The sequence below is a fragment of the Aquarana catesbeiana genome, linkage group LG12, assembly GCF_042186555.1.
Source record: "Aquarana catesbeiana isolate 2022-GZ linkage group LG12, ASM4218655v1, whole genome shotgun sequence".
Taxonomy (NCBI): domain Eukaryota; kingdom Metazoa; phylum Chordata; class Amphibia; order Anura; family Ranidae; genus Aquarana; species Aquarana catesbeiana.
In genome coordinates this window covers 239,303,641-239,591,998 of record NC_133335.1, presented here as the reverse complement: position 1 = coordinate 239,591,998, position 288,358 = coordinate 239,303,641, and positions in this window count along the sequence as shown.

The following is a 288,358-nucleotide window of genomic DNA, read 5'->3' as shown; positions in this document are numbered from 1 at the left end:
GGCTTCCATCGGGCCACTCTGCCATAAAGCCCCGACTGGTGGAGGGCTGCAGTGATGGTTGACTTTCTAAAACCTTCTCCCATCTCCCGACTGCATCTCTGGAGCTCAGCCACAGTGATCTTTGGGTTCTTCTTTATTTCCCTCACCAAGGCTCTTCTCTCCCGATAGCTCAGTTTGGCCGGACAGCCAGCTCTAGGAAGGGTTCTGGTCGTCCCAAACGTCTTCCATTTGAGGATTATGGAGGCCACTGTGCTCTTAGGAACTTTAAGTGCAGCAGAAATTTTTTTGTAACCTTGGCCAGATCTGTGCCTTGCCACAATTCTGTCTCTGAGCTCTTCAGGCAGTTCCTTTGACCTCATGATTCTCATTTGCTCTGACATGCACTGTGAGCTGTAAGGTCTTATATAGACAGGTGTGTGGATTTCCTAATCAAGTCCAATCAGTATAATCAAACACAGCTGGACTCAAATAAAGGTGTAGAACCATCTCAAGGATGATCAGAAGAAATGGACAGCACCTGAGTTATATATATGAGTGTCACAGCAAAGGGTCTGAATACTTAGGACCATGTGATATTTCAGTTTTTCTTTTTTAATAAATCTGCAAAAATGTCAACAATTCTGTGTTCTTCTGTCAATATGGGGGTGCTGTGTGTACAATATGGGGGGCTGTGTGTACAATATGGGGAGCTGTGTGTACAATATGGGGTGCTGTGTGTACAATATGGGGTGTTGTGTGTACAATATGGGGTGCTGTGTGTACAATATGGGGGGCTGTGTGTACAATATGGGGGGCTGTGTGTACAATATGGGGTGCTGTGTGTACAATATGGGGTGCTGTGTGTACAATATGGGGGGCTGTGTGTACATTAATGAGGAAAAAATGAACTTAAATGATTTTAGCAAATGGCTGCAATATAACAAAGAGTGAAAAATTTAAGGGGGTCTGAATACTTTCCATTACCACTGTATGTATATATATATATATATATATATATACATATACATACACACACACACACATTAAAAAAAAATGTATTACATTTTTTTTCATTTTATTCTGATTTTTTATTTTAACACACTGTGACCAGAGCAATATAATGTTACCATAGTAACCTTGTACTACTCTGGGGAAGTGATCAGGATTTTTTTTTATAACATTATGTTTGCTTATAGCAGCGACTTACATTGCTATAAGTAAGCATTTTACTGAATAAAACTCATTCCGTGGTTTTTTTTTTTGTTGTGATTAGCTATGATTGGTCAAAGCTAATCACATGGTACAGATAGGCTGTGATTGGCCCTGTTTGTACCATGTAGTCAAATTAACCAATCACAGCTAGCAACACAATTGTACACAATGGATGGCATGAAAGGAAGCCCTCCATTGTTTACAACTGTCATGTGACCTGCTGTGATTGGTCCCAGCGGTCACATGGTACTGGCAGCGAGGTGGTATAAAGCTCAGTCATCTGCTGTGTCCCATGGACACAGCCGGTGACGGATCGCATGGCCGCACGAGCTGCGCTTTCTGGGAGGACGTCATATGACATCCACTCAGAACAGTAAAGCCAGCGCCCGGCCGGCATTCTGCTATAGGCCCGGCGGGAAAGGGCGGGGTCACAACAGCCATGTTGCTAGTGTGTGTTGAGTTATTTAGAGAGGGGTTGGCAATTCTATGTAGGGAGAAATGCCACGGTTACTTTTGCCTTTTTTTTTCTTTTTTCTTTTGACATTGGCATATGTCCCTGTGGCAGTGGCCTCCCATGTCTTTATGTCTTTTGTTTGACAATAGCGTGCTTATTAGCCCTACAAATGGGCAGATTTGAATAAGAAGATCCCCCCGCCACCCCCAATAGACTTCAGTTGGGTTTACTACAAAGTTCAAAAACTTCAATCAAAAGTTGCAAAACTGTTTGAGATCCCTACAGAGAGGGTGCTATGTCTTATGCATATTACATTATTCCATGACTACAAAAATATTAAATGTTCATTGGACTAAATCTGGAGATGTGGCCGGCGCTGGGACAAGGTCATTTAGAACCCAGGGCAAAGATGCAAACTGCACCCCCCCCCCAAGATGTATGAACATTATGTTTCAGCGAACCCCCCCCCCCCAAAAAAAAGTGAGCCCTAATCTGCATGCTTACCCCCTAAGCATAGATTATCCCACTCCTCCCAGTGCAAATTCACCCCCCTGCAGAAATCCCCCCTCCCAGCACACGTGACTTACGTATGCGTTCGCTACCACACGCGAGCATGATGGGTTTGGGGCACTTTACTTCTTTTTTTTTTTTCTTACCTACTTTATTTTTTATTTTTATAATATCTGTTTAATTATTTATTTATTTTTTGATCAGGTTCACTTTTATTCCTATTACAAGGAATGTAAACATCCCTTGTAATAGAAATAAGGGATGACCGGTCCTCTTTATGGAGAGATCTGGGGTCAAAAAGGCCCAAAACGGGGCATGGCGAGTGAAGACGTGCTCTCCCTGAGCTCCATGTGACCCGCTCAACATACCGCCTGTACAGCAGATTCCCAGGGGGGAGGGGGGGAATTGACATAAAAATATGCCTCCGAAACGCAAGCCGTCCCCGCCCGCCACAGCAGACCTTTCCGGAGCCGGTCTGGATCACTGGACAACTACATTTCTGGGACCCACAGGGGAACAACAGGCACTTCCAAGATGGCGCCGGTTGAGCGCGCTGCCCGTGCAGCCTCCCCCATCGGCTCTCCACACCTGCCACTGTTGTTGCTTCTCCCCCCCTCCTCTCCCTTCTGCTCTGATAGCCAGGACAAGACCGTTTGATGTGGGTGACACCTTGGAGGGGATAAAGATGTCCGTTCCAACATCTTATCCCTCCCCACTAAGGCTGACCTGGAGCTGTTTGCTCACAGAGTAGAGAAGGCCTTGCGCCAGGACATTGAAGCTCTGAACTGGACAGCATACTCCAGGTGCGGCCGGACCAGAGTCTTTATCTCTGGAATTCCCTCTTTAATGCATGCCAATATTCTGTTTGCTTTGTTAGCAGCAGCTTGGCATTGCATGTCATTGCTGAGCCTATCATCTACTAGGACCCCCAGGTCCTTTTCCATCCTAGATTCCCCCAGAGGTTCTCCCCCCAGTGTATAGATTGCATTCATATTTTTTGCCACCCAAATGCATTATTTTACATTTTTCTACATTGAACCTCATTTGCCATGTAGTTGCCCACCCCATTCATTTGTTCAGATCTTCTTGCAAGGTTTCCACATCCTGCGGAGAAGTTATTGTCCTGCTTAGCTTAGTATCATCCGCAAATACAGCGATTGAACTGTTTATCCCATCCTCCAGATCGTTTATGAACAAATTAAATAGGATTGGTCCCAGCACAGAACCCTGGGGGACCCCACTACTCACCCCTGACCATTCTGAGTCCCCTCCACTACTAAAAGCCATCCAGCAGCTCATGGAGCAGCTCGGATAGCTTTTATGAGAAAGCCAGCCGCTGGCTGAAAAAAAAAAAAAAAAATTACCAGGGTTATGGCTGATATCTTCAGCCATAATCTCGGTGAACCACTTCAAAGCCTTAACGTATTGAACAGTATATGTATTGCGGCCTTGAATTGTACAATTTGGTATCATACGAGAACATTTTTTGTGCTTGTCCTATCGGATAATTTTGCACGACCTGCTGGCTTTTTCGAAAAGCTGTGTACTAATGATCAGATTATCTTTCAATCGATTAGGAAGCCGTGTTTTTCATTCAATTTTCGTGTGTGCTAGGCTTCCTCTAAATGCCTATAAAATAGCGATTTTCTGGTGGTCACCTGATAACTTCACTATCGTGTGACAGCGCCTAAGATGGCGTGACCATCCCTGTGGATATTACCAAAGATATGGAAATGTAGAATTAGGCTGCTGCTCAGGAAGATTTGTGAGATTTGCATACCTAAATACCAAATACATTTCCAAAATGAAAGAAAACTTTGTAAATGTATTTGTCAGTGTGTCATCAGATTATATTTTAGGCTCGGATAACGGGCGTTCCAGTTGCCAAGTTTTCTCCTCGTACTCGCTTCATCTTCCCGAATAAACTTCAAACAAGAAACGACGTCTTGTGTATCTAGATGTTTTAACGCCCGGGTCTCAAAGGCAGTTTGTTTGATTATAACCTCATCGAATGAAAAGCTCTCTCATCCCTCAAGTGCTTCGTTATTCTGCGGCCTGGTGGCTTTGTTGAAACGAGAGGGAAGAGGAGGTGTGTGTGTGAGAGGATCTCAGCTATTAAATCCCTCCACTTGTTTCAAGTTGATTGTTTGGGGGTCTATTCTTTTATTTATCCTTCCCTCCCTTCAATAGTCTGAGCATTTGAATTACAAATGACCCTTCCTCCCCACCAAGGACAAAGGCCAGAGCAAAGATCTGGACAGGAGAGCTCCATCAAGGGCTGCTCTCCAAACAGTCACCCACTTCATACCTCACGAGAGGTACATTTACATTGGTGGTGCAGTACATTTACATTGGTGGTGCAGATACAGGCCTTTATAAAAACAAGATTTGAGAGCTATCAGGTCACAAAACATTGGAGGAATACTTGGCAGTCAATGGTTCCATGCAAAACTGATCTTGAAGGCCCCATTCACACCTCAGCTTGAAGCTCCAAAACGTTGGAGGAGAGAAAAAAAAAAATAAATTATTCTCTATGGAGTTGGTTCTTCATTCCAAGTCACCTGAAGCTCAAAAACGCCTAAAAAACACTGTATGAAAACGTGCAAAAGACAAATCTGGAGTTGATTTACTAACTTGATTTGACACCATATAAGACTGTTCTTTAAAAACTTGTTGCATATGGATTGACATACACTATATTACCAAAAATATTGGGACGCCTGCCTTTACACGCACATTAATGTTTGACCATTCTTCCAGAATCGCATTTGTGAGGTCAGGCACTGATGTTAGGGGAGAAGGCCTGGTGTTCTAGGCCAGTCAAGTTCCTCCACCCCAAACGCGCTCATCCATGTCTTTATGGACCTTGCTTTGTGCACTGGTCCAAATCATTTGGTGGAAGGAAGATTATGGTGTGGGGTTGTTTTTCAGGGGTTGGGCTTGGCCCCTTAATTCCAGTGAAGGGAACTCTTAAGGCATCAGCATACCAAGACATTTTGGACAATTTCAAGCTCTTTGTGGGAACAGTTTGGGGATGTCCTCTTCCTGTTCCAACATGACTGCGCACCAGTGCACAAAGCAAGATCCATAAAGATATGGATGAGCGAGTTTGGGGTGGGGGAACTTGACTGGCCTGAACAGAGTCCTGACCTCAACCCGATAGAACACCTTTGGGATGAATTTGAGAGGAGACTGCAAGCCAGGCCTTCTCGTCCAATAAATGTGCTTCTGCAAGAATGGTCAAACATTCCCATAGACACCCTCCTAAACCTTGTGGACGGCCTTCCCAGAAGAGTTGAAGCTGTTATAGCTGCAAAGGGCGGAGCCAACTCCATATTGAACCCTACGGACTAAGACTGGGATGTCATTAAAGTTAATTTGCGCGTAAAGGCAGGTGTCCCAATACTTTTGGTAATATAGTGTATATAGAGCAGCAAAGCTACAGTGTGTGGTCGACAAGTGGTTAAAGATGGCCGACCCTTGGGATGCACAATATTTTTTTATTTATTTTTTGTGTGGACTCTATGAGAATCTACGTTGACTTTTTTCACATACTGTTTGTTTATGTCAATATACACAGTGGTGTTTTATCTGTATTTATTCATAGCGCAGCATATTTTTCTATCGATGTTACATGCTATGGTTTATATCACCTAGCGTGCTTGCAACTGTTTTTTGAATGGGCCGTTAGCGTGCTTTCTTATTTGAGATTATGATTTTATATAATAGAGTTGCAGAAATTGGTGCTTAGTATATATATATATTTTACTATATTGCTATTTATATTACTATTTTTGTATCACTTTTGTATCTATTTTTTGTATTTTTTATGTGTCTATTTTGTATCACTTTTGTGTCTATTTTTGTATCACTTTTGTGTCTCTTTTTGTATCACTTTTGTATCTATTTTTGTATTACTTTTGTGTCTATTTTTGTATTACTTTTGTGTCTATTTTTGTATCACTTTTGTATCACTTTTGTATCTATTTTTGTATCACATTTGTGTCTATTTTGTATCACTATTGTGTCTCTTTTTGTGTCACTTTTGTATCTATTTTGTATCACTTTTTTGTCGATTTTTGTATCACTTTTGTGTCTGTTTTTGTATCACTTTTGTGTCTATTTTTATAGCACTTTTGTATCTATTTTGTATCACTTTTGTGTCTCTTTTTGTATCACTTTTGTGTCTATTTTTGTATCATTTTTTAGCACTTTTGTATCTATTTTTGTATCACTTTTGTGTATTTTTGTAGCACTTTTGTATCTATTTTTGTATCACTTTTGTGTCTATTTTTGTATCACTTTTGTATCACTTTTTTAGCACTTTTATATCACTTTTGTGTCTATTTTTGTATCACTTTTGTAGCTATTTTTGTACCACTTTTGTATCTATTTTTGTATCACTTTTGTGTCTCTTTTTGTATCACTTTTGTGTCTTTTTGTATCACTTTTGTATCTATTTCTGTATCACTTTCGTGTCTATTTTTGTATCACTTAGTCCTTTTTTTTGTATCCAGAATTAATATTCAGTGAAGAATGACCCCACCCAGACAAGCTTTTGTATGGTTATGATGAAGTGGATTTCCAGCAAGCCCAGTTGGGTTGTTGGCTCTCGGTCTTCGCAGCGTGGTAGGGTTAAGTGTCAAAAGACGAAGTAAACAAAAATTGAAAAGTGTGAGGTGTATTGAGTGGAGGTCTCCAGTCCTTCTCACAAATTTTTTTTTGTGTATAAGCATCCTAAACTTCTCCCCCACGTCCTGCCATCCTGCCGCTGTCTGAGCTTCCTTTATCCACCAGAGATTTGTTACTGGTTAATTCTAAATGACCATCTCTCCCCCCCCCCACCCCCCCAGGACAAAGGCTGGCTTCTTAGATGTTGGTAAATGGTATGGAAAATGGGAGGTGCCGGTTGGCTTCATGGACCTAATAAATCTTAACTATATTAAGGCTGATTCCTTCTCCTTCTCTCCTCGGTTCTTTGTCTTGCTAATACACATTAGGATTTGCCTCGCTACACACTTTGAGCCTATTCGGAGGTGAGGCCCTTTATAAAGCCACAGATGTGGGGACCTCGGCGACCCTGGACTCCCCTCTTCTTTTCTCAGACACCCATTTTAGCGATAGAGGAGGGGGAAAAAAAAAAAAAGAAGGAACAGTGCCGAAATGAAGGAATTTATCCCTGGAATGTGTGTCATGAAAGGCTTTCACTTTTGGTAGAAAAGGGAGGAAAAAAAAAGGGCAGAAAATCTCCCTCCAGAATTACGTTTTTCTTCCATCGTGAAAGGAATCCGCGCCGCGATTTGCATTGGAAAGTAGGTTCTGGGGCTTAGCAAATTAGCCTTTCTGAGCAGCGCCATGGCGCTCCCATCCCCCCCCCCATCTCCCAAAATTGTATGAGAGGATTTAAGATGTGAAAAAAAAAAAAAAAAAAAAGATTGGCATATTGACACATCAGCCCGAGTAGATGAGTAGAAGAAGAAGAAAAATGCAAAGTCTGGCTAGAATAATGTAATGGAGCTGTTTATGTGGGTGGAGGGGGATGGGGGCGGGATCGCCTTTGCGGCCAGGCGATGACATCATTGAAACCTGTTTTGGTGCTGGGAAACATTGTAGCGTTTGGTTAGCTTTTATACCCATGAGATACAAATAAACAAAAGTATTTCTTCACGTATTTTTCGCACTTTCTCCCCCCCCACAAACATGGCGTGTTACATTACGCATTTAACGCTTTTATACCTTGTGCACATAGATGTCTAAAGGCGCAAATGTAAAATTCTCAGCGCTTTCCCGCGCCCCCCGGGGGTTCCAGGAGGCGCGCACTGCACAGGTGTTCAAGTTGCGCCGGCAACGCTCCTCGAATGCCCTCTAATTTTTTTATAAAGCTAAAATTGGAAAATTATCACTTTTGATGCTTTGCAACCGTGCTTTAACCACTTCAGCTCCGGAAGGTTTAAACCCCCCCCCACCTCCTCCTGACCAGGCCATTTTTTTGCGATACGGCACTGCGTTGCTTTATCTGACAATTGCGTAGTGCTGCTGCGCTGTACCCAAATAGCCTTTTTTTTTGTACCCTTTTTTCCCCCCACAAATAGAGCTTTCTTTTGGTGGTATTTGATCACCTCTGTGATTTTTATTTTTTGCGCTAGAAACAAAAAAAAGGCCAATAATTAAAAAAAAAAAAAAAAAACACTATTTTTTTACTTTCTGCTATAAAATATCCAATAAAAAAATGTAAAAAACTCGAATTTCTTCATTAATTTAGGCCAATATGTATTCTACTACATACAGTTGTGCTCATAAGTTTACATACCCTGGCAGAATTTATGATTTCTTGGTCATTTTTTCAGAGAATATGAATGATAACACAAAAACTTTTCTTTCACTCATGGTTAGTGTTTGGCTGAAGCCATTTATTATCAATCAACTGTGTTTACTCCTTTTAAATCATAATGGCAACAGAAACTACCCAAATGACCCCGATCAAAAGTTTACATACCCTGGTGATTGTGGCCTGATAACATGCACACAAAGGGGTTTGAATGGCTATTAAAGGTAACCATCCTCACCTGTGATCTGTTTGCTTGTAATTAGCGTGTGTGTATAAAAGGTCAATGAGTTTCTGGACTCCTGACAGACCCTTGCATCTTTCATCCAGTGCTTCACTGATGTTTCTGGATTCTGAGTCATGGGGAAAGCAAAATAATTGTCAAAGGATCTGCGGGAAAAGGTAGTTGAACTGTATAAAACAGGAAAGGGATATAAAAAGATATCCAAGGAATTGAGAATGTGAATCAGCAGTGTTCAAACTCTAATCAAGAAGTGGAAAATGAGGGGTTCTGTTGAAACCAAACCACGGTCAGGTAGACCAACTAAAATTTCAGCCACAACTGGCAGGAAAATTGTTCGGGATGCAAAGAAAAACCCACAAATAACTTCAGGTGAAATACAGGACTCTCTGAAAACATGTGGTGTGGCTGTTTCAAGATGCACAATAAGGAGGCACTTGAAGAAAGATGGGCTGCATAGTCGAGTCGCCAGAAGAAAGCCATTGCTACGCAAATGCCACAAAGTATCCCGCTTACAATACGCCAAACAACACAGAGACAAGCCTCAAGCCTTCTGGCACAAAGTCATTTGGAGTGATGAGACCAACATTGAGCTTTTTGGCCACAACCATAAACACTACATTTGGAGAGGAGTCAGCAAGGCCTATGATGAAAGGTCCACCATCCCTACTGTGAAACACGGAGGTGGATCGCTGATGTTTTGGGGATGTGTGAGCTACAAAGGCACAGGAAATCTGGTCCAAATTGTTGGCAAGATGAATGCAGTATGTTATCAAAAAATACTGGAGAAACATTTGCATTCATCAGCCAGGAAGCTGCGCATGGGACGTACTTGGACATTCCAACATGACAATGATCCAAAACACAAGGCCAAGTCCACCTGTCATTGGCTACAGCAGAATAAAGTGAAGGTTCTGGAGTGGCAATCTCAGTCTCCTGACCTCAATATCATTGAGCCACTCTGAGGAGATCTCAAATGTGCCGTTCATGCAAGAAAGCCCAAGAATTTACAGGAACTGGAGGCTTTTTGCCAAGAGGAATGGGCAGCTTTACCATCTGAGAAGATAAATAGCCTCATCTACAAATACCACAAAAGATTTCAAGCCGTCATTGATGTTAAAGGGGGCAATACACGGTATTAAGAACTGGGGTATGTAAACTTTTGATCAGGGTCGTTTGGGTCATTTCTTTTGTCATTATGATTTAAAAAGCGTAAACACAGTTGATTGATAATAAATGGCTTCAGCCAAACACTAACCATGAGTGAAAGAAAAGATTTTGTGTTATCATTCATATTCTCTGAAAAACGGCCAAGAAATCATAAATTCTGCCAGGGTATGTAAACTTATGAGCACAACTGTATTTTTGGTAAAAAGAAAATCCCAATAAGCATATAATGATTGGTTTGCGCAAAAGTTATGGGATGGAACAAAGAAGAATTATGCCCCTGGGATTGTAAACGAGGTGAGCACAAAAGTAAACATGGTTTATAAATGTATTAAGATTGTATAACATTCACCGTATATGAAATGCATGAAAAGAGGTGCCAAACCACTTGGCAGTGATAAAACACAACATTACCAAGCAGCCACATACTTATGTGTTTGGAATTGTTGATGTACAGTAATGCACAGACATCGAATAACTCAACGCGTTTTGTGAGTCGCTGCTCGCTTCTTCAGGAGTAGATGTAAATCCAGCGTATCTACAGAATAAAAATGTCAATGAGAAATACATAACATAAAAATAAATACCAAACAGCAAATATGGGGGAGCTTACTCAAAGAGATCCCAAACTCACATATGGACTGAGCCAACGTCTCAAAAGCCATTAAACCAACAGGTGGTGGCGAGGTTTGTCTTTCTTTTGTATATACAATCTATGGGATATTTTTATTCATTTACTTTATTTTTTTTCTTACTAGTAATAGTGGCTATCAGCGACTTATAGCGTGACTGCGACATTGTGGCGGACAAATCGGATGACACTTTTTTGGAGACCAGTGACATAATTACAGTGATCAGTGCTAAGAATATGCACTGTCACTGTACTAATGACGCTGGCTGGGAAGGGTTAACATCAGGGGCAATCAAAGGGTTAAATGTGATTATTAACTGTGGGGGGGGGGGTGCTTTTACTACTTGACACCTGAAGATTGGTGTTCCTGCTTCACAGGATCCATGTCTCCTGTGCTCGCAGAATGACAGTCTGCTTTGTTTACATAGGCAGACTGTCAATCTGTCAGAGTACCGAACGATCGGCGGTTCCCAGTGGACACTGGGTCCGCGGGACCCACTGATCGGCTCTCGCTGTGCAAAAATCACAGCAGGGGCGAGCCGCCGGCAGCGCGCTCGCACCAAAAGTTGCGCATCACATATATATATATATATATATATATATATATATATATATATATATATATATATATATATATATATACACACACACACATGATTCTGCACAGAGTGGCCACCCTGTAGCAGTAAATCTGATGTGGGGCGGTCGTAAAGCGGTTAAACGCACTGTAAACGTCCTAGGCGCATTTACGTTCCTTTATGGCAAGCTTGGGGCATGTTTCAATAGAAGTCAATGGAGGCCATTGCAAAGCATCAATGCCTGCTGAACTTTGCAGGCGGCGTTATTTTTGTCTTGCCGCGAAGGCAACGCCAACGCTGCAGTGTGTACACCTCCATCTGCTTCCTATTTTGACAAATTTGAATTTGGCGTTGATAGGCGGTCGGGAAGCCGTAAAAACTTGACTAAACTGCCTATTTTTCAATGCCTGTGTAAAGGAGCTCTTATGCCGCGTACACACGAGCGGACTTTAGTATATTCGTATATAGCTGCCCTAGCGTCGGTTTTCGTCCGTCGGAATAGCATACAGACGAGTGGACTTTTTGACCGGACTCGAGTCCGTCGGAAAGATTTGAAACATGTTCCAAATCTAAAGTTCTTCTGATTTTCGACAGAAAAGGTCCGCTGTAGGTCCGATGAAGCCCACTCACGATCGAATTGTGCGGCGGATTCGTTCCTTCGGACCAGTCCGGTCGAAAATTCCGGCCGTGTGTACGCGGCATTAGTGTTTTGGTATTTATGAATGGTTGATAATTACATAGGTTGAAAAAAGACACGTGCCCATCCAATTCAACTAAAATATATTGTTATAGTATTTACTTATCGTTGGGCGTGTGCACATGGGCTTTTAGGCTTCGTTTAGACATGTGGTTGGGGAGGCGGCCACAAAATGCACGGTTGAGCCGCGTTGTTTCCTGATCACCTCCCCCTTTAAGCCTCAATAGGCAGAGCACAGGTCTTTGCATGCTCCCGTGCCCATCAAGTGCTACACATTAAAGTAAATGGAGTTACAGAGCAAATGGGCCACAACCGCCTCCAAGGCGCGCATTTACTGTGCGCCTCTGTTAGCAAAAATGGGGTTGAAACAGGCAGTGAGAAGGTGTGGCATCACTTCCTCACTGCCCGTCCAAACTGAACGCAGATCGGGCTTCAGAGGAAGGGGAGAGTTAGACGCCTAGGGTCCTTTTCACACTGATTTCTGCATTCTGGATGTGTTTCTACATGTACATTTCTGGTGCGCTCCGGTGCGTTTTCCCCTCTTTTATCTCAATTAAGGACATGTGCATTCCAGTCGTCTTCGTCGGCTTCCCTATACTGTAGATACTGTAAATATCTCCAGAACATCCACCGTTTAGGGGATATTTACTGTACATGCAGCCTGTGATGTCACCGGCGCATTCGCGCTGAAGGAACGGCCACCCAAGCTGTTCCTTCAGAGTCCTGTGTCGTAAGCGGCGGCTCCCAGGCGGATGCGCGGGAGTGACGTCACTGCATCTCCGGCTGTGTGAGTCCGCGAACCGGAAAGGAGGACGGGTGAAGATGGAAGTCCTTTCGGCTGTAACAGCGCGCTGCTGGAGGGCTTCGTTTACAGGTAAGTATCAAATAATGTGCTAGTATGCAATGCATACTAGCACATTATGGCTTTACCTTGCAGGTTGCAAAAATAAAAATAAAAAACACACACACAGCGGTTTACTACCGCTTTAATGAAGTTCTTCTTTATGTTTATGTGTGTGAATTGGAATTTCTCCCAAAAAAATCAGACATGGCTGCTTTTTAGACGTGTGCAATTCGTTTCTTTACGAATTTGTTTTTTAACGAATTTCTACAAATTCATTCATTCGGAAATATCCGAATTAACAAAACCCTGATAAAGGAATTTTTCGAATATTCGAAAATTTGTAAATTCGAAAATCTGAAAACCCAAAAATCTGAAATAATTACTAACTAACAATAACTAACTATTAAATGATAGGTATTGGGATTTCCTTTCAAATTTGACCGTTAGTGAACGTAACGAATACGAATTTATCCGAAGTTACGAATGATCTGAAATAACAAATGCCGCATGTAAACGAATGGAACGTAACAAATTAATAATAATAAATAACAATAATAATAATCAAAACTTTTTATTATTATTATTATTTATTATTAATTTGTTCCGTTCCATTTGTTTAGATGCGGCATTCGTTATTTCGGATAATTCGTAACTTCAAAATAAATTCGTATTCGTTACGTTCACTAACGGTCAAATTTGAAAGGATATTCCAATACCTATCATTTAATAGTTAGTTATTATTAGTGAATTAGTTATTCTTTTCGAATTTTCAGTTTTTCTTTCCTATTTTCGGATTTTCGAATTTACGAATTGCGATCATAACAAATGACCCGAAAAATGAAAAAAAGAAACAAAAAACGAACTAACTTTTCTGCAGTGCACATGTCTACTGTTTTTGTTCATCTCTAGGCTGCCCACAGACGGTACAATTGAATTGACCAATCTATAAAGCACAAGGCCCTAAACATTCCATTCGGATTATAGTACAGTCAGGTAGGCCCCTGCACATACAGTATTGCACAAAAGTGAGTACACCCCTCACATTTTTGTAAATATTTTATTCTTTTCATGTGACAACACTGAAGAAATGACACTTGTCTACAATGTAAAGTAGTGAGGGTACAGCTTGTATAACAGTGTAAATTTGCTGTCCCCTCAAAATAACTCAACACACAGCCATTAATGTCTAAACCGCTGGCAACAAAAGTCAGTACACCCCTAAGTGAAAATGTCCAAATTGCGCCCAATTAGCCATTTTCCCTCCCCGGTCTCATGTGACTCGTTAGTGTTACAAGGTCTCAGGTGTGAATGGGGAGCAGGTGTGTTAAATTTGGTGTTAACTCTCTCACTCTCTCATACTGGTCACTGGAAGTTCAATATGGCACCTCATGGCAAAGAACTCTCTGAGGATCTGAAAAAAAGAATTGTTGCTCTACATAAAGATGGCCTAGGCTATAAGAAGATTGCCAAGACCCTGAAACTGAGCTGCAGCACGGTGGCCAAGACCATACAGCGGTATAACAGGACAGGTTCCCCTCAGAACAGGCCACTCCATGGTCCACCAAAGAAGTTGAGGTCACATGCTCAGCGTCATATCCAGAGGTTGTCTTTGGGAAATAGACGTATGAGTGCTGCCAGCATTGCTGCAGAGGTTGTAAGGGGGGGGGTCAGCCTGTCAGTGCTCAGACCATATGCCGCACACTCCATCAAATTGGTCTGCATGGCTGTTGTCCCAGAAGGAAGCCTCTTCTAAAGATGATGCACAAGAAAGCCGACAAACAGTTTACTGAAGACAAGCAGACTAAGGACATGGATTACTGGAACCATGTCCTGTGGTCTGATGAGACCAAGATAAACTTATTTGGTTCAGATGGTGACAAGCGTGTGTGGCGGCAACCAGGTGAGGAGGACAAAGACAAGTGTGTCTTGTCTACAGTCAAGCATGGTGGTGGGAGTGTCATGGTCTGGGGCTGCATGAGTGCTGCCGGCACTGGGGAGTTACAGATCATTGAGGGAACCATGAATGCCAACATGTACTGTGACATACTGAAGCAGAGCATGATCCCCTCCCTTCAGAGTCTGGGCCGCAGGGCAGTATTCCAACATGATAACGACCCCAAACACACCTCCAAGACCACCACTGCCTTGCTAAAGAAGCTGAGGGTAAAGGTGATGGACTGGCCAAGCATGTCTCCAGACCTAAACCCTATTGATCATCTGTGGGACATCCTCAAAGGAAGGTGGAGGAGCGCAAGGTCTCTAACATCCACCAGCTCCGTGATGTCATCATGGAGGAGGGGAAGAGGACTCCAGTGACAACCTGTAAAGCTCTGGTGACCTCCATGCCCAAGAGGGTTAAGGCAGTGCTGGAAAATAATGGTGGCCACACAAAATATTGACACTTTGGGCCCAATTTGGACATTTTCAGTTAGGGGTGTACTGACTTTTGTTGTTTAGACTTTAATGGCTGTGTGTTGAGTTATTTTGAGGGGACAACAAATTTACACTGTTATACAAGCTGTACACTCACTACTTTACATTGTAGCAAAGTGTCATTTCTTCAGTGTTGTCACATGAAAAGATAGAAGAAAAGATTTACAAAAATGTGAGGGGTGTACTCACTTTTGTGAGATACTGTAGCTGTTAATTTAAAGGAGATTGTACAATCAGATTGTAATGTTTGTGGCCAGTGTTAGTTTACAGATTTTTTTTTTTTGGTATTTGAGGTCCTCCTAAAGGACTCTCGGTGAGAACAGTACGAGTTCTACAAAGTTGTGTTTCTTGTATGAGCTTGTTATTTCACATCTTGAAATTTACTCCAGCCTGCTAATGAGATGCCGGGGCCTTCTATATTCAGTCTGATGCTTTTTATCGTGTCACGCAGAGTGTCGCCCGCAGCTGATCAGATAACAGTAAATGTCAAGGCTTCCTAACTGCGCCACAGATGCCGCCTGCAACTAACGACCCCCCCCTCAGCACCGGTCCCAGTAGAGCGTGTTCCACATCAAGGAGGCGCAGGCTGATCCCTATCTGGTTCTACTAAACCCCAGAGTGAGAGACTAGCAGACCCCTGTATGGTGCGTTCTGAAACAATTCCATCAAAGAACAATGCTCTGAAGGCTCTTGTGTTGTGATCTGCATAATTATATGCCATTAGTTGTTGGCTCGTGTTATGCAGTCTTGACATCAAAGGACAGCGGGGTATCATAAGCCCTGCAACGCCGAGATCTGACACGACTGATGCAGTCATAGGATGTTTAAAAGGGACATTGTCGCGTACTGTATAGTTCTTTATGATTAGGAAGAAGCTTTTATTGTTTTTATTGGAAAGCCTGAAGGTCTACGTGAGTGCAAATCATCATTCCCAATGAACAGTTCTGACCATTTCACTCTGATGATTGTGTAGGTGCATGCAAAGATCAGACTGGGATAATTGAATGGATTGAGAAGTGGACCTCTAGCCAGAGATTTCTTTATTTGTGAATTGAGTGGAGAAGAGCTTGGGCCCCGTCAGTTTTTCCTCAAATGCAGTTAAAAAAAAAACAAAAAAACAATGTCTCTTAAACTCCTCATGTTGGGGATACCTTCAGATAGATAAATGCCCTCAATGAAACCTCACATTCAGCTCCTTTCTTTTCTAACAGAGAATCTGTGCTGAGGAGATCCGATAGTTTAAGGCAACCTTTCTCAACCAGGATTCTGTGGAATCGTAGGATTCCTCCAGAGGTCGCAAGGGGTTCCTTGGGCGATAAGCATCACAAATAAGTAATAGGACGTGGGGAATATTAGCTGTTGTCCACGGCAGGTAGGAACTATAGTTAATGGCTTGGTGGCCTACTTTTATCGAAAAGAAAACAAAGTTGCAGTCCTCCTGCTGTTGGCAATGGTCTCCCTGACCACAGGTTCCTCGGGCTCCTTTAGCCTTAATTGAAGTACTTTGCTGCAAGGCCCACCCTTATGCCCCGTACACACGTTTTCCGTTGGAAAAATCTCAAGCACTCAAGCTTGGCTTGCATACACACGGTCACACAAAAGTTCTCTGAACTTACAACACTACGACGAGCCGAGAAAATGAAGTTTAGTGCTTCCGAGCATGCGTCAAATTGTTTCCGAACATGCGTGTTTTTTTGCGCGTCGGAATTGCATACAGACGAACGGAATTTCTGATCTGTCGGAAAAATAGAGAACCAGCTCTCAATCTTTTGCTGGCGGAAATTCAGACAGAAAAAGTTGGATGGAGCATTCACATGGTTGGAATATCCGACCAAAAGCTCCCATCACACTTTTTTTTTACGGAAATTCCGACCGTGTGTATGCAGCATTAGGGTCTCCTGGTACCCCAGGCGCTTTTACTCCTCCTGATATTTACAGCTTCCTCTGGCTCCCCTGGACTCTCTCTCAGTTGCCTCAGCTCTAGTCTCCCAGACTCTCTCAGCTGGCACAGCTCTCTCGGTCCAATGGCCTGGAACCTCTCCCACATGGAATGCTGTCTCGAGGATATTGCCTTGGGCTTCAGGCAGGAGCACGCCTCCCTCTTGGCTGCAACAACTCCAACTGCTCCTGTAGTAACTCTCATCAAGCTTATATCACTCCCTCACACGTTCCCTGTGCACTCATACAGGCTGCCGGCAATTAGCAAAGCCTTGGGCACCAGATTTGAAGGTTCAATCCAAGCCAATACTCCTTGGAACCTTCAAACTCCTGGCCCTGATCCAGAACTACCAAAAGTGATTCTAAAGGCTGTCTTGAGGATATTGCCTTGGTCTTCAGGCAGGAGAACACCTCCCTCTTGGCTGCAGCAACTGCCACAACTCCAACTCCACCTGCTCCTGCAGTAACTCTCATCAAGCTTATATCTCCCATGTAGACCTGAGGCTGACGGCAACTAGCAAACCCTGGACACCAGATTGAATGTTCCATCAAAGCCAATACTCCCTGAAACCTTCAAGCTCCTGACCCAATCCAAAATTACCAAAAGTGGTTCTAAAGGCTCAAGGAGACCATCAGGCCTTCAGAAAGAGACTCAAGACCTACCTCTTCTGAGAAGCTTGACAACACAGGACGGATCCAGCGCCTTGAGGCCATTCAGTTCGCAACTGCAGCGCTATACAAATCATTCATTCATTCATTTCTATGCATGAAGGTAAAAAAAGCTCTTTTGTGCTGTGCCCCCCCTACCCCCAATACTTACTTAAGCCCTATCTCGATCCAGCGATGTGCACGAGAGGCCCAGCTCTCTGGAAGTGCTGCCCATTCATTTTAATGGGCAGGGCATTTTGGGAGTGCTGTATACAGCGCTCCCAAACCGCCCCAAAGATGCTGCCTGCAGGACTTTTCCTAACGTCCTGGAAGAGCACCGCCTCAGTGTGAAAAGTGAATGTGAGGCGGTTTTCAGGCGCTATTTAGAGGCTATTTCTAGCACTAAAATGCCTGAAAACCTCCTCCGTGTGAAGGGAGTCTAAAGGCCGGCGTCCCAATACTTTTGGTAATATCGTGTATAATACAGGCGAACTTGCACTTTGAAACACAATCCAAATTTCCATTAATGATAAGTGGAGGGAACTGTTTGTTCAAAAGGATCAATGAGACCCTTGAGATGACAATTATGTAATCTTGTACTTCAAGTCGTGATGGTGGGATGGATTGGGGGGTGGGGGGTGGGGGTTGAACAAGCCATGGCTTTAGTGTCTGGGCAATGGGTATGAGATCCTGCCAAGTGCTCGGCTCACAGCCTTTCAGCTTATTCCCAACACTAGAGAAACAGCCGCAGTAGAGAAAGCGTTTTGCTTCTTTGCAAGAAAGCCAATTAGACAATTAACCTAATTACTAATAGTTGTTTTCTCTGCTGCTTTTATAGGGGACCAGATGTATGCGTCTTCAAATGAATCGATTGCCCCCTCAGTAATTGCCCTTTGAAGAGCTGAAAACCGTGGGAGGTGGCGGGGTGGGGGTTGGGGAGCTTAGGGTCTTGTTTATGTTTCGATGAAATGGCCGTTATAAATCTAATGGTTCTCATCTTCGCACAACTCACATGAGTGGGACAAGAAAGGTTGGTGTGTTATCTGCAGTATGTACATCCTGGCATTTTATGCCCGTAAACAGGCAAATGTTGGCTGGGGGAAGGGTCACTTTAGACCTTCTGTGAATTCTTGTTATGTGAATTGGTCAATACTGGATATTAATGTCATCTGGTATCTATTTTGCTATCTAATGGTATTCATAATTGAGGTAGCTGGACTACTAGATGAGCATGTCCAATTGTCCATACTCAGGTCCTGTTATCTCCTGTATAATACTAATGCTCTACACCAGTGGTCTCAAACTGTGGCCCTGGGGTCAGATGTGGCCCTTTGCTTGCTTTTATCAGGCCCTTGGGGGATTATTCCACCCACTGTCAGCAACATTGGGGCATAGTTCCTCCCACTGACACCAGTAATGGGGCACAATTCCTCCCATTGGTACCAATGATGGGGCACTATTCCTCCCATTGATACCAATGATGGGGCACTATTCCTCCCACTGATACCAATGATGGGACACTATTCCTCCCACTGACACCAGTGATGGGGCACTATTCCTCCCACTGATACCAATTATGGGACACTATTCCTTTCATTGATACCAATGATGGGACACTATTCCTCCCACTGACACCAATGATGGGGCACTATTCCTCCCACTGACACCAATGATGGGGCACTATTCCTCCCACTGACACCAATGATGGGGCACTATTCCTCCCACTGATACCAATGATGGGACACTATTCCTCCCACTGACACCAATGATGGGGCACTATTCCTCCCACTGACACCAATGATGGGGCACTATTCCTCCCACTGACACCAATGATGGGGCACTATTCCTCCCACTGATACCAATGATGAGACACTATTGATCTTTTATTAAAAGAATCAAGCAACCAATTTTATACAAAAGTAAAAAACAAAACCATAGTACAAAACTTCAACAGAAATCCAAGGAATACACATTCATGTTCAGAATATATACAATATATACATAATCCACTACCAAAATTATTTACATAAAGCAGCAGAGAGGGCCTAAGAGGCACAACCCATCACCTATGTACGCAGCCATTTATCAAAAATTAATCCAAAAAAATTATAATCTAGGGTGATAAGAGACAGACAGCCACACCCGGGAAAGAGACTCCTGGCAGTCAGGGAGGCTTGAAACCCCTCCACGCCTTCAACCAAGCCCCCTGACTCCGCTTGTCTCTCTCAAGTACCCGAATCTTCTCCACCTCATGCAGAATGTCATACACCACCACCTGAACAGGAAGGATTTTACGCCGAATGCAGACCTGACACCGTGCGTTCCAAGTGAAATAACGGACTACTAGGCTAACTAGAAAAAGTGTATCTAAACAAAAAACCCCACCAGTATTGAATGCTCCGTACACCCACTCAGCATAACCCAGCCTGGAGAGGAAAGGGACACCGAGGGCCCGCCCCACCTGTTTGTACACCTCTATGTTAAAAGGGCAATGAAGCAGAAAATGGTCCATAGTCTCCTCCTCACCTGCACACTCCTCCCGAGGACAGCTACGATCCACCCCACTGCGGAATTTCAAATTGCCCCTAACATAGAGTCTCCCATGGAAGCACAACCAGGCCAGATCCCTGAATTTAGGGGGTACTCTGTCCAAATTAATAAGTCTCAACCCTGCCCTCAAAACTGGGCCTGGGCAATCCCTTAAGGCCAGTGGGTCATGAAAGACTTCGCTCAAGACTCGACTCATAAGGACTTTCCTCGGAACCGATCTGAGATCTTCAGCCGACAATCGCCACTGCCGTAGTAACTTCAGGCACGGAGCGACATAGGCTGGTAGCTGACCACGATGACCCCTGAGATTCTTCACTTGGCCACCTTCTTCCCAAAGTCGTAGAAAAGGCCTAAACCAAGATCTAAATATGCCTGCCCATCCAGGAGGTTCCACTGCAAGCATATTACCAATATTAAACTTGAGAAAAAGCAGTGAAAAGAAAAGAACTGGGTTGACCATACCTAAGCCACCCTCCCTCCTGGATAGATAGGTGACATTCCTCTTGATGGGGTTCAGTCTGTTCCCCCACAACATCTGGAAGAACACACTACTGACCCTAGCATAGAGAGACACTGGCAAGATGCAGACAAAGCTGACATACAAGAAGATCGGAATCAGGTAAGTCTTAATCAGATCAACCCTTTCCCTCATAGATAACTTCCATCTCTTCCAGCTGACCACCTTAGTATTGGCAATTTCCAGTCTGCCTTCCCAGTTTTTGAGGCCATAATCGCCAGGTCCAAATTCAATGCCTAAAATCTTAATTCTTTCCTGGGGCACTGGAAAGGTGTCCGGGAGATCAAACCCCTCACCTTCCTTTCCCATCCAGAAAACTTCACTCTTTTCCTGATTGATCTTGGAGCCTGATGCTTCAGAATACCGTGATGTCAGAGAGACCACCTCCTCTGCTTCATCCGCCCCAGTGACAATCACCGACACATCGTCCGCATAGGCAACAACCCTCAAAGGCGGCTCACCCGGAAGCCCCACTGGCACCCCACACAACATGCCGCTCTCTAGCCTCCTGATGAAGGGGTCGATTGCAAACACATAGAGCAGGGGACTCAGGGGACAACCCTGGCGCACCCCGGAGCCAACCTCAAAGGACTGCCCAACCCAACCATTAACAAGAGGAAAGCTCTCTGCCCCCTCATACAAGACTTTTAACCAATCGACAAAACCACCCGGCAGACCGTACTTACTAAGGAGCAACCACAGGTACTCATGGTTAACACGATCAAAAGCCTTTGCCTGATCCAATGTCAGCAAATACTTTCCCCAGCCTGCAGCCCTGCACCGCTCCAAGGCCTCCCGGACAGCTAAAACTGCTGTGAAGGTGCACCTACCCTGGACCGAACAGTGCTGATGGCGAGAAAGCAAAGACTCTGCTACTGACGATAGGCGCCAGAAAATGATCTTTGCCAGTATCTTTCTATCGACATTAAGAAGGCTGATGGGGCGCCAATTCTCAATCATCGAAGGATCTTTACCCTTTGAAAGAAGAATCACAGCTGAGTGCCTCATGGAAGAGGGAAGTACCCCCTCAGCAAGGCAACTGTTAAAAACCTCTACCAAATGTGGGGCCAGAATAGACTTAAAAGCTTTGTAAAACTCAGCCGTCAAGCCATCCGGTCCAGGTGACTTTTTGATGGCAAGCTGTTCAATTGCCCTTATCACCTCTTCAACTGTGATCTCCTCTGTCAAATTCATCAATGGGACATCTTCATCATTTAGACCTGGAGTAGAGTCCAAAAAGCTTTCCATCTTGTCACGGTCAAGCTCTTTCCTCCCAAGAAGGTCAGCATAAAAGGACCTCACGACCTCCAGAATCCCTGACCTGGACTTTGTCAAGGAACCTGTACTGTCCTTAAGGCCAACGACCGTTTTAACAGCTACACCTTGTTTGCAGTTCTGGTAAGGGTCAGGCGAGTGGTACTTCCCATAGTCCCTCTCCAGAACCAAAGAGGCATGCCGGTCATATTGACACTTCCTGAGAAGGAGTTTCACTTCGGAGATTGCCCCAGGATCTCCTCCTCTCGAGACAAGAATATCCAGCTTCCTCCGTAAACGTTGGTAGGTCATGTATTTATTAAACTGCTTTCTATTGGCTAGGCCCCTGAAGAATCCAGCAATCCTCTTTTTGGTCAGCTCCCACCACTCAGCCTTGCTGCTACAAAAGTCCAGGATGGTCACCTGTGCCTGAAAGAATTCCTCAAAGGATTGTCTAACATGTTCTTCCTTGAGTAGAGTCGAATTCAATCTCCAGATGCCCTTGCCCCTCTGAGGGGCGTCTGAAGCATTCAGGACCACAGATAGCATACAGTGATCAGAGAACTCTACTGCCTGCACCACTGGGGGTGAGAAAGCAGAGGTCTCCTTCAAAAAAAACCTATCTATTCTACTCTGACTATTACCTCGATGAAAGGTGAACCCAGTGTCATCCGGGAGGTGCTTAATGTGCACATCCACAAGACCAGCATCCCTAACCATACTATTTAAAAAAACGCTATCATATCCCAGCCTGTCCTTGAAGTCCTTCCTGTCCTTGGGCCTAGTTACTGTATTAAAGTCACCTCCAAAGACCACTTGCCGGGATGTAAAAAGAAATGGCTTGATCCTTGTAAAAAGGCATTTCCTGTCCCACTTTGTGTGCGGTCCATAAACATTAATTAGGCGCAGGTCCTGCCCTCCCACAAGGACGTCTAAGACCATACATCTCCCAATCTCCACCTCAATAACCCGCCGGACAGTTACCATGCCGGTTTTAAACAACACCGCCACACCGCCGTAAGGCTCGGCCGCAAGAGACCAGTAAGATGGACCATACCTCCACTCTCTCTTGGCCATATGAATATCTGCCAAGGAGGTGAGCCTAGTCTCTTGCAAAAATAAAATTTCAGCATCTAATTGGCTGAACAAAAAGAAGGCCATAGAACGAGCTCTTACTGACTTAATGCTAGCGACATTTATTGTCACCACTTTTAACGGAGGGGGAACCGCCATTTGGGTTATTGGGTGGATTGCTTCTTAGCTCCCCTCTGCTGCTCATCACCAGAAGCCTCTCTCTTTCTTGAGGCCGCCTCAAACTCCATTTCGGAATCAGAACTTCGCTCCGAAGAAGCTCCAGATGAAGAGATATCCCAATTAGAGGACCTATAACGGTTGGAGACAGGCACTGGAGCCTGTTCTGTCCTCACCACCTGCTTCTTCCGCTTCCCAACCTTCCTTCTCTCCTCCAGGTACTGCAGGTCAGCTTCAGAGATGCCCTCATCTCTTACTTTTTTCTGTGAAGTCTTTACAGAAGACTTCTTTACAGAGGAAGAAGCAACCTTTTTAGTACATGTTACCACTCCTGGTGGGGGGGGTGCTCCCTTTGAGTCAGACTTAGGAGGGGTAGACTCCTGGGGGGGAACTGACTCAGGGGGCACAGACTTGGAAGGTTCTGACACAAGAGGAGGGGATACAGTAGGCTGGGGGGACACAGAGACAGATACAGAAGGAATACTTACAGACACAGGAGGGGTGGCCACAGGAACTGGGGAGGGATCCTGAGCAGGACCAGGGGAGACGGTCACCCCAGAGGAGGATGGTACACCAGGGGCCTCACCCTCCATCCTGTCCAGCCTTGACATGTCATCAATTACCTCCTTCTCCATATTGTGCCAGGCTTCAGGACACCTGCTGTAGGGGTGGCCAAGGCACAGGCACAGGTTGCACCTGATCATCTCGGTGCAGTCCTTAGCCATATGACCCTGACCCCGACACACTGAACATATCAAGGCTGAACAGGAAGAGCTCAAATGCCCCTTTTCTCCACAGCGGTGACACAGCTTCGGCTGACCAGGGTAGAAAATAGTCATCCTATCCCTCCCTATAAAAGCTGAGGAGGGCAGGTGACGGACAACATTCCCATCCCTGGCCAACCTGACTGTAACCGACCAACCCCCAGTCCAGATGTTACGCTCATCAAGGATTTTGCTGGGCTTAGTCAAAACCTCACCATAGTTCCTTAACCAGACCTCTAGGTCCCGAGCAGGAACACTCTCATTAGTGAGTATGATGGTTATCTTTTTCACCGTTGACCTTTGCGAAACCGCAACTGGGGCCAGACCTTCCCATTCAGGTCTTGACCTGCACCGAGCCTCATATCGCTCCCAGAACAGGTCAAGACCCTCTGGCCTGGTGAAACTAATGGTATAATCCCGTGTCCCAGCTACATGTATTAGAGCATACAGGTCATTTGCCCCAAAACCCATCTCTAAAATCAAATCCACCACTGCACGCCGTGCTGGAGGGATCGCACCACCTTCCCATTTGAGAATTACCACATTTCTTCTCGGACCCCCAGCAGAAGCCAGAGACCCAAGACCAGATCCCGGGGTGCCCAAAGTGGTAGGCTGCAGGGAGAAACCCCGCTTGGGGGCGGAGCTACCAGGAGCAGAGCGTACCACCTGAGCAAACGTGGGTTTATCAGGGCCAAGGCCCCACACTGAAGTTACAGCAGTCTGTACATTACTATTATTATTCACTACTTGAACGGAGTTGGTAGGACTGTCCATCACACTTGTACTGGGACCATTGTTCATCACACTTGTACTGGGATGATTTTTATCAGTCACACAAATATCCACATTCTTATCAGGAATAGTCACAGTTTCTGCTGCAATGCCAGCTGTCTCCTGAAGCTGTGCTGTAGAGTCTTCAGCAGGTTTGGGGCAAACAGCTTCAGATTCAGCTAAATGGGGGTTAATAGGCTCTGCTGAATGTTGCAGTTCATCTGCAGGAATGTCATTTTTTAAATGCAAACTTTGCTGTACTGCAGCATCAGCAGGCACAGCATTGCTACACATAGGACTAGCAGCCTGATTGTCACTGGGCACATTGTCAGTATCAGTCACAAAAACTGTTTTATGCACCACATGGGGCTTGACGGGCTTTACCTTGTCAGGCACATTATCTGTTATGTCCTCCTCATGGAACACCAGCTGATCACCCCGCAAAGGAGACTCCATTGCCTGGATTACCTTGAGCATGCCTCCTGAGTCCTGGGAAGGCATGGGGCTGCTTACCTCTCCCTGAGGGGACAGGGGGTCTGAACTGGGGGTCTCCTCCTCCACCTCCATCTTTGTCATCCTGGCAAACCTTCTGTCATTACAGAATTTTTCTTTGAAGGGCCCATCTCTGCCTTCCATCATGGCCACAATGGTCTCCTGGTGTTCAACCCGGACCTTGGCCAGTTGGATCTCCGGATCCATGGATCCACGTTTCTGGCTATGTAAGCCCTCACGCTGCCTTCTCAAGCGCTTCACCTCGGCTCTGAGCTTGTACAGCTTGTCTCTTTCTCTATTCAGGACTTTAATCCCGGCCACCACTCGCTCCCGGATGGCCTCTGAGCCTTCATCTTCACCAGGGGTAGAGAGATCCCCAGCCATGGCTTGTGCAGGAGCAGGCATGTTACCTGATGGCCCAGGAGATGGCTGGGAGCTTCCAGCAGGAGAGGCCCTGCTGGCCTCCATGGCTTCCCCAGAAAGGGGCCAGGAGAGCTGGGATAGATTTCCTCACCAGTCCCCTCTCACACGGATCAGCAGCAGCTCCAGAGACAGCCTCCTCCTGACACACCTGTGCTCCAATGATGGGTGGGGCACTATTCCTCCCACTGACACCAATGATGGGACACTATTCCTCCCACTGTTACCAATTATGGGACACTATTCCTTTCATTGATACCAATGATGGGACACTATTCCTCCCACTGATACCAATGATGGGACACTATTCCTCCCACTGACACCAATGATGGGGCACTATGCCTCCCACTGATACTAATAATGGGGACTATTCCTCACACTGACATCAATGATGAGGCACTATTCCTCCCACTGATACCGATAATGGGGACTATTCCTTCCGCTGACACCAATGATGGAGCAATATTCCTCTACTGACACCAATGATGGGACACTATTCCTCCGCTGATATCAATAATGGGGCACTATTCCTCTTACTGATACCCATGGTGGGGCACCATTCCTCCCACTGATACCAATGATGGGGCACTATTACTCTCCCTAATACCAATGATGGGGTATTGTGTTCTTCCACTGACGCAAAGACATTTTTTTCCTCCACTGGCCACAGTCCGGCCCCCCTAAAGTTTGAAGGACAGTAAACTGTTCCTTTGCTTAGAAAGTTTGGAGACCCCCGCTCTGCACTGTTGAGTTGGGGAACTCTTCAAGGACCTGATGTCATTTTGTGTGGTCATCATTGTTATTATTCACTACCACTCTTCATGATGTCATGGTCATTGCTGTATCCTGGACTTTCAGCTGGGACAGGAAGTGGTGGAAGTCTCTTTAGTGGGTACAAAGGCTGCCATTAAAACGGAGGTTCTAAAGTTGGCCATACATTGTTTAAAGTTTGGCGAGTTCCTGAAGAACCAGATGAAATTTGCTTAGCGAGTGGACATGTTGGCCCTCCTTCCACCCAACATGCTTTATTTAGAGGAGGCAGGCTGACAATCTTCAGCCGAACAGCAGTTGCATCCAGTCAGATGCTGTTTAGGCATTCTGATAGCTATCAGAAAACAATGCCTCTTTAGAAGGATATGTGCATATACACTATACAGTGCGGATAGACAAATCCAATAGTGTTTGACCAGCTTGTTGGTAGATGCGGCATGATGTGGTGGGCAGAAAGCACACGTCCAAGTGGAATAACAGGAACATATACTCTCAGCTTCCAGTTTATTAGGTACACCTGTTCAGTTGCTCGGTAACACAAATTGCTAATCAGCCAATCACATGGCTGCAACTCAATGCATTCAGGCGTTTAGACATGGTGAAGACGACTTGCTGAAGTTCAAACTGAGCATCAGAATGGGGGAAGAAAGGGGATTTAAGTGACTTCGAAGGTGGCATGGTTGTTGGTGGCAGACGGGCTGGTCTGAGTATTTCTGGGATTTTCACACACAACCATCTCTCAGGTTTACAGAGAATGGTGGGGAAAAGAAAAAATATCCAGTGAGCGGCTGTTGTGTGGTGGAAAATTTCTTGTTGAGGTCGGAGGAGAATGGGCAGACTGGTTCCAGATGATAGAAAGGCAACAGTAACTCAAATAACCATTTGTCACACCCAAGGTATGCAGAATACCATCTCTGAACACACAACACATCCAACCTTGAAGCAGATGGGCTACAGAAGTAGAAGACCACACCGGGTGCCACTCCTGTCAGCTAAGAACAGGAAACTGAGGCTACAATTTGCACAGGATCACCAAAATTGGACAGTAGAAGATTGGAAAAACATTGCCTGGTCTGATGAGTCTGGATTTCAGCTCCGACATTCAGATGGTGGGGTCAGAATTTGGCGCATGGATCCATCCTGCCTTATATAACCGGTTCAGGCTGGTGGTGGGGGATGTAATGGTGTGGGGGATGGGATATCACCGGTTCAGGCTGGTGGTGGGGTGTAAGGGTGTGGGGGATGGGGTATCACCGGTTCAGGCTGGTGGTGGGGGTGTAATGGTGGGGGGATGGGGTATCACCGGTTCAGGCTGGTGGTGGGGGTGTAATGGTGTGGGGGATGGGATATCACCGGTTCAAGCTGGTGGTGGGGGTGTAATGGTGTGGGGGATGGGGTATCACCGGTTCAGGCTGGTGGTGGGGTGTAATGGTGTGGGGGGATGGGGTATCACCGGTTCAGGCTGGTGGTGGGGGTGTAATGGTGTGGGGGATGGGATATCACCGGTTCAGACTGGTGGTGGGGGTGTAATGGTGTGGGGGATATTTTCTTGGCACACTTTGGGCACCTTAGTACCCATTGATCATGGTTTATACACCACGGCCTACCTGAGTATTGCTGCTGACCATGTCCATCCCTTTATGACTACAAAGTCCCCATCTTCTGATGTCTCTTTCCAGCAGGATAATGCACCATGTCACAAAGCTCCAATCATCTCACCACTGGACAGTGAGGTCCCTGTACTCCAATGGCCTCCACACTCACCACATCTCATCCAATGGAGCACCTTAGGGATGTGGTGGAATCATCAGGTCACTATGAAGCAAAATCTCTGAGGAATGTTTCCAACACCTTGTTGAATCTATGTGAAAACAATCTATACTTGCTATATTTTCATTTGTTGCTGTCATTTATTTAATGCTTGGTGAATCTATGCCACAAAGAATTAAGGCAGTCCTGAAGGCAAAAGGCGGGGTCCAACCCCCCAAGGTGTACCTAATAAAGTGGCCAGTGAGTGTATTATAAGAGAGTTTTGCAGTACTCAACAGACCTGGTGGGGAAGCAACCTGACCGAGAATACTCACAAGATGTAAACAGTAAAGAGACAGTTATTGGAAGACTCAGAGATGCCGACATTGTCTGCCACCTGGAGCGGACTGCGGCCTGGCCGGTCAGTACCCAAAGTGGAAGCTTTCCAAAGGTTTGGTCCCTGTGTTTTCCTTATTCCTCCAGAACCTTTCCCCGGTTCTACATACTGTCCCTTTCAGACCCGTCCCTTCTCTAGTCACTCGGAAAATGTGCACTAAACCTGGAAACCAGAGCCTTAAATAGACTCTGCCAGACCCAAGATGGCTGCCAAGGTCATCCAATCGGATAGCTGCCTCCCTTTGACCAAGGAAACTATAGAGGATTTAGATTCCCCCGACTTCCTTGCTGCTTCTGCTTTGCTGCTACGGACGATGCCACAAGCAGTAGAGAAAATAGACTGCACCTGCCTACAACCTTAAAGCGGAGGTCCGCCCATTGCTGCAAAAATTACAATCCAGCAGCTGCCCATACTGCAGCTGCTGACTTTTAATAATCGGACACTTACCTGTCCTGGTGTCCAGCGATGTCGGCACTGCAGCTGATGTTTCCATCAGCTGTCGGGTGCTGCCGCCTCCATTGTGAGTAAGGGAACCCGGCAATGTAGCCTTACGGCTTCACTCTGGGAACCCTACTGTGCATGCGCGAGGCGCCACTCCTTTCTCCTATTAGCCCAGCGGCCGGGGGAGGAGGAGGGAGCCCGTGGTGACATCAATACCCGCGGCTGAGGCTCCCGGAAGTGGGGACAGCATACCTGTGAAAGATGGGTATCCTGCTCCCCCTCCCCCCCGAAAGGTGCCAAATGAGGCACCGGAGGGGGGAAGGAGTACAATGAGCGGAAGTTCCACTTTTGGGTGGAACTCCGGAGGGGGGAAGGAGTACAATGAGCGGAAGTTCCACTTTTGGGTGGAACTCCGGAGGGGGAAGGAGTACAATGAGCGGAAGTTCCACTTTTGGGTGGAACTCCGGAGGGGGGGAAGGAGTACAATGAGCAGAAGTTCCACTTTTGGGTGGAACTCCACTTTAACCTTTCCCCACTCTGTTGAGACCTAAAAAGTTTTTTTGGGGCATTTAACCTCAAATACTGCCACTTGCACATTTAGGACAAAGGGGCCCCCAGACCCATTAATACTTACCTTGTCATGCTTCCCCACCACTCCTTCCTCCGTCAAAGCGGGAGACAATACCCAGGGTTTCCAAGCATGGGGAAGCATGTGACCTCCACCTATGATGAAGTACTCAGATCTCGCCCAGCATTGCTAGGCCCCAACACCGTCAAATGACAGAGAGAATGACGCCACCACTCCTCCAAGCGTCCAACACCGGACGCTGAGGGTTTTGGTGCTGGCTCGGTTGGAGATTGGAGGAACAAAGAATGGGATGGAGAAAGAAGAGCTGGCAAGATGAGTTTCTGTGGGTTGAGGGTTCCTCTTTGCAAAGCTATTGTCCCTTAAACCCTACATGGACGAGACGAGAGTGGCTTTTTAACGTTCCTGTAGACCAGTGATTCTCAACCAGAGTTCCTCCAGAGGTTGCTAGGGTTTCCTTCAGCATTGGGCCATTTCTGCCTCTTGGATAAGTTCCCACCGACACCACTGATCTTTTTAGCTATCTGTAAGGAGGTAATTCTTCCCAATAACCACCAGTGTAAGGACCATTCTTCCCACTGACCATCACACTGATGTATCATGAGTTGTAGATTTAAAATTTTTAGCAGGGGTTCCCCGAGACTGGAGAACTATTTCAAGGGTTCCTCTGTGTTCCTTGAGAAAGGCTGCTGTAGACATTATCCTTGGCAATTTGTACTTGGTTAAGGAAATTAATTGTATATCTAGATATCTAGATGTGAGACCCCTGTCTGAATGATCAGGGTAGAAGAATCGATTGCTGGTAATTCATTTTCCCATCAAATCACCGTTGTTCCCCTGAGAAGCGCCCCCCCCCCCGCCGTCAAGGTTGTCTGCTGAGTGCAAAAACCTTCACCAGTTGGTTGTAATAAACGTGTTCATGCAACGTCTTATCTCCAGAACAATTTGTATCATTGGATCTTCTGACCTCCATTTTTGTGAGACGCTGTGCAGGCAGAATATTCTCCTCCATGCAGAGTAGAAGACCTTTTTTTTTGTGGTGAGCTCTTATCTCATAAACAAAAATGTGTTCCTAGGAGTTTGTTTGTTGCAGCTTGCCCGGGGAAGGGTAGCAATTACTTCAGAGTGTGCTAGGCTCCTTGATTACTGAAGATCAGCCTTATCTCTGAGGAACTGAGCTATAAAACTTTCCCAAAGGCTCTTCCATATCTACGTAACCTTGACAGAGGATGGCTTCGCAGTAATGTAAAGTTTACCAGCCATCTCCTCTGGAGTATGTAAAGATAAAAGATAATCAATTCTGCTAAACTGCACAGAGATTACAGGCCAGGCGTCTTTTAATTGCCAGAAAGGATGGTAACAATGCACTGTTTATTTTCCTCCTTCTAAACTGCAGGGATATAAACATGAGATTTCAGGGGCCTCCATACCTAGTAATGTTCCAACCTTTTGCAAGCATAGCTGGTTAGGCTCCACATGAGATGATGGCGGCCATTTTGGACGGATTGGGTGATGATCTCCCCCGTTTTCACAAGCCGTTTTCTGAGGGAACAGTTGAAGGAGAAGATCTTTCCTGGTTAACATTGTCCCCCCACAACCCCCCATGTAAGTTCCTCCGATAGCGTTAACTTGTGCCAGTCATCCCCCCCTCCCCCGTCCCTTCCTTAAAGGAGAAGTACAGCCAAAGCTTGTTTGGCTGTACTTCTCCTGGGGATCACAGGAGTGCAGCTCGTTCTTCACTCCTGGTGAGCCGTTCCCAGCCGGCACAGAGCCGGTCAAGGCTCAGGAAAGATGGCGGCCATATGGCCTGGATCCGCCTACATGCCTGGACCAACACTCGGCTTGGCCTCTCAGTGAGCTGCTAAGAGCCTGAGCCAGGGCACTTCTACTCCTTCTACACTCCAGTGAGGACGGGGGGCAGTGCTGAGAGTGGTAACTGATAGTCATTAAAGTTCATGTGCCTCTAAAAGCAGGCGTCCCAATACTTTTGACAATATAGTGTATGTCGCTTGTTTTTCCAATGTATAATCTGCACTTTACAAAAGCATTAGTAAATTTACGGCTGTCCCAGACTTGGAGAATTTTACTTTGTAGTGTTCCTTTTCATTCAACCAACAACACTCAATGCACCCTCTAGAACGAGGGTCTCCAAACTTTCTAAACAAAGGGCTGGTTGACTGTCCTTCAGATTTTAGGAGGGCCAAACTGTGACCAGTGGAAGTAGACGATGCCCCATTATCACTGGGAGTAAACAGTGCCTCAGGCTTGGTGATCAGTGGGAGTCAAAAAAAATGACAAAGGGCCTGTGGTAAGTAGGAGGAACAGTGCACCATCATTGGTGTCAATGGAATGAATAGTGCCCCACCATTGACGTAAGTGGAAGGGATGGTGCTCCATTGTTGGTGTCACTGGAGGGAATAATCCCTCATCGGTGATGTCAGTAGAAGGAATGGTGCCCCATCATTGGTGTCACTGGAAGGAATAATGCCCCATTATTGATGTTAGTGGAAGGAATGGTGCCCCATTGTTGGGGTTGCTGGAAGGAATAGTGCTCCATCGTTGGTGTCAGTGGAAGTAATAGTGCCCCATCAGTGGAAGGAATAGTGCCCCATTGTTGGTGTCAGTGGACAGAATGGTCCCCCATTGTTGGTGTCAGTGGACAGAATGGTCCCCCATTGTTGGTGTCAGTGGACAGAATAGTGCCCCATCAGTGTCAGTAGAAAGAACAGTGCCCCATTGTTGGTGTCAGTGGAGCAATAGTGCCCTATTGTTGGTGTCAATGAAAGCAATAGTGCCCCATTGTTGATGTCAGTGAATGGAATGGTGCCCCATTGCTGGTGTCACTGAAAGGAATAGTGCCCAGTTTTGATGTCACTGGAAGGGATAGTGCCCCAATGTTGGTATCACTGGAAGGGATAGTGCCCCATCATTGGTATCACTAGAAGGGATAGTGCCCCATCATTGATGTCACTGGAAGGGATAGTGCCCCATCATTGATATCACTGGAAGGGATAGTGCCCCATCATTGATATCACTGGAAGGGATAGTGCCCCATCATTGATATCACTGGAAGGGATAATGCCCCAATGTTGATGTCACTGGAAGGGATAGTGCCTCATCATTGATATCACTGGAAGGGATAATGCCCCAATGTTGATGTCACTGGAAGGGATGGTGCCCCATCATTGATGTCATAGGAAGGGATAGTGCCCCATCATTGATGTCAGCGGGAGAAATAGTGCCCCAAGAGCCAGATAAAAGGCAAGCAAAGGGCCACATCCGCAGTTTGGAGACCACTGCTCTTGAACCAACTTTATTTTCAGTATATTTTGGGGTTTTAGGAAACACAGACCCTTTACAAAAGCTGTTATGATGGAGCACCCTATGTGGTGTTAAGTCCAAGCACTGAAAGGTCCACACCACCAAGTCACCGCATTACACGTGACACAATCGTTTCCTGTGATCGTTGGATACACCTTTGGAGGATGTCAACAATCTCAGATCTTCTATGACATTTCTCTTTCATGTGGTTGACGTACCAACCAGGTTATGTTTAGATATGAATCCTATTATACAATTGTTTACTCTTTAATTTCTTCAAACAAGATGCTCTACAAAATGTGACTTTCACAGTGGATGCTTCGATTCCCCTCCATAGATAATCACTTCCCCTCCCCCCCCCCTTCCCGGAAACCTGACCTTAAAATCAAGGTGAAGGCTTAGCGGCCTACAAAAGCATCGATTGTAACTGTACATTCATTCCTGAGCTTTGCAAACAATGGCTAATAACCAAACAGGTGTCGTAAGCCTCCCCCCCCCCACCTCCGCAAATCTACAATTCTACCTGTCACGCGATGGCCGCTAGATCACAGAGCCGATCTCCGCCAGCGATCCGTCAAAACAAGACGGGAGACTTCCCAACCTCCGCCGATCACAATGCAAGATACACAGATTATATGTACAGTGCTTTACTTCAAAGCGTCCTCAGCTGTAAACTTCAAAGTATCTCAGGAATTTCACTTATTTTCAAAGCAGAATGTTGGGTGTTTGTAGTCTATTTGTGGAACGCTGTTTGTTTTTAAAAATCCCTGACTGATACAAGTCGAAGTTTTCAGGCGTTGCCATCGCAGCGCGTGACTTTCTCTATACTTCCACGCCCCGAATTCGTGTTAGCGACTTATTTTACTATTGACTCAAAATTAAAGCGATACTAAAGTCTCGTTTTTTTTTTTCGTTTAACCACTTAAAGCGGAGTTCCACCCAAAAATGGAACTTCCGCTTTAAGTGCAGGTGACCCCCTGACATGCTAGATTTTTAGGGGGGGGAGCGGGGTACCCTGTTTTTAGGGGCACCCAGCTCCCACTTCCTCCCCGGCACCGGAAGGAAGCTCACCTCTCCCCCCCTCCCTCCCTGCAATCTTCTGGGACACGTCACAGGTCCCAGAAGATTGTCCAGCCATTCGCAGCGCGGCTTGCGCATGCGCAGTGCGCGCCCGGCTGTCCCACAGTTAGAATGCTGGCGCCTCGGAGAGGAGGGGGAGAGGAGCGGGGGCTTCCTGCACCCATATCGCTGGACCGTGGGACAGGTAAATGTCAGATTATTGAGAGTCAGTAGCTACACTTTTTGTAGCTGCTGACTTTCAAATGGGTGGAACTCCGCTTTAAGGACCAGATTTGCCCCCTTAAAGCGGGATTCCGGCCGGGAAAAAAAAAAGTCAGCAGCTACAAACACTGTAGCTGCTGACTTTAAATAAGCACACTTACCTGTCCTGGGTGCCCGCGATGTCGGCCGCCCGAGGCCGACCCGTCCCTCGGCTCTCGGGTCCCGGCACCGCCATCCTAACTAAGGGAAACAGAAAGTGGAGCTTTACGGCTTCACTGCCCGTTTCCTACTGCGCATGCGCAAGTCGCGCAGCTCTTTGTGAATGGGACGCGATGTGTTGTGGGACGCACACAGTTCCCATAACACACCACGCTCCATTCCCCAGAAGACAAAGCGGGGAGGAGAAGACTGAAGATCACCGCGGCGTAGGAAGACTGCCTAGCAACAGCCATTTCAGGTGAGTGAAAAAATGTATTTTTATTTTTTATTTTTTCCTCCATTTTTTTAGGAATTTTTTAATGCATTTTTTTTTTTTTTTTTTTTTTAGGGTGGACCTCCACTTTAATGACCAGGTCATTTTTTTTGCGATTCGGCACTGCGTCACCTTAACTAATAATTGCGCGGTCGTGCGACGCTGTACCCAAACAAAATTTGTCTTTTTTTTTCCCACAAATTAAGCTTTCTTTTGGTGGTATTTGATCACCTCTGCGGTTTTTATTTTTTGCGCTTTAAACAAAAAAAAAGCGACAATTTTGAAAAAAAACCCAAAACAATATTTTTTACTTTTTACTATAATAAATATCCAAATAAAACTAAAAAAAAAAAAAAAAAACGAATTTCTTCACCAGTTTAGGCTCCTACATATTTTTAGTAAAAAAAATTGCAATAAGCGTATATTGATTGGTTTGTGCAAAAGTTATCTCGTCTAAAAAATAGGGGATAGATTTATGGCATTTTTATCATTAATTTATTTTTTACTAGTAATGGCAGCGATCTGCGATTTTTAGCGGGACTGCGACAGATCGGACACTTTCGACACTTTTTTGGGACCATTGACAATTATACAGCGATCAGAGCTAAAAATAGCCCACTGATTACTATATAAATGTCACTGGCAGGGAAGGGGTTAACACTGTGGGGGGGCAATCAAGGGGTTAACTGTGTTCCCTGAGAGGTGTTTCTAACTGTGGGGGGAGGGGACTGACTGGAGGAGGAGAGAGATCGCTGTTCCTGATTACTAGGAACAGCAGATCTCTCTCTACTCCCCTGACAGAACGGGGATCTGTCTGTTTCCATTGACAGATCTCCATTCTGGCTCTTTGAGGAGCGGTCGCGGGTCGTCGGCAGACATCGCGGCCGCTGGCTCCGGAGTTGCGCTGCGGGGGCGCGCGTCCCCTATACCCCTTAAAGCGGCCGCCGCAATTCACGCAGGGGAGCCAACCTGCCGCCGTATAACGACGGCGGCTAATTGGCAAGTAGCTTTCATATCGCCGAAGCCCGTGAACCCAGAAGGAAGACCAGGTGAAGATAAAAGCTCCTTCAGCGGTGACAGCGTGCCACTGGAGGGCTTAGTTTTCATCATGTCAAATGATGAATACATAGATTCCAACTGTCCCTGATTTCGAGGGACTGTCCTTGATTTCGAGGGACTGTCCCTGATTTCGAGCAATGTCCCTCATTCCTCCTCATTTGTCCCTCATTTTGGTCTGATCTCTATAGTTGTATATAAAATGCATTTTTTATCTTTCTAAAAGTGTTTCCCAGAGCTAAACCTTTCATCTAATTTCTAAATTGCTGCATTTGTAAATTATTAAAGCCAATATAAAGGAATAGTAGTGGTAAAAAAAAAGTACTTCTGGGTTTGACCAATCATTTTTTGTATACTTCTCCTTTAAGGGGGCGTGACAAGGTTTTTTTTCCTATGCCTACATACTTTTGCTAATAGGTGTCCGTCGTTCCCGTCTCAAAAAGTTGGGAGCTATGTGAACACCGCATTGTTTTTTTTTTTTCCATAGGATTGTTCAGAGGCAGTCTGCTTTGTACAGGAACACCTCTTCTCCGGGGATCAGAACATTATCTCACATGATTAAGATATGATTCTGAAACATCTCTAGACATTTGAAGGGTGTTATTGGCAGTGTTAGAGTCGGGGCCTTCAAAAAAAAAATACCACAGGGCTTCCCTTCTGTTCATAGACTGTTCCTGATATCAGGTAATGATTCTAGTTCTACCCCCTGACCCATCTATCCCAGGTCATTGCCCACAGCTTGCTTGTCTTTGATCTCTTCCTGGGCTCTATCATGTGTAAACATCCCATAATTGCCTCCTTGATATTCCTCAGGATCTACCTTTCCTAAATTTCCTCCACTTTGATACTTTTCCCAACCTTAAAAATATTTGTCACCTTTCCCTGTCATCTGAGATTAAATCTGTTCCTGGGGCAGGCGGGTCTTCTGTCCTACAGAGCCATAAACCTGTCATCTCTACACTTCCTCCCGGGTTCACCACGCTTCCTCCCTGGTGACTTCAAGAGGTGGACTTGATCTCAGGGGGGTTTATTGGGTGTCTGCTGAAGTGTCCACCTCACTCCAAAGAGGACCTTGCAGGTGAAGAATGTCTTTAGAGGTTGAACACTCTACAGAATAAAACCTTTTTTTTAACCACTTCCAGACCGCCGCACGCCGATATACGTCCTAACTTTGAAGAGGGATATCTTTGTTATGGCAGCAGCTAGCTTCCTCTTCTTTAGTCGGTGGTCTGGTTTCCCATAATAGTGGTCTCTGCAGCGGATTCTCTGTGAGATCACTTTTATCGGCGATGGGAGAAGGCCGCCCCCCCTCCCGCCGCTCTCCGTTGCCCTCTGCCACTTGCCGTCGGCGGAGGCAATCGGATCCTCTACCTAGCCTGACACGGAGACGAGTGAGCGGAAGACGGCCCCCCACCCGTCTCCATACCATTGCAGGGCGGAAGCGACGTCATAACGTCACTTACGCCCATAGCTATAAAAGGGACATTTTTTTTTTTTTTTTTTCAAACGACAACATTTTTCGTTTTTTATTGCATTTTAGTGTAAATATGAGATCTGGGGACCCCCAGATCTCACATTTAAGAGGTCCTGTCATGCTTTTTTTCTATTACGAGGGATGTTTTTTTTTTTTTTTAAGGCTCCATGCACACTGGAGCTCATAAACTGCAGTTTATTGGAGTTTGGGCATTTTTTTTAAAAGCCCATAAACTCCACTCTATGTTGCACACATGGACGTTTTTTAGCTTTAATGAGATTGAGCAGTGGAGTTTATGGGCTTTTTTCTGAACGCCAGAAAGTGCCGTTTTTCACCGCCAAAAAAAGGCCAAATGCCCATAAACGCGCGTTAATTAGCGTTCGGCGTTCTATTTTTTTCAATGCATTGTGGGAGTTTGGAATGCATTGTGGGATTTTTGGAGTGTCCTCTGTGTATTTTTATTAAAAAACGCCCTCAAACGCTAAAAAACGCTCATAAACGCTCATAAACACTAGTACAAAACTCTGGTAAAAGCACGTTTTTTTCAACCAGAGTTTTCTGCCAGCAATCTGGCGTCCAGAAAAAGCTTTTTTGAGCTCCAGTGTGCATGGAGCCAAAAAAAAACAGTGTAAAAAAAAGGTAAAATAAATAAGAAAAAATATTTTTTTTTAAACGTGCCCCGTCCCGCCGAGCTCGCATGCAGAAGCGAACACATATGTGAGTAGCGCCCGCATATGAAAACGGTGTTCAAACCACACATGTGAGGTATTGCCGCGATCGGCAGAGCGAGAGCAATAATTCTAGCCCTAGACCTCCTCTGTTACTTAAAACATGCAACCTGTAGAATTTTTTTAATGTCGCCTATGGAGATTTTTGTAAAAGTTTGTCGCCATTCCACGAGCGGGCACAATTTTGAAGTGTGACATGTTGGGTATCAATTTACTCGGCGTAACGTCATCTTTCACAATATAAAAAAATTGGGCTAACTTTACTGTTGTCTTATTTTTTTAATTCAAAAAAGTGTATTTTTTCCAAAAAAAGTGCGCTTGTAAGACCGCTGCGCAAATACGGTGTGACAGAAAGTATTGCAACGACCGCCATTTTATTCTCTAGGGTGTTAGAAAAAAAAATTATAATGTTTGGGGGTTCTGAATCATTTTTTAGCAAAAAAAACAGTTTTTAACTTGTAAACAACAAATCTCAGAAATAGGCTTGATCCTTAAGTGGTTCATTTGGGACGGAAGTAATACTATTCACCTCACTCACTAAGCTCTGGGGGAAATTCCCTTGCAAAGTGAACAGCCTATTTGCCTTTGGTAAGTAAACACTACTTGCATTAAAGAGGAAGTAAACCCTGATTGGTTTTACTTATTCTTAGTTCCCCTGCAAAGTAAAAGCATCGCATACTAGCCCATTATGTGCTACTTACCTGCAAACGAAGCCCGCGGTGGCCCCGCTGGTGGCAACATTCATCTTCTGCCCTCTTCCTTCCCGGGGGCCGAGGATGCACGTGGGAGCCGTCAGTCACAGCACATACGAGTGAAGAAACGGCACGGAGGTCTGTCTCTTTGCAGCGCATGCACCGATGACATCATCAGCGCAGTATACAGGAAAAACCTCCTAAATGGCGCACGTTTAGGAGATATTTCCACTACCTTAGGTGAAACTTACAAATGTGGGTTTAGAAAGTGGTTGTTACGTCTTAAAGAGGAACTGCAGTCTGCTCACATCATTTGTAATAAAAACATCTTCTGAAGCTTCCCTCCAACCACTTTGGATATTATTTTATATATACTGCGATTCTGTACTCACCAAATATGCTGCAGAAATCTCCCTCCACTGAGTCTGGCTGCAGCCATTTTAACTGTGGGCAGCTGAAGCTGCTGCCTGTTCACTGCCTGGGTTTACACAGAGGCACACCTCCAGCTCTGCAGCTCTCATTGGCCCTCTTATGACTCATCCCCCCTCCCTTCCTGGCAAACTCTCGTGAGCTGTGCATGATGTCATAAGGCTAGGCCAATGATCAGACAAGAAACAGGAAGTGGGCTGTATAAGCGATTTACTGGCAGAAAAAAAAAAAAATGTTTTACTATCCAAAGTCAAAACAACAACAAGGGCAGAAGATTTAATAAATGGAAAGATTAAAAAATGACTGAAGTTCCACTTTAAAGTTGCTGTAAACCCTTCCACACCTCCAGCTCTGCAGCTCCCATTGGCCCTCTTATGACTCCCCCCCCCCCCCCCCCCCTCCCTTCCTGGCAAATTCTCGGAGAGAGAGAGAGATGTGTATGATGTAATAAGCCTAGGATAATGACCAGACAAGAAACATGAAGTGGGCTGTATAAGGGATTTACTGGCAGAAAAAAAATGTTTTACTATCCAAAGTCAAAACAGCAACAAGGGCATAAGATCTTATAGATGGAAAGATAAAAAAAAATGACTGAAGGTCCGCTTTAAGGTTTGCATTCTATGCATTAAGGTGGAAGAATGGAAAAGTGACGCAAATGCCCCGAAATCGCGTGCAATGCACAAAAATGGGGTTAAAAACAGGCGACGAGGAGGCTTTGCATCACTTCCTCCCCCGCCTGTCAGTAACCTCTGGAGCACGAGAGGCTTCAGAGGCAAAGTAGATTAAGAAGAAAGTCTAAATCTACGATAGGTGTTGGAGAACTATGGCTTTAAAAACGCAGATTCTAGACTCCCCCATCACTAGTCTTTCAAGATGACGGTAAATGATTTTGGTTGGGGTCCTCCAAGGCGTTCGTGCAGCAAATAATATTCTGAATCTGCTACAAATGGCAAATAAAACCATCCATGGAGACCCAAGTGCAGCCTTCTGCGTCTCAGGAGACCACCATGGACAAATGGTCTCAGCTGTAGAGTGAACTCAGCATGCTGTGATGGCCATCATAAAGAAACTGGTGACATGGAACTGTGATCTGGATCGTTAACAGTCTGTAAACTCATTTCACAGTGCAGAATGAGAAAATATACATTCTTCCTGTAATGCCCATCACTTTGGGAAATGTTGTGTGGTCTATGATGAAGACTGTGGCTATACCAAGGCAAATATAAGCTGGTTGGGGGCAGTAAAGTGTCGGCTCTGTTCTCTACCCCAATATAAAGCCGGCAAAGGTTCCTAGATAACAGTTGGGCACAGCTATATGATATATATAAGAAGGTATGTGTGCCTGGTCTCTTATTTTTAATAAAGAATAACTCTAGTTACTTTTTGAACCCCTTTGCCAACACCCACAACTGGCCCTTTAAATGGTTCTGACTGATGGGAGGCGGAAGGCTGATCATGAGCTCTTGTGTGACACTGAACGATGGGAGGCTGATGATGTGGTGCTGCGATGTTTACATCATCATCAGGAGCCCTTCCCACCAGCTTCCAATTATTAAGGGTCCGTGTGCTGGGAGTGTGCCGTATAGGCAGGCCGTAGGTGGTGCAATTTTCTGGTTGCAGTAAAGAAAATCGCTCAATTCCCCTATCAACGCAGTGAGTGTTGATGGGGGAATGCCTCCCGCGGAGCTATTGTGTTCTCCCGGCAAGAGAAGAAAGAAGGAAGCGCCACCTAAGTGCAGGTTTAAAGTAGGCTGGTTTGTTCACAAAGTGTAAAAAAAAAAAAAAAAAGGGGGTGGCTTGGCACTCGCCTGGTCCTCCTACTCTTCCGGTGGCGTCACATCCACCTGTGCGTTCCACTCTGGGAGGCCTCACATCCACCTGTGCGTTCCACTCTGGGTGGCGTCACATCCACCTGTGCATTCCACTCTGGGTGGCGTCACATCCACCTGTGCGTTCCAGTCTGGGTGGCGTCACATCCACCTGTGCGTTCCAGTCTGGGTGGCATCACATCCACCTGTGCGTTCCACTCTTGGTGGCATCACATCCACCTGTGCGTTCCACTCTGGGTGGCGTCACATCCACCTGTGCGTTCCACTCTGGGTGGCGTCACATCCACCTGTGCGTTCCACGCTGGTTGGCATGAACTTCCTGGGATCTACGGGATTCTTAACCTATTCTTTCACATCCACGGCTGTCGGGGAACCCTACTGGTGGTACCTCCTGCGGGACAAAGGGGAGTGACTGACATTACATCTTCATCAGATGAGAGTTTTTACTACCTTTATCCTGTGAGTGTTTTTAACCCTTTGTGAATAAACCAGCCTACTTTAAATCTGCACTTAGGTGGCGCTTCCCCCCTTTCTTCTCTAATTGTTTATCTACACATAGCTGGCCAGACTCTGAGGAGAGCAGCCGCTGGTGCACATCTTTTTAGCTCCCTTTGATGTGTATGGACTATGAACTTTATAGACTAAGTTGGCCACTTGCTTGCCCCAAGTGCCTTTGATGAAGCTTTATGCTCGCTAGATATTGACCAGAATACCTTATTTGTTCCCCCGCGGGAAGCCATCCCTGCTGGGAGAACACACAGTGAATATTGCTAGAGGCTATAGATGCTGAAATAATTGCATGAAACATCCAACATGCTGGTTGTACCAAAGTCGATGGATGGATTGACTTGGGTACAGTCAGCCTGCCCATAGATTGTTTGAATCTTGGCTGGTACCTGCTGAACCATTCGAGATTAAAACCGTCTACAGCAGTGGCGGCTGATGGGGTTTTTTTGGGGGGGGCGGCAAACAACCCCCCCCCCCCCCGAGCCACTGGTGGAGCGGCACTACACCCCCCTTCCCGTGGCACTAACACCGCCCCCCTCCACGTCCACCCGCTGTCCTTACCTTGGATGTGGGCCTGACGGGCTCGGGGAAAGCTGCTCTGGTGACCTCTCCTGGAGCAGCTTCCTCAGTGTCTCCTCTCTCCTCCTCCTGGCGCTAGGCGTCCAATAGAATCGCCTGACATTTTGGCCAAACGGGAAACAGGTTTCATACCTGCTTCCCGATTGGCCGGGAGGAGGATCAGTGTTGCAACAGCAAATTTTTTCGTTCGCTGTTGCAACACACCTGGGTGGGCTCCAGACGCAATGCTCTGATTATGGCTCTAATCAGGTTCTTCAAAAAAAAAAAAAAAAACCCTGGCCGCTCTAATTCATATGCCCGGTGAGCCGAAGGGGGCCGGACACATGAATAGGGCAGCTGTGGACAGATTCATGCCATGCATATAGGGGGTGGAGAGGATAGGGGGGGTGGCTTCCGGGTCCCCTTAATGGACTGGCCGCCCCTGGTCTATAGCCAGCTTAAGCGCACAACAATGGTGCGCCATGGACGCAAATGTGCAACATGTGGGCAATAAGGCCCAGCCGCCCTCCTGCAGCCCATATGCATTAGATGGTGGGAAGTGGTTGAAACCCATAACCCCCCCCCCCCCCCCGAACCAAACACCACTCTGTCTAGAAGTACTATGAGCCAAAGTTACAAGATAATGCCTCATTGGGGGGGTGGGTCCGTGCCAGCTTGACCAGTGTGCTGGGTGCATGCAGTGAGCACATTGTCAGCACACAACGGGGGGGGGGGGGGGGGTGCACCATGGATGTATATGTGTGGCATGTGGGCGTTAATGCTTGCCCACCCACCTGCTGCCCATATGAGTTAGGTGGGTGGAAAGTGGTTAGAACCCATCAAACCTCTGACCCGAGCACCCCTCAATCTAGATCTACTGTGAGCCAAGGTTACAAGATGGTGCACCCCCAGGGCGTAGGCCTGTAAAAGTTCGGGTCTACAGCTCTGCCAGAGTGCTGGGAGCGTGCAGAGAGTGCGCCGTCAACACACAACAGGGGTGCAATCTATTTAAATTTTGGTTTTAAATACACTTTAACGCTCCTGTTTAACTGAAATGCACCGACGCTGACCCAGCTCTTTGAGGTATAGCTTGTGCTATCTAACAGAACTCTGTGATAAGTGCTCAGGATTAAGTCCCTTCCACCTTAGTAAAAAAGGGATGAGCTCATTGCCCTGTAGAGCATTCTCTAATCTCAGGCTACTTGACAGCTCTGGGATGTGTTACTTCTTCTGCCTTGTGGTGGGAGTGATATCTGCATTGATCCTCAGGAGAGGCAGATAAATAGGATTTTCAGCAGAGCCAGGTGTGAAATTCTCAGCGTTAAGTCCAGGCCTGCAGGCCCTCTGGGTTACCTCTCCTCTCACCTCCATGACTCCTCTCTTCTCGCTCCCTATCGGAACCTCTTGATGGCTTGGAGAGCTGAGATGCCAACACGTTGCTTCTGTTCTCTGTGAGTGTTGGCGGCACAAAAGCCTCGGCATGAGTGGCCATGACAGTGGTGGTGCTGCTCGATGCCTTGCATGACCTAAGCACTCCAGATTGAGGTGGGAAAATAGTTGAGACGCCAAGAAAGATAGGGAGGGAGATAGAGGTAAAGCAACACACAGGGATGGCTTTCCTGGGTGGAAAAATATGGCTGAACCTTGCAAAGGATCATGCAATGCCTCATCTTCTAATGGAGTAAGGACCACACCAGGGGGGTGCGTTATCATCCGTATAATACGTCAAGGTGCAGTGCAATGCATTGTTGCCACATAATTATTATTATTATACAGGATTTATATGGCGCTAACGCTAACAGTTTACGCAGCGCTTTACAATATCAAAAGGAGACAATACAGTTATAATACAATAAAAAACAAGAGGCTTAAGGGGGCCCTGCTCAGAAGAGCTTACAATCTAATAGGGTGGGGCAGGTGGTACAGAAGGTTGTAGCTGTGGGGAATGAGCTGATGGAAGTGGTAGAAGATTAGTTGGAGACATGGTAGGCTTTCCTGAAGAGATGAGTTTTCAGGGATCGCCTGAAGATAGCCAGAGTAGGGGATAGCCGGATAGATGGAGGTAGCGAGTTCCAGAGGATGGGAGAGGCTCTGGAGAAATCCTGGAGACGAGCATAGGAGGAGGAGACGAGGGAACTTGAGAGTAGGAGGTCTTGAGAAGAGTGGAGAGGACGATTTGGGTGATATTTGGAGACAAGATTGGTGATGTTGCTCGGGGCAGAGTTGTGAATGGCTTTGTATGATGTGGTTAGTATTTTTAATTTAATTTGTGATTGGGAGCCAGTGTAGGGATTGGAGGCTGTGCCAGGACAAGGTCATCCAGCCCCCAGGGCAAAGATGCCAAACTGTCACCGCCACCCCCCCATTTCCTTTAGGGTCAGGACGCCCTATCCCTTCAATAAACCATTGCGCCCAGGGCAATCGCCCCCTCCTGCCCACCCCTTGTCCCAGCCCTGATTGGAGGAGAAATTTTTGGCAGACACCGAGCGGTTGGTAAGGTGGATACGTCTGGCATAATGACGGTGTTTACTATTTTCTAACTTAAAGTGCTACAAAATTAAAATTTTTTACTATTTTTTAACTAAAATGCTACAAAATTACACTTTTTTCAACTTTATGCCTAGCAGCACTTTGTGACACACTACGGTCTGTCGACATGCATTTTTCTGCTTTGCAGTACGTAAGAATGCAGACTTGCTGGATTTTTGCACAGCCCACATCAACGTACATGCATGGTGTGAACAGAGAATAATTGTTTTCTATGTGTCCTTGATTAACGCAAATCAGCACGTGGCGTAAACATGTGTGTAGTAACCCCTTTCTTCTTGTTCTTAAAAAGGAACTCCAGTCTGCTCACATAATTTGTAATAAAAACATCTTTGCCATTCAGAAGCTTCCCTCCAACCACTTTGCATATTATTTTATATATACTGGGATTCTGTACTTTCCAAATATGCTGCAGAAATCTCCCTCGAAATCTGGCTGCATCCATTTTAAATGTGGGCAGCTGAAGCTGCTGCCTGTTAACTTCCTGGATTTACACAGACATAAAGAGGCACACCTCCAGCTCTGCAGCTTTCATTGGCCCTCTTATGACTCATCCCCCCCTCCCTTCCTGGCAAACTTTCGTGAGAGAGAGAGTTGTGCATGATGTCCTAAGCCTAGGCTAATGACCAGACCTTTTCATGTGACAACACTGAAGAAATGACACTTGTCTACAATGTAAAGTAGTGAGTGTACAGCTTGTATAACAGTGTAAATTTGCTGTCCCCTCAAAATAACTCAACACACAGCCATTAATGTCTAAACCGCTGGCAACAAAAGTGAGTACACCCCTAAGTGAAAATCTCCAAATTGGGCCCAATTAGCCATTTTCCTTCCCGGGTGTCATGTGACGCGTTAGTGTTACAAGGTCTCGAGTGTGAATGGGGAGCAGGTGTGTTAAATTGGGTGTTATCGCTCTCACTCTCTCATACTGGTCACTGGAAGTACAACATGGCACTTCATGGCAAAGAACTCTCTGAGGATCTGAAAAAAAGAATTGTTGCTCTACATAAAGATGGTCTAGGCTATAAGAAGATTGCCAAGACCCTGAAACTGATTTGCAGCACGGTGGCCAAGACCATACAGCGGTATAACAGGACAGGTTCCACTCAGAACAGGCCTCGCCATGGTCCTCCAAAGCAGTTGAGGTCACATGCTCAGCGTCATATCCAGAGGTTGTCTTTGGGAAATAGATGTATGAGTGCTGCCAGCATTGCTGCAGAGGTTGTAGGGGTGGAGGGTCAGCCTGTCAGTGCTCAACTGCATCAAATTGGTCTGCATGGCTGTCATCCCAGAAGGAAGCCTCTTCTAAAGATGATGCACAAGAAAGCCTGCAAAAAATTTGCTGAAGACAAGCAGACTAAGGACATGGATTACTGGAACCATGTCCTGTGATCCAATGAGACCAAGATAAATGTAATTGGTTCAGATGGTGACAAGCGTGTGTGGCAGCAACCAGGTGAGGAGGACAAAGACAAGTGTGTCTTGTCTACAGTCAAGCATGGTGGTGGGAGTGTCATGGTCTGGGGCTGCATGAGTGCTGCCGGCACTGGGGGGCTACAGATCATTGAGGGAACCATGAATGCCAACATGTACTGTGACATACTGAAGCAGAGCGTGATCCCCTCCCTTCAGAGACTGGGCCGCAGGGCAGTATTCCAACATGATAACCACCCCAAACACACCTCCAAGATGACCACTGCCTTGCTAAAGAAGCTGAGGGTAAAGGTGATGGACTGGCCAAGCATGTCTCCAGACCTAAACTCTATTGATCATCTGTGGGACATCCTCAAACGGAAGGTGGAGGAGCACAAGGTCTCTAATATCCACCAGCTCCGTGATGTCATCATGGAGGAGTAGAAGAGGACTCCAGTGACAACCTGTGAAGCTCTGGTAATCTCCATGCCCAAGAGGGTTAAGGCAGTGCTGGAAAATAAAGGTGGCCACACAAAATATTGACACTTTGGGCCCAATTTGGAGATTTTCACTTAGGGGTGTACTGACTTTTGTTGCCAGCGGTTTAGACATTAATGGCTGTGTGTTGAGTTATTTTGAGGGGACAGCAAATTTACACTGTTATACAAGCTGTACACTCAATACTTTACATTGTAGCAAAGTGTCAATTCTTCAGTGTTGTCACATGAAAAGATAGAAGAAAAGACTTACAAAAATGTGAGGGGTGTAACTTACTTTTGTGAGATACTGTATAACATGTGGCTGGCAGCAGAGGTGGATTTAGGCAGAACGGGGCCCTTGGTAAGGTAGCAGCATCAACCTTTCCCATCTTTTTGATAGACATAGATTGGGGTTGCACTAGGCACAGAGACGTCACCCCATTTGTATTGTCTGTATTGGCCCCATCAGACATCATATCCGAAACGATCTGACTATAAAAGGTACATCCTCCTTTGTGATGTGACAGACTGGTGGACAGCTTTGACCATTTGCACTGGTCCCCCGATTTTACTACAGGAGAATGAAGGTTGTAGTTGGGCCCCTTGGACAACCATCGAGGCGAAGGTTCCTACCTAGGTTTCCTCCTGGATGCTCCAGCTCTGGCCAGTTGTAGGCCACTTTCACACTCATGTGCTTTTTGCCACCCTAAAACGTAGCTGTAATGACCACCAAATAGGCAAAAAAAAATGTATTTCCCTTTAAATCCCACAGAAATCTTCACATCAGTGCATTGCGGGTGCAGTACGATTCGAAAAAAGTCCTACATGCTGCATCTGTGGTGACCTGTTTCAAAAATGCATCAAAAATGCATCTCCTGTTGATTGCTATAGGAAACTGACCCGCGTTTCGTTTTTTGGTCTGTTTTTTGAGTCACGCGTCCAAGTTTCACCGGTGCATGCTGGGATTCAGGAGTCCAGAAAACGCACCAAAAAAACGCATTAAAAATGCAATATACATCCTTTGAAAAAATGCATGCTGCGCTTTTAAGCGCACCAGTGTGAAAGGGCCCTTAAGAGCTTCTGCAGCAGCTGCAGCCCATCCATTCCATCGGGTGTCACCTTTGTGACGTCCCCTATAAAATGAATTTACATCGGTTTGGAAGGGGAAGCAGCTGTCTCTGAGACGTTCTGTATACAGACTCTCCTCTTTACTGTCAGAGCTTACAATCTAAAGGAAGGAGCCCTGCTCAGTGTCACCCATCACTAGGACAGGCCACGTTTATGTCTGCCTCGTTATCCTGTCACGGATTCATAAAAAAAAAAATTAAAACGTGGACGCAGATGAAAGGCGCGCAGATGGCGTTTTACGAATCGTGTCTGGGCAGTAGCTGGTACATAACTCCTGCTATCGGGCCTCCTTGTCTCATTAACCCCCGGAGAGGTGGGAAGCCTTGTCTTTGGACTTCTGTTATTCTGAAGGATTTGCGGGAGGATGTCTGGAGACAAGGCAGGAATTACTGCTAAGACCATTAGCTTTTAAAAGGTGCACTTACATCCTTCTCATGTATGATGGGAATTCCTTCACCGGTGGAGCCGGAGCATCTTCTCTGCTTTTTTTATGCTTTTGGATAGAGTGGAGAAGGATTAGAATACATGTCAGGTAGAGCCGCACCATTCTGGCTAAAAATGACAATCACGATTTTCTTTTGCTTAGAATAAAGATCACGATTCTCGCGGCGTAACACCATCTTTCACATTATACAAACAAATTGGGCTAACTTTACTGTTTTGTTTTTTTTTTAATTCATTAAAGTGTATTTTTTTGTTTGAAAGACCGCTGCGCAAATACGGTGTGACATAAAATATTGCAACAACCGACGTTTTATTCTCTAGGGTCTCTGCTAAAAAAAAAATATATGATGTTTGGGGGTTCTAAGTAATTTTCTAGCACAAAATACAGATTTTAACTTGTAAGAAACAAATGTCAGAAAAAGATTTAAGTCTGGAAAGTGGAGTTCCAGTCCATTTTTAAGGCTGCTTTCACACGGGGCGGCGGTTCCGTTACCGCTAAATGCCACTAGTTTTAGCGGCGCTTTACCGTCGTTTTAGCGGCGCTTTTCGCCCGCTATCGAGGCACTTTTAACCTCCGCTTGCGGCCGAAGAAAGAGTTAAAAGTGCCCGTGTTGCGGCGCTTCCGAAGCGCTTTACAGGCACTTTACATTCATTCCTAAGGGCAGGAGCGGTGGTGGAACGCTGTATACACTGTTCCTACACCGCCCCAAAGATGCCGCTTGCAGGACGCCCCGTTCTCAGGTGCTTTACAGGCGCCATTTTTAGCGCTAAAATGCCCTAAAACTGCCCCAGTGTGAAAGGGGTCTAAGTCTATTAAAAGTCAGCAGCTACAAAAAGTGTAGCTGCTGACTTTTAAGGCCCCTTTCACACTGGGGCGGTTTGCAGGTGTTATTGCGCTAAAAATACCGCCTGCAAACCGCCCCTAAACAGCCTCCGCTGTTTGTTCAGTGTGAAAGCCCGAGGGCTTTCACACTGAAGCGGTGCGCTGGCAGGACGGTAAAAAAAGTCCTGCAAGCCGTATCTTTGGAGCGGTGAAGGAGCGGTGTGTTCACCGCTCCTAAACTGCTCCTGCCCATTGAAATCAATGGGACAACGCGGCTATACCGCGGCTATAGCCGCGCTGTACGAGCGGTTTTAACCCTTTTTCGGCTGCCAGCGGGGGTTAAAACCGCACCGCTAGCGGCCGAATACAGCCGCAAAAACGACGGTAAAACAGCGCTAAAAATAGCGCTGTTTTACCACCAATGCCCCCACCGCCCCAGTGTGAAAGGAACCTTACAAACAGACACTCACCTGTCCCACGGCTCAGCGATGCGGCCGCCCGAAGCCTCGCTCCTCTCCCTCTGCTCTCTGCGGCGCCGGCATTGCAAGTGTGGACAGCCGGCTGTGACAGTTTGTGGCTTCACAGCCGGGTGCCCACTGCGCATGCGCGAGTCTCCCTGCGCCTTCTCAGTGGTGGCCAATCTTCTGGGACCTGTGAACGTTTCCCAGAAGATTGCAGGGAGGGAGGGGGAGAGGAGGCGTCGCCTAGGTGGCAGAGCAGAAGTGGGAGCTGGGTACCTGTCAAAACGAGGTACCCGCTCCCCCCCCCCCCAAAAAAAGACATGCCAAATGCGACAGAGTGCTTAAAGAGGAAGTTCCACTTTTGGGTGGAACTCTGCTTAAAGTGGTTAACTTGACCTCATTTGCAGACCGAAGTTCATCCCTTTCATCTAAAAGAACTAAATGCTACAATGTTTCTCTTTATCTCCGCCTAAGTGATGTTGTAATAAACTTGTCAGGCTGCCTGTTTTTTTGTTTTGTTTTTGACAGCTGTCAGCAGTGAGCAGAGAACGGCTCTGCGCTGAATCTAGGAAATGCTGTTTTAAGATCGTTAGGGGAGTAGAATCGTGATCTCGATTCTTTAAAGTAGTTGTAAACCCTCGTGTTTTTTCACCTTAATGCATCCTATGCATTAAGGTGAAAAAACAGCTGGCAGTGACCGCCCCCCCAGCCCCCTCCCCGTTTTACTTACCTGAGCCCTAGAACTTGACCCGGCGGGGACGCGCTGTCTCTCTGCCCGGGCTTCTTGGCTGATTGGATAGATTGATAGCAGCGCAGATATTGGCTCCCGCTGCTGTCAATCAAATCCAATGACGCGAGCGCCGGGGGGGCAGGGCCGAGTCCTGCATTCAGCCTCTATGGACGCCGAATGCTAGACTCGGGAGCGCGCCTGTGAAGGTAACCCCCTGGGAGAGCGCTTCTCCCAGGGGGTTATCTGATGTGGGGAGGAGTCGCGAGAGCCGCTGGGGGACCCCAGAAGAGGAGGTTCGGGTCCACTCTGTGCAAAACGAGCTGCGCAGTGGAGGTAAGTACGACATGTTTGTTATTTATTTTTTTTTTTTTTTAACGAACCTTTATGCCCTGTACACACGATCGGATTTTCCGACAACGAAATCCATGTTTTTTTTTCCGACGGATGTTGGCTTAAACTTGTCTTGCATACACACGGGTCACACAAATCTTGTCGGAAATTCCGAACGTCAAGAACGCGGTGACGTACAAGACGTACGACGAGCCGAGAAAAAGGAAGTTCAATAGCCAGTGCGGCTCCTTCTGCTTGATTCCGAGCATGCGTGGAACTTTGTGTGTCGGAATTGTGTACACACAATGGGAATTTCCGACAACGGATTTTGTTGTCGGATAACTTGAGGACCAGCTCTCAAATTTTGTGTGACGGAAATTCCGATGGAAAATGTCTGATGGAGCCTACACACGGTCGGAATTTCCAACAATAAGCTCCCATCGAACATTTTCCGTCGGAAAATCCTATCGTGTGTACGGGGCATAAATGTCACTTTAACGTTCTGAGAGATTTTGTTTCATTTCCTGTTTTGGTTCTGGGACAGGAAGTGAGGGGGGAAATCTCCCCCAATGGGACACAGATGGCAACAAAAATCTGACAGGGGTTATAATCCACCATTACACTATTCAAAAATGGAAAAAAAAAAGTTTTGTGTTTATATCTACTTTATTATAAGCTCCAGTAGCCCCCTAGACGAACGTTCTCCCTCCTGAACGAAACGGTTGGCCACATTCCAAAAACCATTGGCTTAGCCCCAGAAACACCGACTACCTCTTTACAGATTGGATTCCTGGAGAGTCAATCTGTCATATGAGGGAGAATTTGTTATCTGTATAATGACCTGGTAATGAGGAATGTAAACTGACATAACCCGGCGTCCACAGACCCCTCGAGGGCTCGTCCCTTCCATTTTATCTCTCCCTTTCTTCTCTCGGTGGGAGTCCGGCATTCCTCTCCCATGTTCCAGTGAAATCTCCTCCGACTCCCACCCTGTACGGTAGAGATTGGCCCTTTGCGAATCTGCGGGTGACCTCGGTCTTCCCAGATAACACCCAATCCCCAGAGATGGGAGTACCGGCAGGAGAGGACGATTCTCGGGGGACACCGGCCTGGTTGCAGCACTTGACACTTTCACCGCAAAAAATATAATTCCTGTGTATGGCGGCACGCGCCTCTTCCATAGATCAGCACACAGGAGATCCCTCAGGCCTAGATTTCAGGTCGCGCTATGCTAATGAAGACGCTCCATTTTTAGATTTACGCATTTTAACCACTTGTGTCCTCGGGGGACTTTCCCCCCATAATCCCTCTGAGTTTCCTTTGTTTCAGAGATGTTCTGTACATTATCTTTTTAGCATTTTTTTTTTTTTTTTTTTGCCTCACATTTTATTTTTTCTTGGGACAGAAAGGGCTTTAAAGTGACACTAAACTCCTGTAGCGCACGTGAAAAACGCACACACGCACTCACGTAATAATTACATTACACGCCTTACACAGTTCTGCCTTATTTCTAATTTTCATGACTTTGATTTGGTAAACAGGCAGCTGGTAGTTTTCAGCTTTGTCCAGTGCAGCAGCAAGTGTGAGACTCTCAGAGAAAAGGGTGGAGAGATGGTAGATCCTCTGCCGCCATTGCAGTCCCTGTGAGGTAGAAGAAGCTGGTGAGTCACTCAGATAGCGAACGTCCTCCCTCGAGCTCCATTCGCAAGTTATTATTATTATTATACAGGATTTATATAGCACCAACAGTTTACGCAGCGCTTTACAACTTGAGGGTAGACAGTACAAATACAATACACTTTGATACAGTAGGAATCAGAGGGCCCTGCTCCTTAGAGCTTTGGCGTTTTGGGGTAACTGCGACGAAGCGCACAGAAAACGTGCGTTTTGCTACGCATTTCGGAAGTGCACTGGAAATGCGCATCGCGCTTGCAGGGCCATTTATTAACCACTTGAGCTCCGGAAGATTTTACCACCTTCATGACCAGGCCTTTATTTTTTTTTTGCTATTTAGCACTGCGCTTCTTTAACCACTTCCTGCCCAGGCCAATGTTCAGCTTTCAGCACTGTCGCTGTTTAAATGACAATTGCGCGGTCATGCAACGCTGTACCCAAATATAATTTTTGTCATTTTGTTCCCACAAATAGAGCTTTCTTTTGGTGGTATTTTATCACCTCTGTGTTTTTTTATTTTTTTGCTAAACAAATAAAAAGAGACCTTAAATTTTGAAAAAAAAAAGTTTTTCTTTTGTTTCTGTTATAAAATTTTGGAAATAAGTAAGTTTTCTCCATCACTGATGGGCACTGATAAGGCGGCACCAATGAGGTGGCACTGTCGATCACTGACGATGGGCACTGATGGGTGGCACTGCACTGATGAGCATTGATAGGCGGCACTGATAGACACTCATGGGTGGCACTGGTGGGCACTCATGGGCACTGATAAGCGAAACTGATGGGCACTGAAAGGCTGCACTGATGGGTACTTATGGGTGGCACTGGTGGGCACTCATGGGCACTGATAGGCGACACTGATGGGCACTGAAAGGCTGCACTGATGGGTACTTATGGGTGGCACTGATAGGAGGCACTGATGGGCACTGATAGATGGCATTGATAGGCATCACTGATGGCACTGGCAGGCATTGGGGATGGGCACTGATTGGCAACTGCCTGGGCACTGATTGGCATTTCCCTGGTGGTCTAGGGTGGCATACCTGGTGGTCCAGTGTGGTGGCAATCCCTGGTGGTGGTTCTGACGGCATCCTGGTGGCCCTATGTGGGCATCTGAGGGGGGCTGCGCTGATAAACAATTGGACACAGCTGATGACGTGGTAAAGAGCCTCCGTCAGAGGCTCTTTATGGAGATCGGTGTAGCGGTGTGTCAGACTGACACACCACACCACCGATCGACGCGTTGCGCGCCCCCGCGGGCGCGCTAGAGCGGTCGTTCTAGAGGGCCGTCATATGATGTCCACCCAGAACGAGAGCCGCGCCGCACAGCTGTCATTTGACGGCCGGCGGGCGGGAAGAGGTCAACTGACAATTGCACCGTCATGCAACTCTGTACCCAAATGAAATTTCTATCATTTTTTTTCCCCACAAATAGAGCTTTCTTTTGTTGGTATTTGAACATCACTGCGTTTTTTATTTCATTCGATATAAACGAAAAAAGACCAACAATTTTGAAAAAAAACCAACAACAATATTTTCTACTTTCTGCTATAAAACATATCCAATAAAATCAAATTTCTTCATAAATTTTCACCAAAATGTATTCTGCCACAGAAAAAATTCCAATAAGATGTGTAGCACCCTGGTGTTTAGTTAGCAGGGTTGTTAGTAAATTTAGTTTGCCAGGTGGTAGTTGCCCTGGCTAACCGGGTTGTAAAGGTTTACTTTTTTTAAAACAAACATGTCATACTTACCTCCGCTGTGCAGTTGGTTTTGCACAGAGTGGCCCCAAGTCACCACTAAGGGACCATCCACCTTGTTTCCGGAGACCACTGTGAGTAAACTGGGGCCAGTACCAGAGCAGACTTCTCGCCAGCCGGGGACGGTGAAGAAGTGGGAAAACTTCAGCAAGTGCCAAGCCAGGGACCTAGCGGGATAGCAGAGGTGACGCTTGAGGAGCATCAGTGAGTGCCAAGCCAGGGACCCAGCAGGGAAGCAGAGGTGACGCTTGAGGAGCATCAGTAGGTACCAAGCCAGGGACCTAGCGGGATAGCAGAGGTGACGCTTGAGGAGCATCAGTGGGTGCCAAGCCAGGGACCTAGCGGGATAGCAGAGGTGACGCTTGAGGAGCATCAGTGGGTGCCAAGCCAGGGACCTAGCGGGATAGCGGAGGTGACTCTTGAGGAGCATCAGTGGGTGCCAAGCCAGGGACCTAGCGGGATAGCAGAGGTGACGCTTGAGGAGCATCAGTGGGTGCCAAGCCAGGGACCTAGCGGGATAGCGGAGGTGACGCTTGAGGAGCATCAGTGGGTGCCAAGCCAGGGACCTAGCGGGATAGCGGAGGTGACGCTTGAGGAGCATCAGTGGGTGCCAAGCCAGGGACCTAGCGGGATAGCAGAGGTGACTCTTGAGGAGCATCAGTGGGTGCCGAAACAGGGACCTAGCGGGATAGCAGAGGTGACGCTTGAGGAGCATCAGTGGGTGCCAAGCCAGGGACCTAGCAGGGAAGCGGGGGTGACGCTTGAGGAAGATATTGCGTTGTGGAAGTGGAAGAGCTCAGGGGATTCAGTGGCGATTGGGGCTGAGAGTCTAGTGAGAGAGACTGGAAGCTCAATGAGTAAAAGTCTACAATGAGAGACTGTAGTGTAAGAGAAGAACTTTTCTGTGTTGACAATAGTTAGTGACTGTTACAAGATTTGTTGCCATAGGAGACAGCGGTCCTACCTATACAGAAGTGGTATTCAGTTGGAGGCCTTTACCTGTCTATCTATAGAAGTCTTGGGGGTCTGCCAATTATCATTGCATTTACCTAAAGGTGTCCTGGCCCTAACCCTCTCTCCCACAGTTCTGTTAAGAGACAATAAATCACTTTTGCATTCAAAAAGCGTCTGGTGCCCATCACTCCATCTTGTATTACACCCACCATGCCTTGTAACCCGCTCTACAAAGACGGATGTCAGCTCTCCCTGACTCTGGAGGTCATAATTAGGCCCCAAACCTGGGAGCAGGCAGCAATGTGTGGGTACGTTGCTTGTCTGCAGCACATGTGTAGTAACATCACAGCCTCAAGCTTCACCATGACGTCATTTTTGACGAAACATGTTGGGTGAAGCTGGAAGCCCTCCTTAACCTTCTTGTATTGTAACTGTATTGTCTCCCTTTATATTGTAAAGCGCTACACAAACTGTCGGCGCCATCTAAATCCTGTATAATAAAAATATTAGGTGGGTGGTCATATTGTTATGGCTGTGTATTTGGCACTATAGACACGGGACCATCGGCTTTCAGAACGGTTCTAGGTTGCCTTATGGCATCGTCAGTCATTGGGGATCAGACCTGGCAGGAGATCTGATCATTTCTCGAACACATCACATAAAACACTGTGTGCCGTTCAGTTATAGAATCCGAATGCAGCAGAGATGTGGAGATCTGAGAGTTGGGAAGAACTGCGGAGAAGTAGGCCAAGAAAATTCCACTGAGACTCTCTTCTCAGGTACAAAGATAGCAAGAGATCGACTTTTATATCCTGTATTGTAAGGCCAACCGCAATACATTCACATTCACACCACCTTTCTATAGGACACTTTGCTGGGGTTTTGTTTTCCTCTGTTGCAGTTTTAGTCCTCAAGGGGCATTTATCACCTTTTATTTGTATGTTTCTTCTCAGGAGATCAGTGTTAGAGGAAGGAGAAGAGTCCTCCAGCAGTGCAGAGTATTTCAGGAGAGGAGAGTTATAGAGGAAGGAGCAGAGTCCTCCAGCAGTGCAGAGTATTTCAGGAGAGGAGAGTTATAGAGGAAGGAGCAGAGTCCTCCAGCAGTGCAGAGTATTTCAGGAGAGGAGAGTTATAGAAAAAGGAGCAGAGTCCTCCAGCAGAGTATTTCAGGAGAGGAGAGTTATAGAGGAAGGAGCAGAGTCCTCCAGCAGAGTATTTCAGGAGAGGAGAGTTATAGAGGAAGGAGCAGAGTCCTCCAGCAGAGCAGAGTATTTCAGGAGAGGAGAGTTATAGAGGAAGGAGCAGTGTCCTCCAGCAGTGCAGAGTATTTCAGGAGAGGAGAGTTATAGAGGAAGGAGCAGAGTCCTCCAGCAGTACAGAGTATTTCAGGAGAGGAGAGTTATAGAGGAAGAAGCAGAGTCCTCCAGCAGAGCAGAGTATTTCAGGAGAGGAGAGTTATAGGGGAAGGAGCAGAGTCCTCCAGCAGAGTATTTCAGGAGAGGAGAGTTATAGATGAAGGAGCAGAGTCCTCCAGCAGAGTATTTCAGGAGAGGAGAGTTATAGAGGAGAGGAGCAGAGTCCTCCAGCAGTGCAGAGTATTTCAGGAGAGGAGAGTTATAGAGGAAGGAGCAGAGTCCTCCAGCAGAGTATTTCAGGAGAGGAGAGTTATGAAGGAAGGAGCAGAGTCCTCCAGCAGAGCAGAGTATTTCAGGAGAGGAGAGTTATAGAGGAAGGAGCAGAGTCCTCCAGCAGAGCAGAGTATTTCAGGAGAGGAGAGTTATAGAGGAAGGAGCAGAGTTCTCCAGCAGTACAGAGTATTTCAGGAGAGGAGAGTTATAGAGGAAGAAGCAGAGTCCTCCAGCAGTGCAGAGTATTTCAGGAGAGAAGAGTTATAGAGGAAGGAGCAGAGTCCTCCAGCAGAGCAGAGTATTTCAGGAGAGGAGAGTTACAGAGGAAGGAGCAGAGTCCTCCAGCAGTGCAGAGTATTTCAGGAGAGGAGAGTTATAGAGGAAGGAGCAGAGTCCTCCAGCAGTGCAGAGTATTTCAGAAGAGGAGAGTAATAGAGGAAGGAGCAGAGTCCTCCAGCAGAGTATTTCAGGAGAGGAGAGTTATAGAGGAAGGAGCAGAGTCCTCCAGCAGTGCAGAGTATCTCAGGAGAGGAGAGTTATAGAGGAAGGAGCAGAGTCCTCCAGCAGTGCAGAGTATTTCAGGAGAGGAGAGTTATAGAGGAAGGAGCAGAGTCCTCCAGCAGAGAAGAGTATTTCATTGTATTGATGAGGTGGTAGGTAGTGATTCTGGTGACATATCAGAGGTAAATACTCTTCTAAGGCTCTTATATTTCTGTATGAAGCGGTTCTCGTCTCTTCAGCAATAAATGAGTTTCTGCTCCCCGGATCCCCCGTGGGACGTGCCGCATTCGCTCACAGCTTGACCCAATTAGCTCTTCTCCTTATCTGATGGATTTCGGAGTCTTCTCCTCACCACCTGCCCGCTTGTCTCTCTCTTAGAAGACTCCCCCCCCCCCCCCCTCCCATCCCCATAAAATCCAACATTAAACACGCCAGTTTTTACGAATCAAAATCCCACACCTAAAGGTAAACAGGTCCCCGTAATGTAAACCTCGTAAAGTCCGGCGGGTTCCCTTCTTCATTCGGATCCGAGTCGCCTCTGCGTTTCATTACCCCGACACGTTTATGGCGAGGGCTTTACGCCGCGATTGGCGGGCCTCTCCTTAAGTGGTGAGGAAGATAAGCGCGCCACCGTCCTTGAGGAAAAAGCCTTGTAAATTCCTGAGCTTCGTCTGATTTTTTCCCCCAATTAAATGGGAACGCCGTTCTCTAGATATATACGGCCTAGTAAGGGAAATTTATGGATTGTGTACATCGGGCTCTGTGTTTGGTAAATAATCCACAGAGAGATCCGCCGAGTGTTGGCAGACATAAACCGCGTGTTTAATGCCCAGACCCACGTTTTACTGCCACTTGTAAAAGTCTGTTGTACAACGCCATGGCATATGTCAGGCCGAGGCGGCAATGGCCATGGTGAATGTACCCCATGAGCAGGGAGGAAATGAGAACGTTAAAGTTCAGCTTTTTTTTTAACATTTTCTAAATATATCCTATTTGTTGTATACTTTCTAGGGTTGTCCCGATACCGAGCATTTGCCCAAGTACTTGTACTCGGAAAAATGCTCCCGATGCTTCACCCGATACCTAGAGAGTCAACAGTGATCAGCGGGGGGAAAGGGGTGACTGCATAATAAAAAAAAAAAAAAAAAAAAAAAAAGCTACTATGATGTGATTTGAGAGGGGTATAAATGAACGGAAAAGTTGATTTAAGTACCTCCAAAAAAAAAAAAAACTGAAGTAGCAAAAAGAAAAAAAAACAAAACAAAAAAAAAAAAAACAGTGATCAGCGCGTGGGGGAGTTACAAGCTTCTCCTCCAGCGGCTTTCAGCTGCTTTAGTGAAATCTATACAGCGGTGATCGGTGCTTGTAACTCTCCCACATGCGATCACCACTGACTGTCACCGCATCCTCCATGCCCCCTCCATTCAGCTGTCCCCCTCCACTGTCCCTCTCCGTTCCGCTGTCCCCCTCCGCTGTCCCTCTTCGTTCCGCTGTCCCTCTCCGTTCCACTGTTCCTCTCTGTTCTGCTGTCCCCCTCTGTTCCGCTGTCCCCCTCCGTTCCGCTGTCCCTCTCCGTTCCATTGTTCCATTGTCCCCCTCCGTTCTGCTGTCCCTCTCCGTTCCGCTGTCCCTCTCCGTTCCGCTGTCCCCCTCCGTTCCGCTGTCCCTCTCCGTTCCGCTGTCCCTCTCCGTTCCATTGTCCCCCTCCGTTCCGCTGTCCCTCTCTGTTCCGCTGTCCCTCTCCGTTCCGTTGTCCTCCTCCGTTCCGCTGTCCCTCTTTGTTCCATTGTCCTCCTCCGTTCTGCTGTCCCTCTCCGTTCCGCTGTCCCTCTCCGTTCCGCTGTCCCTCTCCGTTCCACTGGCCCTCTCCGTTCCGCTGTCCCCCTCCGTTCTGCTGTCCCCCTCCGTTCCGCTGTCCCTCTCCGTTCCGCTGTCCCTCTCCGTTCCGCTGTCCCTCTCCATTCCATTGTCCCCCTCTGTTCCGCTGTCCCTCTCCGTTCCGCTGTCCCTCTCCGTTCCATTGTCCTCCTCCGTTCCGCTGTCCCTCTTCGTTCCATTGTCCTCCTCCGTTCCGCTGTCCCTCTCCGTTCCGCTGTCCCTCTCCATTCCGCTGTCCCTCTCCGTTCTGCTGGACCTCTCCGTTCCGCTGTCCCCCTCCGTTCTGCTGTCCCCCTCCGTTCCGCTGTCCCCCTCCGTTCCGCTGTCCCTCTCCGTTCCGTTGTCCTCCTCCGTTCTGCTGTCCCTCTCCGTTCCGTTATCCTCCTCCGTTCCGCTGTCCCTCTCCGTTCTGCTGTCCCTCTCCGTTCTGCTGTCCCTCTCCGTTCTGCTGTTCCACTCCGTTCTGCTGTCCCTCTCCGTTCTGCTGTCCCTCTCCGTTCTGCTGTCCCTCTCCGTTCTGCTGTCCCTCTCCGTTCTGCTGTCCCTCTCCATTCTGCTGTCACTCTCCGTTCTGCTGTCCCTCTCCGTTCTGCTGTCCCACTCCATTCTGCTGTCACTCTCCATTCTGCTGTCCCTCTCCGTTCTGCTGTCCCACTCCGTTCTGCTGTCCCCCTCCGTTCTGCTGTTCCCCTCCGTTCTGCTGTCCCACTCCATTCTGCTGTCACTCTCCGTTCTGCTGTCCCTCTCCGTTCTGCTGTCCCTCTCCGTTCTGCTGTCCCCCTCCGTTCTGCTGTCCCCCTCCGTTCTGCTGTCCCCCTCCGTTCTGCTGTCCCCCTCCATTCTGCTGTCCCTCTCCGTTCTGCTGTCCCCCTCCGTTCTGCTGTCCCTCTCCATGTCCTCCTCCTTCCTTTTCTGTGTGGACAGTCAGCTGACTCTCTTCATTCACATAACTGAAATATTGTAACCTCCTGTAATTACGATGTGTCAGTTTATGAATGGAGAGGAGCCGCTGTCTTCTCTCCATTCATTTTCAGTGCAGCTGAGGCTGCAGAGAAAGGGACTGGGGAATCTCTATCCTCTGTCTCTTTCTCTGTCTCAAGGGGGAGATATCTCACCAAAGCCCCACCAACAGGGCTGATTAAAAAAAAAAAACACACATATTGAAATAAATAATAAAAAAAAAAATATTATTGTAAAAAATGATAAAAATAAAAAAAAACACACAGACACCGTTCACCCCCCCCCCCAAAAAAAAGAAAGCATTGTTTAAAAAAAACACTGTCACGTGACATTAAAAAAAAAGTATCGGTAATCGGTATCAGCAAGTACTTGCAAAAAGGTATCGGTACTTGTACTCGGTCCTAAAAAAGTGGTATCGGGACAACCCTACTTTACACGCACATAGACTTTAAAGCATAGCTCCCAACTGTCCCTGATTTCGAGGGACTGTCCCTGATTTCGAGCAATGTCCCTCATTCCTCCTCATTTGTCCCTCATTTTGGTCTGATCTATACAGATTTATATAAAATGTGCTTTTTTTATCTATCAAAAAGTGTTTCCAAGTGCTAAACCTTTCATCTGATTTCTAAATGGCTGCATTTGGAAATTCCAAAAGCCATTATAATGGAATAGTAGTGGTAAAAAAAAGCACTTGTGGGTTTAATCAATCTTGTTTTTTTTTTTACAATTCTCCTTTAAGGGGGCGTGGTAAGGGGTGTGTCCTATGCCTGCATACTTTTGCTGATAGGTGTCCCTCATTCCCATCTCAAAAAGTTGGGAGGTGTGGTAAAGAGGCCACCCACAACATCGCCCCCAGCTACATCACCAACCTCATCTGCAGCGATCGCCCTAATTGTCCCCTCCGCTCCTCTCATGACCTCCTGCTCTCTAGCTCTCTTGTCACCTCCTCCCATGCTCGTCTTTAGGACTTCTCCAGAGCCTCTCCCTACCTCTGGAACTCCCTGCCCCAGTATGTCTGATCATCCCCTAACCTGTCCACCTTTAGAACTTCTCCAGAGCCTCTCCCATCCTCTGGAACTCCCAGCCCCAGTATGTCCGATCAGCCCCTAACCTGTCCACCTTTAGGGGATCCCTGAAAACTCACTTATTCAGGGAAGCCTATCCCACACCCACCTAACAACTGTCCCTCCAACCACCTCCATCAAATTATTCCCCGCATCTATTACCTTTTGTACCACCTCCACCTCCCTTTAGAATGTAAGCTCTACGAGCCGGGCCCTCCCGTCCCTTCTGTATTGAACTGTACTGTAATTGTGCTGTCCCCCCTCTACATTGTAAAGCGTTGCGTAAACTGTTGGCGCTATATAAATCGTGTATTATTCTAATAATAAAGAGGACCTGCAGTCTGCTCACATAATTTGTAATAAAAACATCTTTGCCATTCTGAAGCTTCCCTCCAACCACGTTGCATATTATTTTATATATACTGTGATTCTGTACTCGCCAAATATGCTGCAGAAATCTCCCTCCACTGAGTCTGGCTGCAGCCATTTAAACTGTGGGCAGCTAAAGCTTCTTGCCTGTTCGCTTCCTGGATTTACACAGAGGCACACCTCCAGCTCTGCAGCTTTCATTGGCCCTCTTATGACTCATCCCTCCTCCCTTCCTGGCAAACTCTCAGGAGAGTGTGAGAGAGAGCTGTACATGATGTCATAAGCCTAGGCTAATGACCAGACAAGAAACAGGAAGTGGGCTGTATAAGGGATTTACTGGCAGAAAAAAATGTTTTACTATCCAAAGATAAAACAACAACAAGGGTAGAAGATTTAATAGATGGAAAGATGAAAAAATGACTGAAGGTCCACTTTAATGACATCCTAGTCTTAGTCCGTAGGGTTTAATATTGACCTCACAAATGCTCTTCTGGAAGAAAGGTCATCCTCATAGACACCCTCCTAAACCTTGTGGACGGCCTTCCCAGAAGAGGTGAAGCTGTTAAAGCTGCAAAGGGCGGAGCCAACTCAATATTGAACCCTACGGACTAAGACTGGGATGTCATTAAAGTTCACGTGTGTGTAAAGGCAGGCGTCACAATACTTTTGGCAATATAGTGCATGTATTTCAGATGTGTATTTAGCTTGTTTCCCAGAGTTCGGCTTTAAATTACAATTTTTTCCTCTTTGTTTTTCTTTGAATCTTCATGTAGCTGGGTCCACAGGCTCTTTAAAACCGTTACCGGTGGCCATGAATGATCTGTTCGAATCAAATAAAAATCAGCTATTTATGGAGGTGATATAGCGCTTGCAGTTGCTCGCTGTCTTTTCGCCTGCTGGCGGTGTGAAGCAGCCAACACTTGTCTGTATACAATGCCAGGAAGCGCTGCATTTTTCACAGCCACCTCTTATTATACAGGAACCATGCCTCCAGGCTCATTCACCTTCACATGCCACTTCTATAAAATCATCTAGTGTTATTTTTAAAGCTTAGTGGTTAGCACTTCAGCCTTGCAGCACTGGGGTTCTCGGTTCAAATACAAACCAGGACACTATCTGCATGGAGTTTGCAGGTTCTCCCTGTACTTGCTTGTGTATCCTCTCTACATGCTGGTAGGTTAATTGGCCCTAGTATGTGAGATAGACTGGGCTTGCCGAATACAGTGCCTTGAAAAAGTATTCATACCCCTTGAAATTTTCCACATTTGGTCATGCAACAACTAAAAACGTACAGAGTGCAGTGTTGAGGAGTGCGCTGTGTACAGAGTGCAATGTTGAGAAGTGCGCTGTGTACAGAGTGCAGTGTTGAGAATTGCGTTGTGTACAGAGTGTAGTGTTGCGAAGTGCGCTGTGTACAGAGTGCAGTGTTGAGGGGTGCGCTGTGTACAGAGTGCAGTGTTGAGGAGTGCTCTGTGTACAGAGTGCAGTGTTGAGGAGTGCGCTGTGTACAGAGTGCAGTGTTGAGGAGTGCACTGTGTACAGAGTGCAGTGTTGAGGAGTATGCTGTTTACAGAGTGCAGTGTTGAGAAGTGCACTGTTTACAGAGTAGTGTTTAGGGGTGTGCTGTTTGCAGAGTACAGTGTTGAGGGGTGGGCTGTGTACATGGTGCAGAGTTGAGGCGTGCGCTGTGTACAGAGCATAGTGTTGAGGAGTGGACAGAGTGCAGTGTTGAGAAGTGCTCTGTGTACAGAATGCGGTGTTGAGGAGTGCGCTGTGTACAGAGTGTAGTTTTCAGGAGTGCGCTAGGTACAGAGTGTAGTGTTGAGAAGTGCACTGTGTACAGAGTGCAGCGTTGAGAAGTGCGCTGTCTACAGAGTACAGTGTTGAGGAGTGCACTGTGTACAAAGTACAGTGTTGAGGAGTGCACTGTCTACAGAGTGCAGTGTTGAGAAGTGCGCTGTGTACAGAGTGCAGTGTTGAGAAGTGCGCTGTCTACAGAGTACAGTGTTGAGGAGTGCACTGTGTACAAAGTACAGTTTTGAGGAGTGCGCTGTGTACAGCGTACAGTGTTGAGGAGTGCACTGTGTACAAAGTACAGTGTTGAGGAGTGCACTGTCTACAGAGTGCAGTGTTGAGAAGTGCGCTGTGTACAGAGTGCAGTGTTGAGAAATGCGCTGTCTACAGAGTACAGTGTTGAGGAGTGAACTGTGTACAGAGTGCAGTGTTGAGGAGTGCGCTGTGTACAGAGTGTAGTGTTGAGAAGTGCGCTGAGTACAGAGTGCAGTGTTGAGAAGTACGCGGTGTACAGAGTGCAGTGCTGAGAAGTGCGCTGTTTACAGAGTAGTGTTTAGGGGTGCGCTGTGTACAGAGTACAGTGTTGAGGGGTGCGCTGTGTACAGAGTGCAGAGTTGAGGCGTGCGCTGTGTACAGAGTGTAGCGTTGAGGAGTGCGCTGTGTACAGAGCGTAGTGTTGAGGAGTGTACAGAGTGCAGTGTTGAGAAGTGCGCTGTGTACAGAGTGCGGTGTTGAGGAGTGCGCTGTGTACAGAGTGTAGTTTTGAGGAGTGTGCTAGGTACAGAGTGTAGTGTTGAGAAGTACACTGTGTACAGAGTGCAGTGTTGAGAAGTGCGCTGTGTACAGAGTGCAGTGTTGAGGAGTGCGCTGTGTACAGAGTGCAGTGTTGAGGAGTGCGCTGTGTACAGTATACAGTGTTGAGGAGTGCACTGTGTACAGAGTACAGTGTTGAGGAGTGCGCTGTGTACAGTGTACAGTGTTGAGGGGTGCGCTGTGTACTGAGTGTAGTGTTGAGAAGTGCACTGTGTACAGGGTGCAGTGTTGAGAAGTGCGCTATGAGCAGAGTGCAGTGTTGAGAAGTGCGGTGTGTACAGAGTGCAGTGTTGAGAAGCGCGGTGTGTACAGAGTGTAGTGTTGAGAAGTGCGCTGTGTACAGAGTGCAGTGTTGAGGAGTGCGCTGTGTGCAGAGTGTAGTGTTGAGAAGTGCGCTGTGTACAGAGTACAGTGTTGAGAAGTGCACTGTGTACAGAGTGTGGTGTTGAGAAATGCGCTGTGTACAGAGTGTAGTTTTGAGGAGTGCACTAGGTACAGAGTGTAGTGTTGAGAAATGCACTGTATACAGAGTGCAGTGTTGAGGAGTGCGCTGTGTGCAGAGTGTAGTGTTGAGAAGTGCGCTGTGTACAGAGTGCAGTGTTGAGAAGTGCACTGTGTACAGAGTGCGATGTTGAGAAATGCGCTGTGTACAGAGTGTAGTTTTGAGGAGTGCACTAGGTACAGAGTGTAGTGTTGAGAAATGCGCTGTATACAGAGTGCAGTGTTGAGGAGTGCGCTGTGTGCAGAGTGCAGTGTTGAGGAGTGCGCTGTGTACAGAGTGTAGTGTTGAGAAGTGCGCTGTGTACAGAGTGCAGTGTTGAGAAGTGCACTGTGTACAGAGTGCGGTGTTGAGAAGTGCGCTGTGTACAGAGTGCAGTGTTGAGAAGTGCACTGTGTACAGAGTGCGGTGTTAAGGAGTGCGCTGTGTACAGAGTGTAGTGTTGAGAAGTGTGCTGTGTACAGAGTGCAGTGTTGGGAAGTGCACTGTGTACAGAGTGCGGTGTTGAGAAGTGCGCTGTGTACAGAGTGCAGTGTTGAGAAGTGCACTGTGTACAGAGTGCGGTGTTAGGGAGTGCGCTGTGTACAGAGTGTAGTGTGGAGAAGTGTGCTGTGTACAGAGTGCAGTGTTGAGAAGTGCGCTGTGTGCAGAGTGCAGTGTTGAGGAGTGCGCGGTGTACAGAGTGTAGTGTTGAGGAGTGCGCTGTGTACAGAGTGTAGTTTTGAGGAGCACACTAGGTACAGACTGCAGTGTTGAGGAGTGCGCTGTGTGCAGAGTGTAGTGTTGAGGAGTGCGCTGTGTGCAGAGTGTAGTGTTGAGGAGTGCGCTGTGTACAGAGTGTAGTGTTGAGAAGTGTGCTGTGTACAGAGTGTAGTGTTGAGGAGTGCGCTGTGTACAGAGTGTAGTGTTGAGAAGTGCGCTGTGTACAGAGTGTAGTGTTGAGAAGTGCGCTGTGTGCAGAGTGTAGTGTTGAGGAGTGCGCTGTGTACAGAGTGTAGTGTTGAGAAGTGCGCTGTGTACAGAGTGTAGTGTTGAGGAGTGCGCTAGGTACAGAGCGCAGTGTTTAGGGGTTTGCTATGCACAGTGTGCAGGAATCGGCTCTCTTTCACAGACTGTTCACATGAAATGGCCTGGTGGCCCGGATTTGGCCCGTGGGCCTTGTGTTTGACACATGTGACCTAGTGTCTGTAGGTATGTAACCCCCCCCCCCCCACAATGTTGTAGTGCTCATGCCTACTGGTCAATCGCTAAGCCTGAACACCGTCCCATGAGGAGGGGGGGGTAGTCTTCGCTCCATGCAGCTTCTAACACCCACTGATCTCTGGTGTTTTGTTGTGGCCACAAAGGAGGAAGGAATGGCGAAGTCGCTCTGTAAATCTTAAGTACAACTGGGGTTGGGGCTTTAAAGAGTCCTGGTTACTTTGCCTCGATTGGTCAAGCTGACCAGTTCTCTTTAAACATGAATGATACTAAACTTTTACAGGAACCCGAATCGCAGTGCATGCGGCGGTTTGCTGCGAGATTTTTCCGACGTAGTTCCGAGTGCGGACGTTTCTCAATATCTCATAGACAGCGGGGCGGGGGCCTGTGGCTAACCACATGGGCCTGTGGGGGTTGGGTTTGTACCTCTGTTCCAGTAAATAATCCACTCGACTGGACCCACTCATCCAATTTATCACCAATCGAATCTAACATGTGCGGAAATAAGAAAGCTTCCTTTCACTCTGATTTTCTGCTCTGTAAATTGGTATAGAGCAGAGGGGGAAATGAACGGTGGTTGTATTTCCACGTCGCTGCTAATATTTATATATGGAATGTACGGCGCTCTCAGACGTTCGTATCATGTTCTAGTCTTAGTATACGGATGATTTGCCGTTGAGAATTACTTTTGATTTAATTTAATTTTATTGCTGCAGCGAACATCTGTACTTATAAAGAAGAAGCGTAAATGTTTGGTAATTCCGCAATACACAATCTATCATTTCATTAGCACAATGGCTCGATCGTTATCACTTCTATCTTGCAGCACGGGGGTCCTCATTTCAGGTCCAGCATGCACACTGTCAGCATGGAGTTTGCATGTCCACCCTCTGCTTGCATGGGTCTCCTCCCACGCTCCAATAGGCATGCTTGTAGGTTAATTGGCTCCTGTCTAAATGTTTCTTATTATGTATGCATGTGAGATGAGGACCTTAAATTGTAATCTAGGGTTGCCACTTGTTCGGGATTCACCCGGACATTTCAGGTTTGGAATCATGCGTCCAGGTTTCAGGCTGTCTGAGACCCGAACACATTATTCAGACTGGACTGTCTCCCCCCTTCTCTTTCCTGCATCTGTGTAGGCTAAGGTAAATCGGGGTTCTCAGAGCACTCATTACATCAGAGCCCCCCCTTACATCAGAGTCCTCTTTGTACACCAAAGGATCCCTCATGTCAGAGTCCCCAGAGTTCTCCCTTACATCAGAGTCTGCAGAGTCCCCCCTTACAGTGAAGGGAAACTCTGCGAGTTCAGATGTAAAAGGGAAACTCTGTGGACTATGATGTAAAGCGGGAACTCTGTGGACTCTGATGTAAAGGGGAACTCTGTGGACTTTGGGGTAAATGGGGAACTCTGTGGACTCTGATGTAAAGGGGGAACTCTGTGGACTATGATGTAAAGGGGAACTCTATGGACTATGATGTAAAGGGGAACTCTATGGACTATGATGTAAAAGGGGAAATCTGTGGACGCTGATTTAATGGGGAACTCTGTGGACTCTGATGTAAAGGGGGAACTCTGTGGACTTTGATGTAAAGGGAGAACTCTGTGGACTATGATGTAAAGGGGAACTCTATGGACTCTGATGTAAAAGGGGAAATCTGTGGACGCTGATGTAAAGGGGAACTCTGTGTACTCTGATGTAAAGGGGGAACTCTGTGGACTTTGGGGTAAATGGGGAACTCTGTGGACTCTGATGTAAAGGGGGAACTCTGTGTACTCTGATGTAAAGGGGGAACTCTGTGGACTTTGGGGTAAATGGGGAACTCTGTGGACTCTGATGTAAAGGGGGAACTCTGTGGACTATGATATAAAGGGGAACTCTGTGGACTCTGATGTAAAGGGGGAACTCTGTGGACTCTGATGTAAAGGGGGAACTCTGTGGACTTTGGGGTAAATGGGGAACTCTGTGGACTCTGATGTAAAGGGGGAACTCTGTGGACTATGATGTAAAGGGGAACTCTATGGACTATGATGTAAAAGGGGAAATCTGTGGACGCTGATGTAATGGGGAACTCTGTGGACTCTGATGTAAAGGGGGAACTCTGTGGACTCTGATGTAAAGGGGGAACTCTGTGGACTTTGATGTAAAGGGAGAACTCTGTGGACTATGATGTAAAGGGGAACTCTATGGACTCTGATGTAAAAGGGGAAATCTGTGGACGCTGATGTAAAGGGGAACTCTGTGTACTCTGGTGTAAAGGGGAACTCTGTGGACTATGATATAAAGGGGGAACTCTGTGGACTTTGATGTAAAGAGGGAACTCTGTGGACTCTGATGTAAAGGGGAACTCTGTGTACTCTGATGTAAAGGGAACTCTGTGGACTATGATATAAAGGGGAACTCTGTGGACTTTGATGTAAAGGGGGAACTCTGTGTACTCTGATGTAAAGGGGGAACTCTGTGGACTTTGATGTAAAGGGGAAACTCTGTGGACTCTGATGTAAAGGGGGAACTCTGTGGGCTTTGATGTAAAGGGGGAACTCTGTGGACTATGATGTAAAGGGGGAACTCTGTGGGCTTTGATGTAAAGGGGGAACTCTGTGGACTATGATGTAAAGGGGGAACTCTGTGGGCTTTGATGTAAAGAGGGACTCTTGTGATTAACTTCATATGATTAGAAATGTTATTTAATAGCAACATCTATGCATAGTTTATCTGTGCATACTATGAAAAAAAATTGCTGTGTGATGCTGAAGTGTTCGGGTTTGACTTGAAGAAAAGGTGGCAAGAGATTGATATGAATGTGCATGTAAAGTGCTGTGTAAATTGTTGGCCTTTTTCCCCAGCAGGAATATAATGGCAAGGGGGGTGCTGGAGGGTCTATTGATGCTGGCTGCTTGGGGATCTGTTGTTGCTGGGAAGGTCATCTGTTTGCTGGTAGGGGATCTTTTGTTGCTGGGAGTGGGTCTTATGCTGCTGGGGGGGGGGGGTCAATTGTTGCTGGGAGGGATCTACTGTTGGGGGGGCATGTATTCAGAGTGTGAGAGGAAACCCACACATGCGCAGGAGGAACGTGCAAACTTCATGCAGGTAGTGTTGTGGTTGGGATTCATACTGGTGAAAAGGTTTGCCACCTGGACAGTTTGAGTTTTGAATCATGTGTCCGGGTTTCAGGCGGACTGAAACCCGGACACATTACTCAAACCGGGCTGTGGTTCCCCAAGTAACCAAGATAGTTGCACACAAATCTGTTGCTGTCTGGGGGCAGTTTCGGCATCACTGGGGGGGAGGGGCAGGGCATTGATGTCATCAAGAGCAATTTGACCACACCCACCGTTCGCTCCGGCACGCTATGCGCACCGCATTACTACTCTCATTGGGGCACCTGTCAGAAACCATGAAATCAGACCGAGACAGAAGTACAGTTAAATCACACTTGTTTAATAATAAAAGTAAAAAGAACAAACGTAGTCAAAACATAGCCAGAGTTCAGTAACCGGAACGGATAGTCAGCCAAGCCAAAAGTCAGGGATCAATGTAGTGGAACAGCAAGCAGGATCTGGAGCCAGAAGGGATGTCAGCAAAGCCAGTCTTTAAACAGGAACGCAGGAGATAGTTTCTTGTGATGTGACCAAGGTGAAGGCAGAGATCCCCTGGACTGGATGGCTTAAGTAGGCAGGACTGATGAGCAGGATCATCAACAGCTGAGTAACTGTGGAGAGATAGGAGCTGTCAATTAGCCAACAGCTGAGTGGCCAGCTCAAAGAAGGAAGGGCTGAGCCCAGCCCTGACAGCACCCAAAAGTGTCCCAGGCCACTAAAGTGTTTGGGTTTGGCTTGAAGAAAAGGTGGCAACCCTGCTGGGGAACCCAGTGCTGCTTAGGGTTGTCACTTTTTATTCAAGCCAAACCCGAACACTTTAGCGGCGCACAGCAAATTTTTATTTTTTATTTTTAATATACACTATAGGAATGTAACAGACCTGGGACACCTTTGGGCACTCCAAAGAGAATAGTAATGTGGCGTGCATAGTGCCCCCCTCACCCTCCTGTCAGGCCCTGTTCTGAGTCACATTACTGTCTGAATAATGTGTCCGGGTTTCAGGTGGACTGAAACCCGGACACGTGATTTTAAACCCGGACTGTCCAGGGAAATCCCAGACAGGTGGCAACCCTAGTGCTGCTAGGCAGAAGTGCTAACCACTCAGCCACTTCTATGCATGTATATTACACATGCATACATATTTTCACAATACCATCATCTGCGGTACACCAGCTGAAAATGTAAATCTGGCTGACAGCTAGGTTCACACTAGTGCTGCTGTATAATTAATTTTTCAGTGCGTTTTTGGTAGCACATTTTTATGAATATTTAATGCAATTTTGTTAACGTGCCTGATGGAAGAAGAAGGGGTTGACACTTTCTGCAGAAATAGCCCCGTATTACAGGCTCTGGAAGTAGTTGCATACCTATGGAAGGGGTCTCAGTGGGCAGTAGAGACCTTGCCGTTTGACATTTGAATAAGGCTCCTTTCACACAGGCGCCTCTGAAGAATGGGACATCATCGTCCTTGCAAAGCATTCTCTGAATGGTGCCCCTGCCAAGTGGCCAACCTCATGTGTTCACAATCCAGAAGGGCGGACACTTTGCATGGAACACGGAAGCAAGTGGAGTTTACTGGAGCAGTGTCTACTTCAGTGATTTCCAGTTTCCAGGGGCATCGGAAAGGTACGGTATATGATTAGTTACATTGGTCCAAGCTGGACCAATGTTTGTATAAATTACCCATACAGTACCTGGAGTTAAACTAACCGTGCGATTACAGCTCCTCAATCGCATGGTTATCTTACAGTCCTGTTTACACCTTGCTTTTGCTTGGTGCTTTGATCAGGCTTTGGTGGAGCTTGGATGGGGCTTCAAAGAGCCTTTGGTCCACGGCCAGCTGTATGGTAAACCGTCTGCGCCGGCAGAATCATTCTCCAGCTCCCCAATCTCATGGGAGAGATCTGGGGGAACAGAAGAAGCACAGGGGAACAGGAGAAGCATGGGGGGGACCGGAGAAGCATGGGAGGACCGAAGAATCAAGAGGGGGGGGGGACCAGAGAAGCACAGGGGGATCGCGGGAGCAGGGGGGACCGGAGAAGCACGGGGGAACTGGAGAAACACGGGGGACCGAAGAGTGAAGGGGAGGGGACCGGAGAAGCACAGGGGGGGGGATCGCAGAAGCCCTGGGGGGGGAGCACGGGGGGGGCCAACGAAGTATGGGGGGGACCGGAGAAGCACGGGGGGACCAGAGAAGCACGGGGGGGGACCAGAGAAGCACTGGGGAGCCGGAGAAGCACTGGGGAGCCGGAAAAGCAGGTGGAACCGGAGAAGCACCGGAGAAGCATGGAGGGCACCGGAGAAGCACAAGAGAAGCACTGGGGCACCGGAGAAGCACGGGGGACCGGAGAAGCACGGGGGGACCAGAGAATAAAGCCATCTGTAAAAGCAATCAAGCGGCTAAACAGACGCTAAGATGGCTTTTACATGTGAGGGAATCGCCGGCTGAAAAGAATGATATCTGAATGATGCCTGCAGCTGCACCCATCATCCAAAAATCTCCACTCAAAGTCCAGGACGTCATATGATGTTCACCTAAGGATAACTGTGTGTGCCTCTAATTGTACAGTACCTGGAATTCATCTTCAAGATGCTTTCCACAGTGCCTCAGAAGCCTGAAACTTCCCTGCCTCCTGTAACTCGTTTTTGGTTCCTCATGCTAATATGCAGCCTTATAGAACAATAATGAAAAGTCTGGAAATTTATGGCCATTCAGCCAAAGGAGCATTTTGTGAGGTCAGGTAGTGATGCTGGACGTGTAGACCTGGCTCGAAATTTGTGTTCCCATTCATCCCAAAGGTGTTCTATTGGGTTGAGGTCAGGGCTCTGTGCAGAACATTCGAGTTCCTCCACCCCAAACTGGTCAAACCATGTCTTTATGGAGCTGGTTTTGTGAACAACAGAAGAGGGTCTTCCTAAAACCATTGTCACAAAGTTGGAAGAGCACAATTGTCTAAAATGCCTTTGTTTGATGTAGTACTAACAATACCCTTCAGCGGAGACACCTGAACTCCATCATGGAACAATCCTTATGGAACAATAATGAAAAGTCTGGAAATGTATGACCATTCAGCCAAAGGAGCATTTTGTGAGGTCAGGTAGTGATGCTGGACGTGTAGACCTGGCTCGAAATTTGTGTTCCCATTCATTCCAAAGGTGTTCTATTGGGTTGAGGTCGGGGCTCTGTGCAGGACATTCAAGTTCCTCCACCCCAAACTGGTGAAACCATGTCTTTATGGAGCTGGTTTTGTGAACAATAGAATAGGGTCTTCCCAAAACCATTGTCACCAAGTTGGAAGAGCACAATTGTCTAAAATGCCTTTGATGTAGTACTAATAATACCCTTCACTGGAGACACCTGAACTCCATCATTTAGAGGGGGGGGCTCCATATATCTTTGGCCATATAAGTAGGTGTGATGGTCAGGAGTCCACATACTGTTTTGGCCATATAGCGTATCTTCCGTTTATACATTCTAGCAGATTTCTAGTATAAAATGACAATTATATTTGAAAAAAAAAGGCCATAAATATCTTTTTTAATGTATGTCCATGTCATAAAGGTGTCTGTGACCTAGACGAGAGTTTATGGTAAAAATAACAGAGCAGATGTGTGACTGATAAACTGTGTGAACGCCCGTGCCACGTCCAGCATTTATTAATAGAATATGACAACGGAATCTGCACAACATCATTAATCGTCAGCTCATGGACAAAGGAATGTCTCCCTGGTCTGGGCTGTGTGAAGGAGCCTCCAGTTCGCCGATGACCCCAGGAGGTCAGGCATCAGTTAATGAGGAATACAAGATGATATTGTACATTCCCATGGTCACAGGTCAAACAAGCTAGTCATATAATTGGAATTACAAGATTATGTTATGTGTGATTCATAATCACCATGAAGGACGTTCATTTCAAACTAGAGCATTCTGCAACCTACTAAGGTGGCCATTTTGTGTGCCTTGACGTGACCTCAGCTTTTGCTAGGGAGATACAAAAAAAAAGAATCCTGTTTTGAAAGAATTAAAAAATAAAAACAAAGTTTTTTTTTTTTTTAAAGATGTTTTGAAGAGAATTTTTAGCCATCAATTAATGCAGAAAGTTTAGATGATCATTTTTATTCTTAAAGTGGAACTAAACCCTCCTATCGTTTTCAGCCAAGGAATCTGCCATCTTGGCCTCTGTTTGATCTTCAACTGCCATGATACTGCGCATGTGATCAGTTATGACACCAGCTATTTGGTGGTTTGACAGTTTGTTTGAGAGGACAACCAAATGGGACAGTTAGGGCTAGTTTACACTTTGCTTCAAAACAAGGCTTCGGACACGCTTTGTTAAAGCTCTCTGAACGCCAGTCAAAGCTCCTATCACTAAATAAAATGGTTAGCTTACAGTCCCGTTTACACCTTGCTTTTGCTTGGTGCTTCCATGAGGCTTTGGTGGAGCTTTGATGGGGCTTCGATGAGCCTTTGGTCTCCGGCCAGCTCTATGGTAAGCCGTCTGCGCCGACAGATTCGTTCTTCAGCTCCCCAATCACATGGGAGAGACCAGAGAAGCACGGGGGACTGGAGAAGCATGGGGGGACTGGAGAAGCATGGGGGGAACAGGAGAAGCACGGGGGGACCGGAGAAGCACGGGGGACAGGAGAAGTACGCGGGGACCGGAGAAGCATGGGGGCACCTGAGAAGCACGGGGGGGACAGGGGAAGAGCGGGGGGAACAGAGAAGCACGGGCGGGACAGGAGAAGCACGGGCGGGACAGGAGAAGCGCGGGGGAACCGGAGAAGCACAAGGGGGACAGGAGAAGCACGGGGGGGACCGGAGAAGCATGGGGGGACCGGAGAAGCACGGGGGGACTGGAAAAGCACCGGGGTTCGGAGAAGCACGGGGGGAGACCGGAGAACGGGGGGACCGGGGAAGCATGGAGGAGACCGGAGAATAATGGGGGGACCGGAGAAGCACAAAAGGAGACTGGAGAAGAACGGGGGGACCAGAGAAGCATGGGGGGACCGGAGAAGCACAGGGGGAGACCGGAGAAGAACAGGGGGGGGGGCGGAGAAGACCAGGGGGAAACCGGAGAAAAACGAGGGGACCGGAGAAGCACGGGGAAACAGGAGAAGCACAGGGGGAGATCGGAGAAGAACGGGGGGGCCGGAGAAGCACGGGGGAACAGCAGAAGCACGGGGGGACCGGAGAAGCATGGGGAGGAGACCAGAGAACGGAGGGGCCGGAGAAAAACGGGGGGACTGGAGAAGCACGGGGGAACAGGAGAAGCACGGGGGGACCGGAGAAGCACGGGGGGGAGACCAGAGAACGGGGGGACCGGAGAAGCAAGGGGGAGACCGGAGAAGCACGGGGGGAGACCGGAGAACGGGGGGACCAGAGAAGCACGGGTGAGAACGGAGAACGAGGAGACCGGAGAAGAAAGGGGGGAGACCGGAGAAGAACGGGGGGCCGGAGAAGCCCAGGGGGAGACCGGAGAAAAACGGGGGGACCGGAGAAGCACAGGGGAACAGAAGCACGGGGGAACCGGAGAAGGACAGGGGGGCCAGAGAAGCACGGGGGGAGACCAGAGAAGAACGGGGGGACCGGAGAAGCACGGGGGGATCAGAGAAGCACAGGGGAGACCGGAGAAGAATCGGGGGACCAGAGAAGCACAGGGGGAGACGGAGAAGCACGGGGGGACCAGAGAAGCACGGGGGGACCAGAGAAGCACCAGGGGACCAGAGAAGCCCGGGGGGAGACCGGCGAAGACGGGGGGACTGGAGAAGCACGGGGGAGACCGGAGAAGAATGGGGGGACCGGAGAAGAACGGGGGGACCGGAGAAGAACGGGGGGATTGGAGAAGAACAAGGGGAGACCAGAGAAGAATGGGGGGACCGGAGAAGCACGGGGGAGAGACCAGAGAAGAATGGGGGGACCGGAGAAGCACAGGGGAACAGGAGAAGCACGGGGGGCCCGGTGAAGAACGAGGGGACCGGAGAAGCACGGGGGGGAGACTGGAGAAGAACAGGGGGACCGGAGAAGCACGGGGGAACAGGAGAAGTACGGAGGGACCAGAGAAGCATGGGGGAGACCGGAAAAGAACAGGGGACTGAAGAAGCATGGGGGGAGACCGGAGAAGAACGGGGGGGCCAGAGAAGCACAGGGGGAGACCAGAGAAGAACGGGGGGACCAGAGAAGCACGGGGGGAGACTGAAGAAGAACGGGGGGGGGGGAACGGAGAAGCACGTGGGAACAGGAGAAGCACGTGGGGAGACCGGAGAAGCACGGGGGAGACCGGAGAAGAACGGGGGGACTGGAGAAGCACAGGGGGAGACCGGAGAAGAATGGGGGGACCAGAGAAGCACGGGGGGACCGGAGAAGAACGGGGGAGAACGGAGAAGAATGGGGGGACTGGAGAAGCACAGGGGGAGATCGGAGAAAAACGGGGGGACCGGAGAAGCACAGGGGGGACCGGAGAAGCACTGGGGAACAGGAGAAGCACGTGGGGAGACCGGAGAACGGGGGACCGGAGAAGCACGGGGGAGACTGGAGAAGAACGGGGGGACTGGAGAAGCACAGGGGGAGACCAGAGAAGCACGGGGGGACCAGAGAAGCACGGGGGGGCCGGAGAAGAACGGGGGGACTGGAGAAGCACAGGGGGAGATCGGAGAAGAACGAGGGGACCAGAGAAGCACAGGGGGAGACCAAAGAAGAATGGGGGGACCGGAGAAGCATGCGGGGAGACTGGAGAAGGACAGGGGGACCGGAGAAGCACTGGGGGAACAGGAGAACCACGAGGGGAGACCGGAGAACGGGGGGGACCAGAGAAGCACGGGGGAGACCGGAGAAGCATGGGAGGAGACCCGGAGAAGAACGGGGGAACCGGAGAAGCATGGGGGGACTGGAGAAGCACAGGGGGAGACCGGAGAAGAACGGGGGGAACAGAGAAGCACGGGGGGAGACCGGAGAAGAAGGAAGGGACCGGAGAAGCACGGGGAACAGGAGAAGCACGGGGGGAGACCGGAGAACGAGGGGACCGGAGAAGCACGGGGGAGACTGGAGAAGAACGGGAGTATTGGAGAAGCACAGGGGGAGACCGGAGAAGAACGGGGGGACCGGAGAAGCACGGGGGGACCGGAGAAGAACGATGGGACCGGAGAAGCACGGGGGAGACCGGAGAATAACGGGGGGACTGGAGAAGCACAGGGGGAGACCGGAGAAGAGCGAGGGGACTGGAGAAGCACAGGGGGAGACCGCAGAAGAACGGGGGGACCAGAGAAGCACGGGGGGGACCGGAGAAGAACGGGGGAGACTGGAGAAGGACAGGGGGACCGGAGAAGCACTGGGGGAACAGGAGAACCACGAGGGGAGACCGGAGAATGGGGGGGACCAGAGAAGCACGGGGGAGACCGGAGAAGCATGGGAGGAGACCCGGAGAAGAACGGGGGGACCAGAGAAGCATGGTGGGACTGGAGAAGCACAGGGGGAGACCGGAGAAGTACGGGGGGAACAGAGAAGCACGGGGGGAGACCGGAGAAGAAGGAAGGGACCGGAGAAGCACAGGGAACAGGAGAAGCACGGGGGGAGACCGGAGAACGAGGGGACCGGAGAAGCACGGGGGAGACTGGAGAAGAACGGGAGGATTGGAGAAGCACAGGGGGAGACCGGAGAAGAACGGGGGGACCGGAGAAGCACGGGGGGACCGGAGAAGAACGATGGGACCGGAGAAGCACGGGGGAGACCGGAGAATAACGGGGGGACTGGAGAAGCACAGGGGGAGATCAGAGAAGAACGGAGGGGCCGGAGAAGCACGGGGGCACAGGAGAAGCACGGGGGGACCGGAGAAGCACGTGGGAACAGGAGAAGCACGTGGGGAGACCGGAGAAGCACAGGGGGAGACCGAAGAAGAGCGAGGGGACTGGAGAAGCACAGGGGGAGACCGGAGAAGAACGGGGGGACCAGAGAAGCACGGGGGGGACCGGAGAAGAACGGGGGAGAACGGAGAAGAATGGGGGGACTGGAGAAGCACAGGGGGATATCGGAGAAAAACGGGGGGACCGGAGAAGCACAGGGTGGACCGGAGAAGCACTGGGGAACAGGAGAAGCACATGGGGAGACCGGAGAACGGGGACCGGAGAAGCACGGGGGAGACCGGAGAAGAACGGGGGGACTGGAGAAGCACAGGGGGAGACCGGAGAAGAACGGGGGGACCAGAGAAGCACGGGGGGACCGGAGAAGAACGGGGGAGAACGAAGAAGAACAGGGGGACTGGAGAAGCACAGGGGGAGATCGGGGAAGAAAGGGGGGACCAGAGAAGCACAGGGGGAGACCAGAGAAGAACAAGGGGACCGGAGAAGCACAGGGGAACAGGAGAAGAATGGGGGGACCGGAGAAGCATGCGGGGAGACTGGAGAAGGACAGGGGGACCGGAGAAGCACTGGGGGAACAGGAGAACCATGAGGGGAGACCGGAGAAGCACGGGGGAGACCGGAGAAGCATGGGGGGAGACCCGGAGAAGAACGGGGGGACCGGAGAAGTACAGGGGGAGACCAGAGAAGAACGGGGGGAACAGAGAAGCACGGGGGGAGACCGGAGAAGAAGGAAGGGACCGGAGAAGCACGGGGGAACAGGAGAAGCACGGGTTGAGGCCGGAGAACGGGGGGACCGGAGAAGCACGGGGGAGACCGGAGAAAAACGGGAGGATTGGAGAAGCACAGGGGGAGACCGGAGAAGAACGGGGGGACCGGAGAAGCACGGGGAGACCGGAAAAGAACAGGGGGACTGGAGAAGCACGGGGGGATCGGAGAAGCACAGGGGGAGACCGGAGAAGAATGAGGGGGCCTGAGAAGCATGGGGGGGAGACCAGAGAAGAACGGGTGGACCGGAGAAGCACGGGGGAACAGGAGAAGCACAGGGGGACCGGAGAAGAATGGGTGGACCAGAGAAGCACGGGGGAACAGGAGAAGCATGAGGGGACCAGAGAATAATGGGGGGAGACTGGAGAAGAACGGGGGGGACCGAAGAAGCATAGGGGGAACAAAGAAGAACCGGGGGACCGGAGAAGCACAGGGGGAGACCGGAGAAGAACAGGGGGACCGGAGAAGAAGGGGGAACAGGAGAAAATGGGGGGGACCGGAGAAACACGGGGGGAGACCGGAGAAGAACGGGGGGACCGGAGAAACACGGGGGAACAGGAGAAGCCCGGGGGGACCGGAGAAGAACGGGGGACCGAGGAAGCACAGGGGAACAGAGAAGCACGGTGGGAGACAAGAGAAGAACGGGGGGACTGGAGAAGCACAGGGGAACGGAGAAGCACGGGGGGAGACAAGAGAAGAACGGGGGGACCAGAGAAGCAAGCCGCCTGTAAAAGCAATCGAGCGGCTAAACAGATGCTGCGATGACTTTTACATGTGAGGGAATCGCCGGCTGAAAAGGAGGATATCTGAATGATGCCGGCAGCTGCACCCGTCATCCAGATATTTCCAAAGTCCAGGACGTCATATGATGTCCACCTAAGGATAACTGTGTGCGCCTCTAACATGTGTACGTGGGAGGGGGGGGTTCACCAAAACCAACCTTTACACAGAAGAGTGTGAAGAACTAATGACACCGCTAAAAAACATGGTCCCATTTGTTGTTCTATCTCTCAAAAAGGAATTCCCACAACAGCTTTACAAGTTTCAGTGTAAGTGTGAACATTGTCACCGAGGTGTTACCTTGTCACTGGCCAGAGTACGGGGTCAGGAAGGTATTGAATGTTATTAATGGCGGGTAGTCATGCATTTAAGTTGTACATTTCCTTCCGTTGTGTGGGAGTTATTGATCACCGCGCTTTGTAACTCCTCTTGTGATGAATTATAAGATGACAGCCCAGCACTTGCCGCTGTCCCTCTTGTAGCCAACTCTCCGGTATAACATCATTTTTTTTAAAACATTCCTTAAAGCCGAAGGTTAATTATTATTTTTTTTTTAATCAGCACAAGGGACGGTACTTACATTTAATGAGAAGGGTCCTTTGTTCTAGAACCGGCTCTCTTAGTTGACATCTACCCTTCTCTGCCCACCCACACATCCCTGTGCCGACTATTCCGGCACTTTCTAATATATAATGAAGTCCGCAAACCAGGTGCATTTGCAGCGTTAAAAAAATTCTCTCTCTTTACTTCTTCACATGGAGCTAAACCGTTCCAATACAAGACGAGCACTAACGCGTTTCAGCCTACAGAGGCCTTAATCATACCCTTCCGCTTTCTGCATCCCTCCTCCATTCATAGAAGCTGTCCTATAGCTTTCATCAATGAAGACTGCTCTATGAATGGAGGAGGTGGAGCTTCATTAACCACTTGACCTCTGGAAGATTTACCCCCCCCCCTTCATGACCAAGTCCATTTTTTGCAACACGTCAGCTTTATTGTCACTCTGATGTACCAATAAATGTCACTTCAAGGATTACAGTTTTGCCAGCTCTCCTTATTACTACTGCGTTACTTTGACAATTGCGCCGTCGTCCGATGTTAGACCCAATTAAAATTTATGTCCCTTTTTTTCCCCACAAATAGAGCTTTCTTTTGGTGGTATTTGATCACCTCTGCGGTTTTTATTTTTTGCGCGATAAACAAGAAAAGAGCGACAATTTTGAAAAAAATAATATATTTTTTACTTTCAGCTATAAAACATATCTAAGAGAAAATTTATAGAATCAAATGTCTTCTTCCATTTAAGCCAATATGTATATGTAGAATATCTTCTACATATTTTTGTAAAAAAAAAAATACAATAAGGCCTCTTTCACACGGATGATCCGTATGTCCGTTTTTCATCCATCCGTTTTCGGATGAAAAACGGACATACAGTCATCCCTATGGAGCGTCGGATGTCAGCGGTGACATGTCCGCTGACATCCGACCCCGCTCCGATCCGAAAAGTGTAACGGAGGAAAAACCTACTTTTCCCTCCGTTTTCGGATCGGATCGGATGACGACGGACACTACGGACCGTCATCATCCGATCCCCCCATAGGGGAGAGCGGCGCTCTGACAGGTCCGTCGCTGCACAGCGTGCAGCGATGGACCTGTCATCTTCCTGCTCAGCGGGGATCGGCGGAGCGATCCCCGCTGAGCCAGCGTGTGTTCACGGGGCGGATCATGACTGATCTGCCCCGTGTGAAAGAGGCCATAGTGTTTATTGATTGGGTTGCACAAAAGTTATCGCGTCTACAAACTATTTGATATATTTATGTAATTTAAAGTTTTTGTCAATTTTGTTTACTACTAATGGTGGCGATCAGCGACTTATAGCGGGACTGCGATATTGCAGTGGACAAATTGGACACTAACTGACACTTTTTGGGGACCGTTGACACTAATACAGCGATCAGTGGTAAAAAAAATATGCACTGTCACTGTACTAATGACACAGACTGGGAAGGGGTTAACATCAGGAATGATCAAAGGGTTAAAAAAAAAAAATCCCAATAAGCGTATATTGATTGGTTTGCACAAAAGTCATAGCATTTACAAACTATGGGATATTTTTGTGGACTTTTTATTTATTTATTTAACTTCACTAGTAATGGCGGCGATCAGCAACTTATGTTGGGACTGCAACATTGCGGCGGCCAATCTGACACTAACTGACACTTTTGACACTTTCTTGGGAACCAGTGACACTAATACAATGATCATTACTAAAAATATGCACTGCCACTGTACTAATGACACTGGCAGGGAAGGGGTTAATGTCAGGGGCGATCAAAGGGTTAACTGTGTGCCTAGCCAGTGTTTGTGTACTGTGGGGGGAGGAGCTTTTACTAAGGGGAGGTATAGATCCATATCTCTGCTTTGCAGGAACACAGGATCCATGCCTTTCCTCCTCGCCGTTCTGGCTCTCTGCCTAATGAATGGTGGGTGCCGGCGGACATCGAGTCTGCGGTACCCCGCAGATCAGCTCCCACCGTGTATAATCACAGCGGGTCGCCGGAAGTGCAGGACCCTGTACTATGTAGGTGATCCTGCACAGGAGAGCCGCCTTGCCCCTGTATATGTAAGTTATACAATCAGCAAGCGGCAGGGCCGTCTTTAATATTGATTGCACCCTGGGCAAAAATTTTCTTGCGCCCCCCCCCCCATGCAGTTTCGCTCTCCACCTGCTCTGACACATACAATAAATAACAGCTAGACTTAAAATCAGTTTACTGAATCAGATCAGGCAGCGATTGTGACTGGTTGCCAGAGGTTACAGTGTATCATTACCGCTCACTGATTAGTTGCTAGAGGTTACAGCACATGATTTATGCTTGTTGATTGGTTGCTAGAGGTTACTGCACATCATTACTGCTGACTGATTGGTTGCTAAAGGTTACAGCACATCATCTCCTCACTGCCTGCACACCATGGACTGGGGAGGTGAGGGGACCCATTAATTGACAGAAAACTCCAAGGGATCCTAGGACTCCTGGGATCAGTGGCAGTGCTGGGGGGAGCGGTGGGTGTGATCAATTTCCAGCATGCCCCTTTATCTCCCCAGCGGGCAGCATTCCGTATAGGTGATGGTGGATATGACCTCAGGAGGCATGATACATATGAATACCGCCTCTATTTACATATGAATGCTGCCGGTCCGCCGCTATTTACATATGAATACAGCCGCTATTTACATATCAATGCTGGTATTTACATGCAAACACGGGGTCTGCACGAGAGTCATCTGTACACAACAATAGGGCAGAGCTGGGCAGCATTAGTAACAGAACTTCACACTGAGATATCAGGACACAGCACAGGACTAAAACCTCAAGGGATGAGGGAATTTAAACTGGGATAGTTGGCAAGTATGGGGAAGCTGCTTTGGGGCCCACAATAATGACAGGGCCCAGGACAGCTGCCCCTTTTGCTCTGCCTTAAAGAGTGTGGCCAGAGTAGAAAATACCCCGGCGTCAGTGGGATTAAACAATGCTTCATAATTGGCTGTCAGTGGAAGTAAGAAAATTGCCTGTGGTCAGCAGGAGAAGAAAGAGTGCCAATTTTTGGTTTCAGTGGGAGAAATAGTGCCCCATCATTGGTGTCAGTGGGAGGAACAGTGCCCCATCATTGGTGTCAGTGGGAGGAATAGTACCCCATCATTGGTGTCAGTGGGAGGGATAGTGCCCCATCATTGGTGTCAGGGGGAGGGATAGTGTCCCATCATTGGTAAAGGTGGGAGGAATAGTGCCCCATCAGTGGTGTCAGTGAAAGGGATAGTGCCCCATCATTGGTATCAGTGGCAAGAATAGTGCCTCGTTGGAATCAGTGGTTAGAATAGTGACCCATTGTTGGTATCAGTGGAAAAAATAGTGCCCGTTGTTGGTGTCAATGGAAAGAATAGTGCCCCATCATTGGTAATGGTGCAAGCAGCAGTGCCAATTTTTGGTATCAATGGGGGGAATAGTACACCATTATTGGTGTCAGTGGAAGGAAAAGTGCCCTGTTTTTGTTGTCAATGGGAAGAATAGTGCCCCATCATTGGAACTGGGGCAAGCAGTACTGCCAATTTTTGGTATCAATAGGAGAAATAGTGCCCCATCATTGGTATCATGTGAGAAATAATGCCCCATCATTGGTGTCATGGGAGAAATCGTGCCCCATCATTGGTGTCAGTGGAAGGAATAGTGCCAGTCAGTGGAAGGATCAGTGGTTTCAGTTGGAGGAATAGTGCCCCATCATTAATGAATATTGCCCCATCATTTGCATCAGTGGGAGGAATAGTGCCTGATCATTAATCAATATTGCCCCATTGTTGGTGTCAGTAGGAGGGATAGTGCCCCAAGGGCCAGGTAAAGGCAAGCAGAGGGCCACATCTAGCCCACGGGCCATAGTTTGGAGACCACTGGTGTAAACCAAGAAATAAAATTGGACTCTTATCATGGACTCTGATTCTTTCATTGGTCCTTGTTTTCTTGTGGGCAGTTGGTGTCTGATGTCTGACAAAGCAAATAAGTGACTTCTATGTACCTATTTCAGCCTACACCAAAGTCAGTCAAGGGAAAAGTAAGGCCCTTGCCTCGAGCATCATTTTGCCTTAATCCTAGTTGACTTCTGAAGTTATTTGTTTTAATTTTTAGCAAATTTTCGCGGAAGCCTTTTGAGAAGACGCTGTTTGGCACAGAAGAGTGGGTTTGAAGTGGTGGCTCTTCACAAGCTGGGAACGATCTTTCCTCTCATCGGTACACTTTCCCTGTAAACTGGAAGATCCTGTTACCAATCCGGCTCCCTCTTGGCTGTTGGTGCTAAAAGACGGCACGTAATTTGCTGCTGTCTTCATTGCGGTCCTTCAAGGTTGAAGAAAATCACTCTGGCAAATTTCAACAGATCCATTAATTTCATGGCAGTGGTGTCATCAAAACTTTTCAGTTGCGGATCGTAGAACATGACAGGTGACCAAACAACTGGACAAGCCGGTCATTAGAGTAAAGGCTGGACACTTGGTAATCCTTCTGGAAAGCAGATCTTCATTCTGTGCATTCTGAAGTCATTTGGGATAATTCTCTTTCACACCAGTGAGATTTTGCAACTCGACTGTCTTTTGCGGATGGCTCTGACTTCCTCGGTTTAGGGTAACAGGAGAGCCCTTTGTGCCAGCAATTACATGCCTGAGGTATGGTCAGGCGGAAGGATCTTTTCCCAGAAAAATGCCTACAGAATTAGAACATATCCCATTGACGTTTTGGGAAAAAGCTCTTGTGCGATGGTATTCGTAACTGTTGTGGTCAGGAATAAAAAATAGGATAGGAAAGATAAAATCCCCTCAACAGCTGGCATAGCTAAGGGGATTCTTATCATGTTATACACCAGAACCACATTACCTGGAGGATCATTCGATTCTGGGCTGCCCCTATGTCACGAAGGCCACGTAACTGAGGTGAGACCGAAGTAGTGGGGAGACCTCCCATGCACCTCCGGTTCTTGAAGCCTCTGGAGAGGGAGACAGAGACTTGGTGGACATCGAGTGGCAGGGGTGCCAGGGGTGCCCATCAGGTTGAGGTCACTTCCTGTGCGTCTCCTGGTCATTTTTCCTGCCTTTTTCCATCAGGTCTTCTGCACAGGTGTGGGTTGGCGCACTGAGGCGTCTTTGGCGCATGCTCAGTTGGCACGGATTTCCTCTTCCGGCAACGTGTCATTGGTGCATGCGTAGTAAGCCCTGGACTCTTACACCCTACTAGCATCAAGAGCCCCTTTTAGTGGTGCACCGAAATGAAAATTCCAGAACACTACAGATGCACTTGGCCAGAAACCGAAATGGAGTTTTTAAAAATAAGTTTTAAAAAAGTGGAATTAATGTGGCTGTCGTGTTGACATTGATTTCAATAGGATGCAATTTTGCATTGAAGTCAATAGGGGGGGGTTTGCATTGAAGTAAACGGAACACGATTTTGCATTGAAGTCAACGGGACGCTATTTTGCATTGAAGTCAATGGGACGCTATTTTGCATTGAAGTCAATGGGATGCTATTTTGCATTGAAGTGTCAGGTCACAGGTCTGGGGTCAGGAGTGCACCGCGAGGTAGTGGACTTTACGGCTGACTGCTGGATGGAGCTCTAGGTGATAGAGGAAAGCAGGTACTATGTAGTACCAACATGGATGACACTGGGAGCTAAAGCATGAGATTTCCCAGGGCGCGGAATCTAAGAGCCAGCAGGTGTTCACCAGAGGCCCCTAGTGGCAGGGATGGATTTAGCTGCAGTCTGGCTCCATATTGTGACCCCCAGGGCCTCCCAGCTCAAGCTCACGGTAGACTACAGGAAGGTAGAGAGAAAGCAGCAGACTGAGACAACAAAGGATAGTCAGGAGATAGCCAAAGGTTGGAATGTGAAGCAGACAAGGACAGTCAAGAACAAGCCAAGATCGGTAACTAGAATCAGACATAGAACACACAGCAAGGAGCACACGGAAGCCAAACACACAATATTGTTTAGCCGGGCTGGCTTGGAGTGCACAGGTTAATATAGAGTTCCCTGATAGTGGCTGGGGTGGAGCCATGCTTTGAGGAGAGATTACCTAAGCAGCCAGGTAAAGGCCGTCTGGTCTCTTAAGCTGAACACATGGAGAGGTAAGCTAACAGACAAACATTACTGAAGATCCATGACATGAAGTCAATGGAATGCTATGTTTGCTTTGAAGTCAGTAGGGGGCGTTTTTGCATTCAAGTCAATGGGAAGCGATTATGCATTGAAGTCAATGGGACACGATTTTGCATTGAAGTCAATGGGGCGCAGAATGCCATTATCAGCACCTGTTTTCGGGTGATCATTTTTGGTGGCCGACATATATCTGCGCATCCCTATGTCAGAAACCACAAATCAGACCGAGACAGAAGTACAGTTAAATCACATGTTTAATAATAATAAAAAAGGTAAACTGAGTAAACGTAGTCAAAACATAGCCAGAGTTCAGGAACCGGAATGGATAGTCAGACAAGCCAAAACGTCAGGGAGCCAGAGATGAGCGTAGTAGAACAGCAAACAGGATCTGGAGCCAGAAGGAATGTCAAACAAGCAAGTCTTTAACAGGAACACAGGAGAGCGTCTCTAGAGATTTGACCAAGGCGAAGGCAGAGATCCTCTGGGCTGGACGGCTTAAGTAGTCAGGACTGACGAGCAGGATATCATCAACAGCTGAGTCATTATGGAGAGATAAGAGCTGGCAATTAGCTGACAGCTGAGCAGCCAGCTTTGAGAAGGAAGGAAGGGCTGACACTCTATTAACTAGGTCTACAAGCCTTTCACATCAGGTTGCATGATCCTATTTTTACCTCAAAATAAAAGTAGAAGCTTCTTTACCCCTTACCTCACCCCACCAGGTTCATCTGAAACTACTACAATATTTGGCCATTTTCATACGGGGTGGACTCTCTTCTTATCAGCAGGGGACCAATTCACAGATCTGCTGCTGATCAGAGCAGAGCGGGGCAGATAACAGGTCCGTGTCCACTCAGTGTATGCAGAGCGGGGCAGATAACGGGTCCGTGTCCACTCAGTGTATGCAGAGCGGGGCAGATAACGGGTCCGTGTCCACTCAGTGTATGCAGAGCGGGGCAGATAACGGGTCCGTGTCCACTCAGTGTATGTAGAGCGGGGCAGATAATGGGTCCGTGTCCACTCAGTGTATGCAGAGCAGACACAGACAGAGCCCTCTCTGCTCTATGGGTGACTGGGGCGTAAACAGACTCCGCTTTCCTTTTGCACCTGACAACCTCAATGCAATCCGCCTTCACGAAGGAGAACAGATCTCGCCTTCCATTTGTTTTCATCGGACCAAATTGGAGGTAGGCAGGTGTAAAGTACACAAAGTCAGTTTATACCCACTGGACCTTCTGATCAGGTCCGCCTGGAAAAGAGAAGAAAAGTGACAGTTGCCGAAAGACTGAGGAATAAGGTAAGTATTCCTTTCCATTAGGTCTCCATAGACAAAAATATTCCCTGTCACTGTACTAATGACACTGGCTGGGAAGGGGTTAACATCAGGGGCGATCAAAGGGTTAACTGTGTGCCTAGCTGGTGTTTGTGTACTTTGGGGGAGATGCTTTTACTAAGGGAAGGCATGGATCCGTGTCTCTGCTTTGCAGGAACACAAGATCCATGCCTTCCTTACTGACAGAATGGTGATCTGCCTTGTTTACATAGACTGCCGTTCTGCCTCTGTAACAAATGATCAGCGGGTGCTGGCTGACATTGAGTCCGCTGTACCCGCTGATTGACTCCCACTGTTCATAATCGCAATGGGAGTGAGGCGCCAGTGGCGCACATTTGCACCCGCTACATGGAAGTGCGGGATCACATACACAGTATCTCAACAAGGGTTAGTACACCCCTCACATTTTTGTAAATCTTTTCTTCTCTCTTTTCATGTGACAACACTGAAGAAATGACACTTTGCTACAATGTAAAGTAGTGAGTGTACAGCTTGTATAACAGTGTAAATTTACTGTCCCCTCAAAATAACTCAACACACAGCCATTAATGTCTAAACCGCCGGCAACAAAAGTCAGTACACCCCTAAGTGAAAATGTCCAAATTGGGACCAATTAGCCATTTTCCCTCCCCGGTGTCATGTGACTCGTTAGTGTTACAAGGTCTCAGGTGTGAATGGGGAGCAGGTGTGTTAAATTTGGTGTTATCGCTCTCACTCTGTCATACTGGTCACTGGAAGTTCAACATGGCACCTCATGGCAAAGAACTCTCTGAGGATCTGAAAAAAAGAATTGTTGCTCTACATAAAGATGGCCTAGGCTATAAGAAGATTGCCAAGACCCTGAAACTGAGCTGCCGCACGATGGCCAAGACCAAACAGCGGTATAACAGGACAGGTTCCACTCAGAACAGGCCTCGCCATGGTCAACCAAAGAAGTTGAGGTCACGTGCTCAGCGTCATATCAGGAGGTTGCCTTTGGGAAATAGACGTATGAGTGCTGCCAGCATTGCTGCAGAGGTTGTAGGGGTGGGGGGTCAGCCTGTCAGTGCTCAGACCATACGCCGCACACTGCATTAAATTGGTCTGCATGGCTGTCATCCCAGAAGGAAGCCTCTTCTAAAGATGATGCACAAGAAAGCCCGCAAACAGTTTGCTGAAGACAAGCAGACTAAGGACATGGATTACTGGAACCATGTCCTGTGGTCTGATGAGACCAAGATAAACTTATCTGGTTCAGATGGTGACAAGCGTGTGTGGAGGCAACCAGGTGAGGAGGACAAAGACAAGTGTGTCTTGTCTACAGTCAAGCATGGTGGTGGGAGTGTCATGGTCTGGGGCTGCATGAGTGCTGCCGGCACTGGGGGGCTACAGATCATTGAGGGAACCATGAATGCCAACATGTACTGTGACATACTGAAGCAGAGCGTGATCCCCTCCCTTCAGAGACTGGGCCGCAGGGCAGTATTCCAACATGATAACCACCCCAAACACACCTCCAAGACCAGCAATGCCTTGCTAAAGAAGCTGAGGGTAAAGGTGATGGACTGGCCAAGCATGTCTCCAGACCTAAACCCTATTGATCATCTGTGGGACATCCTCAAACAGAATGTGGAGGAGCGCAAGGTCTCTAACATCCACCAGCTCCGTGATGTCGTCATGGAGGAGGGGAAGAGGACTCCAGTGACAACCTGTGAAGCTCTGGTGACCTCCATGCCCAAGAGGGTTAAGGCAGTGCTGGAAAATAAAGGTGGCCACACAAAATATTGACACTTTGGGCCCAATTTGGAGATTTTCACTTAGGGGTGTACTGACTTTTGTTGCCAGCGGTTTAGACATTAATGGCTGTGTGTTGAGTTATTTTGAGGGGACAACAAATTTACACTGTTATACAAGCTGTACACTCACTACTTTACATTGTAGCAAAGTGTCATTTCTTCAGTGTTGTCACATGAAAAGATAGAAGAAAAGATTTACAAAAATGTGAGTGAGGGGTGTACTTACTTTTGGGAGATTTTGTACATATGTGATCCTCCACACAGCAGCTCCCCTGTAGCAGTAAACCTGGTATAATGTGGCTGTGAAGTGGTTTGAGGCTTTAAAAACAAGTCATAGCCAAACGTTTCTCTTAAATGTTGATCCATTGCAGTGATTTCAAAAACAGCCTCCTGGTTTCAGCATAAAAATTCTATCATGGTTGTTCAGAAAGCATGGCGGCGGTGTTAGCAGTTTGTGTTTCTGTGCAGTTCGGTTCCTCGGGGAAGGCGGTGGTCATCTTAAAAGCGCCTGGTTTTTTTTTTTTTGTGCCTTTAAATCCCAGTAATCGAGTAATTATCCCAGCGCTGTGCCCCAGCTACATTCCAGTCACATTATCCTTTAATTAGAAATTCATACAATTGATTCAAATCCAATAATGGGTTTTAAAAGGCTTACTACTGCGTTCCTGGGTGGCTGGAGAGGTGTTGATGGAGCAGGAGATTATCTGTTCCTGCTGAGAGTCTCACTACCCAGAAACAGACCCGAGTCTACACAACCCCCATCTTTGACAAGAGAGCAGCCATATTGATAGCTGTCATTTTCCTTCATGGGGCTCAGGTTAAAATCCTTCTCATATAATCTTTAGCACATTAATGGAATTTCAAAAGTAATATATATTATTATTATTATTATTATTATACAAGATTTATACGGCGCCAACAGTTTGCGCAGCGCTTTACAACATGGGGGGCAGACAGTACAGAAGTGGCGGCTGGTGGTTTTTTGTTTGGGGGGGCAGCAAACAACCCCCCCCCCCCCACACGGCACCTCAAATCGGGGATGTCAGGGAATGGCTGGCACACAGCAGCGGGCACATTGGGGATTGGCAGGCAGATCGGAGATCGCCGGGCACACAACGACGGGGATCAGCGGGGTACATTGTGTATCAGCGGGCACATCGGGAATCGGCAGGCACACAGCGGCGGGTACATTGGGGATCCGCGGGCACATTGGGGATTGGCGGGCTCACATCAGCGGGGATCAGCGGGTACATTGGGGATCAGCGGGCACATCAGGGATCGGCAGGCACATCAGGGATTGACGGGCACACAGCAGCGGGGATCAGCGGGTACATTGGGGATCCGCGGGCACATTGGGGATTGGCAGGCTCACATCAGCGGGGATCAGCGGGTACATTGGGGATCAGCGGGCACATTGGGGATCCGCGGGCACATTGGGGATTGGCTGGCTCACATCAGCGGGGATCAGCGGGTACATTGGGGATCCGCGGGCACATTGGGGATTGGCGGGCTCACATCAGCGGGGATCAGCGGGTACATTGGGGATCAGCGGGCACATCAGGGATCGGCAGGCACATCAGGGATTGGCGGGCACACAGCGGCGGGGATCAGCGGGTACATTGGGGATCCACGGGCACATTGGGGATTGGCAGGCACATCAGGGATTGGCGGGCACACAGCGGTGGGGATCAGCGGGTACATTGGGGATCAGCGGGCACATCAGGGATCGGCAGGCACATCAGGGATTGGCGGGCACACAGCGGTGGGGATCAGCGGGTACATTGGGGATCAGCGGGCACATCAGGGATCGGCAGGCACATCAGGGATTGGCGGGCACACAGCGGCGGGGATCAGCGGGTACATTGGGGATCAGCGGGCACATCAGGGATCGGCAGGCACATCAGGGATTGGCGGGCACACAGTGGCGGGGATCGGTGGGTACATTGGGGCTCAGCGGGCACATCGAGAATTGGTGGGCACATCAGGCAGGGATCAGGCTGCGGCGGGCATCTGGCAGCGTCTCCTGTGTCCTCTTCTCTTCTGAGATCACAGTGGCTTCCGCCGTGCATCTCCTCCCTTCTTCCTAGGTGTCCAATAGGATCTCCTGACCTTTCAGCCAACCGGGAAACTGGTAACAGACCCGCGCTTCCTGATTGGCGGAGAGGCAATTCAGTGTTAAAAAGCGAATATTCATTTGCTTTTCTAACACACCTGGGTGGCCTCCGAGCGCAATGCTCTGCGCTCCAAATCCACCCTGTTTTGAAGCCTATTAGAGCCTATGGCACCCCCCCGCCGCTGTAGTTCAGGCGCCCGGTGTCCTGAAAGGGACTGGACACATGAATAGGGGGTAGCCGTGGATAAATTCATGCTATGCATGAATCTATCAATTAACCATATAGGGGGGTGGCGTGGATAGAGGGGGCGGTTGCAGGCATCACCCCAGTACAACCACTTGAAGCAATATCGGTAATATTGGTAAGTTTGTGACCGATACCGATGCTTCAAAAAAAGTGAATATCGGCCGCCGATAATTGGTTGACCCCTAATATATATACATACTGTGTATGCTGTATGTGCGTGTGTATATCCATGTTGCCACCTAGCTCTCTCCATTGGCCCCCATACACACTATTAGATTTTCTGCAGATCTTTGTCTTCGGATTTACCAAAACTATGTAGTGCAAGGGCCTGCATGATTGCATACAAATTGAAACTCTTAAGCCGCGTACACACGAGCGGAATGTCCGACAGAAAAAGTCAGACGGAAGCTTTTCATCGTCTATTCCGATCGTGTGTATGCCTCATCGGACTTTCTTTTTCGAAAATTCTAATGGGCCTAGAAATAGAACAAGTTCTAAATATTTCCGACGGAACCAATTCCTATCGTGAAAACCGATCGTCTGTATGCTGTTCCCACGGACCAAAAACGACGCATGCTCTGAAGCAAGTACGAGACGGAAGCTATTGGCTACTGGCTATTGAACTTCCTTTTTCTAGTCCCGTCGTAAGTGTTGTACGTCACCGCGTTCTGGACGGTCGGACTTTGGGTTGACCGTGTGTAGGCAAGACCGCTTGAATGGATTTCCGTCGGGGAAACCTTCGGAGTTTATTCCGACGGCAAAACCGGTCGTGTGTAGGCGGCATTAGGCTGCATTCACACCTGAATGTTTCAAAGTCGAGCGTTTTTACCGCGATTTTGTACAGGTCACCAATGTAAAAGGCAGAAAAACGCCTGTAATCCGCCCCCAAAGAAGCTCATGTTCTTGATCTTGTTCTTCTCTAAGCTTAGGGCGTTTTTCAGGCGTTTTGCTTCAGGTGACAAAAGGCTCCGATGTAAACAGGTGCCATTGAAATGAATGGGATTTTGCTTGTTGGGCGTTTTTTTTTCAGGTGTTTTTTTTGGGGTGTTTTACGAACGTTTTATGAGCTGAAAACGCTCAGGTGTGAATTCAGCTTTAAAGGGGTTTTAAACCTACGTGTTAGGATGCATTAATGTGAAAAAACACCTGGCAGTGACCGCCCCCCCCCCCCCCCCCCCGTTTTACTTACCTGAGCCCCCTCATTCCCTCGGCGGAGACGTGCCCTCCCTCTCTCCATAGGGTCTCGGCTCTTGATTGGATAGATTGATAGCAACACAGCCATTGGCTCCCACTGCTGTCACTCAAATCCAATGATGCGGGGGGGGGGGGGGGGCGAGCCTGGCATTCGTGTCTATGGACGCAAATGCTGGACTCGGGAGCGAGCCTGCAAGGGAACCCCCTCGCGAAAGAGCTGCAAAAGCCACTGAGATACCCCAGAAGAGGAGGATCGGGGTCACTCTGTGCAAAAGGAGCTGCACAGTGGAGGTAAGTATAACATGTTTGTTATTTAAAAAAACAAAAAAACGATCCTTTACAATCACTTTAAGGTTTGACCTCATATTATATGGTTTTGTTAAATCTGAAGCCAAAAATCTGCAGAAAATCTAATAGTGTGTATGGGGGGGGGGGGGTCTTAGAGAACTGCCCTTCCTCAGATCAAAAGCAGAAGAATGACAAATATCAGCCCCCCCACCTTCATACCCCCCCCCCCCCCCCCCCCCGTCCTGTTTGACTCGTATGCAGTGAAAAGGCGGTTCCCATTTATTACAGAGTCTCTTCTTACTTCATACATATATAATATATCCATTTTTTTTCCCTTTTTTTGCTAATTTATGCCTCGAAATCCATTCCCACTGGCGTTAAAACGTAACTAAATCTGCAAAAATATACACTGTTATATATATATATTATATATATACCGCTATCATTTTCATGGTTTCCTAAACATGTGTCGTTTTTCTTCATTTTCTGTGTTGTGTTTACATCTAATTACAAAGGACTGTTTGTGGAAGTAACATGTGTGCGCTCATTTCCATCCTTTGCACACAAAAAAAAGAGGCGACCATAAATCCTCGATGCAGATGGCGTTGTTTTCAGGCCTCAAAGCTTCGAAAAGGAAAAAAAAAAAATAAAAAAAAATTAAAGGATCGTTTCTCTCGTTTGTAAACACTTAAAAAGACAACGCACTTCAATATTTTACAGCCGCGCGAGTCTTTTGTTAGCGAATTCCTAGAGAGTGCGCGGCGGACAGGATCCGTGTGCTGCGTCCATCGTTGGCATTGATCTGCTCGCTTCCAAGACGGAACGGGAGGGGGTGATATTTCCAGATTAGAAATAAAAGGGAAACACATCCTGAGGGTGAGAGATGAAGCAGATAAGAAGGGGGGGGGGTTGTAAAAAAAAAAAGAGGAACGCCAAAAAGGAAAGCGCGTTTCTTTTTAAAGTCAATGATGCCTGGTGCTTGTTGTTTGCTACCGCCGAATCACAGGCGCACTTAAAAGAACACGGCCGGCTCAAAGACTTTTTTTCTTAAAAATCGATACAAGTGTTTGCTCTTGTATCTTTATAAGCTTCCCTTGGATAATGTTTTTTTTTTTTTTAATCTTCACGCTCATCGAAACTCAACTTTAATCTTTTACAATAAAAAAAAATAGGAGCTCTGGCAGCAATACTCGCCTCCTCTCTGGCACTGCTTCTTGCAGACTCACTAATCCCGCCCACTTCCTGTCTTCCGGGGGTTACTCGCCTCCTCTCTGGCACTGCCCCTTGCAGACTCACTAATTCTGCCCACTTCCTGTCTTCCGGGGGTTACTCGCCTCCTCTCTGGCACTGCCCCTTGAAGACTCACTAATTCTGCCCACTTCCTGTCTTCCGGGGGTTACTCGTCTCCTCTCTGGCACTGCCCCTTGCAGACTCACTAATCCCGCCCACTTCCTGTCTTCCGGGGGTTACTCGCCTCCTCTCTGGCACTGCCCCTTGCAGACTCACTAATCCCGCCCACTTCCTGTCTTCCGGGGGTTACTCGCCTCCTCTCTGGCACTGTCCCTTGCAGACTCACTAATCCCGCCCACTTCCTGTCTTCCGGGGGTTACTCGCCTCCTCTCTGGCACTTCACCTTGCAGACTCACTAATCCTGCCCACTTCCTGTCTTCCGGGGGTTACTCGCCTCCTCTCTGGCACTGCCCCTTGCAGACTCACTAATTCTGCCCACTTCCTGTCTTCCGGGGGTTACTCGCCTCCTCTCTGGCACTTCCCCTTGCAGACTCACTAATCCCCCCACTTCCTGTCTTCCGGGGGTTGATTGACGCTCCAGGTTTTATGATCCCCTGGCATGTCATGGACACTGCTCCTGGGGGGGGGGGGACGTCATCACATCAGCCGTCAGCCACGATCATTTACACCTGTGCAGTTTGTTGCACCTTGGCTTTCGCATGGCAATGCCTGACAGGTAAGGTTGCCACCTCATCCCTTTAAACCCGAACACCTATTAATTACACGGGTTCTGTGGCTGATTAAGGTGGTAATTAAATGCACTTGGTGCCTTATCTGCATTAAATTAGCCTCAAAACCCGTGTAATTCATAGGTGTTCGGGTTTAAAGGGATGAGGTGGCAACTCTAGTGACAGTTGAGAGGAGAAACACTATTATTGTCTATGGGGCCTGTTCACAGCTGTGCATCTTGGAATAAGGTGCAGGTGCTTCTTTTGGCACGACTAAGGGCTCTTTCACACGGGGCGGATCAGTGATGATCCGCCCCGTGAACACCCGCTGGCTCAGCGGGGATCGCTCCGCCGATCCCCGCTGAGCAGAAAGATGACAGGTCCATCGCTGCACGCTGTGCAGCTACGGACCTGTCAGAGCGCCGCTCTCCCCTATGGGGGATCGGATGATGACGGACCGTAGTGTCCGTCGTCACCCGATCCGATCCGAAAACGGATGGAAAAGTAGGTTTTTCCTCCGTTACACTTTTCGGATCGGAGCGGCGTCGGATGTCAGCGGACATGTCACCGCTGACATCCGACGCTCCATAGGGATACATGTATGTCCGTTTTTCATCCGAAAACGGAAGGATGAAAAACGGACATACAGATCCCCCGTGTGAAAGAGCCCATAGGGTTGATTTACTAAAACTGGAGAGCGCAAAATCTGGTGCAGCTGTGGGTGGTAGCCAATCAGCTTCTAACTTCAGCTTGTCCAATTAAAGTGGTTCTAAAGTCAGAAGGTTGTTTTTTCCTAATAGGGGATGATGAAAGGATGTAGCGCTAAATAGTGAACATGTATAACAATATGTAAGTAATAACTGGGTAATGAAAAATCAATCACACAGAAAAAAATCAAAAAATGAATAAAGGTGTGAGTGAAAAAAAAAGTCCAATAAGTGAAAGGGTCCTGGAGAGGACCGGTGTAAGTCCACCACCGGATGGTGGTTACTCAGGGATGGAATACACTGGCACTGGCCGGCATGTGGAGCATCAAAATGGTACATCTTCAACCAAGGGACCAAAGGGAGAAGTATTTCTACTCTTACCGGAAAAGGTGGACTCGAGTGTCAGCGACAACGAGTCAGTCAAGCGAGGGTGCCAAGATCTGCAGATCAACAGATCTCCAAGGGGACCAAAGACCTCCAAACACGACTCCAAGGGGTGTGCAGGTAACCACAAAGCCGAAACTTGAACATGGGAAACACCAGGGCTGGAACTCAAGCGTGGAAAGCCAGACTGGACGGCCAAAGAACTCTCATCCGGGGGGGTATAGAAAGGAAAAATGCCTCCATGTGGTGTAGGTCAAAAAGTGGGTCTTTTATTATAAAAACCAACATACATAAGTAATAATAAAAAACTGTGATCACAGAATAAAAAAGCAATGTGGGAAACAAAAAGCCAAGCCCGACATGTTTCGTCCCAATGAACTTCAAATGGGGCATTCTATTCAATTTTTTCTTAATGCATTCTATGTTCTATTTTATTCTTTGTGTGCAACAGCCCCCCCCCCCAATACTTACCTGAGCCCCATCTCCATCCAGCGATGTTGCACAAGAGACTCACCTGCCCGGGAATCACACTCCAGATTAGCTGAGACACACAGCCGCCCACCATTGGCTCGTGCTGCTGTCAATCAAACTCAGCGAGCCAATGAGGAGAGCGAGAGGGGGGTAGGGGCGAGCTGGCGAGCTTAAGCCAATTCATTATTAGCCAATTGATTAAGATCTCCAATTACGTCACCTCCGGTTACTGTAAACCATCAGGAATCAGAGATTTTGATGATTTGCCGTTTTGACACAACACCGACAAGCGTGGACCTTCCGGTACAGGAAGACTTTGCTGTTTGACACAACAGGTGGACAATGGGGAAAAAAGTTGTCCCTGCCGCGGAGGCGGCCATTTTGTTGGTTAGTACCAGAGTGGACTAACAATATCTGCTCATAATACCGTATACGGTTGCCGGTGTCTTGCCGAGAAAGTTCCCTCGGCGGATAAGGACCCCCCTGTACTGCGCAGGCGCAGCGCCTGCGCAGTAAGAACTACTATGAGCCGCCGAAGATAGCCGAAGCTCAAAATCTTCAATCACAGAGTGGTTTATTCCACAATGTTTGGTTAATATTTTCATGCGAAGGTCAGGTTGGGACATATTTTTGTGTGTCGTGTATTTATAAGCAGTTCATCAGACCTGGAAGGTTTTGCCTTTCTGTTTTTTGACAGTCCCGGTAATGGATTACAAAGTAGTCATATTAGGAGCGACTTATTTGACCAAAGTGTAAACATTGCGTGCAACCGACCCCGCCTAATTGAAGGATAAACACAGGGTTCGGGGGTTCTTGTGATCTTCGTACGTGATCCTTGACGGATGATGGCAGTTCAAAGGTAAAGGGAAGAATTTCCCACAACAAGCAGAGCTGGAGCTCCGAGGTTGTGTCTCACATCTTCTCTAGGAAGGAATACTCCAACCACCTTACCAGAAACCATGAAATCAGACCAAGACAGAAGTTCAGTTACATCACACTTGTTTAACCACTTGACAACTGGGCACTTAAACCCCCTTCCTAACCAGACCAATTTTCAGCTTTCGGTGCTCTCACATTTTGAATGACAATTACTCAGTCATGCAACACTGTACCCATATGAAATTTTTGTCCTTTTTTTCATACAAATAGAGCTTTCTTTTGGTGGTATTGAATCACCGCGGGTTTTTTATTTTTTGCGCTATAAATCAAAAAAGAAAGAAAATTCAGTAAAAAAAAAAAAAATTCTTTGTTTCTGTTAAAATTTATTGCAAAGTATTGGCGAGTATTGGCAGAGTATTGCAGGTAATTGCAGAGTATTGCAGAGTATTGCAGAGTATTGCAGGGTATCGCAAAGTATTGCAGAGTATTGGTAGAGTATTGCACATTATTGCACAGTATGGGCACAGAGCAGCGCTGTGGGCACTACAGATCCAGCCCACAACGCTGCTAAAAATTATCTCTCCCGCTCTCCCCTCGCACTGTACAGATCGGTACAGAGAGGGGAGGGAGGAACCGGTGTCATTGCACATTATTGCAGAGTATTGCACATTATTGCACAGTATGGGCACAGAGCAGCGCTGTGGGCACTACAGATCCAGCCCACAGCACTGCTAAGAACGATCTCTCCCCCTCTCCCCAACGCACTGTACAGATCGGTACAGAGAGGGGAGGGAGGTCATCACAGAGAGGGGAGGGAGGTCATAAGTCATGACGCCGGTTTGTTTACAAGTGAGCGCTCCATCATTTGACGGAGCGATCATGTGGTAAACGGCCGCTACAAGCGCCCATTTACTGCGATCTGTGATAGTCAGGGATGTTTGCGGGAGTGCGCCCCAGGGGGCGCGCGAGAGCAACATTCTGGGAGGACGTCCATGGACGCCCTCCCAGAATAAGCCGACCGCGCTGTAGCCGTCTTTCGGCTATGGCCCGGTCGGCAAGTGGTTAATAATAAAAGTGAAAAGAACAAATGTAGTCAAAACATAGCCAAAGTTCAGTAACCGGAATGTCAGCCAAACCAGAAGTCTGGGATCAACGTAGTGGAACAGCAAGCAGGATCTGGATCCAGAAGGGATGTCAGCAAAGCCACCCTTTAAACAGGAACGCAGGAGATAGTTTCTTGTGATGTAACCAAGGCGAAGGCAGAGATCCGCTGGACTGGACGGCTTAAGTAGGCAGGACTGACGAGCAGGATATCATCAACAGCTGAGTGACTGTGGAGAGATAGGAGCTGGCAATTAGCCGACAGCTGAGCGGCCAGCTCAGAGAAGGAAGGGCTGAGCCCAGCCCTGACAGTTGGGCAGAATGTACAAAATTAAGACTATCGTTTCCTGATATTTAAAACCAACAAGCAAAGCTTGAGTTACAAGGAATTGTAATCCAGAGAAACCCACCTACCTGGGTGGAGAGAAAGTGCTGCTAGTCCAAAATATGATTCATTTGGAAAATTGCTCCCAAGAGCCTATAGGAAGCTAGAAAAAGTTGGACTGAATAGAAAATATGTAAAAATGTCTTTATTGCATACAGATATATAAAAAAAACAAACACATGTATTAAAAACTACATGAACTCTGGTATGCATGGTATCCAAACATGAGATGTCAATGTTACAAATGCAGAGAGCAAAAAAGAGTTTCTTAACACTAAATGCTATTGCTCAGAGAAGAACTCCAATGCGTTTCAAGCGTATATTCTGATCTTCCTCAGGGGGATGAAGACATCTTCAAATTGAAATATCGTGCATGACCAGAGTCGATTAAAAACATATAGACGGGTAGTTTCAAGGTGGTAATCTGTCCAAGGAGTATGGAACGGGCCCACATTATCCCATGAAAAGTCACACAGACTAAATGTGAGACAAATGGGAAAGGGAGCACAGACATACCTGCATATCTCATGCACGATATTCCAATTTGAAGGTATGAAAAAAACGTTTTCATCAAACAATGGCTAAATCAATTGGACGATGTGTCCATATTTGTACACTTCTTCATTGTTTTAGAATGCCATAACCATGATATGTTTTGTGATATTAGATGTCTTCATCCCCCTGAGGAAGATCAGAACAATATACAATAGAAACATGTCGGGGCTCTTCTCTGAGCAATAACATTTAGTGTTAAGAAACTCTTTTTTTGCTATCTGCATTTGTAACAATGACATCTCATGTTTGGATACCATGCATACAAGAGTTCATAAAGTTTTTAATTCATGTGTTTTTTTGTAATATAGCTGTACACAATAAAGGAGTTACAATACAGTAGTGACACTAATAATATCCTTATTATGCAGAAATAATCCATACACATCATCAAACTGTTTCTTAATGTGTTTTTAATGTGTTTTTCTGCCTCCTTGGAATGTCTTCCGTGAGCTTCCAAGTGCACATTAGTTGTAATCATATGCACTGTTTAACCACTTGCCTACAGGGCACTTTCACCCCCTTCCTGCCCAGGCCAATTTTCAGCTTTTTAGCGCTGTCACACTTTGAATGACAAATGTGCGGTCATGCAACATTGTACCCAAAAAAAATGTTTATCATTATTTTTTGAGATATCTATAGAGCTTTCTTTTGGTGGTATTTCATCGCCGCTGGGTTTTTTTTATGCTAAACAAACGTGAAAAGACTGAAAATTTCAAAAAAAGTTTTACTTTGTTTCTATAGTTGAGGCTGCACTTATGAGGCGGCACTGATAGGGCACTGATAGGAGGCACTGATGGGCACTGATAGGAGGTACTGATGGGCACTGATGAGGCTGCACTGATAGGGCACTGATAGGAGGCACTGATGGGCACTGATGAGGCTGCACTGATAGGCAGCAGTAGTAGGCATCACTGATGGGCACTGATTGGCAGCACTTGTGGGCACTGTTGGGGCTGCACTGATAATCCGGACACTGACAATCAGTCCCCTGTTTGGTTTTTGCCGTTTAGCAGCTCTCCTCTCCTCATGCCGCCGTCAGCGTGGGGAGAGGACTGCCGATAACCTCTGACCTCACAAATGCTCTTCTGGAAGAATGGTCAAACATTCCCATAGACACACTCCTAAACCTTGTGGACGGCCTTCCCAGAAGAGTTGAAGTTGTTTTAGCGCAAAGGGTGGGCCAACTCAATATTGAACCCTACGGACTAAGACTGGGATGTCATTAAAGTTCATGTGTGTAAAGGCAGGCGTCCCAATACTTTTGGTAATATTGTGTACTGTATATGTCAGTATGTATAACAACAAAATTGGAATGTCACAGTATTGTATTCATCCAGAAAGATGATGTAGCATCTATAAAAAGTTACATTCCAAATATAGCATGTACAAAAAGCCATAAGTTCTAAGTTTATAAGATGTCTCGGGGGGGGGGGTTCAGTGATGGCACGTGTTCTTCCAATTGTCCAATAGAAGCACAAGAGATAAAAATGGATCCCCAGGGGCCTAAGGCTGGTTTCACAGGGGCGTTCCGTTTTTTGTTCAGTTCAGTCCCGTTTGTTTTTTTGTAAGAAGACAGATCAAAAACGGATACAGATGTCAATTTTGTCCCCTCCGAATTCATACCAGACTCGAAAGGCCTGGTATGGACCGGGGGGGGGGGGACTCACAACATTTTTTTTTTAGTGTTTTCTTTTGCCGCCAATTTTTTTGTTTTTTTTTTTCATTCAGCTGTCACCGGGGAACCCTGCTGACAGCTGATGACTCATCTGTTGTTAAGGACGCGGCGGCCAGCTTCCCGGCCCCCTCCTTAGCAACCAGCTACAGTATATACAGTGTGTTTAATGAGGGGGGGGGGGAGGGTTTAAAAACGGATGTCAGCGGATCGGATGTAAGCAGATAGTCCGGTAACATCCGTTTTTTGTCCGTTCCGTTTTCTTTTACGGATAAAAAAGTAGGGTTTTCTTCAGTCATAAAAAAATGGAGCTTGTTAGCAGATGTCAGCGGATGATCTACCGCTAACGTCCGCTATCCCATAGAGATACATGTATGTCCGTTTTCATCCGTCAACGGATGGATGAAAAACGGACATACGGAACCCGCCCGTGTGAAATTAAGTAATTTATTTTGTGAAAAAGGGGGCGGTAGGCCAAATAAGTTTGGAAACATCTGCTCTATGACCTCTTGGATTTAGCTCTGCAAGCTGCACAATAACCCTAAAGCCGCGTACACACGAGCGGACTTTTTGGACCAAGTCCGGCGGACAATTCGACTGTGTGCGGGCTTCACCGGACCTGCAGCGGACTTTTTCGGTCGAAAATCTGACGGACTTTAGATTTGGAACATGCTTCAAATCTTTCCGATGGACTCGAGTCCGGGCGAAAAATCTGCTCGTCTGTATGCTAGTCCGACGGACAAAAAAACGACGCTAGGGCAGCTATTGGCTACTGGCTATCAACTTCCTTATTTTAGTCCGGTCGTACGTCATCACGTATGAATCCGTCGGACTGGTGTGTAGGCAAATCCGGTCATTAGAAAGTCCGTCGAAAGTCCGTCGGATAGAGCGTCGGACCTTTGTTGTCGAAAACTCTGACTGTGTGTACACGGCATAACAGTTTAAATATATTGTAACGTTGTGGCTAAATTATTAATATATATATATTTTTTTTTTTTTTTTAAAGCAACCATTCTGAAATTGGAAGTTAAAAATAGCGCAGGACCTGGAATTCTCGATGACCTCTTGGTTTCAGCTCAGCAAGCTTCACAGCTCAGAGGTCCTAGGCTTTCCACACCTACTGAATTTAAAAGAAAAACAATTAACAAGTGGCTGAAAAATAAAAAAAAAAGAGGTGGAGAGGGGAGGAGTGGATGTGGATAAAGCTGCCCTATTGCACATTTAGGTTCACTATCTTTTTGGAACAATTACGAATGTTCGTTATGAATTTTGATCCGAAATTCGTAAACGAAATTTCGCATTTCGTACAGAATTCGTATGCATGAAAAAATTCATATTTCGGATTCGTACGAATGTACGAATTTTCGATTCGTGCGAAACGAATCGCACATGTCTAGCTATTACCTTTTGTATCAATTGACCCTCCCTTGTTAGATTGTAAGCTCTAGCGAGCAGGGCCCTCTGATTCCTCTTGTATCAAATTGTAATGTAACTGTAATGTCTGCCTCTGTTTTGTAAAGCGCTGCGCAAACTGTTGGCGCTATATAAAACCTATATAATAATAATAATAATAAAAATAACATCCAGTTACTGGCAAAAAAAATGAAAAAAAAAACAGCGAGGGGATAAATACATGACTTTCCTCAGGCGGTATCACTCTATCATCACCTCCCACTAATGCTGATGAAAGGTAGAAAATATGGATATGAAATTATGAATTATGCAAAAAAAACAACAACACAGAATCGCACGCAAGCACTAATTTTCACTTGCAATTTCAGAGTGTTTGTGTTAAAAAATGATTTTTTTTCTTTCTGCTTTAAATGTATTCTTAACATATGTATAGCAAAGGTTCAAGAAAGAACTTTCAATAAACACGTACTGTAACATAACACATAACCGCCCTTTATTATAACCAGCGCCCCATAAATTTATGTACGTCGGTCTGTCTGTGTGTGTGCGCACGCCGCCGTCATGGGTTTTTTTGTGTCCCGCAGCCCCAACAAGTTCATTTCCTTCTGAGAACATCAGATTTAGCGCCTCTCTCTGTGCATTTTTAATAAGCGGCAGAAATCCTCTTGAGATTTCCCGGGCTGTTATATTGAAGAAATATTAAGCAGCAGAATCTGTGCTGGAAATCTGTAAATAAGATTTGGTAATTCGGGAATATCGGGCATCTAGGAGGCACATGTTAAAATTAGGTCACGGCGTTGGAACCCCTCGCCATTGATCATTGTGTCAGGTGACACCGAGATTACGGCATTGTCAGGGAAGATGATGGATTTTCCTGCCTTGCACCTGCATGCGTGACTCCTGCACTCCCTTGCTCGGCGCTAATCTTATGTTTCATAGCATCCGACAAACGTGATACGGCGTATTCGGTGTTCCGTCCGCGGCACGACCCTGCGCAAATTTTTATGAACTGCGTGGAATATTGTTTTATCCGCAGCACGCATCTGTGCAATTTAATATTGGGTGCCTATGACCCGGAGCATACTTTGCTGTGCACCATAGCCGGGGATGTGTTATATTATCCACAGCCCGGCTCTGTTCCCTGCAAGACCTTAACACAACAAGAAGCCCCGGCATGCCTTTCCTCCATAATTATCCATCATTTTCAGGCCGGAGCTGATCTCCTGAATATTAGGTTTCTGGACGGCAGATTTTGGAATAATTTCAGCGGAGAGTTAAGACCCTCTTTGACATTAATATCAATAGTGCAGCTTACTGTAAATGTTGGAACATAACAGTGTATATATACTGAGTGCCACCTCAGGAATTGTGACTATAGCTGTATGTAGATTAAAGTGGTCATAAACCCAAAACCAAAAATGTAAAATATATTGCAGCTTACCAAGCATTAGATGTGGTGGCTGCATCACTTTTTTATTTTTTAGGTTTTTTTTTCCCCTCTGTTTTCACCTGGTGATCTGGTCAGTAACACCCTTTCTGTGTTAGAGCACCCCCCCCCCCACACTCTGGATGAAGGAGCACATGGTCAGAGACTGCAGACATGGTACAAGAGATCGTCAGAGACTGCAGACATGATACAAGAGATGGTCAGAGACTGCAGACATGGTACAAGAGATGGTCAGAGACTGCAGACATGATACAAGAGATGGTCAGAGACTGCAGACATGATACAAGAGATGGTCAGAGACTGCCAACATGATACAGGAGATGGTCAGAGACAGCAGACATGATAGATGAAATGGTCAGAGACTACAAGAAGAGATTGTCAGAGACTGCAGAAATGGTGCAAGAGATGGTCAGAGACTACAAACGTGATGCAAGAGATTGTCAGAGACTTCGGACATGATACAAGAGATGGTCAGAGACTGCAGACATGGTACAAGAGATGGTCAGAGATTGCAGACATGATACAAGAGATGGTCAGAGATTGCAGACATGGTACAAGAGATGGTCAGAGACTGCAGATGTGATACAAGAGATGGTCAGAGACTGCAGATGTGATACAAGAGATGGTCAGAGACTACAAATGTGATGCAAGAGATTGTCAGAGACTGCAGACCTCATACAAGAGATGGTCAGAGACTGCAGACATGATACAGGAGATTATCAGAGACTGCAGACATGATACAAGAGATGGTCAGAGACTTCAGACATGATACAAGAGATGGTCAGAGACTGCAGATGTGATACAAGAGATGGTTAGAGACAGCAGACATGATAGAAGAAATGGTCAGAGACTACAAGAACAGATTGTCATAGACTGCAGAAATGGTACAAGAAATGGTCAGAGACTGCAGACATGATACAAGTGGTGGTCAGAGACTGCAGACATGTGACAAGAGATGGTCAGAAACTGCTGACATGATACAGGAGATGGTCAGAAACTGCAGACATGATACAAGAGATGGTCAGAGACTGCTGACATGATACAGGAGATGGTCAGAAACTGCAGAAATGATACAAGAGATGGTCAGAGACTGCAGACATGATACAAGAGATGGTCAGAGACTGCTGACATGATACAGGAGATGGTCAGAAACTGCAGACATGATACAAGAGATGGTCAGAGACTGCAGACATGATACAAGAGATGGTCAGAGACTGCTGACATGATACAGGAGATGGTCAGAAACTGCAAAAGTGATTCAAGAGATGGTCAGAGACTGCAGATGTGATACAAGAGATTGTCAGAGACTGCTGACATGATACAGGAGATGGTGAGAAACTGCAGACATGATACAAGAGATGGTCAGAGACTGCTGACATGATACAGGAGATGGTCAGAAACTGCAGACATGATACAAGAGATGGTCAGAGACTGCAGACATGATACAAGAGATGGTTAGAGACTGCAGACATGATACAAGAGATGGTCAGAGACTGCAGACATGATACAAGAGATGGTCAGAGACTGCAGACATGATACAAGAGATGGTCAGAGACTGCAGACATGATACAATAGATGGTCAGAGACTGCAGACATGATACAAAAGAGATGGTCAGAGACTGCAGACATGATACAATAGATGGTCAGAGACTGCAGACATGATACAAGAGATGGTCAGAGACTGCTGACATGATACAGGAGATGGTCAGAAACTGCAGACGTGATTCAAGAGATGGTCAGAGACTGCAGACGTGATACAAGAGATGGTCGGAGACTGTAAACGTAATACAAGAGATGGTCAAAGATTTCGGACATGATACAAGAGATGGTAAGAGACAGCAGGCTTGCTACAGGAGATGTATCATGTCTGCGGTATCTGATCATCTTCTGTATCATGTATGCAGACTCTGACCCAGAGATGGTCAGTGACAGCAGGCTTGATACAAGAGATGGTCAAAGACTTTGGACATGGTACAAGAGATGGTCAGAGACTGCAGACGTTTTACAAGAGATGGTCAGAGTCTGCGGACATGTTACAAGTGATAATTGATTAAATAACCAAAGCGCCATACTTCCGCCCCAACATCCGTTTCCGGAATCGAACACTAGCCGTGTCGGCGGGCTACCTTCGCCTATGGGCAGATTTCCTGGATAACTTACCTACTATTCACACGAGTGCCAGGCTTTAGGCACTCTTGCATGCGAGTTGAATACATTTTTAAACGTTATTGCGCAAGAGGTTTTTTTGTCACATCTATCCACATGAGGAACATTTATCCCAGGCAACGCCAGTCTAAAGAAGATCTTCAGGGGCTACCCCACACGTGCGTTTGACCACACTAGCGATAGTTGGTCCACTCTCTATGTGGGGGCACCTTGTCTGAGCACTTACCAAGTACAGAATCCCACATCTATCTTGGAGCACGAGCACTCAATTTGGGACTTGGAACCTTTACTGTATAGGTCATTTGAGTTTGAGCATGAGCACTTTTTTTGGCACTTTGTAGTTTCAGCGACCCTAGTTATAGGTCGCCATAACAGAATGCTGTCTGTGTTCCTTATATATCTTTAGTATAGAGCACAGTTTTTATATTTTTTTATATGTTACAAGACATGGTTAGAGACTGGGGACATAATACAAGAGATGGTCAGAGACTACAGATATGATATAAAAGATGGTCAGAGACTGCGGATGTGTTACAAGAGATGGTCAGAGCCCGCGGACATGATACAAGAGATGGTCAGAGACTGCGGACATGTTACAAGAGATGGTCAGAGCCTGCAGAGGTGTTACAAGAGATGGTCAGAGACTGCGGACATGTTACAAGAGATGGTCAGAGCCTGCAGAGGTGTTACAAGAGATGGTCAGAGACTGTGAAATTTTACAAGAGATGGTCAGAGCCTGCGGACATGATACAAGAGATGATCAGAAACTGCGGACGTGTTACAAGAGATGTCAGAGCCCGTAGACATTATACAAGAGATGGTCAGAGCCTGCGGACATGATACAAGAGATGATCAGAGACTGCGGACGTGTTACAAGAGATGGTCAGAGCCTGCGGACATGATTCAAGAGATGGTCAGAGACTGCGAACGTGTTACAAGAGATGGTCAGAGCCTGCAGAGGTGTTACAAGAGATGGTCAAAGACTGCAGACATGATACAAGAGATGGTCAAAGACTGCAGACATGATACAAGAGATGGTCAGAGCCTGCAGACGTGTTACAAGAGATGGTCAGAGCCAGCGAACATGATACAAGAGATGGTCAGAGACTGCGGACGTGTTACAAGAGATGGTCAGAGCCTGCGGACATGATACAAGAGATGGCCAGAGCCTGCAGAGGTGTTACAAGAGATGGTCAGAGCCTGCGGACATGTTACAAGAGGTGGATAGAGACTGGGGACATAATACAAGAGATGGTCAGAGACTGCAGATATGATATAAAAGATGGTCAGAGACTGTGAATATGCTTTAGGAGTTATTGGAGACTGGGCACATGCTTCAGGAGACATAGACTGGAGACATATTACATGAGACTGCTTGAAATGACTGCTATAACAGGGCAATAGGGGAACACAAACTTGTGTCTCCGAAAGCCCCAAAAAGTGCCTAGGGGCACCAGGGGTTTACACCATCAGCTACTAGCTACAGCTTTCCTTTTCTATGATATGTTTTCTTATAAGTTCAATAATGACAGTATTAACAAACTGCATGGGAAAAGCCTCGCGTACACACGAGCAGAATGTCCGACAGAAAAAGTCAGACGGCAGCTTTTCATCGTCTATTCCGATCGTGTGTAGGCCTCATCTGACTTTTTTTTTTTCGAAAATTCTGACGGACTTAGAAATAGAACATGTTCTAAATATTTCCGACGGAACCAATTCCTATCAGGAAAACCGATCGTCTGTATGCTGTTCCGACGGACCAGAAACGACGCATGCTCTGAAGCAAGTACGAGACGGAAGCTATTGGCTATTGAACTTCCTTTTTCTAGTCCCGTTGTACGTGCTGTACGTCACCGCGTTCTGGACGGTCGGACTTTGGGTTGACCGTGTGTAGGCAAGACAGCTCGAGCGGAATTCCGTCCTGTCGGAGAAACCTTTGGAGTTTATTCCGACGGCAAAACCGGCCGTGTGTTCGCGGCATAAGAGTGGTAAGGATGTGGAATTCTCTTCCACAGGCGGTGGTTTCAGCGGGGAGCATTGATAATTTCTAGAAACTATTAGATAAGCACCTGAACGAATACAACATACAAGGTAATACTGACATAAAATCACACACATAGGTTGGACTTGATGGACCTCGCCTACTATGTAACTATGTAGCCTCAGCAGACCTCTTATACAATAATTGGGACTCTTACAATCCATTCACTGAAGCTTAAATCCGATATTTAATACCAATTATCTGAACCACAAAATTCATCTTCTGAACTACCGTCTCCTGAGCATCCCATTAATTACCTGGTATGGGTGTGACATCTACAATCATGTCCCGGGTTAGGACTTGTGTACTCTTGCGGGTAAACACCATCTATTATAGCGAGAGCACAAAGAATGACCCTGATGTGTTAAAACTTACATGAAAAATAATTAAGTTCTGTGTCAATATCATTATTTGGCGAGGACCTGAGCAGTCCAGGCGCGGGTTTATTTAACGACAATTAAATGCTAGTTTCACATTCACAGTAAAGACTGTTTAGGCAAGGTCTGTTTGACTCGTCATGCGTAACATTGACTTATTTCAACTAACCGCCAAGATGTATTGTCTCGGGAGCTCTATAAAGACCCTGCCTGTTCCACAATCAATATTGACTTTCCACGTCAATAAATCTTGAGCTTGGACCCGGGGCAGGGTAAATGCTCTCTAATTGTCCCGGACTTGGTAATGATTAGCTGGGCGTATTTGGTGAATATTCATACCATCTTACAGTCAACAAAACACCGGCGAGGCGAAATTTTCTTTGCGTGCGAGCAAAACATGTCTGCCTTTTCTTGCCACCTCATAATCACCCCAAGAGCGAGATTTACAATGCTCTCCTACACGTTGAAGCGCCACCAGTTTCCAAATCTGGGATTTAAGTTTCAAATCTGGGGTTTAAAATGTTATAACGTGTTCCTGCCACTTCCTCCCGAGGCCTGGAAATGAACATTGTGTGGTTTTAGCAGAAACACATAAATAATAACTGTTTATAGTGGAGCTCAGTAGTTAGTCATCCATAGGTGTGAACTTTTTTTGGCCTCCTTCATTTTGACCGAACCAGCAGAAAAAAAATACAATGGTTCTCACAAAGTCTTCTATTTCAAAAGATGGGGGGAAAATGGTTTGCTTTTTCCTTATGCCCCGTACACACGATCGGATTTTCCGACAACAAATGTTGGATGGGAGCTTGTTGGCTGAAAGTCCGACCGTGTGTACGATCCATCGAACATTTTCTGTCGGACTTTCCGCCAACAAATGTTGGCTAGTAAGTTCTCAAGGACTGTCGGAATTTCCGATCGTGTGTACACAAGTTCGTCGCACAAAAGTTCATGCATGCTCGGAATCAAGCAGAAGGAGGCAGCAAGTGATCATGTTGTCCTTGAAGCTGATGTGTTGAAAGCAGAAAAAAAGCAAGTGTAAGGATCTGAGTGACTTTTACCAGGACCAAATTGTAATGGTTAGATGATTGACCGGGTCAGAGCAATGCCAAAACTGCAGCTCTTGTGGAATGTTCCCTGTCTGCAGTGGTCAGTACTGAGCAAAAGTCAAGGTCCAAGGAAGGAGAACCGGCGGACCAGCAACAGGGTCCTGGTGAGCAAATGCTCATTGATGCTCATGGGAAGTGAAGGCTCATTGATGGAGGTGGGGGGGGGGGGCTCATTGATGGAGGTGGGGAGGGAAGGCACATTGATGGAGGTGGGGAGGAAAGGCTCATTGATGGAGGTGGGGAGGGAAGGCTCATTGATGGAGGTGGCGAGGGAAGGCTCATTGATGGAGGTGGGGGAGGGAAGGCTTATTGTTGGAGGTGAGGAGGAAAGGCTCATTGATGAAGGTGGGGAGGGAAGGCTCATTGATGGAGGTGGGGAAGGGAAGGCTCATTGATGGAGGTGGCGGGGGAAGTCTCATTAATGGAGGTAGGGGAGGGAAGGCTCATTGATGCACATGGGGAGTAAAGGCTCCGTGATGGAGGTGGGGAGGGAAGGCTCATTGATGCACATGGCGAGTGAAGGGGCATTGATGAAGGTGGGGAGAGAAGGCTCATTGATGGAGGTGGGGAGAGAAGGCGCATTGATGAAGATGGGGAGGGAAGGTTCATTGATGGAGGTGGGGAGGGAAGGCTCATTGATGGAGGTGGGGAGGGAAGGCGCATTGATGAAGGTGGGGAGAAAAGGCTCATTGATGGAGGTGGGGAAAGAAGGCTCATTGATGGAGGTGGGGAGGGAAGGCTCATTGATGGAGGTGGGCAAGGGGGAGGCTCATTGATGGGAGGTGGGGGAGGGAAGGCTTATTGATGGAGGTGGGGAGGGAAGGATCATTGATGGAGGTGGGGAGGGAAGGCTCATTGATGGAGGTGGGAAGGGAAGGCTCATTGATGGAGGTGGGGAGAGAAGGCTCATTGATGGAGGTGGGGAAGGAAGGGTCATTGATGGAGCTGGAGAGGCAAGGCTCATTGATGGAGGTGGGGGAGGGAAGGCTCATTGATGGAGGTGGGGAAGGAAGGGTCATTGATGGCGGTGGGGAGGGAAGGCTCATTGATGAAGGTGGGGGAGGGAAGGCTCATTGATGGAGGTGGGGAGGGAAGGCTCATTGATGGAGGTGGGGAGGGAAGGCTCATTGATGGAGGTGGGGAGGGAAGGATCATTGATGGAGGTGGGGAGGGAAGGCTGGCCCGTGTAGTCCGATCCAAAAAAAAGAGTTACTGGAACTCAAATTGGTGAAAACGTGAATGCTGGTTTCTTGTAGAAAGGTATCAGAATACACAGAGCATCGTAGTTTGTTTTGTATGGGGCTGTGTAGCCGCAGACCAGTCAGGGTGTTCATGCTGACCCGTGTTCACAGCCAAAAGCGTCTACAATGGGTATGTGAACATCAAAACTGGACCATGGAGCAATGGCAGAAGGTGACCTGGTCTGATGAATTTAAGAATGGTTTAAGGAACACAACGACAAACTTGAGGTGTTGATTTGGCCTCCAAATCTCAATCCAATCGAGTATCTGTGGGATGTGCTGGAAAAACAAATCTGACCCATGGAGGCCCCACTTCCCAACTTACAGGACTTAAATGATCTGCTACTCACAGCTTGGTTCTAGATACCACAGCATACCTTTAGAGGTCTAGTGGAGTCCATGCCTCGATGAGTTATGGTGGGAGGTCATAATGTTATGACTAATCGATATATATTAAGCATATATAGCTATTCAGATAAACAGGATTTTTGTGAAAATACATGAATAACATCACTGAACAATCTTTTTGATCTTCCGATCGTATTTTTCTCCTGGACAGTAAACCAATGATCATACATAAAGCCTTATAATGTGCACCCCCCCCCCCCTCATCAGATTACTGGTGGCTCAGTGGATAAATGACCACGTTATGTGGAGCGGTAAAGGTGATCGTCATAAATCGGGAGCAGCGAAGGCCTCTGTCTGTGTTGTTTTTTTTCTCCTGAGCCTGACAGGTTTGTTAACTGTTTTTCCATCTGATGAGAAAGTAAAAGTCCGAGGCCGACAAAATGATTTACTCCTTGTGCGGAGAGAGTAATCTTTCCATCATCGCGGCTCCTAATCTGTGGCAGCTTTACATGTCACCCAGGAATGTCAGACAAGTGCATTGTGCCGCAGCGGTAACAAATGAGGCCTGGGCCCGGCCATTGTTCTCCTTTTTCGACTTGCCAAAACTTGAATCGTGCTGCCGGAGTAACCCTTCGTGTGGTTCTGCGCTGGACAGCGGGGACGGGCTAAAATGATCTCATCTCTGACCCTTTCTGAGGTTTTTACTGGAACCTCTGGGATTTCGAGGGCATGTTTTATTAAAAAAAAAACACGACTTCACGCTGGAAGAGTTGTGCCAGTTTTATAGGAAATATAGTAATTGGTTACAGCACTGGGGTCCTTGGTTCGAATTCAGAGGCGGGACACTATCTGCATGGAGTTTGCATGTTCTCCCTTTGTGGGTTTCCTCCAGGTACTCCAGTGTCCTCCCAAATTCCAAAGGCATGGAGGAAGCCTTGGTGGCATCTCCAACTGGCCCTTTAAAGTTGACCATAGATGGATAGAATTTAGAAAACTCTTAGGAAAAGTCTTTAGAAAATACATGCAAAAAATTCTCCGAACATTCAAATGTTGTTTGAAGGATACTGTTTGCTTTTCACGTTTCGTTTTGGAATGAATGGACTTTACCGAACGATAACCGCATACACTGTTAGAAATTTGTTTGCTCAAGAAAATTTTCTCCATCCTGCTCCTTCAAAATTTCTTGCCACTGCGGTCAAAAGAACGCCGATTTGACCCCACTAATGATTAGAAAAAGGAAAGACATTTATTTTTCTAAAATTTTTGTTCAAAATTCTACTCCTCTATGGCCAGCTTAAAGCGGAAGTAAACCCATCCGTAAAATCATTTCATTTCCGGCACGTCCCGGAAACGTTACACTCCCATTGGTTGTGCTCTCAACCAAACTGTCAAACCATCCAATGGTTGGTGTCATAACTGATCACATGTGCAGTATCATGGCAGTTGTAGATTAAACAGAGGCAAAGATGGCAGCTTCTTTGGCTGAAAATGATAGGGGGGGGGTTTACTTACACTTTAAAGCAAAACTTTACTCTCTTAACCTCTAGGTGGCGGCTCCCACTGGCCCTTTAAGGGCTTTAGAATGCTGGGGAGGGCGGGGCTCATAGCCATGTGACGTTTGTGATTGGTTGTCACGGCGGTCACATGATCGGAAAACTCCCAATCGCTGCTTGTGATTGGGAGGATTCCCATGGCCACCACCAGTCACTGTGTCGGGGTGCGCACACAGCTCTATTGGTGTTATTGCATGCAAATATGCGATTGCTCGGCGCCAAGTAGATTTGCCAACTTTTCTTCAAGCCAAACCCGAACACTTTAGCGCTGCATGCCAATTCATTTTAAGGGGTAACGCTGTGGACTCTGGTGTAAAGAAGAACTCTGATGTAAGGGGGAACACTGTGGACTCTGGTGTAAATAAGAACTCTGATGTAAGGGGGAACACTGTAGACTCTGGTGTAAAGAAGAACTCTGATATAAGGGAGAACGCTGGGGACTCTGCTGTAAAGAAGAACTCTGATGTAAGGGGGAACGCTGGGGACTCTGGTGTAAAGAAGAACTCTGATGTAAGGGAGAACGCTGTGGACTCTGGTGTAAAGAAGAACTCTGATGTAAGAAGAACGCTGTGGACACTGGTGTAAAGAAGAACTACGATGTAAGGGGGATGCTGTGAACTCTGGTGTAAAGAACTCTGATGTAAGGGGGAACGCTGTGGACTCTGGTGTAAAGAAGAACTCTGATGTAAGGGGGGAACGCTGTGGACTCTGGTGTAAAGAAGAACTCTGATGTAGGGGGGAACACTGTGGACTCTGGTGTAAAGAAGAACTCTGATGTAGGGGGGAAGGCTGTGGACTCTGGTGTAAAGAAGAACTCTGATGTGAGGGGGAACGCTGTGGACTCTGGTGTAAAGAAGAACTCTGATGTAAGAGGGAACGCTGTGGACTCTGGTGTAAAGAAGAACTCTGATGTAAGGCGGAATGCTGTGGACTCTGGTGTAAAGAAGAACTCTGATGTAAGGGGTAACGTTGTGGACTGTGGTGTAAAGAAGAACTCTGATGTAAGGGGGGAACGCTGTGGACTCTGGTGTAAAGAAGGACTCTGATGTAAGGGGGGAACGCTGTGGACTCTGGTGTAAAGAAGAACTCTGATGTAGGGGGGAACACTGTGGACTCTGGTGTAAAGAAGGACTCTGATGTAGGGGGGAAGGCTGTGGACTCTGGTGTAAAGAAGAACTCTGATGTGAGGGGGAACGCTGTGGACTCTGGTGTAAAGAAGAACTCTGATGTAAGAGGGAACGCTGTGGACTCTGGTGTAAAGAAGAACTCTGATGTAAGGCGGAATGCTGTGGACTCTGGTGTAAAGAAGAACTCTGATGTAAGGGGTAACGTTGTGGACTGTGGTGTAAAGAAGAACTCTGATGTAAGGGGGAACGCTGGGGACTCTGGTGTAAAGAAGAACTCTGATGTAAGGTAGAACGCTGTGGACTCTGGTGTAAAGAAGAACTCTGATGTAAGGGGGAACGCTGTGGACTCTGGTGTAAAGAAGAACTCTGATGTAAGGAGGAACGCTGTGGACTCTGGTGTAAAGAAGAACTCTGATGTAAGGGGGAACACTGTGGACTCTGGTGTAAAGAAGAACTCTGATATAAGGGGGAACGCTGTGGACTCTGGTGTAAAGAAGAACTCTGATGTAAGGGGGAACGCTGTGGACTCTGGTGTAAAGAAAAACTCTGATGTAAGGGGGAACGCTGTGGACTCTGGTGTAAAGAAGAACTCTGATGTAAGGGGGAACACTGTGGACTTTGTTGTAAAGAAGAACTCTGATGTAAGGGGGAACACTGTGGACTTTGTTGTAAAGAAGAACTCTGATGTAAGGGGGAACACTGTGGACTTTGTTGTAAAGAAGAACTCTGATGTAAGGGGGAACACTGTGGACTTTGTTGTAAAGAAGAACTCTGATGTAAGGGGGAACACTGTGGACTTTGTTGTAAAGAAGAACTCTGATGTGCTCACCAAAGATCCCACTTGCTTTAGAGTTCCCTGCTTTTTCCCCTTAAATCAGGGTTCCCAAAGCCCCCCTTACATCAGAGTCCCCCTTATCTTAGTGTACACAATATCAGTAATATCGGTACATTTCTGACCGATACCGATAATTTGAAAAATGTGAATATTGGCACCCGATAATTGGCCACTCCGACCCCTAGTTCTAATACAGGAGGTGTGTTACTGCCCAGATCACCAGGTGAAAACTGAAGGAAAAAAAGCCTAAAAAAAAAAAAAAAAAAAAAAAAGAAAACAAATGCAGCCACCACATCTAATGATCGGTAAGCTGCAATAGATGACATTTTTGGTTTTAGGTTTATTACTGCTTTAGGTTACATGGCTGTTGTCTCTGTATTAGTGCGGTGAGTAGACTGCAGACTGACACACAGGCGAATGTATGACCTGACTATTCTATCCCTATGTGTGATGATCCCTCCACTAGACCCGATCCCCGCAGACCCGGCTCAGGACACACACACTATATCTTATTTACATTCATGTCCTCCAACACAAACTGCTCCTCATCACTTTGGACAAACAGCCATAAACGTGGCAGTCACAAATCCACTGCTTCAATAACGTTTTAACTATCGCATTCTTCGCCTGAGAACGCAATAAACGGGGCCGGTGATTTATGGCGCAGCGCCGGGGCGGGGGGGGGGGGGGGGGGGGGAATAGGTTACAAAGTTTACCAACTTTATTGCTTCAGATTTCAGGACAGATATGTGAGGGCAAAACAAAAAGTCAAGTTATAAATATCCCGATTTATTAATAAGTTATGAAATTGTTACACATCCAATATTAAAGGAAATCGCCTCCAGAAATACGATTTCTAATTGGTGTCTTGTGTACGCCATGTACAGAAGGGGGGGTCACTCGCCCGAAATGTGTCAGGATACATTCACTGGGAAGACCAGGGGCGCATAGTTAGCGGTGTTTTTTTTTTTTTTGCCACTTCTGTGCATCGCTGACATACAAACTGGCCGATCGGCTCCAGCAAGTTTGTGTGCGGCCAGAACGCTTTAGAAACGCCGACCCCGGACACACAGTTTCTGCCTTCGCGGTTGGTCGGAGGCTCTGTTTGCATGTAACCATTCAGATGAGCGATTGAATGCGAACCGCGGTGATGCTCGCCATTGATTTCAGCTTTTGAAACTGCTGGCAAGAATCTACTGATTAGAGATGGGAAAATAACACATTATACATACTGTATATATATTTTTTAGCAGAGACCCTAAAGCAGTGGTCTCCAAACTGTGTCCCGGGGGCCAGTTGTGGCCCTTTCCCTGCTTTTATCTGGCCTTTGGAGCACTATTCCTCCCACTGACATTAACAATGAGGCACTATTCCTCCCACTGACACCAATGATGGGGCACTATTCCTCCCACTGACACCAATGATGGGACACTATTCCTCCCACTGACACCAATGATGGGACACTATTCCTCCCACTGACACCAATGATGGGACACTATTCCTCCCACTGACACCAATGATGGGACACTATTCCTCCCACTGATACCAATGATGGGACACTATTACTTCCACTGATACCAATGATGGGGCACTATTCCTCCCACTGACTCCATTGATGGGGCAATATTCCTCCCACTGACACCAATGATGGGACACTATTCCTCCCACTGACATTAACAATGAGGCATTATTCCTCCCACTGATACCAATGATGGGGCACTATTACTTCCACTGATACCAATGATGGGGCACTATTCCTCCCACTGACTCCATTGATGGGGCAATATTCCTCCCACTGACACCAATGATGGGACACTATTCCTCCCACTGACATTAACAATGAGGCATTATTCCTCCCACTGATACCAATGATGGGGCACTATTACTTCCACTGATAACAATGATGGGGCACTATTCCTCCCACTGACATTAACAATGAGGCACTATTCCTCCCACTGATATTAACAATGAGGCACTATTCCTCCCACTGATACCAATGATGGGACACTATTCCTCCCACTGATACCAATGATGGGACACTATTCCTCCCACTGATACCAATGATAGGACACTATTCCTCCCACTGACATTAACAATGAGGCACTATTCCTCCCACTGATACCAATGATGGGGCACTATTCCTCCCACTGATACCAATGATGGGACACTATTCCTCCCACTGACACCAATGATGGGGCACTATTCCTTCCACTGACACCAATGATGGGACACTATTCCTCTCACTAATACCAATTATTGGGCACTATTCCTCCCACTGATACCAATGATGGGGCACTATTCCTCCCACTGACACCAATGATGGGGCACTATTCCTCCTATTGATACCAATGATGGGGCACTATTCCGCTCACTGACACCAATGATGGGGAACTATTCCTCCCGCTGACACCAATGATGGGGCACTATTCCTCCCACTGATACCTATGATGGGGCACCATTCCTCCCATTGACACCATTGATGGGACACTATTTCTCCCACTGACACCAATGATGGGGCACTATTCCTCTCACTGACACCAATGATGGGGCACTATTCCTCCCACTGATACCTATGATGGGGCACCATTCCTCCCACTGACACCAATGATGGGGCACTATTCCTCCCACTGATACCAATTATGGGACACTATTCCTCCCACTGATACCAATGATGGGGCACTATTCCTCCCACTGATACCTATGATGGGGCACCATTCCTCCCACTGACACCAATGATGGGGCACTATTCCTCCCACTGATACCAATTATGGGACACTATTCCTCCCACTGATACCTATGATGGGGCACCATTCCTCCCACTGACACCAATGATGGGGCACTATTCCTCCCACTGATACCAATGATGGGGCACTATTCCTCCCACTGATACCTATGATGGGGCACCATTCCTCCCACTGACACCAATGATGGGGCACTATTCCTCCCACTGATACCAATTATGGGACACTATTCCTCCCACTGATACCAATGATGGGGCACTATTCCTCCTGCTAATATCGATGATGGGACACTCTTTCTCCCACTGACACCAAAAATAATAAATAATAATACAAAATTTGTATTATTATTTAATATTAATTAGTTCTGCTCCATTTGTTTAGATGCGGCATTCGTTATTTCAGATAATTTGTAACTTCGGATAAATTCTTATTCGTTACATTCACTAACAGCCAAATTTGAAAGGAAATTCCAATACCTATAATTTAATAGTTAGTTATTATTTAGAATTTTCGGATTTTCTTTCTTTCTTATTTTCAGATTTTCTAATTTATCTATTTACTTATTTTTGAATTTACCAATTGCGATCAGAGAGAATGACCCAAAAACCGGAAAAAAAAAACAAAAAACGTATGAAACAAAAAACAAACGAATTGTTTGGCAGTGTACATGTCTATGACAGACTGATGGCTGCTGCGGCTCTATTGGGCTGGACGGGCCACTGAGTGTTACTAACATTTAGGGCTGGTTGGCCCCGGCGATCGCACGGGAACATGCGCACATTCCCGCGCGGTGCGTTTTGGCAGCCCATTCATTTGGCTCCTATTTGTTGTGGAATTTATCTGAAAATATTGCGTGTTTGTTGGTCGTTTTCTTTCCTGGAACGAGCTAAGAATGCAGGAGGCTGCAGCTGACCTTCACTTCAGTTCTCTGATAGAATTAGTTCCAACAAGCTACAAGAAAACGTTTGATATTTTTATAAAGTGGGCGTCGTTTTCAAGGAATTTCTTTCAAGAACTGCAAATGAAGGACTTCTCACAAGCTGAATGAAGTGGATCTCGATGGCGGAGCGTAGATTTTCTTCTAGCGTCCCACATGGAGTCAGCTCCGGGATCAATGCTCCTTCTCGCCACTTGAACGCGATTTCCGAACCATCTGGCGCTAAGTCCTCCATAACAAACTCATGCAGCGTGTACATAGGAAGACGTCGGGCCTGGCCTGGGAAAACTATGACATGCGGTCAATAAGCTCAATTAGCAATTATGATGCCGGTGGATATCCGCCCCTTGTCAGCAGATGAGGGACACCACCTGTCCGAATCGGATGTAGAATTATTGGGCAAACCCTAATTACAGCATATCACTCCGTATAGTGCGGTCACAGATTTCTGAGCAGTCTGGAGGAAGGATATGTTTTTTTGGCCGATTTGTGTAAAGGAACGCAGTTGTAGATTTGCAGAAATTAAATGGATTACTGTTAAAGGGCTTGTAAACCCTCTTGTTTTTTTCACCTTAAGGCATCCCTGCAAGGCAATGTCATACTGTGCTAGTATGTGCATCACATACTAGCACATTATGACAGACTTACCTTAGGACAAAGTCCTCCAGTGCCGTAATGCCACCGCTGAGACAGCTGACATCTCTCACCCCCCCCCCCCCCCCCGGTCTTCCTTCCGGGTTCGCGGCCTCCATTTAGTGGCGGAGGGCGAAATGACGTCACTCCCACGCAGGAGCCGCCGTTCACAGCACAGGCTCTGAAAGTGATGTCATCGGCTGCATGCACTCTGAATATCTCCTAAACTGAATATCTAAATACTCTAAACTCTCCTAAACCTTATCATAGGCTTACCTGTAGGTACAAGTGGTGTAACGGAGTTTACTACCACTTTACCTTGGATGGGGATTTGCAGCAGAATATGTCCTTCAGCTATGCACACAGGGCTGGCCCAAGACATTGTGCTGCCTGGGTCCAAAAATTTTAAAGCTGCCCCCCCCCCCAAAAAAACACGCCCATCAAGCAAAGAGACATCCCCAAATAGTAAAGAGACAGCCCAATCCAGCAGAGACATCCTCATATATTCAGCAAAGAGACATTTCCATAAAGCAAAGAGACATCCCCATATAGTAAAGAGACAGCCCAATCCAGCGAAGAGACATCCCCATATAGTAAAGAGACAACCCAATCCAGCGAAGAGACATCCCTATATAGTAAAGAGACAGCCCAATCCAGCGAAGAGACATCCCCATATAGTAAAGAGACAACCCAATCCAGCAGAGGCATCCTCATATATTCAGCAAAGAGACATTTCCATAAAGCAAAGAGACATCCCCATATAGTAAAGAGACAGCCCAATCCAGCGAAGAGACATCCCCATATAGTAAAGAGACAGCCCAATCCAGCAGAGACATCCTCATATATTCAGCAAAGAGACATTTCCATAAAGCAAAGAGACATCCCCATATACCGTAGTAAAGAGACAACCCAATCCAGCAAAGAGACATCCCCATATAGTAAAGAGACAACCCAATCCAGCAAAGAGACATTCCCATATAGTAAAGAGACAACCCAAACCAGCGAAGAGACATGCCCCCTCCTGCAAAGAGACATGCCCCCTTCCAGCAAAGAGTCATGCCCCCTCCTGCAAAGAGACATCCCCAGTCCAGCAAAGAGACATGACCCCCTCATGCAAAGAGACATGACCCCCTCATGCAAAGAGACATGCCCCCTCCAGCAAAGAGACATGCCCCCTCCTGATAAGAGACATGCCCAAAAACATCAGCTCAGCCCACAGGTATATGAATTGTGCAGCACCATGAAAGCTCCCCCCTTCCACTTCACTGACCAGCTAAATTCTAATCCCGGTTCAGTGATGCAACATGCGATGACAGCAGCGCTGCAGTGGCAGCGGTTGCTCCTGCTTTTGAAGCCTTTGCTGTTCCGGGACCGGGAGAACTGCTCCACCCCCTGCCTCCAGAGCGGGGAGGGCCTGGGGAGCGGAGGGGAGCATGATGCAAGGATGACACTGCACGCTAGAGGGAGGGAGCCTTGGTTCCTGGGGTAGTGTGCCACTGTTGCCGCCCTTCTTAAAGTGCCGCCTGGGTCCCATGGTAGGGCCGGCCCTGTATGCACAGTTGGGACCTCACTGAGACTAGAAGAAGCTTCAGCTAGACTGCCAGAAAGGGCATCAGTCCTTCTGGCTGGGAACCTCTCCTCCTGGGGAAGAGCAACACCTCTGCTCCAAACTTCAAACTATTTATGCTCACTCCCAGCCAGCAACTGGACATCCTCCCCAAGGGACTGGCAGGGACTCCATAAATATTCATACTGCACATTTGACTCTCCCAGCCCACTATTTTCCAGAACCAGAAAATTGCATTGGAACGTAAAAAAAGTAGTGCATGCACTACTTTTAAAAATGCACCAAAACAAATTGCATGGTACTGCAGTTCCATGCGATTTGATGCCTACAAATGCACTGTGTTTGCGATGTGCATTTGGGGTGCTGTTAACATTACATTTGCACCAGTGGCGGTGCGTCCATTAAGGATGCACAGGCGACGCCCCCTCTCTCCAGCGACCCCCTCTGTGTAGTATGGATAGATTCATGAACTGCATGAATCTATCCATGGGCACTGTAAACACCCCCTATTCAGGCGTCCGGCTCCTTTTCGGACCCCGGGCGCCTAAATTACAGCGGCAGGGGGGGTGTTTTTGAAGCACCTAATTAAAGCCATAGGCGCTAATAGGCTTTAAAAAAGGTGAACTGCGAGTGCAATCCATTGTGCTCACAGTTCACCCAGTTGTGTTAGCAAAGCAAATGAATATTTGCTTTGATAACACAGAACCACCTCTCAGCCAGTCAGGAGGCACGGATGTAATACCGGTCACCTGATTGGCTGAAGGCAGAGGTGATCCCATTGGCCGCCATGCAGAACAGAAGACACGCACGGAGGACACAGGAGCCATCAGTCCCACAGCTCGCCGCCTGTCCCACTGCCTGACCAGCCACCACAATAGGGTAAGTGCCAGACAGACAGCGGGCAGGCAAGAGGGCAGGGGGACACAGTGGCTGAATATTATTGGCACAAAGGTTGCAATTGATGGGCACAGTTGGCTGCATTTGCTGGGCATAGTGACTGCATATTATGGGCACAGAGGCTGCAATTGATGGGGCACAGTTGGCTGCATTTTCTAGGCACAGAGGTTGCATATGATGGGCACAGAGGCTACAATTGATGGGCACAGTTGGCTGCATATTATGGGCACAGTTGGCTGCATATTATGGGCACAGTGGCTGCATTTGCTGCTGGGCACAGAGGTTGCATATGATAAGCACAGAGGCTGCAATTGATGGGCACAGTTGGCTGTATATGATGGGCACAGTTGGCTGCATTGGCTGGGCACAGAGGCTGCATATAATGGACACAGTTGGCTGCATTTGCTGGGCACAGAGTTGGCATATTATAGGCATAGTTGGCTGCATATGATGGGCACAGTTGGCTGCGTATGATGGGCACAGTGGCTGCATATGATGGACACAGTTGGCTGCATATTATGGGCACAGTTGGCTGCATATGATGGGCACAGTTGTCTGCATATGATGGGCACAGTGGCTGCATTTGCTGGGTACAGTTGGCTGCATATGATGGGCACAGTGGCTGCAATTGATGTTTTTGTTTCAGCATTTTTCAGAATTTTTCAGTTCCTTTGCGCCCCCCAAAGATTTAGAACACCAGCCGCCACTGATTTGCACCCACAGCAGATTGCAAGGGTAGTGCGTTTAAACGGGCACAGAACACACCTTTCCCGCACTGCTTTCTGTTATAAACCCAAACTAAATAAATTGTCATCTTTGCAACAAATAATCTTGGAATGATACATTTCTGTATCCAAAATGTAATATTTCCACCTTTTGGCAGAAACATTCTTATAAAGCGGTGGAATTATTTCTTGCGATGTATCAGTATACAGTACATGGGTTGACTCTCTTCATATGTTACTCTTTTCCTGTCTTCAGAATTTGACAGATTGTAATTTCTACACTTATCCGGCCTTTAGGGACTGAACTCGGCATCCGTCTGACACAGTTCACTTCCACTTTCCTTAACCTCACCCCTAATTGCGCTCCAGTTAATTGGGTTGCTGCTGTTCTGGGTGACACCAGATCTGAAGGAAGAGGAAGCGGTTTGTTAACAATCCTCCGGATTCTGGGAAAATGGATTGTGTCAGCGCTGTCACTATCATCCTACACTTTGAACTCTGTGTTCTGGAAATTTTGGGGATTAGGTAGTTATCAGAGTAATGTTTTTAATGGCAGAGTTTATGAGCGATAGGAAACTCAGAGTGAAGCCAGTTTCATTTTTGCTAATTACACAGTGCATGTATTTGAAATATTCAGGGCCGGCTCACATCGGGATTGCACAGGAATGCGAGGAGATGGGTTGTCAGGGATCCGCTAAAGCAGTGGCTGCCAACCTTTTGGACCTCATGGACATCTAAACCAACAATTTTGAAGCCCGAGGACCACTAATGCCGCATACACACGAGCGGACTTTACGGCAGACTTTTCGACAGACTTTACGACGGACTTTCTGAATGAACGGACTTGCCTACACACGATCAACCAAAGTCCGTCAAATTCGTACGTGATGACGTACGACCGGACTAAAATAAGGAAGTTCATAGCCCACATACGATCGAATTGTCCGACGAAATCCCGTCCGCCGGGCAAAGTCTGCCGTAAAGTCCGCTCGTGTGTACGCGGCATGACGTGAATTTTACATGCCTTATACACAGTGGCGGCCGGTGTTTTTTTTGGGGGGGGCAAACAACTCCCCCCCCCCTCGTTGCTCAGTGGCATGTCAGTCTGCACCACACACCCCACGTTTTGGTCCCCAACAGGCAGCGGCGGGCTTCAGCGGGCAGCGGGTTCTGCTGGCAGCGGCGGGCTTCGGCGGGTTGCAGGCTCCAGAGGCAGCGGGCTTCTATGGACAGCGGGCTCCTGTGTCTTCTGTGCCGCTCCTCCCTTCTTCTCCTAGGCATCCAATAGGATCACCTGTCCTTTTTTCAGCCATTTGGGTGATGGGTATCAGACCCGCTTCCCGATTGGCTGGGAGGAGGATCAGTGTTGCAACAGTGAATATTCATTCGCTGCTGCAACACATCTGGGTGGACTCCGGACACAATGCTGTACGCCTTGAGCCCACCCCATTTTGAAGCTTATTAGAGCCTCTGGACTCTGATAAAAAAACACACCCCCCATCCCCACCATAGAAATTCATGTGCCGCATGGATAGGGAGGGCGGCGGGGCATGAATGGTGACCGCTGCTCTAAAGCAGCCATTCTCTACTATAGGCTTCCTCTACTCCAGGGGTCCTCCAGAGGTTTGTCCTGTGAAGAGCACCATGCAGTGGATCACTTTTCAGAGGGCAGTTGACAGACATTGAGATGTTGTGTAGCCGATTTTAACATCTTCACTGCTTTGCAGTGGGTTTTCCCTGCCTCTTGTTTTTTTTTTTTCTGCCTCCAGGGGTTGTTAGGGGTTGCTTAAACTATGGCTAGTTGACCTTCCATTTATGGTTCCAGGGCCAATGCCACTTAAAAGAGCCAGGGCATTGCCACCAATAATCTTTCTAGCTCTCTGTAAGGAAGGGGGGGGGGGACATTCTTCCCACTGGCCACCAATATAAGGTACATTTTCCATACTAACCCTCAATGAATTGTTTTAGCAAGGTTTCCATTTTACGTAAGAATTTTTTCCGGGGTTCCCTTGGGCTAAAATGGTTGAGAAAGGCTACTCTAAAGGCTGACAGAGTAGGAGATTGCCTGACAGATTGAGGTAGGAAGTTCTAGGAGATGGGAGAGAGGCTCTGGAGAAGTCTTGGAGGCGATAAAGAAGCTAGAGCATGGGTGCTCAACCTGTGGTCCTCCAGCTGTTGCAAATCTACAAGTCCCATGAGGCATTGCAAGGCTGACAGTTACAAGCATGGTTCCCAAAGGCAGGGCCATGATGGGACTTGTAGTTCCACAACAGCTGGAGGGCCATAGGTTGAACACCCATGAGTAGAAGGTCCTGGGAGGAGCATAAAGGACAGTTTGGGTGATATTTTAAGATGGGGTTGATGACGTAGCTGAGGGCAAAGTTGTGGATGGCTTTGTAGGTTGTTATTAATATTTTGAATTGTATTAGTTTTTTGAGCGGAAGTCAGTGTGGAGATTGGCAGAGATGGGTAGCAGACACCAAACGGTTGGTGGGGTAGATAAGTCTGGTAACCAGGGAGAGAATTAGTAGCTTCCTTACACAGATCCACTCAGGAAAGCCCTATTTTGAATCCATTTAAGGTTCTTATGTTGACTAGTTGAGCTCCCGAGGATTTTACCGCCTTCATGACCAGGCCAAATTTTGCTAGTTTTTATTTATTTATTTTTTTACTATTAATGGCGACGATCAGCGACTTATAGTGAGACTGTGAGTGCGGAGAGAAATCTGGCACTAACAGACACTTTATGGTAAATGACTAACTGCCACTGACAAAGTAGCCACTAGGATGCATAGCGCTCTCAGAGGTAGGACGTTGAGACAGCAGGGCACCAACTCCAGTCTCAGATGCATCAACCTCAAGGATGAAAGGTACCGTAGGATCAGGATGTGCCAACACAGGAGCAAAAGCAAAGCCAGCCTTGAGACTCTCAAAGGCATTAATGGACTCCGGAGACCAACTCTGTGAGTAATCGCTCTTCTGGTCCTATAAGTCAGGGGTTTGACCAAAGACGAGAAGTTACCAATAAACTTCCGATAATAATTGGCAAAGCCAAGAAAACGCTGCAATGGTCGCAAACCCACGGGTCGGGGCCACTGTAGAACTGCCGAAAGTTTCTCTGGGTCCATCGAAAAACCAGCAGTGGAAATGACATAACCCAGGAACTTAATGCAACAGAACAAAGACTCTTGCGCATAAGTGTGTCAGCCCGACAGTTCAAGGTTCAGGATGGACGGTAACTTTCGGCCTTGCTGCCCTCAAGGATAGGGGTATCCTAGCGATCAAACAAGAAAAGAGAGGGCCCACCGACCTTGTGCATTATCCTTTAACAAGTTTATTTAAAAGAACACGTAATAAAACTACTCACAAGGGTAGATGAGAATCACGCTTAAGATAGTCTTTGACTTGTGACAGTCTGTCCACTGGTAGCAGTCTCCAGATCCTACGAAGAGGACGTACAAACCGCTGCTGGCTGACGCGTTTGGAAGGTAACACCTTTGAAGGATAATGCACAAGGTCGGTGCGCCCTCTCTTTTCTTGTTTTACCCAGGAATTTAACCTGTTCACGATGGAACTCGCACTTCTCCAGTTTGCAATATAGGTTATCATCTCTCAACCTCTGGAGCTCCAGTGGCGATGCGCACGGGCACCGCCCCCTTTCTCCAGCCACCCCCTCTATGGGCACTTTGTGGGCGGTTTTAACCCTTTTTCTGGCACTAGCGGGGGTTAAAACCGCACCGCTAGCGGACGAATAGCGCCACTAAAATGAAGGTAAAGCGGCGCTAAAAGTAGCGCCGCTTTACCACCGATGCCTGCCCCAGTGTGAAAGTAGTTTTAGTGGTGCTTTTCCTCTTTTGCTCCTTCCATTGGTGGATATTTTCCTCTAGGAACCTGCTAGGATACCCACTGGAGGGGCAGCCTTTGTCCGTTGTGAGCAGCCTATCCCGAGCCAGTGAGCTCTTCAAATGTTTTTGCCCTCTCGCTACTTTCTATGAACTCACATCAAAATCCCAGCGCCTCTTCGATGTTTGTTTCTTCTTCCACACTAACCAATTGACAGCCGCAAAATATCGGAACCTCTCTGAGTTCATCTGTTACTGTTATTAGGTTTATACAATAAAATCATGAAAAGTCGGCAATAAAAATATTGGCGTAAGGAAACTTGCCGGCGGTTAGCTTTCTCCTTGTGTGAGTATATAAAGGCGCACACCTAAATGAAGCCCAGCTCTTCGGACCATAAATAAAATCCCCACATCTCCCCAGCCTGATATATTTTTAACAGTGCTGCATTATTGATGCTTTTAATAATTTACCTTGGTTCTGTCCTGACAAAGAACGCCGGATTAACCTCATAAACGCCTGTTTGGCATATGCAGGCAGCTAAGAATACATTAATTATGTCCCTCAAGGCACGCGTAGAGACTTAACCGCGACAAACACGGGACTCCACTAAACTTGCGGTCTGAAAGATACTTTAGGAGAACTTTGGGAAAGACAGACGTTGGGTGTGAGCGTCCCGCGATACTTCTCCCACATTATGAGGTCATTAATAGATCTGACTTACAACCCTCGTTCCTTAGTGATGTCACTAATTCCTATTAGAGAAATAAAGCTCATCGTTGGAAGTTACCGGTTTACGTTACGTTTAAGTAACATCACTAGCAAAATTATAGGTTGCATTGTCATTGATATCCGTGCACACCAATAAAAGGCCACCTTGCTTTCATCCTTATAGAATACCTTATGAATCCCCTTAAGATCCCAATCAGCCATTTCCTCGATTCTATGTAAACAGTGCTGAGGCGAGCTGTCTAAAAAAAAAAAAATGCCCAAATGTTCATCAACATTCCTCAGCGCTGAGAGATAGAAAAGAGAAGAGATACAATGTAACATTTAGTTCTTTTAGAGATCAAAGGGCAGAACTTTGGTGTAAATTAGGTCAGTTTAACCAATTAAAGCGGAGTTCCGCCAGAAAAAAAATTGAAAGTTAGCAGCTACAAAATACTGCAGCTGCTGACTTTTAAAATAAGGACACTTACCTGTCCAGGGCGCCCGCGATGTTCTCACCCCGGCTCCGGGTGGAGACGCCGGCAGCTTCACAGCCTGGCTCCCTAGTCGTGCTGCACGTTCTGAATGGTCCCTGCTGTCTTCTAGGACCTGTGTGTCTCCCAGAAGGCAGCGGAGGGGACCGAGGAAGGGCCGGACATGGCGTAGTTCGCCGCGGATTCTGAGGCTCTCTTTCGCCAGAATTGGGAGCAAATACCTGTATTAGACAGGTATGTGCTCCCCCTTCCCCCCTGAAAGGTGCCATATATGACACCGGAGGGGGGGAGGAACCAGATCAGCAGAAGTTCCATTTCTGGGTGGAACTCCACTTTAAAGACAAAACCTTTTTCTGACACTTGTTGCTTACAAGTTAAAATCTAGTGACCCTAGAGAATAAAATGGCAGTCGTTGCAATATTTTTTCTCACACTGTATTGGCGCAGCGGTCTTTCAATTTCATTTTTGGGGAAAAATACACTTCAATAAATTAAAAAAACTAAACAGTAAAGTAAGCCCAATTTTTTTTGTATGATGTGAAAGATGATGTTACGCCACGAGAATCGTGATCTTTATTCTAAGCAAAAAAATTGTGATTTTCATTTTATCCAGAATCTTGCAGCTCTATCTTAAGGTCTCAGCATACCAAGACATTTTGGACAATTTAATCTTCCCAACTTTGTGGGAACAGTTTGGGGATGACCCCTTCCTGTTCCACCAGTGCACAAAGCAAGGTCCATACAGACATGGATGAGCGAGTGATGTCACTATCTGCTATGGAATGATTACCTTGTATTAAAAAGTTGTATCATGATGGCAATAGGTTCACGACTGCCTCTGAAGGTGCCTACTTACATTAGAGAACGGTCACACATTCTAGTCGTCAGCAGTTGAACTAGAACATTTTTATGTGTGTAGGTCTCCCTGATGCCCAAGTCTCCTTAGCAAAAATCAGCCGGGGTAGATATTCCCAGTTGATCAGTCTTGCTTTCTCCCTCGATAGGCCAGCTTCAGCAGTGTTCCATCCCCCTTCACCATAGATACAAGCATGCAAGTTCATCCAATGGTGGCTTGCCTCGGGAAAAATTGATCAGCCAGGGTAGATTGTAAGAGTCCAGGGCTTACTACGCATGCACCAATGGCACGTTGACGCAAGAGGAAATCCGTGCCAACTGAGCATGCGCCAAAGACGCCTCAGTGTGCCAACCCGCACCTGCGCAGAAGACTTGATGGAAAAAGGCAGGAAAATGCCCAGGAGGTGCACAGGAAGTGACCTCAACCCGATGGGAAATGGCGGGAAAATGCCCAGGAGGCGCACAGGAAGTGACCTCAACCTGAAGGAAAAAGGCGGGAAAATGCCCAGGAGGCGCACAGGAAGTGACTTCAAACTTCCCTATATAAGCCCAGCCCAGACACTGCTAACTTGCTGGATTATCTTCAGTCCCACCTTCCTGTTCCTGTGCTAGTGTGTGATCTGTCTGAACTTGTTGTGACCTGGAAACCTATTTGACTACTCTTGATTGCTGCTTGCCATTGACCTCAGATTTGTAACTTAACCATTCTACTTCTTTGCCCCTTTTGTACTCAGCTGCCAGATTGGAACCGACCCCAGCTTGTATCTCGACCATTCTTCTTTTGATTAACCCTTTTATACTTCGTTGCCAAACTGGACTTGACCTCGGCTGGGATCTTGGACTAGGCTTGCATGGTGCTCCGCACCCCTGGCACCCATGCCACTCGGTGTCCACCAAGTATCTGTGTCCATCTATAGAGGCTTCAAAAACCTGAGGTGCAAGGGAGGCCTCCCCACTACTTCAGTCTCACATCAGGTACTTGGCCCTCGTGACATAGATATTTCCAGTTGATTAGTCTTGTTTTCTCCCTTGATAGGCCAGCTTCTGCAGTGCTCCATCCCTCTTCACCGTAGATACAAGCATGCAAGTTCATCCAATGATGGCTTGCAATAACCATCGTTCAGCCTGGCTAGATTGTGCTGGCCTGTCCAATAACCGTCTGTTGTAAGTATGTAGGTCTCCTTGATGCCAAAGCCTCCTCAGGAATAATTTAACAGCCAATGTAGATATTCCTAGTTGATCACTCTTGCTCTCTCCCATGATAGGCCAGCTCCTGCAGTTCTCCATGCCCCTTCACCATGGACACAAACATACAAGTTCATCCAACGATGGCTTGCAATAACCATCGTTCAGCCTGGCTAGATTGTGCTTGCCTGTCCAATCACAGTCTGTTGTCTGTAGAAACCTTTGGCCTGCACATGGCCAGCTCTGTTCATAGTAACCAGTACGATAGACTTTGTGCAGTCCCGATGTTCTGCTCCATACATAAGCCTCAGCCAAGATGGAGCTGAACCAATTAATTGTAACCACATTTAACCTTCATTGTTCAGGGTGAACTCATAACTGAAACTGGCTTGCAACAGTCTGCTTTTATATTTAAATTGAACAATATATTCCATCTATTCCAAACACTCCTGCCCCTGGTCTTCAGAGAATTCAGCTTTGCTAGTTTGCTAACCTAACCACCTGTCAGTAGCCGGCAAGCAAGATATCGCATTACACTGCTCCGAGTCTCTTGTGACTTTATTATACCTTAGCAATGTGTCCTGCCCTGGTTGTTAATCTGGGGTCTAAAATGTAGAAAATTAGCCCAGACAGCTGTGGTCTTGGAAAGAAAAAAAAAAGAGAAAAACTCCCTAATAATCACATATGTTTTCTGTGGCAACTGCTGCAGGAGGACCACCTCTAGAAGGTTACCTGGGGAATAGTCAATCTCATTTCCTCCGTCTGAATGTGGGAAGGGCCGCCATGTCAGGTAGGCCTCACTACCTCACAGTAGACTAATGGAGGCCAATCCCGTATCTAGAGAATTATGGATTTTTTTTTTCATATTTTTTTTTTGTATTTTTTTTTTTTTCGGTCACGGATAGCTGGAGCAATCTCAAGCTTTCAGGTTCAGGAACTGGCTCTTCAATGGTAATTTGTTTTTTTAACAGATTTCGACAAATCCGTTAATTCGGAAATATCCCAATTAACAAAAACCCGTTTAACAAATTTTTTCCGAATATTCGACATACGAAAATTTGAAAACCTGAAATAACTAACAAATAATAGCCTAACTATTACTAAACTATTAAATTATAGGTATTGGAATACCTATTGAAAAAAATCAGAAAATTCGAAAATCTGAAATAATAACTAACTAATAATAACTTAACTATTACTAAACTATTACATTATAGGTATTGGAATTTCCTTTTCAAATTTGGTTGTTAGTGAACGTATTGAATACGAATTTATCTGAAGTTACGAATTATCTGAAATAACGAATGCCGTATCTAAACCAATGGAACGGAAAGAATTACTTTTTTTTATTATTATTATTATTATTAATTTGTTCCGTTCCATTTGTTTAGATGCGGCATTTGTTATTTCAAATAATTCGTATAAATTTGTATTCATTACATTCACTAAAAGCCAAGTTTGAAAGGAAATTCCAATACCTATAATTTAATAGTTTAGTAATAGTTAAGTTATTACCGTATTTATCGGCGTATAACACGCACTTTTTTCCCCTTAAAATCAGGGGAAAGTCGCAGGTGCGTGTTATACGCCGATCCCGAGCTGCACAACTTCAAAATCGCCGACCGCGATTTGAAAATGGCGCCGCCGGCGCCGAAATACACAGAGCCCGTCCTCGGCTCTTTCCGGCGGCTCTCGTTCACTTTCGGCTCCACTCGTAGTCCCGAGCGGAGCTATCCGAACCTACTCGGCTAGGTTCGGATAGCTCCGCTCGGGACTACGAGTGGAGCCGAAAGTGAACGAGAGCCGCCGGAAAGAGCCGAGGACCGGCTCTGTGTATTTCGGCGCCGGCGGCACCATTTTCAAATTGCAGTCGGCGATTTTGAAGACAGGGGATCGAAGGCTGCACTGGGGAAGGCTGCACTGGGGAAGGCTGCACTGACAAGGCTGCACTGACATGGCTGCACTGACAAGGCTGCACTGACATGGCTGCACTGACAAGGCTGCACTGACATGGCTGCACTGACAAGGCTGCACTGACATGGCTGCACTGACAAGGCTGCACTGACATGGCTGCACTGACAAGGCTGCACTGGGGAAGTCTGCACTGACAAGGCTGCACTGGGGAAGTCTGCACTGACATGGCTGCACTGGGGAAGTCTGCACTGACAAGGCTGCACTGGGGCAAGGCTGCACTGACAAGGCTGCACTGACATGGCTGCACTGAGAAGGCTGCAATGATGGGCATTTAAATGTAAGTTTTTTTTACTTCAACTTCCCTCCTAAATTGGGGTGCGTGTTATACGCCGGTGCGTGTTATACGCCGATAAACACGGTATTTCAGATTTTTGAATTTTCAGATTTTCTTTTTATTTTCTAATTTCCAAATTTCCAAATGTTCAAATTTTCTGTGTATTTCGGCGCCGGCGGCGCCATTTTCAAATCGCGGTCTGCTATTTTGAAGACAGGGGATCGAAGGCTGCACTGGGGAAGGCTGCACTGGGGAAGGCTGCACTGACAAGGCTGCACTGACATGGCTGCACTGACAAGGCTGCACTGACAAGGCTGCACTGACAAGGCTGCACTGACATGGCTGCACTGACATGGCTGCACTGACAAGGCTGCACTGACATGGCTGCACTGACAAGGCTGCACTGACAAGGCTGCACTGGGGAAGTCTGCACTGACAAGGCTGCACTGGGGCAAGGCTGCACTGACAAGGCTGCACTGACATGGCTGCACTGACAAGGCTGCACTGACAAGGCTGCACTGGGGAAGTCTGCACTGACAAGGCTGCACTGGGGCAAGGCTGCACTGACAAGGCTGCACTGACATGGCTGCACTGAGAAGGCTGCAATGATGGGCATTTAAATGTAAGTTTTTTTCCCTTCAACTTCCCTCCTAAAAGTTTTTTTTCCTTAAAATTCCCTCCTAAATTGGGGTGCGTGTTATACGCCGATAAACACGGTATTTCAGATTTTTGAATTTTCAGATTTTCTTTTTATTTTCTAATTTCCGAATTTCCAAATGTTCAAATTTTCGAATTTACGAATTTATGAGAGAAACAAATGAAATTAACAAATTTTTCAGCAGTGCACATGTCTAATAGATTTACTCTACGTAGGGAGCTAAAAACATTTGAAGAGCTATTTCTGTACTCTTCCAAAGGTTTACCTTGACGATAATTCTAATTTGAAAGACCATTTGAACTATCAGGTTAACTTTAACCACTTGACCATCGGAAGGTTTTACCCCCTTTATGACCAGAGCATTTTTCGCCATTCAGCACTGCTCTACTTTAACTTGCAATTGCGCGGTCATGCAATACTGTGTGCAAATTAAATTTACCCACTTGAAGACCAGACCTTTTTTGCCCCCTTCTGTTTACAGGTAATAATCAAGTTTTTTTTTTTTTTTTGCTAGAAGTGTATTTCGAACCCCCAACATTATATATATATTTTTTAAAGCAGAGGCCCTAGAGCATTGATTCCAAGCATGCCTGTTTGTACTTTTGTGTGATGGACTTGTGTACCGACCATACGAAAATCAGACAACAGACCGCTGTCCACCGAAAATATACTAGCCTGTCATCCAACATTTGTTGTCGGAAGGTTGGACAACAATTGTCTGATAAAGCGTACTAACGGTCGGATTTTAGGCAAACAGCCTGTCATCACACAATTCCCTGAAAATCCGATCGTGTGTATGAGGCTGAAGGCTTTCCTGTTTGAACCCGTGCAGGGGAAGCTGATTGCTGGATTAGGATTCCTGGCCGGCAGTATCTGCTTATTTTGACTGCTGATTTTCGTTTGATTTCATGAGCAATAAAGAAAAACCTGTTTAATACATCTGGGAGTCTATCAAGTGACAAGATCTGGATGAAATTTTAAGGGCCTTCAAACAAAATCAGTTGACTCAATGATGGTATCACCAAATCCTCAGGAAAATGATTTTTTGAGAACTATGTAGGAAAGTTTAGAAGGTAAAACTTAATCGTGTATGGCCAACTTTATTCATAGTCCAGTCCAGCCTTTCTCAACCTTTTCAACATGGAGAAACACTTGAAACAACTTTCCGGTCTCAGGGAACCCTCTGCTAAAAATGACTATATCTACAACTCATAATACTCTATATGTAATGGTCAGTGGGAAGAATGCTTCTTACACTTGTGGTCATTGGGAAGAATCACCCCCTTACAGATAGCTAAAATGTTCAATGGTGTAAGTGGGAACTTCTCTGAGAGGCAGAAATTGGTCAAGGAACCCCTAGCAACCTCTAGAGGAACCCTAGGGCTACCATGGAACCCTGGTTGAGAAACCCTGGTCCAGTCAATAAACTGGAAGCGAGGAGGTGACCCAGGAAGCTGCAGGCTCTGAAGAGTAGTGTCCCTCTGCCTCCAGGTGCTTCCAGGTGCTTCCAGGTGAGGAGTATGGTGATGTCAATGTCAAATATTTTGGCAAGTGAAAGAGGTCACATATGCGTATTTGGCTGTTCGGCGAATACTCAACACTACATGTAAAAAAAAAAATAAAAAAAAGAACAATGACGGGTTTCTGCACAGATGCAGCTCTCCAGATATGTGAAAACTTTTTATTACTCTTGATGGCTTCCAGATGTCTCCAGAAGGGGTCTTGATCGCACACGCTCCTTTGATTGTTACAACAAGTACCTTTAATGTTTTATTTATTTGTGTTTATACTAACTCTGGCTGCACCTAAATAGCCTGGGATGATTAAAAGCCCTCCAACCATCCCCTCCAGTCATAAAATACCCCCTATTTTTTTATTTTTATTTTTTTAATTCCCAGCGCCTGAGCCACCATCATGTCTGGGGCGACCAGGAATCTGTCCTGCTGATTATTTTTGATTTGGAATAGCGCAGGCCGAGGACTCGCAAGATCTTCGAATTTCCCATGTTTATTGTCATAAATTGAAGCAGGTTAAAAGGGCATAAATGAACTCTCTATATGCTGGGGAAGGTGGCAGACCAGCAATTTATGAAAATTTCTGCCTAGCGCGAGGAAAAGTAAAAAGTACAAGGTAGCAAAAAAAAATGCCTAAAAATTACTTATGCCTCGTACACGCGATCGGATTGTTCGCCAACAAAACCGTGGAATTTTGTCCGAAGGGCGTTGGCTCAAACTTGTCTTGCATACACACTAGACATGTGCGATTGGTTTCGTACGATTCGGAAATTCGTACAAATTTTCGGAAATTCGGACGAATCCGAAATACGAATTTTTATGCATACGAATTTTGTACGAAATTTCGTTTACGAACTTCGGATCCAAATTCCGTTACAACAGAATCGGACAAAATAAGAATGTTCGTTAATTTCGATTATCCGTTATGATAAAGTTAAAAACCCCAGGAAGTCAGCACAGCACAGGGATGGTGGGAGCCCCTCATAATGAGCACAGCACAGGGATGATGGGAGCCCCTCATAATGAGCACAGCACAGGGATGATGGGAGCCCCTCATAATGAGCACAGGGATGGTGGGAGCCCCTCATAATGAGCACAGGGATGGTGGGAGCCCCTCATAATGAGCACAGGGATGGTGGGGGCCCCTCATAATGAGCACAGGGATGGTGGGAGCCCCTCATAATGAGCACAGGGATGGTGGGAGCCCCTCATAATGAGCACAGGGATGGTGGGAGCTCCTCATAATGAGCACAGCACAGGGATGGGGGGAGCTCCTCATAATGAGCACAGCACAGGGATGGTGGGAGCCCCTCATAATGAGCACAGCACAGGGATGGTGGGAGCCCCTCATAATGAGCACAGTACAGGGATGGTGGGAGCCCCTCATAATGAGCACAGCACAGGGATGGTGGGAGCCCCTCATAATGAGCACAGGGATGGTGGGAGCCCCTCATAATGATAAATTCATCATAACGAACATTCGTAATAGCTACGAAAAGTTAACGAACCTAACGAAAATTCGTATTTCGTACGAATCCAAATTGCGTTTTGGACACGAATTAAGAAATACGAATTAATTCTAATACGAAACTAAACAAATTTATTGACGGCGCACATGTCTAATACACACGGTCATACAAATGTTGGCCAACAATCATGAACGCAGTGACGTACTACGTGGTTTTTCAGCTCTTTAGCGCCACCCTTTGGGCTCCTTCTGATAATTTTGTGTTAATAGAAGTTTGGCGAGTGTTGATTCGCGCTTTTCTTTTTGCGTTTTTCATTTCGTGCCTTTCAGTTCGTTTCTTGAACGGCCGTTCGTCAACCAGACATGTTGCGGAATCGGAGGAGATAACGTGTTATTTATTATTGGCCTTGGAGTTATTTTTTTGGTTGAATAATAATGATTTGATTTGGTATATTTTCTATATTTTTGGATGCATAGAATGCACTTTTTGGTTAAGTTCTATTGGCAGATAGCATGTCTATTTTTTTTTTTTTTTTTATGCACAATAAAAAAATTGTGTAGAATAATACTTGGCTGTGTGTTTTACTTCAAGTGACAGTTTGGGAGTCGGCAGTTACATTTAAAAAAAATACAATGTAATATTAACAAGGGACACCAACCTTGTTGTATCTTTGATCTTAAAAACTACTTATAATGGTGTTGTGGTAACTTGCCCAAAAGAAAAACATAATAATATTATTCTTGATATCACTAGAAAAAAAAAAAAAAGCCTTTGAAAATTAGTTTGCAATAACTCCATCAGTATCACCAACAAAGCAGCTTCATTATTATCCCATTAAAGATGAAGAGAATTGTGCGCTGCATTTGGAGATTTCATAATTTGCCGCGTCACGAATGTTAATTCTCCATTACGAACGCTAGTTTACAAGACCGACCGCTTCTTCTTCCGAGCATGCGTGTTTGTACTTTGGACTTTTGTCCGATGGACTTGTGTACACACGATCAGAAAATTCGACAACGCACATTTGTCCGCGGAAAATTTGAGAACCTGCCATCCAACATTTGTTGGCAGAAAGTCCGACAACAATTGTCCGATGGAGCGTACACACGGTCGGATTTTCCGCCAACAGCCTGACATCCAACATTTCCCGTCGGGAAGTCCGTCCGCGGAAAATCGTGCGTACGCGGCTTTTACAGGGCACTCACAGGTTCATGTTTTCAGTCATTTTGGGTTGCCAAATGCTGATCTCTCTAGGGGTGTCGTGGAGTCTGAATTGCCCAAAATGTGTGGCTGTGGAAAAAAGTCAAATTTGTTAAAAACTGAACTACACTGTATCTGAAAACACTATTTTTTCTTTTAAACAAAAGCTTTTATTAATGCTTGAAGATAACATTAATATGATTATATTAACATTTGTACATGAGTATCATATAAAATATAACAGTATATAATTGACATCAATGGTAGAGTATTTCACTAGTAAGACCAATCGGGTGATTTCGTAATCGGCCTATTGTTGCCTTGTTCTGAAACACTTACATAGTTACATAGTAGGTGAGGTTGAAAAAAGACACAAGTCCATCAAGTCCAACCTATGTGTGTGATTATGTGTCAGTATTACATTACATATCACTGTATATTGCGGTCATTCAGGTGATTATCTAATAGTTTCTTGAAGCTATCAATGCTCCCCGCTGAGACCACCGCCTGTGGAAGGGAATTCCACATCCTTGCCGCTCTTACAGTAAAGAACCCCCCTACGTAGTTTAAGGTTAAACCTCTTTTCTTCTAATTGTAATGAGTGACCACGAGTCTTATTAAACTCTCTTCTGCGAAAAAGTTTTATCCCTATTGTGGGGTCACCAGTACAGTATTTGTACATTGAAATCATATCCCCTCTCAAGCGTCTCTTCTCCAGAGAGAATAAGTTCAGAGCTCACAACCTTTCCTCATAACTAAGATCCTCCAGACCCTTTATTAGCTTTGTTGCCCTTCTTTGTACTCGCTCCATTTCCAGTACGTCCTTCCTGAGGACTGGTGCCCAGAACTGGACAGCATACTCCAGGTGCGGCCGGACCAGAGTCTTGTAGAGCGGGAGAATTATCGTTTTATCTCTGGAGTTGATCCCTTTTTAATGCCAATATTCTGTTTGCTTTGTTAGCAGCAGCTTGGCATTACATGTCATTGCTGAGCCTATCACCTACTAGGACCCCCAGGTCCTTTTCCATCCTAGATTCCCCCAGAGGTTCTCCTCCAGTGTATAGATTGCATTCATATTTTTGCCACCCAAATGCATTATTTTGAATTTTTCTACATTGAACCTCATTTGCCATGTAGGCGCCCCTCCCCCATTCATTTGTTCAGGTCTTTTTGCAAGATTTCCACATCCTATTTAACCACTTCAGCCCCACCCCCCCAGAAGGATTTGCCCCCCTTCATGACCAGGCCATTTTTTTGCGATACGCCCCTGCGTCGCTTTAACTGACAATTTTCACGGTCGTGTGACGCTGTAGTCAAACAACATTTCTTTTTGTGGTATTTGATCACCTCTGCGGTTTTTATTTTTTGCGCTATAAACAAAAAAAAAAACCAACAATTTTGAAAAAAAAAAGATTTTTTTTACTTTCTGCTATAATGCATAGCCAAAAAAAAAATATTAAAAAAAAACAATTTATTCATCAATTTAGACTGATTATATATTCTTCTACATATTTTTGGTTAAAAAAAAAAAAAATCGCAATAGGCATATATTGATTGGTTTGCACAAAAGTTATCGCGTCTACTACTTTTATTTTTTTTGTAATTGTTTTTACTGGTAATGTGATTTTTAGCGGGACTGCAACATTGCGGCAGACACATCTGACCCCCAAATGACACTTTTTGGGGACCATTGACATTATTACGTTGATCAGTGCTATAAAAATGCACCGATCAATGTAAAAATCACACTGGCAGGGAAATGGTTGACACTAGGGGGCGATCAAGGGGTTAACTGTGTTCCCTGGGTGTGTTCGAACTGTAGGGGGGATGGGCCACCAGGGACATACCAGAGATCTCTGATATGTCATCTGGCAGAATGGGGAGTCGCCTTGTTTACATTTCCCATGATCGCAGATCATTGGGCAGTTCCCCATGATCGCAGATAGCCGGTGGACATTGAGTCCGCCGGACCTGCGGGCACCTGCAGCCGCTGTAATTTTCTGAGAATACAAAGCAAAATGGCCACCTGGAGTTGTTCTGTACACAGAGTGTGTACTGACCACTCCCCCAGAAACATCATTTCCTGCTCGTGTGATTGGCTCACCAATTTTCCCAGAAGTCTGCCCTAAGATACAAGTCAGATTTCAGGCATCCCCTGCACAAAAATTTCATTTTTGGTGAGATATTTTCAATAGGAACATGTCCAAAGGGATGCAGGCCCAGCAGATTTCTTGATTAGTGCTCTGCAGCTGCACAGCTGACTGATAGTTATGAAACCACGCCCATTAGACCCACTCAGTCCAGAGGAACAAACAGGGATTTCTTTTGAATAGCAAAAGGGTGGAATCTGCAACAAAGGTTGTTATAATCCTTGAAATGTACAGAAATCACCCAGAGGGGAATTTTTTCTTTCTCAACAAAAGTGGAGTTACGCTTAAAAAAAAAAAAAAAGAGGGGGGGGGGGGGGAATGCACTGGACTACATCAAAAATGCACTGGAACGCATCAAAAACGTGCATGCAGAAAAGCGTCTGAAACCCATCCGGTTTGCGTTTCTATGGTGTGAGCTGGCCTTCAGTACTAATATCCGTATCGCAATCTTTTGCTCTGTATAAAGAAGCCCCGGATATGCGATATGCAGGAAATCCCGGTGCTACGCACGGCAGTAACTCATAAAAAGTTTGCATCGGGTCATCTAGTAAATTCAGAGTGTGTTTGTATTGCTGTTGATGAGTCCAGCTGACATTTTGGCACCGTTACGTGAAAGGAAACAGAATATAAAAAGCCGTGGCTCTCCTGCAGCTCGTCGGTGCGTTTTCGGGTTAAAGCCAAAGCGCCGCACATGTGTTGAGGTCAAACGTATAATGAGAGCCATGAGCCTTCTGATTGGACCAGCCGTTGCGGGAGCCGTACGGCGGTGCTGGACATCCTGCCAAAAAAAAAAAAATGTAGGACCTCAATGCACCTCCAGCTCCCCGAAGGGATCAGGCTTTCCCCAAACCGAAAACCCGGAGCTGGTTTTAATTTTAATGAGAAGCTTCAGGTTTCCGGCCACGTTTCACCTTGAGTTGTGAAGACCGTGCCTTTATCACGCGCTTCGTTGCACACCGCCGCGGTGAGAAGCTGGCGCTGTTTTATATAAAAGTCAATAAAAGCAAATAATAAAAGTTTTGTTGATTGCGGCTTATAGACAAGAATATCACACACCTCCCAACGTTTTGAGATGGGAATGAGGGACACCTACTAGCAAATGTATGTAGGCATAGGACACGCCCCCCCCTGCCACACCCCCTTAAAGGAGAATTAACCCCCCAAAAAAAGGTTATTTATATCCACAAGTGTTTTTCTTTTACCACTATTATTCCTTTATATTGGCTTTTAAAATGTACAAATGCAGCAATTTAGAAATTGGATGAAAGGTTTAGCGCTGGGAAACACTTTTTGAAAGATAAAAACATTTTTATATATAACTATATAGATCAGACCAAAATGAGGGACAAATGAGGAGGAATGAGGGACAGAGGGACATTGCTCCGAATCAGGGACAGTCCCTCGAAATCTGGGACTGTTGGGAGGTATGATATCATAAACGCACAATTACATCAGCGCTAAAATGCACTAGGAACCGCCAGTCCAGCATCAATAGTTGGATCAGTCACGAATTCTAGAACTCTTCCGTAGTCGTCCTGAACATAGTTCATCCATCAAGAACTGTCAGAAACCATGAAATCAGGCCGAGACAGAAGTACAGTTACATCACACTTGTTTAATAATAAAAGTAAAAAGAACAAACGTAGTCAAAACATAGCCAAAGTTCAGTAACTGGAACGGATAGTCAGCCAAGCCAGAAGTCAGGGATCAATGTAGTGGAACAGCAAGCAGGATCTGGAGCCAGAAGTGATGTCAAAAAAGCAAGTCTTGAACAGGATCGTAGGAGATTTCAGGAGTTTCTGTGATGTTGACCAAGGCGAAGGCAGCGCTCCTCTGGACTGGACGGCTTAAGTAGGCAGGACTGACGAGCAGGATATCATCAATAGCTGAGTAACTGTGGAAAGAAAGGAGCTGGCAATTAGCCGACAGCTGAGCAGCCAGCTCAGAGAAGGAAGGGCTGAGCCCAGCCCTGACAAGAACCTGGTGATGTGTAGGCCTTGCTGCCCTCTTCAGACAGGGGAAATCATTGGACACAATAGCTAAATTGAAAACAGAAGAGGGTGCACCATCCTTGTGCATTACCATAAAAAATGATTTATGAAAAAATCTAACTAATAACCTACTCACAAAAGGAGACAAATAAAAGCACATATCAAGTTAATATATGTTCGAGTGATGTACATCAACAGGAAGCGAGGCTTATGAGTTTCATGGACAGTGCCCTCTTTATCAGAGCCACTCTGATGAAGAGGGCACTGTCCTCGAAACATGTAAGCCTTGCTTCCTGTTGATAGGCATTACTGGTGCATTTTTACTTGATATGTACTTTTTATTTGCCTCCTTTAGACCCCTTTTCACACTGAAGGGAGTTTTCAGGCGTTTTAGCGCTAGAAATAGCGCCTGTAAAGCGCCTGAAAACTGCCTCCCATTCTCTGCAATAAGGGCTTTCACGCGCGGGTGATGCGTTTGCCGGACGTTAGAAAATGTCCTGCAAGCATCTTTGGGGCGGTTTTGGAGTTCGTCCCTTCGAGAATTTTCGTACGAAAATTCAGAATCGGCTGTCGAAAGTTGTGTACACACTATATGAAAATCGTACGAAAAAAAAAGTTAGCTCGGTTTTCTTATAGTGTGTACGAGCCTTTAGTGAGTTAATCTGTTTTTTTCATAAATAATTTTTTCTGTTATCGACAGGAATGTACAGTTTGGGGTGCAAAGGAGCTCTTATTCATTTCTACCCCCCCCCGCCACACTGATGCCATCCCTCTGTGACATCATAGTACCCACATACTATAAAAAACAATGATGTCACCCCAAAAAGATTGTTGGTAATATGTTGCAACAAAGTGAGGAAATTACTAAATTCTGCAGGATTGTCGGATACCTCCGGGTCAGCCTTAAATGTCCAAAAATATTGTATTGTATGGATAGCTGTAGAAGGTAAAGTGTACTGAACTGTCAAAAAACACAAACATTTACAGTGCCTTGAAAAAGTATTCATACCCCTTGACATTTCCCACATTTTGTCATGTTACCACCAAAAACGTAAATGTATTTTATTGGGATTTTATGTGATAGACCAACACAAAGTGGCACATAATTGTGAAGTGGAAGGAAAATGATAAATGTTTTTCAACATTATTTTACAAATAAATATGTGAAAAGTGTGGGGGGGGGGGGGGGGCATTTGTATTCAGCCCCCCCTTTACTCTGATACCCCTAACTAAAATCTAGTGGAACCAATTTGCTTCAGAAGTCACCTAATTAGTAAACAGAATCCACCTGTGTGACATGTAATCTCAGTATAAATACAGCTGTTCTGTGAAACCATCAGAGGTTTGTTAGAGAACCTTAGTGAACAAACAGCATCATGAAGGCCAAGGAACACACCAGACAGGTCAGGGATAAAGTTGTGGAGAAGTATAAAGCAGGGTTAGATTATAAAAAATTATCCCAAGCTTTGAACATCTCACGGAGCTCTGTTCAATCCATCATCCTAAAATGGAAAGAGTATGGCACAACTGCAAACCTACCAAGATATGGCCGTCTACCTAAACTGACCGGCCGGGCAAGGAGAGCATTCATCAGAGAAGAGCCAAGAGGTCCATGGTAACTCTGGAGGAGCTGCAGAGATCCACAGCTCAGGTGGGAGAATCTGTCCACAGGACAACTATTAGTCGTGTTCTCCACAAATCTGCCCTTTATGGAAGAGTGACAAGAAGAAAGACATTGGTGAAAGAAAGTCATAAGAAGTCCTGTTTGTAGTTTGTGAGAAGCCATGTGGAGGACACAGCAAACATGTGGAAGAAGGTGCTCTGGTCAGATGAGACCAAAATTCAACTTTTTGGCCTAAAACAAAAACTCTATGTGTGGGGGGAAAACTAACACTGCACATCACCCTGAACACACCATCCCCACCGTGAAACATGGTGGTGGCAGCATCATGTGGTGGGGATGCTTTTCTTCAGCAGGGACAGGGAAGCTGGTCAGAGTTGATGGGAAGATGGATGGAGACAAATACAGGACAATCTTGGAAGAAAACCTGTCAGTCTGCAAAAGACTTGAGACTGGGGCGGAGGTTCACCTTCCAGCAGTTAAACCGCAGTTTGTTCCTTTTCCTTCACTGAAGGTAAGGACACCTTGGGTCCTATTCCCACTCCCCTTTTATTTTGACTACTTCTCCTGTTCTGACAAGGAACACCACCCTATTAGGTAAGCCGGTAACCTGTTACCTGAATTGAACAACAATACTGGTCATCAGGACCCGCCTTTTGCGTTTTTTACTACGACCCTAAACATACAGCCAGAGCTACAATGGAATGGTTTACATCAAAACATATTCATGTGTTAGAATGGCCCAGTCACAGTCCAGACCTAAATCACATTGAGAATCTGTGGCAAGACTTGAAAATTGCTGTTGACAGACGCTCTCCATCCAATCTGACAGAGCTTGAGATATTTTACAAAGAAGAATGGGCAAAAATGTCCCTCTCTAGATGTGCAAAGCTGGTAGAGATATCCCCAAAAAGACTTGTAGAGAAAGGGGGTTCTACAAAGTATTGACTCCGGGTAGCGCCATACAAATGCCCCCCCCCCCCCCATGCTTTTCACATATTTATTTGTATCATTTATCATTTCCTTCCACTTCACAATTATGTGCCACTTTGTGTTGGTCTATCACATAAAATCCCAATAAAATACATTTACGTTTTTGGTTGTAACATGACAAAGTGTGGGGAATTTCAAGGGGTATGAATATTTTTCAAGGCACTGTAGTAGCAGTATATAATAAAAGATTACGTTCTACTCCCATCCCCCCCCCCCTCCGCCATGCTGTGCGGGGCAGTCACCTCTGAACAAGACCAGTTTTGTTTGCCGTAATTGCATTAGGGATTACAGAATTTGCGGCGAGAACCAGCACCGGCCTTATCGGCAACCCAACTGTTTATTTGGTTTGCAAGCAAGAAGCGGGTTTTCCTCGTCCGTCCCGGACTCGAGGAGGGAGGAGATAAGACCAGCTGTGGCTGAGAAGTGACTTATTAAACCGCCGCGCAGGATTTTGGTTTAATCGTGCGGCTTTCTTAAACCAACTGTTTTTCTAAGGCCATTACAGACCCCCGATATGTTATCACAACAAGTAGGTTCGCCCTTCCGAACGGAGGAACGCCGGATAATCAGTTCAAGTAGTCAGAGAAGGTAATTCTATATCCACCAAAATATCATTGGCCGATTTACATTTTTTATTTCCAGAGAAAGCTTCACATTAATCATTTTTGAAAATGTTTTCCTGTTTAACATAAACTTTTTTTTTCTTTTTTTTTTTGTTTTTAACCAGATTTTTTTTAACTAAGTTCCTTGAGAATAATTATTTCAGGTTTGGCATTCCTTGAAAGTTTGCGCGATGCCTTGACAGGTCAGACGGTCCTAGAGATACTTACCTGGCAGAGGATTCTACAAATTCTAGACTGCCCGGGAGCCGTTTACAAGCGCCGGGTATGAGGTCAATTTTTGGAGTTGCAGGTGAAAGAAAAACACGTTTCTGTAAAATCGGTGAACTATGTGCTAAAAAAAAAAAAAAAAAAAAAAGTTTTTAATTGACTGCCAGTCACCAGCTCTCTACTCTGTTCCCCATGCTTATTGGAGCACAGGGCTGCAGAGGGGGCGGGAGCGGCTGGTTCAGGCTCTCAGCGGGATTCGGTTCAGGCATGTGGGCGGATCCCGACTCCATTGTCGCAATCTTGCCCTAACCTGGACTTGCTCAGTGACATCAGCCAACAGCGGGCTGAAGCCCGCTGTCTGCTGAAGACAAGTCACGGGAGTGCGGAACAAATGAGCTTTGGCTGTACTGCTCCTTCAATCAGGGGCAGCCTGTCCATTAGGGGCGCCCGGGCGCCGCCCCCTCTCTCCAGGCCACCCCCTATATGCAATGGATAGATTCATGCATAGCATGGATCTATCCATGGCCGCCCCCTATTCATGCGTCTGGCCCCTTTCAGGGCACAGGGCGCATGAATTACAGCGGCGGGGGTGTCTTTTTTTTTTAAGCACCTGGTTAGAGCCAGAGGCTCTAATAGGCTGCAAAATAGGGTGGGCTCAGGTCGCAGAGAGTGCGACCCGAGCCCACCCAGGTGTGTTACAACAGCGAATGAATATCTGGCCAATCAGAAGCGGGTGTGAGACCCGTTTTCCGATTGGCCAATAAGAATCCCATTTGACCACCAAGGAGGAGGTAGGAAACAGAAGCCGCTGCCGTCACCATGATGACCCATGGAGAGCAGGAGAACGGGAGTGCTACTGACTGACTGACCGACCGGGGGGGGGGGTTGGGGCTGGCATACTGTTTGCCGCCCCCCACCAAAAAAAAAATGCCACCGGCCATCGCTTCCTTTAATAGAGACCAGAAGCTCTGTCACCGTGTTGGGAGTGCACAGTGAGCACGCTTCTGGCACAGAAGCATTGGCTGCCCATGGCCACATAAGTACGGAGTGTGGTCTTTAAAGTCTACCCTCTTTGCCCGCACACATATGCGTTACGTGAGCGACAAGAGGTTAAATGATTGCATTTGTTATTTTGAAAATCCAATATAAAGGAAAAGCAGTGGTGAAGAAAAGGACGTGTGGGTTTCACCCAGGGTTCCTCCAGAGGTCTCTAAGGGTTCCTGGAGCAATGAAGAGTTTCTAACTGCCAGTAATCACTGAAATCAGTTATCTTTTTAGCTGTAAAGGGGTGGGGCAGATTTCCGATTGGTCAACATTGCAGGACCGTCCTTCTACCACTGACCACTTATATAAGGAGTCCTTCTCCTATTGGCCACTAATGCATGGGACCACCACACCAACTACCAGTATAAGGAGTCCTTCTCCTATTGGCCACCAATGTAATGGCACCACCACACCAACTACCAGTATAAGGAGTCCTTCTCCTATTGGCCACCAATGTAATGGGACCACCACACCAACTACCAGTATAAGGAGTCCTTCTCCTATTGGCCACCAATGTAATGGGATCACCACACCAACTACCAGTATAAGGAGTCCTTCTCCTATTGGCCACCAATGTAATGAGACCACCACACCAACTACCAGTATAAGGAGTCCTTCTCCTATTGGCCACCAATGCATAGGACCACCACACCAACTACCAGTATAAGGAGTCCTTCCCCTATTGGCCACCAATGTAATGGGACTACCACACCAACTACCAGTATAAGGAGTCCTTCTCCTATTGGCCACCAATGTAATGGGACCAACACACCAACTACCAGTATAAGGAGTCCTTCTCCTATTGGCCACCAATGTAATGGGACCAACACACCAACTACCAGTATAAGGAGTCCTTCTCCTATTGGCCACCAATGTAATGGGACCACCACACCAACTACCAGTATAAGGAGTCCTTCTCCTATTGGCCACCAATGTAATGGGACCACCACACCAACTACCAGTATAAGGAGTCCTTCTCCTATTGGCCACCAATGTAATGGGACCACCACACCAACTACCAGTATAAGGAGTCCTTCTCCTATTGGCCACCAATGCATAGGACCACCACACCAACTACCAGTATAAGGAGTCCTTCCCCTATTGGCCACCAATGCATAGGACCACCACACCAACTACCAGTATAAGGAGTCCTTCCCCTATTGGCCACCAATGTAATGGGACCACCACACCAACTACCAGTATAAGGAGTCCTTCTCCTATTGGCTACCAATGTAATGGGTGCTACAGTTTTCACCAACAGATGTTTTCTCATAGAACTGGGAGAGTTTTCTCCTCTGGGTGTCAAATATGGTAGTTACACTTTATTCTTTTAGGCATTTCTGTATTTACAACTCAGGTGACCCAATGCGTCATGAGTAAGAGATATATAGTTTAGCAGAGGTTCTCCAATATATAAAAAATATTTAAAGGGTTCCTCTACATTAAAAAGGTTGAGAAAGGCCGGTTTAACACACTCATCGGCCACTTTATTAGGCCCACCTTGCCAGTAGTGGGTTGGACCTCCTTTTGCCTTCATTGTTCAAGGCATAGATACAATAAGGTGTTGGAAACGTTCCTCAGAGATTTTGCTCCATAGTGACGTGATGACATCACACAGTTGCTGCAGATTTGTCGGCTGCACATCCATGGTGCCAATCTCCCATTCCACCACATCCCAAAGGTGCTCCATTGGATGAGATGTGGTGAGTGTGGAGGCCATTGGAGTACAGGGACCTCATTGTCCAGTGGTGAGATGATTGGAGCTTTGTGACATGGTGCATTATCCTGCTGGAAGGAGCCATCAGAAGATGGGGACACTGTAGTCATAAAGGGATGGACATGGTCAGCAACAATACTCAGGTAGGCCGTGGTGATTAAACCATGATCAATTGGTACTAAGATGCCCAAAGGTGCCCAAAGTGCCCAAGAAAATATCCCCCCCACACCATTACACCCCCACCACCAGCCTGAACCGGTGATATCCCATCCCCCACACCATTACACCCCCACCACCAGCCTGAACCGGTGACACAAGGCAGGATGGATCAATGTGCCAAATTCTGACCCTACTACCTGAATGTCGGAGCTGAAATCCAGACTCATCAGACCAGGCAATGTTTTTTCCAATCTTCTATTGTCCAATTTTGGTGATCCTGTGCCAATTGTAGCCTCAGTTTTCTGTTCTTAGCTGACAGGAGTGGCACCTGGTGTGGTCTTCTGCTGCTGTAGTCCATCTGCTTCAAGGTAGGATGTGTTGTGTGTTCAAAGACGGTATTCTGCATACCTTGGATGTAACGAGTGATTATTTGAGTTACTGTTGTCTTTCTATCATCTTGAACCAGTCTTCCCATTCTCCTCTGACATCAACAAGGCATTTTCCTCCACACAACTGCCGCTCACTGGATATTTTCTCTTTTTCCTACCATTCTCTGTAAAACCTGAGAGATGGTTTTGTGTGAAAATCCCAAAAATACTCAGACCAGTCCGTCTGGCACCAACAACCATGCCACCTTCAAAGTCACTTCAATCCCCTTTCTTCCCCATTCCAATGCTCGGTTTGAACTTTTTGAACTCTAGATACCTAAATGTATTGAGTTGCTGCCATGTGATTGGCTGATTTGTGTTACCAAGCAGCTGAACAGGTGTACCTAATAAAATGGCCGGTGAGTGTATGATTTACTGCATGTTCTCCATGGCCCGTATAACTGGGGGTATGGCATGGATGGGCTTGACATGTTCTCCATGGCCCATATATCTGGGGGTATGGCATGGGTGGGCTTGGCATGTTCTCCATGGCCCATATATCTGGGGGTATGGCATGGGTGGGCTTGACATGTTCTCCATGGCCCATATATCTGGGGGTATGGCATGGGTGGGCTTGGCATGTTCTCCATGGCCCGTATATCTAGGGGTATGGCATGGTTGGGCTTGACATGTTCTCCATGGCCCGTATATCTGGGGTATGGCATGGGTGGGCTTGACATGTTCTCCATGGCCCGTATATCTGAGGGTATGGCATGGATGGGCTTGACATGTTCTCCATGGCCCATATATCCGGGGGTATGGCATGGGTGGGCTTGACATGTTCTCCATGGCCCATATATCTGGGGGTATGGCATGGGTGGACTTGACATGTTCTCCATGGCCCATATATCTGGGGGTATGGCATGGTTGGGCTTGGCATGTTCTCCGTGGCTCATATATCTGGGGGTATGGCATGGGTGGGCTTGACATGTTCTCCATGGCCCATATATCTGGGGGTATGGCATGGGTGGGCTTGGCATGTTCTTCATGGCCCATATGTCTGGGGGTATGGCATGGGTGGGCTTGACATGTTCTCCATGGCCCATATATCTGGGGGTTTGGCATGTTCTCCATGGCCCGTATATCTAGGGGTATGGCATGGTTGGGCTTGACATGTTCTCCATGGCCCATATATCTGGGGTATGGCATGGGTGGGCTTGACATGTTCTCCATGGCCCGTATATCTGGGGGTATGGCATGGGTGGGCTTGACATGTTCTCCATGGCCTGTATATCTGAGGGTATGGCATGGATGGGCTTGACATGTTCTCCATGGCCCATATATCCGGGGGTATGGCATGGGTGGGCTTGACATGTTCTCCATGACCCATATATCTGGGGGTATGGCATGGGTGGGCTTGGCATGTTCTCCATGGCCCATATATCTGGGGGTATGGCATGGGTGGGCTTGACATGTTCTCCATGGCCCATATATCCGGGGGTATGGCATGGGTGGGCTTGACATGTTCTCCATAGCCCATATATCTGGGGGTATGGCATGGTTGGGCTTGGCATGTTCTCCATAGCCCATATATCTGGGGGTATGGCATGGGTGGGCTTGACATGTTCTCCATGGCCCATATATCTGGGGGTATGGCATGGGTGGGCTTGACATGTTCTCCATGGCCCATATATCTGGGGGTATGGCATGGGTGGGCTTGACATGTTCTCCGTGGCCCATATATCTGGGGGTATGGCATGGGTGGGCTTGGCATGTTCTCCATGGCCCGTATATCTGGGGGTATGGCATGGGTGGGCTTGGCATGTTCTCCATGGCCCATATATCTGGAGGTATGGCATGAGTGGGCTTGGCATGTTCTCCATGGCCCATATATCCGGGGGTATGGCATGGGTGGGCTTGGCATATTCTCCATGGCCCATATATCCGGGGGTATGGCATGGGTGGGCTTGGCATGTATTCAATGGCCCATATATCCGGGGGTATGGCATGGGTGGGCTTGACATGTTCTCCATGGCCCAGATATCTGGGGGTATGGCATGGGTGGGCTTGACATGTTCTCCATGGCCCGTATATCTGGGGGTATGGCATGGGTGGGCTTGACATGTTCTCCATGGCCTGTATATCTGAGGGTATGGCATGGATGGGCTTGACATGTTCTCCATGGCCCATATATCCGGGGGTATGGCATGGGTGGGCTTGACATGTTCTCCATGACCCATATATCTGGGGGTATGGCATGGGTGGGCTTGGCATGTTCTCCATGGCCCATATATCTGGGGGTATGGCATGGGTGGGCTTGACATGTTCTCCATGGCCCATATATCCGGGGGTATGGCATGGGTGGGCTTGACATGTTCTCCATAGCCCATATATCTGGGGGTATGGCATGGTTGGGCTTGGCATGTTCTCCATGGCCCATATATCCGGGGGTATGGCATGGGTGGGCTTGGCATGTTCTCCATGGCCCATATATCCGGGGGTATGGCATGGGTGGGCTTGGCATGTACTCAATGGCCCATATATCCGGGGGTATGGCATGGGTGGGCTTGACATGTTCTCCATGGCCCGTATATCTGGGGGTATGGCATGGGTGGGCTTGGCATGTTCTCCATGGCCCATATATCTGGAGGTATGGCATGAGTGGGCTTGGCATGTTCTCCATGGCCCATATATCCGGGGGTATGGCATGGGTGGGCTTGGCATATTCTCCATGGCCCATATATCCGGGGGTATGGCATGGGTGGGCTTGGCATGTATTCAATGGCCCATATATCCGGGGGTATGGCATGGGTGGGCTTGACATGTTCTCCATGGCCCAGATATCTGGGGGTATGGCATGGGTGGGCTTGGCATGTTCTCCATGGCCCATATATCTGGGGTATGGCATGGGTGGGCTTGACATGTTCTCCATGGCCCATATATCTGGGGGTATGGCATGGGTGGGCTTGACATGTTCTCCATGGCCCATATATCTGGGGGTATGGCATGGGTGGGCTTGACATGTTCTCCATGGCCCATATATCTGGGGGTATGGCATGGGTGGGCTTGACATGTTCTCCGTGGCCCATATATCTGGGGGTATGGCATGGGTGGGCTTGGCATGTTCTCCGTGGCCCACATATCTGGGGGTATGGCATGGGTGGGCTTGGCATGTTCTCCATGGCCCATATATGTGGAGGTATGGCATGAGTGGGCTTGGCATGTTCTCCATGGCCCATATATCCGGGGGTATGGCATGGGTGGGCTTGGCATGTTCTCCATGGCCCATATATCCGGGGGTATGGCATGGGTGGGCTTGGCATGTACTCAATGGCCCATATATCCGGGGGTATGGCATGGGTGGGCTTGACATGTTCTCCATGGCCCAGATATCTGGGGGTATGGCATGGGTGGGCTTGGCATGTTCTCCATGGCCCATATATCTGGGGGTATGGCATGGGTGGGCTTGGCATGTTCTCCATGGCCCATATATCTGGGGGTATGGCATGGGTGGGCTTGACATGTACTCCATGGCCCATATATCTGGGGGTATGGCATGGGTGGGCTTGGCATGTTCTCCATGGCCCATATATCTGGGGGTATGGCATGGGTGGGCTTGGCATGTTCTCCATGGCCCATATATCTGGGGGTATGGCATGGGTGGGCTTGGCATGTTCTCCATGGCCCATATATCTGGGGGTATGGCATGGGTGGGCTTGACATGTTCTCCATGGCCCATACATCTGGGGGTATGGCATGGGTGGGCTTGGCATGTTCTTCATGGCCCATATATCTGGGGGTATGGCATGGGTGGGCTTGGCATGTTCTCCATGGCCCATATATCCGGGGGTATGGCATGGGTGGGCTTGGCATGTTCTCAATGGCCCATATATCTGGAGGTATGGCATGGGTGGGCTTGACATGTTCTCAATGACCCATATATCTGGAGGTATGGCATGGGTGGGCTTGTGCTTTCCTATCTCGGAAAGTGGAGATGAAATCATCTAACTTGTAGCTGGACCCAGAAGTATTATGATAAGCCTACAGAATGAATGTTCAGGTTGTCACTCAGATTACAGATCTATTGAGTTTTGTGTATCAGACAGTAGCACCGCTCCAACCTTCCCTCCATATCATTAACACTTCCTCAATTGATCGTCAATTGATAGAACACATTGCCTAGAATTGATCTTTAACAAAATAGTTGCTGAACCACATAAACTTGAAGTGACTTTTTGCTTCACAAAGACTTTTTTTTTCTTCTTCTTCTTTTCTTTGGCATTGAGATGCAGCAGGAAAAGTATCAGAGCTTTTCCCGAAAGCCTCTCATTACTCTAATTAATGCTTCATGTGTAACAGATTTGTCTTCACTTTCCTGTTGGAGAGAAAAAGATAATTTTAACAACTGAGATTTTGTCGCATTTTATAAGATTTGTTACTGGCTGTCGGCTTAAATTGCTGAGTCTTAAGTCGGGGACTTTATCTGCGGCGTGCAGCATTATTGTGCTGCTCCTGCAGAACATTCTGGATAATGCGAGGACGGCGTGTGTGTTGTCAGGGATTAATGCGCGATCAGGATGTGGTCCCGCTAACATCCTGTGTCAGTTTTATAGTCTTTTAGTGTAAAACGTTTAAAACATATTTGCAAAGTACTGCCATAAAAAAAGCTTCCGATAGATCGATTTCTTAGCCGCAAATAATAATGTTTGAATTGCCGGGATTCATTTGATTAGTAGAAATTGGAAATATTTTTTTTTCACAATCAAGATTTTATTGAAAGATAACATAGCAAACATTCAGCTTTGAACAGTATGAAAATGAACATATTATTGAAATGCCAGTTGACAGCGTGTTATATTATATTCTGCATTTGAAAGTATACATTAAATTGAAATTTAATGATTTCACTTTGAGAAAGGAGGAAATATTTTTATCTGTAAACTCTTTGTGTTCTTCTGTCCTATAAAGTCGGAGTCATATACACTATATTACCAAAAGTATTGGGACGCCTGCCTTTACACACACATGAACTTTAATGGCATCCCAGTCTTAAGCCCCGTACACACGGTCGGACTTTGTTCGTACATTCGGACAACAAAATCCTAGGATTTTTTCCGACGGATGTTGGCTCAAACTTGTCTTGCATACACACAGTCACACAAAGTTGTCGGAAAATCCGAACTTTCTGAACGCGGTGACGTAAAACACATACGTCGGGACTATAAACGGGGCAGTGGCCAATAGCTTTCATCTCTTTATTTATTCTGAGCATGCGTGGCACTTTGTCCGTCGGATTTGTGTACACACGATCGGAATTTCCGACAACGGATTTTGTTGTCGGAAAATTTTATATCCTGCTCTCAAACTTTGTGTGTCAGAAAATCCGATGGAAAATGTGTGATGGAGCCCACACACACGGTCGGAATTTCCGACAACAAGGTCCTATCACACATTTTCCGTCGGAAAATCCGACCGTGTGTACGGGGCATGAGTCCGTAGGGTTCAATATTGAGTTGGCCCCGCCCTTTGCAGCTATAACAGCTTTAACTCTTCTGGGAAGGCCGTCCACAAGGTTTAGGAGTGTGTCTATGGGAATGTTTGACCATTCTTCCAGAAGAGCATTTGTGAGGTCAGGCACTGATGTTGGATGAGAAGGCCTGGCTCACAGTCTCCGCTCTAATTTACCCCAAAGGTGTTCTATTGGGTTGAGGTCAGGTCAGAGGTGCAGGCCAGTCAAGTTCCTCCACCCCAAACTCGCTCATCCATGTCTTTATGGACCTTGCTTTGTGCACTGGTGCAATATAAGGAACATTCTCCCCACTGATCACCAATGTAAGGGACATTCTTCTCACTGATCACCAATGTAAGGAACGTTCTTCTCACTGATCACCAATGTAAGGAACATTCTTCTCACTGATCACCAATGTAAGGAACATTCTTCTCACTGATCACCAATGTAAGGAACATTCTTCCCACTGATCACCAATGTAAGGAACATTCTTCCCACTGATCACCAATGTGAGGAACATTCTTCTCACTGATCACCAATGTGAGGAACATTCTTCTCACTGATCACCAATGTAAGGGACATTCTTCTCACTGATCACCAATGTAAGGAGCATTCTTCTCACTGATCACCAATGTAAGGAACATTCTTCTCACTGATCACCAATGTGAGGAACATTCTTCTCACTGATCACCAATGTAAGGAGCATTCTTCTCACTGATCACCAATGTAAGGGACATTCTTCTCACTGATCACCAATGTAAGGAACATTCTTCCCACTGATCACCAATGTAAGGAACATTCTTCTCACTGATCACCAATGTAAGGAACATTCTTCTCACTGACCACCAATGTAAGGACCTTTCTTCTCACTGACCATCACACTAATGTATTATAAGTTGTACAGTAGATATACTCATTTTTAGCAGGGGTTCCCCCGAAATCGGAAAGTTATTTCTAGGGTTCCCCGGTCTTGAAATGGTTGAGAAAGGCTGCCTTATATTTGTGAATATGCATTTAAAGCTGATTTCTGTAAGCCAGGTTGTAATTTAGGTGTTACTGACCCTTTAAAGAGTGATAGGCCCAAGAATCCAGAACCGCCGATCTTCCTCCATATCTCACTCAAGATATGGCTGCACTCGTATCCTCTGAGTATAATTTCAGTATAATGGACTTCAGAAATTAAAATTGCTCTGTGGGTACGCTCGGACAATTATCAGACTGTGCATGTGTTTTTGTCAACGCCGGTCCTTCCCAACTGACCGCCGCGGTTTACAACTCGACTCTTTTGGAGGCGATGAGATACCGCCAGATGTGGCATTTTAATTAGCACAATTTGCTAATCGCTGGCTTAATTAAATGCAACTTGATAAGCATGCTAATCTCCATGAAAGCTTTTATCCCAGCTGTTCCTGCTTCTGCCCAGGACACATCCCCGGTCTCATTAGACACCGGATTAGAGGGCCGGGCGATGGATCCCCTAACCCGTCCTCGGTCAGTTCTTGGCAAAGACGTGTCATGGGTTTTGTAACGTTGTGACAATGGTGTTTTGTGAAAAGTGTTTGGCTCAAATGTCCACACAACAGAGCATGTCATTGTATGAGATGGTTTTACACATTTTAAATGAAATGTTGTTTTTATTGGTATTGGAGATTTGTGGTAAAACCTCAAATAAAAAAGTAAGATAAGGAAGGGGCACCAGGAACCAACAGCACATAGTATCTAATACATGCAGTTTTTCTTTTCTAGGCCTGGTTCACAGAATCGCAAGACAATGGAAATCACATTATTTGTGTTTTTTTGTGAGTTTTGTGTATAAAATCCAACCTCCTCCTACAAAAAACACACGAAGCATGTGTAGCACCTCCTAATAAGGTGATAAGGCTGTATTGTGCTCCTCTGTAATCAGTGGAGGTGCTGCTGATTGCTTTGGGCTGATCAGGGACCCAAAGGCCGCACCGCTTGATTGATTCACCCTGCTTTCTGGAAAGCTCCAAAACATAGGAATGGAGCAGGCTGAGTGAGCTGCCTGAATATTTACGAGGTCCCAGCCAATCCCTGAGGGGGGCATGCTGAGAAGGAGGCTGAAGAGAACATAAATATTATCAGGCCAGATCAATCGAGGCTGATTGTTTGTTCTGTATCTATGAAGAGAGCTCCCACCCAGGCTGAATATCAAACATCTGCCTTTGTTCATAATAATTACATTGGGGCTGATGGGATTATTTGTTTATACAAGAAAGATAAGGCTGTTTATGTTTTCTTTTTAGCTCACAAGGAAGTGACAAGGACACTACATTTCTGACAGGACCAACAGGTGTACTTGCTGAAAATGGGAAACAAATGGAGCCACCACATCTAAGGACCGGTAAGCTGCAATATATTACATTTTGGTTCTTGTGTTTAGTTATCCTTTAAAATGTTATTTTGCCTCCTGCTGAAAAATCAAACTGATGTTGTCAATGAACTTGATTTTTTTTTTTCAATTTATAATTGAAGTCAATCATTTTTGTTAATCTAAACAATTTACCTGTTGTGGTAGGCATGGCATTTGAGTCTGTTGTAAATCTGAGCATGTAGAGAGGAGCTTGCAATCAGTTTGTTTAACAATTTTACTTGAAACAATTTAGATAAGGTATTCCCACCCCCCACCCCCTTGCTCCCCAGGTATTGGTGATATTATAGGGATCCCCCCCCCCCCCCCTCCTCCCAGGCATATGTGGTCAATGTAAGAATACTCTTCTCCAATCCCAGACATTGGTGGTCAGTTTAAGAATTCTACCCCCACTCCCACATATTGGTAGTCAGTGTAAGAGTGTAAGAACCCCCCCCCCATCCCAGGCATTGGTGGTCAGTGTAAGAACCCCCCCATCCCAGGCATTGGTGGTCAGTGTAAGAATACTCCCCCCCTCACTATTCCAGGCATTTGTGGTCAGTGTAAGAACCCCCCCATCCCAGGCATTGGTGGTCAGTGTAAGAATACGCCTCCCCTCACCTTCCCAGGCATTGGTGGTCAGTGTAAGAATACGCCTCCCCTCACCTTCCCAGGCATTGGTGGTCAGTGTAAGAATACGCCTCCCCTCACCTTCCCAGGCATTGGTGGTCAGTGTAAAAATACTCATCCCAGGCATTGGTGGTAAATGTAAGAATATTAACGCCCGCCACACTCCCAGGCATTGGTGGTCAGTGTAAAAATATTACCCCCGCCCTCACTCCCAGGCATTGGTGGTCAGTGTAAAAATATTACCCCCGCCCTCACTCCCAGGCATTGGTGGTCAGTGTAAAAATATTACCCCCGCCCTCACTCCCAGGCATTGGTGGTCAGTGTAAAAATATTACCCCCCGCCCTCACTCCCAGGCATTGGTGGTAAATGTAAGAATATTAATGCCCGCCACACACCCAGGCATTGGTGGTCAGTGTAATAATGTTACCCTCCGCTCTCACTCCCAGGCATTGGTGGTCAGTGTAATAATGTTACCCTCCGCTTTCACTCCCAGGCATTGGTGGTCAGTGTAATAATGTTACCCTCCGCTTTCACTCTCAGGCATTGGTGGTCAGTGTAATAATGTTACCCCCCACCCTCACTCCCAGGCATTGGTGGTCAGTGTAAGAATACGCCTCCCCTCACCTTCCCAGGCATTGGTGGTCAGTGTAAAAATACTCATCCCAGGCATTGGTGGTAAATGTAAGAATATTAACACCCGCCACACTCCCAGGCATTGGTGGTCAGTGTAATAATGTTACCCCCCGCTCTCACTCCCAGGCATTGGTGGTCAGTGTAATAATGTTACCCCCCGCTCTCACTCCCAGGCATTGGTGGTCAGTGTAATAATGTTACCCCCCGCTCTCACTCCCAGGCATTGGTGGTCAGTGTAAGAACACTTGCTGAGCGCTGGAATGAGACCTGGACCCAGGAATTTTACTAGAATCCCTGAACAGTCCCTCGGGAACGTTGGTGCTCTGTAATATGCACAGAAGACACTACTCATGGTATTTTATTCACATGGCTTTCCGACAGTCATAACAAAATTGGTTTGGCTGAAAAACACACACCCGCTGTTTTCTACAGATCATCGTGTAATTGAAGGTCGATCTGCAAAATCTGCAAAATAAATACACGGAGGCTTTATAATCAATAATAGTTGGTTTGGTAATAAGTCTTTCATCCCTTTAATCAAAACCATCACCGTGTCTCTGCTTTTTAATATGTAATTCTCCGGAAAGCCGTGTTATTTGTAGAATTAGCTTTGACTGCTTTCGAGATTTAAGAAGAAAAAAAATGTTGTTATTCTGTTTTCGACAAAACGGTGTTTGGATAAGTGCAGAGTAGGAAGCTCCAAGCCGCCTCTAATTTGTCCCTCCATTAGCTCAACCTCTGGCCTCTCATTGTCCGCATACGTTTACCTTCTATCACTTCAGCAAGGAACTTCACCAAGACCTCTAATGTGTCTGGAGATGGCCAGAGGCTCCATTTGTGATGTCCAGTAAATGGACAGATAATAGCCAGGTTTTTTTTTCAGGCAATTACAGCTTTCAGCTAATCCCCCGTTAACTGGCACATTTTTTCCCTTCTCCGGGGCATGTACCGGCTAGTGCCTACAAGAGGCTCTTTGTAGATTCGTAGGGCTGCTTGATTACTGACAATTTAATCCCCAGAAAACATTGTGTCAGGGCAAGAGATGAGAAGACTAAAAGAGTAAATGACACCTAAAGCGGGTAAGTGATATTTGGAATGATGGTCAGATTTTGAGCATCGAAATTGTTGGACACGTGCACATAATCAGTTACTTGAAGGAGTAGAACCCGATACAACGTTCTTCTGAAATTGACCAATGTGGAGTACCCTCGACAAGAGAAATTTCCCCCTTTTCTTCGTAATAAGGAAACCATAGCGGGGGGGGGGGTCGAATGAAGGCAAATATGGAAGATGTTCTTGTTGGAGAGGCACAGATAGAGTGGGAACCTCTTCTACCTTCTGATCACCCCAGTTACACTATAATGTCAAAAGTATTGGGATGCCTGCCTTTACACGCACATGAACTTTAATGGCATCCCCGTCTTAGTCCGTAGGGTTCAATATTGAGGTGCCCCCCCAATCAACATGCTAATTTAAATTCTAAATAACATCTCTCCATTTTCATTACATACTTTATTTTAGACCCAGTGACATCATCATCCCTGGGTCTCTGTGCTTCCCTATGGAAAGCAGGCAGTTAGGCGGGCCATACACGGTTCCTGCTGAACCGGCCGAGATTCAAAACATGTATAGGCAGGCTCAATGTACCAAAATCGATAGTTGATCGATCGATCAACTTGGGTACAACTAGTGTGCAAGACAAAAACAATTCCGTAGCTCAACTCACCAACCAGTCTGCTGACCAACCAAATTAACCTGTCTAACCATCTGGTAAAAGCAGGGGTTTAGTTAGCACACAACTAGCATGCCTGGGTTTACCTGCAATTATCGATAGTGGCTGCTATAGACAGAGAAGACAATGAAGAATATCTAATGAATGAAAGGGGCGGGTCAGCGACAGTAAGTAGGGTTGCCACCTTTTCTTCAAGTCAGTGGCCTTGAACACCTTTGGGTGCTCTCAAGGAGAGTAGTAATGCGTTGCGCATAGCGTGCTGCAGCAAACAGTGGGTGTGGCCAAATTGATCTTGCTGACATCATCGCCCTGCCTCCCCCCCATGCGATGCTAAACCTGCCCCCAGACAGCCGCCACAACTTCCGGACAGCAACAGATTTGTGTGTGACTTTCTTGGTTACTTGGGGAACCACAACTAGGTCTGAATAAAGTGTCTGGGTTTCAGTTTTCCCGAAACCCGGACACATGATTGAAAACCCGGACTGTCCGGGGGAATTCCAGACAGGTGGCAACCCTAACAGTAAGGCTGGGGACGAAAGTGCTATCAGGGGTAAGCAACCTCAGCCCTCCAGCTATAGTAAAAACTACAAGTCCCATGAGACATTGCAAGACCCTGTCAATCACAGGCATGACTCCTAGAGGCAGAGGCATGATAGGATTTTGTCAGAAACCATGAAATCAGGTAGAGAAAGAAGTATAGTTAAATCACACTTGTTTAATAATAAAAGTAAAAAAGAACAAACGTAGTCAAAACATAGCCAAAGTTCAGTAACCGGAACGGATAATCAGCCAAGCCAGAAGTCAGGGATCAACATAGTGGAACAGCAAGCAGGATCTGGAGCCAGAAGGGATGTAAGCAATGCAAGTCTTGAACAGGATCGCAGGAGATAGTTTCTGTGATGTTGACCAAGGTGAAGGCAGAGCGCCTCTGGCCTGGACGGCTTAAGTAGGCAGGACTGACGAGCAGGATATCATCAGCAGCTGAGTAACTGTGGAGAGAGATGGGAGCTGGCAATTAACCGACAGCTGAGCAGCCAGCTCAGAGAAGGAAGGGCTGAGCCCAGCCCTGACAGATTTGTAGCCTCACCAGCTGGAGTGCCAAGGTTGCCCACCCTTGTGCTAGATGATGCTGGACGTCCTCCAGCCAGTTAATGAGGCAGAGCTCTATGTGACTTGCTGCAGCTTCTAATGCACATTGTGAGAAGCTCAGAGTGTGCAGGGAAAATCAGAGTAAGCCATTTCAGTCCAATAGAGGAGCCGGTACACCTGTGCAAGACTGAAGGGGAGGCCGGAGGTCAGATGTAAGAGTTGATAGGATGAGTGTTATTTCTACTCAGCGAAGGCATTTATAGGAAAATATCATCTGCCTCGTCTCTTTATTGTCTGTAACAATCTAAAAGTATTTACATACTTCAAGAAGCTGAGTGAGTCAAGATGGCCATCGGTAATTTGTATGATGACATCCATATGTTACCTATAGGTGCTGACATATAATCACTAGATGTCAATCACAACCACATGGATTGTGACATAAGAGGTTGAATCCGGGCATTTTCTCCCGCCTAGACCCCGAGATTCACCTCTCTTCACACAATCATCGGGACTGACAAACAGATTGGAAACACATTGTAATTATCTTGTCGTATCGCTTGCCCATTATGTCAAATAATGGAACAATCTTTAGTTCAGGGAGGTAAATGGAGACAAAATGCTGGACAAATTGTATTCATTGTAAACCAGCCATGCAAAGAGAGATATTGTATCTATTGTGACAGAAGACCTGCGAAGAAGCTTCTTCTCCTAGAGAACACCAAGGCTGCCATTCAAATCCTGATTGGAATGACTTTTGATGCAAATGCTGAGGCCCCATTCACATCGGGGCGTTCCAGAATCGCTGGCAGAATTGGCACGATTCTGCCTTCGATTCTGGGATGCGGTAAAAAAATTGTGGCAAAAGGTGCGTTTGAGTGACTATTATTGTTAACGCCGACCTCAAATGTGTAAAAGAAACAGGTGTGCTCCAAACTACCCTTTCCAAAAAATGCGCCAAATTCGGCTCCAAAAAAATTGTACAGGAGCTACTTTTGGCTTGTGTTTGAAACAAAGGGCAGCCCATTCAAAAGAATGGTGCCGCTTCAAAAAAACGCACATTTAAAAATGCACTAAAGCTGCAACGCTCTGCAGTCGCTAGATGTGAACAGGGCCTAATATTTAAAGTGAGTCCAAGATGGAATTCCCAGATTTCTGCTCCATCTTTGAATGAGGGTCCATTCACATCAGGTGCGATAGGACTGCATTGGGCAGTTATTCCAGCGTAGTCCCACCGCAAGACATAACAAAATGCTTTGTCTTCCACCTGGCCAGTTCACACCACTGCATTACAATGGTGTGCACTGAAAAAAAAATACAGCGTGCAATACTTTTTTCAGTGCAGCGCAGCTTGACAGAATCCACTTTGTGACATTTCAATAAAGTCAATAAAAAAAAAAGTGCGATGCACCATGATTAGTGCATCAGCACCTTTGTCATCCTACAACACACCAGACATAGATTGCCCACTCCTCCAGACTGGAATTGAAGACATGGTTTGGCCAATTTGGGGTGGAGGAATTTGAGTGTCCTGCACAGAGCCCTGACCTACTGAACCTTTGGAATGAATTGGAACGCCGATTGTGAGCCAGGTCGTCTCATCCAATGTCTTTACCTGATCTCAACCCTACTGAACACCTTTGGGATGAATTGGGACACCGCTTGTGATCCAGGTCTTCTCATCCAACACTAGTACCTGAACTCAACCCTACTGAACACCTTTGGGATGAATTGGAATGCTGATTGTAGTCCAGGTCTTCTCATCAAACATCAGTACTTGACCTCAACCCTACTGAACACCTTTGGGATAAATTGGAAAGTGGATTGTGAGCCAGGTCTTCGCATCCAACATCTGTGCCTGACCTCAACCCTACTGAACACCTATGGGATGAATTGGAATTACCGATTGTGATCCAGGTCTTCTCATCCAACATCTGTAAGTGACCTCAACCCTACTGAACACCTTTGGATGAATTGGAAAGCCAAATGTAAGCCATGTCTTCTCATCCAACATCAGTACCTGACCTCAACCTTACTGAACACCTTTGGGATGAAATGGAACACCGATTGTGATCAGGTATTATGATCCAAAACTAGTACCTGACCTCAACCCTACGGAACACCTTTGGGATGAATTGGAACGCCAAATGTGAGCCAGGTCTTCTTATCCAACATCAATACCTGACCTCAAACCTACTGAACACCTTTGGGGTGAATATAACGCCGATGGTGATCTATGTCTTCTTATCCAACATAAGTACCTGACCTCGCAAATGGCCACAAATTCACACACTCTCCAAAATATTGTGGAAAGTGTCCCCAGAACAGAAAGTAAGTAAGTAAGTTTGTTACAAGAGGGTGGGGGCAACTCCATAATAATGCCCATGGTTTTGGATTGGGATGTCCAACAAGCTCATATATTTAATTTAATATAATGGTAAAAAAAATGGTACAAATAGGAAATGTAATTTAAAACATAGCCAGGGTTCGGTAGCCAAAGCCGGTAGTCAGAACAAGCCAATAAATCAGGAAGCCAGAGATCAGCGTAGTTGGAGGCAGCAGACAGGATCAGGAACCAGAAGGGACCTCAGCCAGGCAAGTCTTCAACAGGTACACAGCAGAGAGTTTCCAGATGTTTTACCAAAGGCAAGGCACAGAAGGAATGAACCAGGCAGTTTAAATAGCCAGAAGGGGCTAGCTGACGAGCAGGAAATGATCACCAGGTGAGCCACTGTTGAACAATGGGTGCTGGCAATTAACTGACAGCTGAGCAACCTGAGCACTGAGAAGGGAGAGCTGAGCCCAACCCTGACAGTGGGTCAGCTATCCATAGACTAATATAGTATAGAAGGCACTTCCAGGTGCACCACATGAAGTTCATTCTTCAAATGAGCTCCTCAAATCCCAGGGCACTCTGATATGTTCGTATCAACCCTGGTATGGACAACCTCACTAACGGACTCACTGGCCTTGGAAGGTTGGAGGGGGTGGGTCCAGGGACTTGACCCAGGAAGTTGGGTTGATATGGGCATCAATAGGTCTGCCTGGGGATTTGAGGCTAGGGTTGCCACCTCATCCCTCTTAAAACTGAGCACACATTAATTAAACAGGTTCTGTGGCTGATTAAGGTGGTAATTAAACTGACTTGGTGCCTTATCTGGATTAAATTAGCCTCAGAACCTGTGTAATTCACATGTTTTCGGGTTTAAAGGGATGAGGTGGCAACCCTATTTGAGGCACTGATTTAGATAGTGGACCTGATGTCCAACACCAGGAGATGTCGGCTGTGTGCAGCCAGCATGCATAAGGTACTTATTTCACACTTCACGTTTGCTTTAAGCTCATCAAAATGAGGTTCCAGAAATAATGTTTTAATTAAAAGTCTAATTTACCGGCTACCATGAAATTAGTCAAATTGTATAAATTAGTTGGAAGTGTTTGATTGGAGCAGATTAATTAACATTTCCATAATACTGCGTTAACGTTCTCCGGCTTTCCACCGTGGACTCGAAACACTAAAATCCTCTTAATATTTTGGGGATTTAATCTCTCCAACATTATTAAACAGATCCTAGTTCATTAATTTTAATAGGTCTGGGCCCCCAAACAGAGGCTGGAATCCCCACATCACACCGGGTCAGAGAGGAAGATGTGGGGCCTAGTCACTGCCAGAGGTCTATGGGGGTCAGCGGTTCCTGATATAGAATGTTCCTTCATTCCGGGTGGAAACACGACTAGCTCCGTAAGGGATTGTCACTGGCTGGAAATGTGTTTCTTGCTGACATTGAACAGATACAATCAATTTCATTTTGATACTGTAATCTGTGTTTTTTAATTGCTTTTCTCCCCCTTCCCTCTCGTAGAGAAACTCTTGGTGGTAGTCTGGAGAAAGGGGGAGGGCTAGATACACCAGATGCATTATATTGTTCTTTGTTGGATTTTCGATGGACAAGAGAAAATTACATTGTTTTTCAATAAGAACTGTCCATACCAATAAACTGTGTTACCATGTGTTGAGAAAAAAGTCCCGTGCGTCGTGTTTTGGATATGTTGACCTGCAATGTGTCACTCAAAGCTATCGAATTCAATTTCTGAAACTGATCTTGAGCCAAAACGGACAAAAACTTGTGAAAGAATTTTTTTGCTGCCCATCCAGTCCTGAACCTTTAGTGTAAGAGTCCAGGGCTTACTACGCATGCACCAATGGCGCGTTGCCGCAAGAGGAAATCCGTGCCAACTGAGCATGAGCCAAGGACGCCTCAGTGCGCCAACCCGCACCTGCGCAGAAGACTTGCTGGAAAAAGGCTGAAAATTGCCCAGGAGACGCACAGGAAGTGACTCAACCTGATGGAAAAATGCGGGAAAAACCCCAGAAGGCACACAGGAAGTGACCTCAACATGATGGAAAAGCGGGAAGATGCCCAGGAGGCGCACAGGAAGTGACCTCAACCTGATGGAAAAAGGCGGGAAAATGCCCGAGAGGCACACAGGACGTGACCTCAACCTGATGGAGAAAGGTGGGAAAATGCCCAGGAGGTGCACAGGAAGTGACCTCAACCTGATGGAAAAAGGCGGGAAAATGCCCGAGAGGCGCACAGGAAGTGACCTCAACCTGATGGAGAAAGGCGGGAAAATGCCCAGGAGGTGCACAGGAAGTGACCTCAACCTGATGGAAAAAGGCGGGAAAATTCCCAGGAGGCGCACAGGAAGTGACCTCAAACTTCCCTATATAAGCCCGGGCCAGACTCTGCTAACTTGCTGGATTATCTTCAGTGCCCCCTTGTTCCTGTGCTAGTGTGTGATCTATCTGAACTTGTTGTGACCTGGAAACGTATTTGACTACTCTTGATTGCTGCTTGCCATTGACCACGGATTTGTACCTTGACCATTCTACTTCTTTGTCCCTTTTGTACTCAGCTGCCAGATTGGAACCGACCCCGGCTTGGACCGCGACCATTCTTCTGATTAACCCTTTTATACTTTGTTGCCAAACTGGACTTGACCTCGGCTGGGATCTCGGACGAAGGCTTGCACGGTGCTCCGCACCCCCTGGCACCTGTGCCACTCGGTGTCCACCAAGACTCTGTCTCCATCTCCAGAGGCTTCAAGGACCCGAGGTGCATGGGAGGTCTCCCCACTACTTCGGTCTCACATCAGATACGTGGCCCTCGTGACATTGAGACCTCACAGGCTCTACTAAAAGTGGGACTACATGGCATCTGAGCACCACAAACCAAAAAAATGCTATTTAATTCATTTTTAACACCTTGCCGACCACCCCACGTACATATACTGCAGGGCGGCGGCTCCTGTGCGCAGAATCACATAACAGGTACGCAATAAGTACATAAAGACATGGATGAGCGAGTTTGGGGTGGAGGAACTTGATTGTCCTGAGCTTAACCCAATAGAACACCTTTGGGATGAATTAGAGCAGGGACTGTGACCCAGGCCTTCTTCTCCAACATCAGCGCCTGACCTCACAAATGTTCTTCTGGAAGAATGGTCATAGACACCCTCCTAAACCTTGTGGACGGCCTTCCCAGAAGAGTTGAAGCTGTTATAGCTGCAAAGGGCGGAGCCAACTCAATATTGAACCCTACAGACTAAGACTGGGATGTCATTAAAGTTCATGTGCGTGTATAAGCAGGGGTCCCAATACTTTTGGTAATATAGTGTATGTGTGCTTATCTTCCAGTCACCGGAAGAGAACATTGGGTTCCTCCTCATGGCTGATCAGCAGGAACTCTTCCAAATCCACCCACACCTGCATCATCTAGAATTCCACTTAAAGTGATGAAATGGAATTATTTTATTTGAAGTCATTAAGTCCCTTCTGGTGAGCAGAGGCCCGCGGTGGATTTATCCCGTGTCACACTCTATACGTTGTACGTTGTAAAGCCTGTGATCTCTGAAGTTACTCTTATTTCTCGTCTCCTTCTCGAGGTCAGGCCATCAGGAGCCTGACAGGTACCGGAAAATCCAGCACTTAGTAATGGAAATGGTGGGTGACTATAAACCTGTTTTTTTTTTTTACGACTCCACCTCTGCCCACAGAGTGAGAATTTCAGCATATTTATCGGAAAGAAACTGGAGGTGAAGGAAACGGTGGCCAAGTGCTCTCCCAGGCCTGCGTTGTGCCGTAATGAATGGAGGTCGTTACTCTGTCAGTCGTACTCAGCGTTTACAAAGTGCTGCATTAGCTGGGGATTGCCGGTCTTTTCAACTTCTTTTCCTCTTAATTACAAGATTTGCATCGTCCTTGAGACTAATAGATTCTAACGACTTTTAAAGACCCTGTTTTGCTCGTTTGAAGAACAGACTGGCTCCTGCTTACGTATATATATATATATCTGCCCTTTATAGGGGACCTTTTCGTTTATTTTCATTTAACTGTTTTATAGGGTTTACTATAGAAGTCATTTTTAATGTGACTTTCACATTTGACATAAGTGCTGCTCCGTATTTTCACTGCGGAATTTCCTATACAGGCTTCCAGACCTTACCTTAAAGCGGGTATTTAGGCCTGGTTCACACCTAGGCATTTTTGTTAGTACGTTTTCAGTTTTGCAGAAACACACTACAGTCCATATAACATGGTTTCCTATGGATGTACAGTGCCTTGCAAAAGTATTCACCCCCCTTGGCTTTTTTTTTTCGTGTTTTGTTGCCTCACAACCTGGAATTAACGTGGATTGTTTGAGGATTTGCCTCATTTAATTTACGGAAGATGCTCACAACTTTGAAGATGTTTTTTTTTTTTTCTTTTATTATTATTATTGTGAAGCAAACAACAAATAGGACAAAATAACAGAGATGTGCATAACTATTCACCCCCCTAAAGTCAATACTTTGTAGAGCCACCTTTTGCGGTTATCACAGCTTCAAGTCACTTTGGATAAGTCTCTATGATCTTGCCACATCTTACCACTGGGATTTTTGCCCATTCCTCCTTACAAAAATGCTCCAGCTCTTTCAAGTTGGATGGTTTGCACTTGTGAACAGCAATCTTTAAGTCTGACCACAGATTTTCTATTGGATTGAGGTCTGGGCTTTCCAACACATTTACATGTTTCCCCTTAGACCACTCAAGTGTTGCTTTAGCAGTGTGTTTGGGGTCATTGTCCTGCTGGAAGCTGAACCTCCGTCCTAGCCTCCAATCACACACAGCGTGGTACAGGTTCTGCTCAAGAATATCTCTGTATTTAGCACCATCCATCTTTCCCTCAACTCTGACCAGTTTCCCAGTCCTGACTGCTGAAAAACATCCCCACAGCATGATGCTGCCACCACCATGTTTCACAGTGGGGATGGTGTTCCTTGGGTGATGTGATGTGTTGGGTTTGCGCCAGACATAGCGTTTTCTTTGATGGCCGAAAAGTTCAGTTTTAGTCTCATCAGACCAGAGAACCTTCCTCCATACGTTTTGGGAGTCTCCCACATGCCTTTTCCCAAACTCAAAATGTGCCATTTTGTTTTTTGCTGAAAGTAATGGCTTTCTTCTGGCCACTCTGCCATAAAGCCCAACTCTATGGAGCGTACGGCTTATTGTCGTCCTATGTACAGATACTCCAGTCTCTGCTGTGGAACTCTGCAGCTCCTCCAGGGTTACCTTAGGTCTCTGTGCTGCCTCTCTGATTAATGCCCTCCTTGCCCGCTCCATGAGTTTTGGTGTGCGGCCGTCTCTTGGCAGGTTTGCTGTTGTGCCATGTTCTTTCCATTTGGTTATGATAGATTTGATGGGGCTCCTAGGGATCATCAAAGATTTGGATATTGTTTTATAACCTAACCCTAACTTGTACTTCTCAACAACATTGTCCCTTACTTGTTTGGAGAGTTCCTTGGTCTTCATGGCAGTGTTGGGTTAGTGGTGCCTCTTGCTTAGGTGTTGCAGCCTCTGGGGCCTTTCACAAAGGTGTGTCTATGTAATGACAGATCATGTGACACTTAGATTGCACACAGGTGGACATCATTTCACTAATTATGTGACTTCTGAAGGTAATTGGTTGCACCAGAGCTTTTTATGGGCTTCATAACAAAGGGGGTGAATACATACGCACATGCCAATTATCAGTTTTTTATTTCTGAAAAATAGTTTTATGTATATATTTTTCTAATTTTACTTCACCAACTTAGACTATTGTGTTCTGATCCATCACATATAATTCAGATTAAAAAATATAATTACTTTTGCAAGGCACTGTAAAATGATTTAAACTTGTAAACAACAGATGTCAAAAAGAGGCTCGGTGCTTAAAGTGGAATTCCGCCTAAAAAAAAATAAAAGTCAGCAGCTACAAATACTGCAGCTGCTGACTTTTAATATAAGGACACTTTCCTGTCCAGGGCGCCCGCGATATCCTCGCCTGAAGCTGACCAGTCCCTCGGCTCCGGGTGAAGGCGCCGTCATCTTCATTAAGGGAATCAGGAAGTGAAGCCTTGCAGCTTCACAGCCTGGTTCCCTACTGCACATACGTGAGTCGCACTGTGAGTTCTGAGTGGTCCCTGCTGTCTTCTGGGACCTGTGTGTCTCCCAGAATACAGCGGGAGGGGGGGGGGACCGAACATGGCATAGTTTGCTGCAGATTCTGCAGCGATCTTTCGCAGGAAGTGGCAGCAAATACTTGGATTAGACAAGTATCTGCTCCCCCCTGAAAGGTGCCAAATGTGACACCGGAGGCAGGGCCAGTACTACCACTAGGCAAACTAGGCAGCCGCCTAGAGCTCACTGCTGCCTAGGGCACCTGGCCACTGGTGTTCCTACTCTCTTCTCTCTGCAGCAAGCAACTAAGTCTCAGCATCAGTAGGCAGCTGCACATAGTGTCAGAGGCACAGCGGCGGCTGGACTGTCTCTGTGTCCCGACTCCCCAATGAATGGAAGTAAGCAAACATTCATTGATAGGCACTGGTAGGCTGCATTGATCGGTGCTGGTGAGGCTGCATTTGATGGGCGCTGGTGAGGCTGCATTTGATGGGTGCTGGTGAGGCTGCATTTGATGGGTGCTGGTGAGGCTGCATTTGATGGGTGCTGGTGAGGCTGCATTTGATGGGCGCTGGTGAGGCTGCATTTGATGGGCGCTGGTGAGGCTGCATTTGATGGGCGCTGGTGAGGCTGCATTTGATGGGCGCTGGTGAGGCTGCATTTGATGGGCGCTGGTGAGGCTGCATTGATGCACGCTGGTGAGGCTGCATTGATGGGCGCTGGGGAGGCTGCATTGATGGGCGCTGGTGAGGCTGCATTGATGGGCGCTGGTGAGGCTGCATTGATCGGCGCTGGTGAGGCTGCATTTGATGGGCGCTGGTGAGGCTGCATTTGATGGGCACTGGTGAGGCTGCATTGATGGGTGCTGGGGAGGCTGCATTGATGGGCGCTGGTAAGGCTGCATTGATGGTTGCTGGTGAGGCTGCATTGATGGGCGCTGGTGAGGCTGCATTTGATGGGCGCTGGTGAGGCTGCATTTGATGGGCGCTGGTGAGGCTGCATTTGATGGGCGCTGGTGAGGCTGCATTTGATGGGCGCTGGTGAGGCTGCATTTGATGGGCACTGGTGAGTCTGCATTGATGGGCGCTGGGGAGGCTGCATTGATGGTTGCTGCTGAGGCTGCATTGATGGGCGCTGGTGAGGCTGCATTGATGGGCGTTGGTGAGGCTGCATTTGATGGGCACTTCATTAAAAAGGTGGGGTATACATGGGCAGGGCAAAGGGGGTGGAGTCAGGGGTGGAGCCAGGGGGGAGGCGGCAAAATTAGGTTTTGCCTAGGCTTTCAAAAATCCTTGCACCAGCCCTGACCAGAGGGGGGGGGGAGGAATCCGGACAGCGGAAGTTCAATTTTCATGTGGGACTCCGCTTTAGGTGAAGACGGCCGTACTAAAGGTAGTTGAAAAATAACAAACTTACCGGTCGGATCAGCGGGTGAAGATAAAGGGAAAAAAAAGAAAAGGAATGCAGCCATCACATCTAAAGATTAGTAAGCTGCAATATAATAAGTTCTTCCTTTTGGGTTTAATACCACTTTAAGGGTACTTGCGTTCAATTAGGTGAGATAGCTGTAGGAATGAGGACCACTCATTCCCGTAGTTGTCTTTGACAGCCGAGCCTCACACCTCTTATTACTTTCCCCAAGTCAAAAAGTCCAGAACCTGAACGGCTTCAAAGCGCGATCAAAGTTGCGTTTGACTTCAGAAGCGCCATCGGGTTTGCGTGGCGCGTTTATCCCTGTGATGTCTTCTGCATCTCGCTGTTTGTCGGGGACTGTGATCTGCTGAAAAAAAGGAGCCGTTTAATATGTCGTTACCAACCCGACCGCTCCTTATACACACAGCAGAATTAAAATGTACAGCCATCCAACGCTACAAAACCTGCCGGCAGTCCCTCGCCATCTGCCACCGCCGCTTCCCTCATTCCCAGATGATGTTTTATCGCCCGTCACCCAACCAAAATGAATGAATCAATTTTTGAAAAGCGCCAGATAAAGACGTTTTTATTGGCTTGCAATCTGATGGATTGTTTGCTTACCTTTATCTAATCCTATGTCAAGACAAAAAAAAAATATAATAAAAATAAAAAATACACAGATGGGTTTGACAAGTGGAGACAATTAAAAAAAATAAATAAGGGCGCAACCAACGGTGACGTAAATTTGGATAAAGCCCCCTCAGCTGCTGAAAATCTATTCGCAGCTAAATTTACCCGGAGTGCCCCTCCCCCGCCCCTCAGCGGGTCACGGTGTGGATTGAGATTAGCGTCGGCCCACAGCTTGAATTTAATTACTGTTTATACAGTTACACCGTTCAGTTGTGTTTGACTAAACGCCCGCATTGGAAATGAATCTAGGAGAATTTTGGATCGCCGCCACCTGTTCCCCACTGGGTTCCAGAATCCGAAAAATGGGTTTGAAGTCGAGCTTGTACGTATGAGCTCATTTCTCCAGGCCCTCGAAAGGCTTTGCAGGCCTTCGTTTTTTTTTTTAAATGGACGATGGATGGAACAAGTGACCCCCTCCCCCCCCCCCCCCAACTGCACAAACCAGCACCTATTATCAGAATGCAGAAATTCAGGATAATCCGATGGATCTGGCCCTTCTCTCCTGTGCCCGCGGTAAATCTGGGCACTCAAGCAACTCTTTCTTAACGTGGAGGTGAGATGGCTGTAGGAGATCAATGGCTGGCTCTGCAAGCTCCCTCCAATTAAAGCAATAGGTGAATGGCCGTACTGTGCTGCCTTGGCTGAGCTCTCATCATACCGAGGTGAGAGGTCTGTGTAGATTACACAACGCCAGGGGGATATTAACTCTTCCATCACCTCATGGGGCTTATTCACTACTGTCTACATTTCAGATACATAATCAAGTTCTGGGGAATGTAAAAGTAAATAGTACATTTCAATGTGCTTATATGGCAACAACATCCTGGACATAAAATATTCAGTATATTAAATTGTACAATCTACAGGGATGTTCTTAGCAAGTTATACAAATGTAAAATGTGTTTTATACCTTTTGGGTATATTAATAATGATGTAAGATTTGTGTTCTATCATGATGATTTGGCCTGCGGAGCAAAGGGTCTTTCTTTCTTCCTTCTCTACCCTTCCTTACTCACCTTCCCTTTCCTTCCTTTGTTCCCTTCCCTTCCTATTCGTCCCTCTTTTCTTTCCTTCTCTTCCTTCCTTCACTCCTTCCCTTTTCTTCATTCCTTTCTCCATATTTTCTTTGCCTTCCTTCCCTCTCTTCCATCTCTCCATCCTTCCTTCCTCTTCTCCTTGCCTTTCTCCCCTCTCTTCCTTTCCTCCCTCCCTCTTTTACATCTCTCTTTCCTTCCTTCCTCTTTTCCTTGCCTGTCTTCCCTCTCTTCCTTTCCTCCCTCCCTCTTTTACATCTCTCTATCCTTCCTTCCTCCCTTCCTTTTTCCCTTTTATTCCTTGCCTCCATCCTTCCTTCTTTCCCTCTGTCCTCCTTTTTCTCCCTTCTGTTCCTTTCTTTCTTTTTTTCTTTCCCTTCTGTCCCTTTCTTCCTTCCCCTTGTCCTCCCTTCCCTCTTTCTTTCTTTCTTTCTTTCTTTCTTTCTTTCTTTCTTTCTTTCTTTCTTTCTTTCTTTCTTTCTTCCCTTCCTTTCTCTCTCCCTGTCTTCTTTACTTCCTTCCTTTTCTCCCTTCCCTTTCTTCTTTCCTTTCCTTTCCTTTCCTTTCTCTTCCTTCCCTTCTGTCCCTTCCTTCCCTTCATCCTCCCTTCCTTCCTTTCTTTCTTCATTTTCCTTCCTTTCTTTCTTCATTTTCCTTTCTTTCCTTCCTTCCTTTCTGTATTTTCCCTTCTTTCCTACCCCACTTTCTTCCTTCCTTCCCTCCTTCCCTTCCCTTCATCCTCCCTTCCTTCTTTTCTTTCCTTTTCCCTTAATTTCCTTCCTTCCTTCCTTCCTTTCTTCCTTCCTTCCTTCCTTCCCCATCGTCCCCCTTCCCCCTTTTTTCATTTCTTTCCTTCCTTCCTGCATTTTCCCTTCCTTCCTCCCTCTCTTCCTCCCTCCCTCCCTTCCCTTCTTTTCCTTCCTTCCTTCCTTCCTTTCCTTACTTCCTTCATTTCCTTTCTTCCTGTATTTTCCCTTCTTTCCTTTCTTTCCTTCCTTCCTGTATTTTCCCTTCTTTCCTTTCTTCCTTCCTTCTTTCCCTTCGTCCTCCCTTCCTTCCTTTTTCTTTCTTTCTTTCTTTCTTTCTTTCTTTCTTTCTTTCTTTCTTTCTTTCTTTCTTTCTTTCTTTCTTTCTTTCTTTCTTTCTTTCTTTCTTTCTTTCCTTCCTTCCTTCCTGCCTTCTCTTCGTCCTGCCTTCCCTTTTTTCCTTCCTTCCTTCCAGCATTTTCCCTTCCTTCCGTCCTCCCCTTTGTCCTCCCTTCCTTAATTTTTTTTCCTTCCTTCATTTTCTCTTTCTTCCTCCCCCCTCCTTCCTTCCTTCATTTTCCCTTTCTTCCTTTCTTTTCCTTTGTTCCTTAATTATTAATGCACTGTGTTTTTGGGTGCGCAAAATCGCATGGTGCTGCAGCTTACCCATAGGTACGAGTGAGCAAGTGGTGTTTACTACTATTTGTCACCATTATCACACATGGATGGAGATTTTTGTTTTTATGGATTGATTTTGCACTTCGACTTTTTTACAAACAATTTTCAATAATTCAATTTTTTAAAAATGTTTTTTTTTTTCAACACTTTGTTTATATATTTTTATTTTTCTAGTGCAAACTTGAAAAAATATTTCTGCACTGGACACTTATTATATTGACAAATTCACGTCATCTGTATTTTGTCTAACACCATATATTTAGAAATAATTTTTCTTACCGGGACTTTGCCTTAGTTTTCCCTTTCACATATCTTTTCACTTGTCATATTGCAAAGATGATTTCATTTGTTGTTTATTTAGAGCTGCACTCTTTCTATGCCTATTTACTTGGAGTTTTTGTATTAGACTTTTTAGTGCTGGCGGCTTACCGTATTTCATTTATACTTTATATTCATTTTCATCTTCAAATTTTCGATTGTCTAGCGCATCGTTTACTGAACTGGGTTTCCCTAATGCCGCGTACACACGAGCGGACTTTTCGACCGGACTGGTCCGACGGACTATCCGACGGACTTCCAACGGACTTTCCCAACGAACGGACTTGCCTACACACGATCACACCAAAGTCCGATGGATTCGTACGTGATGACGTACGACCGGACTAGAATAAGGAAGTTGATAGCCAGTAGCAAATAGCTGCCCTAGCATTGGTTTTCGTCCGTCGGACTAGCATACAGACGAGCAAACTTTTCGATAGGAACTGGGTCTGGCGGAGTTCCAACGTAAAGATTTGAAACATGTTCCAAATCTAAAGTCCATCAGATTTTCGACCGAAAAGGTCCGCTACAGGTCTGATGAAGCCCACATACGGTCGAATTGTCCGCCGGACTCAGTCCGGTTGAAAAGTCTGCTCGTGTGTACGCGGCATTAAAATTACTTTGGTGTTTACTATTGCTTCAGGTTGTCACTTCATTGGAAATGGTGACATGAATTCTTATCCCCCTCACCTTTGGTTAGTTTCTCTTGACCATGGCTAATCTCCAGGTAAGAGAAGACACTGATACATTGTGTCTCAGGACCTCAGTGGCCCATTTCAGAAGGTAAGGTTTCCTGTTTGTCCAGCTGACTGTGAACATGACACTGCTCCAACCAACCCCAAGACAAGAGAGAAAGGCGTAGCGGGAATCTTTGCCATACAAACAACAGGGGCTCTTAAGAAGCCCAAAACAGAACAAGACCAGAAGTGGTTGTGCTCCAGCGGTTGTCTAAGCTCTCCTGACCAAAGCACGATTGACGAGGATAAAATTTCTTTTCAGCGTCTTTGCAAGAGTTTTCTTTCTTTTAGGGTCAATGGAGAACTATAGAAGAAGTACAACATAAGTGTACAGTTAACACTGGGGAGCTTTACTCATCTGGAGGGATGAGGAGCATTATGGTTCCCGTAGGCAGGAAGTTTTAGCCTTTTCTTGTGGAACATCTCATACATGAAGGATGGACATTGTTCCCACAGAGCAGGCATGGCGAGTTCAAATGAAACGGAGTACTCAGCTGAGTAGATTAACTCTGTAAGGGTCCTGAGTCAGGCCTACTGAGAAGCACATTCATTGTACAGCACTGGAGACTAAACTACCATCATAAAATATACTTCACTTCCATACCGGGCACTTTACCCCCCCTTCCTGCCCAGAATTATTTTCAGCTTTCACCCCTGTCACACTTTGAATGACAATTGCGCGGTCATACAACACTGTACCCACATGAAATTTTTATAAATTTTCCCCACAAATAGAGCTTTCTTTTGGTGGTATTTGATCACCTCTGCGGTTTTTTATTTTTTGTTAAAAAAATCAGATTTTTTTCTTAAAAAAATACTAAACCGTTTTATGTTTTGTTAATAAATTTTGCAAAAAGATCATTTTTTTCCTTCATTGATGTACTCTGATGAGGCTACACTGATGGGCACCGATAGGCGACACTGATAGGCACTAATAGGCGGCACTGGTGGGCAATGATGAGTTGGCACTGGTGGGCACTGAGAGGTGGCACTGATGGGTGGAACTGATGGGCAGCACTGAAGGGCTTTGATAGGTGGTACTGAAGGGCACTAATAGGTGGCACTGATGGTCACTGATGGGTGGCAGTGATAGGCACTGATAAGTAGCAGTGATGGGCACTGATTGGCACTGGTAGGTGACACTGATAGGCAGCGTTGCTAGGTGCCACTGATGAGGCACTGATTGGCACGACTGGTGGGCATTGATAGGTGGCACTTGTGGGCACTGATAGGTGGGCACTGTGGGTACTGATTCATGGCACTGGCAGGCGGTACTGGGGGGCACATATGAGGCTCTTCCTCTTCGGGACCGATGTCCCTTCAAACAGAAGCCAGCGATCGGCTTTTTTTCTCCTCACGCTGTCAGCATAAGAAAAAAAAAAAAAAAAGATTACCGATCCTCTGTTTACATCACGTGATCAGCTGTCATTGGCTGACAGCTAACCACATGGTAAGGGGCCGGTAGCGGCCCCTTACTCGGATCTATGATCACCCGAGTCTCATTGACTCGGGTGATCACAGTGTGCGCCCTTCAGGGGGGGGCGAGCCTGCAAAGGGGAGGACGTCAACAGACATTCTCCCGGCAAAGCAGATCCGCTCTGTAGCCGTCATTCGGCTATAGCGCAGATCTGAAGCAGTTAATCACCTCTGGGGTTTTTTATTTTTTGTTAAATAAATGGAATAAAAACTATTTTTAGAAAAAAAAATGCACACACACAAACTTTAATGGCATTCTAGTCTAATGCCCCGTACACACGGTCAGACATTCCGACAACAAAATCCTAGGATTTTTTCCGACGGATGTTGGCTCAAACTTGTCTTGCATACACACGGTCGCACAAAGTTGTCGGAAAATCCGATCGTTCTGAACGCGGTGGCGTAAAACACGTACGTCGGGACTATAAACAGGGCAATAGCCAATAGCTTTCGTCTCTTAATTTATTCTGAGCATGCGTGGCACTTTGTCCGTCTGATTTGTCTACACACGATCGGAATTTACAGGATTGGATTTTGTTGTCGGAAAATTTTATAGCCTGCTCTCAAACTTTGCGTGTCGGAAAATCCCATGGAAAAAGTCCGATGGAGCCCACACACGGTCGGATTTTCCGACAACAGGCTCCGATCGCACATTTTCCGTTGGAAAATCCGATGGTGTGTACAGGGCATTAGTCCGTAGGGTTCAATATTGAGTTGGCCCACCCCTTGCAGCTATAACAGCTTCAACTTCAGGGAAGGCCGTCCACAAGGTTTAGGAGGGTGTCTATGGGAATGTTTGACCGTTCTTCCAGAAGAGCATTTGTGAGGTCAGGCACTGATGTTGGACGAGAAGGCCTGGCTCATAGTCTCCGCTCTAATTCATCCTAAAGGTGTTCTATCGGGTTGAGGTCAGGGCTCTGTGCAGGGCAGTCAAGTTCCTCCACCCCAAACTGGCTCATCCATGTCTTTATGGACCTTGCTTTGTGCACCGGTCCAAATCATTTGGTGAAGGGGGGATTATGGTGTGGGGTTGTTCTTTTAGGGGTTGGGCTTGGCCCCTTAGCACAGGCAGCTGGGAGGGTAAAGCCTGGTACACACAATCGGATTTTCCGCAGACAAAGCGTCAGACTTTTGTCCGAAGGGCGTTGGCCAGGAACTGGTCTTGCATACAAACGGCGCACAATTGTCGGCCAACAAACACGAACGTAGTGAAGTACTATGTGGTTTTTCATCTCTTTAGCACCACCCTTTTGGGCATCTTCTGCTAATGTCGTGTTTGGTGAGCATTGATTCCGAGCAAGCGTGTTTGTACTTTGGACTTTTGTCCGATGGACTTGTGTACAGACGCTCGGAAAATCCGACAATACACCCTTGTCCGCGGAAAATTTATAAACCTGCCATCCGACATTTGTCCGCGGAAAGTTGGCCAACAATTGTCCGATGGAGCGTACAAACGGTCAGATTTTCCCGCCAACAGCCTGTCATCACACAATTCCCATCGGAAAATCCGATCGTGTGGGTAGGAGGCTTAAGAGTTTTTCATTGCATTTCATGGCACTGAAGACTAGACTTGTGCACAAGGGAAAGTTTTGTTTAGTTTCGGTTGGTTGTCATAATTGGTTATTTCTGTAGAGTGTCGATATTCGTTATATTAAATCTCAAATCATATCGAATTCATTCATTATATCCGCTATAATTTCTTTCGTATTTGTTGAAATTCGATATTTATGTATGTAGATATATTCTTGATAATGATTGGTAGTTTGGAAAGTCGTTTGTTTATTAAATCTATTAACACACACAATGACAATATCTCTTCTCCTCTGCTCAAATACAATACAACACACACAATGACAATATCTCTTCTCCTCTGCTCAAATACAATACAACACACACAATGACAATATCTCTTCTCCTCTGCTCAAATACAATACAACACACACAATGACAATATCTCTTCTCCTCTGCTCAAATACAATACAACACACACAATGACAATATCTCTTCTCCTCTGCTCAAATACAATACAACACCCTTCTCACTCAATTCTCAGGAATGCACTTTACAAGTAATCCAACCTCCAGCACAAAATTAATCAGCTGATCGGACTGTAAAATTTACTTCGAGCTGAACTTTTGTTTCATTACATCTTTAACGAAATTGCCGAATCATGTCGAATTCATTCGTTATATCCGCTATCATTTTTTTCGTATTAGTTGAAATTCATAATTTTTTTTATTCGGACATTCGGATGCATCCGAATGTCCGAAAGATGCAAAATTCGGCCGAATTTTGATTCGTTACGAAACGGATTGCACATGTCTACTGAAGACCAGTGCTCTCTCCCTTTCCTCATGGGCTCACTGGCTGTGATTGACAGTAGCGGGAGCCAATGACGAGGGAGAGACCCAGGAGAGCCGAGGCTCTCGTGCACAATCGTTGGATCGAGATGGAACTCAGATAAGTTTTTAGGGGAGAGCGGCGCTGCTGCACACAGAAGTTTTTTTTTTACCTTTATACATAGAATGCATGATGGTAAAAAAACGCTGAGCCTTTACAACCACTTTAATAAAAGGCATGTAAATCCCACCTGATAATAAATATTAATGACATTTTAATGACAGGCCGAGCTGCAGTTCACCATTTCCTCAGTTCTTCAAATCCAGTGGCCCAGGTGGTGTTTCTGTTCCTAATGTGGAATTAATTAGCTCCCCCCCCCCCCGCATTACATGGCACAGGTGTGTCCCGATCACCTGCACTGTTCCCCCTCTCATACTCAGGTGATTAGCGGACCCCACCTGGTCCGAATTACTGAGCGCCAGATAATGGCGGCACGACTTCTGCTCCACATCCTAATTACCCGACTGATGAATTCAATGATGTCTCTGTATTCATCCGAATTCCCCCCTTCACAGCCCCGAAAATCCAATAATCTGCATCTTCAATCACCAGCTTCATATGTGCTACTACACGCTATGTACATGTGTTCTGTTCAGCCCCCCGGAAGGTTTTACCCCTTTCCTGACCAGGCCATTTTTTTTTCTTTGATACGGCACTGCGTTATTTAATTAAAAAAAAAAAAAATAGCTTTAGTGATCCTTTAAAGCGGAGCGCCGCCGAAAATTTTTTTTTTAAAAGTCAGCAGCTACAAATACTGCAGCTGCTGACTTTTAAAACATGGACACTTACCTGTCCAGGGCGCCCGCGATGTCGGCACCCGAGGCCGAACCGTCTCTCCGTCCTCGGGTGCTGCCGCCTCCATCTTCGGTAAGGGAATCAGGAAGTGAAGCCGTGCGGCTTCACTTCCCGGTTCCCTACTGCGCATGCGCGAGTCGCGCAGCGCAATACGGATGGTCCCTGCTGCCTCTGGGACCCCTGTGTCTCCCAGCAGGCAGTGGGGAGGGAGCAGGAAGTGGCGTAAATAACCGCAGATTCTGCGGCTATCTATGCCGGAAGTGGGTACAGATACCTGTAATATACAGGTATCTGTACCCCCCTCCCCCCTGAAAGGTGCCAACTGTGTCACCGGAGGGGGGGAGGAATCTGATGAGTGGAAGTTCCACTTTTGGGTGGAACTCCACTTTAAGAAATTTAATAAAATGATTTAATAAAAAAAAAAAAATTCTTTTTATTAAATTTCTTAAAGGATCACTAAAGCTATTTAAAAAAAAACAAAAAAAAAACAAACATGTCATACTTACCTCCACTGTGCAGCTCGTTTTGCACAGAGTGGCCCCGAACCTCCTCTTCTGGGGTCCCTCGGCGGCTGTCTCGGCTCCCCCCCCCCCCCTGCAAGGACTCAACACCTTCATGTGAGCTCTCTTGCATGGTGTTGAGTGCTTGCGGGCGCGCTCCCGTGATACAGCCGGCGGCTATAGCTCACTGTATCACTCGGCCCCGCCCCCCCCCCCCGGCGCGCCGCGTCATTGGATGTGATTGACAGAAGCGCGAGCCAATGGCTGCCAATGGCATCCATTCTAGCCAATCAAAGGCCAGGCTGAGCGGCGAAGAGGATGTCGGAGGCGAGCGCAGGACTTTCGAGGGGTCAGGTAAGTAAAATGGGGGGGCTGGGGGGGGGGGGGCTGGTATTGTTGGATGTTTTTTCACCTTAATGCATAGAATGCATTAAGGTGAAAAAACTTTTACCTTTACAACCCCTTTAACAGACAAACAAAACAAAACACAACAAGACATATCATACACACCGAACCAAAAATGTAATAATACAATTTCAAAATCCAATATATCAATTATTAATCCAAAAAGAGAGAAAAAAAAAATAGTGACTGCGTTACTTTAACTGACAATTGCGCGGTCATGTATGTCCTTTTTTTTTCTCCACAAATAGAGTTTCTTTTGGTGGTATTTGATCACTTCTGCGGTTTTTATTTTTTGCGCTATAAACAAAAAAAAAAAAGTAAGGCAATTTTGGAAAAAAAACTATATTTTTTACTTTCTGCTATAAAACATATCCAATAAAAAAAAAAAATTAAAAGAATCAAATTTCTTCATCAATTTAGGCCAATATGTATTCTGCTACATGTTTTTTGTAAAAATAAAATTCCAATATATTGATTGGTTTGTGCAAAAGTTATAGCGTCTGCAAACTAAGGGATAGATTTAGGGACTTTTTTTTTTTTTTACTAGTAATGACAGTGATCAGCGACTTATAGCAAGGATTGCGACATTGCTATACTATATTGTCAAAAGTATTGGGACACCTGCCTTTACACACACACATGATCTTTAATGACATCCCAGTCTTAGTCCGTAGGGTTCAATATTGAGTTGGCTCCGCCCTTTGCAGCTATAACAGCTTCACCTCTTCTGGGAAGGCCGTCCACAAGGTTTAGGAGGGTGTCTATGGGAATGTTTGATTATTCTTCCAGAAGAGCATTTGTGAGGTCAGGCACTGATGTTGGATGAGAAGGCCTGGCTCGCAGTCTCCGCTCTAATTCACCCTAAAGGTGTTCTGTAGTGTTGAGGTCAGGACTCTCTGCAGGCCAGTCAAGTTCCTCCACCCCAAACTTGCTCATCCATGTCTTTATGGACCTTGCTTTGTGCACTGGTCCAAATCATTTGGTGGGGGGGGGGGGATTATGGTGTGGGGGTTGTTTTTCAGGGGTTGGGCTTGGCCCCTTAGTTCCAGTGAAGGGAGCTCTTAAACTGGAGGTCCGCCCACCGCTGCAAAAATTAAAAGCCAGCAGCTTCACATCCACAGGACAACTATTAGTCGTGTTCTCCACAAATCTGCCCTTTATGGAAGAGTGACAAGAAGAAAGACATTGGTGAAAGAAAGTCATAAGAAGTCCTGTTTGTAGTTTGTGAGAAGCCATGTGGAGGACACAGCAAACATGTGGAAGAAGGTGATCTGGTCACATGAGACCAAAATTCAAATTTTTGGCCTAAAAGCAAAACACTATGTGTGGGGAAAACTAACACTACACATCACCCTGAACACACCATCCCCACCGTGAAACATGGTGGTGGCAGCATCATGTGGTGGGGATGGTTTTCTTCAGCAGGGACAGGGAAGCTGGTCAGAGTTGATGGGAAGATGGATGGAGACAAATACAGGACAATCTTAGAAGAAAACCTGTTAGAGTCTGCAAAAGACTTGAGACCGGGGCGGAGGTCCCGAAACATCCAGCCAGAGCTACAATGGAATGGTTTAGATCAAAGCATATTCATGTGTTAGAATGGCCCAGTCACAGTCCAGACCTAAATCACATTGAGAATCTGTGGCAAGACTTGAAAATTGCTGTTCACAGACGATCTCCATCCAATCTGACAGAGCTTGAGATATTTTACAAAGAAGAATGGGCAGAAATGTCCTCTCTAGATGTGCAAAGCTGGTAGAGACATCCCCAAAAAGACTTGTAGAGAAAGGGGGTTCTACAAAGTATTGACTCCGGGGGGCGCCATACAAATGCCCCCCCCACACTTTTCACATATTTATTTGTATCATTTATCATTTTCCTTCCACTTCACAATTATGTGACACTTTGTGTTGGTCTATCACATAAAATCCCAATAAAATACATTTACGTTTTTGGATGTAACATGACAAAATGTGGGGAATTTCAAGGGGTATGAATACTATTTTCAAGGCACTGTAGATTAGAGACCTATGGGAAGGCTGGGGGTGTTCACCGGCCCCCTCTCATAAAACCCACTTGAGTGAAACAACATACCTAAAATTTGCTAAACACATGACAACGGGAACCCCTGCAGTTCAGACCACCGACTGGCCTTTTTACCTCCTCCAACTTCCCTTATATACTGTATAAATCTACAGTATCTCACAAAAGTAAGTACACCCCTCACATTTTTGTAACTTTTTTCTTCTATCTTTTCATGTGACAACACTGAAGAAATGACACTTGTCTACAATGTAAAGTAGTGAGTGTACAGCTTGTATAACAGTGTAAATTTGCTGTGGTGAGACATGGCAAGACCCTGACAATCACAGGCGCGACTCCGAGAGGCAGAGGCATGATGGGATTTGTAGTTTCAGCACAGCTGGAGGGCCGAGGTTGTCGTTTTATTTTTTGGGGGGTGCAAGTAGCTGGTCTTGCCTAGAGCGCAGCAAGGCCTGCATAACGCATAGAAAATGTGATTACCTATTAAGAACGGCGCGTATAACTGAACTGCGGAGGAACTTAGAAGGACAGAGTAGGGAACCCACAAGCATGCAGAGATGTAGGCTCCAGATTAGGTGTTCCCAGAATTCCCAGTTTAAAAAAAAACAGATGATTTACACAATGGGGTAGGTTCAGGGCTTTTTTTCAGCGGGAACGTGGGGGAAAGCAGTTCCGGCACCTCCAGCACCAAATGTATGTAATAGCAAGGGGTGTGCTGGAGGGTCTATTGATGTGGTCTGCTGGGGGGGGATTTATGGTCACTGGTGGGGATCTAAATTCGTGTGAGGTTCTATTATTGCTTGTGGGGGATCTGTTGTTGCTGGGGGGGGGTTGTGCCTCTTATGGTGCTTGTAGGGATCTACTGTTGAGGGTGAGGTCTATTGCTGATCGCTGGGAGATCTGTTTATGCTGCTGTGGGGGGTGGGGGTGGGGGAGGGGTCTAATGTTGCTGGGGTGGAACTTTTGTAGCTGAGGGTGGTATTTTGTTGTGGATGATCCATTGTTTCCGTGTGGGGGGTCTATTGTTGTGTGGAGAATGATTGTTGCTGGGGGGGAATATATTGTTACTGGGGTGGGGTCCATTGTTGCTGGGGGGGGGAGGGAACTATTGTTGTGTGAGGGATCTATTGTTAATGGAAGGGTAAGCTATTGTTGTTGGGGTGGGGTCCATTGTTGCTGGGGGAGTCTATTGTTGTGTGAGGGATCTATTGTCTCTGGGAGGGTAACCTATTGTTGTTGGGGTGGGGTCCATTGTTGCTGGGGGAGTCTATTGTGTGAGGGATCTATTGTTGTTGGGGTGGGGTCTATTATTGGTGGGAAGGGAATCTATTGTTGATTGGGAGGATCTATTATTACTGGGGTGGGGTCTATTATTGGTGGGAAGGGAATCTATTGTTGATTGGGAGGATCTATTATTACTGGGTTGGGGTCTATTGTTGTTGGGAGGGGAATCTATTGTTGATTGGGAGGATCTATTATTACTGGGATGGGGTCTATTGTTGTTGGGAGGGGACTCTATTGTTGATTGGGAGGATCTATTATTACTGGGGTGGGGTCTATTGTTGTTGGGAGGGGAATCTATTGTTGATTGGGAGGATCTATTATTACTGGGGTGGGGTCTATTGTTGTTGGGAGGGGAATCTATTGTTGATTGGGAGGATCTATTATTACTGGGATGGGGTCTATTGTTGTTGGGAGTGGAATCTATTGTTGATTGGGAGGATCTATTATTACTGGGGTGGGGTCTATTGTTGCCGTCTCCAGTGCATCTATTTTTACTGCTTTTCTTGTTATTAGACAAGAACAAATTCCATACAAATCATTTAGCAAATGATACTTGGGGCAGTACTGGGAGGTGGGTAGGGGGTGGAATCAAGGGACGGAGGTGGGTAGGGGCCATAGGTGTTCACCCCAAAGCTCAAACACATATGCCTGTGCATGTGTATATATACTGCCAGTGTCAGTAGAGCAGTGGACAGTGCCAGTAGGGCAGAGTTTGGTGTCAGTATTATTACAATTTTATTTTTTAATTTTTTTTTTTTACATTTTTTTTTTTTTTTAGAAGCTCCATTAGGGGGCTTTGGTGAAATTTCAGCGGTCTAAACAGGGGGCATCTGCAGCACATGGGGTGATTAGGGTGTGCCCAGGCACACCTGGCACATCCTGTGCGCACGCCTATGGTAGGGGGCGGAGCCACGGGGGGAGGGGGGGACTCAGAAAGGGGGAGATCCTGCACCTATTCTCTGAATAAAAAAGCCCTGGGCTATTATGACAAATCAGAGGGCCGCCCATCTAATTAAAAAAAACACAAAAGTACACACAGGTTCGAATATCGGGCTGCATCGGTCGGTTCAATAGAGACTGGCCGAAACTTGGCCCGTGTGTACGGCGGCCAGTTCGACTGGCTTCTGTTTGAAAGGGCACGACCAAAAAAAGGGTCATTGGCTGAGAGCGCTGACTGCTGTGCAGAGGCGGCTCTCTAATTAGGCAAATTAGGCAGTCGCCTAAGGCCTCGCACTCACAGGGGCCTCGCGGCCGCCTAATTTGCCTGTTCTCAATCACTGAAGTTGACGCCGGCGGCTCCGCCTACCCCCACTGGGACTCTGTGGCTTAGGAGCTGACGGACAAATCAGATACTGCCCGCAGCCTGAGGAATAGCGGCCTCATCATGGAGCGTCCCAGTCCGTGGGGCCTCATGTGTAAGTTTTGCCTAAGGCCTCACAAAGCCTAGAGCCGCCTCTGCTGCTGTGTTCTGGTGGGGAGCACAATAGCTCAGCTAGGGAGACCGCTGTACTAACATTGCATAGTTAGTACAGCGGCTCCTCCCAAGCTCTTCAGTTTTCTCGTTCAGCCTGCTGGGTTGAACCAAAAAGAAAACGAATAGTGTATATTAGGCTTTACCATTGACAGATAAGAACGCGGAGGGGCAGTTGATTTAACACTGTAGGTTGAAAGTTGATAGGAAGGAGGAAAACACGCAGTCAGCAACTAGACCAGGGATATGCAATTAGCGGACCTGCAGCTGTTTCAAAACTACAAGTCCCATCATGTCTCTGCCTCTGGCTGTCATGCTTGTGGCTGTCAGAGTCTTGCTATGCCCCATGTGACTTGTAGTTCTGCAACAGCTGGAGGTCCGCTAATTGCATATCCCTGAACTAGACTCTAAAGACAACATCGTATTTTTTTTTATGTGTAGGATGCCTAAAATAAAAGAAACAAAAAAAAAATCCAACAGAAATTACCTTGCCCGTTTTCAAAGAGCCAGCTTTTTTTTTAATTTTTTTGGTGTGTGCAGAAATGCAGAAGCCACATCCAACATATAATAAGGGATTACTGCTTGGAGAAACACTTTTCTAAATGTAGACATATTTTGGTGGTGACTCATGGGAGAAGGACCCCATTACAATCAGACAATAGCTCACCGCAGCGAAGACAAATCCACACTTCTCCAAAAACTTTCCTTTTTGTAGGGGCCTTGGTTAAGAGAAGATCCTCTCCGCTTTGAAACGGTTGTCCAAAACCCAGGAACCCTGTGCGCACGGGGGCAGGCATTTTGCGGCGGCGGTATAGATCGTCATGGTGCCTGCCAACCTGCAAGCCAAGTCACATGTGTCATTGACGTTGATTTACTGGCTTGCTTACGGAATGTAAGGCCGGGATTTGAAGTTCCGTGACTTTGTATGATTACTTTAGGCTTTGCTTGCGAGGGAAGACGAAGGTTGGGACTGGCAGGTTTTGTGATAGAATTTGCTGAACATCTCTGAGCTGTTGAACGTGTTTTGAAATGCATGCCTTGGTTAAATCCTTATAAACCAAGGATAAGCTGGGCATACAAGGGCAGAGGAGGATACCCAAGCCTACTTCTAACCTTGGACATCCTCCAACAGATCTGTGAACTTATGCCGCGTAGACACGACCGGTTTAGCCGTCGTAATAAACTCCGACGGTTTCTATGACGGAAAACCGACGGAATTCCATTCAATTGGTCTTGTCTACCAACCCAAAGTCTGACCATCTAGAATGCAGTGGTGACGTACAACACTTACAACAGGACTAGAAAAAGGAGGTTCAATAGCCAGTAGCCAATAGCTTCCGTCTCGTACTTGCTTCAGAGCATGTGTCGTTTTTTTGGTCCATCAGACCAGCATACAAGCAATCGTTTTTTCCGATAGGAATTGGTTCTGTCGGAAAGATTTAGAACATGTTCTACTTCTAGGTCCGTCAGAGTTTTCGAGAAAAAAAAAGTCCAATGAGGCCTACACACGATCGGTTTATACGGTGAAAAGCTTCCGTCTGACTTTTTCTGTCGGACAGTCCGCTCGTGTGTACGCGGCATAACAGCATAGGCCAGCTTTGATGCATACTGCTTTAATGTTTATATCATATGGGAAAAAAATTGGACAAGATCTTCACCCATGTGAAGACCAGATATTGGTAGAGAAGGTCCATAACAACCCTATTTGGGCAATAGCAGGGGTCTCCAAACTTTCTAAACAAAGAGCCAGTTTACTGTCCTTCAAACTTTAGGGGGGTCAAACTGTGGCCAGCTGTGGCAGCTGGTGGTAATTTTGGGGGAGGGGAGGTGCGGCAAACAGTACCAGGAACCCCCCCCCCGGCGGTCAGATGGTCGCGAGTGGGTCAGGTGCACTTACCCCACCTATACAGCGTTTCACCAGTGGCTTCCCTTGCTCCTCGGCAGCGGCAATGGCTCTACCTTCCCCTGCTCTCCACGGGCATCGGTGGCTTATGTTTCCTCCCCCTCTCTCTGCGGCCAATCGGGACTCTTCTCTTTCTCGCCAATCGGAAAACGGGTCTCAGACCTGCTTCTGGTTGGCCGGATTGAGGGTTAGTGTTACAACAGCGAATATTCATTCGCTGTTGTAACACTTGGGTGGGCTCATGGCGCAATGCTCTACACTCCGAGCCCACCCTGTTTTGAAGCCTATTAGAGCCTATGGCTCTAATCAGGTGCTTCAAAAAAAAAAAAAAAACCCCGCCGCTGTAATTCAGGAGCCCGGCGTCCTGAAAGGGGCCGGACGCCTGAATTGGGGGTGTCCGAGGAGGGCATGGATAGATTCATGCTATATCCCATAATAAAAAAACATTACAATTAGGTCTAATATCAGGTGGATAGCAGGTATCTTACCTCTGGCTGGTCCTTGATGGTTCTGCCGGATGGGACTGGTGAGGACATCTCATGGTTTGTGCTGCTGATGGATGAAGATTGCAGGCCCTGAACACCACTACTGAGTGCAATAGATGGAAATTGATCGCTGTAGCATAAGGCTACGTTTCCACTGGTGTGACTTGCGACAAGTCGTACCCCAAGATTTTCAATGAGTACCATTCATATCTGTGCGACTTCAAAGCAGCCCCTGCACCACTTTGGTCTGACTTTGATGCGACCATAGACCTCAAGAATACACAGACATTGCTTCAAGTCACATCAAAATCACGACTAAAATGGCGCGACTTTCAGGTTGCAATAGTGGAAACCAGGGGCGTTGCTAGGTCTACAAAGGATCTGGGGCTAGAGCCCATAGCAGCATAGTAAAGAAAGTCTTACGCTTGGGCGGGCATACACATGTATATACAGCAATATACGTGTGTGTGTATATATATCCCCAGAGAGCCCCCCACTTACATCAGGGTCCCCAGAGAGCCCCCCTTACATCACCTTACATCAGAGTCCTCAGAGAGCCTACCCCTTTCATCAGGGTACCCAGAGGGGCCTTCCCACTTACATCAGGGTTCCCAGATAGGCCCCCTTACATTAGGGTCCCCAGAGAGCCTCCCCCTTAAATCTGGGTCCCTAGAGAGCCTAGGCCTTAAAATCAGGGTCCCCAGAGAGCCTCTCCCTTACATCAGGGTCCCCAGAGAGCCCCACCACTTACATAAGGGTCCCCAGAGAGCCTCCCCTCCCCTTGGGGACCCCTGCAGAGACTCGGGGCTATTGGCCTCAGATTCGGGGCTATAGCCCCAAAAGCCACCCTCTAGTGACGCCCCTGGTGGAAACCTAGGCTTAGGGTCTTTTCACAGTTTCAGGCGGACCATTGATCGGACATTCCATTCATTCCTATGGGGCAGCGGAGGTCAGCGGTGACATGTCCGCTGACACCCACTCCGCTCTGATCCGATCCCGTCCACAAATCCAGAGGGATGGTGACCCTATTTTCCATCTGTCTGGCGGATTGGATAAAAACGCACAAAAAAAACGAAGGGAAGAGCAGGGCTCTGACAGGTCTTGTGCAGAGACGGACCTGTCATCCGCCTGCTCAGCGGATCGATCCCCCACTATGAAAAGCAGAGTCCGCCAGGCGGAATGTCCTTGTAAAAAGGGACCCTAATGAGAGAACACATGACTGGTCCCTGATGGCACTACTGGGTGGAACTTGCGAGGCCATCTCATGGTTTGTGCTGCTGATGGATGAAGATTTCAGACTCTCAACACCACTGCTGAGTGCAATAGATGGAAATTGATCGCTGTAGCATAAAAGCCGATTCACACAGGGGCGACTTGTCAGGCGACCTAGCCGCCTGACAAGTCGCCTCCCGTTCTGTACAATGGAACCGTCCTAATAGGAGCGACGCAAGTCGCTCCGACTTAGAAAAAGGTTCCTGTACTACTTTGGGGGCGACTTGCATAGACTTCTATACAGAAGTCGTTTTGTAAGTCGCCTTGGCAGTCGTGTGCAGGTGGCCTCGGTGAGGCGACCTGAAAGTCGTGCCCCCCCTGTGTGAACCGGGGCTTAGGCTACGTTTCCACTAGTGCGAATTGTCATGCAACTTGGGACTGCAAAGTCGCATGACAAGTCGTACCCCCATGATTTCCAATGAGTACCATTCATATCTTTGCGACTTCAAAGTAGTCCCTGCGCTACTTTGGTCCGACTTTGATGCGACTTGAGGACCTCAAGAATACACAGGATACATTAGAACAGTGCCATTGCCTAAAATGGGGTGTAATTTTTCATGCGATTTGGAACTGTCAAATCACAACGCTGTAAACGGGGGGGGGGGGGGGGGGGATGGGCTAAGGCCTGATTCACACCTATGCAGGTTGCAGTTTGCATATTCTGGGCACATTTTGTGTTTTTCAATACACATTTTTGATCCATTGAAGTCTGTGGGACCAAAAACCAGAATAAAATCCCTGCCCCCCCCTCTACAAACTGCAGAACTACATCCATAGTTATATAGACTGTAGTGTGTTTCTGCAAAACTGAAAACGCACTAAAAAAACCCCTAGGTGTGAATCAGGCCTGAATGTGCACAAAGACACTGCAGAACACCTCTCACCCGCAAGAAGAGGTCAGAGGAAACAAAAAAAAAGCACTATGCAGAAAAACACACATAACAATGCATGGAAGGTCGATTGACTTTTATGTGCGTTTTTATATCCATTGTAGTGTGAATTGTCCCCTAAGCCCCTCCTTCACATTGGAACGACTTTTCTTGCAATTTGACTGGTCAGATCGCAAGACACGTCACGCCCTATTGCCCGGCAAATCGTGCGATTTCAAAGCCGCAGTCAACTTGAACGAGGGGGTAAAGCAAGGCCTTATTTTTGTTTTTTGTTCTCAGATAAAATAAAAAAAAATAGCTTTAGGCTACTTTCACACTGAGACGCTTTACAGGCGCTACAGTGCTAAAAATAGCGCCTGTAAAGCACCTCTCCTGTCTCTCCAGTGTGAAAGCCCCGAGTGCTTTCACACTGGAGCGGTGCGTTTGCGGGATATTAAAAAAAAGTCCTGCAAGCCGCATCTTTGCAGCGCTGTAGGAGCGCCCCTGCCCACTGAAAACAATGGGGCAGCGCCCGCCAAACCGCCGCTGCAGTGGTGCTTTGCGGGCGGTTTTAACCCTTTTTCGGCCACTAGCGGGGGTTAAACCCGCCGCACTAGTGGCTGAATAGCACCGATAAAACGACAGTAAAGCGGCGCTAAAAATAGCGCCGTTTTACCGCCGACGCCCACCCCGGTCTGAAAGTAGCCTTAGACTACTTTCACACTGAGGCGCTTTACAGGCGATACAGCACTAAAAAATAGAGCCTGTATAGCGCCTCTCCTGTCTCTCCAGTGTGAAAGCCCCGAATGCTTTCACACCGGAGCGGTGCGCTTGCAGGACGGTAAAAAAAGTCCTGCAAGCCGCATCTTTGCAGCGCTGTAGGAGCGGTGTATACACCTCTCTTAAAGCACCCCTGCCCATCGTAAACAATGGGGCAGCGCCGCCAAACCGCTGCTGCAGCGGCACTTTGCGGGCGGTTTTAACCTTTATTTGTCCGCTAGCGGGGGGTTAAAACCGCCCTGGTAGTGGCCAAATAGCACTGCTAAGACGACGGTAAAGCGGCGCTAAAAATAGCGCTGCTTTACCGCCGACGCTGCCCCAATCTGAAAGTAGCCTTAGACCCCTTTCACACTGAGGCACTTTTCAGGCTAAAAAAAGCCCCCAAAAAGCTCACGAAAACCTATTTCCATTAAAGTCAATGAATGCTTTCACATTGGGGCAGTGCGGTGAAAAAACGCCCTCTCCATGGAAATGAATGGAAAGCGCCTGAAAAGCTCTTCAAAAGCGCTCAAATGTTTTACCGGCAGTTTAGAAGCTCCTCAGTGTGAAAGGGGCCTGAGTATGGCTCTAATGATGAGCTCATCAGCAGGTGAGGTGATTACAGAGACGGACCACCTGTGTGGGGGGAGGAGAGCAGGGAGAATACCAGATGCAGCATACAAGGTCTGTGTGCTCCGGGGAGGAGGACTTTGTACAGGTAGGTGCTGTTTTGGCTGAATGGCACTTCATGCAGCTGTTGTCAGGTTTGTACTCTTCACAAATCAATGGCTGCTGCTCAGATGTGCAATTACATGCAGATAGGACCTCCCACTGACCCAGGACGCAGCGTGTGTGTGTGTGTGTGCGTCCGGTGTCGGGGGTGTGTGTGTGTGCGCCCGGTGTCGGGGGTGTGTGTGCGCCCGGTGTCGGGGGTGTGTGTGCGCCCGGTGTCGGGGGTGTGTGTGTGCGCCCGGTGTCGGGGGTGTGTGTGTGCGCCCGGTGTCGGGGGTGTGTGTGCGCCCGGTGTCGGGGGTGTGTGTGCGCCCGGTGTCGGGGGTGTGTGTGCGCCCGGTGTCGGGGGTGTGTGTGCGTCCGGTGTCGGGGGTGTGTGTGCGTCCGGTGTCGGGGGTGTGTGTGCGTCCGGTGTCGGGGGTGTGTGTGCGTCCGGTGTCGGGGGTGTGTGTGCGTCCGGTGTCGGGGGTGTGTGTGTGTGTCCGGTGTCGGGGGTGTGTGTGTGTGTCCGGTGTCGGGGGTGTGTGTGTGTGTGTGTGTGTGTGTGTGTGTGTGTCCGGTGTCGGGGGGGGGTGTGTGTGTGTGTGTGTGTGTGTGTGTGTGTCCGGTGTCGGGGGGGGGTGTGTGTGTGTGTGTGTGTGTGTGTGTGTGTCCGGTGTCGGGTGTGTGTGTGTCCGGTGTCGGGGGTGTGTGTGTGTGTCCGGTGTCGGGGGTGTGTGTGTGTGTGTGTGTGTGTGTGTGTGTGTGTCCGGTGTCGGGGGTGTGTGGGTGTGTGTGTGTCCGGTGTCGGGGGTGTGTGTGTGTGTGTCCGGTGTCGGGGGTGTGTGGGTGTGTGTGTGTCGGGGGGGTGTGTGTGTGTCCGGTGTCGGGGGTGTGTGTGTGTGTGTGTGTGTGTGTGTGTCCGGTGTCGGGGGTGTGTGTGTGTGTGTGTGTGTGTGTGTGTGTGTCCGGTGTCGGGGGTGTGTGTGTGTGTGTGTGTGTCCGGTGTCGGGGGTGTGTGTGTGTGTGTGTGTGTGTCCGGTGTCGGGGGTGTGTGTGTGTGTGTGTGTGTGTGTGTGCGCCCGGTGTCGGGGGTGTGTGTGTGCGCCCGGTGTCGGGGGTGTGTGTGTGCGTCCGGTGTCGGGGGTGTGTGTGTGCGTCCGGTGTCGGGGGGGTGTGTGTGTGCGTCCGGTGTCGGGGGTGTGTGTGTGCGTCCGGTGTCGGGGGTGTGTGTGTGTGTGTGTCCGGTGTCGGGGGTGTGTGTGTGTGTCGGGGGTGTGTGTCCGGTGTCGGGGGTGTGTGTGTGTGTGTGTGTGTGTCCGGTGTCGGGTGTGTGTGTGTGTGTGTCCGGTGTCGGGTGTGTGTGTGTGTGTCCGGTGTCGGGTGTGTGTGTGTGTGTGTCCGGTGTCGGGGGTGTGTGTGTGTGTGTGTGTCCGGTGTCGGGGGTGTGTGTGTGTGTGTGTGTCCGGTGTCGGGGGTGTGTGTGTGTGTGTGTGTGTCCGGTGTCGGGGGTGTGTGTGTGTGTGTGTGTGTCCGGTGTCGGGGGTGTGTGTGTGTGTGTGTGTGTCCGGTGTCGGGGGTGTGTGTGTGTGTGTGTCCGGTGTCCGGTGTCGGGGGTGTGTGTGTGTGTGTGTCCGGTGTCGGGGGTGTGTGGGTGTGTGTGTGTCGGGGGTGTGTGTGTGTGTGTGTCCGGTGTCGGGGGTGTGTGTGTGTGTGTGTGTGTGTGTGTGTCCGGTGTCGGGGGTGTGTGTGTGTGTCCGGTGTCGGGGGTGTGTGTGTGTGTGTGTGTGTGTGTGTGTGTGTGTCCGGTGTCGGGGGTGTGTGTGTCCGGTGTCGGGGGTGTGTGTGTGTGTGTGTGTGTGTGTGTCCGGTGTCGGGGGTGTGTGTGTGTGTGTGTGTGTGTGTGTGTGTGTGTCCGGTGTCGGGTGTGTGTGTGTGTGTGTGTGTGTCGGGTGTGTGTGTGTGTGTGTGTGTGTGTGTGTGTCCGGTGTCGGGGGTGTGTGTGTGTGTGTGTCCGGTGTCGGGGGTGGGTGTGTGTGTGTCCGGTGTCGGGGGTGTGTGTGTGTGTGTGTGTGTGTCCGGTGTCGGGGGTGTGTGTGTGTGTGTGTGTGTGTCCGGTGTCGGGGGTGTGTGTGTGTGTGTCCGGTGTCGGGGGTGTGTGTGTGTCCGGTGTCGGGGGTGTGTGTGTGTCCGGTGTCGGGGGTGTGTGTGTGTGTGTGTGTGTGTGTACAGTGTGTGTGTGTCGGGTGTGTGTGTGTGTCCGGTGTCGGGTGTGTGTGTGTGTCCGGTGTCGGGGGTGTGTGTGTGTCCGGTGTCGGGGGGTGTGTGTGTGTGTGTGTGTGTGTGTGTGTGTGGTCGGGGGGGGGGGGGTGTGTCCGGTGTCGGGGGGGGGGGGGGTGTGTCCGGTGTCGGGGGGGGGGGGGTGTCCGGTGTCGGGGGGGGGGGGGGTGTGTCCGGTGTCGGGGGGGGTGTGTGTGTGTGTGTGTGTGTGTGTGTGTGTGTGTGTGTCGGGGGGGGGGGGGGTGTGTGCGCCCGGTGTCGGGGGGGGTGTGTGTGTGTGTGTGTGTGTGTGTGTGTGTGTGTGTCGGGTGTGTGTGTGTACAGTGTGTGTGTGTCGGGTGTGTGTGTGTGTCCGGTGTCGGGTGTGTGTGTGTGTCCGGTGTCGGGGGGGGGTGTGTGTGTGTGTGTGTGTGTGTGTGTGTGTGTGTGTGTGTGTGTGTGTGGTCGGGGGGGGGGGGGTGTGTCCGGTGTCGGGGGGGGGGTGTGTCCGGTGTCGGGGGGGGGGGGGGTGTCCGGTGTCGGGGGGGGGGTGTGTCCGGTGTCGGGGGGGTGTGTGTGTGTGTGTGTGTGTGTGTGTGTGTGTGTGTGTGTGTGTGTGTCGGGGGGGGGGGGTGTGTGCGCCCGGTGTCGGGGGGGGGGGTGTGTGCGCCCGGTGTCGGGGGGGGGGGGGGTGTGTGCGCCCGGTGTCGGGGGTTCCTGCGGTGTTCTGGACGCACACAGACTGGCTCCAGCTAATCGGATAGTCTGTACAGTATGGGAGGAGATTTACTGAAATTGGAGAGTGCAAAATCTGGTGCAGCTCTGCATAGCAACATCAGAGAATCAGTTTCCAGGTTTTATTGTCTAAAGCTTAATCCCCCCCCCCCCCCCGGTTCACACCAGTGTGACTTGACTGTTCAAAGTTGCCTGACGCACCCTATTTGCAGCAATGGAACCTGTTTAAAATTGCTGCGACTTTCTGTGCGACTCACATTGACATCTTCAAAACCGCACCGCATCGGACTGAACCAGGTTCACATGGACAAGCTGAAGTTAGACCCCCTTTCACATTGAGGTGCTTTTCAGGCGACTAAAAAGCTCACGAAAAACTATTTCAATTAAAATCAATGAATGCTTTCACACTGGGGCAGTGCGCTGGCAGGGTGGTGGAAAAAACACCCCTCTGAAAGCTCTTCAAAAGCGCCTGAAAAGCTCTTAGGCTCGATTCACACGAATGCATTTTTTTATGCATTTTGCAGGGAAATTTTTTCCTATGGAACATGTTCACATCAATGCATTTTTGTACCTCTGCGTTTTTGGAAAGGGTCGGGGACTTTTTTTCATTCAAAATGCAGCATTTTGCATGTAATGGAATTCAATGGACCCGCATCCAAAACGCAAGTGCCACGATTTTGCCGAGATTTGTGTTTTTTTTTTTTTTTTTTTTTACACTGTATATAGCTGGTTGCTAAGCAACCACAGTGTAAAGAAAAAAAAAAAAAAAAAACAGGGAGGGAAAAAAAAACCCCCGCAAATTGCGGCAAAAACGTATGTTCAAAAACGTGGCAAGCACCGCAAAAATCACTGAAGAAACGCTCAAAAGCAACATGCACTGATGTGAATCGAGTCTTAAAAAGCGCTCAGTGTTTTACTGGCAGTTTAGAAGCGCCTCTGTGTGAAAGGGGCCTCTGATTGGCTAACGGCTGCACCAGATTTTTCACTCTTTTGGCCCCTTTCACGCTGAGGCGCTTCTAAACTGCCAATAAAACATTTGAGCGCTTTCAAAGAGCTTTTCAGATGCTTATGGAGAGGGGCCTTTTTTTCACCGCCCTGCCAGCGCACTGCCCCAGTCATTGATTTGAATGGAAATAGGTTTTCGTGAGCTTTTTTTTTTTTTTTTTTTTTTTTTTTTTTTTTAGCATGAGATCGCCTGAAAAGCGCCTCAGTGTGTAAGGGGTCTTAGTTTTAGTAAGTCAACCCCCAGTGTGTCCATACCAGAGAGTTGCTGAACCCAGGGGCATTGTTTAGCTCCCCACCCCCCCCCAAACTATTCGTAGATATGCTCTCCTGTGAGCCAAAGACCCCCCCATACACAATATTAGATTTTCTTCAAATTTACCAAAACCATGTAGTGCAAGGGGGCTGGCCTGATTGTGTACAAATTCAAAGGGTTGAGGTTTGACTTCATATTATGTGGTTTTGTTGAATCTGAAGACAAAAATCTGCAGAAAATCTAATAGTGTGTATGGGGGCCTTAAGCCTCGTAGACACGATCGGATTGTTGGCCAACCGAGCGTCAGACTTTTGTCCGAAGGGCGTGTGCCGGGAACTTGTCTTGCATACTGACGTCACACAATTGTCGGCCAACAAACGCGAAGGTAGTGACGTACTGCGTGGAATTTCAGCTCTTGAGCGCCACCCTTTGGGCTCCTTCTGCTAATGTCGTGTTTGGTGAGCACTGATTCCGAGCATGCGTGTTTGTACTTTCGACTTTTTTGTGTGACGGACTTGTGTACACACGATACGAAATCGAAATCGTGTACACACGATACGATACGGACAGACCGCTGTCCGCCGAAAATTTACTAGCCTGCCATCCAAAATTTGTTGGTGGAAAGTTGGACAACAATTGTGTGATGGAGCGTACTAACGGATTTTAGACAGCCTGTCATCACACAATTCCTTGACGAAAATCCGATCCTGTGTACGAGACTTTAAGCTCAGTGGCGACTGGTGGGTTCTTCTTTTGGGGGGGCGGCAAACAAAGAACACCCCCCCCCCCCCGGCACTGAAACCCAACCCCCCGGCGGTCCGGCACTTACCCGCGGGGCTGTGGCGTCCTCTTCTGGAGTGCGGGCCGCAGCTGCTCCGGTGTCCGCTCCTCCGCCGTGTGTCTCCTTCTGCCAAAGCACTAGGCATCCAATAGGATCGCCTGACGCTTTGGCCAATAGGGAAACAGGTCTCACAGATCTGCCTCCTGATTGGCGGGGAGGAACTTTAGTGCGAAAATTAATTCGCTATGGTCACACAACTGGATGGCCTCGGAGTGCAATGCTCTGCAATCCGAGGCCACCCCCTTTTTTTTATTTTTTTTATTTTTTTTTGCCTATTAGAGCCACTGGTTCTAATCAGGTGCTTCAAAAAAAGACTCTCCCCCCCCCCCCCCCCCCCATCCAAAAAAAAACGTGCTTTTAGAAGCGTTATTTTTGCATTGTCATTAATGTGTGTTTAGCAGCGTTTGTCTGCCCTCTTCTATTTTCTACTTCCAAATCCTATTACTTTAGCTTACAAATGGCGGTAACGAGCATCAGGCGTTTTTGGGGGGGGGGGGGGGGGTTTACGGCCTAACGCTGCTGCTCCAAAACATGCTGGCCCTGGGAAAAAGTCCATGCCACTTACAGCTGCTACAAGCCTGCGTGTGCATGGATACATAAAATAACATGGAGAGGCGTTTTGAAGCTGTAAAAAAAAAAAAAAGTGCGGCTTGTCATGTGACAAAGTTGCACCCTCTTTGTGCCTATGGAACCGTTCAAGTCAGTGCGACTCCGACTTCTCATGTGCGACTTGCATTTGATATTTGTGCATGAAATTTCTCAGATGTGCGGCAAGCTGCACATGAAATCGCACTGACCGGCGGCTTTGAAGTAGCGCAATTCCAAAGCCGAATTCCCAGTGAACCCCGGGGCTAAATGCCTCTCCACGGCACCACAACCGATTACACTGGGCTTGACCTTACATTGTACACCGCAGTGTGCCTGTATGGACGGGCCCTTGGCTTCCTGCTAACTCTAGTGCAATTATTATTTTTATTCAGGTGTTTCCGATTTAACGAGTTCGTTGAAATTCGTTAAATTAGTGAATTTGGAACAAAAGGAATTGCACATGTCTACTAAAAACACCGTGCGCAATAAATCGCACCGCAAACCGAAACGCATGAAGCTTGTTGCCCAAAAAAAAGTATCGGGAGCTTCTTTTGGGGTGACAAGGTTCGCACGACGCGGTTTGCCGCAATTGCAGTGCAAATTTTTGGTACCAATAAAATGAATGGCGTCTGAAATTCGCATTGTGTGATTTTTGTCCTTTTTTAGCAGAGCGTTTTGAAATTGTGGGCAGAATGCTCTTCTTCCTTTTTTTTTCCTAGATGCTTCTCTTCTGAATGCGCAAATGTTGTTTTTTTCACACTTGTGCGACAAGCGGACTGACAACTCATGGGGCCCCCGGGCAATAGGAGATTATGGGGCCACACAGTATACACACACACAGTATACAATCACACAGTATACACACACAGTATACAATCACACAATATACAATCACACAGTATACACAGACATGTACACACAGTATACACAGACATGTACATACAGTATACACAGACATGTACACACAGTATACACAGACATGTACACACAGTATACACAGACATGTACACACAGTATACACAGACATGTACACACAGTATACACAGACATGTACACACAGTATACACATACATGTATACACATACATGTACACAGAGTATACAACCACACAGTATACACATACACGTGTGTGTGTGTGTGTATGTATGTGTATATATATATATATATATATATATATATATATATATATATATATATATTATATAGTATACAAGGTACTGGAGAGGTGGGGCAGCTATAATCTCAGGATTTTTAGACCAAAAGGATGTTGGTAAGGAACATTTCAGAGACAGATGTAAAAAAAAAAACACAGATTTTTACACACTGTCCCTGGTTTTACTGAGGCTGGCAACCCTGATGGGGCCCCCTAGTGGCCCGGGGCCCTCGGGCAGTGCCCAAGTGGCCGAATGGTCAGTCCGCCCCTGGTTGCAGCCCATTGTTTTTTTAATGGCACCCGTTCGGATCTATGCGACTTTGAAAAGGTTTCTGCACTACTTTGATGTGACTTGAGTGCCAGAGAGTGTAAAGTCACACCCCAAAGTCAGTGACTTTTAAATCGCATAAAGTGTGAACGGAGCCTCAATGCCTGCGTGTGCAAGGACACATGAGCTAACATTTAGAGGCAAAAAAAAAAAATGAAATGTCCATAAAAGTGGAGTTTTTGACACCAAATTTGGGCGTGATTAACTCTCTCTGTGATTGTAGGGGCCATTAATAACCAAATAATAAAAGCTGGCCTGTGATTGGTCCAGGATATGAAGTGGTGCTGTACAGAGCGGTGTGCGTTCCCTGGAAGCGCTCAGAATTTTGTCTTTCCCAGAGGAGAAGGTCGGAGGACGGATGAGATGAATGGGGTCTTACATTACATAACTTATCTGGGGTGATGAAATGGGATCCCTGAATACCTTTTGAAATGGAGGAGGCCGTCAATGGAGGACCCCGGTGCTAACTGGAGGTCAATGTCTCTGTTCTGCGCTCCTCCTGATACCAATCTGGAACCAATTCTCTTTACAAATGTCCTCACATCTCCCCCTACAATGCACCACACCTGATGCCGGTGGCTCCACACATTACAGTTCTTAAAGAGACCAATTTAAAAAAAAATAAAAAATCAGGTAGAAGCACAGAAAAAAATCAAGTCATTTAACCACTTTAACCCCTTCAAAGAGGCGTATTATGAAATCCGTGGATAAAAAGTGGGCCCTAGTCATTGATTATTAAAAAAAAAAACAAAAAAAAAAAACATGCTGTGCAGGTAGCCAAATGTGGGTGTTGCTTAATTTGCGCTATTTGCGCTAATTTGGCTTTAACTGGGTGTGGTTTAATACCGTCTGAGATGACTTGCATAGTGCAGAATGCGGTAATGTTATATAGGAAATGTACAGTGCAGAGTGTATGGAGGTAGGTAGTATGCTCAGGTGAGTAGTGATTGGCAGTGATTGGAGGCACTGATACATGGCACTGATAGTTGGCACTGATTGGAAGCACTATTATGTGGCATTGGTTGGCACTGATGGGCTCTGGCACTGATAGGTGGCATTGCTTGGCACTGATAGGCACCACTGGGCACTGTTGGGAGGCACTTATTGGCACTGGTAGATGGCATTGGTTGGCACTGATAGGTGGTATTGGTTGGCACTGATGGGAACTGATAGGCACTGACAGAGGGGAGGGGGAGTTTCACATGCAGCAGATCGTGAGGCTTGCAAGAGCCGCTCAGTGTGTCATGTAATGTAACTGCTTGCAGGGAGACCAGCTGTCAAAACTCAGCGGCGATGTTGGGGTGGGCGGGACCGAGCAGCTATCAAACACCAGACAATGATTGGGCCGCTTAAGAGAGGGGCGGAGCCACATACACGTAGCGGATGCTGCATTTCACATCAGCCCGTCGGGCAGATCTCGGGGGGACAGCCAGCATGCGGCTACACTGACACGCACGGGGTGATTAGGGGGTGGCCAGGCACTCCCGACACACCCCGTGCACACGCCTATGGAGGTGGGTAGTATGTGCAGGAGAGGCGTGCAGAGTGTACAGCGGTGGGTAGTAGGTGGAGGATGGCATCAGTAGGGCAGTGGACGGTGTCAGTAGTGGTTTTTTTTTTTTTTTTGGGGGGGGGGGTTTTTGTATTTCATTTTTTCTAAATACTTTTAAGGGGCCATTGGATGGTGTCAGTAGAGCAATGGATATTGTCAGATTTTTTTTTTTTTTTTTTATTTATTTTTGTATTATTTTTTTCACAATTATTTGGGGAGAGGTGGGTGGGGGTTAGCGGACAGTGTCAGTTATTTTATTTTATTATCTATTATTATTTACTATTGTGTTTTTTATTATTTTTTCCACATTTTTTTTTTATTCATTTATTTTATTTTCACAGTGTTTCTGGGAACAGGGGTGGGGGGTATCAGTAGTTATTTATTTGTATCTATTTTTATTTGTTTACAGTTGTGTGTTTTTTTTTTTTTTTTTTTTTTTTTTCTGGGGGGGGGGTCGGGGCTTTGTTGGGGCAGTGGAAAGTGTTGGTAGGGCGGGTTGCAGTCGGTAGTTTAGTATCTTTTTATATTATTTTTTTACAATTTCATTTTTTAATATCTCCTCCTTTTCCTCGCCTGTAAAAAGCAACAAAATCTAAACAGCCACTAGGATGTCTTTTTTACACTGTAGGGAATCGCCAGCTGAAAAAAATAAGATATCTGGATGATGCCTGTAGCTGCACCAATCATCCTGATATCTCCACTCAAAGTAAATGACATCAAATGATGTGGTTTAAAAAAAGAAAATTAATGCAAAAAAGTTGAAACAATTATTTCGCTTTGCTGTTGTTTTGCGCCCAGAAAGCCGTTATAGCGAGCAGGTTAAATGCTCATTGTCCTCAAGGAACGGCTGGAAATTGGGGCGTTTTGTCGGCTTCAATGTTCTTTCCTCGTATGTCCTAAAGACCGGTGTGTGTGTGTGTGTTTGGCCGACATAACAACGTTTACGGATTTTTCAGGCAGTGATAAAATGGAATGGCTTTGACATTTAGCACAAAATGTTACCTCAGCATTTGACATTAATTAAAAAGTAGGTTTTTCGGAGAAGGGAAAAAATATGAAGTGATAAAAAGCAGGTTCGGAGATTTATTTTCCAATTTTTAATTTTTTTTTTTTCCCCCTTCCATCTCCTTTGGTTTTATTGATTCATAAAATACGGCCGCCCTGAAAAGCTGACCTCCACGCAGGTCTCGGCTCTGAAGGCTTCATGGCCTCACCAACAGGCTGTATATTTGGGGAGTTTCTGCAGTCACCGGATATGAGAAAATTCATTAGAAAAAAAAACGAATATAACACAAAAGCAATAAAAGAGAGTGACCTGTTAACCACCTTCACCCACCCAACTACATGGAGTCTCCTCAGCAGATGCAGCTCCGTCAGTTTACCGAGACGTTTAACTCTCTCCAACCCTTCCACCACATACTCCTCCTGCCTTGAGGTCTCATGTGTAGTGAAGGAGAGATTTTGGCACAAAAGTTGTGGAAAGTGTGGTTGCCCTAAACCAGGATCTTCAAACTTTCTAAACAAAGGGCCAGTTTACTGTTCTTCAAACTCCAGTGGAGTAAATAATGCCCCATCATTGCTAAAAGTAATGGTGCCCCATTGTTGGTGTCAATGGGGGAAATAGTGTCTCATCATTGGTGTCAATGGGAGGAATGGTGTCCCATCATTTTTGCCAGTGGGAGGAGTAGTGTCCCATTATTGGTGTCAGTGGGAGGAATAGTGTCCCATAGTTGGTGTCAGTGGGAGGAATAGTGTCCCATAGTTGGTGTCAGTGGGAGGAATAGTGTCCCATAGTTGGTGTCAGTGGGAGGAATAGTGTCCCATAGTTGGTGTCAGTGGGAAGAATAGTGTCCCGTCGTTGGTGTCAGTGGGAGAAATAGTGTCCCATCATTGGTGTCAGTGGGAGGAATAGTGCCCCATCATTGGTGTCAGTGGGAGGAATAGTGCCCCATCGTTGGTGTCAGTGGGAGGAATAGTGTCCCGTCGTTGGTGTCAGTGGGAGGAATAGTGTCCCGTCGTTGGTGTCAGTGGGAGGAATAGTGTCCCGTCGTTGGTGTCAGTGGGAGGAATAGTGTCCCGTCGTTGGTGTCAGTGGGAGGAATAGTGTCCCGTCGTTGGTGTCAGTGGGAGGAATAGTGTCCCGTCGTTGGTGTCAGTGGGAGGAATAGTGTCCCGTCGTTGGTGTCAGTGGGAGGAATAGTGTCCCGTCGTTGGTGTCAGTGGGAGGAATAGTGTCCCGTCGTTGGTGTCAGTGGGAGGAATAGTGTCCCGTCGTTGGTGTCAGTGGGAGGAATAGTGTCCCGTCGTTGGTGTCAGTGGGAGGAATAGTGTCCCGTCGTTGGTGTCAGTGGGAGGAATAGTGTCCCGTCGTTGGTGTCAGTGGGAGGAATGGTGTCCCGTCAGTGGGAGGAATAGTGTCCCGTCAGTGGGAGGAATAGTGTCCCATCGTTGGTATCAGTGGGAGGAATAGTGTCCCGTCGTCGTCAAACATCACTTCTGCCCAACCGCCTTAAAGGGCGATTTCTTCTTTTTTCTTTTTTTTTATTGCAAGTGTAAATGTGAGATCTGAGGTCTTTTTGACCCCAGATCTCACGTTAAAGAGGTCCTGTCTTGTCTTGGTCCTGGCTTCCATTTCTGGATGGAACATTTTATGGTTACACAACCCATCACATTGCTATAATATTTTTATATGGACTATAAACTGAAGGATTTATGAATAAATTGTTGCGGGACGAATCATCTGAGTTTCCATTATTTCTGGTAAAATTTGCTTTGATATACGAGTGCTTTGGATTACAAGCATGTTTCTGGAACTAATTATGCTCGCAATCCAAGATTTTACTGTATAATGTTTGGAGTTTCTAAGTAATTTTCTAGCAAAAAAAGAAAAAAATGATTTTAACTTGTAAACAACAAGTTTTGAAAAATGTGCTTGGTCCTTAAGTGGTTAAGTATTCTTTACCTTGTGTCAGCATATCCCACAATCCTCTCTAATACAGATAAAGCAAACCTGTTGTGAAGCAGAAGGGCCGTGTTCCCAAAAGCTTATTTACGATCCAGAGTAGACACCCTTTTTTTGAATGTATTTTTGCTCCTCCATCCTGCCTGTGTCAGGCGATTGTATATAATTTCTGAGTGATTTGTTGAACACCGGCAGCCCCGGGTCTCCTGCGCACAGCCGTCACTCTTGGCGAACGCAGGATTATATCCAGAGAAGGTTTTGGCAGATGACGGAACTGAGAACCGATCTCTGTAGAGACTTTTTTTAATAAAAGAGCATTAAGTTGAGGAGATGGGTGACCTGCCCAGTGACTCCCAGCTATGGCCATGATATCCATCTGGAGGATTGCTTGTAACTAATCCTTGTGTCCCGGCCATGTGCAGGTACGCTGGATCCCAGATTTACCCGTTCCGTCCGCACAGCAATTGTAAGTTTAAAGGGAAACTCCACTCAGTGTCAATAGGGGAAATCGCTTCCCGCAGCACTATTGTGCTCTGCCGGCAGGGAGCCTTCCCGGACGGCAAAACACAATGATTACTGCTACTGGCTATAACCACTGGCAGTAATTGCATGTAAAAAAATCTGGGTAAACCCAAGTCAATTGATGAATATCTGGCTGAAATGTGGGCTTAAAGGAGAAGTCCAGCCTGAGCTCGTTTTGGGTCTGCAGTCACCGGATATGAGAAAATTCATTAGAAAAAAAAACGAATATAACACAAAAGCAATAAAAGAGAGTGACCTGTTAACCACCTTCACCCACCCAACTACATGGAGTCTCCTCAGCAGATGCAGCTCCGTCAGTTTACCGAGACGTTTAAATCTCTCCAACCCTTCCACCACATACTCATCCTGCCTTGAGGTCTCCTGTGTAGTGAAGAAGAGATTTTGGCACAAAAGTTGTGGAAAGTGTGGTTGCCTTAAACCAGGATCTTCAAACTTTCTAAACAAAGGGTCACAGGAGTGAAATTCCCTTTCAGCGATGTTCGGTCGCTCGGTTCTCAGTGAAGAGGTGGCGGTGGGACAGACGTGGCATCGCACAGATGCTGCATCCACCTAGGTTCGTATAAAACTGCAATAACCCCCAAACCCATACTTCTCTTTTACGACTTCTCTGCAAAGGTCCCCATTGCTGGGACCTTTCTGAGCATGCCCAACTTTTTAAGATGATAAATGGGGATAGCTTTTACCAGAATTTATGTAGGCAAAGAATACACCTAAATAATGATATATAAACTGAGGGATTGATTGAACCCACAAGAGCTTTTCTTTTTATATTTATTTTTCAGAATGAAAAATGCAATGACTCTGAGATTGGATGTAATGTAACACTTTGATTAACATCTTTTTTGTAGAGGTCTGTACATCGTGCCGAAAAGAGGGACAAATTAGGAGGAGAATTAGGAGGGACAGTTCCTTCAAACAAGAGCTGGGCTGTCTAACATTAGACCATGAACTGTGGTGGGTCCTCGCTGTTCTACGACCACAAATCCCAGGGAGCCCATAGATACTTGGAACTTGTTGATGGACATATTTTCCATCCGTAGCGTTGAAGCCTCATGAAAATGGCTCTTCTGCAGATATTTCCCATAATGAGAGAAAAAATGGGTTCATATTCTCAAAATATACACATGATGGGGATGAGAACCCTTCCTAAAATTTACAGTTAAAAATATAAATATAATTAGCTTGTCCAAGGAGTACTACGAATCATTCGTCTTCTGCAGCCCTTTGTAGACCCATCACGTACAGAAGAAAGCCCCATATCCCTATATCCTGAAATCGTTCCCAGCAGACAAGGCCTTGGTCATTTATATGCGTCAAGCTCTGAGCATAGCCTCCAAATCCCAGGAATTACTGGGTGAAAAAAATGCAGTTCTAGACTTTTCATTGCTGTTCACACGATATCTTTTTTTCATCTCTTTTGCATTATAAAGTGCCAAAGCCACCCATGTATATGGGAGATCTGGATTTTGCAGTGAACCTTTCTGACTAATACTTTTTAGTACAACTTAAAGTGGATGTAAACCCCATTCATGAAATTTGACCTAAGCATATATATCTATAGTGTTTTTTTTCTTATCTCTCTCCAAAGAACTTGGACCAAAAGTCCCGCATGTTTCTGCTGCTCCGTTCTTCTGTTATCAGCACGATAAATTCTGACAACCAAGGTAGAACCAGCCTGAAATTTGTGTCGGGATTGGTGTTATAATTATGTAGCACCCTGGTTTTTAGGCAGGGTTGCTAATAAATTTAGTTTGCCAGGTGGTAATTGTCCTGGCTAATTGTTAGGAGATCCACTGATTTTCCCCAAATTCTGGAATTGCTGCACTTTTCTCTTCTGTCACTAGGTGGCATTGTGGCTACTGACAATAGATCGACAATGGCATAACAAGGACAGATTGTGATTGGATGGGGTGTCCCAGCCAATAGGCAAGGGTTTCTTTAGTCCCTTGGCCTGTGGGAGAGCCTATTTATTTGGGTAGAGTCAGGTGGTCGGGGTCCTGTGCCACCTGGACGGCTGTCTAGGTGGACGTGTGTTATGTCGCCCTGGGCTGCTAGGCCGAAAGCCTGAGGACTATCCCAGGGACATCTGGCTGCTAGGCTGCCTGAGGCCTATCCAGGAGCAGGAGGAGCAGCGCAGGTTTGGGACTGCAGGCTTGGAGTCCAACCGAGTTGTGAATGGTCAGTCGGACTGGGAACCAGTTGTGGTCGGAGGTAGAAGGGAAGCTGTTGCCACTAAGGCACCATCCACCTTATTACTGGAGGCTACAGTGAGTAAGCTTGAGCAGGTACCAGAGCAGTCTTCTCACCAGCCGGGGACGGTGAAGAAGTGGGAAAGCTCCAGCGAGTGCCAAGCCAGGGACCCAGCAGGTTAGCGGGGGTGGGGGCTTGAAGAGTATACAGCGGGATAGCTGTGGAAGAGCTCAGGAGATCCGGTGATGACTGGAATCTGGAAGTCTAGTGAAAGACTGGGAGCTCACTGAGTGAAGATCTACAGTGGGATATTGTGAGATAAGAAACGGACTGCTCTGTGTTACCAAGAGTTATGTACAATTACCTTTAGTGACTGTTAAAAGTTCAGTGCCATAGGAGACAACGGTCCTTCCTATACAGATGTGGTGTCCGGCTGGAGGCCTTTCCCTGTATAGCTATCTACCTATATTGTCTCAGAGTCTGCCAATTAACATTGCATCTACCTAAGGGTGTCCTGGCCCTAACCCTCTCTCCCACAGTTCTTGTTAAGAGAAAATAATTCTCTTGTTCGCATTCAAAAAGTGACTGACACCTATTATTTCATCTTGCATTAGACCCACTCTACAAGGAAGGATGTCAGCTCTCCCTAACTCTTGAGGTAATCATTAACCCTCTAGGGGCCCGGGACTTTGCTACTAATAGATTAGCAGAGCACTTGTCTTGTCACAGCACAGCTCTGCACATTCCTTTCTTCCTTTGCCTATGTGGAGAGGGGGGGAGGTGCCTTTCCTCCAGTCAGCTGTCTTGACTGTATGCCAAGAATCCACTCCCAGTGCTGAACAGGAATAGACAATCTCTAACACCATGTGCACTGTCTAAAGAATATAGCAAGCTGAAGACAGCAGATATACATGTAAAACTTATGTAGGAGGATTTGTTTCATCTGTGTGCATCACTTCACTGGATATATGGAAGGGTTTACATCCACTTTAAAGAGGAACTGCAGTCTGCTCACATCATTTGTAATAAAAATATCTTTGCTATTCGGAAGCTTCCCTCCAACCTCTTTGCATATTATTTTATATATATACTGCGATTCTGTACTTGGCAAATATGCTGCAGGAATCTCCCTCCACTGAGTCTGGATGCAGCCATTTTAACTGTGGGCAGCTGAAGCTGCTGCCTGTTCACTTCCTGGATTCACACAAACACACAGAGGCACACCTCCAGCTCTGCAGCTCTCATTGGCCCTCCTATGACACATCCCCCCCCCCCCCTCCTGGCAAACTCTCACGAGAGTGAGAGAGAGAGAGCTGTGCATGATGTCATAAGCCTAGGATAATGACCAGACAAGAAACAGGAAGTGGGCTGTATAAGGGATTTACTTGCAGAAAAAAAATGTTTTACTATCCAAAGATAAAACTACACCAGAAGATTTATTAGATGGAAAGATGAAAAAATGATTGAAGTTCCGTTTTACCTGCAAGTCTGAAAAGTTATCTGAATACAAGGGAGGTTGTATGTATCCTGATACATATTTTCTAGCAAACGTGACACGGGCAACGCAGCAATGTACATGATAAAGGTGTGTCTGGGAAATGGCGCCCGGAAATGGTCATTCCTCATAAGGCTGTAAAACAATTCTGCACTTTATGGTTCTATATGGGGAATTGTGATGTCATCTAATGCTCTGTATGTATTATAATGAAACACTTCTTTTTTTTTTTTTTTTTTTACAAGCTGAAATTCCTTGTTTTACTGGTACAGGTTGTAGATGGCAGAGTCCTCAACAAAGCAAACCTTTTTATGGTTAACAAAAAGCACGACTTTGTCAAATATTGACCACCCTGTCTAGTGAAGCCCACATACGTGTTCGGGGGTTCTTTTACCAACTCTCCTAAAAATCTGGTTTGACATTTTTTTTTTTTTTAAATGTCTGAGTAAAGTTCCTTTTATGATGAAGACAGCTGTTATCACTGTTGGTTTTGGAATGGGATGTCCAAAAAGGTCCTATAGATGTCCATGGTCAGTTGTCCACAACCTATTGGCCAAATAGTATACTAATCTCAATTTTTTGTGTCCTATTGGAGAGGGAGCTTGGGTTTAACATAACCATTGGCAACCAAAAAAGAAGCAAAAAGAGCCATAAAAAAAAAAAACCCTGAATGTGTCAGAAACCATGAAATCAGGCCAAGACAGAAGTACAGTTAAATCACACTTGTTTAATAATAAAAGTAAAAAGAACAAACATAGTCAAAACATAGCCAGAGTTCAGTAACCGGAATGGAAAGTTAGCCGAGCCAGAAGTCAGAGATCAATGTAGTGGAACAGTAAGCGGGATCTGGAGCCAGAAGGGTTGTCCGCAAAGCAAGTCTTGAACCGGATCACAGGAGAGCGTATCAGTTTCTGTGATGTTGACCAAGGCGAAGGCAGAGCTCCTCTGGACTGGATGGCTTAAGTAGGCAGGACTGACGAGCAGGATATCATCAACAGCTGAGTAACTGTGGAGAGATAGGAGCTGGCAATTAGCTGACAGCTGAGCAGCCAGCTCAGAGAAGTAAGGGCTGAGCCCAGCCCTGGCAGAATGATCTGACGCTCCATCTTCTACACCCATGGTGCCCAACCACTTGGCACTTTTGGCTTTTATTGTGAAGCCCTCAAAGCCTTTGCAGACAAGATTCTGTGTTTTTCCCTAGCTAGGTTCTTACTCAGGCCAGTAAAGGAATTTTTTTTTTTTTTTTTACAGTGGGCTTTGGTAGTTAAATGGTCTGAATTGTGTCCCCGGTCTATGACTGTCCCCTGAAGCATGTTCCCAGTCACCCAACATTTCCTGTAGCATGTACACCATCTTTGACCATCTCCTACAGCATGTCTCCAGCCTCTGGCTGCCTCCTGTTGCATTTCTGCAGTCTCTGACAGCTTTTTGTAGCTGTTCATTCACTAAATATTATGTGTGGCCCTTTGGTGATGTCAGAAGGTACACTCAACTCCCTGAAACATTATTAAAGTTGATCGCCGGAACCAATGCACGTGGCTGGGGGGCCGAGATGTCCACCAGTGCCCCGCGATCGCTCCTCGGAGAGCCAGAATGGGGATCTGTCAATGTAAACGGAGAATACATATGTTGATCTGTAATTGTATTTTTTGTTCTGTTTTTAGTTTGATGTATCTATGTTATGTGTGGATGGAAGACGTCTTTTTATTCTACATCATTAATGATATTTTTTATCATAGAGTTGGTGGTCTGTTAAAGTCCCATTTAGGGGGTATTTTTTCTTGTTCCGACAGATCCCTGTTTTGTCAGGGAAGTAGAGAGAGATCTGCTGTTCCTAGTGATTAAGAACAGCGATCTCTCCCTCTATTTCCAGTCATTCCCCTCCCCCCCCACAGTTAGAAACACCTCCCCTAGGGAACACTTAACCCCTTGATCGCCACCCCTAGTGTTAACCCCTTCTCTGCCAGTGAGATTTATACAGTCATTGGTAGCTATTTTTAGCTCTGATCGCTGTATAAATGTCAGAGGTCCCAAAATGTCCGATCTGTCCGCCGCAATGTCGCAGTCCCGCTAAAAATCGCAGATCGCCACCATTACTAGTAAAAAATATGCAATCTATCCCCTATTTTGTAGACGCTATAACTTTTGCGCAAACCAGTCAATATACGCTTATTGCGTATATATTACGACCCAAAGCATCCATCCAAATCAACAAAGGAATGGCTACACCAGAAGAATAAAGTTTTGGAATGGCACAGCCAGAGCCCAGACCTGAATCCCATTGAAAATCTGTGGGGTGATGTGAAGAGGGCTGTGCACAGGAGATGTCCTCACCATCTGACAGATTTGGAGTGTTTTTGGGCAAATATTTCCAAGTCAAGATGTGCCACGCTGATAGACTTGTATCCAAAAAGACAGAGTGCTGGAATAAAATCAAAAGGTGCTTCAACAAAGTATTAGTGTAAGGGGTGTGCACACTTATGTAACCAAATTATTTCATTTTTTTTATTTTTGATTCCCTCCACTTAAAAGATTTCAGTTTGTTGTTCAGTTTATAGGTGACATAAAAGGTGGAAAAAGTTCTGAAATTATTTATCTTTGTCTCATTTTTTTTTTACATCACAGAAACCTGACATTTTACCAACAGGGGTGTGTAGACTTTTTCTATCCACTGTATAGAAACAAATGTTAATAGCACCAGCCAACCAATATGTGGTGTGGAACAAATCCTGGATGTAATAAAAATACATAGTAGGTGGTGAACTCAAGACAGTGTAATTAGTAGAGGCGTCTGCAGAAGAATAAGTGCATCCAAATTATCCTGACGCGTTTCGTGGATAATACCACTCTTTAGGGGCGGTTGCACACAAATCTATAAAGCAAAACATGAGTAGACCAGTATGATCCAATGTTATACCCCTCAACCGGGAGGAAATGTACAAAAAGAAAGGGAGAGTGTTACTCATCCCTATAAGTACTTACATCATAAGAAGTCTGGGACATGGGAGACGCGAAGAGCAGGGTGGATTTGATTTAAGTCAACTTGATTTAAATCATAATTTTTAAAGAGCAACTGTCATCTCTGGCCCGCTGTTGGCTCCTCCTCTGGCCGCTGTTTGCTCCTCCTCTGGCCTGCTGTTGGCTCCTCCTCCTGACCCGCTGTTGGCTCCTCCTCCTGACCCGCTGTTGGCTCCTCCTCCTGACCCGCTGTTGAGTCACCTACATTCCCATTCACAATAATGGGAGGGCTGGTGATGCGGCAGTGACACAACAAGGTGAGGGGCGTGGCAGCAGCAGGTGACCTGATGCCCGCTAACAGGTGCTGGATCTGAAATGACAGGTACTCTTTAAATGTAAGGACTTATTCTTGCTGGTAGTTAGAATCTTTAATATTTGCAAACAGAATTTAATGTTTCATATTTAGAATAATAAGCTTCAATCATACAGTTTGTAGTGTACATAGATATGCAAAACTATGGGATAAAGGCAAATTCCTGAACTTTTGTTTTATCTCATGGTGAATTATGTGAATGCATCAATGCAGTGCATTGGATTCATTGAATGAGTTTACCAAAAAATGTAAATGGATGTGCTGGAACTGGGGAGAGTCCAGAGAAGGGCAGTAAAGCTAATAAAGGGTCTGGAGGATATTAGTTATAAGGAAAGGTTGCGAGCACTGAACTTATTCTCTATGATTTCAATATACAAATACTGTACTGGTGACCCCACAATAGGGAGAAAACTTTTTTGCGGAAGGGAATTTAATAAGACTCGCGGCCACTCAATAAAATTAGAAGAAAAGAGGTTGAAGACTCTATAACCTTCCTACAGACTAAATAATATTAACTGATTTGGGTTATATTCACCAAAGAAATGTAACAGAATAAATTTTGGCCTAAATTTTAAAAAGAAAGATTATTTGCTAAATTTTATAACGGAAACAAAGAAAAGCGTGTTTTTTTTTTTCTTCAAAATTTTCGGTCTTTTTTTATTTACCTGGTAAAGAAATTTAAAAAACCCAGAGGTGATTAAATACCACCAAAAGAAGACTCTATTTGTGTGAACAAAATGACAAACATTTAGTTTGGTTACAGTGTTGCGTGACCGCGCAATTGTCATTCAAAGTGCAACAGGCACTGAAGGGTCAAAATCGGCCTGGGCAGGAAGGGGGTGAAAGTGCCTGGTATTGAAGTGGTTAAACTTGACTCCTCCTATGGGCTGCCCAGGGGCAGACTGACCATTCGGGCACTCAGGCACTGCCCGAGGGCCCCATGCCACTAAGGCATTTTTTTAAAATCCCAAGATTATAGCTGCCCCGCCTCTCCAGTACCTTTTTCAGTGTGTGTATGTGTATTCTGTGTGTGTGTACTGTGGGGCCCCATAATCTCCTATTGCCAGGGGGCCACATAATCTTCTCCTATTGCCAGAGGGCCACATAATCTTCTCCTATTGCCCGGGGGCCCCATGAGTTGTCAGTCTGCCCCATAAACACGGGGCCAAATACAAGCGTTATCGGCTGGTTCAATAGAAACTGGCCGACATTTGGCCAGTGTGTACGGCAGCCGGTCCGACAGAAGCCAGCCAAACATCCGGCTTCTGTCAAAGGGACATGACCGAAGAAGGTCTGCTGATTGGCATCCATTGGGTTGGTGTGTTTTGGTGGTGGTGGGGGGGGACACAATAGCTCAGCAGGGAGATCGATGTACTAACATTGGATTATTAGTACATGATCTCCTCCTGAGCTCATCCGTTTTTTTGGGGGGTTTTTTTCAGCCTGGTGGGTTGAACTAATAAAAACTGATAATGTGTACTAGGTTTTAATCCCCGAATAATCTTTGCCATGTGCCAATTTCCTTGTTTGTTTTATAGTTCTAGTTGATAAGGTGGAAACCGATCAAGTTCAACCAATACCTGGATGGACCTTCTGTCCCTTTTTATTATGTGCACTTGTATGATCTTGGTGTCAATTTATTGTTACAGCACATATTTACTGTACCTCCCTTTTTATTTGTCCTTTTATCTTTTATAGGGTTTTTTATGACCTTTCTTCAACCTTGCCCCTTTAAAGTCACTCTTTTCACTTAAATAAACTCTACAATAAATGAATTCCTGCAAAGGAGACCAAGATGAATTCCCAGTGCAGGCTGGTGGTTCCTCCCGCCGACCCTTTTATCACTACAGAGCAGAGAGAAGCTGTAGGGGCCATTGGATGGAACCACAGCAAGCAGTGGACGAGGAATTTGACATGATGGTTGCAGAGAATTCCTTCTTTAGGGGTCTACTCACATTTTTTTACTTGCATGTGTATTCAAATCTGGGGGGGGGGGGGGGGGAGATTTTTACTAAAACTGGTGCAGCTGTGCATGGTAACCAATCAGTTCAGCTTGTTCAATTAGCCTCGGTTCACACCAGAGGCGGCACGACTTGCAGGTCGCCTCACCGAGGCGACCTGCACACGACTGCCCGGGCGACTTGCAAAACGACTTCTGTATAGAAGTCTATGCAAGTTGCCCCAAGTCGCCCCCAAAGTCGTACAGGAACCTTTTTCTAAGTCGGAGCGACTTGTGTCGCTCCGATTAGAACGGTTCCATAGCACAGAACGGGACGCTACTTGTCAGGCGACCTAGGTCGCCTGACAAGTCGTCCTAGTGGGAACCGAGACTTAAGTTTTAAAACCTGGAAACTGGTTATGATCAGTGGCGGCCCATAATGCAGGGTGCAGGGGCACTGCCCCCTCCAATCCATGCGTCCGGACCCCTAATCTACATGCGAGGCACCAGATGCATGGATTCCAATGGGGCTTGGAATTCGAGCCAAAGGCTTTAATGGGCTTAAAAAAAGGGTGAGCTCAGGGCGCAGTGCCCGGTTGTATGATAATATCGAATTAATATTCGCTATTGTCTTCCTGATTCTCTTCCCGGCAGCGGGTCCTGAGACCTGCCACTTAGCCAAGAGGAGAAGCGATCCTATTGGCCCCCGAGGAGGGAGGAGACACGGGAGAAGCCTCCGTGAAGCACCAGGAGGAGGAGATGTCGCCTGGAGGAAGTGTTGCTTGTGAGATAAATGGGGTAAGTGTGGGGCTGGTGACTGACCTACCGAGGGGGAAAGCCTGGGGCCGGGGGGGGGGGGGGTTTGTTTGCCGCCCCCCCCTCCAAAAATATATACCACCAGCCGCCACTGGTTATGATACACCGCTGCCCCAAAGTCTGTGTGCTCCAGTTTTAGTAAATCGACCGCTGGTGTTTTGAGGCATTAGCCACATTGTTGACCACCTTGAGATATGTTGGGGTTCCATTGGGGTTCCATTAGAAATGAATAGGGTTCCCCCTAAAATGCATGTACCGTACGTGTGTGAATGGGACCTAATAAGGTGGCTTTTGACCATAGACCTCTTATTCCATTGATCATAGGCTGATTGTATGGTCACCGCCCTCAAGTGGAAAGTAATTCTGAAGTCCCAGCTCAGAAGTGACCAGATGAGACCTGGAGACCAGGACAGCAGGTGAGCACAGTCTGTTCTATCCATATATACATTTTATGGTGAGATATACTCATGGGTGGATACCCATTATCCTTTCCGTTCTTCAACACCGTCATTTTCAGTTCCTAATAATTATTTTCTACAACACTGTGGGTGGCCTTGGAATCGTAACAGACAATTCAGTATGTATAGCATGTAAGCACATTTATTTTAGGGTTTGTCTAAGTCTTTCAACCTGCCAATTATGAAACAATATTTCGGGTTCCAGAATTATAGGAGTGCCCAGGGTGATTGATAGGGGTGTGTAGATTTATAATCGGCCCTCTAATTTCCCTGACCAATTTATGTTCTGCAAAAACCTAACCAAGCTACAGTATTTTTAAGGTACCAATTTGTTACAAAAGTTAGAATCAAACAATTTTTTTATTATATTCATTTAAAAATTATTACATTGATGGACTTGTGTCTTTTTTTTCAACTATATAACCTTGGGATAAAAAAAAATGCTGTTACGATCATGTTGATGAAAGTATAAATGGTGCTCTCACTATATACACCCCAAATGCATATAAATAAATGTAAACAACAGTAGATGTTCCGGTGTTAAAAAGCAAGCAAGATGGGGTTTCAACACATTTCTCAGGGCAATACCCGCTTCTTCAGGAAAAACCCAGGGAGTTCTTAACATGTGTACAGCAACATGGTCATACTGTACATAAAAAACATTAAAAGAACATGATGGACGGGTTCCAGACATCCAGCCTTGAATCACAGGGGAAGGGACTTCACATAGCCAGGAAAAGGGGCCGAGCAAACTTAGGTTGTCAAGAACTACATTCCTTGATTTCAATAGGGAGCTAGGGAGGAGGTGGAACCCTTATGGGTAGAGGTCCAGAGGGATGAAGCTCAGGGGAAAATAATGGGAGTATGCTATAGGCCCCCTAACCTGAGGGAGGAAGTGGAGACGGATCTCCTATCACAAGTTGGATTAGCAGCAAGGATGGGAAGTGTTATCATAATGGGGGATTTTAATTATCCAGACATAGACTGGGGCGAAGGGAACCGCGCATTTATCTAAGGCTCGCCAGTTCCTAAATGTCTTGCCGGACAATTTCATGGTTCAGAGGGTAGATGCACCAACTAGAAATGAAGCGTTACTGGATCTACTGATTTCCAACAATACAGACCTGATCATGGATGTGGAAATACGGGGCAATTTAGGAAAACGGCGATCACAGGTCAATTTCCAAAATTTTGACAAAATTTGAGTTTTATAGAACATTTGTTTAGCTCCTTACGTGAAAGTAAGGTTAATAATATATATCTTTAGATTACAAAATCTTCAGTTTTACTCAAATTAGTTGATGCAAAAATAAATACACCCCACAACAAAAACTACTCCATCTGGTATTTTGGATGACCTTCATGATTTGTAAGGACGGCACCAAGCCTTCTAGGCATGGAATGAACAGCGACATAACGCAACATCGATCTTTTTCCATTCTTCAAGAACGACCTCTTTTAGAGTCTGGATGCTGGATGGAGAGTGATGCTCGTCTCTTCAGAATTACCCATAGGTGTTCCCCCGATGTGGGTTCAGATCAGGAGACATACTTGGCCACTGAATCACTTTCACTCGGTTCTTCTTCAGAAATGCAACAATGGCCTTAGATGTGTGTGTTGGATCATTGTCATGTTGGAAAAGTGCTTGACGGACCAAGGGCACGGAGTGATGGTAGTATCTTCTCTTTCAATATAGAGCAGGACATCTATGAATTCATGATATCATCAATGAAATGAAGCTCCCCAACACCAGCAGCACTCATGCAGCCCCATAGTAGGACACTGCCACCACCATGTTTCACAGTGGGCACCATGCATTTTTCTTTGTACGCCTCACCTTTTGCGATGCCATACAGATTTGAAGCCATCAGTTCCAAAAACATTTATCTTGGTCTTATCACTCCAGAGTACAGAGTCACAGTAGTCTTCCTTTTCAGCATGGGCTCTGGCAATTCTAGGTGGGCTTTTTTGTACATGGGCTTTAGGAGAGGCTTCCTTAGTGGCCGACACCCATGCATGCCATTCCCCTGCAGTGTACGCCGTTTTGTGTCACGGGAAACAATCACCCCAGTTTGTCTTTCTTCTACTTTAGCCAACTGCAGTGAACTTGTATTGCGATTTTCTTCAACCCTTCTCATCAGAAGACGCTCCTGTCTTGGTGATACCTTTCGTGGACGTCTCTGTGAGATGGTTGCACTTCCATCTTTGTTCCATTTTTGTATCACTTTTGCTCCAGTATTCAGACTGATAAGTAAAGCTTTGCTGATCTTCTTGTAGCCTTCACCTTTCTTGTGTAAAGAAATGATTTTCTTTCTCCGGCCTTGTGACTTTTCTCTTCCATGTAGTGCCATTGCTGACACCATGAAATGGGAAGGGGCTTTCTTTTTTAAAGCGGAGTTCCACCCAAAAGTGGAACTTCCGCTTATCTGATTCCTGCCCCCCCCCCCCAATCCGGTGCCATATTTGGCACTTTTTGGGAGGAAGGGGAGCGGATAACTTTTTTTTTTTGCAGGTACTCTGTCCACACTTCCAGGAGACCGGGCTGCAGCGAAGTATGCCAGCTGCTCGGTCCCCCTCCTCCTCCCTCCCCTTTTGCCAGGCCAGTAGGAGCGCAGCGCGCTTCGTGCATGCACAGTAGGGTTCCTGGCATGAAGCCGAAAGGCTACACGGCCAGGTTCCCTTACCCGCAATGGCGGTGGCAGCACCCGACCAGCCGATTGAAACATCGGCTGTGGTGCCGACATCGCTGGACTCCAGGACCAGGTAAGTGTCCTAATGTTAAATGTCAGCAGCTGCAGTATGTGTAGCTGCTGACTTTTAATTTTTAAAGGGGCGGGTGAAGCTCTGCTTTTAAGTAACTCCCCTTTATAATAAACTGTCTGCTGGACACCTGTTTCATGAATTATTACACCTGGAGTTGAATTCTTGTTAGGATTTTGTTGTCTAAAAATTCTAGCTTTGCTTCTAAGGGTCCTTTCACATGGGCTTGTCCGTTATACGGATTCCACTTGCTCAGTGGGGGATCGATCTGTTGGATGACGGGTACTTCTCCGCTCACTGTGCAGAGGATGGGAAGATCGGATGAAAATGGACCACCTGTCTGTTTTCATCTGATCCTCCAGACGTATGGAAAATAGGACCGCCATCCATCTGGATTTCTCGGACAGGATCGGATCGGATAGCGGCGGATGTCAGAGGACATGTCACCACTGACACCCGCCGCTCCATAGAGGTGCATGGAGTGTCCAATCAGGTGGACCTGATCGGAACGTCCCTGGGAAAGGGGCCCAAGACCTTCATTGGGGTGTATTCATTTTTGCAACATGGTCTTGAATGAATTTGTTAGGAAAAATACTTTTTTTGTGTGTGCAAATTAATAAATCTTGGTTGCAATCCACGGCCCGCATTTGTGAGTATTTTGTAGTATCGTGTCCCATAGAAAAGGTTGATTCTGAAAGGAAAGGTTTTTCTGACTCCTTTATGCGCAGCGCTGTATACATTTGAGGTTCCTGGCTTACATACAGTGAGAATGCCATTTATACTTTCATCAAAATTATTTTAGCAGCATTGTTTAATGTAATAATTTTTTAATGATTAAAATAAAAATAGATTTTATGAAATGTGAGTTTTTATGTTAATCTTTTATTTTTTTTTTATGTAATTTTGTAACAAATGTTTACCTTTTTAAAGTCCTTGGTTAGGGTTTTCTAGACACTGTATATTTTTGAGAAAATGGTTCACTAACTGAGTCGACATGAAAATGGGATTGCCACTCCCATTTTTTTGGTTTAAATATAACGTCAAGCTATATTCTACCTGAGCTGTGTTTTTAAAAGAAAAAAAAAAAAAAGATGTGACCTTAATCTGAAAGAGGAACTGCAGTCTGCTCGCATAATTTGTAATAAAAAACATCTTTGCCATTCTGGAACTTCCAACCACTTTGCATATTATTTTGTATATACTGTGATTCTGTACTCTCCAAATATGCTGCAGAAATCTCCCTCCACTGATTCTGGCTGCAGCTATTTTAACTGTGGGCAGCCTGAAGCTGCTGCCTGTTCACTTCCTGGATTTGCACAGACAGACAGAGGCACGCCTCCAGCTCTGCAGCTCTCATTGGCCCTCTTATGGCTCATCCCCTTTCCCTTCCTGGCAAACTCTCAGGAGAGTGAGAGAGCTGTGCATGATGTCATAAGCCTAGGCCAATGACCAGACAAACGGGAAGTGGGCTGTATAACGGATTTACTGGCAGAACTTTTTTTTTTTACTATCCAAAGATAAAACAAGAAGAAGGGCAGAAGATTTATTAGATGGAAAGATGAAACAATGACTGAAGTTCCGCTTTACCTGCAAGTCTGAAAAGTTATCTGACTACAAGGGAGGTTGTATGTATCCTAATACATATTTTCTAGCAAACGTGCCGCGGGCAACGCAGCAATGTACATGATAAAGGTGTGTCTGGGAAATGGCGCCCGGAAATTGTCATTCCTCATAAGGCTGTAAAACACTTTATGGTTCTATATGTGGCATTGCGATGTCATCTAATGCTCTGTATGTATTATAATGAAACACTTTTTTTTTTTACAAGCTGAAATTCCTTGTTTTACTGGTACAGGCTGTAGATGGCAGAGTCCTCAACAAAGCAAAGAAAGATGAAAAAAATGACAGAAGTTTTGCTTGAATGTGTGTTTCACTATGTAAGGCAAAGCAAGAGAGTTTATTGGCGCCTCACCAGCTGCTTATACTGCTCTCAGTTCCCCTGGTGCTCCATTTTGGACCCAAAAACATCTGTTTCTTTTTGTTTTCAGAGAGTTAATAAGTCACTTCCTCCCTCTTCTGTGACACTGCTGGTGATTGGCCAATCGGTGCTGTTTCAAAGCTTACTAATTCTCCTTCAGGATCCCTCCAATTGTATTGGTCAATATAGGCTTTGTTCAATAAGCCCTGATGAAGAGGGTTCCTTTTGAACCCCTGAAATATGTTGGCTTTTTATAGTACAAGTTTATGAAAACAATTATATGTGGACTCCATACATTCAGCTTTTGGTCCCAAAAGGGTTGTGGGGCCGTCCTCATCTTTTGTCTGAGTTTCAAAGTCCATGGCTTCAATATTGCAAAGCTTACTGCTCCCCTTGCATCAGGTAACTGGATGGAACATCAGTGGGGGGGGGGAGGGAAGTATAGACCACTGGTTGGCCTGAAATTTAACCACTTCAGCCACAGAAGGTTTGCCCCCCACCCCCCTCCTGACCAGGCCATTTTTTTGCTATACAGCACTGCGTTACTTTAACTGAAAATTGCACGGTCGTGCGACACTGTACCCAAATAAAATGGATGTCGTCCCCCCCCCCCCCCCCACAAATAGAACTTTCTTTTGGTGGTATTTGATTGCCTCTGTGGTTTTAATTTTTGTGCGCTTTAAACAAAAAGACAGACAATTTTGAAAAAAAAAAAAAAAACACAATTTTTTACTTTCTACCATAATAAATAACCCCCCAAGAAATGTAAAAAATTTAATTTCTTCATAAATTTAGGCCGATTTGTATTCTACTACATCTTTCTGGTTAATAAAAAAAAAAAATCCCTAAAAAGCGTATATTGATTGGTGTACGCAAAAAGTTAGAGTCTGCAAAATAGGGGATAGATTTTTTTTTTTTTTTTTTTTTTTTATTGGTAATGGCAGCGATTGGCAATTTTTTAAATTTTTTTATTTTGCTGTGTGGGGGATGGACTAAAAGGAAGAACACGAAGGTCCCTGCTTACAAGGAACAGAAGATCTCTGTGCACTTCCCTGTCAGAACGGAGATCTACCTCGTTTACATAGGCAGATCCCCGTTCTGCCTCTCTGTGGAGTGATCACGGGTGGCCAGCGGATATTCGATTGGCTCCCGCTCCGTGCACAAACGCCTCCGGCGGCGTGCGCACACCCACAGTATCTATTACAGGACATGACACACAGGTACGTTGTTTTGCAGTATATAATACGGGTATTGAACATAATCGTAGCATCGATGCATCGAGATTCGGGTGTCCACAATGCGGCATCGATGCTTCGACTGGCATAATCGACTGGGGGGTGACATAATTCCGACTTGCCCCTCCCCTCCTGGGAGAAGCGCCCCCATCATACTCTACAGGTTTTAAAACTGTGTCTTTACGAATCCCCTCTTTTATAATACATTAAGTGCCCCACTGTTCAAGTGTACATTGCCTTTTAAAAAATATGTCGCGATATATAAAGCCTATTTCAGACTGTTCCTCGGCACTCATGTGACTGCCCGGCGCACAGCTCTCCTCTCTCCATATAACAGCTACAGCAGGCGGGGCTGAGAATCCTCCGCTGATGTCAGCTGAGAGGAGAGCAACAAGTGACTGCCTCTGATCCCACCATCCCTCTGCCTCTGATCCTACCATCCCTCTGCCTCTGATCCCTCCATCCCTCTGCCTCTGATCCCACCATCCCTCTGCCTCTGATCCCTCCATCCCTCTGCCTCTGATCCCACCATCCCTCTGCCTCTGATCCCACCATCCCTCTGCCTCTGATCCCACCATCCCTCTGCCTCTGATCCCACCATCCCTCTGCCACTGATCCCACCATCCCTCTGCCTCTGATCCCACCATCCCTCTGCCTCTGATCCCACCATCCCTCTGCCACTGATCCCACCATCCCTCTGCCACTGATCCCACCATCCCTCTGCCACTGATCCCACCATCCCTCTGCCACTGATCCCACCATCCCTCTGCCTCTGATCCCACCATCCCTCTGCCTCTGATCCCACCATCCCTCTGCCTCTGATCCCACCATCCGTCTGCCACTGATCCCACCATCCCTCTGCCACTGATCCCACCATCCCTCTGCCACTGATCCCACCATCCCTCTGCCACTGATCCCACCATCCCTCTGCCACTGATCCCACCATCCCTCTGCCACTGATCCCACCATCCCTCTGCCACTGATCCCACCATCCCTCTGCCACTGATCCCACCATCCCTCTGCCTCTGATCCCACCATCCCTCTGCCTCTGATCCCACCATCCCTCTGCCTCTGATCCCACCATCCCTCTGCCTCTGATCCCACCATCCCTCTGCCTCTGATCCCACCATCCCTCTGCCTCTGATCCCACCATCCCTCTGCCTCTGATCCCACCATCCCTCTGCCTCTGATCCCACCATCCCTCTGTCTCTGATCCCACCATGCCCCTGCCTCTGATCCCACCATCCCCCTGCCACTGGAGAAAAATTGTAGCTTTTCTGACTGCTTGAATTTTCGGATAAAAAGTTTTTAACCGTGCACTGTAACCATGATGCATTGCGAAATCGAAACGAATTGTGGACAGGATAATCGTAATCGAATCGTGAGACCAGTGAAAATGCGCACCCCTAGTATATATGCAGTGGGTGGTCTTTAAGTGGTTATAGTGAACCTATTTATTTACTGTCCAATTTCACTCTAAAGCAATCACTTTACTGGAGGCAGTGTATTCTGGAATATATCACTGGAGGAAGATGGAACTGTCACTTTTGCCCATTTATGCTTTAAAGGTGGGGGGGGGGGGTGCTTCCTTTTCTGCCCCCGAAACACAAAGTGTGAAATGTCTCCTCCAATAATGAGAGCCGCCTGCTGGGAGTAACGAGAGGAGATGCAGGCAGGAGATGTTTCCAGGACTTGCTGCTTGACATTACCCCCCACCTGTCTCGGAGACACTGATCGGTCACCACGTGTCATTCTCTATATAACCTCTGTACCCGGCTGTGCTGCTTTACATCCCTGTATGACGTTTTATTAAATAACAGAGTGGAGGGCAGTCATGTGCCGTGACCCATAACAGCCAATTAGAGATCGGGTTTCATTAGACTTGCCTGCTATATAAAGCTGAAGGCTGTTCTTGTTGGATATTTTGGTTATGTAAGTCATTGTACAGATGTCTTCATGAATCCAAGCCTAGTTGAAGCCTCACACCCTTTTTATCCCTTTCTAGTCCTGTTCCCCACATGTTATAGTTTGTGACTGATTTTTGCTTTGAATTTATTTAAAATGCGCGTTTTTCTAAATAAAAAATAAAAAAAATCCTGCGTCCTGCCCTCTCTTCCATCTCCTGTGCTCTGTGCTGGCAGAGCTCGGTAACATTAACACCCCTTGTCAAAATTGTCCCCACACCAGTGGCGGCTGGTGGTTTCTTCTTTTTTTGGGGGGGGGGGGGGGGGGCGTCAAACAAAGAACACCCCCACCCCCCCGGCAGCGTGGCACGGCACTGAAACACCAATGCAAATGGCTTTATCTTAAATTGGGTGCTGAAATGACCAACGGCTGGAACCCAACTGAAATCATGAGAAGGAAGTGTCACCAGCACACCTGGATCTACAAAATTGGATCCAAAATTTTAATTGCAAAGTATCAAAACAACAAATGGAAGCGACGTTTTGGAGCCACGCAGGACCCCTTCATCGGGGTCACGTGCCTGATGAAGGGGTCCTGCGTGGCTCCAAAACGTTGCTTCTATTTTTTTTGATACTATGTGATTAAAATTTTGGACCCAATTTTGGAGATCCTGGTGTGCTGATGACATTTCCTTCTCATGACGGCACTAAAACAGCCCCCCCCCCCCCCCCCGGGGCGGTCTGGCACTTAACCGCGGGACTGTGGTGTCCTTTCCTCCTCTCCTGGAGCGGCCCTGGTGTCCGCCCCTTCAGCTTCCTCCGCCGGGTGTCTCCTCTTTTTCCAAAGCGCTATAGGATCGTCCTGACGCTTTGGCCGATCGGGAAACGGGTCTCACAGACCTGCCTCCTGATTGGCGGAGGGAGGAACATTAGTGCGAAAAATTCATTCACTATGGTGACGCAACTGGGTGGCCTCGAAAGCGCAGTGCTCTGCGCTCCGAGGCCACCCTATTTTGAAGCATATTCAAGCCTGTGGCTCTAATCAGGTGCTTAAAATTAAAAAGAAAAAAAACACCCCGCCGCATTGGAATCCATAGTCCGGCGCCACTGATGTGTAGATCAGGGGGCCAGACGCATGGATAGGGGAGGCGGCCGCCACTGCCCCACACAGACAGGTATTGGAAGAAAGAAGGTGTGACCCTGTCTGTTACTGAATGCAGATTACTGAGTGCACTTGTAGGTGGGCAGAGGTCCAACAGACCGCACACACAGAGTCCTTGGTTGACATGTATATAGGTAAGCAGTAATAAATGACTGGTCTGGAAGGCAATACAAAGAGTTACTAGGCTTGGGCCTGTATTACTGAAGGGCGGCTCGCTGCTAGGAAGAGTTCCATATTACTTCTCTGGTTACCAGGACGTTCCTTTTCTACCGGCTTTGTCCCTGTGCTGACCCTACTTGCCAGGAACCTCACCCTGCACTAATCACTTTCCTTAGCCAGCAGGATCTCTGTCCAGTGAAGGCCTATCCATTAGGGGCGCTGCCCCCACCCCCCCCCTGTCCATGTGTCAGGCCCCCTAATCTACATGCAGGGCACCGGACGCATAGATTCCAATGGGGGGGGGGGGTGGGGTTTAAGCACGTGATTAGAGCCAGAGGCTCTAATAGGCTTAAAAATAGGGTGGGCTCGGGGCGCAGAGCACTGCGCTCCAAGTCCACCCAGTGGTGTGACAATAGTGAATGAATATTCGCTATTCTCGCACTGATTCTCCTCCCACCAATCAGGAAGTGATCTTATTGGCAAAGGCGGAGCAGGGAGGAGGCGCACGGCCAGGGCGAAGCAGGGGAAGACCGACCCACCAGGCTCCAAAGATGGCCCACCATCCGGCTCAGCCATCCAGCATGGCTCGGACAGGGGAGGGGGTGTTGGGGGGTAATCACGGGCAGGACATCTGCCTCCTAATGTAAGGAGGCCGTCCGTCTCCGGCGGTGGGTAAACGGCCTTGTCTCCTGCTAGGTGTGTGTGTGTGTGTGGGGGGGTTTACACCCCCCCCCCCCTTTATATTATCAGGGTTGGTTTATTAAAGGCAAACGGACTGTGCACTTTTGCAAGTGCGGTTGCTCCAGAGCTTAGTTAGTGGGGGGGGGGCTCTGCTGACTTCCATTATCCAATCATGTGCAAGCAAAAATGCTATTTTCCTTGAATGTGATTGGGTATTCTTTGTAAAGTGAAGCTTCACCTCATTTACTAAGCTCTGGAGCAACTGCACTTGCACATTCAAAAAAGTCTATTTGCTTTAGTAAATCCTCCCCTAATATATCCGGTTCACGTTTAAAGATGGCAACCTACAAGGGGACAATTCACTTATAAAACTCCACTCTGCCTGTAGTATTGGCACAGCGCCACCCACAGGTTGGATGAATACCTAGACCTCCCTACAGACTGGGTCTAATTCTGGCACCTATTGGACTGCACAGTCCTAGTCAGACACAACTGCTGTAAAAAGGAAAAGTAGATGCCGTATATCTATGAAAATTGAGATTTTGTACAAAGTGTATTGGACTCAATATCAATGTCCTTTTAACAACTTCAATACCGGGTACTTTTACCCCCTTCCTTCCCAGGCCAATTTTCAGCGCTATCACACTTTGAATGACAATTGTGTGGTCGTGCAACTCTGTACCCAAATAAATTTTTTTTTTTTTTTTTTTTTTTTTAGATAGAGCTTTCTTTTGGTGGTATCTAATCACTATTGGATTTTTTTATTTTTTAAAAAAAAAAAGAAAAAAGACCAAACATTTTAAAAAAAGTTTCCCTTTGTTAGAACATTTTGTAAATAAGTAATTTTATCTCCTTCACTGATGGGCGCTGATGAGGCTGCACTGATGGGCGCTGATGAGGCTGCACTGATGGGCGCTGATGAGGCGCCACTGATGGGCGCTGATGAGGCTGCACTGATGGGCGCTGATGAGGCGCCACTGATGGGCGCTGATGAGGCTGCACTGATGGGCGCTGATGAGGCGCCACTGATGGGCGCTGATGAGGTGGCACCGATGGGTACTGATGAGGCGGCACTGATGAGGCGGCACTGATGTGTGTTGATGAGCTGCACCTATGGGCCTTAATGAGATGGCACTGAGGCGGCACTGTTGGGCAGCACTTATGGGCACGGATAGGTGGCACTAATTATTATATAGGATTTATATAGCGCTGACAGTTTGCCCAGTGCTTTACAACAGAAGGGCAGACAGTACAATTCAATACAGGAAGAATCAGAGGGCCCGGCTCCTTAGAGCTTACAATCTAGGAGGGAGGGTCAAGTGATATGAAGGGTAATAACTGATGAAGAAAATTTAAGAACAGTTGTTATGTGGGGGCAGGGGAAAAGTTTTCAGGGATCGCCTAAAAGTAGATAGATTTGGAGATAGTCTGACAGATTGGGGTAGGGTATTCCAGAGGATAGGGGAGGCTCGGGAGAAGTCCTGAAGACTAATATTGGAGGAGGTGACGAGGGAGCTAGAGAGCAGGAGGTCTTGGGAGGAACGAAGAGGACGATTATTAGGTTGGTATTGGTTGGTGCTGAAAGGCAGCACTGACTGGCATCACTGATGGGCGCTGTTGGGGCTGCACTGATAATTGGTGCCCTGATTATCTGCACAGGTCTCCCCTGTGAGAAAGTGCCGCTGATCCTCTACTATCGTGCTGTCAGTGTGAGGAGAGGAAAGCCGATAACCGGCATTTCATTGGTTACATGTGATCAGCTGTGATTGGACCCAGCTGATCACATGGGTAAAAGGCCTCGTCATCAGCACCGAGATCGGGGGATTCGCTGTATCCCAGAGTCACCCTGTCGCCGTCATTTGTCTATACGGCGGGCGGGAGGTGGTTAAAGCAAAACCGTTGTTTGGATCAAGTTACCCAAGTGATAAGAAAACTGTAAAGTGCTCACCTCTTGGTTCACGTATGTGTGGGTACGAGATATAGGGACCTTAGATTGTAAGCTCCTTGACGGCAGGGGCTGATGTGAATGTGTACACTATATGTAAAGGGATACATAAACATAATTATGTAATAAATTTGGAGGATTCGGCTCTGAAATCCCAGACACCAAACCCCCCCCCCCCCCCCCCGTACCAGAGCAGCATGGGGGAGACTGACAACTACACAGCGCTGGATCACTTGCGGCTGACAGGTTGACATATAACTGCTTGTAAATGACATTAACTGCCTGTTGAAAGCGGATTTGAAGCAAAGCTTAATACTCTCATTTCTATATTCTTTTCAGAATGATAAACGGCTATTTTCTATATGAGGTGGCATGTTAAATGTCCTAACATTACGCAATACACTTTTTATCAGTAAATGCAACTGGGAAGCTGGGCTTCTCCTGCATCCTGTTAGACCATGCGGGGGGAGGTGGAAGGGGCTGAGGAGGACTTTTAACATCTTTTCCCCAAGACTGCAGATAGAGCGATGTCTACCTTTTTATTTGGGGGGGGAGATTCCCTTCCTGGGGCAATTAACCAGTAATCTAATCAAAGTAATTGGGAGCAGAAGAACGCCTGATAGGAGTCCTGGTGGAATTGTGCATATATACCCAATATATAAAGTTTAATGTTGCAGCGAAGTCCAGTTGCAGGGACCCCTGAAGATAATTGCAGTGCAGCATCTATCTTTGTGTTGGAGACCAGAAACAAGATCTGCGGTGATGGGAGACCATCCAGCCCTTGTCCAACCAGCCTGAAATGCAGCTTCTCACACGTGCAATTCAGGGCGTGGCACTGGAACGTATGGTCGGCTCTACTGTGCGTCTTAGTTCCTAGTAGCATCTAATTTGCCATGCAGCCAGACCTCCAACTACCATAAGTGCCCATCAGATGCCTAACCTGGCTATAGCCTATATTGGTTATTGAGCCCTAAACTAAGAATCCCAGACCAGAAGGGACAGGATTACCTTGAAACAGCAAAAGCTGCATATAAACTCTATTGTAATAAACAGGTCCGTCTACTAATATAGTGGAAGGGGACCACTATACACCTATAGTAGTACAGATTTAGATTTCTGGCACTGCATGTGAGATAATAGCAATAGGACAGAGATAATAAGTCTGTCACAAAGATTTAGATGCACCTTCAAAAAGTTATGCGCAACTGCAGTTAAACAATTAGAACATAGGAATACTTGCCTAATAATCTCTGCTTCTGGTCTACAGCAGCAGTAGCAACCCCTGTGTGCATAAGGATGCACACAGGGGCTGCTACTGCTGCTGTAGACCAGAAGCAGAGATTATTAGGCAAGTATTCTTATGTTTTAATAATTTAACTGCAGTTGCACATTGCTTTTTGAATATGGCTCAGTTTGGTCTCTTTCCTCACTTGCTCCTGGAATTCTGACCCAGACACAGACAAGGAATGTGGTGTACTGTAAATAATCTCTGTGAACTTTAGGCAGCAAAGCCACTTACAGACAGTAGAAGGCAACATCCCTTCACTAAATGGCTATGGGCAGAGCTAGAGGTAGCTCTTCACTGATAGGGCTATCAATGGTGGCAACATGAAAGCAGCTACAGCAGTAGCAAAGGTGACAACACTGCAGTGACAGGAATTGCATATCAAAAGGTTCTACTAGAAGGATCAATGGGTATTTCCTGAGATGGACAGAATTACCTGACCAATAGTTCTACTGGCAGGATCGACTTATGTTTTACAAAATTTTCTGGGGGATTTTAGTAAGAGCCTGGAAGTATTAGTATGGGAAGCCGACATCACATACGTGACCATATTGCTGCTTTCTCAACCTGGATAAATACCGTATATGCAAGCATCTAGAAACTAATAAAACACAAACGTTAAAATAATTTTATTGTGGGCAATATTTTCCAAAACGCACTTGACCTTCATATTAGTAACCCCATACTGGAAAACTACCAGCTCTTATTTTTTTAGACCTCCTGTGGCCCAAAATGTCACATCAAATATCCTAATTTCATGGAATGTAATACCTTTCCTGCACCATTTTTTTTAATCTTTTCAAATCAAATTAATATTGACCCAAGTGAGGTGAATTACCTGCAGGGCAATTGTCCAAGTCTCTGATCAGCTTAAACGCGAGCGTCGTGCCAGCTTGTTTTTTGGAGATTAATCCCGTTGTCATCAGTCAGGCCTCATTTTAATATTGTGCAAAACGAGTCGTTAAAAATAAATAAGCTTACAGGCAATTTAACACTTAGGTGCGGCCAATCTCGCATTGCGTATCCAGGGATTAAAATAACAACAAGCTCTGATAAACTGTTTGGAAATAATTATCCGCCACTCCTGAATTAATCATGACACGACTGTCCTTTTTACTGAATTAGTTAGCAAGGAGAGGACAAATTTCCCTGAAATATTTTCCCTGGACTCCAACCTAAATGGGCACTGATTACCAGTAATTTCTTTGTTGTGCCAGTGTCCTCCGTACTTCTCTGGATGTATATAGTTCATGGAGTACATACATACATGCAGATAATTGAACAGAGTCGAGGGCTGATTGCAGCTCTCTGCAGATTTTTGGAAGGCCTCCTGATGCTATGCATGGGGGACTGCTGATGGAGACCTTGGCTGTGGTCTACCATCAGTAGACCAATTTCTTTGCCTTGAGTGGATAGAGGGTCAGATTCTCTTTAAAGAGACCTTGTCAGGTCTTTAAAAAAATCACAATCTATGTTCCCTGCTAGACAAGAGTCATTATACTCTCCTCTCTGGTGGCCCGTGTCTCTTACCTTCCTTCCATTCCAGTACTCTATCCTTCATAAAACTTTTCAACATACGACACTTAAAGCCACATTGCACCAAGGAGGATGTATACCCTACCTTCCTTCCATTCTAGCACCATAGCTTACAGCCTCCAAGACTCTTCCACATTTGACTTTTCTGACAGTGTTGGGTGACAATTCTTCCAGTTGCCAATGTCTCCTACCTTCCCTCCATGAGACTCTTCAGCATTCAACAGCTCTAGCAGTTTCAGGTGACTGGCTCATTTGGTGGAATATGTCTCCTACCTTCCCTCCATTCCAGAGCTGTAGCCTCCACAGGACTCTAGTATTCAACACATCCAGGTGTGTTGGATGACTGATTTTTTGGGTGACTGAATGAATGAGTGACTTGTATAGCGCTACCTATGCGAACTGAATCGCCTCAGAGCTCTTTTTTGCTGCCGGTGTCCATCTGCAAACACATACACATACAACATACACATATTTGGCCAATTTTTTGACAAGATCTAATTAACCTACCAGCATGTCTTTGGAGTGTGGGAGGAAACCGGAGTACCCGGAGGAAACCCACGCAGGCACAGGGAGAACATGCAAACTCCAGGCAGATGGTGTCCTGATCGGGATTTGAACCAGTGACCCTATTGCTGCTAGGTGAATGTGCTATCCACTACACCACTGTGATATGGGGTGGCCCATATCTTCCTATCTTTTGTCCATTCTGGCACTGTAGCCTCCATAAGACAGTTCAGCACTTCTGGGAGTGTTGGATAACTGAGACTTCTGTTGGCTTCCGTGTCTATATTCCAGCACTGTAGCCTCCACAAGATTCTTCACCACTTGACACCTCCCATAGTGTTGGATTGCCTGCGGCCCCTGCCGCCCACTGTGCTTCTTCCCTATGACCTTTTATGACACTGCTGACTCCTGTAGCAATATAGCTTTTAGAGGAAGAAACCACGGTGCACAGTGGTGGTCATGAGCATCCGACACTTCCAAAGTTGTCACAACGTGGAAGAGACTGGCAAAAGGTGCAGCGCTGAAGCAAAAAAAGTTTGCAGACATGGGCTGTGCATATTATGGCTGATCTCTTGCAGGGAACTGATATTTGGTTTTCTTTAGAGATATAAAAAAACTAGGCTCTTTAAGCTCCAGTTCAACTATCTGAGGTTCGTCAGAGACTGGAGTCACTCAATCCAGCTATCTGCTTCATCACTCATTTTAGCAGTTATTAAAGGTTCTGTCCTACAGCCTGATTTAAAGCTTCAGCTGATGGTGATAGGTTCTGTAAGGTCGGTATTCTTAGGCTTCATTGTAAAATGGTTAGTCCATGCCTCATCTCCGTAATTGTGAAATATATGTAATAAAACACAAATCTTAGGACAGAAATCTTCATTAACGTGCACTGATTGGAATAAAGGGTGCTTCACAGATATGTTGGTGTCGGTGACATGATTCTATAGCAATTGATGTTGCGGAATTCCTTTCCACTGACTGCCAGGCTAAGAACAGCACAGAAGACTAATGAAGATATTTCAGTGTTGTCACTCATATCAAATCACAGCGCTCCTCATCATCGAGAAACTGGAAGTACATGTGACCGAACTACGTTCTCCAAATAGACGGAACACAATTTCTTCTTTTTTCAGTCACTCCCATTTTCATTTTTAAACTTTTAAGATACTAAAATGACCAGTCCAAAACTATTTAAAAGGTGAGTCCAGCCAAGATTAAAATGTCAGTGTTTGGTAGATGCTGGAAAGTTAGCATGCACGTGACACATTTTTTTTTTCTTTCTCTGAGACTCTGTTGGTTGGTCTGTACACTTGCTCTACCCATTACGAGGGGTTCCCACCATCCCTACGCTGAGTTCCCGAGTCTGTACATCTGCTGTGCCCATTATGAGGGGTTTCTACCATCCCTGTTTGTGAGTTCCTGGGTCTGTACACCCGCTGTGAGCAATACGTGGGGCTCCCACCATCCCTGTGCTGAATTCCCTGGTCTGTACACCCGCTGTGCCCATTATGAGGGCTCCCACCATCCCTGTGCTGAGTTCCCGGGTCTGTACACCCGCTGTGCCCATTATGAGGGGTTCTCACCATCCCTGTGCTGAGTTCCCGGGTCTGTACACCCGCTGTGCCCATTATGAGGGGTTCCCACCATCCCCGTGCTGAGTTCCCGGGTCTGTACACCTGCTGGGGGTGGGGCTTATCAGAATATGAAAGCTCCCTTCAACAATAAGGGGGCATTAAAATACCACCCCTCCTTCATGTGAATGAGTACAATGAGTACAATGATCTATCATCAATCTTGTTGTCCAGGGATGCAGTTCCATGCCAATCATGACTCTCGCTGACCTGTTGAAAAAAAAAACAAAAAAAAACCCACCTACACACACAGTTCCTGCTGCTTACATATAAGTAAAGGGGCTGCACTACTGTCCCACGCCCATAACTGGCTAGCCTCAGATGTAACCAATGCTGCTATAGTCCTTGAGGCCGCCCACCTCGGTTCCTATGAGGCGCTGAGTAATGCTTTATACAGGGGAGTCAGAGCCCCCTATCCTCTCGCACCCTCCATGAAGGCGGTGATCAAGGCTTGGCAATTGTTGTTCTGTAAACTACAAAGGGATCCTCACACTAGATCTCCAGACACCCCCCTGTGGCTTAACCCACATTTACCAGAGTTTCTGATTATCTCAGACCCAGGGTTCTGGGCTACTAGAGGTATCAAAAACCTGGAGCATATCTGTATTAGTGGCTCCCTTCTGACCTTTGATTCCTTCAAGGAGAAATTTGGGCTCACCAATCGACAATTCTTTGGATTTCTTCAAATTCGCCATGCCTTCGCTACCCAATTTGGTCCCACCCCGGTACTTCTCCTCCGGTCCAACCTTGAATCAGTCGCTATGATCATTCTTATGGTGCACAGATTTGCCGACTCTAAAAGACAATATCTGAATGATGCCTGTAGCTACAGGCATCACTCAGATATCCCCGCTCAAAGCCGAGGACATCATTTGGCGTATGGCGGGCGGGAAGCGGTTAAAATCCATACTAGACCTGAAGGGGCCATGTGAGGTCACTGCTTGCTAAGGACATAGCGGGTGCAGGCATCCACTCCTTTCCTTACATCCATTGACAATGGAAAAAGGGAAGTTGTCATTGTATAGTAGAAAGGAGAAAGACAATACTATATATGATGATCGGCTCCTGCTGAACACCTGAACGAGCAAAGTTCAGTCCGAACCAGAAGCCCATCCCTAGTGACAACTTGTCAGCCACAGGATTATACAGAGCAGGACATGTACTTGGTTCCATGCATCACTCCCTTGCTGGCTAGATGAGCGAGCCGTTGTTCCCACACCAACAGTAAGCATGCAGAACGTTCCTCACCAGGGACCGCTTGCATATCCAGACAGCAAGTACACATAAACCAGCTGACTGCTTGGAGATCTAATTGACAAAGACTGGATTGGTAGTGTGACTTCAGCCTTAGGATTATCTACAGTGGGGAAAATTAATTATTTGATCCCCGAACAACCAACAATAATTCTGGCTCCCACAGACTGGGAGCCCCTGTCAAATTAAGAAGGTGCTCCTAACGACAACTTGTTATGTGTATAAAAGACACCTGTCCACAGAATCTTTCTTCTATTCAAACCTCATCATCATGGGCAAGAAAAAAGAGCTGTCAAAGGACATCAGGGGCAAGATTGTAGACCTGCACAAGGCTGGAATGGGCTCCAAGACCATCAGCAAGAAGCTTGGTGAGAGGAAGACAACTGTTGGAGCGATTATTCGCAAATGGAAGAAATACAGAATGGCCATCAAGCACCCTCGGTCTGGAGCTCCATGCAAGATTTTGCTTCATGGAGTAAGGAACGATCATGAGAAAAGTGAGGGATCAGCCCAGAACTATACGGGAGGAGCTTGTGAATAATCTCAAGGCAGTTGGGACCACAGTCACCAAACCAACCATTGGTAACACAATACGCTGCCATGGATTGAAATCCTGCAGCGCCTGCAAGATTCCCCTCCTCAAGAAGGCACCATCTGAAGTTCGCCAATAAACATCTAAATGATTCAGAGAAGGATTGGGAGAAAGTGCTGTGGTCAACTGAGACCTAAATTGAGCTCTTTGGAATTAACTTGACTCGCTGTGGAAGAAAAAATGCTGACTATGACCCTAAGAACACCATCCCTACAGACAAGCACGGAGGTGGAAACATGATGCTTTGGGGCTGTTTCTCTGCTAAAGGTACAGAGGCCGACTTTGCCGCATTGAGGGGCCAATGGACGGGTTCATGCATTGTAAAATCTTGGAGGAGAACCTTCTTCCCTCAGCCAGAAGGCTGAAGATGGGTTGTGGATGGGTCTTCCAGCACGACAATGACTCAAAACATACCGCCAAGGCAGCAAAGGAGTGGCTCAAGAAGAAGCACATTAAGGTCATGGAGTGGCCTAGCCTAATCCTATGGAAAATTTTATGGAGGGAGCTGAAACTTTGAGTTGCCAAGCGACAGCCAAGAATCCTTAAGGCTTTAGCCTGGTTTCACACATGTGCGGTGCGAATTGAAGCTCAGGTTTCACTGGGGAGATAACAATCTCCTGTTCAACAGATTCATTGCGTTTTTGCTCAGGATTAGAGAGCAGGGAGAGGGGGAGGGGGGGAGGTGTAGTGAGGAGAAAGAGAAAATCCTTGTTCAGAACGCAATGCATCTGCGAATCAGATGCGTTCCCATAGGAGATAATAGGCTTGTAGTTCGCACCGCAATGCCCAAAAAACGCACACGTTTTTTGTGCAATGCGCAGTGCGAATGCAACGCACATATGTGAACCAGATGCATTCATATGAATGTATTTTAAAATGTCCTGCGAATTAGATGCGGTGTAAGCCGCATCTAATTCGCATAGGTGTGAACCCGGGCTTAGAGAAGATCTGTAAAGAAGAGTGGACCAAAATCCCTCCAGAGATGTGTGCAAACCTGATCACCACCTACAAGAAACGTCTGACCTCTGTGATCGCCAACAAGGGTTTCTCCACCAACTACTAAGTCATGTTTTGTTTGGGGATCAAATACTTATTTTACTCACTGAACTGTAACTCAATTTATAACATTTGTATCATGTGTTTTTTCTGGATTTTTGGTTGATATTCTGTCTCTATCATAAAATACATCTATAAAAAAAATGTATAGACCCTTCATTTCTTTGTAAGTGGGCAAATTTACAAAATCTGCAGGGGAGCAAATAAATATCTTCCCCTCTGTATCTAGTTACTAGTGGTATTGTGTTCTGTGTTTTTTTTTTTTTGTTTTTTTTTTTTTATATACTTTTTTTTGTAGGATTCCCCATGACTTTTTGTCCCTTTTGGCAGCAGTCCCCAGGACAAATGGAAAGGTTGCATATCTTCAGACAGCAAAAAAAAAAAATCTGACAGGGGTTCTAGCCCTTCAATACCATATCTAAAACATTAAAGGTGTTGGCTTTACATACACTATCCAGTGGGAACAGTTGAGCCGAGACCCCAGCATGCATGTCGCATTAGTAGATGCCTCCATCAAGGAGAAGAAAAGTTTTTTTTTTCTTTTATCAAAGGCAGGATCCTGATCAAAGCCAGCCCCACCAGCACAGGTGGCAGAACTTAAAACATTAAAGGAATGTGATGGTGTCATGTGGAAAATCCCCCCCATTATCCAGATAGGTGACGGGATCCTGACATGTCCTAAGGTGTTCTACAGCCCCAGAAGGAGCAACGTTTACCTCAAGCTTGTAAAGTCATTCAAAGGTAAAATATTGCTCTACACCAGGAGGTCTCCAAACTACGGCCCAGGGGTCGAATCCGGCCCTTTTAAGAGTTTATCTGTCCCTCTGATGTAAGATGGGACTCTGCTGTAAGGGGAATTTTTATGAAATCTCTGAATTAAAGAGGGATGTTGATGGGGACTTTGGCTCATAATTATTATTTGGAATTTTCTTTGCTTTGTTGTACTGAAGTTTTTTTTTATCATTTTGCTCTAAATCAGATCTCACTGATTTAAAAAAAAAACAACAACTTCCAAGTAAAATGTATTAATTCATTTTACATTGAAAGGGAAACTCCACTTTCGTGGGGAAAAAAAATAGCAAATAAAACAAAAATAATATAGCGTATACAATTGTGACACTAACCATATTGTAATGGAATGTTATTAAAGATTACCTTTCCTTTTCAATCTGCAGCCGCTGTCATTTTCTGTCAATGCAAAGCAATATGGCCGCCTGGAGGTTTTCTGTACACAGAATGTGTACTGGCCACACCTCCAGAAACATCATTTCCTGCTTGTGTGATTGGCTCACTGATTTTCCTAGAAGTCTGCACTAAGATACAAGTCAGATATCAGGCATCCCCTGCAACAAAAATGTCATTTTTTTTTTTTAGTAAGATACAGTAGAACCTTGGATTACGAGCATAATTCGTTCCAGGAAAATGCTTGTAATCCAAAGCACTCGCATATCAAAGCGAGTTTCCCCATAGAAGTCAATGGAAAGGAAGATAATTCATTTCGCATTGACTTCTATTGCATGCAATACCGCATGTGGCCAGAGGTGGGGGGGGCGCCGGAGAGCCTTGGAAATACTCGGAGACAGCTCAGCTGAACTCGGAAAGGCTCGAGAACTGAGTATTTCTGAGTGTTTATTATTATTATACAGGATTTATATAGCGCCGAGTAATTGCGAGTGATTCTATTTCCGAACGTCTCCGAACCGTTCTGAGTCTCACCGGCGCCCCCGCACCTCTGGCCAAATGTGGTACTGCACACCCCATTAGCTTGAATTCTGCTCGTTTTGCGAGACAACATTCGCAAACCAAGTCAGAATTAAAAAAAATAAAAAGTTGCTAGTCTTTCAAAACGCTCAGTAACGCGTAAACCAAGGTTCCACTGTACTCCCTGTAGGAACACATCTAAAGGGATGCAGGCCCAGCAGGTTTCCTTATTGGTGCCCTGCATGTGCACAGCTGATTGATAATTATGAAACCACCCCCATTACACCCACTCGGCACAGACAACACACAGAGGGATTTTTTCAGAATAACAAACACACAGGGATTTTTTCAGAATAACAAACACACAGGGATTTTTTCAGAATAACAAACACACAGGGATTTTTTTCAGAATAACAAAAGGTAGCAATATGCAACAAAGGTTGTTATAATCCTTGCAAAGTACAGAGATCACCCAAAGGGGAATGATTTTTTTTCCCAACAAAAGTGGAGTTACGCTTTAAATTTTGTTTATTTTATTAAAAAAAAAATGTTTTGGCTTATGATTATTTGTAATAATATACAGTGTGGCCCCCCCATAATGAAAAGTTTGGAAACCCCGTCTCATCATACAGGAAGGATCTGCTGACCATGTACAGTACTTGACGTTACACAATGGGCCCGATAAACAGTGGTGCGCTCATAACAGCGGTGCGCAAGTTGCGATATTTATTTATACCATCGTGCCCAATAAACCATGAAGCGCAATGTATGTTCCTATGGAATGCAATATGTGTGTTTTCGAGATGTTTCCTATACTTAATGTAAATAAAATGAGCGCATTCGTGCGCCAAGCGGGTGGCAGCACAGAACATGCAATTCGATAATGACCAGCTGAAAAGTGACAGATTTAATGGCAGGATCGTTAGGTGAAAAAAAAAAGAATTGGTAGGCTGCAATATTATTACGTTTTTGGGTTTAATACCACTTTAAAATTACATCATAACTTGCAAGTTGTTGATGACATCTCTATTTCAATAATCTCATAATTTGATCTATTGAAATAAGATTGATCAAGGCCAATTTTCCTCCCTGGCCGATCGACTTATTTTGATCAAATCCAATTTGAATTGAGTCTAAATCCATCAAAAAGGGAAGTTGTAGCTATTTAATTGTTTTGCACATTCAGTCGCATAATAAAATCAAAAGTGTGTTGTCCTGTTATTGCCACCATAAAGACAGGAAAGCTACAATATATTACATTTTTGTTCTTGGGTTTGGATACATTTTAAGATCTACAATGGATATAAAAAGTCTACACACCCCGGGAGGTAAAATGTCCGGTTCCTGTGATGTAAAAAAAATGAGACAAAGATAAATCATTTCAGAACCTTTCCCACCTTTTATTGTGACCTATAAATTGTACAACAAAACAAACCTGAAATCTTTTAGGTGGAGGGAAGTAAAAAAAAAAAAAAAAAATGTGGTTGCATAAGTGTGCACACCCCTTACACTAATACTTTGTTGAAGCACCTTTTGATGTTATTCCAGCACTCAGTCTTTTTGGGTATGAGTCTATCAGCATGGCACATCTTGAATTGGTAATATTTGCTCAAAAACACTCCAAATCTGTCAGATGGTGAGGACATCTCCTGTGCACAGATCTCTTCACATCACCCCACAGATTTTCAATGGGATTCAGGTCTGGGCTCTGGCTGGGCCATTCCAAAACCTTAATCTTCTTCTGGTGACGCCATTCCTTTGTTAATTTGGATGGATGTTTTGGGTCGTTGTCATGCTGAAAGATGAAGTTCCTCTTAATGTTCAGCTTTCTAGCTGAAGCCTGAAGGTTTTGTGCCAATATTGACCGGTATTTGGAACAGGTCATAATTCCCTCCACCTTGACTAAGGCCCCTGGATACTGGGATGCGTGGCTGGCAGTTCTGAAACGTGATCTAAATAGGGGTTCCCTCTTCTTCTGCCTCAGTATATTGCTCTGGCTTCCACGTATCCGGGAGGGACGGGGGTAGGTGAGATACCATGCCCCAGTAAATGGGACCACTACTAAGTGACATTATTCAGTGCTAACTATGATGTTCCAATGACAACAACTGTACCAGCAACAATGCCCAATGCTACTCTAATTTTGGAGTTTTAAAGTAACCCAAGTAAGCATATTATAAATAAATTGCTCTTTTCTGCTACATCCCTTAAGAAGGACAAAAACATTGTTTATTCCGAAACGCGTTGAGTGTGAAAGAGCCCTTGCATAATTTACTGTTTGTTAACAATACTAAACTTATTGATTCTGTAATATGCTCCGTTGAATTTATGAGATACTATGTTTTTAATCTATGTTATGTCTAAATAAAAAATCTTTTTACTTCTTATACTTTGCTACACATACTTATTATTTAAATATTTTTTAGCAAGTGCCGTTAAAGTCCACTTAGGGGAATTTCCTTGTTCTATATACATATTGACTAAGGCCCCTGTTCCAGATGAAGAAAAAAACAGCCCCAAAACATGATGCTGCCACCACCATGCTTCACGGTGGGTATGGTGTTCTTTTTGTGATGTGCAGTGTTGTTTTTGCACCAAACATATCTTTTGGAATTTTTGAAATTATGGCCAAAAAGTTCAACCTTGGTTTCATCAGACCAGAAAACATTTTCCCACATGATTTTGGGAGACTTCAGATGTGTTTTTGCAGAATTTAGCTGGGCTTGGATGTTTTTCTTGGTAAGAAAAGTCTTCCGTCTTGTCACTCTACCCCATAGCCCAGACATATGAAGAATACGGGAGATTGTTGTCACCACACAGCCAGGACTTGCCAGATATTCCTGCAGCTCCTTTATTGTTGCTGTAGGCCTCTTGGCCACCTCCCTGACCAGTTTTCTTCTTGTCTTTTCATCAATTTTGGAGGGACGTCCTGTTCTTGGTGATGTCACTGTTGTGCCATATTTCTCCACTTGATGACGGTCTTCACTGTGTTCCATGGTATATCTAATGCCTTGGAAATTCTTTTGAACCCTTCTCCTGACTGATACCTTTTACCAATGAGATCCCTCTGATGCTTTGGAAGCTCTCTGCAGACCATGACTTCTGCTGTAGGATGCGACTAAGAAAATGTCAGGAAAGACCTACTAGAACAGCTGAGCTTTATTTGGGGTTAATCAGAGGCACTCTAAATGATGACCGGTGTGTACTGACTCCTATTCAACATGAGTGTGAATGTGATTGCTTAATTCTGAACACAGCTACATCCCGCCAAAAAAATTCCCTTATTTATACTTCTCTACAGGGATGTTGGTGCCATTTCCTTGTCATTGTCACCCATATCACTACTTCCTAATAAAAGATTTGTTTGTTGTTCAATTGAGAATTGAGTTGTACAGTTTATAGGTCACATTAAAGGTGGAAAAAGTTCTGAAATGATTTATCTTTGTATCATTTTTTTTTTTACATCACAGAAACCTGACATTTTATCCGGGGTGTGTAGACTTTTTATATCCAAGTTATTGCAGATCAAACAAATTATGAATACGTTTTTAATCACATAGTAACTAAAGTTTCCAGAACCTTTTTTAGATGTAAATTTAGATCAAATGAAGGTTTAATTTCAGGAGATCTATTCTAACACACTAGACTTCCTGTCTAGAAATACTAATTATTAGTTTCTAGTAATTATAATTATTAGTTGGGCTTTCGCATTCCGTTTGCTAAACTGGTCCTTGAATATTCTTCACACCTAAATGTGAGTTTTCCCGCAAAAGTCTTTTTTTTTTTTTTTTTTTTTTTAAACCGCGTAACCCTTTCCTGGGCGCTGCATATACAGTATGTGCTCCTGTGTTTTGTACTGGAAGCGATGAGATGGAGGTGTCGCCCAAATCTCCGCGTCTCCTTCTAATGATCGGGAACTGGGAGAACTGGCTCCAGATCGTGCGATCACTGCCATTAGCCAATCACAATCATCGCCACTGTGAAGACCCATCCCTGTGCTATTTCTCCTCTTTTGAAGAGGAAAAGCTACATTGTATATTTTTTCTCCGTGCTAGAGGAGAAATCTGTAAAAATAAATAAAACAAAGAAAGATTAAAGAGGTACTAAACCCAAAACCAAAAATGTATTATATCGCAGCTTACCAATTATTAGATATGGTGGCTGCTTTTTATTTTTCTTGTTTTTTAGGCTTTTTTTTTTCTCCCTCCTATTTTTTTTTCCTGGTGATCTAGCCAGTAATACACCTCCTTGTATTAGAGTGCCAGATCACCAGGTGAAAATAAAAGAAATAGTCTAAAAAAAGAAAACAAATGCAGCTAACATATCAAAAATTGATAAGCTGCAATATGATAATGATGATGTTTTTTTCTTTTGCATTTAATACTGCTTTAAGCCGGCCATGGACAGTTCGAAACGTACCAAGACATTTTGGACAATTTCATGCTCCCAACCTGGTGGGAACAGTTTGGGGACGGCCCCTTCCTGTTCCAACATGACTGCGCACCAGTGCACAAAGCAAGGTCCATAAAGACATGGATGAGCCTTGTGGACAGCCTTCCCAGAAGAGTTGAAGCTGTTCTAGCTGACGCCTTAAGAGTTTCCTTCACTGGAACTAAGGGGCCAAGCCCAACCCCACACCATGATCCCCCTCCACCAAATGATTTGGACCAGTACGCAAAGCAAGGTCCATAAAGACATGGATGAGCGAGTTTGGGGTGGAGGAACTTGGCTGGCCTGCACAGAGTCCTGACCTCAACCTGATAGAACACCTTTAGGATGAATTATAGCAGAGATTGCGAGCCAGGCCTTCTCATCCAACATCAGTGCCTGACCTCACAAATACACTTCTGGAAGAATGGTCAAACATTCCCATAGACACCCTCCTAAACCTTGTGGACGGCCTTCCCAGAAGAGTTGAAGCTGTTATAGCTGCAAAGGGCGGGCCAACTCCATATTTAACCCTACGGACTAATGCCCCGTACACACGGTCGGACTTTCCGACGGGAAATATTCGCTGTGAGCTTGCTGTCGGAAAGTCTGACTGTGTGTACGCTCGATCGAACATTTGCTGTCAGAATTTCCGGCCACAAATGTTTAAAAGCAGGTTCTCAAATTTTCCGCCAACCTCGCTTGTTGTCAGAAAGTCCGATCGCGTGTACACAAGTCTGTCGCACAAAAGCTCACGCATGCTCGGAATTGAGCAGAAGGAGCCGCAACTGGCTATTGAACTTCCTTTTTCTCGGCTCGTCGTGCGTCTTGTATGTCATCCCGCGTTCCCACGTTCGGGATTTCCGACAACATTTGTGTGACCGTGTGTATGCAAGACAAGTTGGAGCCGACAACCTTCGGGGGGGGGGGGAATCCACGGTTTTGTTGTTGGAAATTCCGATCGTGTGTACGCGGCATAAGACTGGGATGCCATTAAAGTTCATGCGCGTGTAAAAGCAGGTGTCCCAATACTTTTGACAATATAGTGTGTGTCAAAGTTGCAAAACTGTGTTCAGGTGTGAGGATTTAATTTGACACCCTGGTCATGAAGGGGTTAAATGTTGCTTTAAAAAAAAGTCATCACTGGAAAGATTTCTGTCATTTGCTTAGATGTGCGTCTCCTTTAAGCGGGGCTGGTGTGACCTCTCGTGTTTTGGGGATGAGACGGAGGTAAGAACGTGCAGAAATCTCCTGGAAGCTTTGGGGATAAGGGTAACGGGAAGAGATTAAGACACATTAATACGGCATTTAATTGAATTAATGGCTGTGCCGCTTTGAAGTCGGTTGCGGCAGACAGGGGACCAGATCTAATCAGTCCGCCCCTCTCCTCGTGTTTTCAGTGTCTACAAATGTTAATCTTGGGAGTTCACCGTCTCCTGTGTTGTAATGAACGGTTTGCGCAAACATCCCGCAATCGCGCGAGGGGGGAGTTCACAGCTTGGTGAAGTCCTCAACGGCCATTCTGTGTCGGAGCGAACGTATAAAGTTTCATTTATAATTCGTGTTTCTATAGCGCTTTTCTCCATAGGGACTTAAAGCGTATTTCCACTTTTTCAGTCATTTTGAGAAAACCCCGCTATATATATATATATATATATATATATATATATATATATATATATATATATATATATATATATATATATATATATATATATATATATATATATATATATATATATACACATTTTTTTTTACTTTTTTTTTTTTTTTTTTTTTAGATGTTTCTCAGGACGAGGCGTCACGGCTGAGTGCAAGGTTTATTGAACAAAAGGTAGAGCCTGTCCCAAGTCTGTCCTCATCACCATACAAGAAGCTCAAACCTTCTACATCTTTAACCCTTTGTTAGAACAGACTGTGTTCAAATCTAGTTACAGTTGATGATGAAGATTTTGATTGCACAGTACAGACGGGGTTAAAGCGTAAATAAACCCATCCAATTACCAGTTTCAAAAAAAAACTTTACATCCCCGGGAATGTAACTGTCACATTGGTTGTGCTCTCAAATTGTCAAACCATCCAACGGTTGGTGTCATAACTGATCACGTGCAGCATCATGTGATCAGTTGAAGATTAAACAGAGGCCAAGATGGTGGCTTCCTTGGCTGAAAATGATAGGGGGGGGGGTTTAGTTCCACTTAAATAATAGCAAACACAACATGCCCAGCCCCCCTCATTAACAAAGAGATCTTTCCTCCCTGAGGGGTCCAAAATCGAGAATCTTAAAAAAATAAAAAGGGAGCTGTAATTTTTAATTTTTTTAGGCCAGTGCCGTTTTGTATGCAAGACAAGTTCCTGGCCAACGCCCTTCGGACAAAAGTCCGGTGCTTTGTCTGCGGAAAATCCAATCATGCGTACGAGGCTTAAATCAAGGAACAACAAACAAACAACTCACAGTTGGTAGAGAGTGAAGTCAGCAAACCCCCCGATCAAAGTAATCCAAAAGAGTAGTCCAAGAGGCAAGGTCAGGAACAGGCAGAGTCGGCAACAGTGATCAGCGAACTCCAAAGGAATAGTCCAAGAAAAGTAGTCTGAAACAAGCAGAAGTCAGCAGCAGAAATATAATATGTTAAACACGGCATGACACTGCGAGATTGCTGATGGGAGCCGCACATCGCTGAGCTCACACTGCCAGATCAGCGTGCGTTCCACTCCCCTCGAGAGACAAACTGGAAGCTCGGACCCAGAAGTGACGTGACCGGAAAGACGCCTCGATGTACGTTTCGTAATTGCTACGTCATCAGGAAGTGCCCATCAGTGCCACCTATCAGTGCACATATTAGTGCTTCCTCATCAGTGCCGCATCATCGGTACCCAGTGAAGGAGAAAAATGACTTATTTACAAATTTTACCTATTTAGCAAAAAATAAAACCCCCAGAGATGATTCAAGTCCACCAAAAGAAAGCTCTATTTGTGTGGAAAAAAAAAAAATGTCATGTGTACAGTGTTGCATGACCGCGCAATTGTCATTCAAAGTGTGAGAGTGCTGAAAGCTGAAGATTGGGCTGGGCAGGAAGGGGGAAAAGTGCCCGGTATTGAAGCTGTTAAAATAAATGAACTGATACCTTGAATACAGAGCTCCATTCATTTGACTTTTACATCTGCCTGGAGTTCAGCTTTAAAACGCAACTTGGCTAAAAAAAAAAAGTGAAGATGTCCTTTAAGTGCGAAGCTGTCAGGAGTTAATATGAGACAAAAGGACTACATGTATTCCTGATTTGTTCTAAAGAATATCCAGGCGCCAGTTTGGGTGGATGAGTGCGGATTAAGTTTGTCGCACGGTAATCACTGGGTATCGATATCTGCGGCGAGTGGCGTTCCACCAGATCTGGGTGGGGTGACTGGAGAAGTTTGGGTTCTAGTGGAATTCTGTGTGGTTTAGAGATGATCCTTGGGAAATTGGAAGAAGTCTATTTAGCAGTCACACTGGATTATCAGTCCTGGAAGAGTGAACACACATTGTGTATGGAAGAAGCAACACAAGGGTTGGTGGTACGAGCAGCATTAACATGCCCGGTGCCACCCTGACTCCTCTATAAGATATACTTGTGAAAAAGTTATTGATTTACGTTCCATGCAAGATTTTTTTTTCTACATTGGATGGAATATGATGTACAGTGCGACTGAGACTTTTATGGACATCTGTAGTGAAGATCTTTCTTTTCTTTCTTTTCTTTTCTTTTCAGAAAACTCATCCATTTTTTGTTTTTGTTTTGGATAAAGTGGGAAAGGGGTTTGACATGGAAATTTATAAATAGGCAACTCCTATCCTCATATTGATTAGTGGTTCCAAATTAATAATAACTACTGCAGTAGGGAACAGACACCAAAGATACACTCCGCATCTTTCCACATAACTGTTCTGCTTTATTATCACGCAATTGAAGGTTTTTTTATACACGTGATTGGGTAGGTATCACATTACTATTACAGTTGTATGTTTATGGTAACAAGGGGCGTAACATAGGCAGGCTAATTCTAAGCAGGACTCGAAAGAATGCAAACGTGTAATGAAAACATTATTTGTGCCGTGTGCACGGTGAGGGCAGTGGGCAATACATATAAAATAGAATACAATTTTATATATAGAACTTACAAATTTCCTATACAGGTTTGATCTGTGAATAAATGGCTGAATACACTAAATTAGGTTTTGCAGCAGAATTATCAATTTCCAAAGTTGGCCTCTGGAATTCACCTTTTTAAAGAGAAGTATGGAGTCGTCCCCCCCCCCCCCCCCCCCCCAAATCATACTTGCCTAGGTGGATGCAGCATCGGTTCCCCACCGGCTCTGCACTGAGAACCAAACGATCTAACACCGCCGTTCGCTCCTTCTCTGGACTCCCTGAGCAAAGAGCTGGTGACTGTCAGTCACCGCTCTCTGCTTTGCCCCTCCCACTTACTGAAATGCTTGGCTGTGGAGGGGGCGTGGGCCGCTGGCAGGCTGAGCTGGGTGCCGGTCCAGGTATGTGGGCGGATCCCGACTTCATTGTCGCGATCTTGCCCGAGCCTGAACCAGCTCTGTGATGTCAGCTGAAAGCTGTTCTTCTGTTGAGCAATTTAACGATCATGATGAGAGAGGCAGCCGCCCAGAGCTGGGTACCAACCTTGACCACAAACCTAACCTAGAAAAACACTCTTTGTTCTTTATGTATGTGAATCTCTACTCGCATTGGTCCAGGGTTGTCACCCCCCCCCCCCCCCCCCCCAACGATGGTGGTCACAAGACTGCTTAAAAAACAAAGGGCTAGGGATAATGCTTGGGTTGGGATTACCATTGAGGTTCGTGTTCTTTTGGCACAAAGACATAAAATAAAATTGACCAACAACTATTATATGGGGAAGGGTTGGACCCTCTGTCAAGTATAGCAGTGCCCAATGTATAGAACCCTGCTCTTTCTTTATAGGTACCATTGTCCTCGGGGAAAGAGGTAATCCAAAATGTTAGAGTTGCCCCCAGAACAAAAGGTGAGGGAAAACCTTTCAATTGAGGGGATTTCCCTCGATTTGGAAAGTTTCCTTTTAACTTCTTGTTGCATTTCTAGGACAGTAAGTTTAGAGTCCTTTCCACAATGGTGCAAAAAATAAGGTTTTAACGCTCCCCTACTCTATGAAAAATGTAAAAAAAAATGTAGGCTTTACACACACTTTAGAAAGGAATAAATTCCTGGTACTTTTAGCCCAGCCTGTACATAGCCTGGCCTGATCAAGACAGATCAAGAAAGCAGCAGTTTCCAGTATGGTTATTTTATAGATAGTTACATTGAATTATTATTATTATTTTGATCTAGCTTGGATCTAACATACCTGGCTGATGGCCCTGGAAGTTGGACACCATTACTCCAATAATCTCCACTTTCTTCCGGGTCCTGTGCTGGGTGGTTGGCCTGCTGATTTGTGACCACAGGAGCTTGGCTATTTGGCACGGGTGCCATTCAGAGAATGCTTTGCATTCTCTGAATGAATTCAAAGTATTCTCTGATTGGGCGAGGTGGAGCAGTGGTGTCTTGGCAGTGTGGTTGTCAACCTACAAGGTACAGGGGGCCTCAGCTGTGGCCCCTGACATCACCAAAGGGCCACACTTAAAGTGTAGGCAAACTTCTTTTTTTTTTTTTGGATAGATTTTCCTTCACTTCCTGTCCTTTTAGGCAAAACAGGAAGTAAGCAAATCCCTGCAAAATAATGGACTCTGTTGGGGACCCCCAGGTTACCAGTGTCCTCATTGGAAAATTTTCCCGGTATTACTTTTCTGGGGACAACCCAAAATATAGAATTTTGTTTTCTTTTACTTTCATTTTCAACTATGATGATCCACAGAACAAATAGAGAGGGTGAATCTCCTTAACATGGGTACATAGAGCAATAACAACTGACAGGTGTTGTAATGCTTCTCCACCCTATCCAAAAGTAAAAAAAAAAAGTTTTGCCTTTAGTTGTACTTTAACGTTTAGTATATATCGTGCTGGAGAGGACCGTCAGAGACTGCAGATATAACAGAAGAAATGTGGGCATGCTACAGTTTTGGTTGAAGACTAGAGACATACTGCAGAAGATGGTGAGAGACATGGGGCACGAGGTGAGTGGAGAGAAGTGCCATAACCCCTCTACAAATCAATGCTCCTGCTAATGACTTCTGGGGCCTGAAGGCCACTAACAAGTACCATAGGGCCACAGGTTGGACACCAGGTCTTTATCAGTCCAGGCAGTGTTTGAGGGTTCTTCAAATGAAGTGCTAGACTTGTCTAGGGTCAGTTTCACAACAATGCCAGGTGTGTTAATCGCTCAACCTCAAATTCCACCCATGCTGCTGGATGCTGAAATTTTACCACTGATTAGGAAGAGTCTTTCTACAGAGAGGTCTACAACTGTCCAGTCCTGCTTCTTTAAACCTGCACCCCATGACTCCCAGCGGGAAAACTCATGACAAATCTTTTTTTACTTTTATTTTTGGACTGGACCCTCAGCCATTACAAATAGCTCTGAAATCGAGTAGTTAAACGTACGGCATAACATTTTTTCTCTCCACATTTTTCTTCCACTGAATCTCAAATATCGCTCGGTGATCCCCGAGACGTGCTTCGTTTCACGAAACTTCTGGAAAGCAAATGGAAAACGTGTACAGCAAAATAATAAAATTTGCACTCCTCGACTTCCAGCAATTTATTGAAAGCCTTGTTTTGGGATGTTTGTCTTCCTGTGAGCGCTCCACATATCCCCTGACCATACGTATGTGGTCCTGTAAGTCCCGGATCTGGACCTGACGGAGATTAATGGTGAAGCAGCCTAGTCTCTTGCGATCTGTGCGTATCGTATGACCAAGGCTCCGATTTCTCCTTCAAAGGCGCTGTAAAAATATACCACAACGCACATGTTTAAAACCAATTTTACATTGTGGTACATTCATGTTACACGGGTGACATTTAGTTTGCTCCATGCACTGTGTTATATAAACATTTGCTTTTTTGTGCAAAACGTTTTTTACCTTTTATTTTTTTGCCTTAAAGTGGTACTCAACTCTACTCCATCCCCTGCTTATTCCCATTTTCCCCTCTTACCTGTAGTAGTGCATTCTCTTCACAACACATACTTATCCGCTATGATCTGCTTGTCCCGCTATGATTTGCTGGCCACCAGGTCCCGTTCCGCCATCTCCAAGGTCCATAATAGGGATGGGCCGAACACATACCCCCCCCCCCCCCCGGTTCGGTTTACATCCAGAACATGCAAACAGACCGAAAGTTTGCACGAACATTCGAACACCATTAAAGTCTATGGGACTCGAACATGAGAAATCAAAAGTGCAAATTTTAAAGGCTAATATGCAAGTTATTGTCTTAAAAAGAGTTTGGGGACCCGGTGCTGGCCCAGGGGACATGTATCAATGGAAAAAAAGTTTTAAAAACGGACTTTTTTCGGGAGCAGTGATTTTAATGATGCTTAAAGTGACAAAATAAGTGAAATATTCCTTTAAATATCATACCTGGGGGGTGTCTATAGTATGCCTGTAAAGTGGCGCGTGTTTCCCATGTTTAGAACAGTCCCTGCACAAAATGACATTTCTAAAGGAATAAAAGTCATTTAAAACTGCTTGAGGCTTTAATGTAATGTCGGGTCCTGGCAATATGGATGAAAATCAGTGAGACAAACGGTACCCCCCAGTCCATTACCAGGCCCTTTGGGTCTTGTATGGATATTAAGGGGAACCCCGCACCCAAATTAAAAATGAAAAGGCGTTGGGCCCCCAGGCCCTATATACTCTGGTCAGCAGTATACAGGCGGTGCAAACAAGACAGATAGAGATATATATATATAATATAAAATTAAATGCACTGCAGCTAGCTGAATCAACTGCCTGCCTGACGTATATTAGAAACAGTAAACCAGGAACGGTCTGCAGTGAGATGAAGCTAAACTGTATAAAGTGTTAAAAAGTGGGCGGCACATATACAAACTGTTGTAATTCCTACACCATTCACCTGATTTGGATGTAAATACCCTCAAATTAAAGCTGAAAGTCTGCAGTTAAAGCATCTTGTTCGTTTCTTTTCAAATCCATTGTGGTGGTGTATAGAGCCAAAAAGATTAGAATTGTGTCGTGTCCCAATATTTATGGACCTGACTGTGTGTGTGTGTGTGTGTGTGTGTGTGTGTGTATATATATATATATATATATATATATTCTAATATAAATAATACACATACATACATACACACAAAGCCGGGATGTGTGTGTGTGTGTATATATAATGTGTGTGTGATATATATATATATACTGTGTGTATATGTATATGTATATATATATATATATATTTATTTAAATACAGTACAGATAACTGTATCACCTGCCTGCCTGAAGTATATTAGCAACAGTACACCGGGAACGGTCTGCAGTGAGATCTAGCTAAACTGTATATAGTGTATATATGAAATACACTGCAGCTAACTGAATCAACTGACTGCCTGTAGTATATTAGAAACAGTACAGCAGGACCGGTCTGCAGTGAGATCTAGCTAAACTGGATACAGTGGATATATATACTGGGATGTGTATATAGTGTTGACTGCGCTACCTCAAGTATTATAATATCAAAACCACCACTTTATCTAAACCGATCATAAAAGTGACATGATTAAATCTACATATACACCAAAAAATAATCACTATTACTCAATAACACCACTTATGTAACTTCCAATATATGTGTAAAAAACACTATTAAATAAAGCACATGTTTCTGGTGCCCATGGGCTGGCACCAAGCTCATCCAGCAGTTAAAAATGGATTGGAAGGTATCGCCGTCCGTTTGCTCCGCCGGCGTGCGGTGCAAGCCTCGTTCCCGCTCGGCTTGCAGCTTGCGCTGTCGCTCGGCAGGAAATGACGTACTGAGGTCGCGTGTAGATTCCCAGCAGCCTCTACGCGTTTCGCAATGATTATTGCGTCAACTGGGATGCCATTAAAGTTCATGTGTGTGCAAAGGCAGGCGTCACAATACTTTTGACAATCTAGTTTATCTCAGGGGGGGTCTCCATACTTTCTAAAGAAAGCACCCTCATTATTAGTATCAGTGGTTGGAATAGTGCCCCATCATTGGTGTGAATGGGAGGAATATTGCCCCATCATCAGTGTTGGTGGAAGGAATAGTGTCTCAGTGGGGGGAATAATACCTCATTGTTGGTGTCAGTGGGAGGAATAATACCTCATTGTTGGTGTCAGTGGGAGGAATAATACCTCATTGTTAGTGTCAGTGGGAGGAATAGTGCCCCAACGGATGGATTAAAGCCAGCAAAGGGCCGCAGTTTGGACACCACTAATATACCTAATGGGAAAGCCAGATGTGAAGGATGAATGGCGCGGTAAAATGAGAGCACAATATTCGTGTTTTGGCCGCAGTGTGCCTTCGCTATCAGTGCTTTGAGTGTATTAATAATAATTTGCTATGGTTATAAAGCCTTACTGTAATAGAATTCTGAAACTGCCCTCTAACGATCGAATATCTTGCAGGATGTTGTGTTATTTTATTTAAAAAGACTTTAGAGAAACAGATTCAGTGACACCGTGAACTGGTTTTACAGCCCTCGTAAAATCCTGGCACAGTTTTAATGACTCTCAGTTTTTACGAGAAAGCTTTGACAGGATAATATTCCTCTGTTTGCGTTGCGTTATCTGCTTGAACTCCGGTTTTTCTCCCTTCACAAATATTAAAGGTCAGAGGCGAAAAGTTTCACCGAGGGCCGTGACCTCCCATGTAAGTTTTTTGCAGATGAAAAATCAATCCTCTGGTTAAACTGTACAGAGCGCGGGGGGAATGGGGGTTTGGAGGGGCCGATCGCGGGATCGGAGACGCACACAGAACTAAACAATGCTGGATTTAGTTTATTGTTTAGTAAACTGTTCTGTGCTTCCATTGGATATGGTGCCAAATCTTCTGAGAGAGGTTTTAGGTGCCATGCGTGATATAATCTGTCTTTACATTCCTCCAGATATTGTATCCTTTTTTTATTTATTTTTTTTAATTTTATTTTTTTATTATTTTTTATTTTTTAATATGGTTTATTTTTTATTATTTTGCTGCCACTTTGGCATTTTTGCCCCTCCTTTTTTCAAAATCACTTTAGGCCTAAAGATTAGTTACAGGAGTTGTAGAGTCTCGTGGTTTGCATTCTATGCATTTAAGGTGAAAAACCTTCTGTGGTGCAGCTGCCCCCCCCCCCCCCCAGAGCCCCCCTTTTTCTTACCTGAACCCGATCGCTCCATCGGCGAGAACAAGCCCAGCAGCTCCAGCCGCTGTCTCGGGTGCTCATTGGATAGATTCATAGCAGCAGGGACCATTGGCTCCCGCTGCTGTCAATCAAATCCAGTGACATGGAAGCCGGGGGCGGGGCTGGGTCCTGCTGTCTGTGTCATTGGTGCTCGGGAGCGCGCCCGCACGGGTGCCCCCATGGAAAGCATCTCTCCATGGGGGTGCCCGATGAAGAGGAGGGGCCAGGAGGGGGCCTCTCTGTACAAAACCCTTACACAGAGGAGGTAAGTGTGACATGTTTGTTATTTAAAAGAAAAAAAAAAAAAGAACCTTTACAATCACTTTAACCACTTGACCTCCGGAAGACTTACCCCCCCCCCCCCCTCATGACCAGGCCATTTTTTGTGATATGGCACTGCATTACTTTTAACTGACAATTACGCAGTTTACCCGTGTGACGCTGTACCCAAAAAAAATTGATGCCCCCCCCCCACAAATAGAGCTTTCTTATGGTGGTATTTGATCACCTCTGCGGTTTATATTTTGCGCTATAAACAAAAAAAGACCAGCAATTAAAAAAAACAAACAAAAAAGAATTTTTTTTTTTTTTTTTTACTTTTTGCTATAAAACATATCTAATAAAAAAAACTAATGAAAAAAGAAACAAATTTCTTCATCAGTTTAAGCCAATATGTATTCTGCTACATGTTTTTGGTAAAAAAAAAATCTCAATAGGTGTATATTGAGTGGTTTGCACAAAAGTTATCGCCTCTACAAACTATGGGATAGATTTATTTATGTATTTTGTATTTATTTTTATTTATTTATTTATTTTACTAGTAATGGCGGTGATCAGCGACTTGTAGCATAAATGCAATAATGCAGGGGACATTCGTACATTAACTGTCACTTTTTGGGGACCAGTGACACTGATAAAGTGATCAGTGCTAAAAATATGCACTGTCACTGTACTAATGACACTGGCACGAAAGGTGTTAACATCAGGGGTGATCAAAGAAGTTTAACATCAGGGGCGAAAAAAACTGTGTCACAAGAAAACAACAAAGGCGCCTCTAAGTGCAGAAGATTAACAATTTTAATGCCCCAAAACGGGTTAAAAACACTTACAGAATGGAAGTGGTAATCAGGCACATCATAATTTAAGTAGCATTGGAAAGGGTGGCGGTCAGAGGAAGCCTTCAGATGGAATGGATGTGATCACTAAACACAGCGGTGTAGGACACAGGAAGCCGCTGTGAAGCCGGTGTCATCAGCTGGAAGGACGGTGAACCCGGAAGTGATGTCATCCACGGAGCGGCTCAATAACCAGCCTGAACCGCAAACAAACAGCCTGGACGAGGATGTGATGTCATCAGAAAGGGACGCGTTTCGGAACCATCAATCGTTCCTTTTTCAACCTGTGGCCATACTGATGACTGAGAGAGATATATACACACCCTCTGGCAGTGGATTGGCCAGAGGGCGGGGGCAGCAGGGAAACATTTATTTAATTGTAATGAGTACGTTTTATGCATATAAATGAAAAGGAACAAGTGGATACCTGCAACAGCATTCTTAAAAACATTAAAAAACATTATAAAACGGGATAAAAGATATAATATCTAGTATATAGTGCAATATATCAGGCAGATCTATAAAGTTTTCTGGCAGTGACCAGGCATAGAGCCTGCAATATACATAACAGAATTGGGATGGTGAGAGCAGACAGGATGATGTCAATATTGAGCTACAGACCATAAAGGGAACATACATGACAATAATACTATCAATAATAAATCGTTGAAATTATCGTTAAAATTTCGTGTGGGATGGGGAGGTTTCTTTTCTTTTCATGGGGATAATAATGGGGGTTGCTGGAGGAGCCTAAAATACTATCTACAGAAGGGAGGTGTCATGTTAAAGTATGGCACTAACTTCAAAGTCCTCATTTAACCCTCCGGGAGCTAAAACATTTAGTAAAAATATCCAGTACATTTCTCTATGGCATAAGCGTCGGTAGCGTTCAGCAGCGGGAAGGTCTCTTGGCTGAGAGAGACAAGAGGCCTTAAAGTATGGATTATTGAGGCAATGCCAAGAGACCTTCCCGCTGCTGAACGCTACCGACACTTATGCCATAGAGAAATGTACTGGATATTTTTACTAAATGTTTTAGCTCCCGGAGGGTTAAATGAGGACTTTGAAGTTAGTGCCATACTTTAACATGACACCTCCCTTCTGTAGATAGTATTTTAGGCTCCTCCAGCAACCCCCATTATTATCCCCATGAAAAGAAAAGAAACCTCCCCATCCCACACGAAATTTTAACGATAATTTCAACGATTTATTATTGATAGTATTATTGTCATGTATGTTCCCTTTATGGTCTGTAGCTCAATATTGACATCATCCTGTCTGCTCTCACCATCCCAATTCTGTTATGTATATTGCAGGCTCTATGCCTGGTCACTGCCAGAAAACTTTATAGATCTGCCTGATATATTGCACTATATACTAGATATTATATCTTTTATCCCGTTTTATAATGTTTTTTAATGTTTTTAAGAATGCTGTTGCAGGTATCCACTTGTTCCTTTTCATTTATATGCATAAAACGTACTCATTACAATTAAATAAATGTTTCCCTGCTGCCCCCGCCCTCTGGCCAATCCACTGCCAGAGGGTGTGTATATATCTCTCTCAGTCATCAGTATGGCCACAGGTTGAAAAAGGAACGATTGATGGTTCCGAAACGCGTCCCTTTCTGATGACATCACATCCTCGTCCAGGCTGTTTGTTTGCGGTTCAGGCTGGTTATTGAGCCGCTCCGTGGATGACATCACTTCCGGGTTCACCGTCCTTCTAGCTGATGACGCCGGCTTCACAGCGGCTTCCTGTGTCCTACACCGCTGTGTTTAGTGATCACATCCATTCCATCTGAAGGCTTCCTCTGACCGCCACCCTTTCCAATGCTACTTAAATTATGATGTGCCTGATTACCACTTCCATTCTGTAAGTGTTTTTAACCCGTTTTGGGGCATTAAAATTGTTAATCTTCTGCACTTAGAGGCGCCTTTGTTGTTTTCTTGTGTCATTATAGAGCCTGCTTCAGTCTTTTAAAGTTGCAGCCCTTTTTGCTGAAGATCATCCTACCTTCCCATCATCCTTACCAACACCTTTCTTTTTATTTTGGACTGCCTAATTTTAGTAGAGACATTTTCTGGATCATGTTAGTCCTGTGCGCCCTATAAACCTTTTTTTATCGAAAAAAACTGTGTGCCTAACCAGTAATTTACTACACTGTGGGGGGAGGTGCTTTTACTAAGGGAAGACCTGGATCCTTGTCTCTGCTTTGCAGGAACACAGGATCCATTCCTTCCCTACTGACAGAACGGCGATCTGCCTTGTTTACGTAGACTGCCACTCTGCCTCTCTGCTCGATCATTGGCGGGTGCTGGCGCAGACATCAAGTTTGCGGTACCTTCTGGTACATGTTGAACTTCCAGTGACCAGTAGGAGAGAGTGAGAGCGATAACACCAAATTTAGCACACCTGCTCCCCATTCACACCTGAGACCTTGTAACACTAACGAGTCACATGACAAAACGGAGGGAAAATGGCTAATTGGGGCCCAATTTGGACATTTTCACTTAGGGGTGTACTGACTTTTGTTGCCAGCGGTTTAGACATTAATGGCTGTGTGTTGAGTTATTTTGAGGGGACAGCAAATTTACGCTGTTATACAAGCTGTACACTCACTACTTTACATTGTAGCAAAGTGTCATTTCTTCAGTGTTGTCACATGAAAAGATAGTACATTGTTGTAAATATTTTATTCTAACTTTTGTGAGATACTGTAGGTGTGCGCAGCCTATTGCATTAGGGTGTGCGCCCCAAAGCTCAAACACACACGCCTTTCCCTGCAGCCTCAGCTGCACTGCGCAGTGGATGAATGGGAAGTGCTTTGTGCTGTGCGGCTTCCTATTCATTCACAAACGGAAGCATAGTAAACAGTTTACTATGCTCCAGTTATGAATGAATGAACACAGTGACTGTGTTCATTTAGCAAAGGAAAGGGCCGGTAAATGATATATTGACTTATTGACTAGCCCTTTCCCCCGCTCTCCATCCTGAAACATCCCCTGCAGCAGCTGAGGGGAGAGGAGAGAAGAGGAGGGAAGCCAGCAGTACACCAGACGGGGGGGGGGGGGGACAAAATGGGGGGGAAGCACAAGCAGTAGGGAGGCAATCACAGAGTGATTGGGGTGTGCCCATGCACACCTGGCACACCCCCTGCACACACCTTTGGCTGTACAACACTCTGAAATTTGCAAATGAATCGCCTCAACTCTCTTTTATGTCTCCTATGGATCTGTTTATTCAGCAATAGATTTGTCATTGGGATAAAAAAGTAAACAATTTTTTTTTAAATTATTATTATTGAGGACAAACAAGGCTTTGATTATGATATTGTCTTCAATCCCCACCCAGTCCTCCTCCTCTTCTGCTCGTGTATCAGTCACTTGGTATACTAAACGCAGCTGCCAATCAAATGAGATGAAGTGAAGAACAATGAGGAACCACATTGCTCCGTGCAGTGATGTATTCTGCCTCTGGTAAGGTGTGAGAAGACTATGATGACCTCTGAGCTGTGCAGCCAGCAGAGCTGAAGCCAAGAGGTCAGCGAATTCCCGGGTCTTGCTGCTATTCCTGTACAGCAGGTAGAAACCTACTGAGAAGACATAAAAACAATGTTTTGTTTTTTTTTGTTTTTTTTCAGGTTTGCATGCATGCACTATTTTTAACTTCAGCATGTTTGTATTAAAAAAAAAAAAAAAAATAAAAATAATCTTTAGCGTAGCTTTAAGCTGGTCCTAGATATGAAATAATTGCTGTACGGTTCTGTCCTTTTCTGGTGGATTGTGTCCGTCATATCTTATGTGTGACCGGAGCTATCTGGCAGCACACACTCCACTCCACATTAATCCGCACGTGCGCTTGGTCAGACACGGCGTACTTCATTATGAGATAGTCGGAATATGGACTCGCCTCCAATCAGATTGTGCGGGAAACCTCTTTTTATGTGTCAGGAGTTAATAGTGTCCCAACTGGAAAAAAGGTTGAGAAACGCTGAGCTAACCTCTCCTCCTAAATGCCTTTTCCTTTTGTCAGGACGCGTTTTTTGCAGAAAAAAAAAAAAAAGCTTTACGTTTGGGCACATCAGGGGGCTTGGGTGTTAATTCACTTCATTGGCCATTGAAATAAATGAACGCTCGATCGCTTGACCCGCCTAGCGTTAATGCGCGCTTAGACGCAGTTACATGCATCAAGTTGCTAAGACGCAGCTGTTCCTGGACTCGTGGGCAGTGTGGGGGTTTTTTCTCCGCCCCTAAACGTCCCTGCCTCTAAACGCCTCTGTGTGCAGGGACACACAGGCTAACATGAAGGGGCATTTAGAACAAAAAAAAAAAGAGCCAGATACCCCTAAAAGCATGGTTAGGGAAGGGATAATAGAATTAGGGAAGAAGAGTGATAGTGATTAAGATTATTTATTTATCTACTGTTATTCATATCAAGATATCATTATATGCATTTCTGAAAGTGATATGATGTATGAATGTTAATGTTTTTACTTTTTAAAAAAAATTTAATAAAGAGAAAATTGATGATTAAAGCATGGTTAGTTACATTGTGTTTGCACGAGCCCTATAAGTTCAAAAATAGAGGTTTTGTGGCACTGAAGCCACACTGTCACATCAAGACACTCCTATAAAGTGCAGTCTTTAATCAGCCCCCGAAGGATTTACCCCCTTCCTGACCAGAGCACTTTTTGCGATTCGGCACTGCGTCGCTTTAATTGACAATTGCGCGGTCGTGCGACGTTGCACCCAAACAAAATTGACGTCCTTTTTTTTCCCCACAAATAGAGCTTTCTTTTGGTGGTATTTGATCACCTCTGCGGTTTTTAATTTTTGCGCTATAAACAAAAAAAGAGCAACAATTTTGAAAAAAAACGCAATATTTTTTACTTTTTGCTATAATATCCCCCAAAAATATAGATAAATTTTTTTTTTTCTTAGTTTGGGCCGATATGTATTCTTCTACATATTTTATGTAAAAAAAATCGAAATAAGCGTATATTGTTTGGTTTGCACAAATGTTATAGCGTCTACAAAATAGGGGATGGTTTTATGGCATTTTTTATTAATTTTTTTTTTATTAGTAATGGCGGCGATCTGCGATTTTTATCGGAACTGCGACAATTATAGCGGACACATCGGACATTTTTGACACTATTTTGGGACCATTGTCATTTATACAGCGATCAGTGCTATAAAAATGCATTGATTACTGTGTAAATGACACTGGCAGTGAAGGGGTTAACCACTAGGGGGTGATGAAGGGGTTGTGTGTCCTAGGGAGTGATTCTAACTGTGGGGGGGAGGGGCTTCAACACACTTGACACTGATCACTGCTATCGATGACAGAGAACAGTGATCTCTGTCCTGTCACTAGGCAGAACGAGGAAATGCTTTGTTTACAAAAGCATCTCCCCGTTCTTCCTCTCCGTGACATGATCGCATCAAGTCCGCGGGACCCACAATCACGCAGAACACGATGGGCGCGGGCGCCCGCAGCACCGCTTCTTAAAGTGGACATACCTGTACGCCCTTGTGCCCACCAGTGCCGTTCTGGTGGAATACGATCATGGACAGAAACCTACATTCCAGTTGTTTTGGCAGTCTACATTCTGTGAGTGGAGAAGCTCTTGGTGCCTAAATCAAGGGAATGCCCTCTGCACCCAGGGATCTTTCAAAATCTCTGCCAAAGATGAGGAAAACCCAGATGTGAAAAATCTGGCCTCCAGGTTCTAAAGCAAGCTGAACCAATTCCTAGCCAAAACCAGGGATCCTCTAGCAGCTCAGTAGATGCTCTGGTGATTCTTTGGACTCCATTCCAACTAGTTTAAGCCTTTTGCACGATGGAGAACCTTCCTCGACTGCCATACAAGATAAGAGGAAAGGTTCCCGGTAATTCTCATCGCACCCAATTAGCATAGAAGAATGTGGTACACAGACATACTTGGAACACTGGTGGATGAGCTTTACTTTCTTGCAAACAGAGCAGATTTACTGACTTCTAAAGCCCTTCCATCCATGCTTCTCGCTGGTTGTAACAGTATGTCTGTTGCAACCCAACTCCTAAAGGATAGGATATCTTTGATTTGGATATTCCCACCTTACTCAACCCTATCACTCGTATTTTGGCCTTTTTTTTTTTTTTAGTCTGATCTTGACAAGCATCTGTCCCTGAATACCCTCAAGGGACAGGTTTCTGCCTTATCTATCCCTTTTCCAGAAACTGCTTGCTTCGCAATTCCTTAAGACTTTTCTAAGTTCTCCAATTCAACCTCCTTTGTCACCTTTAGGTTCTCAACCTGGTGCTCTCTGTTCTTCAGAGACCCTCTTTGAACTGATAAGGTACTTTCCATTGGAAGATCTCACCTTTAAGTTTGCCTTGATTGGCAGTGGTTGATGCCTTGTATATGACAACCTCTATGCAGAAACGTTTGATAAATCTGCATCTCTGCTTGAATAAATAGCGGTAAATATTTCTTTCTGTGCACAGCTGAATAGTAAAAATGAGTGCATCTGTACATGAAAGGAGGTTTGATCTCACCTGTGGGGGATGTCCCCTAATCCTGTTTTCATTTTTGAAGTTTTATCTTTAATCTGCTCTGTGTCAAACGTGGATTCTGCCTGACTGGCAGCACAATATACGGCGTATGCAAATAGCGCACGACAAAGCGGCCCCACTTCAGCGGCAGCAGCCCGGGCTTACATTGCAGCTGTGCAAATAGCTTGTGATGTCGCAGGTATCAAAAGAAGCCGGTAGCTGCCTGCATTCTTGGCCTGGGATATGTGTGCCCGGAGGGGCTGCAGGCACGGCGAATAATATTCCAATGACTTCACAACATGGCTCGGGCATTGAGTGATCATATTACACAACAATAATGCTGTTCACTTCACTGTGTATGTTCCTTTCATCAGCCACAAAGAGGACATGTGCTGGCTGAGAGATGGGAACGATGGAGGTTTTGGGTTGGAAAGATGTTACCGATGTGAGATGGGGGACGGTGCCAAAGAATACAGTGCAAGATTAAAGCTGAACCCCAATTAGATTTAAAGGCACAAACTAATGCAGCTGTGTAATTCTTAAAGCGGTATTAAACTGCAAAGAAAAAACAAAAAAATCTTCTCCCTGCAAATTAACGTCCTATTGCGCTAGTATGGAAGTTATGAAAGACTTGCCCGAAAACGAAACCCTCCAGCGACGCGCTGACAGGGCTTCCATCTTCACCTGGTCTTCCTTCTGGGTTTGCCAGCAGCTGCCTTTTGGCGGAGCGGTGATGATGCTTTTGCACTGGTCCAAATCACTTGGTGGAGGGGGGATTATGGTGGGGGGTTGTTTTTCAGGGGTTGGGTTTGGCCCCTTGGTTCCAGTGAAGGGAAGGCGTCATCAACTTTGTGGGAACAGTTTGGGGACGGCCCCTTCCTGTTCCAACATGACTGCGCACCAGTGCACAAAGCAAGGTCCATAAAGACATGGATGAGTGAGTTTGGGGTGGAGGAACTTGACCTCAACCTGAACACCTTTGGGATGAATTGGAGCAGAGACTGTGAGACAGGCCTTCTCGCCCAACATCACTGCCTGATCCCACAAATGCTCTTCTGGAAGAATGGTCAAACATTCCCATAGACACACTCCTAAACCTTGTGGACGGCCTTCCCAGAAGAGTTGAAGCTGTTAAAGCTGCAAAGGTTGGGCCAGCTCAATATTGAACCCTACGGACCAAGACTGGGATGCCATTAAAGTTCACGTGCGTGAGGCAGGCGTCCCAATACTTTTGAAAATATCCTGTATAACTAAATGCCTTTTATGGCGTGTTAACAGACCAAAAAGGACAAGGTGAGAGATGTTCATTGTTAGGGCTTATATATACTAGGAAGACAGCAAAACATCTGTGTCTTGTGAAGTTTGGAGATGGTCCTCTTATGGGCCAACTCAATATTGAACCCTACGGGCTAAGACTGGGATGCCATTAAAGTTCATGTGCGTGCAAAGGCAGGCGTCACAATACTTTTGACAACATAGTGTGTGTTAATCAGCAGTAAAATAAGCCATCACTGACCTCTCTAGCTGCTCGTACTTTAACGTAATTCTATGTGAACGTGCAACATCAAAAGCCCTTTGGAAGAAAGGAAACCATATATAATAAAATTATATTGTTTTAATTAGAAATGAGCATTTTGTACCCTTTTCTGACCTTTATCAGTCACAGGTTCAGGAATTGCATTGTACGTGTATCAGCGCTAGCTGTAGGAGCACCTCCTGTGTGTTTACATTGGAAAGATGCCAGTCTGAAAAGATTCTGCTCGCCGTAGAAGATAGCAAAAGTGCTGAGATTTCTGTACCTCTGTTGCACAGAAAGCTTGCAGTTTAAAGGGTAACTCCACTTTCGTGGGGGGGGGATAGCAAATAAAGAAAAAAATAATATAGCATATACAATTACGACACAAGTCATATTGTAATTAAATATTATTAAAAATGACCTTTCCTTTTCAATCTACAGCCGCTGTAATTTTCTGAAAATATAATTCAATATGGCTACCTGGAGTTCTATACACAGAATGTGTACTGACCACTCCCCAGAAACATCATTTCCTGCTTGTGTGATTGGCTCACCAATTTTCCCAAAAGTCTGCCCTAAGATACAAGTCGGATTTCAGGCATCCCCTGCAACAAAAAAATGTAATTTTTGGTGAGATATTTCCAATAGGAACACGTCTAAAGGGATGCAGGCCCAGCAGCTTTCCTCGTTTGTGCCCTGCAGCTGCACAGCTGATTGATAATTATGAAACCACCCCCATTAGACCCACTCAGCACAGAGGAACATACAGTGTTTTCTTCAGAATAACAAAAGGTCGGAATCTGCAACAAAGGTGGTTATAATCCTTGCAATGTACAGAGATCACCCAGAGGGGAATGTTTTTTTTTTTTTTTTCTCAACAAAAGTGGAGTTACGCTTTAAGTGATACCTAAATACAGGATAACTGTGACCCCTTCATATGCTTCTGTTGTGAATGTCGAAGATTAATTTCTCCACAATGCCTATAGCTTCAATGATGATTCAGGTTTTTTTTTTTTTTTTTACTGTTTGAAGTATAAAAAAAAATGATTTAATATGCATAACCTGGTTCACTTCAAGTACTGTAATCTGCAGCTAGCCAAAAAAAAAATATGGGGGAATAACCCAAGGACCATCTAAATACATCTCCATCCAGCAACACTCTACTGAGATGAGTACAAGTTAATTAGGCAGACAGCTCATTTCAATTTATTATTCTAATTGAGGCCTTTTAGATGCCTCACTATCTGTTAAGAGCCGAGGTCTCACCTTCCTGAACTTCCAACCAATCACGTGTTTGGGTTCCAAAAAAACGACGCGGCTGGAGTTTCTGATTAAATGTTCTCCCACACATGACTAACAAGGTTACGGGCCGTTCTCAGCGATGCTTTACTGGCGGTATGTAAATGTTTATGCTATTCTCTAACAAACAGATCATATCGAATAGCTGTAATGATTTAATCAACCGAGGCGTGTTTACACATAAGGAAGGCCGAGGTCTTCCCGCTCCGTCTTTTAATTAGACTCTCTTCTCTTGTTTATGAGATCTGCTGATCTCTTCGTGCCTGGTGTATTGAGCAACGCTGTGTGAGTCTAATTACTGGGCTCGCTGTCTACAAGCTGCACATTGTGTTTTAAAACACAAAGATTACCTTGCGTAGTCGCCGTTTTTTTTTGTAAGTGCTGACAAACCTGAAATGCTCTGTGTTGAGTTAGTGTGTGCTCCTATGAGACCTGGCCTTCCAACAGCGTCATGGAAAATGTGAAGCCAAAGACCTATGTGGAAGAAACTCATAAAAGGAGTTTATTATCTGTGCTACCTTTTGTTTGGAACGCTTACCTCTAGGATGTGATGTTGCAATTTAAATAATAACCTGCCAGCATGTACTAAGACGCATCTGTTTGGGGTGGACAACCCCTTAGATGTAACGTTCACCCCTGAGGGGGGATCACTGGAAACGAAGAGGTTCTCCTAAAGTAGTACAGAGGCCACCAATCGCCCAAGCACACTGACAAAGTACAGTCTAGGACAGTGATGGTGAACCTTGGCACCCCAGATGTTTTGGAACTACATTTCCCATGATGCTCAACTACACTGCAGAATGCATGAGCATTACGGGAAATGTAGTTCTAAAACATCTGGGGTGCCGAGGTTCGCCATCACTGGTCTAGGGGAAGGTGTTTTTAGGATTTGCAAAAGACCAGAGCAGGGCATCAGACCAGAATGAGTTAAAAGGCAACACAATTATAGGGCGTACACACGGTCGGACTTTGTTTGGACATTCCGACAACAAAATCCTAGGATTTTTTCCGACGGATGTTGGCTCAAACTTGTCTTGCATACACACGGTCACACAAAGTTGTCGGAAAATCCGATCATTCTGAACGCGGTGACGTAAAACACGTACGTCGGGACTATAAATGGGGCAGCGTCCAATAGCTTTCATCTCTTTATTTATTCTGAGCATGCGTGGCACTTTGTCCATCGGATTTGTGTACACACGATCGGAATTTCCGACAACGGATTTTGTTGTCGGAAAATTTTATCTCCTGCTCTCCAACTTTGTGTGTCGGAAAATCCGATGGAAAATGTCCGATGGAGCCCACACACGGTGGGAATTTCCGACAACACGCTCCGATCGGACATTTTCCATCGGAAAATCCGACCGTGTGTACGGGGCATTACAGTGGGGAAAATTTAATTATTTGATCCCCTGCAGATTTTGTAAGTTTGCCCACTTCAAACACGGCGAGTCCTCCCCTCCTCAAGAAGGCACATGTACAGTCATGCCAATGAACATCTAAATGATTCAGAGAAGGATTGGGAGAAAGTGCTGTGGTCAGATAAGACCAAAATTGAGCTTTTTGGCATTAACTCGACTCGCTGTGGAAGAAAAATGCTGACTATGACCCTAAGAACACCACCCTACAGTCAAGCACGGAAGTGGGAACATTATGCTTTTGGGGCTGTTTCTCTACTAAAGGTACAGGTTGACTTTGCTGCATTTAGGGGCCAATAGACGGGGCCATGTATTGTAAAATCTTGAGTGAGAACCTTCTTCTCTCAGCCAGAACACTGAAGATGGGTCATGGATGGGTCTTCCAGCATGACCATGACCCAAAACATTCTGCCAAGGCAACAAAGGAGTGGCATAAGAATAAGCACATTAAGGTCATGGAGTGGTCTAGCCAGTCTCCAGACCTTAATCCTATAGAAAATGTATGGAAGAAGCTGAAACTTCAAGTTGCTAAGAGACCGCCAAGAAATCTTTAGGATTTAGAGAAGATCTGTAAGGATGAGTGGACCAAAATCCCTCCTGAGATGTGTCCAGACCTGGTCACCAACTACAAGAAAAGTCTTCCCTCTGTGATTGCCAACAAGGGTTTCTCCACCAAGTAGTAAGTCATGTTTTGCTTGGGGATCAAATACTTATTTTACTCGCTGAACCGCAACTTAATTTTTAGCATTTCTTTTATGTGATTTTTGGTTTATTTTCTGTCCCTATCATTTAAAATACACCTATGATAAAAATTATAGACCCTTCATTTATTTTGAAAGTGGGCAAACTACAAAATAAGCAGGGGATCAAATATTTATTTTCCCCACTGTAATTGTAGGCTCACTTACATAAAAGAATCTTGTCTTGTTGTACTGCTCAGGTGACTGGTGCAAACGTGCAGAAAGAGGCCTCAGCAATCTGGGCTGACCGAATGGCAGCTGTAAGACACAGGCAGAGACCCGTGGTGGGATGGATGATGAGCTGCCTGATGAAGGAGAAAATTGAAGAAAACAGCTGAACAGCCGCACTCTGAATAACACCTTTTATCGGTGGCAAAACAGTGTAGAAGATCCATAATCTCTTACATCATGGTGATGAAAGGTACAGATAGGCTAACGCGTTTCACATCCATATAGATGCTTAATCATAGCTGTGATTTTGGATCTTCTACACTGTTTTGCCACAAATAAAAGGGGTTATTCGGAATGCGGCCGTTCAGCTGTTTTCTTCAATTTTCTACACCATTGCAGAGCCTGCACCTGAAGTTGTGAGTGGGGAGGGTGGTTATTAGAGACACCAACACGCTTGGAGCGGCATCGCTACCTCATTTTCTGCCTGATGAAGGAGGTGGGACCGGGGAAACGTGTTGCAGCCCGCCCCCTCTTGCACTTCCTGGTCTATTGTATTGCCTTTTAATTAATGCTGATCTGGCACCCTGCTCTGTTCTTTTGCATGCCCATGAGGAATCCCCTTATCTTGTTCAAGGAGCTGCCAGAGACTGTGTGTGTTTTTTCAATACCTTCCCAGCTAAAGTTCTGTCATCTTTTGGACTTTGTTATTGTTCAAAATTGTGTTGTCCTTTACTGTGTACTGAGCGCTGATTGAGCTTGTTTTTACAAATTTGCTTTTTGGAGTGTTTTTAGGATTTATTTCCCAAAGAATTTTACAGGAAACGGGTTCAGGTTCACAGGATGCTCCAAAACGACCAACAGCAGCAAAACAACTAGCTTCTCTTTTACTAGCAGCATCTCTGGAGAAAGCTGGGGATGTTGATATATCTAAGGCCCCACAGCTGTAGACCATAGAGCAATCATTAGCAACTGGTTCCCTTTCTCTTCTACCCAGCTAGTAGTCCCCAGTAAGATCCTTATTTACAGTGCCTTAGGAGTTGTCCACCAGGAGATGTCCTGGACCTGGACATTGAAACAGTGTCCTCCAGCAGGTATCCCTTTCTCAACTGTCCTTCTTAGGCCCTTGACACAGCTGGTGCTGAGTCCCAAACCATAGTCTCTTGTGATCCTTCACCTACGGCAGCAGCCCCAGGAGTACTGGAATCCTCCCTGATGATGAAAGAACATGGGGGGGAGATCTAGGATGGAAAAGGACCTGGGGGTCCTAGTAGATGATAGGCTCAGCAATGGCATGCGATGCCAAGCTGCTGCTAACAAAGCAAACAGAATATTGGCATTAAGAAAGGGGATTAACTCCAGAGATAAAACGATAATTCTCCCGCTCTACAAGACTCTGGTCCGGCCGCACCTGGAGTATGCTGTCCAGTTCTGGGCACCAGTCCTCAGGAAGGATGTACTGGAAATGGAGCGAGTACAAAGAAGGGCAACAAAGCTAATAAAGGGTCTGGAGGATATTAGTTATGAGGAAAGGTTGCGAGCACTGAACTTATTGTCTCTGGAGAAGAGACGCTTGAGAGGGGATATGATTTCAATTTATAAATACCGTACTGGGGGGTGGGGGGGTTGAGTAGTGGGATACACACCCAGGAATTAAGGTTATAAGGATTTCAAAAGAGACAGGTCGAGGATTTGGATAACGAATTATAGAATCTTCTTTTGTCCTGGATGTGTATTCATTTTGTTTGTAATGTTAGTAATTGTAAAATTGTTTGGATAAATAAAGATTATTTAAATAAATACCGTACTGGTGACCCCACAATAGGAATAAAACTTTTTCGCAGAAGGGAGTTTAACAAGACCTGTGGCCACTCATTAAAATTAGAAGAAAAGAGGTTTAACCTTAAACTATGTAGAGGGCTCTTTACTGTAAGAGCGGCAAGGATGTGGAATTCCCTTCCACAGGCGGTGGTCTCAGTGCGGGGCATTGATAGTTTCAAGAAACTATTAGATAAGCACCTGAATGACCGCAACATACAGGGATATGCAAGGTAATACTGACATATAATCACACACATAGGTAGTACTTGATGGAATTGTCTTTTTTTTTCAACCTCACCCTCTATGTAACTATGTAACATTCTGCTCGTTGCTCCTACACATTTATCACCTCCCCAGCCACCTCCTGGATGCCCCCTTCCAGAGATTGGCCAAGGTATGATCAATTTTCAGCTGATCATTTGAATCGCCCTCTGTATACTCTAGAAGCTTTTTCCAGAGGCAGGGGAAAGTAATCAAACTCTCAGCTTGGGAATCCTGAGTAGATCAAGTCAATCAACCACCACTCCACTGATTTACAGTGGAGCAAAAAACTAAATTTACCTAGCAGTCTAACTAGGTGGGTGCAACGTTGATCTGAACCCATTCACTAAAATCTCAGGAAAGCTTTAATGCTCATGTGATTTCTTATATCTGCAGCTTACATTAAAATAATCCCTGGCCATGACTTGTTCAGGCACTTCCTGTTGTTCGGTGACAATGGCCTCCCGTTATTACCTTGTCACAGGCTTCCCTGGTGGAAACTGCTGGTGGAAGTGCCGGTACACATTGCTCAGGAATGGTCTACCGTTGTCACCATCAGATAGCTGGACCAGAGCAATGATGTGCTCTAAAGTATGCTATACACTGGTAGAATTTTATTCAAAATTTCTCATTTAAGAACATTTGTTAGATTTTTTTTTAATCATTAGCTGGGGCATATTAACAACATTTTGTTTTTCGACCTCAGTGATGAAAAAAGTCAACTGAGCAGAATAGCATCCCACTGCTAAGGGATAATATTCAAGTCTCCCAGAGTTGGTCTTTAACGGACGCTAAAGCTGCATTCATGTTTGTGTCTGCCTGGAGTCCAGCTTTATGTTTCACAGAGCTTTTCGGGCTTTGCTGTTTTCTAGTGAGTCGGAGTCTCTGTAAGAGGTAATTGATGACATTACTTCAAGGGAAGAACAATGGATGACTTTTACTCCTTTTGTTTCGGCAGCACATTAAAGATACATGAAACACCTGCTCCTTTGTTATCGGGGAGCTCCGGATCTGCACAGCTGCTTATTCATGTCTCTGCTCTCCTCGTGTGACAAAAGCAGAAGAGAAGCTCTTGAGAGTTGACTTCCTCCTCTCCACTTAAAAGTGACATTTTAATTCAAGATCCAACATCACACCAGACTCCAGGAACTCTGAGGAGGTCCTCCATGTCTAGGCTTGAGGATGAGTGGCTCCTGTTGGGCATCATTTGTAAACGTTGAGTCTTATTACAACACACGCATGAATAAGCTGTTTGATTTGGGCTTTTTTTTGAACAGCTTGTATCTGGCGGAGATCACTTTCAAAGCTCGGTGTAAAGTTTTTTTTATTTTTTTTTATCCAGCTAACTGTGGGAGGGGACAATAAATCCAACATGTTACCTACCACGTCGTCATTTTTTGTTTTCATCTCAAAGCTCTGTTGGATAGACGCTGCCGAGAGACCATGAAGGAGCTTTCATCTCATAGTTCGAAACTTTGTAGTACTAGAAATTAAAGTGGAGTTCCACCCACTTTTACAACTCTTCAGCATCCCTCACTAAACTGTGCACTGTAAACAAATTGGATATTTTTTTATTTTTTTTCTCAGCACCTACTGTATATCTGCTGTATTCATTTTTCACTTCCTCCTCCCATGGCCGCGGCCCATCGCATCATTTCCTGTTTGCAATGCCTTCTGGGAAGGGGCGGCAACTTCCTCTGAAACTGCCGTTGCTATGGAAACCTGACCTGAAACCTATTACACTGCTTGTGCTGCACTGAGCATGTGCGAGATCTGCAAGGATGAGATCCAGGAAGAAATACAGTCTGGCTTCAGATGCCCACACTTAAGATGGCCACGGCCTGCTGTAAGTTTATAAAATAACAAACTACTGCTATAAACTAACAAAACAGACCTTAGTTTACAGACTAACTTTAGTAGAATACATTAAGCTTGTGTATTATAGGGGTATTTTTATTTAAAAAGTATAATTTCGGCCGGAACACCACTTTAAAGTGGAACGTTTTTATTGCCCTTTTTATTTTTGCTTAATAGGGAAGGGTTTCTATTGCTGTTTGTCTCCACTGGAAATAACCCATCCTGGGGGAATCTAGGATGGAAAAGGACCTGGGGGTCCTAGTAGATGATAGGCTCAGCAATGACATGCAATGCCAAGCTGCTGCTAACAAAGCAAACAGAATATTGGCATTAAAAAGGGGATCAACTCCAGAGATAAAACGATAATTCTCCCACTCTACAAGACTCTGGTCCGGCCGCACCTGGAGTATGCTGTCCAGTTCTGGGCACCAGTCCTCAGGAGGAATGTACTGGAAATGGAGCGAGTACAAAGAAGGGCAACAAAGCTAATAAAGGGTCTGGAGGATATTAGTTATGAGGAAAGGTTGTGAGCTCTGAACTTATTCTCTCTGGAGAAGAGACACTTGAGAGGGGATATGATTTCAATGTACAAATACCGTACTGGTGACCCCACAATAGGGAGAAAACTTTTCCGCGTAAGGGAATTTAATAAGACACGCGGCCATTCACTAATATTAGAAGAAAAGCGTTTTAACCTTAAACTACGTAGAGGGTTCTTTACTGTAAGAGCGGCTAGGATGTGGAATTCCCTTCCACAGGCGGTGGTTTCAGCGGGGAGCATCGATAATTTAAAAAACTATTAGAAAAGCATCTGAAAGACTGCAACATACAGGGATATACAATGTAATTCTGGCATCACACACATAGGTTGGACTTGATGGACTTGTGTCTCACCAACTATGAAACTATATCCCATTCCCTGTCCCAGTGACTGTCAGGGGGAAAGGAGGTGAGGAGACCCTACAGGGTCAAACATAATTTTAGTAGAGTGGGGAGGGAATCCAATTTTCACTTCCTGCTGTTAAGGTTTTAGGACAGATAATCTTAGCCTAGGGTTCCTTCAGAGGTTGCTGGGGGTTCCTTGAGCTCTGGCTGATTGACCTCCCATCAGTTGATGCCTGTGTTTCATCAGATGAGGTGACCCGTCAGAATTTGTAATGGAAGTGACGTTCCATCGCCTCCATCTTGATACACCCCGCACTCCTCCACACTAAAGGATACAGTGAGAAAGGCGGCAAGCGGACATCTTGTTGCACCCACCGGAGTTTTGCATCTCACACTTTTTTTAACAGAAAACGGAGCTTATATGGTGAAATACAGTATTTAGAAATCCGACGGACTGTTTTAGATGTTGCATTTTAAAAGCAGCGGCAAGCCTACAGATCTCACAGGTTTCCTAATCTGATAGAACGCCGCTGCTTTTATAATTCAACATGTAAACAGTCCTCCGGATTTCTAAATACTGTATTTCACCATATAAGCTCAGTTTTCTGTTAATAATAAGTGTGAAATGCAAGACTCTGGTGGGTGTAACAAGATGTCCGCTTGTCGTCTGCTCACTGTGTCCTTACTATAGAGGAGTGTGAGGTGTAGCAAGATGGCGGAGTCACTTATTCCGATGGGTGGCCGAAGACGCATGGCGGAGCCAGCTACATGACACCAATGATCTTTTTAACTGTCTGTAAGGGTGATATTGTGACCAACACTGTAAGATGGGCATTCTTTTTCCAGTAATACCAGACTAGATCCCTAGATGAAAAGTCGCTTGGCTTCAGTGAATGTTCAGCTAACTGGGACTTCAATGAACCTCGGGCACGTGTCAGGCTGACCTAGGGGGCAAACAGCTGCCCCCCTCCCCCCAGACTGTGATCTCAGGGACAAGGCCCCTCTGGTCTAGGTCTTAGAGTATTTATACACACTTCCAGCCACCATCTTGGCACCTCTCCCCAGGGATTGGCCAGGGTTGCATAAATATCCAGCTGCTGATTTGACTCCCTGCCCACTATTTTCCAGAACCTTTTCAGACAGGCAGGGGGAAGCAGTCACCCCTGCAGCCAGTGAAACACAGAACAGACCAAAATAATTGCACACAGCTACACTGATTACAGTGAGCCCAGAACTAAATGTACCTAATCTAGCTCCTATCAAGGAGAGTGCTACACATTTTTTGCAGGAGTTCCCTGAGACCTAAAATTTTGTTTCGGGGTTTCCCTGGGGTTAAAATGTTGAGAAAGGCTGCTTTTGGGAATGTGACCAAAAATTTGAGTGCTATGGGATCCACTTATTATAGCTACCTGATGGGGTGTAATGTACCTTGGCTGTGGTGGCTGCTTTAGATTTTTTTTTAAGCTTTAGGTTTTTTTTTGTTTTGTTTTTTATTCCTATATTTTTACCTAGTGATGTTACCAGTAACACACATTTTGTACTAGGGCAGTAGTTGCCAACATATGAGCTAAAAGGGGTCCTCAAATGTGGCCCCTGACATCACCAAAGGGCCACACATAATGTTCAATATATGTTATGCTTGAGAGGAGTGTCAGAGAATGGAGACCTAATAGAGGAAATAAGGGTCAGAGAGTGAGGACAGGATGCATTTTTGGCATGAGATATGCTGCAGAAGACAATATGAAACTAGGAATCTGTTTGGTGCTGTTCCCCTAATCAATGTTCCCACTATAGATTGCTGAGGTTCTAGGGTCACACATCATATACCAGAGAGCTGAAGGTTGGGTTCTAGGGTGACATTGCTCGCTGTCAGAAACCATGAAATCAGAACGAGACAGAAGTTCAGTTAAATCACACTTGTTTAATAACAAAAGTAAAAAGAACAAACGTAGTCAAAACATAGCCAAAGTTCAGTAACCAGAGTGGATAGTCAGCCAAGCCAGAAGTCAGGGATCAATATAGTGGAACAGCAAGCAGGATCTGGAGCCAGAAGGGATGTCAGAAAAGCAAGTCTTTAAACAGGGACGCAGGAGATGTCTCTGTGATGTTGACCAAGGCGAAGGCAGAGATACTCTGGGCTGGATGGCTTAAGTAGGCAGGACTGATGAGCAGGATATCATCAACAGCTGAGTAACTGTGGAGAGAGATGGGAGCTGGCAATTAGCCGACAGCTGAGCGGCCAGCTCTGAGAAGGAAGGGCTGAGCCCAGCCCTGACAGTCACTCACTGTACCTCTATGGAAGAATAGATTTGTCACCCTAGGCTTCTAATTTCCAATCTGGGCTACATGCTCACATGCCAATGCCTGTGCCACATTACTAAGCATAGGAAAGGGTTAGTCAGTAATGGACATGCAGCCACACATATCATGCAGGTGCATGAACAGGAAGTCACTGTGCACGGCATGTGGATTTTAAGCAGTAAAAAAGTTGTTCTAAAAACAGACTGTTTATTAATGTGTCAAAATTAGAAGTTTTGAAGGAGGTGTAGCTAGGCTCTGTCATTCGCGGTTTCTCTTCAGTAGTTGGCCAGGGCTACAGAAGGAAAATATTTGGGGATTCTCATTTCAGATGACTGCACAATAAGCAAACACTTTTGCCAGGCAGCAGGAAAATCTGTTAGAATTTTGGGGTGTGTATATATATATATATATATATATATATATATATATATATATATATATATAAAATCTCTTTAGCTATCATTAGAGGGGTCACCAGCAGGAGGAAGGAGGTCCTGATTCCTCTATATAGATCTTTATATCACTAGAGGGATCACCAGCAGGAGGAAGGAGGTCCTGATTCCTCTATATAGATCTTTATATCACTAGAGGAATCACCAGCAGGAGGAAGGAGGTCCTGATTCTTCTATATAGATCTTTATATCACTAGAGGGGTCACCAGCAGGGGGAAGGAGGTCCTGATTCCTCTATATAGATCTTTATATCACTAGAGGGGTCACCAGCAGGGGGAAGGAGGTCCTGATTCCTCTATAAAGATCTTTGGTTATCACTAGAGGGGTCACCAGGAGGAGGAAGGAGGTCCTGATTCCTCTATATAGATCTTTATATCACTAGAGGGGTCACCAGCTGGAGGAAGGAGGTCCTGATTCCTCTATATAGATCTTTATATCACTAGAGGGGTCACCAGCAGGGGGAAGGAGGTCCTGATTCCTCTATAAAGATCTTTGGTTATCACTAGAGGGGTCACCAGGAGGAGGAAGGAGGTCCTGATTCCTCTATATAGATCTTTATATCACTAGAGGGGTCACCAGCTGGAGGAAGGAGGTCCTGAGTCCTCTATATAGATCTTTATATCACTAGAGGGGTCACCAGCAGGGGGAAGGAGGTCCTGATTCCTCTATAAAGATCTTTGGTTATCACTAGAGGGGTCACCAGCAGGGTGGCAGACTTCTTTTTCTAGGTGTCAGTGTTGTTTGCATACGCCAGTAGCCTGGAGGTGGTTAAAGGTGAAGATAAGCCAATAGCTGCTGACTTTGGATGAAAAGTCAAAATTTGCCCAGCAGTGACAGCTCTATTTAGTCTTTCTAGGCTACACATTTTAAAAGGAGGCATGCATCTAAAATAGCTGACAAAGCAAACTTCTGTTTACATGCTTGGGGACTTTTTTTGGCTAAACAAAGGCTGCCTTTACAGTCAGATCTGTGAAATAATTTGCATTTAAAAGATTATCACAGTTGGGTTCAAAGTTGGGATGGGTTTACCGGGATTCTTCATTTGTGCAAAGGAAACCTAAAAGTGTATGATGTAAATTTTGGAAAGCAATCTGGTACCCAGAAATATTTCCATGCTCTAAAAAGCAAAACACCGCATTACATGGCTAATTTTGTAAAATTAATTTGATGTTTTACCTAGTGTGTGTGTGTGTGTGTGTGTGTATGTTTTTATTTCTCCAGTGACAATGGAATTTTTTGGGACACGACTGCTTGTTTGGTTTGTATTTTCTTCATCTGGATTTCAAATTTGGCAGGGGACATCAGGCCAGGAGACCCTGGCAGACAAAAACAGCAGCCTGTGGAAATGAAAAACAATTTAATAAATCAAGTGTGAAAATTTGGAAACAAAATTTCCCAAGAATACAGTTAAAATATGTAGTGTAGCACTAAAGCGGGGTTTGTTCCAGTCTCTGTGGGTTTAGGAAACAAAACCAGGAAATTTAGATTCAAATTCCAATAGTTCATTTTTTTTCAATGTCAAAGTGTAGTAATCTTTTGTTGACATGCTTTTGATTTTTCACAAAAAAAAAAAAAAAAATGGCACCCTATCCTTTGGAGCCCATGGGGTTGATTTACTAAACCTCGAGCACTCAGAATCTGGTGCAGCTGTGCATGGTAGCCAATCAGCTTCTAACTTCAGCTTGTTCTACTAAGCTCTGGCAATAAGACCTGGAAGCTGATTGGTTTCCATGCAGAACTGCACCAGATTTTGCACTCTCCAGTTTTAGTGAATCTCCCTCGAAAGGTCTCCAATACAATGCTGTTTTATACATGTATGTAGAGCCCAAACATTTTTCTTAGCTTTGGATACCGTAAGAAAAAAAATTAGAACTGTGCTTTTCATTGTTGTCTGTGTCCCTGGTATTCTTTTAATTTGGCCTGATGACCATCGCAACTGAAACAGAAAGTGATGGAAAAGAGGTGAGAGTAAATTTTCCAATAGGGGACACCTGTACCAATGACAAGTGTCTAAGAGGGGAATTCTCCTTAATTTGTTGAGATTTTCCATCACTTCCTGAGGTGTCTCCAGGACAGAAATGAAGGGCAATCTACCAAGTGGACATATACAGCAACCCTTCCGTTGCCTTTAAAAAATATACTTGTTTTTTCTTTTAGACATAACAAACCTTCACTTTTCCAAAACTACGGGCAGTATTATGGCGTTAGTCTCATTTGAGGCTTTAATGGCCTCCACTCCTGTGGGAAAGCTTCCCATAAGATTTTGGAGTGTGTCTGTGGAGATTTGCACCCATTGAGCCAGTAGAATATTTGTGAGGTCAGGGACTGATGGTTGATGAGAAGACCCATTTTGCAATTTTGGTTCCAATTTATACGAAATGTGTTCAGTAGGGTTGAGGTCAGGGCTTTGTGTAGGCCTCTCCAGTTCCTCCACACCCAACTGGCCAAACCATGTCTTTATAGATTTGCCTTTGCTGACAGGGGCACAGTCATGCTGGAACAGAAAAGGGTCTTCTCCAAATTGTTGCTAAAGATTGGAAACGTTCAGTTGTCCAAAATGACTTTGTATGCTGAACTCTTCACTGGAGCCACCTGAACTCATTTGAAAGGATGTCTACTAACTTTGTCCATATAATATAGGTGTGATGGTCAGGTGTCCCATCTTTGTCTATATAGTGCATAGTTAATTTAAACCAGTTTAGGTAATTTGAACATCTCATACAGTCCATGAGGCCACACTAGAGCTGTTTAACTGGGAAGAGAACATGTTGGATTTATGTCTCCCAGCAGGTTAATGATAATGTTGACCTCCTACCCATGATGAAGCCCTTTGTCTTTATCATCTATATTTTAGTTGTATCCTGTTGGCACTGAGCACCTCTAACCTAGCTCAACTCTTGATATATAGCCTTCTGGCTATGTAATGAGTTTGGGTTTTCTCGGCTTTGACTATGGCTGAAACTCCCATCCTGCACTGCTTCCCTCCCCTCTAACTTGCTGAGTGAGCCACTTGAGGCTGCTCAGCATAGCAAGGCATGACCGCAGAACCGGAGCCCCTGATTGCGACATCCTTAAAAATTGGAGAGGGCTCATTCTGGTCATATAAATACCTCACATTGTGCAATTCCAAATATCAACTTACATCTCTTAATGGAAAAATCTCAGCACCTGATGTAATAGGTCTCATTTCATCATCGCAGAGGGTATGTAATCCTCCTGTCCATTCCGTGCACCGGGCAAGATGCCGAGCGGGCACCAGGATGCCGCTTGGAATGTGAAACGCAAAGTTATGTCGGGATATTATGTACAGCCTCTTCACATCTGATGGGGCCATGGGCAAAGGGTAGAGCATAACCCCGTGCTAAGAATATCCTCTTGATAATGGGGCTCAGGCTAATGATTTCTAAGTGTTTTCTTTTCAGCTCAGGAAAACCTCTTTCAATTTGTCTTCGGAGTCGAGTTTGTTGCCTTGTTGGATCGAGAGACGTTCCATATGGACAAATACTTCCCTCTGCCAAACCATAGACAGCCTGGGAAATGACACAAAGATACTTGAGCACCACAGGCAGTGCTTCTCAAGTGTCTTCCTCTGTCTCTCTTCCCTCTTCCCTCTCTCAAGTCTGTATTATAAAAGAAAATGGTGTCTTTGGGATGCCAAACCACAGCACAAATCAAGATCAAGTTCTGCTAGATTGGAAGATTCTCAGAATCTTCTTGATGGAAGCATGGACAAACAATGTCCTGTTATTAAAGCATTGTGCAATAGGAATGCAAATGACAGATAAGTCATCCTTGCAATGTCCCTTTGAGCTACTTGAATGCAAAATTTCCTATAGATACTAAATGTTCTTTCAATGGGCCCCTGTATTCGTAAATATAAAATAGTTGGGGTAGGGGTAGAAAAACTCTAGGTGTCCCAGGAGCCGCATATCAATTTAAGACCTGCCGTATAGTGAGTGGCAGTCTCAGCCTGGACCCCCACCAGGCCATGCCCCCCAACGTGTTTCACTCCGCCCACCGGAGCTTACTTATGCCGCTCCTGGGATACCCAGATACTTTCTACCATTGCCTGGAGTTTCCTTCCCGGGCACCCGGACAGGCACAGGACTTAAGTCCCATACAGCTTGAGCGGCTCACACCCATATCCTTGGTTCGCAGTGGGGTAGGGGTATGAGTTACCTTAGTAACCAAAAAGACTTCTTCTATGCTCAAGTATGGTGGATGTAAATAGTATTTCGGTCAACACAGATAATCGTCCAGTTGGTATGTGTCTTCTTGGGTTACCCTATTCTCCCTAGGCAGATAGGGGAATCCAGAACACTATACCAGACACGCCGAAAAAAATAAAAAAAAGTCTCTGATGAAGAGGGGTACCCTCTAATGCGTCAGATTCTTTACACATCATCAGGTGTCATATATATGTTGAGGGCCACAGGTTGTGGCTTTGGTTGAAGTGCCTTATGTTGCATGCTGTGAACCAAACACTCACAACGTTTGTGAGTGTATGATGTGTTATGATGCCATAGATTACGCACAAGGCTGGTGCACTTTTTTCTTTTTTTTGCATAGGGGTAGAAGTTAGGTCAAGGTCAACCTTACTAACTGATGGACCACTTCCTTAAACTAAATCTCTCTAAAACAAAGCTGATAATATCCCCCCCCCCCCTGCTCATACCTCCCTCCATGACTTTTCTGTCAAGGTCTATAATGCAACCATCAATCCCTCCCCTCACGCCAGGGTACTAGGTGTAATCCTGGACTCTGACCTGTCCTTTCAGCCCCAAATCCAATTGTTTTCAAAAGCTTGTAGACTTCACCTCCATAACATCTCTAAAATTTGCCCCTTTTTTATGAATGAAACCACCAAGCTACTCATTCACTCCCTTGTTATCTCTCGCCCCTTCTCATAGGCCTATCCATAGGCTACCCCCTCTTCAGTCTATCATGAATGCTGCTGCCAGACTCATCTACCTTACCAACCACTCAGTTTCTGCCACCCCCTTTCTGACAATCCCTCTACTGGCTTCCGATCGCCCAGCGAATTAAATTCAAACTACTAACAACAACATAAAAAGCCATCCACAAGTCTGCTCCGAGCTACATCACCAATCTTGTGTCCAAATATCACCCAAACCGTCCTCTTCGCTTCTCTCCAAGACCTCCTACTCTCAAGCTCCCTCATCTCCTCCCCCCATGCTCGTCTCCAGGATTTCTCCAGAGCCTCTCCCACCCTCTGGAACTCTCTACCTCAATCTGTCTGGCTATCTTCTACTCTAGCTGCCTTTTTAGGCAATCCCTGGAAACTCATCTCTTCATAGAAGCCTATCATGCCTCCAACTAATCTTTTATCCCTTCCATCAGCTCATCCCCCACAGTTACAACCTTCTGTACCACCTGCCCCACCCTTTTTGTAAGCTCTTATAAGCAGGGCCCTCTTAACCCTCTTGTATTGTATTGTAAATGTATTGTCTCCCTTTTATTCTGTAAAGTGTTGCGTAACCTGTCGGCGCTATATAAATCCTGCACAATAATAATAGTTCCTCTTAATGGTCAAGACTTTTAAATACCATCTAGCCCTTCCAGTGGCCTATGTTGTGTAGGACTTGTCTTCACCCCATGATATGCCATAGTACCATGGCGTCAATATGTATATGTGGTTTTTAGCATGCCTTGCATTTATGCGATTTTTGTGTATGCATTTTTTGTCATTGAGTATGCTGTATATGATCTCACAAGGAATAGAAAAGTGTTCTTTGAAATGACTGCTTTTTGGTATGCATTTAAATTCCAACCCCCCCCCAATTTGTTGGATATTGTGTAATAAACTCATACAAGTAATGATGTGCTTACTCCTATATAGTGATTGGCCTCAAAGTCCCCCTGACCAAAATTCTCTTTCTGTCTAAATTTGGGATGGAGGCCGATTACCGATGGTGCCACGGACCACGTCATTTTTTTCTCTTTTCTTCGGGGTTAATTGCATACTTGGGGTCATTGTTGGGTTTGTCAGTGTTGGGTTGAGGTTGAAGCAGAAATCCGAGGTTAACAAATATTGTTCAAGTACATGAGCCCCGAATATCCTCCATTTAATTATTGGTGTCCTTTTGTGTTTTTCTTTCAGATCTGGGTAGTAATCCTGCACGAAACAACCGCACTTTGTGCAGGAGCTTCCTTCACTAAAAGACCAATCCCTGTATGGTCCAGAACAGCGCAGTGATGATGTCACTGCAGCCTTTACAAGGTAATATCTAGTTTTTGTTAGACATTTGGTGCACACAATCTGGATTTATGTCCTTGATGGCGAATGAGGAATATATTTAAAATGAAATTGTATGACTTTGCAAAGGTATTCCAAGTTGATTTATGATCTTTTGTGGCTATTGAGGAATGTGTGTGAGCAAAAAAAAATGTTGTGCCTGAAGTTCGGATTAAACAATTGTCTTCTGATTGGAATCCTCAATCTGAGCACATAGTTGTGGGCCAGATAAAATTGTGTAGCAGGCTCGGTGTGGCCAGCAAGCCATAGTTTTAAGAGTCTTGGTATAAATAACTCGAGGCTCACAAATGAGTCGCATAGCGCGCCTAAGTGCGTGTAAACGTTGCATTTAGGCATGTTTTGAGCTTTAATGCATTCTAGTGGCCAGAATAAATTCAGATTCTGGTCAATGGAGTCCATCAAACGCTCGATGCACCTTAAATGCGTGTTTAATACATGGCTTTAGATGCATTTTTTTTTTTCAAGCAGCTTTTCTCCTGCTAGGAGTTGGCGGTCAGAGGTGAAAAGCAAATGCCATGTGTGCATGAGGCCTAATAATGGATCTAATCATCAGATTTGTAGAGCTACCCCTACAGGAGCCACTGGATTCAACCGATTCCTTTCCAAATATGGGGCAGAGGCCACCACTCCCACAGTCCATTCAGTCTGCTATCTTTTGTCCAGTCTGGTGATGTCAAGGGCAGTGGTGTATTTAGGTTTTGTGCTGCCCTAGGCCTGACTAAACTCGTGCACCCCTAATTTAAATATGACCCACCCCTTCCTGTCAAGGCCACACCCCTTGCTCTAAGGCCCGCCCTGAAATTTTCGAGTGGGGACATGAGTTCTGAGTGCCGGGGGGGGGGGGGCAATGGATTCCCTTAATTTGCATAGATTTCCTCTCACTTCCTGTTTGGCTATGGGGCAGGAAGTGAAGGGAAATCTCTGCAATGGGACAGGGATGGTAAAAAATAAACTGACGGGGGCTATAACCCTCCCTTACTCTATCGAAAATTAAAAAAAAAAGTGTTGCCTATAGTTCTACTTTAAGCACACATTTCTGATAATTTTATGGAGAGGAATAAGAAGATTTATAACCATGCCGTTGGTGCAGCAGAAAACCTATAGCACAGTGAGGAAGGTTTGTGGTCCAGGATGATAGGACAGTCAAAATTAGAAGCGGCGCCCCCCCCCCCCCCCCAGTTGCCGAATGCCAGCGGCCCAGATACTGGAAACAGTGAGGCCGCTTTATGGGGGCGCTAGACTAATTTGCCTCTCAGCCCAGTCCATCCCATAGGACTAGTACTACACTAACAGTGTAGCGCAAGCCGGCGGGGACTCTTTCTGTACTGCCCCCCTGCAAAGTGCTGCCCTAGGCCTGGAGCTTGTTGGCCTAGGCCAGGATACAGCGTTGGTCAAGGGTCCTTTTCTTTTCTTGCCCGATGGCAGGGTTGGATGTTTCTTGCAACAGCACTAAATGGTGCTCCCATAATGACTTTTTTAGAGCAGCCATTCTAGGGTTCCTCCAGAAGTTGCTAGGGGTTTCTTGAACTGTGGCAGACAAATCTTCAGTTGATGGCATCTGCATAGTTCTTGGGTCAACACCACTTGGCAGAGCCAGCTGCATGAACCCAATGATCTTTTCAATTGTTTGGAAGGGTGACATTCTAAACAGCACTGTACATTCTTCCCACCCACTAGCAACAAATGTAAAGGGCATTCTTCCCCTGACCACCAATGAATTGGTTTTTGGGTTCCCTGAGACCTGAAAAATGTTTCAAGGTAGTAAAAAGGTTGAGAAAGGCTGTGTTGGAGCCTAGCTCGGCGTGATGACAATTCCCAAGGTGTACGTTGGTGGCGGCATGACCCCACAGGAAGTGGGTTGAATGATACTGGCTGTCAGTCAACCCGGAAGAGGGTGGAAACGAAGATGTAGAAGCACATCAAGGGCAGCTTTGGGGGATGAGCATCCCTCTAAAAGCCACCTACTCCTCTCTTCTCCATACATTCATGTTCCATCCATCGTAGATGACCATCAGTGTGAAATTTAACAGGGGTTGTTTCTTTATTTTCCACCTTTCAACCATTTGGATCATGATAAATTCTCTTACTAGTCATATCTATAATATCTTTTGCATCCGTTATGTTTTTCTTTTTTTTTTTCCTTTTTTTTTAAAGGAACTTGTAAAGAGAATTTTTGATGTTCAGCCAATTTGTCATATTTTGGCTGGACCTGCGCTATGGTATTTGAGAGGTACGCCTCAGTCTACCCCGAGGGGCCGTGTATTCTCTCTGGGAGTGCCATCATTGGTCCAGAGCCAGAATGGGACTGGCTTATCTCGTGATCTCTCGGAGGTCGCCCACGCTGTGCAGCTGCAACATAAACAAGGTCTGCTGAGGACACATTTACTTCTCACATCTGCTCGCCCTGTGCAAACAAGTGAAGGGAAGCCAACACAGTGCAGCATAGTCTAACACAGCGCCTTCGAGTGCAAGGGGACGGCCCCTTTAAAATCTGGTCCCTAGGTATGGCCCTAGAGTCATTGACTAAATTAGCCTTGTATCGGTTTATTTGTTTTTGTTTCTCAAATTACATAAATCGCGTATCTTCCAGGATGGAGATTATTTTTCATTTGATCATACATAATTATATACACACAGTGCTTGTTTCCTGCCAGCTGAGGCACGTTTTTTATCATGTATGTCTGGACAAAATTCAGATCAGAATTTTTTACTATCTGTAAGTCACAATAAAAGGATCATTCCAGATGCTTGGCATATTTGAAACATAATTTCATATCCCCATGTGAGATAGTCATTGCTTATTTTTTTTTTTTTTAGATTTTATTTTTTTTTTAGAATTTGAATGTTTTTGAAATCTTAATCCACACTAATTTAGCACATATACACATGAAACATCCAATTTATGTGAATGTGGATCTCCAGGTCATAAAGTCACTTGAGTTGCCTATAATACCCCTCCATTACCAGACCATTTTTCAGTTTCCAGTGCTGTGATAGTTTGACTGACGATTGACTCAAAATTAATGTTTTGTATCTTTTGCTTTATTTTTTAAAAATTTTTTGAGACAGACTTTTCTTCTGGTGGTATTCAAAGCTGACCTTCACTCCTTCTTTTGTACACAGTCAATAATCGATGGCGCAAATTGTGGGTGAAAGCTGAGATTAGGATCCAATGCAATGGGATGATCCCAATATTGATATCGGGCGGGGGGGCAAACTGGGCAAACAGACGCCACTGGAGGAATTAATCTCTGTACAATAAAAACACAAACTCAGAGCGCCACTCTGAGTGCAGTACAAACTTAACCAAACAAGTTTATTAAGACACATGGCAACTTATATCTTAAGAAATATAGCGCTTGTGAGACCCACCAGAAAAAAGATTCCTTCTTTGTTGGCACTTTAAAGGCCGCAACCACACGAATGAATTTGGAAAAAAAAGGTAATTTTATTAAATATTCATAAAATCTTTCGATCATATAATGACCGATGGTTAAAAGAAAGCATAAAGAGGATGCTACACGAAATAGACAAAAAACACAACAAGTTACATGGAATGTGTGACAAAAAAAGTAGTTGTTACTTTCCGGTAATATATAATGATCTCCGGTGAGACCCACCAGAGGTCGAGAGGATCACAGCACAAGATGAGGTTTTGTGGTCCAAAAGCACCCATTCAGATGGAGAGGTGGGCCGAATGGTGTACAGTGTTCCAGGACACTCAGGACTCCCATGGCCACAGGACGCCGAAGGCTGGTTGGCTTGGGCTGATGTCGGGCTCTGGAGGCTGAAAGAAGGGGCGTGGCTAACACATTTCAGAGCCGCCCAGAGCTTTGACAAAGGAGTCGCGGGCACGGGCAGTCTGAAATGTGTTAGCCACGCCCCTTCTTCCCTTCTCCAGCGCCGACGTCCGCCCAAGATGCCGGTACCCAAGAAGTTGGGTAAAAGACTGTTGAAGGAGGTTAAGTATCACGGACTATAGCTCTACTTTAATGCAGCCTATAGGTTGCTAGGGTGCAGGTGGCCTAGTGTCTTCTGTTGCTAGGATGCAGGTGGCTCTTGTCCTCCAATAAAGTACATTTGCATGTAAACATTAGCACAAACCTTTTCATGCATACAACCTAGCATAACCTTGGATGCAGATTAATATTGTTTTAATTTTTTTTTTTTTCAAAGATTTGAACACAGTGCAAGTTTGCTAATCTTTTTTTGAAGCTTAGTGCACGGGGCCCGTAGAAAAGCGATACATCTGCCTTCAGATCCATAATAAAAAAACATGTTTTTCATGCCTTTGTTCACGGACAAAAAAAAAAAAAAACTACATTCCCTTCGGCATGTTTCAGCTTTCTCACAGTGAAGTGATAGTTAATGAATGTCCCGTTTTTGGCATTACTACATTGGAATCCAATATTGTGACAGTCCTGGGAAGTTTTGGGGTCACCGCCTCCCCCCTTTGTAGTGCGTCCTTTTTTTTTTTTGGAAGTACATAATGTTTCCTTCACACACGGGGTCATCAAAAGCGCCCGTCGTTCCGGCGGGACGTGTGCGAAGCGTGAAACACAAACACAGAGCAAACACATTAGCGATATTTGCTTTTTAACAGAAGCGCGCGGTGACAGGAAGGGTGAAATCGGAGCTCTTTTGCTCGTCGACGGAGCGAAATAAAACAAGCGAGGAGCCGGGTATGCGGAGATGACTCCTTTACTCTCCGTTTTTTAGCCTGAAATGATGGAATTATGTCACTCCGTTTCCCGTGGGAAGATTCCTTTACAAATTCTTCTTGGTTAGTTTATCAAACAATAGCGTTTTGGTTGATTTATTGAAGTCCATTACTTTCTGACAGCTTGTCAGGCCTGCATGTGCATGTGTCCGTCCAATGTGGTTAGGAAACCCTGAAGGGAAACCATAAGATGTTTTATGGGAGCGCATAGTTTGAGTTATTGTAGTGTTTTCCTCAAAATATTACATTACTAAAATGTTCCTATATTTGTAGTTACCATGTTTTTATTTTTATATATGTATATACAGGTTTAAAGGGTTCTAGGCAGGGGCGTTGCTAGGTCTACAAGAGATCTGGGGCTAGAGCCCATAGCAGCGTAGTAAAAAAAGTAATACTCTTGGGCGGTCATACACATGTATATAATGTATGTTTGTGTATATGTATGTTACATTATATATTATATATATTATCATTACATTAGGGTCCCCAGAGAGCCCCTCCTTACATTAGGGTCCCCAGAGAGCCCCCCCCCTTACTTCAAGGTCCCCAGAGAGCCCCCCCTTACTTCAGGGTCCCCAGAGAGCCCCCCCTTACATCAGGGTCCCCAGAGAGCCCCTCCTTACATCAGGGTCCCCAGAGACCCTCCCCCTTACATCAGGGTCCCCAGAGAGCCCCCCCTTACATCAAGGTCCCCAGAGAGCCCCCCCCTTACATCAGGGTCCCCAGAGAGCCCCCCCCTTACATCAGGGTCCCCAGAGAGCCCCCCCTTACATCAGGGTCCCCAGAGAGCCCCCCCTTACATCAGGGTCCCCAGAGAGCCCCCCCTTACATCAGGGTCCCCAGAGAGCCCCCCCTTACATCAGTGTCCCCAGAGAGCCCCCCTTACATCAGGGTCCCCAGAGAGCCCCCCCACACTTACATCAGGGTCCCCATAGAGCCCCTCCTTAGCTCAGAGTCCCCAGAGAGCCCCCCCCCACACTTACATCAGGGTCCCCATAGAGCCCCTCCTTAGCTCAGAGTCCCCAGAGAGCCCCCCCCCACACTTACATCAGGGTCCCCATAGAGCCCCTCCTTAGCTCAGAGTCCCCAGAGAGCCCCCCCCACACTTACATCAGGGTCCCCATAGAGCCCCTCCTTAGCTCAGAGTTCCCAGAGAGCCGCTCCTTACATCAGGGTCACCAGAGAGAGAGCGGGCGGTGAGAGATGATGTCATCTCTCTGCTCTCTCGCCCGCCCGGCTCTCCCGTGCTGCCTGCCCGTTCTCCAGTGCTGCCTGCGGCCTGGCTGCAGAGAGGCCACGGCCATCTCTGGGAGACTCGGGGCTATGGGCCCCAGATTCGGGGCTATAGCCCCAAAAGCCACCCCCTAGTGACGCCACTGGGTCTAGGAGATATTTACAATTAATGTCTGTTTTTTTTCAATTAAGGACACTTGACTTACAGTATATGGCCATTCGTATGTGGCCCCCCTCCAAATATAATTTTTTTTTTTTTTATCGAATTTAGTAAAAGTTACACAACAAAGCCTATTGGGCATACTCAGGTTTGGAATTAGAAAACGAGGTGACAAGAAAGCAAAAACATGAAAAAAACGTGGCGGTTGGTAACTGAGGCCTAAGGTGACCTCATTCAAGGTAGCTGGAAAGTTCGAAATAGACATCTTAAGACTTTCTCCCCATGCACAAATCCAATCAAGAAAGGTACTTAGAAGCAAAACAGTACATGCTATAGAGACGTGGCCGATGACCTGACAGTATCCCCGGACTCTGTCCAAATATCCCACACCTTGGAGAATTTATTTTTGGGCATCCCCTAGATTAGTAGGTAAAGTTATACATTTTTGTTGACAACAGACTTCCAATAATCTCCCCCCTCCAAACAATTGACACGGACATTTAGGTATGCCAGTTTTTCACGTAGTTGCATTGGTCAATTTGGTCCAATGTAAATTTGTACACTATATTGTCAAAAGTATTGGGACATCTACCTTTAATGGCATCCCAGTGTCAGAGAAATAGCAGCAGCCAGACTTGCCAGTATCAACGCTTTCCTGTACGCATGCGCGGCAACATAGCGCTCCGGCGCATACGGGTGCGCAATACAGCGTGACGGCGTGTGCAAGCCAAAGTGTGCATAAAGTGAAATCCCCCTTGCTGGCCTATAAAAGGCAGTCTAGCCCCTTGTCTAATTTCTGGTTAGTCTCTCAGCTTCCTGTGTTCCTGTCCCAAGTTCTGCTGACCTGTGTTTTCCTGTTGTGACCCGGATTGACCCCGACCTGCTCTGATCTTCTCCAGTACTTTAACCCCGGCTTGCCTAAGGACTTCTCTACTCGCCTGCTTCCTGTTCATGACCCCCGCTTGTATTTGAAGGACTTGTCTCTGCTGGACATCCTGTGTTTGACCCCCGGCCTCCTCCCCAAGTCTCATCTTCAGTCTCTACATCTGGATCTGTTGTGTTACAGCCCCAGCCGGGCTTCCTATTCCAGCTCAGTGCCAAGTCAACCCCTGCACGGTATATTAGCTCTACAGGTGATCTTCACGCATGTCCCATCTACCTGCTGGTGACCCGTGCCTCTCTGTGCCCTTTACCCTCTGTACCACTTTCAGGGGTAGAGTGCGCTCAGCTGCAAGGGGAGCCACTCTCAGCATCTCGGCCTTGGTGAGTACCTGACACCCAGTCTTAGTCCGTAGGGTTCAATATTGAGTTGGCCCACCTTTTGCAGCTATAACAGCTTCAACTCTTCTGGGAAGGCCGTCCACAAGGTTTAGGAGTGTGTCTATGGGAATGTTTGACCATTCTTCCAGAAGAGCATTTGTGAGGTAAGGCACTGATGTTGGTCGAGAAGGCCTGGCTCGCAAAGGGTGGGCCAACTCAATATTGATCCCTACGGACTAAGACTGGGATGCCATTAAAGTTCATGTGTGTGTAAAGGCAGGTGTCCCAATACTTTTGAAAATATCCTGTATAACAAAATGCCTTTTTATGGCGTGTTAACAGACCAAAAGGGACAACATGGGAGATATGTTCATTGTTGGGGCTTACATATACTTGGAAGACAGCAAAACATCTGTGTCTTGTGAAGTTTGGAGATGGTCTTTATTGTCACCTCAGGTTATTGATGACCTCTGCACTCTAAAGACATTACAGGACTTTATGAGATAATAATAGGAGATTTGTCCCTTTTTATTCCTGGTTTATCAGTACTAGAGTGAAAGAATCTTCCATTGAACCATAGGATTCCCCCTACACCCTCCTACCACAGGTCCAGCCATTGTTTTAAGGGAGTGAGTTAGTAGAGCATAGGACCTATTGTTATGAGGTCTCTACAGCAGCTAGACCCTCAGGGGCTCTGACCCTTGAAGCTTGCAATTAGTTGAAATTAGTCATCTGTATCCCTAGAAAACACCTAACTGTGGAAAAATACAATGTTTCCCACCCCCCCTTTTTTTTCCTTCACCTTATGAAGCTTTTGTGCCCGTCTCCTCAGCATGGGTCCAGCTAATGTCCCCTTCACTGTTCTGAATGATGGCTGCCATTAATGAACCCGGGGCTGCTCCATTTCATCTCACCCCGTGCTTCTCAACCCATTAGCCTTCAAAACTGTTCAAGTGAAAAACACAAAAGAAAGTCAGAGAGAGCCTAGTCCAACACTACCCACTTACATGACCACATACGGCTTCCTTGTCTTCCACCCCATGCTGGTCACCTTCTTAATGGCTACGTTTTGGTTCACAAAGAGGATGTAACATAGAATATTAAATTCTGGTTAAATCTGCATTTCCAAACCACCGCCGATGTGGAACTTCTGGGGGGGCCTTCATGCTGCAATTGTGACTGTCACCATATTGCTGTAGACCTTGATCATGGCTTCAGCTCTTTGTATCCTTTAGTCTACATCTTCAGCTTTTTTCTGTAAAATTCTACAAATACTGCTATGTTTCAAATGTTGCTTTATGCATTGACATACCTCCTTTGACTCGGACTGTATGATTCCCTGGTGCTGAATTGGCACCATCCACTGGCAGTTCAATTTATTCAATATGACACAAATCCAACACAATTTGCTGATAATTGCAGTAAACTGCATATTTTTCCAGTCTTTTTTGAAGTGTAAGATGACCATGACTTTCCTAAGCCCTGTCTCCACAAAAATACTAACACTGACTGAGGGAACATGAAAAAAAAACTAGGAAGGGTCTAGCTAGGACTAAGCTAATTGCAGTAAACAGGAGGGGAGTACACAGTGTGATACCAATTCACATAAGTAAACAAGCTGCAGTGGCCCAAATTCACCATTAGATGTCAGCATTCTACAGAACAATTGTAACCAGTGGCGTCGCTAGGGGGTGGCTTTTGTGGCTATAGCCCCAAATCTGGAGCCCATAGCCCAGAGTCTCTGCAGGGGTCCCCAAGGGGAGGGGGGGGCTCTCTGGGGACCCTGATTTAAAGGGGGAGGCTCTCTGGGGACCCTGATTTAAGGGGGAGGCTCTCTGGGGACCCTAATGTAAGGGGGGCTCTCTGGGAGCCCTGATGTAAGTGGGGGGCTCTCTGGGGACCCTGATGCAAGGGGGGGCTCTCTGGGGAACCTGATGTAAGGGGGTTTCTCTGGGGACCCTGATGTAAGGTAGGGGTTCTCTGGGGACCCTGATGTAAGTGGGGGGCTCTCTGGGGATATACACACACACACACACCTATATTGCTGTATATACATGTGTATGCCTGCCCAAGCGTATGGCTTTCTTTACTACGCTGCTATGGGCTCTAGCCCCAGATCTTTTGTAGACCTAGCAACGCCCCTGCTTGTAACCCTAGTCCACATTTGTCAAACACAAGGCCTGTGGACTAAATCCGACCTGCTAGGCTGTTTCATGTGGCCCTTGCACCTCTCCTGCAGCTGCAGCAGCCCCTCCGCCATCTCCACCCTCCGCCTTGTCTCAGCAGAGAGGAAGACAGAAATCCACTAGCAGATCCTGCACTTTTCTGTGCAGTGACAGAGAGGCTTGTCTCTGCCCCCCCCCCCCGTCTTAGCAGTCAGCAGCAGAGAGGAGGACAGAACTCTTCCTACAGATCCTGCACTTCTCTGTGCAGAGGCAGAGAGGCTTGTCTCTGCCCCCCCCTCTCTTAGCAGTCAGCAGCAGAGAGGACAGAACTCCTCCTACAGATCCTGCACTTCTCTGTGCAGCGGCGGAGAGGCTTATCTCTGCCCCCCCCCCCTTGTCTTAGCAGGCAGCAGCAGAGAGGAGGACAGAACTCCTCCTACAGATCCTGTACCACTTTGTGCAGCAGCAGCATTCCCTGGAATTTTTTTTCTCTTAAAATCGGGCTTTGTCCACCCCTATCCTGAATGTACAGTGGGCTTGTAGACCAATGGCTCAGCACAATCTAAACATGGCGTCTATTTTGCTCCATGTGCTCCCCGGGAAGCAGCGGCTGGGAAGAGTCTTGGCCCAAATTTTTTGTTTTTATTTCCCAATAGGAAGTGTACAAAATTTTTTTAGGAGGAATTCAAGACTACGGGTAGTTACTACTTAGGTGCTTCCTAAGGGTGAATGTCATATTAGACGTGCGCTTTGCTTTGTTACGAATAATTATTCTGACAAGTTCAAAGTCACTTCAATCCCCTTCCTTCCCCCTTCTGATGCTCGGTTTGAACTTCAGCAAGATCGTCTTCACCACGTCTAGATGCCAAAATGCATCGAGTTCCTGCCATGTGGTTGGCTGATTAGCAATTTGTGTTACCAAGCAATTGAACCGGTGTACCTAATAAAGTGTCCGGTGAGTGTAGAGCATGGGCGTAGCATAAGGGGTTGCAGGGGTCACAATCGTAGCTCCAGGGGGCCCCTGCAGCCTCCCTGTCATATTATCATATCCTCCACAAAGTCCAGCTGCGATCTGCCCTAGGGCCCCACAGCCACTCTCCAGTACTGGGCTTCCACAGTCCACACCCCTCTGTTCTCATTGGCTGGGGAGAAGCTGTGAGCCATTTCCTGTCTGGAGAGGAGCACAAGGTGAGAACAGCCCAGGATGGAGAAGTGTCTGTACTATGTGCTGGCAACATGGAATGGTAACCAAGCTCAGCGAGGCAAGAGGAGAAGAGTGCCGTCCTGTAGCCACGATGGGACCGATGCCACTGGTGAGATATGACACCGCTCAGTGTCTCCTAGTAACCAGCTGGGATTCTCTGATCCCTGACCTCTGATTTTCCAGGGATGATCCCTGACCTCCGATTCTCCAGGGGTGATCCCTGTCCTCTGATTCTCCAGGGGTGATCCCTGTCCTCTGATTCTCCAGAAGTGATCCCTGTCCTCTGATTCTCTGGGGGCGATCCCTGTCCTCTGATTCTCCAGGGGCAATCCCTGTCCTCTGATTCTCCAGGGGCAATCCCTGTCCTCTGATTCTCCAGGTGTGATCCCTGTCTTCTGATTCTCCAGGGGTGATCCCTGTCCTCTGATTCTCCAGGGGTGATCCCTGTCCTCTGATTCTCCAGGGGTGATCCCTGTCCTCTGATTCTCCAGGGGTGATCCCTGTCCTCTGATTCTCCAGGGGTCATCACTGTCCTCTGATTCTCCAGGGGTCATCCCTGTCCTCTGATTCTCCAGGGGTCATCCCTGTCCTCTGATTCTCCAGGGGTCATCCCTGTCCTCTGATTCTCCAGGGGTCATCCCTGTCCTCTGATTCTCCAGGGGTCATCCCTGTCCTCTGATTCTCCAGGGGTCATCCCTGTCCTCTGATTCTCCAGGGGTCATCCCTGTCCTCTGATTCTCCAGGGGTCATCCCTGTCCTCTGATTCTCCAGGGGTCATCCCTGTCCTCTGATTCTCCAGGGGTCATCCCTGTCCTCTGATTTTACAGTGCCGATCCCTGTCCTCTGATTCTCCAGGGGTGATCCCTGACCTCTGATTCTCCAGGGGTGATCCCTGACCTCTGATTCTCCAGGGGTGATCCCTGACCTCTGATTCTCCAGGGGTGATCCCTGTCCTCTGATTCTCCAGCGGTGATCCCTGTCCTCTGATTCTCCAGTGGTGATCCCTGTCCTCTGATTCTCCATCGGAGATCCCTGACCTCCGATTCTCCAGCGGTGATCCCTGTCCTCTGATTCTCCAGGGGTGATCCCTGACCTCTGCTTCTCCAGGGGTGATCTCTGTCCTCTGATGTAAGGAGGAACTCTGGGAACTCAAAACTCTTAAGCCACTTTGAGTATCTTGGCGTGCGGTGGGTGTATCTGCACACGCGGTGGAAGTGGTGGGTGGCCCCCAGGTCAACTTTCACATCGGGGCCCACAAGCTTCAAGCTACGCCTCTGGTGTAGAGTTCTTTTGTAGAAATCGGCTCCAAATGGGAATACATAACGAACGTATAATCGGGGTTCCCAAATTTTGATGTAAAAGTGGAATTACACCCAACAAGAAAAAGCATAAACTGAAGAGGAAGGCAAAAAAAAAAAAAAGAAAAAAAAAGGCAAGTGCCAAACAGTCCTCCCTGATCTGTAATTCCATTCATATAACCTCCGCCATCCACATGCTTATAGGAATTTTTTTTATAGATAATTTTATTAGACGTAAATAACCTTTCCGTCTTGTAGAAAAGCCTTCCGGACCTGTTTATAATTAACTCCATAACTTTTATAACAACTTTTACAACCCTCTATTTGCTGTAACTAGTACATTGTTTATTAGGTAGAAGTACTTTGTTACTTTTTATCTTTTTTTTTTTTCTCTGCCTCTCTTATCGCTCTCCACTCACCTGGCACAGTGATAGGATGTCGGCGGGTTCATCACAGGCTTTGCCCTTACATGTGTAAAGTTTGTATTTGAACTCTTGTTAATATAACTAAAGCACCGGTGAGCCGGGGTCCTGATAACCTCCAGTCTGCTTTCTGATAGGTCCCCTTGGAATTTTGGTTTACAAACAACAACTGAGCTTTGTCCCCCCCCCCCCCGGAGAGAACAGGAACACGATCTTCTAGCGATTGTCTGTCAGTGGCGTTCTTGTTCAAACATTGCGCTGACCACTCAGGACGTCGGCAGAGAGTATGCAAAAGGCATTCAAATTCATCGATCGACCTGCAAGTGCCAACGTCTGCTCTAATTTGTCACAGAACGCCGAGGAAAATTAAAATGTTCTCCAACACCAGATTTCCCTGTTTGCAGCAGGTGAAGCTTTCGGAAACCACAGAAAAATCGAAAACAAAATTCAAATATTGAAATATCGTGTATACTGCGTTTAACCCTTTCACTGCCAGAGACATATTTGCGTTTTTGTTTTTTTGCACGTATTTAAAAAAATCATTTTAGGTCTGAAGATTGCATAAACCCTCAAAACATTAAATATTTTCTGAAAGCAGTCACCCTGGAGAATAAAATAGTGGTAGTTTCTCAATTTTTATATGTCACACAAACTTACCGCAAAGGTCTAGAAAATGCAAAATTTCAGTAAAAACGAACTAACTTGTCACGTACCTTACAGAGGCCGAGAGCGGCTCCCCTCGCAGCTGAGCGCACTATAACCCCTGGAAGTGGTACAGAGGGTATAGGGCACAAAGAGGCACGATTCACCAGCAGGCTTGGGCAGGACTTGAGTGATGACCACTGGGAAACCACTTGAAGGAGAGGAGTCCTGGGAAAGCTGTAACTCTGTGCGGTGGGGTTAGGCTTGACACCCGTTTGAGTAAGAAGCCTGGCTGAGGCTCTAACCCTGGGAGATCAGGCAAGTGATAGTTGTAGAGGAGTCCATGGAGAGAGTCGGGGGTCAAACACAGGTACTCCAGGTAATAGAAGCAGAAGCAAGTCCGTATAACTGGCCGGGGTCAAACACCGGTGGTCAGGCAGGTGAGACAGTAGGAAGTCCTTATACAAGCCGGGGGTCAAACACAGGGAGCAGGCAGGGTGAGCGGAGTCCTTAAGGCAAGCCGGGGTCAAAGTGCTGGAGAGAGATCAGAGCAGGTCAGGGTCAATCCGGGTCACAAAGGGTAGGCACAAGGTAACAGGATGCTGAAGCAGGAACACAGGAAGCTGAGAGACAACCCAGCAATTTGGCATGTGACTGAGCAGCCTTTTATAGCCCAGCAAGGGATTCACGTTATGTGCGCCTCATCACACATGCGCCTGCGCTGTCCTGCTATATCGCGCCTGCGCCATCCCGCTGTATCGCGCATGCGCCGAAACAGGATGCTGAAGGAGGATCACAGGAAGCTGAGAGACAACCCAGCAATTTGGCATGTGGCTGAGCAGCCTTTTGTAGGCCAGCAAGGGATTCTCGTTATGTGTATCTCATCCGCCTGCACTGTTCTTCTGTATCACGCCTGCGCCGTCCCGCTGTATCGCGCATGCACCATAGCGCCATTCTGCCGTACGTGCATGCGGGAAAATGATAACGGCAATTCAGGCTTCTGGTATTTCTCTGACATAACTACACTAAAGTTGTTCTTTTTCTGGCACACAAGTGAAATACATTACCCGATTTTGTTTTTGGGGTAAAAAAAAACAAAAAATTAAAAGATGAGTAAATAGATACCCAGCATAAGTTTGGGTGAGCCCATGAAATGGCGACAAATCTTATATTTTCCATTGACGACATTTTAGGTCTTCAGTTTAGCATTAAAGTGGAACTTAAGTCATTTTCATCTTTCCATCTATTAAATCTTCTGCTCTTGTTGTTGTTTTATCTTTGGATAGTAAAACATTTTTTTTTCTGCCAGTAAATCCCTTATACAGCCACTTCCTGTTTCTTGTCTGGTCATTGGCCTAGGCTTATGACATCATGTACAGCTCTCTCTCTCTCTGACAGTTTGCCAGGAAGGGAGGGGGGATGAGTCATAAGAAGGCCAATGAGAGCTGCAGAGATGGAGGTGTGTTTGTGTAAATCCAGGAAGTGAACAGGCAGCAGCTTCAGCTGCCCACAGTTAAAATGGCTGCAGCCAGACTCAGCGGAGGGAGATTTCTGCAGCATATTTGGCAAAGTAAAGAATCGCAGTATCCCAAATCCCTGTTCAGAGGAGAAACAGATCGTCTGTTCCTACTAAGTAGGGACAACAATCTGGCTCCTCCTCCTAGTCGGTCACATCCCCATACAGTTAGAAACACCTCCCCAGGACACACTAGCAAAGA